This window comes from Schistocerca piceifrons, chromosome 5 (assembly GCF_021461385.2).
Source record: "Schistocerca piceifrons isolate TAMUIC-IGC-003096 chromosome 5, iqSchPice1.1, whole genome shotgun sequence".
NCBI lineage: Eukaryota > Metazoa > Arthropoda > Insecta > Orthoptera > Acrididae > Schistocerca > Schistocerca piceifrons.
In genome coordinates this window covers 247,296,020-247,584,377 of record NC_060142.1, presented here as the reverse complement: position 1 = coordinate 247,584,377, position 288,358 = coordinate 247,296,020, and the positions used below count along the sequence as shown (strand labels likewise).

General features: G+C 42.4%; 1 protein-coding gene across 1 annotated transcript; it reads left to right on the top strand.

Annotated features, from left to right (window-relative positions):
- Window positions 1–96,637: 96,637 nt before the first annotated feature.
- Window positions 96,638–217,594, top strand: LOC124798914 (trissin receptor). Its single transcript, XM_047262445.1, has 6 exons — window positions 96,638–96,665; window positions 102,338–102,482; window positions 137,511–137,670; window positions 170,546–170,848; window positions 216,977–217,416; window positions 217,477–217,594. The coding sequence occupies exons 1-6, from the start codon at window positions 96,638–96,640 to the stop codon at window positions 217,592–217,594; spliced, it is 1,194 nt and encodes a 397-aa protein (XP_047118401.1).
- Window positions 217,595–288,358: the final 70,764 nt, after the last annotated feature.

Genomic DNA, 288,358 nt, shown 5'->3' with positions numbered 1-288,358 from the left:
GGAGTGTAGTTTCCCATGAGCCTTTCATTTCCTATGAGTAACTGTGAGGCACGGGGCCAATAACTTTGTGTGGCCGATATTAAACGTTCCGAGCGCCGCCGGCACTACACCCAGTAACACGTATATTTAAAGAAATTTTTCGAGTCAGCTCGACTTTTAACATAAGTTTTTAGTGCTGTTGTGCTCATTTGATAGCACTTTCTTGCTATGATGACGTCATAGTAGCACTTCATAGTCACTATCTTCAACACAGCACACCATAGTTGTTCTGACATCTAAATTTAGACCGTTTACAGTCCAGCCGTCTTTGCAGAAAATCATGACTCTATTGACAATCTGATGCGCCGCAGAATGCGTCAATCGGCAGCCACCGTCAGTGTTGAAGGACGACAAGAGCCGAAATACGATTGTGGTGTAGTTAGTTACCAGTAATCGTATGATTTCCGGAATCGATACATACAAAAACCGATTTATTGCTTTGCCAAAGACATTTAATTCAGTTGGACAATTGAAACACACTATTCATGTCCCCACCAGAAAATATGTCTTTCGTGCCACGAAATATGTTCCACACCATAAGCAAATTGTCAGTCTACCATTTCTCATAATTCCGCCACGTCTGACCAGAAACTTTAAAACTGCTACTACTCGGGGTAGAATTATCCCCTTTCACTTTCTTTTTAGCTCAGCAGATAATTGCATTACAAATTCATCAAGTATTCATTCATGTTTGGACTATAACAACGTTTATTCTCAGACTGTATTCTCATAAATATATTCAATACCCTTCCAAAATAACGTATAATATAGAATTAAGCCCACTAAATACGCCCCCAAAAAAGTGATTATGCTTTGTATATAATTACATTTTCCCGTCCGTAATCTCCAGGGACCAAATTTTGTATGGACAAAAGAATATGAAACTTAGCTATAGCACATAAGGAACCAATCCAAAATAATAACCGTAACACATTTAAATAGCCCCATGAATTTTCCACTAAATCTTACGTACAGGACAGTTTGTATTTCTCTCTTTCCTAAACGACGCAATTATTTATGTTCTGTGGACCAAAATTTGTGTGCCCAACATTAGGTCACTCCTTGCACGAACTTGTGCCTCCATACTTCATTAGATGCATCTTAAATTCACCAAATTACCCCTTACACAAAATAGAAACAACCCTCCCCCCCCAAAGAATTCTTAATAAGCACATACGAAAATAAAAATATACGCTTGTAATCATTCACATCGCGTTCTTCTTTCTCAAAGTGCTACTCTACCACCGTTCCCTCTTATAATACTTTTCTCGCCAGATACCTCTGAATCTACTTTTTTGAGTTTTTTGAAATGCTCAAATTCAAGGAGTCTTTCCACGCTAACGAATGGACTTGCACGTTTACATAACAAACTTCTGATTACCGCTGGAACATCACTTTCAAACTCTAGAAATTCACGCTTGCGTTCTTCATCAAAATTGATCATTTCACTTACGAACTACATAGTTCTAATTTCATCCCTCTCTGGACACTGTTCCCTCAAAAGATCGTTTTTAACGACCCGTCCGTTGTCTTCCATATTTAGGGTACACAGTACATCAGACCAACCCTCTATGTCATTTCACCCTAAAACAATTCATTAAACACCTTCTGCACCCCGATTCCATCTTTCCTCCATTGAAGACCTCTCGCTACTTTATATCTCACCCGTGTTCGCCAGTGAGTTAGTGACGACTACAATGTTTTCCCCTACCATCTCCAATCATTATTAGAGTACTCACTCTCTTTCTTGCCGTACCATTCAGTTCTAACATAGTCTCCAGAACCAATACTTTCCCCATTTTCCATTTCCATCTTCTTCCGATGTACCTCTACATAATCTATTGGATTTAACTCAGTCTCATAACCCGTCGTCTCATCGTCCTCGTTAGCACCAAATGTACTGTTCCGTTCCTCTGAAGTAACGATATTAATGGCTGCAAGTTCCCCAGAATTAATTTCCGCAACTTGCAACTTTATCTCCTTAAACAAAACCTCACTTATTTCCTCTGAATCACCACAAACTTGATGACAAGTAACTCCATTAATATCCGCCGGTGTTCTATAAGCTTCATTACTTAAAACGTCCATTACATCCTTCTTTACATTATAAAAATCACCATCGATATTTCCATTAACCTCGTCCGATGCATCACACATTGCACCACCTCAGAAGTCACAGATGACACGGATTCCGCCAAAATCAGAACTACCTCTGCCTCTGTAACATTTCTCTCCTTTCTTAAATCTATGCTTCTTTATGCTTTAACATACCGTACAACACACTATTTTCACATTCATCATTCAACATCCATTCACAATTCACGTTTTCATCAAAAGTCATCGGTTCACTTCCATCAATAGAAACAAATGCACAAATTCCTCCCTCCAAGCTTCAACCATCGCAGCTTCAACTTCTTAAACATCTTCTTCATTTCCGTTTAACAATGTATCATCCATCTCTGCCGGTACATAACAAAATCATCATTATCTGAAGAGACTATCGCTACGTCGCCTTCAAAGACAGCTTCACCTACTTACTCCAATATACAGTCATCTAGATTACTTTTTCTTAATTCACTATAATTGTTTCTACAGACTGGTGCCTTATCATAATTCGTCATACATTTCACCTAACACAGCCTCTCTTCAGATCACAGAACTTTCCACCAAACGTACATTCATTCCATCTCTCATTTCACTTCCAAAAATTAATTTTTGAGTCGCATACCAGCGTTATTAAATTTCTCTGGACATTTTGTAACATTTATTGCACCCTCTTCATAGTTGTTTCACTTAAAATTATTCCTCAGTTCCGTCGTTACTTTTTACTATCTTCAGTTCCAGCCTGTAGAGAAGTAGGCAGTGACGGAACACTGCTGCAGTCAAGTGGAGAAAGTTTTTGGGTTGTGCGCTCGAGTAAGCGATTCGGGATACTTTTACGTTAGTTCTGAAAGAAGGTGCACCTGCTTCTGGCAACTCGTGTTATTTGATCGTGTAGGTGATAGATTCTGGGCCGTACAATACTTTAAGTTTTGAACGAATTCCAGCTTTTGTGAGGTCTGAATGTGCTCCAGTGCAGAACTTGCAGAATTTTAACTTTCCTACTTGTATTGTGGAATTGAGAATAGAAAGAGTATGAGTTTCCACTCGTTATCTCTGGTGTGGTATTGTGCAATTTGTCATACTGCACTCTGAATTACTTTGAGCTGGCGAATCTTTCGCATATTGTGATCCCGAAATGTCCTTAGCTTTGGCGTGTCTTAGATGACTATTTAGTTTGTGGATTCTGCTATCACCCTCATAACGCTCTCAATGCAAATTTATTACATTTTATAAGGTCATTTTTCAGTCTATAATTAATGTTGTAGGACCACTTTTCATACGTCTGAAAATTACTTTCTTGAGGAAACATTCAACAAAATTCTCTGATGCCTTCACATCAACTATTGACGTTGAATAGTACCCTTTTTATTAATTCTTCATTTGTCTTTCATTTAACACTCTTGTTTTTTTTGTAAATTCGCAAATGCATAGCGTATATGACTACAGACTGACAGCCGCAGGTTCTTGTTTGCAGCGAGTTAGCTGCTGGTGATGAAAGCAAACGTCTGCGGCTCGACTCTGTTACATTATCGATCCTTTCTTTTAAACGGATCCGTGCGTAGCCCAATCACCTGAGGTGCGAGCAACATCAGGTAAAGGCGCAATTGGTTTCCTCGTATGGGATGCTGGTCAGATAAACTACTACTCAATTAAGTATCTTCTCGGCTTTCGTAGACATAAATTATGCGACAGTGTAACGTAAAAGTTGTGTTAAGAATAATGACGACTCGCAGAGACGTACAAATCATCCAAAATGTCTAGAAACACACAGTGAGAATAATAAAAATGAAGGAATAAAATAAGGTAAGTTAGTGTTACGAAGAGCACCCTCAGGCTGCAACTTATCACCAGTTAACTTACCTATCGAAGGAACAATGTAACCTGAAAAATTTCAAGAAAGAATAAAACTGCAAATTTAGACGTTTGCTGATGATGAGAACCTTCTGCTTGAAACTAAAGATCATAGACTGTGAGTGGTAGGTAAATAAAGTTAACACTACAGTACATGCAGAACGGTAGGCTACACGCAGCTCATTAAAATCTCAGTGGGCGTCAACAAGACTGTACAAATTACGGTGTAATTGTTCTATCTAGGAACTAAGGTTGTACTGAATGGAGCAATCAGGTACAGTATAGTAAGTAGATTTCTGAAAGCGAAGACAGTTTTCCTCAGTAACTGAGCTCTGTTGCTATGATATATTAATATGATATATAGGAAGCGTTTTTTTAATGTGTTCTTCTGATCCACAGAATTGGGTGGATCGAAGGATGAAGCAATAGAGAACCAGCTAATCCAAAATCAGATGGATTATGGAGCAAAACAACGACTTTAAAAATCAATGACATTCTTAAAGTATGAACTACAGATGCACTTGAGAGAAGAGACGCTGAAATAAAGCTATTGACGATACAAAAGGTTGGGACATGATATTTTCATTTGTGCTAAGGCAAGCAGAAATGGTGAATTTGACGGACACGAAGATATATTGACACAAAAGCACTTTATGCAGAATAATGTGCATATTAAGTAACGAAAAATGACGTTAGATATGAAACCAGTTGGAAGATTTTTGAAAAGTGAGAACAATGTTATTTTATTTCAAAAGTTGCAAATATTCCTGTGAAACTAATACGTGGTACCGTAAGCTCCTCTTAAATTTTTTAATGTGCAGACAGTTTCGGCCATCTTTTGTAGTAGTATGGAAAGGTGGAAAGGATGTTTTAAAAGTGTAGTAAAATATAAGTAGTATTTACAATTTTATCAAGATTTGCTACGCATTTAAGCGATGGGAAGCATGTAGTTGGTGAAATTGAAAATAGTGTATTATTTTATGTAAGGCGGAGAATGATAGATACATGAAAAAAAGGGCTAAGAATTTTTCACCCTATTCTGAGGAACCAAATTGAGTTTTGAACGAACAAATCGAACTGAAAAGCAAATAATTTATTGACTTGTTTTGGGATATCTTATTGCAAAGGTAATACTAGTCATGAGGCCTAATTAACTGTAGCGAAGTCAACTAAATTTACACGTCAGCGATGTTTTACATTAACCATTGTTAATAAATCACTCTCATTTTATTTTGTATGTTTGTTGGATATCTGTAATTAGCAATCTATACATCTACCTTTACATGACTAAACATTATATATAAATATCATATTTTTGACATTACGTTTTCTTGAAGCATTCATGTAAAAGCAAACATCTAACTCTTTGCATTAAAAAAAGTTTGTTAATATTGCTTTCTTTGCACAGTTTTCAGAGATCTTTTTCGCCTAAAATTTTCCTGTACCATGACGTTTGTACAACAGGTGCAGTATAATAGTCTTTAACCATAATGGGTCGAACATCATAGAATAAATTGAACAGCAGCTTTCGGCGTTACACAATGTCATTTCTACATTGTACCAAAGATGTGATTCGCAAATATTTACGTCACATCTTTCGCCCAATTAGTCATTTACATTAACTTCAATTAACACAATCGTTTTATCAAACTTTTCATTCAAGTGAAATTGTATCCGAAAATAATTCGTGACAATTTGGGTTAATTAATAGGAACTAGTGATAATACAATACAGATGTCAGAAAGTTCCTTCCAGCGATATTGCACGCGTAGCAGTGTGACGACATACGAGACGCTTGAAACGCTAGCAAATACACGACGCTAGCAATTACGCGTTATTCCGCTAACTGCGATTGCTCTTAATTGTATGTGCAAGAGTCGACTGAACGCCCGCAGATTGCATTAACGCTTAATTGTGTCGTCATTACCAAGAGCAGTCAAATATGGCATTATTGGCCCTCAGCATGTAACTAAATTCGTGTACAAAGCGCTTTGCTGGACTACACCTGAATTAACCGCCGGTTATCAGGAAACGCTTAATAATGGCACACTGTAACAGCTAAGGTTTCAATTACTCCAATGAAGCACGCCTTACAGCTTATAACGGTTTCGCAATGCTCCCAAAATTCTCGCCCACTGCAAACTATTGCAGATAGCTGCACACGCCTTCCGAATATTGTTTACATATACAAGGAATAAAAACGGCCCTACCACACTAACAAGGGCACTGCTGACAATACCCTTGGCTCTGATGAAAGCCCGCCGTTCATGACAAAGTACTAGGGTGCTATTACTTAAAATCTTGGAGCTACTCGAATAGCTGAGAACCTATTCGGCATGCCCGGAACTTCGTCAACAGTCCGCAGAGTAGCACCGTGTCAAACCCATTCCGGTAATTTATGAATATGGCATTTCCCTGTTGCGTTTCATCGATGGTTCGCAGGATGTGTGGCGGGTAAATGGCAGCTCAGTTTTCGCGAGGGTTAGTCGGAAAGTAAGGAACGATCGGTCCCGAAATGGAAACCGCAGTGAAAATCCGATGAAGTTTTACACAGGTGTGTAGAGCAGTGTCTCTAGTATACCCGTCGATAGCGTTGCGTCGTTCTTTTTAGTTCTGAGCACTCGGGGAGCACATAAAGATACCTACAACAATAGTGCCTCCCGCCGAGTACGACTGCCTTGTGAGAAATTTCGCCTGAAGCTATGCAGCCAACATTACATAACTGTCGTGCGGTTTCTTCTTCAGGACCATTGTCAGCCGTATTCTGGAGGGGCAATGAAGATTGAAAATGTTTGATTACCCACAATACAGCCCGTAGTTGTCTCCCTCCGAGTTTCATCTCTGCTCACATGAACCGCTGGCTGTGAAGACAACATTTTGGCATAGACAGGGCAGGGTAGAGAAAGCGGTGGCGGCTGCCTTCTGTAACGAGGGTATTGGAAAGTTGGTACAACACCACGACAAATGTGTAAGTCGGATCGGCGACTATAGAGATAAGTAGCTGTGAATTGTAGCTAACTGTAGCAAACAAAACGGTTTTGATTTTCCTTGTGGTTTCCATTTCGCGACCTATCGTTCCTTACTTTCCGAATAGCCCTCGTAAATCCGTGTTGATTTGTGGGCAGAAGCTTTCCTCTCAAATAAACTTTATGTATTCGAACTTATAACATGTTCAAGAAGTCTGCAGCAAACCGTTGAGGATGTTGGCCTGTAATTTTGCTCATCCTTTCTTTTACCCTTCTGATATATGACAGTCCCATGATTTTTTTTCGGTCACTTGGAACTTCTCACTGGGAGCGAGACTCGCGATAAATACGAGCTAAGTAGGGGCAATCCTGGCTCCTTAAAACAGAACTGGGAATCCACCAGGACTTTTCGAATGATTTATTTTCAACTCAGATGCTTTCCAATATCAGGGATCTCTTTCTGTCCTCCATATTGGAGTTTGTGTGGCGGTTAACAATTCTCGTACTAAAGTGCTACAGATAGCACCTTGCAAATTTTACAGAGTAATAATCGTGGCAGATCTAAGTTTTGAACGTGTAAAGCTAAACTTAATATCTGGAAGAATTTTTAATTCCTATAGTATTGACCAAGGAGCATTTATACGTAACTGAATGGCAGATTCAGAAGGAATTGTTTTCTATCCACTTTCTTTTGAGCCCCAGTACATAATAGGTTTGATAGTCGTCATGGAGATGAAGTAGAGTGGGAGAGAGACAGAACTGTCGGCAGTGTGTGTGTATGAAACGCAAGAGACAGAATGCAGTAAAAATGTAGTAACAACAAGAGCTTTGTAATTATAAATTTATTTGTGTCTAAATATTGACACTGGAAACTATAGGCTAATAATTATGTTCAGTATACATGGTGTTAGGAGATTCCCGTAACAGACTAGTAGGACTTGTACAGGGATGTGAGTAGATAATATTTTTAAAGGGTAGTTATGGTGAAGGGAGGGGTGGAGGGTACGTCGGATCAGCTGACGTCATTTGACGTCCATCCTTCCTCTCTGATCTAGTTCGAGCCTCATTCACTTGTCCATAAGTGTTAGAGCAATATAGTTGACTAAACGTTTGCAGAATGCACCGACGAGATCCTTCTGCACGGTGAAGTTCAGGGCAATGTAAGAACTGCTTGTCGCCTTGATCAACATTGTTTTCGACAAAGTCCAACTCCATGATATACGCTTTTCGCCACAAATAGCTAAGCGCTTCGAGAAAGGGGAAACTTCACCGCCAGCAGGCGTTTCTCTTGTGCTCCAAGGAGACGCGACACACCCGAACTGGAAGAGGCCGTACTGTAAACAGCAGTGTTTGTGAAACGGGATTAAGGTTTTTTGTTTCTTTCATTATTAATGACAGGAACTGTAGAACAAGCGATGTACTGCATTATGCCTAATAAATTTCTTGTAAAAGTGGCAGCGTTACCAACATGTATTCAAATGGTTGAAGCACGGAGACGGCACATTTCGGAACATGCTTTCCAATTCAAATTATTATCCTCTCATTCCACTCTAAAATTCCTAAAAGTCTGTAACTGGAATTTCCAAACAAGATGTAGAGAAAATGTGCAAGGCATGTAGATTCTGAATGTACCTCAAGTAAGTGATAAAAACCACCTTCAATATGATCTTGTACACAAATATTCTGTTAATTATTAAGTAGATTCTCTCAGTGTAAAAAAATAATAACAAGTGAGGCATCATAATTAAACAATTACAACTTCTTCTTTTTCATGGCGCCACCCCGTTGGAGCGGAATTCGTTTTGTGGGTAATCGTATGCCCTTTCTCATGGTCTAACACTTCCCATGGATAGAGGCTTCTTGATTTTAGATCTATGTTTATAGTGATTAGCCACCGTTGTGCAGGTCTTCCACAATGTTCGACAGTGAGATGATCGCCTGACCTGACGACTGAAGTAGGTGGCACCCGTATGATGCGTACATGCCACCGAGTCTTCATTCTGGCATCTTTTCATTAATTGGAGCCTCTCCATCCAGCTGTCTGTTGTGGTCGAGCACGGAAATAGCTCACGATTCTCACTATCCGCCATTTCCATGAAAAATAGTGAGTACTCAGCACCTTTAGGTGTGGGCCAGCACCAGGTACCATTTAACGCAACTGGCCTCGACACTGATTTTAGATGGATAGGCATGATCTTATTACAAAGAATACTAGTGACGTTTCTGAGTCGCATCCAGGTCGCTTTGATTCTTGGTTGCACACAGTCATCCATGTAGCTGTAACACTGTAGTCGAAAACCTAGCTATCAGAAAGTTTTCACCTTGGTAAGAGGAGCTCCATTAATGTGTATAGTTACAGGAGATGGATTCATTTCGAAGTATTCAGTCTTATGGTTGTTTAAAAGAAGGCCAAATCCTTGTAGACGATCATACGATGTTTGGACTTGAGTTTCGTTCTAGGCGCGCAGTCCGGAACCGTGCGACTGCTACGGTCGCAGGTTCGAATCCTGCCTCGGGCATGGATGTGTGTGATGTCCTTAGGTTAGTTAAGTTTAAGTAGTTCTAAGTTCTAGGGGACTGATGACCACAGCTGTTAAGTCCCATAGTGCTCAGAGCCATTTGAACCATTTTTGAACTTGAGTTTCAAGATCCTCCCCGGTATCTGCCACAAGCATTACATCATCATTTATTTATTTTTAATGTACCTTGTATGGTATAAATCTTGTAAAAGAAGTGCTCACAGAATAGTGAGTATGCAGACGTACAGTGCGGGTAGCGATTATACAACGAATGCATTGAAGCATACGGTACAGACGATAGCCACAAGTGTAACAGAGATAAACGTTTGTTAATTTGCAGAATGAGATCCACTATCAGTCACAACGGGAGGTGATTTATTTAAGACACGACCGGTTTCGAACTCGTGTGTATCTTCAGGTGATTACACATTCAGCCACATATCTCTACATCCAGTGTTGGAGTTCACTGTTTAAATGAAGGGCAAATTACGTCATTCTGATCCGGTAACACAACTAAAAGAATTGGAAGCGTCGAGGTGACATATGTTGGAAATATTTGTGTACTTCCACATAACTGGAGTATCCAAATACTATTACACATCTTCAATACTTTTTATGAGCACGTTATCGATTTTCACACTTTAACTGCATAGTTATCACCACAGTAATTGGCTGAATTACCACATTATGCCTTTAACACAGTAACGGCATTTTAGATGTTAATAACTATAGATAAGATAGGAACTCGCAACATCCAAAGTGTTTGCATTAGAATGCAGAGATTATTAGCAAAGAACTTAGATCTAAGACGTGCAGACACGTTACACACATAGAATCGTAGCAGATATTAAAAATTAAGAAAATGAAAATTTATAATATATAAAATGGTTACTGGCAAATTATATTATGTTAAATAGTCATTGTCAAATAATGTATGTCAAATAAAATGGAAGTGAGTTCAAAATGACCAATTTTCATTCTTTATATTCATATGATTTACACAAATCAAGTGTTTACATAAAATTATCTTATGTTGTAAGGTGTTTAGCATGTTATAAATTTTTTAGTGCTGTGAGGGAGCGATCAGTTACAGTTTTGTAAATATTCCATAATATTAGCTTAGAAATGACTCGTCTGTAACGTCTACTTGTTCATTAAGAACGTGACCTGTTACAAAACTCTGCCGGCCGGTGTGGCAGTGCGGTTAAAGGCGCTTCTGTCTGGAACCGCGTGACCGCTACGGTCGCAGGTTCGAATCCTGCTTCGGGCGTGGATGTGTGTGATGTCCTTAGGTTCGTTAGGTTTCAGTAGTTCTAAGTTCTAGGGGACTGATGACCACAGAAGTTAAGTCTCATAGTGCTCAGAGCCATTTTTTTGTTACAAAACTCTCAAACTGCCTGGAGAGGACGCCCAATACGACACTGACTTCAAAATAATATACACTACTGGCCATTAAAATTGCTACACCAAGAAGAAATGCAGATGATAGATGGGTATTCACTGGACAAACATATTATACTAGAAGTGACACGTGATTACATTTTCACGCGATTTTGGTGCATAGATCCTGAGCAATCAGTACCCAGAACAACCACCTCTGGCCGTAATAGCGGCCTTGATACGCCTGGGCATTGAGTCAAACAGAGCTTGGATGGCGTGTACAGGTACAGCTGCCCATGCAGCTTCAACACCATACCACAGTTCATCAAGAGTAGTTACTGGCGTATAGTGATGAGCCAGCTGCTCGGCCACCATTGACCAGACGTTTTCAGTTGGTGAGAGATCTGGGGAAGGTGCTGGCCAGGGCAGCAGTCGAACATTTTCTGTATCCAGAAAGGCCCGTACAGGACCTGCAACATGCGGTCGTGCATGGATCGAATGGAGGGTAGGGCCACGGGTTGTAACACATCTGAAATGTAACGTTCACTGTTCAAAGTGCCGTCAATGCGAACAAGAGGTGACCGAGACGTGTAACCAATGGCACCCCATACCATCACGCCGGGTGGTACGTCAGTATGGCGATGACGAATACACGCTTCCAATGTGCGTTCACCGCGATGTCGCCAAACTCTGATGCGACCATCATGATGCTGTAAACAGAACCTGGATTCATCCGAAAAAGTGACGTTTTACCATTCGTGCACCCAGGTTCGTCGTTGAGTACACCATCGCAGGAGTTCCTGTCTGTGATGCAGCGTCAAGGGTAACCGCAGCCACGGTCTCCGAGCTGATAGTCCATGCTGTTGCAAACGTCGTCGAACTGTTCGTGCAGATGGTTGTTGTCTTGCAGACGTCCCCATCTGTTGACTCAGGGATCGAGATGTGGCTGCAAGATCCGTTACAGCCATGCGGATAAGATGCCTGTCATCTAGACTGCTAGTGATACGAGGCCATTGGGATCCAGCTCGGCGTTCCGTAGTACGCTCCTGAACTCACCGATTCTATATTCTGCTAACAGTCATTGGATCTCGACCAACGTGAGCAGCAATGTCGTGATACGATAAACCGCAATCGCGATAGGCTTCAATCCGACCTTTATCAAAGTCGGAAACGTGATGGTACGCATTTCTCCTCCTTACACGAGGCATCACAGCAACGTTTCACCAGGCAACGCCGGTCAACTGCTGTTTTTCTATGAGAAATCGGTTGTAAACTTCCCTCATGTCAGCACGTTGTAGGTGTTGCCATCGGCGCCAACCTTGTATGAATGCTTTGAAAAGCTGATCATTTGCAGATCACAGCAGCTTCTTCCTGTCGGTTAAATTTCGTGTCTGTGGCACGTCATCTTCGTGGTGTAGCAATTTTAATGACCAATAGTGTACTTATGATTAAATATCAGTTATGAACAGTAGTCTATATTTATTCATTACATCCACAATACCCATGATTAAGAAGTTTGTTTCATAGTAAAATAGTTGTTTCAACATAACATCAGCGCATGGAAAATGAAAAGTTAACACAATGGTCTCACACGAATAAGACTCTGCAGGTTATATCAGACATTGTTGTACACTGTTTAGGATCGCAATCATTTGAGTGTAGACCTACGGACACTTTGTCATTATCTTCTATATTCTCCCATAATATAGATCCTGCTGTGCCACTCTGATTTGCTCTGCCACGAACAGCGCAAGCAAAACTATTAACATTCGTTGTGTCTTCCTTCTTATGTATAGGATATTTTATGTATTGGATGTTTTGATTTCATTCGACATTTTCTCAGTTTGTCAGATATTCGGCATGATCTATATAGTTTCTTTTAAGCTTTTTAGAACAGTTGATTTCAGGAGGTCTGCCAAAATTCAGCCTTCAGCAGATGTTCTGCCATTTTTAGCCTTTTAATTTTTCTAGCAAATTCCTATTTATTTGGTGCTTATTAATCCGATTTTTTTTTGCTATAGTTTTTTTCTGTATGCAAAGGTCAGGTTTTCAGCATTTTATGGTTATTATGTGACAATTTTCAATTTCCCTTCTTGTAGCTAAGAGTATCTTCAACTTTTGTGCGTATAAAGCATTTTCTAAGTACGTAAACATATTGCAGCCTTACCTGTTAGTAATAATGCGATTCCATCAATAAATTAATTAACCCATTAAATGCAAAATTATTTGTGTTAAGAATTATATTTCAAATATCACTGTATAAACGAACATGTTAATTAAGTAGCAAATTTATGACAACTTACTATAGTAGTATATTCCATAGTCTCCTGTTGCACAAGTATTTCTCTGTGTTGTTCTCTGTGTTCGTTTTCAACTTTCTTGCAAACATTTGATAGCACTGCAATACATTTACGGGAGTAAGCTGTCATCGTCTAATCCCGATGGCGTCCTTCCCTCGATTATTGTGTGTAATTAACCAGCCTTAAAGCAAATTGTGTCACTTCTACTGTTGTGCCTGACCTAATATTGATATTAAGTATCTCATTATTTTCCTTTCCTAAACCGTCCATTAATTTCATGAAACTTTCGCTCAACGTTAACCAATACATTGTGCTAAGAAGCCTGTCGATTCCGTTCAATAGGTTACCTTACATTTGCATCGTCCATAACTACTGATTCTTCGATGACCCTGAGAATTTTCATCCTGTAGCACTGCAGTTTTACTTTTCACTCGTAATAAATCTGTGATGTAAATAATCGACTAAAGCTTTTCAGCCTTTACTTGAATCACTTACGTATTTTATAAAGCCAGCAAGAACTATAGTAAAGGCTTTATATCGTGAGCTCTACAGAGGCACTATGTGTTCTCGACGTAAACCAGCCACCGTTGATTCTAATCTGGATTTTTACTTATAGACACAGCCTCCTACGTCGCATGTTATGGAACCCTCCAAAGAATAATGAAGTTTGTTTTGGTTGCCAAGGGGACGCCGTACCCTGCTCGCTTTCTTGAGAGTGGCGGCAGAACACCTTTGAGTTTCATACTGCCTTTGCGCTTCGTTAGTCATCTGCCTCACTTTGCGGCACGCATCTTGTGTTGACGGAAGCATGACGGAGAGGTTCACAAATTCACGAACAGGAAGTCGCAATAAGACAGCGCCAGTCGTGACGGAAATTTACCACATCATATGCATATTTTCTCACACACTTTCTATGGTCTGTGTCGTACACTGCTTCACAATTAAAACAAAACTGTTTGTTTGTGTATAAAGAATCAATTACACACGATTAATCAGCTAAAACCTGCATCAGAACACTTCTGGAATAGATACAGTAGTCTGCGCAGATATCGGCATTAATTGTTGCTTTGTGGATCAAAGAGTACGCGACTGCGGACATCATCAGGCTATATCAAGGTTTAATAATTGTTCTGTAGGTAAAAAGAAAAGGACGTCACTCTTATTGAACACTTTTCATAAACTTGTGTCAGCGAACAACAGTGCATGAGTCTGCACCCACCGCTGTCGTATAGTTAGGTGTGTACGTGAAGTCTATGGTAATTCTTTGAATAGTTACAAGGTCTACGTAAATCGGAAGTCCGTTTCCGTTCTTGCGCCTATGAGCTCGGCGATCATGGAAGACGCTACAGAAAAAGAGGGCCGTCGTTCAGGCACATTGTTCACAACAAGGGACAATGCTTCGCGGTGTGTCTGCCAATTTAATTTTACACCACCAGATGTCTACTTTTCTAAATGAGTTTCTGTAAGACAGTTCAGTGAACTAAATAATTACAGTCGTTTTTATTTTGATTTTTTAAATTATTATTTCAGAGTATAGATTACCACTAGTTAGACTTGACTCTGCGGCGCCCTGGAGAATGGTACATACGTCATTAACATCTGATGCGGCTAAAGATGGCGACATGTTCTTCTTCCTGCTTTTTGAACACTTTTAAATGTGTATTCTGTTTCCATCGTATAAGCATGTAATTCCTGTTTATTCTGTAGTGACAGACCTGAAGAACGCAGTTTCGAAAAGCAACCACAATGTGATAATTAGGCTGTTCTAGGGCAAGATATTCTTTGGAATTTTCGCTTCATAGTCTCACTACCCTCTGTTAATCACATATATCACAAGTAACATTTGGTATGAAGCTGGTGAATCTATCAGCGTTTGTGTTAAATGTATTTAAAAGTACAGGATGCAGTGCTTGTTACAATGAGAAAAGTAAAACTGAAGAGCCAAAGAAACTGGTACATCTGCCTAATACCATGTAGGGCCCCCGTGAGAACGCAGAGGTGCAGCAACACCTCGTGGAGTGGAATCGACTAACGTCTGAAGTAGTGCTGGAGGGAACTGACACCATGAGTCCTGTAGGGCTTTCCATAATTCCGTAAGACCGCGAGGGGTTGGGGATCTCTTCTGAACAGCACGTTGCAACGCATCCCATACATGCTCAATAACGTTCTTGTCTGGGGAGGTCGGTAGCCAGCGGAAATGTTTAAACTCAGAAGAGTATTCCTGGTGCCACTCTGTAGCAATTCTGGACGTGTCGGGTGTTGAACGAACATCGAAATGGCAGAGATAACCAATCGCGGAATTGAAAAGCACCTACAATCGCTTAGTAGTGGAAAGGTTTCAGGACCAGATGAGATAGCTGTAAGATTCTATAAAAATTACGCGAAAGAACTTGCTCCCCTTCTAGGAGTAATTTATCGTAGATCGCTTGAGCAACGAAAGGTACCTAATGACTGGAAAAAAGCGCAGGTCATTCCCATTTTTAAGAAAGGTCGTAAGGCAGTTCCATACAATTATAGGCCTGTATCGTTGACGTCAATCTGTTGTAGATTTCTGGAACATGTTCTATGCTCAAGAAATATGGCGTTTTTGGAAAATGAACATCTCCTCTATAAAAATCAGCATGGATTCCGCAAACAGAGATCCTGCGAAACTCAACTCGCTGTGCTCCTCCACGAGATCCGCAGCGCAGTGGACAACGGCGCTCTGGTTGATGCCGTGTTCCTTGATTTCAGTAAGGCATTTGACACCGTCCCGCATTGCCGTTTAACGAAAAAAATACGAGCTTACGGAGTATCGGAGCAGATGTGCGATTGGATTCAAGACTTTCTTGCAGACAGAACTCAACACGTCGCTCTTAACGGAACTAAATCGACAGATGTAAAGGTAATATCTGGAGTACCACCGTTGCTACTTACAATGTTGTTCTTGTTGTGGTCTTCAGTCCTGAGTCTGGTTTGATGCAGCTCTCCATGCTATTCTGTCCTGTGCGAGCTCCTTCATCTCCCAGTACCTACTGCAACCTACATCCTTCTGAATCTGTTTAGTGTATTCATCTCTTGGTCTCCCTCTACGATTTACAATACACATAAATAATCTAGTAGAAAGCGTCGGATGCTGTATAAGGCTACTCGCAGATGATGCAGATATCTATACCAAAGTAGCAACGTAAGAAGACAGTAAGAATTTGCAGAACGACCTGCACAGAAGTGATGGACGGTGCAGACTCTGGCAGTTGACCCTGAACGTAAATAAACGTAACATATTGGGCAAGCATAGGAAAAGAAATCCACTACCGTACAGCTACACTTTTGATGACAAACAGCTGGAGACACCGTCTGCCGTAAAATATCTAGGCGTAACTATCCAGAGCGACCTTAAGTTGAATGACCGTATAAAATATAATGGGAAAAGCAGACACCAGGCTCAGATTCATCGGAAGAATCATAAGGAAATGTAACTCACCCCCAAATGAAGTGGCTTATAACGCGCTTGTTCGCCCTATTCTTGAGCATTTTTCATCTACCTGGGATCCCTTTCAGATAGGACTGACAGAAGAGATAGAGAAAATCCGACGAAGAGCGGCATGTTTCGTCATGGGATCGTTTAGCTGGCGAGACAGTGTTACGGAGATGCTAAGCAAACTCCACTGGCAGACGTTACAAGCAAGGCGTTGTGCATCACGGACAGGTTTACTATTGAAATTTCAGGAGGAGTCTGACAACATATTACTTCAACCCACATACATCTCGCGTACTGACCACGAGGAGAAAATTAGAGAAATGATAGCCAATACAGAGGCTTACCGACAGACATGCTTCCATTCTTCCCACGCACTATTCGCGAGTGGAACAGAGTTGGAAGGATCAGATGGTGGTTGGTAAGTTCCCTCCGCCACACGTCATTAGGTGGCTTGCGGTGTATGATGTAGACGGAGATAAATTATCCTGCTAGAATTCCCGAAGTCCGTCGTAATGCACAATGGGCTTGAATGGAAGCAGGTGATCAGACAGGATTCCTACGTACGTGTCATCTGTTAGAGTCGTATTTAGGCGTATCAGAGGTCCCATACCACTCCAACTGCACATGTCCCACACCATTACAGAGCCTCCACCAGCTTGAACAGTCCCATGCTGACATGTAGCGTCCGTAGATTCATGAGGTTGTCTCCGTACCCATACACGTCCATCCTTTCGATACAATTTAAAACGAGACTCGTCCGATCAGGTAATATGTTTCCAGTCTTCAACAGTCCAATGTCTATGTTGAGGGGCCCAGGCGAGGCGTAAGGCTTTGTATCACGCAGTCATCAAGGGTACACGAGTGGGCCTTCGGCTCCGAAAGCCCATATCGTTGATATCTCATTGAATGGTTCGCACGCTGACACTTGTTAAAGTCCCAGAACTGAAATCTACAGCAATTTGCGGAAGGGTAGCACTTCTGTCACGTTGAACGATTCTCTTCAGTCGTCGTATATCTCGTTCTTGCAGGATCGTTTTCCGGCCGCAGCGACGTCGGAGAATTGATGTTTTGCCGAATTCCTGATATTAACGGTGCACTCGTGAGTACGAGAAAATCCCCACTTCATTACTACCTTGGAGATGGTGTGTCCTATCACTCGTGCGCCGACTATAACACCATGTTCAAACTCACTTAAATCTTGATAACCTGCCATTTTAGTAGCAGTAACCGATCTAACAACTGCACCAGACCCTTGTTGTCTTATATAGATGTTGCCGACCGTAGCTCGTTGTTCTACCTGTTTACGTATGTCTGTATTTGAATACGCATGCCTACACTAATTTCTTTGGCGCTTCAGTGTAATTTAGCTATGTGACAATTGGTATATGCAGAGTTTAATTTCGGCCGGAACGACATTCCGGCGCTTCCTTGGGAATTGTTTTCGAACTCACTGGAACAAGTCGGCACCAGAGACTTACAATGCAACACTTGTATAAAATGGCATCTTAGCTATAATTTGCCGCTTCGCCGGCGCCAGTGAACGTGACAGTGGGTGGCAAAGTGTTGCAATGGGCAGGGACGTGGAGCGAGGTACTCAATGTGTGTGTGTGTGTGTGTGTGTGTGTGTGTGTGTGTACAGTACACCCAAAATAAGTTGAGCTTTGTTCCGAAGTTGTGATCATTACACACCGCTAACCTTCGCGTCAACTGTCTTGTGGTTACGACTGTCAGCATTCTCAGCGATCTAGTAGCATGATGACGTTCCGTGTTATATGTTTCAGCGAGAAGTGGATAACGTAAGAAGCTTTTCAACATGAGCGCCTATATAATGTGCTACGACAACAGACGTCAACTACTGTTTCAATTAGATATTGTGCTTACATTGTTTAGATTTTAAGAAATTATTTAAAATGGTTGCCAGTTTCGCTCAGTACGCGACAGACCATTGATACTATGATGATAAGAGATGGCGGTGAACTGCGGTCAACTGCAGTTGACGTTCTTGGATTCGTAACACTTGCTCCGTTCACCGCCAGCATTGTATAATTTGTCTAAAGATGGTCACATTCTGAGCGGGACCTGTAACCGTAGTAAGTAAACATTTCACTGCGGTCAAGACTGTTTTTAACCTATTTTAAAGTATTCCTAGCTACACCACTCATAAATCACTCATAAGAAATTTTGTTTCAAAAACTAGAATTTCAGGGCAGTATTTAGTAAAAAATGATATCTCATTGAGAATCGAAAGTTTTTTTTTGTGACTGGGGAGGGGGCGTTCCGGCACCTAAAATTTAAGGAACTGAGCACCCGATATACGTATCATAAACCATGTGACTAACGTTGAACAATATACAGCTTGTGGCTACTTGCGCCACTACTTCATTTGACTTCCTTTGCAACAAATATAATCCATAGAAAAATTCAGAAAAACATCTTCAGTAATTATGTCAGTATGTTACAATTTGCCGTCGTATAAAAATATTATAATCTAAATTATGAGGCTATGCGTATGATGTTAATAATCTGCTACGAAATTTCTTCTCGTCAGGGAGTTTTTTCCAAAAGTAGGGAACAAATAGATTTTGTGACACCCTTACGTCGAAAAAATATTTAAATTTAACATGACTGCCACTGAATGCGTCCGGCCTTCATTCGCTTCATAGCTCAGTGCAGAATTCATCATCGGCAACGCGGGCCAGGCACACTGCGGATGCGGATAAGAAACTGTAGGATGCGTATGCGGATAAGGGTCTTGCGAATGCGGTGCAGATAACATTTTTCTTATCCACGAAGACCGCTCGCCTATCGGTGTGGTGTTCTGACAAAAATAAAGTTTGATCAAGGGTCCACAACCTCAGGACACACACATTTTAATACTCACTAGAATCTATGTTTAATTTACGATGTCACATCTTTGAATGATACATGCCAGTTGATATTAACATAAACAAGTAAACTACAATGCCAGACGTACGAGGGTTGCCCAGAAAGTAATGCACCGCATTTTTTTTTTTTTTTCTGAACCGAAAACAATGCTACGGATTCGTAACCTTACGTACGTATTATTCGAAGTATCCTGAGTGAGTGCGCCGAGTTTTCGTCCTTTCCAACAGATAGCGTAGCTGCAGGACAGATTCAAATGGCGTCTGTAGGTGATGTACGTTACAAGCAACGTGCCGTCACTGAATTTCTCACTGCAGAGAAAGAAAGTTTTGGTAATATTCACAAACGCTTGTGCAACATCTGTTGAGCATCCGGTGTCGACAAAAGTACAGTTAGTCGCTGGGCAGGGAGGCTGAGGTAATAAAAAGGCGGTTCGTGGGAGCTCCACGATTTGTAGCGGTCGGGGAGACCATCCACGGCTGTCACACCTGACATGTTGCAGCGAGCTGATGTTATCATTCGCGAGGACAGACGCATTCGTGAAGGCACATTGAGGACGATGAGGAGATGATTCACACAGTGAAGCACTGGCTCCATTACCAAGACAAGGATTATTACCGATAGGACATACATGCCTTTGTTTCGCTCTGAAGGAAGTACATAGAACGGAATGGAGATTACGTAGTAAAACAGGATGTATAGATAAAACACCATTCTTTTGTGTGTTATTCTTATTATTTTAAAAAAGAATTGTTGGAAAAAATGCGGTGCATTACTGTTGTGTACATAGTTCCGTGTAGTCAGCGCGTACACAACGTTCCCACTAGAGTGAGCTCCGCTAAGCACAACAGCGCAGGCGCAGCGCTCGTCCGTCTCCGCACTACGATATGGCGCTGCCTTAGAGACGGACCAAATTCTACTTCCGCCGATCCGCGTATTAATATGTAACCCAGCCAATGAGATTGCTGCTAACGTAGAACCTTTTCTCCTCGCGGATCACACTCGCGCAGTGATACCTGAACGCGCGAGGTATTATAACGAGTGTACAGACCTCCGATTAGTCAGTCTGCATTCGTCTGCACCAGTCTGTACCAGTCTGCATTAGTCTGTACCAGTCTATAGTCATGTTTCAGTCTGCACCTGATAAGATTATCATGTTCCTGTACATAGCCATGAAGATAAATGTATAGACACTTTGTCAAGTATCAGAGATGTGTGAGAATAAGATTAACATACCAAGACCAAAGGAACTTCAGATTGTCAATTGTAAATAGCATCCAGAATCAAGTTACATAATGTTTATGCTTGTTATTATTTTAATAAATGTGTGTGAAAGTTAATGAAGTTCTGTTTAAAGTTGGTCACCGTCAATCTGCTGCTCTAAGCGTGCAAGTGGCATTTCTATCGTATGACCTAACGGCAGAAGGTGAACACGTCACAATAAGACCACGAGACATATTGCTGACACTCACCTACTTCGTTAGAGCGACAAGTCAAATAATCTGACGGTGTGTGTACCGAAGGTCTTACAGTGCGCACACCATAATTACTTTCTGGGCAACCCTCGTACTTTCTTCACAGGATTCTAGTACAAGCAATCGGTGTGCTAGCAGTTGCCTGTTACATGAAGCAGTACTAATGTAAAGGAAAGAGAGTTAAAAGGAAAGATGTTTTGGATTCTGATAAAGAGAGAGAGAATTGGCCTTAAAGATTATGTTCAAAGGGCAGAGAACCTGCATGAATACAGTCTTCCAATCTAACTTGTAAAGTCTGATGATCTACAATTTCGTCACAAATTTCAACGCAAGCTGCACTGACATGGTGTTTCATATCGTGTGGTGCAGTCGTTGTGTCCTTGAAGAAAGTATTTTCTAGCTTTCACTGGAGGACAAAATACAGGACCACTTCGTCCAAACAACTGATTAGGAAACAACCGTTAAAGCAAAGATATAGTATATCGTGCACTAGACGCTGCAAAACGTCATGCAGGGAGACAGATTGTCGCTGGATCCAACGTACGGGTATCTACCTTGAAGGTGTCCCGAGTGTGCTCATTAGGACTGAAGTAAAGCGACATCAGCAGGCCGTTACAAGAACAGCAGAGTATTATTTAAAACGAGTCGTTACAAATTCTGGGTGAAACATACAATTTCGGTGGTGATATAAGCGAACGAATGCACATTATTGGACACTAGATTCTTGCATCGTTGGTAGGTGACGAATCCTGGAAGACGTAGCTGTGTCATAGTGTCATGAAAACCACGTACGGAAGAATAAGATTGTTCGCATCTGATACCGTGATTAACCGCCCCCCCCCCCCCCACACCTCCCCTCCGGGAACGTCTCACACCAGAGGAGTGTAACCCCAAATGTTTGCGTGGTAGAGTGATTATGGTGTACACGTATGTGGAGATAGTGCTTGCTCAGTAGTCCCCGACATAGCGTAACTAAGGAACTAAGGAGGAGTAAGAGGATCCAGCCCGAATTCGCCGAGGCAGATGGAAAATGACCTTCAAAACCATCCACAGGCTGGCCGGCACACCGGACCTCGACACTAATCTGCCAGGCCGATTCGTGGCGGGGACCGGCATGCCTTTCCGCTCAGGAAGCAGACCGCGCGGCTAGCCGGGCGGGCTCGGAAAAGACTATGCTTCTATGGCTTTAATTAGTCTGAAAAGTTGAGAAAATGTCTGATTAAATAAAAATAAAAAAACTTCTGTGCATACTATACAATCTTTGCTAGTGAAACAGCGGACTCTAAGCTAGTATTATTAATAATAATAATGATGGTATTAATGGTAGTGACAGATACAAAGAAAAAGAAATTATAGGTGTACAAAACAGATGTTTTGTGCCATAGCGGATTCTGGGGAAAGGAAATTAAAGGAGATTGTACCAGCTAAGAATGCTGCGAAATGAGGAAGATCCTGTTGGAAAGAAGGATGTACAGGGGTAATAAGTGCTTACAAGGACAATGCTAGTCATTATTTTTGCTTCAGCAGATATGACAACGGTCTTGTGAACCTAAAAATGCTATACGGTTCACTACATTATGCAAGAGTCGGGTGTTTCAAAAACGGTTTCCTGCTACTGAGATGGACTTCAAGAAAATGGCTGAACTAAGGGGTGGGACAGAAAAGACTTTGTGACAAAATAAAACACTACATTTGTTCTTATGATTTTATTTTGTTGCAACCAGTTTCAGTGCTTAAATGCGCCATCTTAGGGCTGTTGTTGACGCGGCACGGGCTGATATGACAATGTGTCAGCACTCCAATGGTTAAATGCCGACACATTATCTGCGTATCCAGATATGCTGGCAACTGATGCATATATATATATATATAGGGATCAAATCAAACCGTACCGCGTGAACAACAGCCTGAAGATATCGCATTGAAGCGCTGAAACTGGTTGTAACAAAATAAAATAAAATGAAAGGGCCAGCTGTAAGTGTTTCATTTTGTCGCAATAGTAAACAGCTGTCGCCAAAAGGCCTCTTGCCAAAAGGATGGACATTGGGAATGACTTTGCTCTTATGAGAACGGATGTTCCTGCCATGTTGTTCAGACAAGAGCGTTAAGGTCTAAGAGAGATATGGGGGACAGATTACATTGATAAGACAGTAAAGAACACAGAAGGTATGCAATTGTGAAATATGATCAAAGAGTCGAACGTAGTAGACATATCGAACATAAACATCCACAACCAGATCCAGGCGCCGTAAACTTTACACACCTCTTGCACATCACGGTTACGCGCTCAGTCCAATTTTGATTTTCATCTGCTCCTAGGATCTTTGCTAAGAGAGAGAAGTTAACTCACGGCTAAGGTGGTTCGGGCGCTGCCGCCAGTATAGTTACTATTAGAGTATTTTTACTACTACTATGTTTACTTCTACTACAAATAATACTAATACAGACTTGTAATATTGTAAAAGTTTTTCAAAGAATTATAGCTGAAATTGCTTAGATTTCCAACTTACATAATTAATCGAAGTTTAGAAATGTATGATCCCATAAATTCAGAAAATTCTCGTGTGTAACAAGAGCAAGCTGTTCTTAATGTGGTATCTATATGAGAGTCTGTCAGACTGGATTCTTGATGATGCTCGTAAACGAAAAGTGACCTCGCAAATATACGTCGAGCGAATACAAGAATCAGTTTTCAAAGCAACACAAACGGTCATGGGGTATTTATTTCTGTCCACATAGTCCATAAATTGCTTAAAATTACAAAATATTACTTTGAAGATATGTTTTCTCGAATATTTAAAATTTCCATTTCCAGTTCTTCAAAAGTACAGCTTCCGAAAATCTCAGATATCCTATCTCCAAATAAAGTAATGACAGCTGAAACGAATGAACTGTTGGTAAACAGAATCATTGGTTCAGGCGTTGAAAAATGGCTGAACCTGTTACTAATTTTTGTGACTAAGATTTCAAGTCCCTTGGCAAAAGCTAGATAATCATAGGTGGAAAGTGTGATAGGAAATTTCTTTTAAATGTGCAGTCCAAAATTTTAGTTTCCTTTGAACATTGTTTTCGATACAGAACATGACTGAAATGTTGAGAATTTTCCCTTTGAAATGGAGGTTTAATTCTCAAGTTTGCCAAGAAACCTAAATCTGTGAGACATGGTATCTCGTCACGTTCTTGACAATATAGACCTGAGGATGATTTCATAAAATCACATAACTCGCCCAAAAGACTGCAGAAAGAAAAGTCCCAGATTTTTCCTCCTACTAATTATTTCACCATGTTCAGAATCTGATATATTCAAAACATTTTTGAACAATCGGGGATATGTAGAAGATGATTTACTGCACGAATTAAAACTTTCATGACGTGGTCGAACTTCAAAATCTTCCCACATTAGGCTTCTTAGTGGGTAAGGCAGTGATAAGAAAGATATTTTGAAAATGAATCAGCTTTGCCACGAACAAAAAGAAACCAATTGCTCTTTCCAGTCACAGAGCTGTGTTGTTGTAGCGAGATGTTTCGAAGATGGAAATTTGCTACATTTCGCAAATTTCAGAACTGCATTAAACTTATCTTCTCCTCTAACACGTTCATGAAGTTGCAACTCTTTTAGGGGTTCCTGCTTCAATGTAAAAACATGAAAGACTATTTTAATAAACAAATGCAACTCTCCAGTATCGAAAATAAGAGTGCTTCGATAAAAACGAAGTGAAAAATATTCACACGATTGCAAGTGCTGATATAATAGAGATTCTAGATTTTTAGAATCTGTTCAACACATCTAGAAACTGTTTAGTGAAACACTGAAATCTTTTTAATAGAAGACGTAAGTGCAGGTTTATCATTTCAAGCATCGAACGTAGATTCCGCACCATTGATCATTGCTTGTTTAACTGCTTCCACATCACAGAATTTTTTTTCTTATTGCTAAAACATAACAGACTTCTTAAGCAGCCATCGTCACGTTGCTATTTTGCTATGCTGCCTTTGTAAACTCATTTTGACGTAATGTTAATTTAGATTTTAAGTCTCTAGCATCATGTCGTCGTAATTCACAATTAACAGGATTTGTCGATAAATTACGTTGAGCATTACATTTCTTGGGAACAGACGCAGTACTATTACAAGATAATCACACAGGTTTTTCCCTGTACTAGACAATGCAATACAGCTCTCTCCAAGCACTGTTCTTTTAGCCATATTGTATTAAGAATAATCTATCACACACAAGACACTCACAAACTCTCAAGTTATACTGGATAGCGCCAAAAAACATTGCATTGGGAGGAGCTGTCGGTACAAACAACTATGTTCAAAATAAGCAAACGTATTGTTTCCGACAGTTTTGTTAGTTTTAAGGAGACTCTGTCTCCAGCTCCCAACTATTCAGGTATAATACTCGTGTAGGAAAATAATGAATACAGATTTGTTTGTACAAAAACAGTATTCTGAAATTTTATTTAATATTAGAAAATGTTGAAACAGAAATTTGCTTTTGAAGAGCACCAGGAGAACATAAAAAAGGCACCATGGCGCCCAGGGGCATTACACTACGTTACGTAGACTCACCATAATAATAACAAAGGACATAAATTAACACCAATAAATCGAGATAAATTTTTTGAGAAAAGTGGATCCAATTCTATTCGTTTTTTCTTTCGATGACATTTCTGATATTTACAGGGATGCGAGAGATGCAAAAGAATGTGTCGGGCAACGAACATTAACGACATGTTTGCATCCTTCGGTTGGAAATTCTTTGCACAGTCCACATGTCATGCCAAGCGATTTGTCCATGTGGAAAGCATACCTGATTCGAAAGAGGTAAAATATGTAAAATTCGAAAATTGGTGATAAAAGTATAACTGATTCAGAAACTGGAATGAATACTTCTCTGGGTCTCTAATACATAACAAAATAAATGTAGGAAAGTGATTTCTAAAACTGAATCAAGTGAACATTATAATATGATGTTTTTCATACAATGATGCTTCCAGTGTAATATCAGAGAGTTATAATTAAAGTGCAACTATTCACATAGGTACAGTGTGGGCTTGGTAGATACTCTAATACATTAATGTGGAACCAACTTACGCTGGAAAAAATTAGTTCCAATTTTGGCAAATTGCTGTAGATGGAGCGCTGTGAATGTAAGGAAGAGGTATAGAAATATTTCCATATCTAATAGATTAGGAACGGGACGTAGGCAGAAAAGGTCAAACAAGTGAGAAAGGCATAATGTTGATGTTATTACTAACCGACGCTTATCCAGTTTGTTGAATGTGAGTACCAGAGCCGCCAACGAGATGCTGTATTGCGCCATTTTTGCACCTGGTGGTCAAAATTGGAACCAATGTTATCCAGCGTAAAACTGTTCCACATTAACGCGTTAAAATATGCACCAATATTCGCTGCCATTATGTTAATTACAGCCCACATAGAGCTCCGTAAGTAGTTGTACTCTAATTACAACTACCCAGTGTTACTCACCTCTAGAAGAATGATACTGGGCACTTTGGAGGGCTGGTGCCTATGTAGAACTGGTACCAGGGGGTCATTGGACTGTCCACTGCTGGCGTAAGTCATGAGAACGGGTATGGTTTGTGTAGGCTAGTTCAGTGGAGCAAGATATGGGTCGACATGTGGATGTGACATAATGGCAGAAACGACCTCGCATGTTTGGACGTGTCCATACCACACCCTGTCTGAAGTTACCCAAGACGTTGGTATAGCAAAGTAGACTTTCCAACATATCTACAAGGAATGGTGTGCCACTCACAGTCTTGTAAAAGTGATCGTAAAAAGAATCTTACCGATGGGGACGAGTGTCGCGCCTTGTAATGGCAGTTCGTTTCAAACATGAGAGGAAATACTACTTCCAGTGTATGCAAGTTCACTTTAACTAGTTTCAGGGTGATGGGAAGTTCCTGCAGTGAACATTTGCGATCGGGTACCTCATATGAGGCCACTATCTTCAGTGGCATATATAACTGCGCGTCTTCATGCAATAAATCAATCGGGAAGTAGCTGATGTGCGACTTGTAGCCGAGATTTTCCTTCTTATCAAATTATGCAAGGCACTCGTTGGCGGAATGAACAGTTTAAACTGCAGACTGTGCAGGGTGCAGTTCAGACTAGAGGCGGTTTTATGATGATTAGGGGGTCATGACTTCGGATCACTCATTCAGGTTACCGTTGACACGAACCTGGCTGTTTGTTGACATTCTGAGTAGGATAATGTTGCCCTTTCTTCTCCATAATAATGAATAGACTGTTGTGGACAGCCCTTCTTTCAAATGACAACATCAATGTTCATAGGACTGAATACATAGGCAGCCTATTTTATCTCGATTAGCTCCTTTCGTCACCCGATCATATTCTCCAAAAAAATGTATGGAATTATTTCGAGCAGCAGGCGAAATGTAGCTGTCGGCGTTCCTGCAATGTGCAGTGTTCTCGTATGTATGTCGTATGGGTGCATATTTCCCCCGCTAATAAGCCACATTGTCTGATTTGTGGAGTGGTAAGAGCAGGAAATTGCGAACGCTTCGCATTTAGATGGTAATGCAGTCGCACAAGGAACACTGAACGGGTTGCACGCAGCTTAATTTCATCATTTTTATCAGCTGGACGGGTTACAAAAAAAAAAAAAATTTACCTTACTATTTTGTTACTTTTTCCACGCTGAAGACGTAATAAAAATTTTATTTGATGCTAAATGTCGGGGTACAGACATATGCAGACAAGAATGAGATTTTCACTCTGCAGCGGAGTGTGCGCTGATATGAAACTTCCTGGCAGATTAAAACTGTGTGCCCGACCGACTCTCGAACTCGGGAACTTTGCCTTTCGCGGGCAAGTGCTCTACCAACTGAGCTACCGAAGCACGACTCACATCCGCTGCTCACAGCTTTACTTCTGCCAGTAGTAGAGCACTTGCCCGCGAAAGGCAAAGGTCCCGAGTTCGAGTCTCGGTCGGGCACACAGTTTTAATCTGCCAGGAAGTTTCATATGCAGACAAGTTTATAGATTTTCTTCTATCAGTTTGCCATGTAATAATGACTTACTTAGTTTCACATTAATAAAATATTGTTCACACACCTACGTTGATAGATACATTATATCATTTTTGGAACTTTATTACGGAGAAACTTGATAGGATTAGAAAATAATCGCCAACCAGTCGCAGAATTAAAGGGTTAGTAACCCATTACCATGGTATCCAGAAATATGAATCTGTATTCTTCAGAAGGAAAATGGAAGTACTGAACAAATTGTTACAAAATAGTTACAAATAACAACCAGAAAAGGAACCAAATTCGATAAAAACAAATTGAAAACAATTCTTAGAACAGCATACTCACACCACAAATTTACATAAACGGATGTTGAAGCCATAAGGCTCTTGTCTTGTGCTTGCCACCCACAAATATCAACAATTAATATGCTAAGTTGAAGGTTGTAGCCCAATACTGCATGTATATGGCTTAAAAATTTAAAATAAAAAACACGTGACATTGGCTCAAACAGACATTTAGTACGGCACAGGTATGGCACATACAAGGCTAATGACATGAGCCAACTGACTAAGATGTGCAGGCAGTGGTCATAGGTAAACTATGGTAGATGGCGTTTACTGCGCCAACGAGTGTGCACACAACTGCACTGAGTAGCAAATGCCTGATTCAGCAAATAGATTGGTTAAAAGCCAAAATTAAAAAGGGAGAAAGGGTGGGGTGAAGGGAGAGATGGGCAGGCGTTTAAGTGATATAGCATGTAAAGAGCAAGCAGGCTCAGGTACACAGTAATAATTCTTTGGATACGCGTACTTAAAGGAGCTCTTGTGACCTTAACAGTTGCAGATCCAACATCTCTGAAAACGACGGTGGGACTGCCGGTGTGGCCGAGCGGTTCTAGGCGCTTCAGTCTGGAACCGCTCGACCGCTGCGGTCGCAGGTTCGAATACTGCCTCGGGCGTGGATGTGTGTGATGTCCTTAGGTTAGTTAGGTTTAAGTAGTTCTAAATTCTACGAGACTGATGACCTCAGATGTTAAGTCCCATAGTGCTCAGAGCTATTTGAACCATTTTTGAAATGACAGTGTTTTTGTCTGAGTTGTTATTTTCCACTTGCGAGAGTTCCCTTGTCTCGATGGGCATTTATGAAGTGTCCCGTCTGGAAGCACTTTCACAGTAAGTCAGCTGACTACATTTAAAAATCATATTACTGACATAATCAGTTCACGTTCACAGATATAAGTTCTGCAATCCGTTAGCAGCTCAAAATAAATAACGAAAGTGCTTCTTGAAAATAAAGGAATGACTTCTTTGACAACTTGAAGTTCTTGGAAAACGACGTAAGTAAATCTCTGCATGAGTGTATCTTTTGAAAAGTTCTCTTGAAAACGGAACAGGCTACCTTCTTATATATCGACAGCAGGTAGCAAATTAAGTCCCATCTCACGAGTAGTGCAAGGATTTCCAGAGTCTGAGCCCACGGCCGCAGCAGCAGGTCTCATTGCTCGGTGGTCCCGGGTGGCAAGGGCGATGTCGAGTCCGGGTGGCGGTGTGGTGCTGGCGATCTTTTAATTCTACTGGAGGAGACGGAACTACCTGCTGATGGCCCTGCAAGGGCAGTAATGCCAGCTTGGGCCAGATATTTTTTTGTCTAGCGACGTGGCTGAGGAAAATGACGCGGCGGATGCGCTCTTGCGCGCCCTGCGCGGTGTGGTGCTGGCGATCTTTTAATTCTACTGGAGGAGACGGAACTACCTGCTGATGGCCCTGCAAGGGCAGTAATGCCAGCTTGGGCCAGATATTTTTTTGTCTAGCGACGTGGCTGAGGAAAATGACGCGGCGGATGCGCTCTTGCGCGCCCTGTGAACTACCCTGCCTCCTGCAAGTCAGGCGAAGCTCGGTTGACTTCTGCCAGTGCGACTGTAGAGCAGGAGCGATGACACGCACAGCAGTGCTGTGTTGCGGGTTGGCGGCGTTGCGAAGACCCCGCGAGCACGCCAATTTACGTTCCTAATTATACGTTTATTCAGACTTAGCAGATAGCCGAAGTCAATTCGGTGCTTTCAGAGTGCTGGAGAAGCCGGCAGTGAGCAGGAAGCTGGTTCCCACGGAGGCTCAAGTAGCAACAGGATCAAATGGTGAATCACGAGTGTGGAGACAGGAACGCGAGACATGAGAACGGATCTTACTCGGTAGTAAAGATGCAGGGGAACAAGTGCTGCTCTGAAGCGAAGGGCCAATTTTAATTGACTAAATAATAATGATTAAAGTCATCTTTTGACATAAATGATAGTAGGAAAACGCTAGGGATCACCATGGCTTCACCACAACAATAATGCTATGCTCAAAAAACAAAAAAATATTATTCACTTACTGTAGATGTTCGAACGGCTAAGAAGTTTTACAATGTACGAGAGTGATTTCGGCAGCACAGCAAGCTCGTCACTGAGCGATAGGACGTACTCAGTGGCTATTCATACAGGTTGAGAATTATTGAATCGTCGTAACTTCTGAACGGTTTGCGTTAGGACGTACAAACTGCACGGTTGGCGGCAGGACACGATGGGAATTAGTATACGCATGCGCAAACACTTGAAAATGTCACTTCAGGTGCATCTGGGGGGGCTTAGAATCCGCATTTCGCGATCGAGAAGTCTCTTCACCGTCAATGGGTGACTTTATGGTGCGCAAAGTCCAGCCTCGGAATAGTCGGTGCGATATTCCTTGATGGCACGGTGACTACCGAGGGGTAAACGAACAAGAAAAACAAGGGACAAAACGGTGAAATAGTAAAAAACTGTAAAAATGGCGGTATGTTGTGGAATTTAAAACATAAAAACATAGCGGTGACGATGCGGATGAAGAAGTAGACAGGTACAATTAAAAAACATGGCGACAGTCTGGTTTCTGTTCCCACGAGATAAAAAACACAAATAACGACAGCATGGCGGCTGCTCGCAACACTTACAGGGCATGCACAACACTAAACATTCACTCATAACAGCACTATACAGGTGAAACGGTGGCAGATGGAGGGAGGAGGGGGGACCCTGACCTATGATGGGGAAAAGGGGGGGATGAGAGGAAAAGAAAAAAAGAGGGAGGTGATTGAGAGAGGAGACATTGAAAAGGGGGGCTAGACGTACGCGAGAAGGAGTGGGAAAGGCAGTGGACAGGAGAACAGAAAGGACTCAGGGGAGAGAAGGGAGACAGAGAGGATGGGCAGGGAAAAAACAGGATGGAAGGGGGGGAAGAGGGATTCCTGGGAAAGGACAGAGGAAAGTAGCGGGAGGTGGGGATCAGACTTGATAGGAGGGATAAACGGAGAGAGAGAGGGCATCATCTGGCAGGGGGAGTTGACGGAAACCACCTTGGGAAAGGAGATGAAGGGTGTAGAGATGGAGGGTAGGGGGGACACAAGAGTGAACGCTCGGCAGAGCGCGGGGGTTGGAGAAGAGAGGAGCAACCAGGGGATGAGGGGGATCAAGGCGGAGAGAGGTGTAGAGTATGTGGATATCTTTGAGGAATAGGAGCAGATGGGCGAGAGGAATCAGGTCGTAGAAGATCTGCTTGGGGGTCAGGAGGCGTGTACAGAAGGCGATGCGGAGTGGGTGGGAGGCCGATATCCAGGCTTAACGGGCATAACAGAGGATGACACGGATTACGGATTTGTAGGTGTGGAGGTTGGTAGATGGGTTAAACCCCCAAGTCTGGCCAGAGTTGAGCTTGAGGAGTCGGTGGTGGTTGTGGGCTTTGGATTGGATAGAGCAGAGATGAGGGATCCAGGTGAGGTGATTGTCAATGGTGAGGCCAAGGTAGGTGAGGGTGGGGGAGAGGCGGAAAGGATGGGCATACCAAAAATTTCCTAACCTAAATCCGAATATCTGTAGTGACGCTTACATGTTGAATAAAGTGTCCGCACGTCGTAGTTTGTAACTAATTTACGTTTTTCGTGAGAGTCGGTGGTGGTAGAATGTAGGTATATACTGTTCATTTACATCATGCGGCTTTCCAACGTTCTCGGAACTTACGAGTGGCAAATTTCAGTGGAAAAACTGCGTAACTTGGTGTGGAACATTGTGGAATATTCCCGCTTCAGCCCTGTAGTTTCAGTCAGTTCCGACAGGTGGCGGCGCTATACGTATCCTTCAAAATGGCTTATGTAATGAAGGTCCGTTCTAACCAGAGAGCTGCCACTGACTTTCTTTTGGCGGAGAAGAAGAGGATCGCAGATATTCAGAACGCAGGACTTCTATAGAGACCTGGCAGTGAACAGAAGCATGGTGAGTCGTTGGGGGAGGCGCCTGTCATTATAGCAACAATTTTGCGCAATCCTGTCCGATATCCTCGCTACACAACTCGACGTCTCTGTTGGTTTTGCTGACACACTAGTCTACCAGTCGGGGTACTCAAAGGTGTGCCCTTTGGGTTCGTCGTCGCCTAATTCAAGACCGTAAGGAACACGGAAGACCATCAGTGCTTAGTTGCTTGCTTGTTACTAGGCTTCTAGTGACAATCTTTTGTCGACCTTCGTCACAGACGACGAAACATGGGTTCATCACTTCGAACCGGAAACAAAGCGGGAGTCCAGGGAGTCATGGTACACAACCTCTTCTCCGAAGAAAAAGCTCTAAGTCAGTTGGTAATCTCATGGCGACAGCCTTCTGAGATTCTGAAGGGGTTATTCTGGTTGATGTCAGCGCTCAAGATGCAACCATCAACTCTGAAGTGTACTGTGCAGCCCTCAGCAAATTGAAGAAACAACTTCAGCATCTTCGTAGGCACAAACATGCAAATAAACTTCTCCTTCTCCATGACATCGCCAGGTTTCACACAAGTCTGCGCCCTCGAGAGGAGCTCACAAAACATCGGTGGACTGTTCTTCCTCACCCATCCTAAATCCCACATCACGCGCCTGTTTGGCCCAATGAAGGATGCACTCGGCGGGAAGGAGTACGTGGATAATGGTGAGGTTACTGATGCAAGGCGTTGGCTCCGACGTAGAGTAGTACCACGCGGACATACAGGCCCTCGCAGCACGGTGGGGCAAGGCCGTCGCACTGAGTGGAGAATGTGTTGAAAAATGGGACTGTGTAGCTAAAGGAGTAGAGAATAATATGGTGTATTGCAGCTCAGAATAAAAAGCCAACAAGTTTCCAGGAAAAAAATGCATTATTCATTGAACGCCCCTCGTATTAACTTTGTGAAAGGAATCTTCCCATGATACTGTCACTGTTTTACGGTGTTCACAAATTAAGCACCATTGTAGAAACCAGAGACTTATTCACCACTAATTAGAATTACAGGTCGCCTGCTTGCATCTTCCGAAGAATCTAGGTCGCTACCAGATCTGCTTTTGGGGACATCATATACGAGATCTCCACAGAGTACAGCTAGGAGAAAACCCTATTCGTCCATTTACTAAAGTAATCCAAGAAAGGGCCATCTTAATTAGTGCAGTCTCTTGCTGGGAGTCTCGACCAGTATAACGTGCCTCCTCTAATCCATTTTCTACGCAATCGTCAACTGAACTGATAAACTTGAACGGAGTTTAAAATGTGGGTGGGGCGTTTGCACGCAGGCATACTACGGACATTCCTTGACCCTGGAAACAACCAGTCAAACAATAGATAACAAAAGCAAATATAGCGATGGCAAAGACGCACTTAAACGTAGAAGGCGATGATAACCTGTTTTGTTTAAGGCAGGTGTAAACATGTATTAAAGACGCGTTTCGCTTTAGTACAACGAAAAACCAGTCAAAAGTTGCAATTTTTTTTTTTTTTTTTGGTTCACTCGATGACCAGTTTCTGGCCCAGATCCATTTTCGAATCGTCGCAGCACAGTCAAAAATATGAAACGGACAGTTACAGTGCGATGCAGATAACGGTACGCGCCGTAACTGTTCGTTGCACATTTTTGACTTGGTTTTACCATCTTCGGAGATACCAGTTCTAACTATGTTACGATGATTTGAAAATTGGTCTGGGCCCGAAACTAGCCACCGGGTGAATAAAAAATGTAAAATTTGCAGCTCTGGACCGGTTTTTCGTTGTACTGATTAGCAGAAGTTGCAGACCCACAGCTACTCCAACATGCTGGGAGCTTGAGTTTCGCCTTGTCGTCTGAAAATTAGGTAAGGACACGAAAATAAGCTGCAGTATCAGCACGTGCGGCAAGCGACACCACAGGAATGTTTAATTACGCAAGCAGACGTACACGCGCTGACAATTTGTAGGTGGCCCTCAGCGTGGAACGGCAACTAATTAAGCTTCCCGTCAGTGGCAGCCACGTGCACCAACCGTTATCCCCATATAATGAGCGTCGGCGGATTCAGGCCGTCTGCTTTGTGTCCAACTATTACGCAACGAGCCAAGTCTTTTAGTTTCCGGTCACGAGATTCCCGTTTTCAGCCAGCCGCAATACTGGTCTATAGAGTTTGAATTTCGTTACGCAATGGTAATTGCAAAATAGCTTTTAAACGTCTCATCACGATAGCGCCTGGCGATTTCGACCAACTATTAAGCAGTGGACCAACTCAATTAATTTCTAGCCCCGAGATGCCCGTTTTAGGACAGCAATAGCGTGATCAATAGAGTTTATACTTCGTAACAAAATGCTAATCACGAAGCGCTTTTTAAACATTTCATCTCGGTACAGCATCGCTATTAATTTCGTTATGGAATCCATTTTTCGTAGGGAAAATTTCAAAACAAATTTCACCATTTTAAATCGAATGAAAAACTATTTGGTAACATTTATTACTGACAGTGCTATTGCTTTGTCCAGGTAATAATAAATAATTCCTGTTTTGGGGCATTTTCAGTCTGCAACTGTTGTACAGTCTTCTTAGAATGATCTGACTGTTAATGGCGATATTCTCTGAGGTGACAAAAGTCATGGGGTAGCGATATGCACACATACAGATGGCGCTAATATCGCATACACAAGTATAAAAGGGGCAGCACATAGGCCAAGCTGTGATTTGTACGTTGGTTATTCACGTGAAAAGGTTTCCGAGGTGATTATGGCCACACAACGAAAATGAACTGACTTTGAACGCGGAATGGTAGTTGTAGCTATACTTGTGGGACATTGCATTTCGGAAATCGTTAGGGAATTCAAAATTCCGAGGACACTGCGTGAAATAACTGCAGAAATCAGTGTGGGACGGACGATGAACGTATCCGTTAGCATAGCGTAGCGAAATTTGGCGTAAGTGGGGTGTGGCAGCATACGGCCAACGCGAGTGCCTTTGCTGACAGCACGACATCACCAGCTGCGCCTTTTCTTGGTTCGTCACCATATCGGTTGGACCCTAGATGACTCAAAAACAGTGGCGTGGTCAGTTAAGTTCCAATTTCAGCCGGTAGAAGCTGTTGGTAGCGTTCGAGTGTGGCTCTTTCACGGACGTCATGTTCCCAAGCATCGATGGAATATTTATGGATGACAGAGCGTTATGTCACGGGATGACATAATTTCACGGTGGGTTTGAAGAACATTTTGGAAAATTCCAGCGAATGGATTTGCCACCCAGACCGCCTACTTACTATGAATCCCACCGAACATTTGTAGGAAATAATCGAGAGATCAGTTCGCACGCAAAATCATGCGCCTCCCACACTTTCACAGTTATGGACGGCTACAGAGGTAGCATGGCTCAATATTTCTGCACAAGAGCTCCAACGACATTTTGAGTCCATGCCTGCACTATGCCGAGCGAAAGGACAGCTCACACGATATTACTAGCTCTCCCATGACTTCTGTCACCTCAGTGTTGTGTTATATATACCCACAGGTTAAGCCCAGGTTATAATAAGAGATTTTATACGAGCCTGCTTGAATTAAACTGAAGGAAACATTCTTCCGAATATTTTATGAATGGGAAGATGTGATCTGTGAAGACGGCATAAGTTTTAAAGTTGTGTAAGGATGTTAACATATGTCGCCCGTATTGTTTAACATACCCGTTTCCATTTATACGTGTTGCAGCTACATTACTGAACATGACATAACACAAAACCATATTTCAAAACTTACCAATACTGAATTCTTAATGGCGGACATATTGGTAGCATACGATGTTAGAGATTACGTCAGTTCCGGACTCTGCAGATACTTTTTTGTTTGTATGATGTATCCTGGTTTAATTTCATCGGAACAGTTATATGGACATAAGGATTTGGAGGTCTCTTATTTCGTTCAGGATTCCCTTAAATATCGGGAACTCCAGTTCTTTCAGTTTGCCAAGGCAGCGTTCAAATTATGTACGAATTTTACCAAAAAACTGATTAAATAACAAGTGATATGTTCTTGAGTGACTTCTCCTATGCTTTCCACCATCCATCATGTGTAGGTACTCTAGCTTATGTAATATTCACCCAACGTTTGGCTACCAGTGGCTCAAAAAATTTCATTTTGCAACCAGACATGTTCACTTTGTGCAGTAAATGATGGGGAATATCTACTAAAAGCCTTATATTTCCAGGTTGAAAATTTATTGTACACATCAAGCTTTATTTGCCAACGTAAGTTCATGGAATTAACCATACTCTTCAATTTTATCTCCCCTTGTTGAAGGACATGGCAAAATTTCATTTCAAAATTGCTTCGTTTCTTCCGAAATGTAAACTGAACTTTTGCGATATTATCCATTTTTATTATGTTTGTGGATAGTTTGGTTATGTAGGCACGTTCCTCCTGAAGCTCTCCTGAAGCTCTAGACTCATCTGAAAATTCCATAAACAGAAGCTCATAGCTCGTAGGCCAATAAAGTATATCTTATATGAGCAATATGTGGCATATGTGATGACATTTTCATAATGCAAAGAAATATTTTGCTCCTTTGCAACACTTTTTCCAGGTGTATCATTACTAAGGTAAGCTTCTTTTGAGAAGTTTGGCAACCAAATATTGTAATGTGTAAAGTCTTCTGTTTTCAAGAGAGCAAAATTATATTTGCCTTTCTTCTGCGAACTTTCTCCGTTTTTCTCTTTAACATTGCAGAAACGCTATCCTCCCTATCCCTTTCTGCAGTTAGTGGTGAATTACACCTGTTGCTAGAGGTGCTTTATTGACTTTGGACAAGTTTTTTTATCTGCAGTAAACGATCCGCCTAACCAGTTGGACTTCTTTGATGCAATAAAACGAATTGTAAAACGAATTTCTAAAATCTTGGACGTTTCCTGTCCGCAGTTTGTGATTCATATTAAAAACTCACATATTTATTCAGTGGTAAATTTATAACTCACGGTATTGTGTAGTGACACGTCGAAAAAAAAACAATTTATGCGTGTTCGTTGTATGACGTCCATAAAAGGAAAGAAAACTGTTTCGTTTCCGTCTGCCAAAAGAAGAAAACGGCAGCAGCTATACAACTGCTCAAAGATAGCATCCTACCCTAAAACTTCTACAATGAAATACTGCACTAAAAAAAAAAGAGAGACAGGAAAATTACTATCGCTGACGGTGTAGTGTATACATCACAAGACCCTCAGTGGCGGTAGATCTATAACTGCCGTCGGTTTATTATCTGTGTTTTTGGTGTTTAACTTTTAACACTCGATATCATACAATAATACTGGTAAGAGTGCACTTTAGTTGCTATTTGGCTCAATTTAAAGAGTTTATAATTAGCTGAAATAAGTATGTGATAAATTTCATGTGTATGATATGTGTCAATACATTGCTGGAAAGGTACTTATCTTGCCTCATTTGTGATTGAGTTAAATTCATCACACTCTGACTTCTGTCGCTCTTAGTTAATAAGTATTCAACTCTTGTAACAAGAACTTCAGTGACTGCCAGGATTAAGCCGTCTACTTTTATTTTAATTCCTTTCTTTTGTTGTTGGCAAATTCGCATGTGATATTTTCTATAGGTTAGCTGGAGATGTCTACACGTGGCACGTACAACGCTACGTCCTATGCATTCTTTAGCTCAGATGCCTAAGAGTCGTGATCCAGTAGTTTTCCACATAATGCAAACTGTACAGTATGGTGTCTAGGAGCCTGTCCAAAAAAGTCGTATAACGTGCCAGGATGGGCAGCTGTGCTTGCGCAGAATCTCGGTTTTTACAGAATGAGTCACCCGGCCAAAACACTTTTCAAAAGAATTGTTTTTCGCCAAAAGGTCACCTTCCTACAGCATTGTGGAGGAAGTCAGTCGCAGACATAGCTGTCTGTGTACCGTGGGAAGCAACGGAGTTACATTATGTCTGTTGAAACACTGGGCTGACATTCTTGCACCGGGTAACGTAGGGTGAACGCCCCTCTCTCTAAAATGTTGCAAGAGTGTATCTCATTCGTAAATCTTAAAAAATTGAGTTGGGGAAGTCAGGACGAAAGTTTCTGAGAAATCTGGATGGAGTTAAGCACATTGGCTGAAGTGAAAAACTTAACACAAGAGTGGGAGTGTAACACAAAATTGTTTTACAGCTGCGTACGTGGGAGTTAGAGGACGGGTTACCATTTTAAAACTTTAGCCAATGAGGAGTAAGTTATCTTGTTAACAACAGTATCATTGGTCAGCCGTTTTTTTTTTTTTCAGAGCCTTATTCTTTGCCGGCCAGGGTGGCCGAGCGGTTCTAGGCGCGACAGTTCGGAACCGCGCGACCGCTACGGTCGCAGGTTCGAATCCTGCCTCGGGCATGGGTGTGTGTGATGTCCTTAGGTTAGTTAGGATTAAGTAGTTTTAAGTTGTAGGGGACTGATGACCTTATAAGTTAAGGCCCATAGTGCTGAGAGCCATTTGAACCATTTTGAACCTTATTCTTTGGAGCATGGGAATTGCAAGGTCTCGTAGAGAGAAGAGAGATATTTGTTTCGGTAAGGAACACTTCGCCTGGTAATACGGAATAGAGTACTTAGTTTTGGATTTCTGAGGACACACTTCTTATGGAGACGTCAGGAGAAGCATTTGCTCCTCAGAAGCTGAGATGATCAACTGCAAATATATAGAGAAGGTATGTTGCAGCAATCAGCAGCTGATTCGTAACAGACAGCAGTGCATAACGGCACTCGCAACTTCTTGCACTACGATACCCCTAATATGGTGAGAAAGGCAGCTTAGGCGAGCGGGCTATAAGACTTACCGAGCGTTTGTAGGCCCGATGTCAGGGACAAACAAGTTCCACAAATCTTCTATTCTTTTCGAGTGACTAAGGGCTCATTCATGAATCGATTAGAGATCTTATTTGCATGTCGTAGATCCTAATACTTCTGGCACAGTCAGGCAACCACTGCATGACCACAGCAGATTTCTCTCCCAGTAACCGAACTGTCAGATGCCAGGTTCTCTCCATTAAGCTAATCTCTTCGGTCTTTGCCAAGTTATTTAAGTGCTAGTTTTGAAGGATTCCATATATGTAACCGTCAATTTTCGAGTTCTCTACATTTTTCAGGATCGAATATTTGCTGTGATTAATTCTTGTTCATACAATGACATGCCACAACCTTATGACCATTGCCCACCGTGACACTGAATGGTGCTTGGTGGTGTTGCGGGCATGTGGCGCGATAACAAAAGTATGTAAGTGGAGCAGACACGGACCGGGGATCATCACAGCGAAGATATGAGCGGAAAACGGGGACAATTCATTGAGATATGTGACTTTGACAAAGGGCAGATTATTATTAAGCAGAGCCTGTGAACCAATTCTCTAAAACGGCGAAGCTGGTCAAATGTTCACGAGCTGCTGCTGTGAGTACGTACGGAAAGAGGAAGAAGGATAGCGAAACTACCAGTAGATGCTAAATGGTTGAACGTCCACGACTCTTCACAGAACTTGGGGTTCGGAGACTTGACTGCTTTGTAAAGTAGGATAGATGTTGATCTGTGGCATCACTGCCGAAAGATCAAAATCCTGGTGCAAGCACAAGTGTCTCGGAGCCCACCGTACATTGAACATGGAGCCCCGCAGCAGACCATACCTACGTGTTGACGTGTTGGCCCAACGACATCGTCAGTTACAATTGCAGTGGGCACGGGGTCATCGGGATTAGACCGTCGATCAATGGAAACGTGTCGACTCTTTGGGCGAATCACATTTTTGGTGCACTAGGTCGGTGGTCATCTCCACAACCGCTCTCATTGAGGTGAACAGTGCAGCGCGCCATGGACGCATCCTGGTGGGAGGATTACTATGCTCATGTTGATGTCTCATGCAAATCCTATAGAACACATCTGGTTCACTATCGGGCGCCATCACTGTGTATGCAAATCAGCGGCCCGTTATTTACTCGAGTGACATGACATCTAATACGCATATCTCCACAAACCTACCAACAAGGTGTCGGATCCCTGATACGCCGAATCACTGATATATTTCGTTCCCAAGGTGGGCAAATAACCTATTATGCAGGTGGTCAGATTGTTTTGGCTCATAATTGTATATGTGTTAGTAGAGAAAACCGAAAGGCCATAAAGGCGTAACGATATCGACCAGCCGCCGTGTCATCCTCAGAACACAGGTGTCACTAGATCCGGATATGGAGGGGCATGGGGTCGGCACACCACTCTTCCGGCAGTTTACGAGACCGGAACCATTGCTTCTCAATCAAGTTGCTCCTCAGTTTGACTCACAAGGGCCGAGTGCACCTCGCTTGCCAACAGTGCTCGGCAGACCGGATAGTCGCCCATCTAAGTGCTAGCCCGGCCCGACAGCCCTTAACTTCGGTGATTTGACGGGAACCGGTGTTCACTGCTTCAAGGCCACGAGATCTGTGTATGCATAGCTGTTACTTGAACCTGTATTTCATTCCGTAATTAGATGATACACTTTCTTATTATATTTTGTGAGGTGGAACATATGTGTCTTATGTTTGCTAGGTCCACCCATGTCCTATTATTTATCCGTTGCGCTACAGTTTTATTAAAGCAAGTGACAATACAACCGAAGAGGATCATTCTGACGTCCGAAAGGATATGTCGAAGATCAGTTAATCCCTTACATGTAGCAACAGCACAATGAGTGCAAGGTATGTCTGAGAAAAGCTATTTTTTTGTTCTTTGCTTTTTAAAACATTGAACTGAAGAGCTAGGTTTCATTCTTTTCTATAAATAACGGAGAGACAGTTTACATAGCTTTTTATTACATGAACCATACAGTTTTCATCTTTTTTCAAACTAAGATCAACGCAGCAGCCAGAATTCAGTAATGGCATGTTCAGTTATGAAATGCGAGTTCGTAAGTTGATGATTATTCGTCTCCTTCGTCCAAGCATTCGCCCAGTCATCGCAGGAAAACGACCCAAAAGCCTGCGACGAAGTGGCATCAACTATTGCATTCTTCTGGACGTCAAATACTACTCATCTTGCGAAAGAAAAGTTCAAGTTCTAAGACATTCCTCTGTTAGGATAAATAGCCTTATTTTCGTCTATACTGGTTTATTGCCTTAGATACACGTACAGTGGTACCTTCAAAAGATCAGTAACTTGTGAATCCGGAGATATCTAAAGCAATGAAAGATTTTCCACACACGCTATGCGTTTCTCTTCCGTTATTCTATGAACGCGTAGTAACTTCAGGTGTGTGTATCACACACACACACACACACTATCGCAGCCAAACTGCTTCGTCATGGGAGCTACTTACCCAATTATGAAATAAGCTATCTATTATGGTTGAAACAAGTAAATCCTCTGAGAAAGGCGGAGGGTGGTATGTTCTGTATAGCGCAATCATCCTCTTACATCAATTTTCGAAGGTATTTTCGTCAAATTTGGGGCTAAACGTCCCGTGTCACCTCCCTGAAAGAAACATAGCCTGTAAATAAATTTTTCTAGTAAATTTTTCTACGCCACAGCATACAAATATGTCCAGCATACAGATCATTCCAAATAAGTTTTTCCTTGGGTTTTCCTACAAATACAGCATACAAAAAATAAATATTCGGTGAATGAGTAACACATATTTCATTGTTATGTTTCAATGAGAATTGTGACACTGACTATGTCATCATCTGCTTTATGTTGGGGACATAGTCACTACCGTCATAGTTTCAATAAAATCTTTATGTTTGATGACCCTGAATGAAAATATGTGATAACAATGTACTGAAGATTACGGACTCTTAAAATGGTAGCTTTTAAACAAATTAGTCCACTCAAATAAGCCTATAAAACCACAGACCTTGATGGTGTAATTCTTTACACTGCACAGATTACAGGCAAGAGAATTCAGAGAGCCAGGTGATTAAGATAATTTGTTACATCCATTCCGTGAGTTGTTGTGTGTGACAAAGTTAAACCCCAAAGGGCTGCTGCAATTGGAGAGCAAGACACTCGATGTACCTATAGTGACTGCCGTTTCAACGGTTTCGGCGCTGTCTGTAAACTTAATTTAGTGGCGTGCAAGTTACGACACGGAACTAGGAACTAACTCCACTACAGCTTACTGAAGTTCGCCATTTCTGAGGGGTGTCTAGCGCTAGTGCACGCAGGAGGGAGCAAACTGCACGAGAGCTTCCGAATGCGAAGGCAAAATTACCCTTCAAGAGTCCCAGTATTGACACAGACTTCTGTTTACTAAATTTAAACGATTTATTTTAACTGATCAAAGTTCACGTTAAACTACATTTAATTGGTAATCTTCGTTAAAAATTATCTACTAAAGAGGCAAATTTTTAGATGAAAATATAGTTCTCAAGATGATTTTTCAGTGAGCTTTATGCATTTTGTGATGCTGTGCTGTTGTGTGAGACTTTTTCGTTCCGTTCAGGATTTATTCTCTCGTCGTAATATCAGAACAAACTCTGCTAGATATTTATTGGTATATTTGCTACAGTTAAGAAGAAATCAGGATAAATTTCCACAGGCCCTGGTGCGTTTAGCGGTTTAAAAAATGGTTCAAATGGCTCTGAGCACTATGGGACTTAACTTCTAAGGTCATCAGTCCCTTAGAACTTAGAACTACTTAAACCTAACCAACCTAAGGACATCACACACATCCATGCCCAAGGCAGGATTCGAACCTGCGACCGTAGCGGTCGCGCGTTAGCGGTTTAACTTCTTTGTTATCATTATGTAACATTGTTGGAGAACAGAGATCTTTATTGGCATCGCCGTCAGCCTATGAGCAAAGACTTACATGTCGTTTAGCGTCTTCATTTTCAAACATTTATATTTTAAATTAACTGACCAAGAAGAATTTATGTTACAACCAGCTTCATAAAATACAGTAAAATTTATTATAATTCGTTAACTGAGGTCCAGTATGTCTTCTGGAGGAAATAATTAGCACTAAAAGACAGCTAATTCTATAGCTATTGCTATTTATTCGTAGTAAACCCAAATTTATGACGTATTAATACGAAACTTATACATATTGACTTATTTGTATTAGTAGTCAGTTACTTAAAGTCTTAAAAATACTATAACTAAATGCAATGTTGTATATGTGTGCCATCCCTTGGTGACTGTAATAACGTATCAGGATGCCAGTAACAATATATCCGGACGCCGTTTCCATGGAGACATCCAGATTGACACCTCCTTCAGTTGTCAAAGAGGTATTTCACGCGCCGGCCGCTGTGGCCGTGCGGTTCTAGGCGCTTCAGACCGGAACCGCGCTGTTGTTACGGTCGCAGGTTCGAATCATGCTTTGGGAGTGGATGTGTGTGATGTCCTTGGGTTAGTCAGGTTTAAGTAGTTCTACGTCTAGGGGACTGATGAACTCTGATGTCAAGTCCCATAGTGCTTATAGCCATTTGAACCATTTTTACTTATCGCTTGCATAACACTGGAGGTCCATATCACTCACCAATGCCATTCGCCATTTGGTTTTACTACAAATAAATAGCAGTAGCTATAGAATTCGCGATCTTGTAGTACTAATCACTTCCTCCAGACGACGTACTGGACCTCAGTTAACGAATTACAATAAATTTTAAGGCATTTTATGAGGCTGGTTGTGACAGATTATTAAACATAAATGAATACAAACTCGCTTCTTGGTAAGTTTAATTTAAAAGATAAATATATAAATAATGAAGACTCAAAACGATGTGTAAGTCGTTCCCATTGGCTGACGGCGATGCTTCAGGCTCTGGAGCGCCCTCCCTCTACCTTATATAACTCGTGGCTGCTTAGTCATCAGCATGAGTTGCATTGACTGAGGCCTCCACAGAGTGTCAGGCGCCATCGTCGTCGTCCAGATGGCTAATGATGCATCGTTTTAGAATATATTTTACGTCATTGACTTCTATATGTAATAAAGCACTTTTGCCTTTGTTATTACAGTGGACACACTGATGGTGGCAAGTAATTAAAAGGCCGAAACCGGTCAGAAGTTAACATCGGCTGTGATCAACACTGTTTTTAAATAATTTCTTAGTTTATTTGAGTGACATTTTTATTTCCCTGGCACTAAAAAGGTCTGGTCGGGGCTAGGTGTCTCCAAAGCCTGTGAATTAATGTTCGTGGCTTTGGAGACCTATTTTTCCAGCCATTTGGCGTCGAGAAAATAAAAATAACAAGTTACAAAGCGAAAGGCACTAGGGTCTGATGGAATTCATCCTGAATTTCTCCTTAACTGTGGCAAATATACCAAAAAATGGCCAGCAGAGTTCTCTACTGATATCGTGAGGATAGAATCAGTCTGGGACTAAATGAAAAAGTCTAACGTCATCGTTGTCGTTAAGCCATGAAGACTAATCAACGAGTCGAAAAGCTATCGTCCAATACATCATTATACAAGCTTCTTGAAAGAGCTATCTACAAAAGGATTTAGGCTATAATACTTGATGACATTCCGGTTAGACAATCTTGTTTTCCTCCAGAAAGGAGCTGTACAGACCAGATAATCATTTACCACCTTCACGGAATCAGGCTTTCAAAAGAACTTCATTAACTGCATTCATAAATCTTTCAGCCTTTTATGACAATGTATTGAGACATTGTCTTCTGTACGAAATCATTCACTTAGCCTCATGCAGAAAAACAGTCCAACTTCCGCAATACAACAAGCTCTTCAAAGACTCTAATAGATGGACTACCTCAGGGATCTGTCCTGTTTACTCTGTACATCTCCGATAGCCTAAAACTAGATCCGATAGGTTTTGATACACCGGGTGCTGGCAGTGGTACATCGCCATTTTGAATAAACGGAAGCCATATTAACATCTGATCTGACGATAAGGGAAACATACTTTCGGAGACGGAGACTGAAACCGAAGCCCACCAAGACACAGACAGTTTGCATTCATTTGTGCAGTAGAGCGGCGAGTAGACAACTCCAGTTCTATTTTGGTGACATTACTTCACCACAATCAGCATCCAAAAGCATCTATGGGTTACATTGGACCGGGCACTGTCCCACTCGAAGTATGTAGAAAACACCACTGCGTAGATACGAACTAGGAACAACGTCCTACATAAGCTGTGCGGAATAATCTGAGACTCCACTGTTAAAAATCTGCGCTGTTCAGCACTTGAGATAATCTACTCTGCTGCGGAATACGGTTCTCCTGTAGGGCTCAATAGTGCACACACACAAACGGCGCATTCTTGGACAACACAATAATAGTTATCAGTGGAAACCTAAGATTAACCCTCGTGGAATAGCTATCCACATTGAGCCACTTTTCACCCCCTGGACTTCGACGATCACCAAGAAGGCATCTCCTTCAGCTTCAGAAAGCTGCAATAAATCAAGTCAAACTTGTTGCAGTGCGATTTGCGATCCACCGTTAGACACCGCGAGACCCATCTTGCAAATACATTCGAACATCCAACAGTACGGATAATTCCATCTACACTTCCTTTGCTGATTAACAGATGCAGCGCCAACTGCCGTCTCGTAATGCGTCTGTTCTCGCGAATGACAACATCAGATCGCTGCAGCATGTCGGGTGTGACAGCCGTGGACGGTCTCCCCGAGCGCTGAAAATCGTGGAACTCCGCCGAACCGCCTTCTGATGACCTCACCCTCCGTGCCCAGCGACTAACTGTACCTTTCTGTCGACAGCAGGCGCTCCATAGACTTTGCACAAGCGTTTGCGAATATCCACCACAGGTTCTTTCTCTGCAGTGAGAAATTCACTGACGGCACGTTGCTTATAACGTACATCATCTACAGACGCCACTTTGAAACCATTCTGCAGCTACGGTATCTGTCGGAAGTGACGGTGACTTGGCGCGCTCACTCAGGAGAATTCAAATAATACGTAACGTTTCGCATTCGTAACATTGTTTTTGGCTGTGAAAAAAAAAAGCGGTGCATTACTTTCTGGACAACCCTCCTAAAATCATCGGTCGGTATCTGCCGATATGACGACATTCTGGAGCCAAAGACGGTCGCCACGACAGTGCATTGTTCTTCCTCTTATAGCTGACTGCACTGTGAGCAAGTATCAGAATACCAAATCCCGCGAGTTAGACGTAAATACCAGTGTGCTGTTTCGTCCACCATGTACATTGTGTTACTTTGATGTCTTCGTCTTACTATCTACGGTTCAGATAAGAGTGGCGTATTCTGGTGCAACAACATCCCAGATTAAGAAACTGGGATCGCTGTCAGCTCAAATACTATAGAAGTGCCTACTTTATCTCTCCCTCTATAGCTTTGATTTTTATCTTAGAATTATAGATGCAAAGAATGAAAATTCTGGTTAGCTACGTGATAAGTAGTAGTGACGACTGCAAAGATGGTTGGCAAATAGTGGTGTATTTAAAACGGGACACTGTTTATACGAATGTACATAATTATTTTAGACGATAAAATGCCATAGAAGTCCAGATTATTGTGAGTGACTGACGTAAGATGCGGGTGCTGCAATGGGCGTTGCACGGGAGTCAGTAAAGGGGAGACAAGTTGTGATCGCCCAAAACGCCCTGAACTGTCTTTCAAACTGCGGGCCGTGCGGGGTAGCTGTGCAGTCTAGGGCTCCTTGCCACGGTTCGCGCGGCTGCCCCGTCGGAGGTTCGAGTCCTCCCTCGGGCGTGGGTGGGTGTGTTGTCCTTAGCATAAGTCAGTTTGTAAGTTAGATTAAGTAGTGTGTAAGCCTAGGGACGGCTGACCAGAGCAGTTTGGCCCCGCAGGAACTTACCACAAATTTCCAAACAGCGGCAGATGGCGTATCGGTTTAAGGGGAACGTCCGATTTTTATACTTAGGACTAGAATATCATTCGTATCTGCTGACAGAGTTGAGCAACATTATAAAGCAACGGTAGTGCATGGACTAAACAGATAAGATAATTTGGCTTCATGTCTGTACTACAACTAGCTCATACACTCTACGCAAGTTGTGAGGCATTGCCAATCCTGAGGGCATTTGTTCTCTTGTTTATATATTCTTACATCGCTGTAGCTCGCAGGTTCGAATTCTGCCTCGGGCATGGATGGGTGTGATGTCCTTAGGTTAGTTAGGTTTAAGTAGCTCTAAGTTCTAGGGCACAGATGACCTCAGAAGTTAAGTCCCATAGTGCTCTGAGCCATTTGAACCATTTTTTGTACTGATCTTCAATATGAATTATAACAGTGCATCACACTTACTATGTTATGCTACACATAAGGGGCGATGAAAAAGTTTCCGTTCGAAGGTCTTGCAGTCCAGGATCGGTCTGCCAGCCAGGAAACACTGCTGCGAGCATTTAGGCATCATCCGACCGACGTATCAAGTTGAAGATACCTGTTTGATAAAACACCGAGTCCTGCTGCGCGAAGGAATCCGTAACTGCCTGCTGCACATAATCGTAAGACAGGAATCGTCGGATCATCAAGGCTTTTCTCAGGGACCAAAGGCATATAATCGCATGGTGATGGATCAGGACTGTAGGGCGCGTGCTCAAGGGCCTCCCACTTGACTTAGCGCAAATTCTGCCTTACAGTTGAGATATGGGAACGTGTGTCAAAATTAGACAGTTTAAAGCTCTTAAAAGCGGGATTCGTTACAAAATTAATCTTGAGATGTTCTTTTTTTTACCCTCTCACCGAAAGTAAACAGTACCCAGAGGATAGAAAGGGAATAAATAATGATACCTGCCTAAAGACAATCTGGTAATTTAGTCTAGGTCAGATAGCAGCGCGTACACTAAAACACTAAACTGCAAATCTGAAGGCCAAAAAATCGCACAAAGTCGTCGTTAATGGTTCCTTCTGGCAGCCCATGTTGTAACCATGAGGGATTATCGCAGACCGTGGGGCGTATTCACATCTGTAAGAGGGGCGGGACAAATTGTGCTTTTTTTGGTGTGAAATCTTATGGGACCTAACTGCTAAGGTCATCAGTCCCTGAGCTTACACACTACTTAAACTATACTAAGGACGAACACACACACCAATGCCCGAGCGAGGACTCGAACCTCCGCCGGGACCAGCCGCACAGTCCATGACTGACCGCTCGGCTAATCCTGCGCGGCCAAATGGTGCTGGCAGGAGTCCTTGTAACGCTAAAGACCACTAGGGTTGCCGGGCAGTGGAGATGGGCGTTCTGTATTTGCTTCGATAACTGTTCTTTTAGTTACTGAAGTATGAAAACGTATTTAAATTGAATGATTGTCATTTCGAACGCTTTGTCAAGCAAAAAAGAAGATTTTGAACGTATGCTCACACACATTGGTTAGGTGGTTATCTAGAGTAAAGTTTTTGCGGCGTTTCTAAATGGTTCAAATGGCTTTGACCACTATGGGACTTAACATCTGAACTCATCAGTCCCCTAGAACTTAGAACTACACTGCTGGCCACCGTAAATGCAACACCCTGAAGGAAGCATCCGAATCAAGTGAAATTTACACCATGGGTTTGCAGCGATGAGATATGCAATTGATTAGAATTTCAGCGCAAACGCACATCACGCGCGCCTGTGGCGCCACCTCATAGCGCCATTTAAGGCTTGGCGATTTCGACGAGTGTACGTTCGGCACGTGTGTTTACCTTGTGGTTGTTTCACAAGACGATCAGTTATGCCTCGTAGACAACAGCGAACATCTTTTGATCAAGTATCCGAGTTCGACAGAGGAAGGATAGTGGCTTACCGAGATTGTGGATTATCATACAGAGAAATCGCTAGTCGTGTTGGACGAAACCAAACAACTGTAATGCGGATATGTGACCGTTGGATGCAGGAGGGTACGACGGACCAACGTGGTCGATCGCATTCACCTCGGTGCACCACCGCACGTGCTGATAGGCAAATTGTGCTCATGGCAGTGACGGATCGCTCAGTGACATCCCGAACCATAGCACAGCACATTGCGTCTGTAACGCATCATCCAGTGTTTGCCCGTACCATTCGACGCCGTTTACAGCAGACTGGTCTGTCCGCAAGACGTCCACTGCTTCGTCTACCATTGACGCAGAACCACAGACGTCTCCGTCGCCAATGGTGTGATGACAGACGGATGTGGACGGCAGGATGGAATGACGTTGTCTTTACTGACGAGGCACGCTTCTGTCTGCAGCACCACGATGATCGGATTCGAGTGTGGAGACACCGTGGAGAGAGGATGCTGGACAGCTGCATTATGCATCGCCACACTGGTCTTGCACCGGGTATTATGGTATGGGGCGGTATTGGATATTACTCTCGCACGCCTCTAGTACGTATTGCCGGTACTTTAAATAGCCGGCGCTGCATATTCGAGGTGCTGGAGCCAGTTGTCCATCCTTACCTTCAGGGCTCGGCCACAGCCATATTTCAACAGGATAATGCGCGACCACATGTGGCGCGCATTGTCCGAAGGTTCATCGTCAATAACCAGACTGAATTGCTTCCCTGGCCGGCTCGCTCTCCGGATCTTTCGCCGATAGAAAACATGTGGTCCATGGTTGCTCAACGATTGACCCAGATTACATCCCCAGCTGCCACACCAGATGATCTTTGGCAACGTGTGGAAGCTGCTTGGGCTGCTGTACCCCAGGAACACATCCAACGTCTCTTTGACTCAATGCGGAGACGTGTGGCAGAGGTGATTTCCAACAACGGCGGCTACTCTGGCAACTGATTCTGGCAGGAACCACATGTCACAGACGTCTGTAAACGTAATCATTTGATACTTGGTCAACATGTTATCTGCAAAATACATCTTGTTGTGCTACCTCTTGTCTTTCTTGGTGTTGCATTTACGGTGGCCAGCAGTGTACTTAAACCTAACTAACCTAAGGACATCACACACATCCATGCCCGAGGCAGGATTCGAACCTGCGACCGTAGCCGTCACGCGGTCTCAGACTGAAGCGCCTAGAACCTCTCGGCCACACCGGCCGGCTGCGGTGTTTCTACCAAATATTATATACAGTAGTCGGGTTTCACCGGTCGACTGATCCAGTCATTCGTGTTGCAATCTAACAATCTAAGATGTCTTCAGAATGAGACTTTCACTGTGCAGAAGAGCGTGCACTGATATGAAACTTCCTGGCTGATTAAAACTGTGAGCCGGACCGAGACTCGAACTCGGGACTTTTGTCTTTCGCGGGGAAGTGCTATGCCATCTCAGCTACCCAAGCACGACTCACGCCCCTCCTAACAGCTTTACTTCCGGCAGTACGACAAAGGCTCAGATGGTAGAGCACTTGCCCGCGAAAAGCAAAGGTCGCGAGTTCGAGCCTCGGTCTGGCACACAGTTTTAATATGCCAGGAAGTTTCATACGATATCTTATCACTGTATGTCTTGCAGATATATTTGATATCCTGGAAAGTGTCATTACAGAGTTTTAGGAACAGACAATTGACCTTTGTTAGCAAATATTATCTGATTCATTCGTACACTCGACCATCACACCCATATCTTTAGTCGACACCAACTCGGTCACTTCCCAGTTTTTCAATAAACTGCACACAGACGGAGGCCCGAACATAGGCACTTCATACTCTCACCCAAACAAGCCAAATAATTTACGTAAACCTGATTTCATAATCCAAGCTTATGAAACGAAACATTATGACCCCCTGTTCTGTAGCTTGGACAAGACCTTTGTAGGTATCTGTATGTATGTGGGATCGTATATGTAAGAACAGCACACGTAATTACCGTATATTACGGACAGGGAGTGTTTGATGTGGTCCAACGGGTTCAGATATCGAGAATTTCATGGCCAAGCCCTCAATGTGAATTCACTTTTATAAATCTCAGACCACCGTAGCGCGATTCTAGCTTTGTGATAAGAACATATACCCTACTGGGAGATGCCAAAGATCGTCGCCTATCTTTTTTTTCAGAGCGGGAAAGCCTTCTGCTTTCACGTTCTGTGATAGGCATGGATGTCTAACAACTTGTCGCCGAATCGTAGTTTCACCGTACTTCAACCGCTTTCGGTTGATGTAGTAGCGCCCGAACAGCTTAGTGCCTTTTCCCAGATGTTCCCGTCCATGTGACTGGCCATAAGGATCTGCCCTTTGTAGAATTCGCTTATTTCAGTGAATTTCCACGTTTGCGGCCCGTGTCGTCGCTAGAATGATTACCCCCCCCCCCCCCCTCCCAACCCGTCTGTGCTCCACTCGTGCATTTACCTTACGTAGCTCATCACGTGTGCACAACAACGGTAGGCGGCAGTCAACTTCCCAGTAAGCGGTGGTCTTAACAGTGTATGTCCTCAACGTCTTCAACGTTTTCGGTAGACGCAAGAGAATTTCTTCTGAGTTTTTTCTTTTTTTTCTGAGCGCTGTGGGACTTAACCTCTAAGGTCATCAGTCCCCTAGAACTTCGAACTACTTAAACCTAACTAACCTAAGGACATCACACACATCCATGCCCGAGGCAGGATTCGAACCTGCGACCGTAGCGGTCGCGCGATTCCAGATTGTAGCGCCTAGAACCACTCGGCCACCCCGGCCGGCTTCTGAGTTGTTAACAGCAGTTGATTTACGTGAATGTCCTGAATGTACATTACAATTACTCAGATAGATGATTTAAATACTCCCTTGGCCATTTGCCCAATTAATGCTGGTCTGTTAAAAGTATACCTTTTCACTAACTGAATTCATTGGTATGAAACCTATGATTTAATTTGAGAAGAGAAGACTTTGAAACTGTTAAATTATTATTTCTTATGAGCAAAATATATTTTTATGTTGAGAACGTGAGCCAATGGCTGCTAGCTGCTGGGCTGCGGTGGTGGACCTGTCACGGGGCCGAGGGAGCAGGCGCGGTTGTAGGGAGTCGTTCTCCAGAGGTGTTTTCGTGTGGTAAACAGTTAGCAAATTACCCAGCGACCCGTGTCGGAATACGGCATAGGCGTCAAGCCCGCAACCTAAGTTAGCGCTCGCAGGTCTCGCCATACAAAAAATGCTGCACTCTTCATGTAACACTCAGTTCAGAATTTTCTGTTCTGTATGATAGTGTGTTCAAGGACTGGTGTCATTTACATCCGAGGATTGCTTGTTCTGATGGTTGCATATGTGTGACTTATCGTTATTACACCGGATGTCCCCCCCCCCCCCCCATAAATAAAAGCTATCAGGTGCCTTTTCTATGGTGCTTCGGCAGGTACTTGCAATTCCGTATTTTCGACGTGTACTTGTGATCACCCGAAAAATATACTGCTCACCATGTCTTTCATGCTTCCACCCACTGCCGACGGAAAGCGTTGGCTCTTTTTTCCAATCACGATTAAAATGATTTTTAAAGCGGAATTTCACGTGCCCATTGCATAGGGCTGTCCCAAATCAGTCTAGTGCGATATTTATTTTATCGATTTCTATTTACAGGGGCATTAACACACGAAGATTGACAAGTACTCCAGCAGCGACTCAGTAGCGCTTCTGCGTGGCCGTAACACTCAGTGTGGGTCAGGGTGGTGCTCCGGCGTTGATGGAGTACTGGTCATTCTTCATGTTTTAATGCCCCTATAAATACATAACGATAAAATGAATATCGCACTAGACTGATTTGTGACCGAATTATTGAATGGGCACGTGAAATTCGACTTAAAAAATCATTATGCTTCTAATGGGCATTCCGTCGACATTGGGCGACGAATGAAACACCATGAGCGGTATTTCTTTGGGTGGACTCTAATTATACACTGCAAAAACGAAACTGAAAATACCTGGCGAAGCACCAGGGAAAATTGGCCTGACGACTCTTTTGATGGACACTCTGCGATCCTTGCAGAAGAACTTCTGTGAGGTTTGGAAGGTAGGAGACGACGTACTGTCAGAGGTAAACGTGTGAGGAGGTAGCTCAGATGGCAGAGCATTTGCCCGCGAAAGGCAAAGGTCCCGAGTACGAGTCTCGGTCCGGCACACAGTTTTAATCTGCCAGGAAGTTTCACATTAGCGCACAATCCGCTGCAGAGTAAAAATTCTATGAGAGAACTTTACCATTTATTTTCAGTCTGTTGCAAATCTGATCATGCACCCTGACTTGACTCCGGTCTACGGTACGGCTTCAGAATAAGAGTGTTGCAGTTTTAACACTATCGTGAAAATGACTGGGCAGCGGAGATCCGTTTTGCTCCAGGATAGCATCTAATCGACTGCAAAAAAAGCAGTAAATGTCTATCGCTGCTTTCACCCGCAAAACTAAACGAAGTGTGTTATATTTCGGCCGGGTGAGCTGTGTAATGTGACAATACACACCAAGATCAAAATGGTTCAAATGACTCTGAGCACTATGCGACTTAACTTCTCAGGTCATCAGTCGCCTAGAACTTAGAACTAATTAAACCTAACTAACCTAAAGACATCACACACACCCATGCCCGAGGCAGGATTCGAACCTGCGACCGTAGCGGTCACTCGGTTCCAGACTGTAGCGCCTAGAACCGCACGGCCACTCCGGCCGGCACACACCAAGAGAAACGGCCAAGATACAACAAATGTCTGCCAAAAAACAGACCATTAACTGCCGGTCGATGACATAAGTACCCACTGCCGTTAATACTGCAGCGGAGGTGGTGAATTCTGCAGCAGTTAATTATCGTAAAAAGCTGTGCACTGCAGCTAACAAGAGAACCGTACGAACTTCCTCTCACCGATCTGATTCACATTGACAGGATGCTTATGGCACAACCACAACGGAAAGAAATGGTTCAAATGGCTCTGAGCACTATGTTACTTAACTTCTGAGGTCATCAGTCGCCTAGAACTTAGAACTAATTAAACCTAACTAACCTAAGGACATCACACACATCCATGCCCGAGGCAGGAATCGAACCTGCGACCGTAGCGGTCGCTCGGCTCCAGACTTTAGCGCCTAGAGCCGCACGGCCACTCCGGCCGGCAACAATAGAAACACACAACCACAACAGGATGATACAACTCTCAACCATTTTGGAGAAAATCGAATCTGAACATTTTACGCGTATTTACATATTTTGTATGGTGTTCGTGCTCAAGAAGTCCGCAGCCCAGCGTGTTCAGCGGTTAATTTCAGAAGTGCAGCGTCTTTGAATCGAATATCCTGCCGTCTATGAATGAGTCGTTTATTGTTTTCATAACCCTCATCCGGAAGAAAGACGATAAACTTTTTCGCATCGAGACTGGGAAAAAGTGGGTGAAAAAGTACTTTCAATCAAGTTATGTTTGTCATTTTATTTAATCTACATATTTCTTTATTTTATCTATATATGTGGCAAGTATAATGGGTAACCCATGGAGTACTGTACGAATCAGGATGATACTGATCATAGAAACACGAGAAGAAATACTTATTGCGACATACAGCACTTGTAATGAATGCTAAATCTTTGCATGTGTATGGTTCTTTCAATGTGTCTATTGGGCTACATTAGTTTCTGGGCCAACATATGATTTAGTGGCGTAACACACATATACACACACACACACACACACACACACACACATTATTATTATTATTATTATTATTCGTTACAGTCAACTTTGGACTACGCTAAGCATCAGTCATTTCTTGTGCTTTTTCTTGCGTTCTTCCCAGTACTTCTTCATTTTTTCTGAGTGGGCTTCTTTACGTTCTTGCGACCAGGTTGTTCCCGTCTTCTTTGATTGCGTTCGGTCTTTGAATCCCTGTATTTTGTTGATGGCATTCCTATATTCCATTCTGTTGTAAACTGTCTCTGGTATAATGTTCATTTCTGCAATGTCTTCTTTTACTTCTTTCAGCCAGTTAATTTGTGTCTTTCTGCTTTCCATGTATTCCAGGATTTTCTTTGCCGTTCTTTCTGGTACCATTCTTTTGACATGCCCATAGAAACTCAGTCTTCTCTTTTTAAAGGATGTTGTCAGTTTTTCAATTTTCTCGTATAACTCTTTATTGGATCGCAATTTATAATCCTGTCCATCCTTTTAGGTCCTAAGATCTTTCTCAGTATTTTTCTCTCTTTTATTTCCAATTTCTCCAACAGACGTTTTCTGTTCAGTGGGATGCATTCAATCGCATACAAACTTTCTGGTTTTATTACCGCATTGTAGTGCCTGAGCTTGGCATTGATGGAGATCGACTTTTTATTGTATACATTTCGGCATAGCTGGTATGCCGTTTCCATCTTTATTGCTCTTTCCTGTAGTGAAACATTTGGTAACCCTGTCGGTGTAATCCATTCCCCTAGATACTTAAATTTATGAACTCTCTTAATTATTCCATATTTAGTTTGCAATGTCTGTGTTGGGTCTGTTTTGTCCTGTATCATCAGTTCTGTCTTTTCATACGATATTTGTAGACCTGTCTTCTCAGCGATCTCATGCAGCATTTCTATCTGAATCTTTGCTGTTTCGATGTCATCTGCCAATATTGCCATGTCATCAGCAAATGCCAGACATTCAATTTTTGTTTTATTTCTTCCTAACGTTATCCCATTTTTCACTCCAGCTTCTGCCATCTTCTTTCTCCATTCCCTGACCACTTTTTCAAGGACAATGTTAAACAACAGCGGGGAGAGCCCATCCCCTTGTCTAACACCTGTTCCAATTACAAACGGCTGTGACAATCTACCCAAAAACTTCACTTGCGATTTTGTTCCCGTAAGGGTTTCCTGGATTAGACTTCTGCTTTTATCATCAATCCCAAATTCTTCTAATGTGTTAATCAGAGTTGGTCTATCAATAGAATCATATGCTTTTTTGAAGTCTATGAATGTAATTACTAGATTTTTCGATGTGCGTGCGCGAAGTTGTATTATGGAGAGTAGACTGAATATCTGTTCACTGCATGATCTTCCTTTTCTAAACCCAGCCTGATATTCACCCAGTTCTTTCTCTACCTGATTTTCAATCCTGTTTTGTAGTGCCTTGGATAGGATCTTATAGGCCACTGATAACAATGAGATACCTCTGTAGTTATTTGCATTTGTCTTGGCACCCTTCTTATGTAACGGATGAATCAATGCTGTCTTCCATTCCTCCGGAATCTTCTCTGTATTCCAAATCTCTTCAAACAGCGCCTCGAAATTATTTATTAAGTTTTCTCCTGCGTATTTCAGTAGTTCCGCGACTAACGAATCTTTACCAGATGCTTTATTGTTTTTCAATCCTTTCAAGATCTCTTTAATTTCTTCTTTATTAGGTGGTTCAGAGTCTGGTAGCTTATTCTTAGGCTTCTCAAATGTCAAGGTTTCATCAGGTCTTTTGCAGCTTAGCAGCGTTTCAAAGTAGTTCGCTAGGTGTTGGCAATTTTGTTCCACGCTGGTGATCAGATTTCCTTTTTCATCTTTGAAGCAGAGTGTCGGTGGTTTATATCTTGTTATTGTAGTTCTGAATGTTTGAAAGAAATTGCGTGTATTATTCTTAGAAAATTCATCTTGTATTTTCTGTATTTGTTGTGTGTCATATTTCCTTCGTTCACTTTTAATGATTTTCGTCGTTTCACGTCTTTGCGTTTTGAACTGCTCCCAGTCAGTTGGCCTTTTGGTTGAGTTGTATTTCTCCCAAGTTCTGGCTCTTTTCTGTAGTGCTTTCTCACAGACCTCATTCCACCAGGGATGCTTTTTCTTTTTGGTTAGTAAAATTGTTTGTTCTGCTGCGTCTCGTATTGAGGTTGCAATTTCTTCCCATTTGTGACTTTTGATTTTATCTGTCTTTTCCTTGTAGTCGTCTAAGACTTGCTGATTGAGCATTAAGTCCTGTACTCTGTATTTGGCTATTTTTGTTTCGTCACTCTTGTGACTTCTTTCTGGTGTTAATTTCATCTTAATTTTGGTCAGATAATGGTCAGAATCAAAGTTGGCCCCTTTCACCACCTGTACATCTTGAATGTCCCTTGAATTATCATAACTTATTGCCACGTGATCAATCTGGAACTCGCCAAGTAATTTGTTCGGTGATTTCCATGTTGTTTGTTTTTTGGGATTCTTCTGGAATTTAGTTGTCATAATGTTCAATTTGAATTTCTCACAAAACTCTACTAATCTCTGGCCATTCATGTTAGTTTTAGTGTGTGCTGTAAACCTCCCTGTGCTTTTTGATAATTCGTTTCTTCCAATTTGTGCATTAAAGTCTCCTAACAGAATTGTAGTGTGTTGCTCAGGGATCTTCCCTATTGTTTCTTCCAGTTCCTCCCAAAATGTCTGCACTTTCTCTGGATTTTGTTGGTTGTCTTTATTTATTGGTGCATGGGCATTTATAAGTGTGTACTTTTTATTTTTATTTCTGAATGTTATCAATGATATTCTTGGTGATTTAGATTTAAATTCTAGTACCTTAGTAGAAAATGAGTTATGTATCACAAATGCTGTGCCATATACCCGAAGACCTTTTGTATTCTTTACTATCTGTGCTGGTTTCCCTTTATAAATCCTGTACTGGTCTGCCTGTACTGTATCCTCATCTGGGTATCTTGTTTCTTGTATAGCCAGAACTTTTAGTTTGTGTTCATCCATTAGTTTTGTCAGTTCTTTTTGTTTACCTGTTCTCAGCATTGAGTTCACGTTCAGTGTTCCTATGAACGTTTGATGTCTGTTCCTATGTTTAGCGTTAGGGATCCTAGGACCCTCCGACTGGTCTGTTGCGCAATGATGCTGGGCCCCCGGATCCGAATGCCCAGCTTCGGCGGTATTACCACCACGGGGAGGAAACTTTCTCATTGCACCTTCCATTTCTGATACTTGGTTAAAGCTGTTGTTTCCAGAGGTATACACCTCCTTCCACTAAGACTTAGTTCGCTACACTAAGAAGTTAATTCAGGCCGCTCCTCTGGAGTACAGACGCCTTTCGCAGCCGCTTCTCTGAAGTACAGACGCTGCTGATTGAAGATAACTCTTCTGCTCCAAAAGCCGTTGGGACATATAGTGTCTTCTTCCGCCTTCTGGACCGTTGGTTAATCTTCACCTCTTCCGCCAGTTCCGCCGTTCCGATGATCTTCATCTCCGCCTTCACTGCCGTTGAGGTCTTCACCGTTACCCTGGCAAGGGACCCTTACGAGGTACTATCACCCGGGCCAGGTGAACCAAGGTTTTTTAACGAGGTTGTTACTCCTCCCCCTCCTCCTTTTTCAACCGGGCTTGGGACCGGCTTTGGCGGAGTTACACACACACACACACACACACACACACACATATATATATATATATATATATATATATATATATATATATATATATATATATATATATATATATATATAAGCCTACCAGAAACGAGATTCGATCCACAGAGTTTGCACTTACGAAACTAAGCGCTTACTTGTTTGTCTGCGGAATCTTTGATCTCTAGCGACCATATGAAATACGTAATATACGCGTGATATGTTCAAACTCGATTTTAGCGGTAATGGTTAAGAGTTGCATTTTAATGTTTACATGTCTTCAAGTCCTAGTCGTGCCCCACACAGCACGTCAATATGAATCAAATCTGTGAGGGGATGTTCATACGGTCCTTTTGTAACCATTAGCCAACACGCCTCTACACCCTGACAACAGCTTCACTCGACGTCGTCTTGCCACTGATATGAGTTCATCTGTTACACGAAATAATTTTCCTCTCACACCTGTTATATACTTGGTGTTCAAATTAAACTGCGATCTATTTCGGAATCATCAGACTGGGTATATGGGAGCTTTATGTAATATAGAATTGGCAACAACGCTCTCTCTCAACAAGTGAGAAAAAATGAAATTATCCATGGATTCTAAACTAAAAACCGGCATGTATCAGAATCACCACCACGTTCCGTAATTAACCTCTCTTCTCGTTAAGACCTACAACAAAGCAACTAACATAGTTCGAAACACGGTTGTAAAGTCACTTTCATAGATTTCTATAAGGCGTTTGACAGAGATAATTGAGTGAAATTATGGCCAATACTACAAAATAGGGCCGACCACGGCCTCCTATTTTGTTAATAAGCGACCTGAGTACAAATTCTAATGGTATTATAAATACGGGAATTAACAGAAGTGAATTTTCGAAAGTACAGGACTTAGACGAAAGTGTAACTCATTACTCATTCTTTTTTATATATTGCCGATATTTTTTAAGAAACAAAATTTGATAGTAGATCCAAGAATTAAATTATCAAACATCGTCTACTCAAACACTTTCTATTTGCAGGCGAACGGATCATGATTCAAGTAAATGAGATGCAGTTACAAGAATAAATGCGCCTTTCAAATTATCTGCGTAAATCTGGTGATTTGAAATTGTAAGTTAATAAAAATAAAATTATGGCTTTCAGACGAACTAATCCTTTCAGATCAGAGACTGTGCTACAAAATAATATCTTAGTGCACGTATCGAACTGTAAATATCTTGCCCATGACATAACGTTTTTATAGAGACAAGGACATTGAGCTACATGTTTGCATACTTCACTGTATCCAGGAACACCAAAATAAGTTGGGAAAGAAATGAAAATGAAATTTTATAAGATAATGGCTTTACTCAAATTTTTTATGGCAGCGACTCTGAAGCATTTGAGTAAAATGCAATAGGCAGAAATGGTATTTTTAAGGAGTGTTAAACGATGTACGATGATAGATGGGATACAAAATGAAGATATTAGCAAATAATTAAATATAGAATCAGTACCTAATAAAATATTCAGTAACAGAATTGGATCGATTATGTATAAAGAGTGGAAAATATAAGGCTCCCCAATGCAGCGCCGGCCTGTGTGGCCGAGCGTTTCTAGGCGCTACAGTCTGGAGCCGCGCGACCGCTACGGTCGCAGGTTCGAATCCTGCTTCGAACGTGGATGTTTGTGATGTCCTTAGGTCAGTTAGGTTTAAGTAGTTGTAAGTTCTAGGGGACTGATGACCTTAGATGTTAAGTCTCATAGTGCTCAGAGCCATTTGAACCCAATGCAGCAGTGGATTGCGCGCCAGTGGGAAGAAAAGAGAGAGAGGAAGACCCAGGGTCCGCTGGTGACATCTGTGAAGCCGGAACGAGCGAGAATGCGTAACCCATAATGTTAAGTACTAGTAGTAGTAGTAGTAGTAGGAGGAGAAGAAGAAGAAGAAGAAGATATTGTCAACGTAGGTGCCCAACTTTTGCAGTAACCTTAAGTTTCCATTATATGCTACGAAATAAAATCCTGCCTGTTAAAAACTAACAACCCTTTAATTTTTTAAAGTTTCATTTAGGAGATCTCACCAGAATTCCTTCCTAGTTTCTCACTAGCATACGAAAGGTCAACGTTATAAGAGTGATATGATGCTAGGAAACTCGTTACTTCGATAGTATTCTAAAGGTAGCATTCACTTCAAGTTAGTAGTACATAGCACTGAGACATGTAACATGCAAAATCAGTAATACGAAAGATAAATGGTAATTACAATGCTGGGAAGAGTCCGGTATACTGTGGAGAATCTGTTAAGGAGGAGGAGGGAGGAGGATATTAGTGTTTAACGTCCCGTCGACAACGAGGTCATTAGAGACGGAGCGCAAGCTCGGGTGAGTGAAGGATGAGGAAGGAAATCGGCCGTGCCCTTTCAAAGGAACCATCCCGGCATTTGCCTGAAACGATTTAGGGAAATCACGGAAAACCTAAATCAGGATGGCCGGAGACGGGATTGAACCGTCGTCCTCCCGAATGCGAGTCCAGTGTGCTAACCACTGCGCCACCTCGCTCGGTAATCTGTTAAGGAAATTGCCTACGAGACAGTTGTGTGATGTACATCAACGTGCCGCTCCTCTGCCTTCGGTGAGTAGGGCTGCTGTTAATACATCTACATCTACATGGATACTCTGCAAATCATATTCAGGTGCCTGGCAGAGGGTTCATCGAACCACCTTCACAATTCTCTATTATACCAATCTCGTATAGCGCGCGGAAAGAATGAACACTTATATCTGTCCGTACGATGTTATGTGGAAGTAGACGACTCAAAGACGCCTTCACAGCTGTTGTAAGTTAATAAAAGTTAATAAAGTCGTTCATATGATTCAAAATGTTTTCTTTAGAAACCTTGAAGACCTCTTTGAGTCGACTAACTAGACAGCGGTCTTGCCAGCAACTGCCCCACCAATATGAGCGAACGATCCGTCCTACTATTACGGCTGGGTAAAATGAGTAAATAGAATTTCTTTGAAAACTTTTTTTCGCACTTAAATCCTTTACACTAATGCCGGCGCGGCGTGCAGACTGGTTTCGTAGCCACTGAAGAAGCGGTAGAAAATATGATTTACTATAAACGTCACATTCTATACCCAGTAATTTTAGTTACTTCACATAACATTCTATTTTAAAGTTATAATGTTTCTTTCTTTTCCCACTTTTATTCTTCTACAATTTTATGCTTTTAATGTTTTGAAGTTAATTTTATGTTAAATAATTTGCATACACTACAATTGTATCGCAAAGGAATTTCATTTACTAAAAATACATAAAAAAATATTTTATTGATCTTTTCCTTCGTGGGGACCACAGACTTGTAAAACTATTCGAAAAAGTTTCCGCCATTTGATTGTAAATTACTATTCATTTTTTTACGCAGTCATTGTTTTGGCTTTAGAGCCGTTCTCAGTTGCATGTGGAAATGTCAAAAAGCGTGACGACCACCTTGTCACATTTCAGCTTGCTCTTAAGAATGGCTGTAAAACAGGAATTACGGCTGGGTAAAATGAGTAAATAGAATTTCTTTGAAAACTTTTTTTCGCACTTAAATCCTTTACACCAATGTCACCCTTCCTAACCAATTCTGTCTCACCTCCCCCCTTCCCCCTCCACTAGTAATGAAATTATAACTATACCTAAAAAAAAATGGCTCTGAGCACTATGGGACTTAACTTCTGGGGTCATCAGTCCCCTAGAACTTAGAACTACTTAAACCTAACTAACCTAAGGACATCACAAACATCCATGCCCGAGGCAGGATTCGAACCTGCGACCGTAGCGGTCACGCGTTTCCAGACTGTAGCACCTAGAACCGCTCGGCCACCCCGCCAGGCTATCCATACCTCAGTACACGGTTGCAAACCACAGTACTTTACATACAAGAGACCAACGTAATTGGGACATTTTATGAGCGACTTTGTAATGTGCAGTTCCATATGCATATGACATGTCGATTACCCAACTTCACAGGTGTACGCGAAAGTTTCCTCGAATATTTTTCTACCTATTATGAAAAGAAGCAAAGCAGACAATAATTTCTGAAATCGTCTCGTTTACAACCCTTGCTATTTAATCTAGAAAATGGACACAGACTGTAATTTAGAAAGATGAGCAATCCATACTGTCATCATATTGGGATACTGATATAGTAGTGTTGGCCGAAATTAGACTGATCAGCAGCAATTTTAACAGAGACCAGGGATACATACCGAGAAGCGCATGGTGGAAACGGGGGGGGGGGGGGGGGGGGCTTTGCACATCAACATCAATAATGAAAGAAAAGACGAACCAGTGGTCCTCCTGCGAAGGCGGGATCGGTGGTTTCGCGCTACTTGACGTCACTTGGTCTCGCGGCGGAACGGAGCTGCCGAACTTGCCTTCCTCGAAGGCGTCACTTTTCAGCTGCCTCTGGAGCCTTGCAGACTGCTCCTGCCGGTCAGAAACGGTTTCTAAAACTTGTGAAGATATTGCAGGGGAAGATGTGATGAAAATTATTAAGAAAAAAATTTGTTACGTTGCTCCATTTCCGAGTTATTTAGCGTTAAAGTTAACCAATCAGGTTGTTACACGCGAAACCTTTAGCAGTTGCACGTGCTAAAATGCAATAATGTACAGACATCTGTGGAAACGTGACTTACAACTTGTTGAAATGCTCATTACCGGCTAAAATGTGGATTTTTCTGGAGCGATTAGTTTAAGCCAGGTGAGGAAAGGCTACGTTTGTTCGCTTTGAGGAAACCAAACGAAAACCACGTTTGTCGATATCGTCTCTGGCGTGTTGCTGCAATTTAAGAGCGTGATGATCTGACTGCGTAACTTCAGTGCTAATAACTCGAAAACGGCGCAACGCATCGAATTTTTTTTAACAGTTACTTCTCAGCAAAACCTCTCCTGAAAAACCCTTACAAGCTTTTCAGACTGTTTCTGACCAACCTGTATCAACAGAGTACCGTTCCAGACCCGGCAGTGAATGATTTTAACTCCTGTTGACGATACTGGAGACAGCTATCGAAAGGTCGTGTGTTTTATTTAAAATGACTCAGCTTGCAAACCGGATTTTATTGAAGCACACAACCATGAAAGGGTTAGTGAACATATTAAATCTTTTACTTTGTTTTAGCTTCACATGTGAAGATGACCAAATATTGCTTCATTGGTTCTTGGGAATCGCGTCGGATAATGTTGTGGAAGCTGTGGTGCAGTTTTTGATCAAATATTGATCAAAACTAGTTGTCATAAAAATAAATGTGCAACTGATGTGGTGAAACGAAGGATCACTTAAAATTTGTACATGTTTTTTGCAGCGCCATGAATGATTCATTAGCTGTCAGCCTACGTTCACACAAGCTTTGTTAGCTGACAGACTTTCGGCTTACTCGGAAGCTGTATGAAAGGCATAAGGCAGAAATATCAGGTGGAGAAATAGACATTCGGTGGTGGAAATCTCTAGATTCAATGCATCAAGCTTCCAAAGGGCGTTCAGTTCAAAATGGTTCAAATGGCTCTGAGCACTATGGGACTTAACATCTGAGGTCATCAGTCCCCTAGAACTTAGAACTACTTAAACCTAACTAACCTAAGGACATCACACACATCCATGCCCGAGGCAGAATTCGAACCTGCGACCGTACCGGTCGCGCGGTTCCAGACTGAAGCGCCTTTAACCGCGTGGCCACACTGGCCGGCGGGCGTTCAGTAAGTAATTGTTAATGCGTCGGGATTTGCCAGGAGGGGAAAGCAGTAGGAACCCGATGAGGTGAAGAATAAAACATAGTTTAAAATGTATGAAGTTTTAATGCCGTAAAAAAGGGCAGGTCTGGAGAAGCCGCCGAGACTGAATGGGCCGCCGCCCAAGAGAGCAGGTGAGGAGGGCGTCTGTTCGGTTTGAAAGATGCCAGCAGAAGAGAGCGATCGGAGTGTCCGCTCCCGGTAGCTGGCCGCGGTTCCACCCCCATTTGACCACCTCCAAACCTCGTTAGACTTGTACTTCGGTAGTGTTACCTCGTCAGCAACACGTAAGTTTAGCTGCTGATGGTTCAACACTTGAGTTTCAGGGTGGTTCTATCCGGTTTTGGGCAACGTGACAGACGCTGTAACTTAACCCCAGGCAGAAGGCACTGACGAATTATCAAGTGAAAAATAAAAATCTTTTTTTTTTGTACTAATAAATCCATTCATTATCGGCCCCCACTGTACATAATGCAACACGTTTTTCTGAAAGCTGGTTGTATTAATTCATGATTCCGATACGCCATACTATTCCCAACTCTTCTGGCTACGAAACCCTATTTTCCAACACAATCTCCATTTAGTGAGACAGCGTGATGCCACCTTGCTGCTAGGGCCTTTATGTCCACATGGTACCACTCTACTGGTCGAGGTCGGAGCCAAAGTCTCGCTGCATCCTGTGGTGTGCGTACTGTAAGACCTTCGGTACACACACCATCAGATTATTTGACTTGTCGCTCTAACGAAGTAGGCGAGTGTCAGCAATATGTCTCGTGGTCTTATCGTGGCGTGTTTATCTTCTGCCGTTAGGTCAGACGATAGAAATGCCACTTGCACGCTTAGAGTAGCAGATTGACGGTGACCAACTTTAAATAGAACTTGATTAATTTTTACACACATTTATTAAAATAATAACAAGCCTAAAAACTACTTAACTTGGTTCTGGATGCTATTTACAATTGGCAATCTGAAGTTCTTTGGTCTTGGTACGTTAATCTTATTCTCACATATCTCTGATACCTGACAAAGTGTCTATAGATTTATCTTCATGCCTATGTAGAGGAATATGATAATCTTATTAGGCGCAGACTGAAACTTGACTATAGACTAATGCAGACTAATGCAGACTGACTAATCGGAGGTCTGTACACTCGTTATAATACCTCGAGCGTTCAGGTATCACTACGCGAGTGTGATCCGCGAGGAGAAAAGGTTCTACGTTAGCAGCAATCTCATTGGCTGCATTACATATTAATACGCGGATCGGCGGAAGCCAAATCTGGTCCGTCTCTATGACAGCGCCATCTCGTAGTGCGGAGACGGACGAGCGCTGCGCCTGCGATGTTGTGCTTAGCGGGGCGCGCTCTAGTGGGAAAGTTGTGTACGCGCTGACTACGCGGAACTATGTACACAACACATCCCCATCATCCATGTACTGCTTCCCGCGGAGTGCAGCCTTCATTGGGCGAAACCGATGGAAGTCGGAAGGTGAGAGATCCGGCCTATAGGGTGCAAGACGAAGTTCAGACGTGTCAGGCCCTGCGTTTTCATGGAGAAAGAGAAGTTCGTTTGCATTTTTGTGGTTACGGACACGCTGAGGTCGTTTCTTCAGTTTCATGAGGGTTGCACAATACACCTCAGACTTGATGACTGCACAGAGAGGGAGGGAATCAAACAGGATAACCCCTTCTGAGTCCCAGAAGACCATTGACGGGCCGAGGATGCGTGTTTGAGCATTTTTCTCGAAGGAAAGATAGTGTGATGTCACTCTGTCTGCGACCGGAACACCCAGGCACGCGTGACATCGGACAGGATTGCGCGACCTTGTTCCGATGATGACAGTCGCCTCGCCCAATGACTCGACGTGCTTTTGTTCACTTCCACGTCTCCGTACACTTTCTGCAAGCGACTATGAATATCTGCGATGCCCCGGTTTGCCGCCAAATGAAACTGAACGACAGCTGTCTGCTTGGAACGCACCTCAATTACAGGCGCCTTTTGGAAAGCTACGTATGGCAGTCCATCTATAGGGACTGCAGCGGAAATATACCACGATGTCCCACAAGAAATTCTGCATTTTTTTTCAACCGTAACTGACCGAGAAAGAAAAATGTTGCACTGCTTATTGAACGCCTATCGTAAATCTGTTAATTTCACTAAATGGAAGCCACTAAGCAGCTGTGGTACGTGATTATTGAATTGCTTCGTTTGTACACTGCTAATTATTAAAATTAGATCACCACGGAGGACAGAAGATAACAAACTTTTACGTATTGTGCGCATATGGTATACACCATTTGGTGGTAACTTCGGGGTGTACCGGATACGAAATTAAGTACACAGGTCTACCAGTTCTGCAAGCAACAATGGTTATAAAGAGGTTGGACACTGTGTCATACTGATCTTGCACGACAGATAGCAGAAGCTGCTCCAACTTTGTGGCATAGTTAATCAAAAAATGGTTCAAATGGGACTTAACTTCTGAGGTCATCAGTCCCTTAGAACTTAGAACTACTTAAACCTAACTAACCCAAGGACATCACACACATCCATGCCCGAGGCAGGATTCGAACCTCCGACTGTAGCGGTCGCGCGGTTCCAGAGTGTAGCACCTAGAACCGCTCGGCCACCATGGCCATCTGCAGAGTTAATCAAGCCCATTGGCTGACGTGTGGTGGAGAGCCAGTCTCTCGGCCACCCATGACGCATGTGGGTAATGTTCTGGCCAGGGCAACAATCAAACAATTTCTGCATCGAGATAGTTTAGTGCAGCACGGGAAACACGCAGTCCTTCGTTACACGTTGAAAGATAACGTAACGGTGACCTAGAAGTTAGGGCACAGAAATAGCGTTAATACATCAGAAGTGTAACGTCTGCTGTCCATATTACCGTTTATGCGAACCGCTGGAGGTGACTATATTTTGTTCCCAACGTCATCCGTACAATCACTCTAGAAGGTGGACCAGTGTGACGACGGCGATTGCAACTAGGAGCATTACTTCTCCTCAGAAGCCCCATTCTCCTCAGAACCCCTACTCACGAATTCGTCTAGCGTGGTAATGTGCATAGTGCCGGGACTCAAAGAAAAGAAAGCGTGATGCGACTCCTGTGTCCAGTATTGTGGTTGTACGCACTGTAGTCGTAGCGCCTCTCTCCACTGCCGCGTCAAGGGAAGCACCAACAAAGATCTTCACGCTACAGACCATGTTACCCTAGACGTTGTCGCACTGTCCATGTCTTACAAGAGGAAGGCCTCAGACACGATTCGGCGCTTATTTGGCAAGTCGCTTGTGTACAACCTAAAACGAAAGTCTCTGACGCCCCCTTCTTTGAGAAAACTACCCCTAAAATACATGACTTAGAGTTAATTCAGAATTTACGGTATCGGAAGCAGAACATTTTTCATCAATATGTTTGGGGTCCGCAACTGCATATTTTCCAAGAAATCAAAGAAAGAAACTTTTTCGATCCCTGCTTACGAACTCATAAAGTACGAGCTGTTAAACGAAACGGCTGCTGGCGTAGAGACCAAAACATCTGGTTGGGAAGCAGATCACCTATATTCAGCTCTTATTTTCAGTCTGCAGTTTCCTGTGCACAGAGGCTGGCAGCAGTAGAAGGATTATTAAGGTAAGTAAATCAATAACGAAAAATGACAAAGTAGGGAAATAAATTTCTCAAACGACTAGAACTAGGAAGGAATTAAAATTTTAAGCTGGCCGCTGAGGCCGAGTGGTTCTAGGCGCTTCAGTCCGGAACCGCGCGCCTGCTACGGTCGCAGGCTCGAATCCTGCCTCGGGTTCAATGGTTCAAATGGCTCTGAGCACTATGGGACTCAAGTGCTGAGGTCATTAGTCCCCTAGAACTTAGAACTAGTTAAACCTAACTAACCTAAGGACATCACAAACATCCATGCCCGAGGCAGGATTCGAACCTGCGACCGTAGCGGTCTTGCGGTTCCAGATTGCAGCGCCTTTAACCGCACGGCCACTTCGGCCGGCTCCTGCCTCGGGCATGGATATGTGTGATGTCCTTAGGTTAGTCAGGTTTAAGTAGTTCTAAGTCTAGGGGACTGATGACCTCAGATGTTAAGTCCCATAGTGCTTAAAGCCATTTTAACCATTTTTGAAAATTTTAAGCTTCATTGTAGGAAAACAATTCCAACAAGATTGCTGGAAGATGAGCATCTGCCGCATTTTATAATACAATGGAGAAAAACTAAACCTTGTCGTAGTCGGCAGTGTACATAAAATAACGCATTCGCGCATAGCACAACATTCCATCACAGCGTCTGGAAAATTGTTGCCTGAAATTTTCACGTGTTTATGAGCAACTAATGATTAATATGTTCCTAGCGGTACAAAATAGTTCAATTGATCAACAATTCGTTAAAAATTGTTTACTTCACTTGCTCCGAATGCAGGAAACAGAAGAATTCAGTTTACAGACCGTGTCTTGAGAACATTTTGAATTCATACGTAGCTGATAACAGGTTTTGTCTGATAACCGGGTTGCTGACGTGGTCGAACTAATACCGTCATTGTGAACACTTGTTTATACATCATGAGGCTTAACCGACTTGCACGGTAGAAGCAATACCGCCAGCCCTGTGATGTTTACTTTTATCGGCAAGTTAAAAACTTTATTTCGAGGCGTCAAAATTTGAGTCTGCTTCTGGACATCTAGCGTGAATTGCGCAATCGATAGAAATCAATGACGATTTATAGCATACTTCACGCTCAGCTTTCCGCACCGAATGTCAGACAGTGTTACCATATGCATGGCACGCATCAAAATTAATTCCCAGAAAAAGAAATATTTTAAAATGTAAACCAAGTTTCTTTTCCTTCGAATCTTCGAAAGGGACGATGCAGTTGCTTTACGACTGCAATAGTTGGACGTTTTTGGTACCGCAGATACATTTAATTAGAATTTTCGTGTGAGAAGTTACTCGAAGGAAACTGAGGACATGCAACAGTGTAAGTGAAAGAGACATTGTAAATGGACCGGGGTTAAATTTTTAATTCTTTACTAATCCAAGTCACCTGAGACATTTATTTACCTACCTTGTTAGTATTCTCTATTGACTTACTCATTTTTATTTAGAAACGAAAAAAATACAAATAAAAAACAGTGCATAATGCCACTGGGGAACGAACACAGGTCTCCGCTCCGCAGTCAGACGCCTTCGTCGCTACACAAGCTGTGCCAACTCTTACCATATGAGTACTAAAGCTCCACTATAAAAAGTTTCTTTCCTCGATTTCTTGGGATCTATGGGTTTTCAGGCTCCGTTTATACAGATGAAAAGTGCTCTGTTTTCAGTTACTTGCCGGTTCCAGTCAGTTATGAGTCGATTGCACGTCATGAAGTTTTGTGGTAGTTTTCTAAAAAACGTAAATTTTTTGACCCGAAGTATCTAAGAGGCTTTCATTTTAGATTGTGCACGAGCAACATGCCATATAAGAGCCGAGTCGTTTGGCCGTATCTAGATATCACTTCTGTTCTTCTCCATGATTTACCGTCTATGACTACGAACTGTGACCTCTCTGGGACAAAATCACGAATCCAGTCATACAGCTGAGACGATACTCCATATGCACGCAATTTGATTAACAGTCGATTGTGAGGAACGGTATCAAAATCCTTCTGGAAATTCAGGAATATGGAAACGATCTGAGATCCCTTGTCGACAGCACTCATTACTTCATGGGAATAAAGAGCGTGTTGCATAAAATGATATCGGTAGGAGAAATTTAACCAACCTGTAAACTGCTCCATGCCTAGTGAGGACAGTAAACAACAATAACAGTAATGCACTTCTATCTGTCTTAGAGAATTGCGAATTTAATCATTTAAATATCGACCGATGGAGTGTACTGCATGAAATTATATCGACTATGTCTTCTCGGTGCTTCATTTTTTCTTGTCAGGCAGTGTAGATGACGTTACTCTTACGTATTTTGTGCGGTTGCTCTGAAATGGTAGTCACTTACGTGCCCAAGAACGTAGTACACATGAAACCAATTTGACTTTTCTTGCCGGCAGCTTCTGCGTTGTTGTTGAAAATATAGCGATTAGCATTGTAGTCTGAGCGGTAGTTATCTCTCAGAAGGAAAATAATGCTATCTGCAGGAGGTCCTGGGCGGTAATTCGACCCCCGGTATCTGCACCTCGCTTTCAGCACCAGCAGCGCGCTGCTCAGTCTTATCTACCGGCGTCGCGCCGCCTGGCCAGCTCAGTTAATTACGGCGACAGGTGCGAGGGCTCGGCCGCCCCCGCTCTGCCCTCGGCCGGATTAACCCACCCGACCGCCGCACTGGCTTTGCGACCTCGGCTAAATCCCGCTGCACTGCCTTGTTCGGAATCAACGTTCACTTTGTGTAATGACTTCACTGCACCTATTTCCTAGGTAACCCAACAGCGTGTAGTTCATATCACAATACCACTTGGATAAAAACAGTCATTTTCACTGCACATATACAATAATGTGATAATTCTTCCAGTCCGTATGTGGCATACAGCAAACCACTGCTTAACAGTATTGGTTAAAAACAGACTTGGTTGCAATTTAAGTTTTTTATTTTTCAAAGACGCGTTTCGCCTTATTTAGGCATCTTCAGGTTATCTTTTCTAGATGGACGCGAGAGGCACCAAGATCTGCATAACGCGTTCCCGTCCACAGGAGCGAGTAACAAACTAAGATGGGGGCTCAGGTAGTAAGCGTTATGCAGATCTTGGTGCCTCTCGCGTCCATTTAGAAAAGATAACCTGAAGATGCCTAAATAAGGCGAAACGCGTCGTAGAAAAATAAAAAACCAAAATAGCAACCAAGACTGTTTTTAACCAATACTGAGGTGATAATTCATGAGAAAGCAACACGCACATATACTGATGGCCGTAGTATCGCGTATACAAGGTATAAAAGGGCAGTGCACTGGCGGGGCTGTCATTTATACTCTGGTGATTCTTGTGGGAAGGTTTCCTATGTGATTAGAGCCGCACGACGGGAACTGTTTTTGATCGCACAATGGTAGTTGGAGATAGAAACATGAGACATTTCATTTCGCAAATTGTTAGGGAATTCAGTATTCCGACATCCACAGTGTCAAGAGTGTGCCGAGAATACAGAGCAGGTGTTGACAGATGTGAAAATGTGTCAGGAAGTCGTTTCTGAAAGTATTTGTATGGAGTGTAGCCATGTAGGGAAGTGAAACATGGACGATTAATAGTTTGGATAAGAAGAGAACAAAAGCTTTCGAAATGTGATGCTACAGAAGAATGCTGAAGATTAGATGGGTAGATCACATAACTAATGAGCAGGTATTGAATAGAATTGGGGAGAAGAGGAGTTTGTGGCACAACTTGACTAGAAGAAGGGATCGGTTGGTAGGACATGTTCTGAGGCATCAAGGGATCACCAATTTAGTACTGGAGGGCAGCGTGGAGGGTAAAAATCGTAGAGGGAGACCAAGAGATGAATACACTAAGCAGATTCAGAAGGATGTAGGCTGCAGTAGGTACTGGGAGATGAAAAAGCTTGCACAGGATAGAGTAGCATGGAGAGCTGAATCAAACCAGTCTCAGGACTGAAGACCACCACAACTACTACACCAACCTCTCACCAAGGACAACGCGGTGGCCGAGGGCCTTCACTTAACGACCTAGAGCAGCGGTGTTTGCGTCGAGTTGTCACTGCCAACAGACAGACAGAAATCAATGTGGGACGTACGACGAACGTATCCGTTAGAACAATTCCGCGAAATGTGGCATTAATGAGCTACGGTAGCAGAAGACTGATGCGAGTGCCTTTGGTAACGGCACTACGTCACCTCAGTGCTTCTCCTGGGCTCTCGGCCATATCGTTTGGGCCCTTGACGACTGGGAAACCGCGGCCTTGTCAGATGAGTCCCGATTTCAGGTGGTAACAGCTGATCTTAGGGTTGTCGTGTGGCGCAGACTTTACGAAGCCGTGGGCGCAAGTTTTCAACATGGCACTGTGCAACATGGTGGTGGCTCCATAATGGAATGGACGGGGTCTCTTGTCCATCTGAAAGGATCATTGGCTGGAAATGGTTATGTTCAGCTACATGAAGATCATTTGCAGCCATTCATGGACGTCATGCTCCCAAACAACGATGGTATTTTTATGGATGACAGTGCACTACCATATCACTAGGATACATTATTTCGCCACTGGTTTGAAGAACATTGTGGATAGCTCGAGCGAATGATTTGCCTGCGGATATCGTTCGACATGAATCCCATCGAACACTTATGGGACATAATCGAGAGGACAGTTCGTGCACAAAATCCTGCACTGGCAAGAATTTCGTAATTACGGACAGCTATAGAGGCAACATTGGTCAATATTTCTACAGGGGACTTTTAATGACCACGCCACGTCGAACTGCTGCACTACGGTCGGGCAAAAGGAGGTCCGCAATGATATTAGGAGGTATCATATGACTTTTTTCACCTCAATGTAGGGAGCTCGAAATTACGAAGTGAACATGTCGCAGTCAAGCTGCTCACATCCAGTGAGGTGTATTACAAACTTTGCCTGGCGCTTTTAATACAACGCTGTACGAGATACTCCTCGACATTGTAAGGGTACACATATCGTTCCTGTCCCCAGAAGATCGAATCTACCCTTATGGATATTTGTTCTAGAAAGTTAGCGTCGCTGACGAAGAAGTCCAATTGTACTAGAAGTGTGCGGCTTGGAGAGAGCTGTTCGGCTCGGAAGTGAGCCTCAGCAAGCCTGCATGGCAGGTCCCCAGCGCTAGCACGACCGCGCATAAAAGTAAACCGGTTTTCTGACACTGCGTGTGTGCATGCGGTAATCGATTGAGAATAAAAGCCATTACCTTATGCAGCTGATATTATTTAGCTAATCAGAGAATGATATTAAATGCAGGATGATCTTAAGGGTCTTACTCAAATCAGAAAGTGTTAAGTACACGACTGCGTTTACAGAACGAGTGTAATTAGGCTCGTAGGGATAGTCTTGCTTGTGATTAAACTACAACAAACCGAGTGTAGCCAAATCAGTCTGAACTTTGTTTAACCTGGTCATATTAATGGCAGTATTTTGGTGTGAGTTTTGAATACGATTGTGGGAACTGAAGGTATGTTTCGTGTCACCGGGCACACGGCTAAAAACTTTCTCCAACTGGCGTGCCTACCTTGAGAGGTAGTTCGCCCTCCATGTTGACGTAACCATCAAGTCTATTTAAAGTCAGACAGCCAACGTACGTGAGTCAACTTATTGTACCTCGTCAGAAATTTTCCACATTGACTTAAAAGTACTACACCTAGGAGCTTAACATTCGTTGGACAGATGTAATGTAAAAAATATACAAGTCCTTACTGACCAGTACATCACTAACAAGAAATAATTAAAATAACGGATCCTTGCTGAATGGCAACGTGACTGGGACGCGGGAAGTACAGTATGCCGGCTACATAGGATTTTCCCGAATATCTGTGAAGATTTCAACTAAATCATGTAAACTTCCCAAAAGCGATGATACATTTTGTTACACAAAAGACTCTTACCCTGTTTACGTAGAATTAACAGGATCAGGACACAGGACAACTGTGTATTGGTAGGTATTCATGAAAATACTTTGTTTGCATGTGAAATGAGGTATGGACGGCGTCTTCGTCGACCGCACTTAGCGCATCGCGCGCCATTCACAGTCACGTGTGGGACAGCACTAGTAAACCAACTGCTAATGCTCCGCCCAGCGAATTCGCTCTTTCATTCTTCGCTGTCTCTGATGGGGGACGCCACATTTGAAAGCCATCAGAGGACGCTAACTAACATGACCTCACTGCCTGCGACTCTGATTGGCGCGTGCATTTTTAAGGAGCCGCATTCGGAGTTTCGCTCTTGGACTTAGTGAATTTATAGACGTATGAACTATTGTACGAAGTCTGCAGTGAGGAGAAATTACATTAACGTAGCACGATCCTAGTCATCATTGCACAGTCCAGCCACATTAATGTGGCGATCTGTCAGAAGCCTGAATGACTGCCTTATGTAGCGCAGAGGTGCAGGGAGAGAGTCAGTGACGTTCTGAAGGGAGCAACATGGATGTGTAGCCTTGCTGATTTGAGTGCCATCAGTGCCAGGTTTCTAGACTAAGGGTTCATGGCGCAAATATCCCGAGCCAAGGGCTCTTAAAAGACACTCGACCGGATTTAAATCCGTGGATTCTGGTGACCAGGGGAGAAGTGTAAACCCATCCTGTTCTCTTCGAAACAAGCACGTACACTGCGACCTGTATGGCAAGCTGCTTTGTCCTGCCGGTAGACGCCACTATGCGGAAGAAAAAACAAACTGCATGTGGGGATGGAGGTGTTCCCCAAAGATAGATACATAGCTCTACTGATCCACTGTGCCCTTCAGATTGAGGATATCGCCCAGGAAATGCTACGAAAACATTCTCGAGTCCATGATAGTCCTTCCTCCGCCCTAGACCCATGTGACAATTGTTGCAGGGCCGTACAAGTCAATGCCGTCTGTCCAATGGAGCGTAAAACGTATTCATCTGAAAAAGACACCTGACGCCACTCAGTGGACATCCAGATTCGACACTGACGTAAAAATTTCAGCCTTCGTCGTCGATGAACGGCAGTTAGCATGAGTGCATGAACCAGGTGCCCATCGCAGAGGCCCATACGTTGGAACGTTTGCTGAACGTCCGTTGAGAAACTCTTGGTAGCCCTTCGGTTAACCTGGGTGGTATATTGCTCAACAGTTCGTATGTCTATTTAGCCGTGCATCCCTCTGTGCAGGTGTTGTTCATCCCTGTCATCTATGGTCTGTGGTGAACCACAGTAACATCGACACCGTTTTTAGATAGTGCCATTTTCCTATTCATGCGAACACTTTACAAACAGCGGTTTAGGAAATGCTTCCTCCCTTGGCCCGAAAGCGAACCATCATGCTCTTTTGATCGTCGGCTAAACTGCTCCGTTTCCGTATTACGTCAACGACTGCATAGTTTTCCGTGTCCCTAGACACGCTTGTGCTGCCATCTGCCGACTGTAAGGGGTTATTGCACGTTACTGTACGCTATTGCAACGCTGATTGTAAGTGGTTATTACACGTGGGCACCGAATGTAGATGGTGGTCCCATTAATGTGACTGGAGCGTGTAGTTATCAGTGATATATCAGATTGTATCAGCATTAAAGCCAGCTTCTTTCAATCAAGAATGATATTCCCATTGTAGACAACTCATCATAACAAAAGGACATACGGCGATTCAAAGTTACATATATCTCAGTTATTAAGTCTACATACGTTTAATGAAGTTATTAATATGATGTCTTTTGTTGATATCTCATCATCTTTATTGATGAACTACCAACACATCATGATCGATATATTGAATTTAGATAAGGAATGGACATTTGAGCTGATAGTCTGTATGGCACACCCTCTAATAAAAATGACACATGCTTGATACTATAGCGAATAACATATCCACAACTAAAGAGGGACTTCAAAACATAAGGGCTCCAACAAGAAAGTCAACTTAGTAGCCATCGAAACAATATATTAAGCATTACAGACCAGAAAATTCTGACGTCCTCTGCAACTGGAGAAACATCACTACGACTTATGACAAGATCAAGATCATGGCTTAGCCTTTCCATGACGCGAGCAGTCAAAATATAGTTACAGAAAACCAGTGACAAAAGAAATACCAATAGAAGGCAGTTTTTACAGGTCTAAATCACGGAGTGAGACAGGGCGTCTGGTGCCATGTTCTCCCGAAACATTCCAGGAGAGGCGCCTCCTGCTGCATCCGGTCGAGGTGCGGTCGTGGAGGCTGCCACAGCGCCACTCTAGGGGTGTAGAGCCAACGATGCGATGCCAGGAAAATGGTGATCATCTCACGCTGAGAGAAACAAGAAATTCCAGTTGAGAGCTTACCACGTCTTATAAAATTTTAATACAATTTCAAATAAATTTTGAACAAGCTTCGACACTCGTGTTAGTTTTCAGATAAAGAGATAAAGAACTCTGGATAACATAATCTGTTGTAAAACGTATGTAATTACAAGGTAGAATCTTCGCCGGCGCTAGAAGGTTGTTTCTGTAAGGCATTTCTAACCTGCAGAGATTGACTTATGTATAGTCGCTGCGGAAATAAAGACCAAACGTGTACTGAGTATTCTGTTATAGGCTCGACTCGTGCGGGGGAGATATTCTTGCCGTTTTTTTATAGATATTATTCCAGAATTACTGAAGTAGAAACGTGGTCGCCACGCGGGACTAGCCGAGAGGTCTTAGGCGCTGCAGCCATGAAGTGTGCGGCTGGTCCCGGCGGAGGTTCGAATCCTCCCTCGAGCATTGGTGTGTGTATATCCTTAGGATAATTTAGGTTAAGTAGTGTGTAAGCTTAGGGACTGTTGACCTTAGCAGTTAAGTCCCATAAGATTTCAAACACATTTGAACATTTGAGAACCGTCGTCAACTGAGTATTACTAAACACTACTCCAACCTGTGTCTCAGTACCTTCATCAAGGCCTCTTCTCCTGAAAAACGGTACGATAGGTAGTCGACGTTCGCATGGTAAAATCGACTAGATTTTTTGGTTTCATAGTAAGCTTTAGAGGATAATAGGTTTAGGTGCCAAGAGGACAGTTCATGCCAGTATGAATGAACAAAGCCACGTGGCTACATGGGAGGAAGAAACATGTGCACGAAAATCTGTGACACTGAGTGCCATAATGTTTGAAAATTAGTAGTACAAAAATGGTGGACCCTCATGGGCGGTACAGATCACCATACAACTGATGCACAAGTTCACGCACCACTTAATCATCTTCTAATATCCACAATGAAACTTACAACGTGTTACCAATAGATTTTATGTGGGGGGGGGGGGGGCAGAGAAATATCGTAAACTAGTTCCAATTATGGATGCAAAAGTTGTAACTGGATATCCCCATCCAGGTGTGCACGTAGATGAGGGTAGCTCACAAAGAAATAACCAAGTCTCGTTGCAAATCGGCAAACACACCGGTCGAGAAATTACATTCAATGAAGTGTATTCGAAATACATGAAACATGAGAACTGTGTATGAGTCTCAGTAAAAGGCTTGGTTAGTAGCTGTAATAAGCATCAATCTTACTTACTGAGTCACACCAAACAGCGCTCTGAAGCACCAAAGCACAATCATCTTCTTCCTGAACGTCTAAACTACACTGAAGCAGGATCCAGAACCAAAACACTGACTTTTCCCTTTCAGAGTGTGTGGGTGCGGCTGAATATGGTAGCCTACCCCTCTCATTCGTTCGCACCCATCTTACAAGAAGTTAACACAAGTTGCGATAGCAACTGCAACAAAGTTTTGGTTTGCATGTAACAATTTTACACATACATTATAAATATGCACACAATATTTCCCATAGACAACTACACTGCACTTGACAATCTTGCTCAAGTTCAGTCACCGAGTTCAAAAAATAGGTTGTTAGCAACTCTTGGCAAAATATTACGAGTATAAACATCACCATATGGTATATAGTGCAGGAAATAGAGTTGCTTATCACAATAGGAGCACTTCATGAATGTCTGCATGAAGCAGTCTTCCGAATCACACTGCATTTGAAGCTCAAAAACACTTTCAGGCGGCGTGTGGAACCTCTGTAGTCTGAAGTCATCACATCCAGCTACTGTCCAGGGGTACCGAACAAAATCCGCGATGACTGAAGAACAGAACTAATTGTGTAGAATAAACATTAGCAACTAAATGAATCCCTCAATTATGATTAGATCTGATAGCCGTTAAGGATACTGTGATCTTCAGTCCATTTCAGCATTACCTTGAAATGTAGGAAGAACAGCACATCAAGTGGCTGAATGTAAGGTGTGCACGCAGGAGGGATGTATACACCGTGTTTCGGGGTCGTATAGTATCAATATGAGTCGTGTCGGTATATATGTGCCGAGCAAATCAACCAGAAGAAGAGACTCTTTCGTTGCATATTGCAAGTAGACATCTTCTAAAAAGCGTCAGGGTTTGTTTCGTTATTTGGCCGGACTTCAAGGCAACTTGAAATTAATTTTGCAGTTGCAAAACTCGCACTCCAAACTGACCTCTAGTTTCCTGTTAAATTACAGGCTTCTTTAGATACACGTATCCACTTGCCTAAGTAACGAGTTAAATGGTGTAAGAGTGACTTATTGCGTGATCACTCTCCACCGAACTTCTAACCGAAAATGCAGAGCTCGCGATGAGAAAGGTTCTCTCCGTATACCACTTCGATCGGTACTATAAATCTGTAAACGTTCCACGACGTCCTTTAAGGACACTACTGCGAATCCTGTCATATCTTTCATTCATACACTACTGGCCATTAAAATTGCTACACCGCGACGATGACGTGCTACAGATGCGAAATTTAACCGACAGGAAGAAGATGCTTTGATATGCAAATGATTAGCTTTTCAGAGCATTCACACAAGGTTGGCGCCAGTGGCGACACCTACAACGTGCTGACATGTGGAAAGTCTCCAATCGATTTCTCATACACAAACAGCAGTTGACCGGCGTTGCCTGGTCAAACGTTGTTGTGATTCCTCGTGTAAGGAGGAGAAACGCGTACCATCACGTTTCCGACTTTGATGAAGGTTGTATTGTAGCCTATCGCGATTGCGGTATATCGTATCGCGACATTGCTGCTGGCATTGGTCGAGATCCAATGACTGTTAGCAGAATATGGAATCGGTGGGTTCAGGAGGGTAATACGAAACGCCGTGCTGGATCCCAACGACCTCGTATCACTAGCAGTCGAGATGACAGGCATCTTATCCGCATGACTGTAACGGATCGTGCAGCCACGTCTCGATCCCTGAGTCAACAGATGGGGACGTTTGCAAGACAACAACCATCTGCACGAACACTTCGACGACGTTTCCAGCAGCATGAACTATCAGCTCGAAAACCATGGCTGCGGTTACCTGTGACGCTGCATCACAGACAGGAGCGCCTGCGATGGTGTACTCAACGACGAACCTTGGTGCACGAATGGCAAAACGTCATTTTTTCGGATGAATCCAGGTCCTGTTTAAAGCATCATGATGGTCGCATCCGTTTTTGGCGACATTGCGGTGAACGCACATTGGAAGCGTGTATTCGTCGTCGCCGACATACTGGCGTATCACCCGGCGTGATGGTATGGGGTGCCATTAGTTACACATCTCGGTCGCCTCTTCTTCGCATTGACGGCACTTTGAACAGTGGACGCTACATTTCAGATGTGTTATGACCCGTGGCTCTTCCCTTCATAACGATCCCTGCGAAACGCTACATTTCAGCAGGATAATGCACAACCACATGTACGGGCCTTTCTGGATACAGAAAATATTCGAGTACTGCCCTGGCCAGCACATTCTCCAGATCTCTCACCAATTGAACACGTCTGGTCAATGGTGGCCGAGCAACTGCGTCGTCACAATACGCCAGTCACTACTCTTGATGAACTGTGGTATCGTGTTGAAGCTGCATGGGCAGCTGTACCTGTAGACGCCATCCAAACTCTGTTTGACTCAATGCCAAGGCGTATCAAGGCCATTATTACGGCCAGAGGTGGTTGTTCTGGGTACTGATTTCTCAGGAGCTATGCACCCAAATTGCGTGAAAATGTAATCACTTGTCAGTTCTAGTATAATATATTTGTCTAATGAATACCCGTTTATCATCTGCATTTCTCCTTGCTGTAGCAATTTTAATGGCCAGTAGTGTATTACCACTTGTACTTTAGGTTTCAGTGTTTATACGTTTTGTTATTGCCCCTGAACCTTTTAAACCTTGCAGTCGATGCATGGATAGACCCAGCAAATCCAGTCACTCCTCTTCCTCATCCTTTTCTAAAACGCAGGCTCGAATATCACTGTCATGAACATTAGCGCCTACAACTGTTCTCTCCCACCTGTGTATTTTATCTGCATAATCGTCAAGCACGTGATGGTTTGAGCAATGAATTTCCTCTCCTTTCTCTACTACGTGACTTGAGTATCGTCGATGACGTATGTCTTGCACCATATGATATCGACTCTGTACTTTGTTGAATCTCAGTCTTTAAGTTTTCCCAGAATCGTGGAATGAAATTATGTCCTACGCCTTTTCAAAAGATATGTTGCGCCACTTCTTCGATGGGCTTGGTGGACAAGCAGGTGACTGTCTTCCGTCACTTCGTAACAACTCTTCGTCACTATCTGGTTCTGGGTCGTCCAAAAGTTTTTCACAATCAGTCCTCTTCTATGTATTCATGTTCTGCAATATAGTGTATTGTACAGGGTGGAGAAAATGTAAGTGGCCCGGAGAACAGGGTTCCAGGGTACAAAGAACACAGCAGAGGAAAGGGAATGCAGTATTAACCAGTCCATAGCAGGTGTTTAAAGTGACCACCATTCATCTCTTGCCATTTTTGGGCCCTTGTCAGCAAGATGCTGAAGGTGGATTGAAGGTGGACTGTCGGAATTTCTGCAGTCTCATCCGAAATGTTCTACTGCAGTTCTTGAAGACTATGAGAGTTGTTGTGATACATTTGTTGCCTACCCTACAATCTTAGCAACAATAGTACCAGTACATGTATTCCACTGTCAGGGATCAGAACGGTTTTTACTTGTAACTTTCGACTTGTTCGTTCGCACAGGGACCCTTGCCTCAAATTGATAAATTTATCCTTCTTCATCACCCTAAAAGGTTTGTAACATAATGCCGGAATCCCCTTTTAAAATACATACATTTACAGGTCCCGGCGCCCATGACTTTGACGCTCCGTAGCGTCGTTGAATGACGTTCCTGTGCAAAACTTGATCTACTAAGTCCCCTCTACAGCCACTAGAAGTGTCTAACATGAATTGTTGAAAATCCTGTAGAGACGTATTACCGAATCAGGATAGGTGCCCGCAAACAGTTATACCACAAGTCTTAAGAAAAAGAATAAATGTATCACACAAACTTAAACTGCTCCCTTTTAAAGAAATTAATCTTTCAAACACTGTTAATGAATTTTGTGTATGCAAATGAAAACTGGAAATGGAGGAGATCGAATTCACAACGCGAAAACTGGAACATATAGCAAAAACAACTCCGTAATTAAAGAACATAAACTATAGGTGGAAAAAGCCACTGAAAATCTGCCATCAAGTATTACAGACTACTTTAAACACAATGTATGAAAAAATCTGGACGCAAGTGGAGGACATTAGACATCTACATTTGATGTAAATAACAATGGTGTGTGGCCATACATTGGGGTACTGTATTGGCTGAAAGTGATAGATTCAACGACATTCTTTTGTTTAAGCAAGCACAAAAAATGTGAACATAAAGCTCCAGTCCCATGTCGATTTGCTTAAACAGAATAAATATCGTGGTCTGTACGTTGTACATCTAGCAACGGGACAGCTGTTTGTGGAGTTTAAAATTGACTCAATAAGAACTGTTAACCGTAAAAAGAAGGAGAAAAAGAAAAATAAAGTGCCTAAAAATTTGAAATGATGGTACAAGAATAGCTGTACAAGAAAAACAGGATGCATATATAAAATACTTAAGTGACTCCATAACTGAAAACGTGTAATCCTGCAAAGAGAGAAGAAATATTGCTAAAAATGTTGTCAGAAAGGCACATCAAGAACATTGGGATACATTTGTCTCTAATATCGAGAATTATGTTCAAGAGAAATAGAAAATGGCCTATAAGATTTTAAAACTTTTAAACACAACAGAAAAGAGAAGATACAAATAAGCAACACTGGAGAAGAACAATGGGTAAAAGGGACTATGGTGTGACGATACAGCACATGGATCTGGAACTGAAACAACAAATGACAGGGATTAGATGAAATACCATCTGATAAAATAAAATCCACCTCAACATCAGTTAACAACAGAAAACCGACAGGAAGAGGTGGTATTAATGGTAAATTGCTAAAATATTGAGAAATGGTACTATATCTACGACTGCTACATCTTTAAAGCGAATGTTGTAAGAGCAAGAGTAGCCCCAATGACTGGAAGGTTGATAGACTGATATAAATTTTTACAAAAAGGAGACAGATGTCAGTGCACAAACTACAGAGGAATAAGTTTACTGGACTCATCACACAAGACATATGCTACGATTTTAAACGCAAGAATTAAATACGTAACGGAAGTAGTACTGCACTAGGAACAAATGGGTTTTAGAAAAGGGCCCTCTTTGATGGATGCAGTTTTTCTTTTACAACAGATAATACCAAAAGGCAGAGAATATAATAAAGAAACACAAATTGCTTTTATTGATTTTAAAGAACGTCTTTGACAGAGCCAATAGACAAAACTTTGCAAGATGATGAATCGCGGATACCTGAAACATCTAAACGGTACGATAAAAAGTTTGTATCAGAACACAACTGTCACTCTAGGTCTCAACGAACTAATGACTAATGAGGTACCAACTGACAAAGGAATGTGACAAGTCTGCTGTATCTCACCAACTTTGCTTACCATTTACATACATTAAATAATACGTATCTGGAGAACAGAATTTCAAAAAGGTATACACGTAGACAGGAGGACTTTTAAACAACTTAACGTGTGCTGACGATGTAGTGATCGTAGCAGATAAAGAAGAGGACCTTCAGAAAGGAATTTACTTACTGAAAAATAAGTGCGAAATTTGTTATGGAGATAACAGAAAAAACTAAGACGATGGCTTTCAAGGGAAAGGAATGCGTTAGAAGATTTTAGTGCAAGTAAAAGTTTTCAGTTACCTACTATATGAGGTGACGTATGGGTACAACAAAGACATAGAAATTAAGCTTAGTAAATTTAGCCGGGTATGTGGGACGACTAACAGAAATCCTGTAAAAAAAACTAAGATACTCATAAATTCGACAAAAGAGATGCAGTTCCCACACTGCTCTAAGAAATCAAGATGTGTGTGATTAGCAGAAAGCAAGAAAGCCGCATTCAGGCAGAAGAAATGCAATTCCAGAGACAAGTTAAAGATCACACAATAGAAGAAAGACTAAGGAATCAAGATATTACCGAAGCACTACAAGTTTTTGGTCTATATGATAAAATTGTATAGTACAGGAGGAAATGGAACGAACACGTAGAGAGAATGAAGAGCGACAGACTCCCTTTAAAGGCTAGAAATTGTAAGTGCCAAGGAAGAAGAGATAAAGGAACGCACAGTCAGCGATGAGGGATTTTCGCTTAGTACCTGAAGAGAAGAAGAAGAAGAAGGGTTTATAAACGTAAAAATAAATTTATTTCAATAATGGAAGTTTATGTTTGCATAGTAGATAAATCCCTTATTAGTCTAGAGATACATTCGATTTAACGACTCACATTACCAGAGACAGCAAAGAGGGACTCAGCTGCGCTGCATAATGACAGCGTCATGCGGCACGAAATTTATTAATAAATGTTAATCAATCATTCGGTGACTGCTTCAGAGACTGATCAGTACCGATGCAATTAGCCACTGTAATATTACAGGCCTACAGAATCACTTTCTATACGTTTTCCTAGAAAGGCCTGGTATTCAAGCTTCCGTAAGCTTACTTGTCCCACTCGTCTCGAATGCTGGGGCTTCGCCGTGCAGCCTGCCTGCTACGACCTCGCAGTAATGCTAGTCGCGGCTAGAGTTCCGGTCCTTGTCATGTTGCTGCTAACAAGTTTCTTTAACCATAGATTACTGTACCCTCATAAGATTTACGATTACAGTAGGGTATAAAACAGGACATTTTTTACGTAATTTGGTATGTAACGTAGCACTGGAGATCTAATAACTGGTATTAAGTAATGCATAACCTATACATTATGACTTCCTTCGAATGAGAAGTGAAGTTGTACACTTTAAGATGGTTTAGTAGGAATGTAACTTCCCCCCCCCCCCCCCTTTGTTAATCTAGGGTTCTGGTCTTACCTAAGATCGCTAAGCGAGTCAGTCCTTTGTTGACCAGTCTGGTGTGGAAGTTAAAGACAGCAGAACGAAAGCCGAAGTTTTAAATTTCACGTTCAAGAAATTGTTCACACAGGATAATTGTCAAAACATTCTGTTATTTGTCCATCGGACAGACTCCCGTATAAACGACACATTAATATGAGTGATCACCAGAGACAAGAGTATCATCAGGAGTGGCCCAGGAAGTGTGATAGGTCCGCTGTTGTTCTCCATAGACATAAAAGATTTGGCGGACAGGGTGGCCAGCAATCTGCGGTTGTTTTCTGATGATGCTGTGTTGTAGGGTAAGGTGTCAAAGTTGAGTGACTGTAGGAAGATACAACATGGCTTAGACAAAATTTCTAGTTGGTGTGACGAATGGCAGCTACCTCTAAATGTGGAAAAATCTAAGTTAATGCGGAAGAGTAGGAAGAACCATCATGTAACCTTCCAAAACAGTATTACTAGTATCGTGCTTGACACAGTCAAGTCCTTTAAATATCTGGGTATAACGTGACAAAGCGATATGAAATGAAACGATCATGAAAACTGCGGTAGGAAAGGCGAGTGTTGACTTCCGTTTATTGGGGGAATTTAAGGAAAGAGTGGTTCACCAATAAAGGAGAACCGCATATAGAATGCTGGTACGGTCTATTCCAGAGAACTGCTCGAGTGTTTGGGATCTATAACAGGTCGGATTGAAGGAAGACATTGAAACAGTCCAGAGGCGGACTCCTAGATTTCTTACTGATTGGTTCGAAAAACACGTAACTCTTACATAGATGCTTTGGGAACTTAGATGGGAATCCCTAGAGGGAAGGTGACGTTCTTTCCGAGAGGCACTATTGAGAAAATTTAGAGTAATGGCATTTGAAACTGACCGGCACCAACATACACTGCGCGTAACGACCACGAAGATACGAGAAATTAGAGCTCACACAGTGGAACATATACAGTCTTTTTTCCCTTGCTCTATTTGTTGCTGGAACACGAAAGGAAATGACTAGTAGTGGTCCAGGGTACCCTCCGCCAGGCACCGGTGGCTTGCGTAGTATGTAGATAGACGTAAAGGATTTCAGTAGAGTAATTTGGTCCAGCTCTAGCGAACAGATCGATAAAATTCTACTTTAAATACTTTCTGTTTTAAGCGATAGTGAAACTCATGCTCCGTAGTTGCTGGCCCTCACGGGAAATACATGCCGAGAGATGTTTGTTAGTGGGATGGAGGGGGGGAGGGGGTAACTCCACTTGATCAGTGAAAAAACGATATTGCAAATATCTTCTGAAACACCAGTGAATACTTAGGAGATAAACCTTGTATGCGGCGTGAAACCGACCTTCATCGACAAAATGTCGGAGGTTCTCCAGGTATATTCTCTGAATACTTTTGCTTAGTCTCCGTCGACTGCTTAGTAAGTAATAATGTAAGTATGATTTATTGTGTTTTTCCTCAATTACCTTTGTTTTTGTGATAAAGTTTGGAATATGTAGTCGCCAAAACATACATCGCAAACACTGAGTAATGCGACAACCTTCAGACGCTGTTGCTAAAGTGCTGATTCTATAACAAGTGTAGAACTCATCCAGCACAGGTACTGTTCAAAATGTCACACCACCTTCATCACGGCAGAGTATATAGCGATGTACCGTCGACTGTCTTACAAGCTGAAATACTGTAATGTGATTGCCATCGTTGCGAAAACAGCTCGCTATACCTTCGTCGTGAAGTACTTCCACGGCACTCACTGAACCCTTTCACTATTTATTAAAAATGCCGTATATCACTGTTAACGTACAACTAACGTTTCCAGGGCAAAAATCTAGACAGAAAAGAGCAGTATTCAACGCAAGTTTGGGGGCGAAGAGTGCAATGGGCAGTACTCTTGTCAACAGCAAGTACCGTGTTGGAGAGTTTATTTCCTGTGTTGTAGAAATATTTTTAGTGTAAGCAGTACAAATAGAAAGATAAATAGGAGCAAGAATTCATATGAAATGCAATTTTTCTGTAACGAGCCACCAACGACCACGGATCACTTGTGCTAAAATACCTCTAATGCATCCTTGTATGGCTTTTTAATCTTTGTAGCGGTTTTCAGGCTCGCTCATTACATTTGTTTTATGTATGATTTTGCATCTTCCTTCCATGGGTCGTTTTTTATATATCTGATTCATCAGATAATTTGTAGATGTTAACAAATCTTCATATAAATAACTGTCATTTCACGATTATCAAGGACTCATTAGCTGTAGTCCGTCTGACAGCAGGAGGGGCCCAAGAAAGCAAAGAATATTACTGCCCTATGTATTCGTAATGAAGTGGGCGGATCGCTGCTCCGTGTTTGCTAACATGATTCATGTGTTACACATTCCATGTCCTGTAGAAGTGAGCTGTTTGGGTCACACAGTGCAAAATGAAAGTAGATTTCTCTGGCTATGCTGGTAAACGACATGCTCCTAGCGACTGCAATATTTGATGATAAAAAGTTGATTAAATTCCGTGCATGTCTGCAATTACCGCGTCCTAATTGGGTAAAAAGCAATCTTGATTACTAGCCGGGAGGAAGGGGTATAAATGATCCAGATAGAAATGATAATTAAAAACACGACTAAAGGGAAAAAGTAACGTTCAAATCTTGTATGAAAGTCCTTCAATTTTTTCTGAAGATTGTAATCAGGATTAATATCACGCAATGATATACGCCCCTGCAGTGTAGATTAGTTCATTTGAATCGGACGGAGTCAACAACGTGATACTGCGCAGTAGTTCTCTACATTGTCAGAGTTTAAGCTATTCCCACGTAAGCCAGTGAATCCATTCAAATTATTTACTGTACACAAAAGTATCGTTAAAGGTTATAACCTCACGTGCTGACAGTAATTTTCCTTGGCAAGAGATCAGTTTTCTGATCAGACGTCATTCATCATCATCAACAACTATTAAAGTTCTATTTGATCTCAAAAGTTGTGTCTCCACCTCCTCTGATTTTCCTCTGTTTACTTTCTCTATGGCTCTCTAATTACACATTATTGTATACATTTGCTATAGGGCATTCCTCAACAAGAATTAACAATTTTATCTTATGATCTTCACTGTCTTCCAGTAAACCATTACATCTAATATATGATTTATTTCTTCATTTCGAATACGATCAGCTTTTGTTTATTCTAAAGTCGAACTTAGATCTTATTTCTGCCTAAACTAGATGTGTGTATGCTGTCGTGGGACCTTAGCTGATACGCAAGTAGGGGGCAGGATCATGATGTTTTTATTGAATTTGCGCAAGGTGTGTAACGCAATCTTATAGTGGCTCTGATATAAATCCTGCGTTGGGTGACTAGCTTCTCATAAAACTTACTCGTTAGATAAATTGTTCGAAGTTCCCCTCTTTAAAGTTCCCCTCCAGAAAGGATGAAGGAAAATAATGCTGCTGAATGTGACATTGTAACAGATAAATGCCGTCGTAAAAGTTACAACTACGTTTAATTTCTCTAAATGAGACACAAAGCTTAGCATGAGTCTCTACAGGAACAATTCGGTATATGAACATAAACCAGATATGTAAATAGTCCTCATCTGGTAGAGATGTTGGCAAGAACCTAGTACGAACGACACTGCATGGAATCCAGTGTTCCTCTCAACAACGAGAAGGGGGAGCGAAGAGAATAGATGAAATGTATAACATTGATAAATAAAGGTGGGTAATCAGATGCAGTATGTAACCCATAAGATCTTCTGTAGTATTATCTACAACAGGTTAGCACCATATGCAGAAAATATTCTGGGGGAACATCAGTGTGGATTTCGGCCTAATAAGCCAATAACAGACCATATATTTGTGTTGAGGAAAATACATGAAAAGGTACATGAGTATAACATTGAGTTTCATAACCTCTACGTAGACTTTAAGCAGGCCTTTGATAGTATCGACAGCACTCAAATGCTAAATCATTTGCTGCTGCTTGGTGTACCATCGAAGTATGTCTCACTTATTCAAGCAACTCTGGCCGGTTGTAAGGCTGCAATGTGACTGGGTGGATAACTGAGCAATTGGTTTATTAGTAAAGAGCAAGACAAAGAGACGCACTCTCTACAATTCTTTTCAATCTGACTCTTGAAGCAGCCATGCGAAAGCTTCAGACATCTGGTTACATAGACACGAAGTCGACTCAGATAAGCGCATATGCTGATGGTGTAGCAATTATTAGTAGAAGAAGGGTATCACTAGAAAGGACAATATGTGAGCTGAAAGAAGCCACAGGACCTAGAGGCCATTCTGTAAATAAAACAAAGACTAAATACCTGAATTGTACGAGGAAGGTAAATAATAATTTGGATAGACTATCAGCAGACGGTTTCAAATTTGAACATGTGCAGAACTTTTACTATTTTAGCTCTGATATTAAAAGCACAAATTCCATGTCAGCTGAAGTAAAACTTCGCATCCTAAGTGGTAACAGATGCTTGCACACGTTTAAGAAATTATTGGCTTCTAGGTTATTGAATAGGCAGCTGAAGCTGCAACTATATAAGGTCGTAGACACTGCAGATGTAACCTATAGATGCGAAAAATGGACAGTAATGAGTGTTGATGAGCAGCAGCTCAGGAATTTGAACGTAGAGTGCTGCGCAAGATCTATGGGGCACTTCAATATAATAATGGTTTCTAGAGATCTAGGACGAATGCTGAGCTGGACCGTCTAATCCAAGGAGCTAACATCGTAAGAATTATAAACGTAGAGGAACAGAATGGCTTCGACACGATCTCAGGATGGATACTGGAAGAACAAGTAAAAAGACTTTTGAGTGGAGGTCAACCGGAAGAAGAGAGAGAGGAAGGCCACGAAAATGGTGGATAGTTGATGTGGAAGAAGATATAAAATCTCTCAGAGTCCGAGGATGGGGGAGAATCGCGCTGGAGAGGGCAGGATGGAAGAGACATGTTGATGAGGCTAAAACCCACAGAGGGTTCAATGTTGTGAGAAGAAGAAGAAGAATGGGATGCAGTAACACGATATCACCTAAGGAGAAAAGAGACTGTGGTTCTATGGATACAGCCGCTGAAAAACAATTTTAAGTTTGGGAAGCTGAAAAATCAGGCCGGAGCTGCGTATATTACCGATACTACGGCGCAAAGCGGTATGCTCACGACAGATGCTACTCGTGGTCGGTTTCGGTGCATAGAAGTAGGCTGTGCCTTGGAGACCGACCGAAGCGCGAGCGCGGAAAAAAACTAAATGTTCGTCTCGGTGGACTAACATGTGAAACTGCGAACGAAATCGCTCTACAGACAGATCGGCAAAGTACGCCACCGACTTCTGTGTGGTAGCCAGGGACCATATCGCCTAATTCTCTTCCACTTCGTGCCCAGAGAACGACTTCTCTGCTGTACCAGTACTCGGCCAGTCGTCACCGATTAACAAAGCTTTCGCCACTTATGGCATTGCAACAAATTCGTCTAGATCATCACTACCATATACGACAACCTAGCCGCCAGTACCATCCCTTCTCGTCAATTTCTGTAGGTGACTGCAAACTTGTGCTGACATAACAGTCGATCAGCCTTTGCGCAGGAAGCTTTGAGGAGACGGGTGCCAACAGAACTTGATAACTAGTGTGCTACGTGTGGCGTCATTCTGTGGGCTATCCCGTGGAGCTCGGGGAACGTTTCTCAGAAAGGTACCAAGCAGCAGCGCAGCCGTAGCGCCGAGCTGGAGCATTCCTGCGCGAAACATAAGGCTTTCGTGAGAAAATTGACGCCAGCTATTTTAAAAATAGTGAGCGTCCGTCGGTCTGGTCCCTGAGACCCGACATCAAAAAACAAAGCGGCCAGCCACAGGACGGTACTAGGTCCGCAAATTCCCTCTGACCGGATGCTCCCTCTACCTACTGATCGTTTGCTTCAATTGTGAGCGGATGGCTTTCTCACTGCCGGGGTGCTCCTACTCGTCTCCAACGTGAAGCGAACAGAATACTGATATGCGTGCATCCAACTCCCAATCATTTACATCCCGGTTCATAGCATCCGATTACCTACTTTTCAAGACAGTGTAATATTGTTGCACAATGACGTTAATTTGTCTGTACGCAAATTCATGTTTTAGAAATGCAAGACAGGCTGGTCTGACGGCCCTTGAAAAGTGTATTAGTAGTCTAGAGGGCCTGCCGTCTTGCACTGCGAAGTGAATTTTCAGCTTTTGTTGTTCTCTTGGACCTAGCATTGTGTTCCATTGACTCGAGATTAATTTTACCATCAAATTTTATTTTCAGAATGAGATTTTCACTCTGCAGTGGAGTGTGCGCTGATATGAAACTTCCTGGCAGATTAAAACTGTGTGCCCGACCGAGACTCGAACTCGGGACCTTTGCTTTTCGCGGGCAAGTGCTCTACCATCTGAGCTACCGAAGCACGACTCACGCCCGGTACTCACAGCTTTACTTCTGCCAGTACCTCGTCTCCTAGCAAAGGTCCCGAGTTCGAGTCTCGGTCGGGCACACAGTTTTAATCTGCCAGGAAGTTTCAAATTTTATTTTCATTACGCCACCTAAGCTAGAGACTTATTTTTGAGATCAATGCCATTGGAATTATCTAAACAATGTCCAAAGTATTTAGAAACATAATAAGTAGTTTTGCACTCTGGCCAAGTCGCATCAGGCAAGGAATGACTTTATTGTTCACATGAAGTGTTTCAGAATCTGTCTATTACAGATATCAACAAAAAATTAGACAGAAAAATATTTTATAGGACATAATGGTTCAAATGGCTCTGAGCACTATGGGACTTAACAACTGAGGTCGTCAGTCCCCTAGAACTTAGAACTACTTAAACCTAAATAACCTAAGGACATCACACACATCCATGCCCGAGGCAGGATTCGAACCTGCGACCGTAGCAGTCGCGCGGTTCCAGGCTGTAGCGCCTAGAACCGCTCGCCATAGGACATAATGGATGGATGTCTTTCTACTTTCATTGAAATCACCCAGCAATAACACACTTACCGAGGAGTGATTGCTGCATGTAGATTTGGCGTTACCAGTTGTATGTGACAAACATTCGCAGACTACTGACAGCACTGCATAGTGCGGAGCAAGAAGACTTTTTGTCACCAAGTGGCATTGAAAAATGTATAGTGGCGCAAAACATATCAAGTACAGTACATTTATTATAACGTGTGTCTGATGGTTGTGAACCAACTTATTATGCGAGAAATATCTTCTTTACACAAATAGTAATGAATTTACAGTGAATGTAACACATCGATATTTGTTACATTCAGGAGCGTTACGTGGCGTCACAAATCATTAAAATCTACAGTCACAACAATTGCGCGATAGGACAAACGACATAAAATTAAAATACGACATAGTAGTACAAACACATACTCCAAATTTGAATACATACAGAAAGCCCTGGAAGGAGACTAGAATACTTTGATTAAAACTAAGATAATGTGCCTGTAAGACTCAAATCCGATATCAGAAAGTACCCAATATGCACCAATTGCACATACATCAAATAGAAGAACATTATCTGCTAAGGAGCACAAAAAGTTCTTTATAAAAGGCAATATTTTAACATAAACAAACGACAGTCGTGGCGGACTCACGTCATGTCCATATAAAACTCAGAAATATTATTTGGTTCCATGTACTGTCAAACATTAAGGGAAGTTAGCACGGAAACAAAAAATTTTTCACATTTTCGGATATTTATCTCATTACAAAATTTGCAATTTTTCGAATAGAAATATATGTCATATATAAACTCAAATGGTATTTTATTTTATTTTTTTTAAATATAATCTACACCAGTTGAAAATGTTAAAAGATTTACGTGTATTACTTCAAGATCTAATAAAATCGGTAATTTTTTATATGGAAAGCTGTGGATTGCTATGTTATAAAGGTCATGTCCAGAAAAGGATGGACAACAAGTTGAGGAAGTTGAAACAAAATTTCAGAGACAAGATACTTTCTAATGGTAAAACCATTAATGGCAGGCTGACTGACAAAATGATTGATGAACTACAGCAGTATTATGGGACGGCCATTAGAAATAATACTGAGGATTTGTTGAAAATGAAGCACAAACTGTCAATAGATGAAGAACCAGTAAACCATCTTTGCCCTACTGGACCTGATTCATGGTGCAATTACCGCAATTCCCAGTACTCAAACAGTTCATACAGCCATAAACATTCCATCTCAGCAGCAGTCATGGATATCATAAAACCTATTTACAAAGGGTAGCATGGAGAGCTGCATCAAGCCATTCTCGGGACTGAAGACCACAACAACAACAACATTTACAAAGACCCGGCAAATCCTGAATTACTGTAGAATTGGCTGCGGGTCAGACTCAAAATCCCAATGAGTCGGTCAGTAATCTTATATGGACTCGCTTACGAAAAAATGTTTTTGTTGGAATAAAGTTTGGAATAAAGACACTGATGTGGGGATCAGTGACGCTGTTATTGCTTTTAATAATGACATTGGTAGGGTGAAAGTGCTACAGCATATGGGAATTAATCCAGGAGGAAACTGCGTAAGAGAACTTGAACGGATGGACAATGTTCGCACTGACAAAGCAGAGTATGCAGCACAGTTGGCCATTAAGGATTCCAGAAAGAACAAAAGAAGAAAAAACTTGGAAAAACATCAAGAGGGTGGTATACAGTATGGCGCAGGGTGCTTCTGAGTGACTAAAAATAAAAAATTAAGCATATATGATGTGAGGTACAGTCTTTTGAAACTATAGAAGCCGTTCCTGAAAATTTACATTTTCTGTTGCATTTTTCCCTAAATCTCAGAAACCACTTCGAGTAGACTATTCAAATTTTCAGGGAGTAATAACATGCATACCCTGAGTCTAGTTAACTAAAAGAAGTACATAATTTTATGCATAATTAAAATTATTTACGATAACGTACAAAAAAGTACACAAAATTTTAACCGTTGAATTAAAAATTGTGTTTCTGAAAGAAGTGGCTGAAATGCAATTATTGCAGTTCAGTAGATTCAGAACATATCGTTTAATGTCCTGTAAAAGTTTCATGTCAATGGCTACAGTGGTTCCTGAAATACAGGGAAGTCAAGTCACTAAATGTAACATTGTCAGAATAGGGCGTTCCAATTCCCCTTAAAATCTTAGCGTCCTGTGACAGCTCCAAGTATACAAGGCACAGACGGTAGAAATTAGTGAGTGTGGTTGCGGAGGGGGTGGGGGGTGGGGGGGGGGAAGAAGAGGAAAACAGTATTTTATAAAATGGTTCAAACGGCTCTAAGAACTATGGGATTTAACATCTGAGGTCATCAGTCCCATAGGACTTAGAACTACTTAAACCTAACTAGCCTAAGGACATCACACACATCCATGCCCGAGGCAGGATTCGAACCTGCGACCGTAGCAGCAGCGCGGTTCCGGACTGAAGCGCCTAGAACCGCTCAGCCACAGCGGACGGCACTATTTTATAAAGCATACGAAATATTATTTTAGTAGAGACAAAAATCAGTCGTTTGATACTACATGTCCTATCTGTACAAAACAAAGAAATGTTAGTTCTTGCCATGCACCATCAAACACTAAAAAATTTTTGTCACATTTATAATATTTAAAAACATTGAGCAGTTAATTGATGAAAAATATTACTTCCTCAAATGATTCACTTCACAATCACACAGCTAAACCACGATTACCATACACACTGAAGCGCCAAAGATATTGTTATAGGCATGCGAATTCAAATACACCGATATGTAAACATACATAACCCCGCTGGGGTCGGCACTGACTATATAACACAACGAGTGTCTGGCACAGTTGTTAGATCGGTTACTGCTGCTACAATGGCAGGTTAACAGATTTAAGTGAATCTGACTTGGTGTTATAGTCGGCGCACGAGCGCTGGGACACACAACCTCCGAGGTAGCAATGAAGTGGGGATTTTCCCGTACGACCATTTCACGAGTGTACCGTGAATATCAAAAATCGGGTAAAACATCAAATCTCCGACATGGCTGCGACCGGAAAAAGATCCTACAAGAACGGGGCCAACGACGACTGAAGTGAATCGTTCAACGTGACATAAGTGCAACCCTTCCGCAAATTGCTGCAGATTTCAATGCTGGGCCATCAACAAGTGTCAGCGTGCAAATCATTCAACGACACACTCGTGTACCCCTTTTAACTGCACGACACAAAGCTTTACGCCTCGCCTGGGCCCGTCAGTAGCGACATTGGACTGTTGATGACTGGAAACATGTTGCCTGGTCGGACGAGTTTCATTTCAAATTGTATCGAGCGGATGGATGTGTACGGGTATGGAGACAACCTCATGAATACATGGACTCTGCATGTCAGTAGGGGACTGTTCAAGCTGGTGGAGGCTCTGTAATGGTGTGGGGCGTGTGCAGGTGGAGTGATATGTAACCCCTGATACGTCTAGATACAACTGACATGTGGAACGTACGTAAGCATCCTGTCTGGTCATCTTCATCCATTCATGTCCATTGTGCATTCCGACGGACTTAGGCAATTAGAGCAGGACAATGCGACACCACAATAAGTCCAGAGTGGCTCCAGGAAGACTCTTCTGAATTACTTCCGCTGGACACCAAACTCTCCACACATGAACATTATTGAGCGTATCTTGGATGCCTTGCAACGTGGTGTTCAGAAGAGATCTCCATCCAATGGTACTTTTACGGATTTATAGACAGCCCTGCAGGTTTCATGGTGTCATTTCTCTCCAGCACTACTTCAGACATAGAATGGAGATGTATTTGAGGGCAACATTGTGGGAATGGAAGATAACGTAGATGAAGATGAAATGGGAGATATGATATTGCGTGAAGAATTTGACAGAGCACTGAAAGACCTCATTCGAAACAAGTCCCCGGGAGTAGACAACATTCTATTAGAACTACTGATAGTCTTGGGTGAGGCAGCCATGACAAAACTCTTCCATTTGGTGAGCAATATGTATGAGACATGCTAAATACGCTCAGCCTTTAAGAAGGAATTCCAATCGAAAACAGAGCAGGTATTTGCAGGTGTGAAAATTACCGAAGTGTCAGTTTAATAAGTCACGGTTGCAAAACACTAACACGAATTCTTTACAGAAGAATGGAAAAACTGGTAGAGGCCAACCTCAGGGAAGAACAGTTTGTATTCTGTTGAAATGTTGGAATATGTGAGACAGTACTGACCCTACGATTTATCTTAGAAGATAGGTTAAGGAAAGGCAAGCCTACGTTTCTAGCATTTGTAGACTTAGAGAAAGCTTTAGACAATGTTGACTGTAATACTGTTTCAAAATCTGAAGGTGGCAGGGGTAAAATACAGGGAGCGAAAGGCTATTTCCAATTTTTACAGAAGCCAAATGGTAGTTACAAGAATCGAAGGGCACGAAAGGGAAGCATAGATTGAGTAGGGAGTGAGACAGCGTTGTATCCCATCCTAGATGTCATACAATCTGTATATTAAGCAAGCAGTAAAGGAAACAAAAGAAAAATTTGGAGTAGGAATTAAAATCCATGGAGAAGAAATAAAAACTTTGAGGTTCGCCGATGACATTGTAATTGTGTCAGGGACAGTTGAACGGAGTGGGCAGTGTCTTCAAAGGAGGATATAAGACGAACATCGAGAAAAGCAAAACGAGGATAATGGAATATAGCCGAATTAAACCAGGTGGTGTTGAGAGAATTAGATTACGAAAAGAGACACTTGAATGGTAAACAAGTTTTCCTGTCTGGGAAGCAAAGTAACTGATCATGATCGGAGAGGATATAAAATGTAGGCTGGTTATGACCAGGTAAGCGTTTGTGAAGAAAAGAGATTTGTTAACATCGAGTTAGATTTAAGAGTCAGGACGTCCTTTCTGAAAGTATTTGTATGGATTGTAAATATATATAGAAGTGAAACATGGGCAATAATTAGTTTGGACAAGAAGAGAATAGAAGCTTTCTAAACGTGGTGCTACAGAAGAGTGCTGAAGATTAGATGGGTAGATACGTAACTAATGAGGAGGTACTGAACAGGACTGAGTGGAAGTGGAATTTGTGGCACAACTTGACTAGAGGAAGGGCTCAGTTGGTAGGACACCAATTAAGTACTAGAGGGAAGCGTGGAGGGTAAAAATCGTAGAGGGACACCAAGAGATGAATATACTAAGCAGATTCAGAAGGATGTAGGTTGCAGTAGTTACTCGAAGATGAAGAGGTTTACACAGGATAGAGCTGCATGGAAAGCTGCATAAAACTAGTCTCTGAACTGAAGACCACAACAACAACAACAACAACAACTTATTTTTGGTAGCTGTTGGTCATGGTTTTGAGACAAGCATTAGTATCAATTATTAATGATGTCATCTGCTTAAAAAGTAGTGCAGGGTCATTCTTAGAAAATAAAAACTACCTTAACTCATGGCACAGTATCAACATCAGAGTTGCGGATCAACGTCAGAGACGGGACGAATGGCCCGCAACGCTGTAGTGCAAGCCTACGTTCTTTCACAGTGTTGCCAGCCTCACTTACTATGGCCGCCTGCAAGCCAGTGGCTACAGGTTAAAGCGCCGGACTCAGCAAAATTGAACTGCCAGCAACACCTCTGTTGTTCAACGCTCATTCCCGCACAAACATAGGTTTATATTAATTCCGTAAGTTGTGAGTGCTCCGAAGAATGATTTAGTTACATCAGACATAAATACCGTGGTGACAAAAGTCATGACATACCTCCTAACATCGTATTGGACCTCTTATTTCCCGGCATAATACAGCATTTCTAAGTGGCATGGAAACAAGAAGGCGTTGGAAGCCCCTGTAGAAATACTGAGCAATGCTGCTGCTATACACGTCCATAGTTGCCGGTGCACGCAATTTTGCACGAACTAACCTTTCGATAAAGTCTCATAAATGTTAAATGAAACACATGTCGGGCTATCTGGGTGGCTACATCGTTAGCTCGAATCATCCTGAATGTTCTTGAACCAATCGCGAACAGTTGTCGTCCTGTGACATGGTGCACTGAGATCCTTAAACATTCCATCGTTGCTTGCGAACATGAAGTCCATGAATGGCTGAAAATGGTCTTCAATAAGACGAACATAACCATTTTCAGTCGATGATTGGTTCCTTTGGGCTGGAGGACCCAGTCGATTCTATGTAAACAAAGCCTAACCCTTTATGGAGCCGCAACCACCTTGCAAAATGTGTTGTTGACGACTTCCGCCCATGGCGTCGTGGGGTCTGGGCCACTCTCGGACCTTACTATCACCTCTTCTTACCGACTGAAATCGGGACTCTTCTGACCAGGCCACGTTTTTCCTGTGACCCATCCAGGACCCAATTGATATGCTCAGGAGCCCAGGAGAGCCGCTGCAGGCATTGTCGTGCCGTCAGCAAAGGCACTCGGCGCTGGTCGTCTGCTACCATAGCCCATTAACGCCAAATTTCACCCCACTGCCCTAACGGATATGTTCGTCCATCGTCCCAAAGTAATTTCTACGATTATTTCCCGGAGTGTTGCTTGTCTGTTAGATCTAAGCGAACGCCGCTGTTCTCTGTTATTAAATGAATGCCGTCGGCCATTATGTTATCCTTGATGAGAGATAATCCCTAAAATTTGGGTTCCTCGGCATACTCTTGACACTGTGGATCTAGGAATACTGAACTCCCAAAAGATTTCCGAAATGGAATGTCTCATGGGTCCAGCTTCCATTACCATTTCGAATTCAAAGTCGGTTAATTCCTGTCATCCAACCACAATCACGCCGGAAACATTGAGTCACCTGAGTACAGATGACAGCTCCACCAATGCCTTGCCTTTTTATGCAGAGTGTACGCGATACTACCGTCGTTTCTGTATGTGCGTGTCGCTATCCCACGACTTTTGTCACTCAGTGTACAACGAACATGTGCAATAAACGAAAACTTTTCACAAGTGCCAGCTATGAAGAACGAAACTGAATGTGGAGATATACTATCATTACACTGTTTCACTCACTTTCCTCTTACAGTTAAATAACTTTGAATAAAAACTAGAGCATCAGTATCGTGTGAATGTATTAGAGACCATCTCGCGTTGAGAATGAAGAGCGGCAAAACTAAAACTTCTTTCGGGAACCAAACTGGATGGTCTTGCACACAATATTCTTTTGACTCTTTTCAGAAGTGTAGGATAATTTTACTCTTTTCGGTTCCAGTAGTAACAAATATTTTCTGCCGTTGTACAGTTTTTATTTAAATATCAGTCCATTTCGTCTTTTGGAGTAGCACTATCACCGACATCTACTCTGCAAAGCAAACTTCCTCAATTTCGCTAGTAGTAGTAGTATCTGATAAAACAGTTATCTCTTACTGTCTCGTATACGGGTCTTTCAAACCATAATGGGTTTTACTTGTTTGTAAAAAGACCTTTAGAGCAGAGTAAAATCAAAGAGAAAATTAATTGCTTGAGAGTTAGAAGAGTAATTAAGAAAAAGTTAACTAGTGAACTGAAGGAAATTTGAAACTGAACAGCCGCTGATAGCTATTTAAATGAAGTGTCAAAAAGTTCATCTTTCGAGGCGTAGCTATTTTCGCGTAAGAAGTTACACTGGCGTGATAATTGTCAATAAAAAACTGAAGTAAAAATTAATTTTGAAAAAAACTGTCATGTTTCGAGGACTGATTTGTCTAAATGTAAGAAATAAAATAGATTAAAGAAACATTTGACGCGCCCTTGAACGAATGTCGAAATCATGTACACAAATTACATGCCGATTGAGAATTTGAAGACCAATGATTAACATAGAATCTTAAAATTTTAAAGAATACATGAGGATATTTCTCTGGTGTATAACGCGGACCATCCAGTATCATTTTCCGCTCATGTTACCCAGCGCAAGGAAAAGGCCCATCAAAATTTTCTCTGATCTATTTTATTTCTTACTGTCAGATAAATCAGTTCACAAAACATGACCGTTTCTTTTTTTCAAAATCTTTTTATTAATAAATCGTTTATCAAATCAGGGCTAATGCGAGTCGTGCTGTGAAAATGCCTTTGGAAACAAAAATAAATATTCAGTTCTTCAAGATATTTGAAATATTTCATGGTGTCTTATCCCTCTGACAAGGTCGGCCAGCTTCAACCAAGCGATGCGTTAAAGCATACCTACATACCCTCTTCACTCTTATCTGTGATAATAAAAAACTGGGAAAGTTGAGGGTAAAGTAAAGTAACCGATACGCTACTCTGCACCATACAGAGCATACTGGTGGCAGGTACTCAATGCTTCACCACATAAAATCTAGTGTCGCTGTTCCACGGGTCGAAGCTGATAACTTTTGTTGAACGTAAATGTTCAGTTTTCGCATGATCGAATTTATCTTGAATGTGTATGTAGAGCCGGCCAGTGTCGCGGAGTAGTTCTAGGCGCTTCAGTTTGGAACCTCGCGACCGCAACGGTCGCAGGTTCGAATCCTGCCTCGGGCATGGATGTGTGTGATGTCCTCAGGTTAGTTAGGTTTAAGTAGTTCTAAGTTCTAGGGGACTGATGACCTCAGATGTTAAGTCCCATAGTGCTCAGAGCCATTTGATTTTTTTTTTTTTTTTTTGTGTATGTAGAAAATGATTTATTCATTGCAAGTATGGCTGCTAAATATTAACTGCAATGTTAAGTAAGATTCGTGAATGGTACGCAAGGAAAGTTTGTAGAAGGCATGTACGAAACGCTACGCAAGAGAATTTTATATGGTACAACACTGGTGTAGATATTTCAAAGCTGTAAAGAGGACTATGCACTATTTTATATCTATTTGGGGCTCACTATAGAAATACAGGGTGTATTAAAAGAACAATCCGATTTGGCTAGTCTATATTTCTGAAACCAATAAAAATGTACACTGAATTTTGTTTTTTGATGAACGGGAAACTCAAAAAGGTTCTTTCGTACCTTTTCATAGGCGTTCAGTATGACTCTTGAGATTCACGGCATATGTTCAAATGGTTCAAATGGCTCTGAGCACTACGGGACTTAACTTCTGAGGTCATCAGTCCCCTAGAACTTAGAACTACTTAAACCTAACTAACCTAAGGACGTCACACACATCCATGCCCGAGGCAGGATTCGAACCTGCGACCGTAGCGGTCACGCGGTTCCAGGATGTAGCGCCTAGAACCGCTCGGCCACCCCGGGCCGGCCCCACGGCATATGTCAAGGTGGTATTCATAGATATTCATATTGTTCGCAAATTGCAGCGAGCATGTCTTGAGTTACAGCTACCACTGCTGCTGTTAAGCGATATCTCAGTTCATTCATTGTTGTTGGTAACAGAGGCACACAAACAGAGTCTTTTATAAACCCCCACAAGAAAAAATCACATACTGTCAGGTTTGCTGACCTTGGAGGCCAGTAATGGAAGGCTAAATCGTTTGGTCCACCGTGACCGATCCGTAGTCGTTCGAATCAGTCTCCAACTGCGGGGAAATAAAGTTCTCATGCATATCGAGACATGTGCTTCCTCTAGCAGGGTTCGTGACAAAGAAGAATGGACCACACACCTTTTCCCAAGAAACTGCGCAAAACACATCAAGTCGTTGTTCCGTACCCGTATTCTCACATTATGATGGTTGTTCTTTCATTTAAATAGAATGTTGCCTCGTCACTAAACACTAAGCGTGGAAGAACACTTTCTCCATATTTCCAAGAACGAAATTACAGAACACCACACGTTGTTATTTGTCGACTTCACGCAGAGCTCGCCGTAGATGAACGATCATTTCGTGCGTAAACGTCGACGCAACACACGCCAGACGGACATCGGGAGCATGTTCCGCTGCTGAGCTGCACGGCGGACGGATTTCTGCGAACTCCTTGTTAAACTATGACAGTTGCGTTCGACGTCTTTGTCAGATACTCCGCGACGGCCCGGCGATTTGCCTTTAGACAAACAACCAGTTTCTCGGAATTGCTCATGCCATCGTCTAACGCTCTGTGCTTGTACGAGTATCCACGCCATACCTGGTCACGCTGAACAGTTATTACTGACCCGCACTGCGCAAAACGTAGAACACAAAAGGCTTTCTGTTGTCCAGACACCATTTTTCCTAGAACTAAATTGGGCGCATACCTAACGGGAACGATGTAAAACTCGAAAGTTTGCTCTTACCAACAATACGTTGTTCACGCACATATCTCAAATAACATAATAGTTATGATTTTTTTTTAAAAACGGATGATTCTTTTTGATACACCCTTTTGATACACTGAACATACGATCTAGAAATAAATGCCCGGTCTTCTTGACTTCAAACGAGGTAGGACACGCTGATTTAATGTCGTCTAGAAGAAATGGTTAAATTACCCTTAGCTCATTCTTATTCAGATATTCAGTGGTTCTACTAAATCATTTTAGAAGAAAAGTAAAGTTTTCATTCAACAAGACCATAACCTGTATACCACTCTAACCTGCGCCAAATCAGTTTTTATTTTGCTCCAATTAACTTCGTCGTCGGCAGAATGTTGTGCTCTAAGATTACTTGTCTGTCTTCCTAGATACACCATACATTCCTTCACCGAGAAAAACCAAACAAGAAACGACTACAACTGCAGTAGGACATGTGAGCATGTAGGAAACCTTCCTGCTGAACTGCCATATAGACAGAACAATATACAGGAAGGGTAATAAGCAACATGTTGTTGTAATTGGTCGAATTGTGAGGGTACTCTAACGATACATTATGTCCATAAAAAATGTTATTATGCTATCGATTACAGCTGGAGCAGAATACCTCCCATTACTATTTTTAGCAGTCGAAAGTTTTGCAAAGCATTGTTCATGAATGTTTGGGAAACTTTGAGATGAGAAATTGCTCAGAGGAAAATGTATGTCGCCTCACACATTATTTTATTAAGACCGTTAATTTTTTTTTCTCGAATCAATGCATTTACAATACCGAAATGACATCTATAAATCGTAAAGCTAGTGTAACATGCAGTAAAAGCTTTTGTAATCAATCTATTGTTGTTCAGCTGCCCAAGCACTTTTCAGTAGTTACAATATTTCGAAGAACGAAGCATTATTACCCACCGCACAAAGAACAATTTTGGGGGGGAGAGCTACATATGCAGAAATTCAGTTTACGAAAATATTACAGCTGCGACTAATTTATTTCAGCACACGTATGTATTTTCAGAAATGCAAAACGGAGAAACAAAGGTGAATTTTACTGCATGTTTCTGATCTTGTTCCGCAGGGAATCTGATGGTGATTGTGGTGGTAACCATGTCACGGCGGCTGCGGTCCGTTACCAACTTCCTGCTTGCCAACCTCGCCTTTGCTGATCTGTGCGTCGGCATCTTCTGCGTCTTCCAGAACCTCTACATACACCTCGCTACCACGTACGTATCCTGGGCAACTCGCTGTTGTTTTCACTGAACATCAGATAATATACGAGGGTTGGAACTTTAATAGTGGCAACTATTTATTTACAGCTCGTACAAAATACATACGTGTTTCAAAGTTTTACTGACCTTCAGAGTAGCCACCAGCATTGTATATAACCCGTTGCCAGCGATGTGGAAGTGGTAGGACACTCTTAGCAATACCAGGTGTGTTGTGTCAGGTAACGGGCGAGTTGTGGCGCCCTGGAAATGTTCTAAGTTCAGAGTTGGCGCCCTGGAAATATTCTAAGTTCAGAGTTGGCGCCCACAGCTCGGGCCGCTTGGTGCCTCACAACGGCAGGAGCACGTGGCCCATCGAGCACGTGGCTGTGAATTCCTTGGTGACGCTGTGCGCCGAGAGGGCCAAAGATAACGGACTTTGGGAAACCTTAATAGCAGACATTTCACAGTTCGTCTAGAAATTAGTAGTAGCCAGATGAATGATGATACCTCAAAAAGAAACATGTACATTACCATTATTTGCACGACGATTCTGATGGTGTATTCAGATTTTCAATACGCCCACGAAAGGCAAAGGTCCCGAGTTCGAGTCTCGGTCCGGCACACAGTTTTAATCTGCCAGGAAGTTTCAGACTTTCAGTATCTTTATTAGTTTAAAGTTTACTATCTGCAGGTAAATTATACAAGTAGCACCCAGCAACGAATTTCCTAAATTTAAACACTTCATCCGATTTCGTCGATCGACGTGTCTTTGGAAAGCTATTAGTGTAAACCTAAACTGGTATAAATTACAGGCATGTAACTTGAATAGTACATGAGTCAATGGAGGTCAAAGTGGCCCATCACTATCGATCGCGTCAGGCCATAAGTACTCCACAGTTACACGAAAAAACGGTAGCAGCATGCTTATAAATATATTTATTCATCTATGTCTTTGTTTATATCCGATATATACTATTCATGAAGAAGTTGGCTAAATATCTACTGTGTTTTAGGAAGCACAGAGACATTAGGCTACTGGCCTACCGTTTGTTCTATTCCTTTGATATATGTACAGGGTTATTACAAATGATTGAAGCGATTTCACAGCTCTACAATAACTTTATTATTTGATATATTTTCACAATGCTTTGCACACACATACAAAAACTCAAAAAGTTTTTTTAGGCATTCACAAATGTTCGATATGTGCCCCTTTAGTGATTCGGCAGACATCAAGCCGATAATAAAGTTCCTCCCAGATTCGGCGCAGCATGTCCCCATCAGCGAGTTCGAAAGCATCGCTGATGCGAGCTCACAGTTCTGGCACGTTTCTTGGTAGAGGAGGTTTAAGCACTGAATCTTTCACATAACCCCACAGAAAGAAATCGCATGGGCTTAAGTCGGGAGAGCGTGGAGGCCATGACATGAATTGCTTATCATGATCTCCACCACGTCCGATCCATCGGTTTTCCAATCTCCTATTTAAGAAATGTCGAACATCATGATGGAAGTGCGGTGGAGCACCATCCTGTTGAAAGATGAAGTCGGCGCTGTCGGTCTCCAGTTGTGGCATGAGCCAATTTTCCAGCACGTCCAGATACACTTGTCCTGTAACGTTTTTTTCGCAGAAGAAAAAGGGGCCGTAAACTTTAAACCGTGAGGTTGCACAAAACACGTTAACTTTTGGTGAATTGCGAATTTGCTGCACGAATGCGTGAGGATTCTCTACCGCCCGATTCGCACATTGTGTCTGTTCACTTCACCATTAAGAAAAAATGTTGCTTCATCACTGAAAACAAGTTTCGCATTGAACGCATCCTCTTCCATGAGCTGTTGCAACCTCGCCGAAAATTCAAAGCGTTTGACTTTGTCATCGGGTGTCAGGGCTTGTAGCAATTGTAAACGGTAAGGCTTCTGCTTTAGCCTTTTCCGTAAGATTTTCCAAACCGTCGGCTGTGGTACGTTTAGCTCCCTGCTTGCTTTATTCGTCGACTTCCGCGGGCTACGCGTGAAACTTGCCCGCACGCGATCAACCGTATCTTCGCTCACTGCAGGCCGACCCATTGATTTCCCCTTATAGAGGCATCCAGAAGCTTTAAACTGCGCATTCCATCGCCGAATGGAGTTAGCAGTTGGTGGACCTTTGTTGAACTTCGTCCTGAAGTGTCGTTGCACTGTTATGACTGACTGATGTGAGTGCATTTCAAGTACGACATACGCTTTCTCGGCTCCTGTCGCCATTTTGTCTCACTGCGCTCTCGAGCGCTCTGGCGGCAGAAACCTGAAGTGCGGCTTCAGCCGAACAAAACTTTATGAGTTTTTCTACGTATCTGTAGTGTGTCGTGACCATATGTCAATGAATGGAGCTACAGTGAATTTATGAAATCGCTTCAATCATTTGTAATAGCCCTGTATATTTAATTTGTTTATGTATCTAATAATGTGTGTGAGAGCGTGTTTATGGTCCAGCCGTAGGAATATTTATTTAATTTGAAGTTATTTAACTGTAAATCCAGTATTTCGAATGTGTTTCATTATCTTTGTGTGGCTGCGTTGGTTTGAAGACATGGCGCGAGTGCTCTAGCCTATCACAGAGATCGTGAATGGAGAGACTGGATAGAAGCGAGTTCGGGAGAAGGGGTCTCGGAACAGTGCGGCACGAGAGACGTCGCACAGTACACGGGGAATGCTGGACGTGAAGGCGCGACGTACGGTCACGGGAAAGACTTGGAGTGGAGTAGTTTGTGTGTGATCGCGAGAGATAGAAATACTTCGGAGTGCCAACTTGTGTTCTTGTGAGATTTCCGTGCCTTCAACAGCGAAGACGCAGTGTGCGTTTAGAAGTGAATATCTCGCGAGCTATGTGGTTGTTCATAACTAATTACGTGCGGTGGGAATCAATTGTTTCCCTGTTATTCAACTTATGTTTTATTTAATTGCTGGACCATCGACACCAATAAGCGCTCTGCAGAAATATACCGCATTCTCAAAAGTATTTCTACTATCGTATTCATCATTTAAAGTCATTAAGATTGTACCTGCAGATTTTATTTAATTGCAATCTTTCTTTTATTAACTTATATGTTACATTCATAATTCTCAATTGCCGAGTGATAGAAACCTTCGGCCATTCGATTCATGTCTGTATTCCTATCGTATACTGTAGACTCAGCAGTATTTGGCCTGTAAATCGGCAACTACGTATCCCAGCCCCTAAAGAACGAAACCACCCAAAGCTTTTAATATTTCAATTCTAAGTCAGAGGGGGCGTAGTTGAGGGCCACGTCATCACATCTTCCATCATTTTATTTTGAAATCCCGCAGTTGACAGTTCAAGCGGCGTGGTCTACTGCCCGACGAATTTGTAGCAGTTCTGAGGCCAATGCCATGAAGTGTTTCCTTCAATTTAGAATTTGCGTTGAACTTACAAGGGCTTAAGCCAGGGGAGTGCAGTAGGTGGGATAGCACTTACCAGCCCAATCAGTCAAACAAATCAGAAACAGAAGGCACTGTACGTGCTTGAGAATTGTCCTGCAAAATGATGGTCAGGTCGTGCGGTAGGTGTCATCACTTCTGTCTCTATGCTATCCATTTTTGGAACACAACCTACCACCAGCTTAGAGACAGACCTGATGACACTTTCAGCAGGACCTGACCATCATTTTGCAGGACAATGCTCAAGCAAGTACAGTGCAAGCTGATTTATTTGACTGCTAAGTGTTATACCACCTACTGCACTCCCCTGACTTAAGACCTCGTGAGTTCGATTTCTAAACTGAAAGAAACACTTCACGGCACTCGCTTCACAACTGCTACAAATTCTTCGGGCAATAGACCGCGCCGCTCGAACTGTCAACACAACTGGCACTGCTAATTGCATCCTACGACTTCCACATCGCTGGCAACGGGTTATACACAATGCTGTGGCTACTCTGAAGGTCAGTAAAACTTTGAAACACATATCTATTTTGTACGAGCTGTAAATAAACAGTTGCAACTATTTAAGTTCCAATCCTCGTATAAAATTAAAAAGTAACCGAAAGGTCTCTATTGCTGTTGTTATTCAGATTGCCATCATTTACGTCATTACTAGTTGAGTAGCCGCGTTCCGGTGTATGAATGTTTATTCCAGTCCATTTCCTCGATACCCCTCTCTCCGTCTGTCTCTTCGTCCCCCCTCTCTCTGTCCACCTCCTCTGACCTCAGTCTGTTCATTTCCTGGGCCCTACTCTGTGTCAACCTGCTCCTGCCGCATCCGCCCGACTGCTCATTACTTCTCTATCTTATCCTCCCCTCTAATTCCACCCACTCCTCGCCATTCTCTCTCCTCCTCAGTCCTTTAAATATACCTGCTCCTCCTCTGTCTTCATCTCCTCCTCCCCCTTCTCCTTGTCCATCTCCAATTCCACCTCTCACTGTCCATGTCCACTTATGCCTTCTCACTGTACATATTTTTCTCCCCTCTCTCTCTGTCCACTCGCTCCACCCCTCACATTCTGTCCATTTCCTCCTATTTCCTTACAATAACTATATTTTTTCACCCCTTTCCTGTCCTTCTCTTTCTTCGTCCGTTCCCTAATACACCTCTCTCTGTCCTTCTCAACCCCCCCCCCCTTTCTATCAATTCCACAACCGCCCTCTGACGATCTCCACGTCCGTTTTCTGTCCAGCTCTCCCTCCCCCTCGCTCTGACGATCATCTCCTCTTCCCTACCGGCGTCCATCTTCCTCCCGTCTGTCCATCCTCTCCTCCCTTACTCTTACCACATCATCACTACCTTGCTTGTTCGTATCCCTATAGCATTTCTTTGTACACACATCCAAAAAGTTTTGCATCTCCCCGGTTCCCAGAACTTCTGAAGATAGCTGACTGTGGTTATTGTATCACAATGACTTCCTTCAGAATAGTGACATGGCTCGACTAGAGTGGCCAGCAAGTTCTCCACTCATGAACCCAATCGAACATGCCTGGTATTGATTGAAAAGGGCTGTTTATGGGCGACGCGACCCACCAACCACTCTGAGGGATCTACGCCTAGTCGCCGTTGAGGAATGGGACAATCTGGACCAACAGTGCCTTGATGAACTTGTGGATAGTATGCCACGACGAATACAGGCAGGCATCAATTCAGGAGGACGTGCTACTCGGTATTAGATGTACTGGTGTGTACAGCAATTTGGACCACCACCTCTGAAGGTCTCACTGTATGGTGGTACAACATGCAATGTGTGGTTTTCATGGGTAATAAAAAGGGCGGAAATGATGTTTATGTTGATCTCTATTCCAATTCTCTGTACAGGTTCCGGAACTCTCGGAACTGAGGTGACGCAAAACATTTTTTATGTATGTATTATTTTTAAAAGTCGCTATGAACATACAACTATAAGCCAAAGCATTATGACTCTCTGCTTAACAACGTGTTGGTCCACCTTCGGGAAGCAAACAACAGCAATTATGCATGGCATGTATGTGACAAATCACTCTTAGGTTTCCGGAGATACGTGGCACCAGCTGTCTAAACGCATCATGCAATTCCCAAAAAGTATGGGGTGATGGTGCGCACGTTCCAAACTGGCACACGATTTCCATCGGTATCACATCAGGCTAACTTGGTTCACTCTCACGCTCCTCAAACCACTGTAGCACGGTTGTTGCATTGTGACAACGGATAGTTATCCTGCTGGAACCCCTCATGGCTGTCATGGAAGACATCGAGCATAAAGTTACAGCTGTGTATGATAGCTTTGAGTACTACCACAAGTCCCATGCAAGCCAAAACGAATGTTCGCTATAGCATAAAACTCCCCAACCAACATAGTCCCTTTTTTGTGTCCTGAATCCTCCATAAGAGTTGGCCCTTGTGTTTTTCATGCAACCGATATATCTCTTGTTCCCCTATCGCGTATTATTGTTGTGACTTAGGCTTACACTTTTACACAGTATCGTCGTGTTACTGAGATTCACCAGAGTACCTTAGTAACGGGAGGAGGACAACGCAGCATTCCTCTGAGATTCAGAGAGGTTGAAAGACTGTTCAAAGCCTATAATTTTTGCTGTTCTTTAATGTTTAGTAGCAGATTGTTCTACGGAAGCGAATGTGCAGTTCTCAGGAAGAACCTGCTCCTGAAACGGAACAGTATTTATGAGAGTTCAACATCTGTCTTGCCAGCGCAGACGTGTGGAAATATGACTGCCATGATTCAACACTGATCAAAGTTTTGAAGTTTCGTAACTTGGCGAATAGAAGAAATAAGCAACTAAATATGAAAAAAATACAGAATTGATACTGAGAACTTCAATAAACAATTTGAAAAATGTTCTCTGGGTTTCGCAGGACAGGTTCATGTGCAAACTCCAGCTGTCGATGACTTTGTCATCATTGTCAGGAATTATCCGGAGCCCGTGTAGTACTTCTTTAGTTAGCCAATTATCGCACGTAGCTTCCATATCCTACCAGAGATTACGAAACCATTTATGATGGCGGGACAGTGGTAGTGATGCTGAGTTTGTTAAACGGTGGATAAACAAAATATTGTACCGTATGAAATGGAAAACATCTGAAATCCTACAGCAGTATTTAACAAAAACAGCAAGATGACGGCTGTGCGTTATCAGAAATAATAAACTGGTGTAGAAACTGTTCAACTGTTGTACTTTGTGGCATTATCACAAACATGCATGCCTGAAACTCTCCACTATAGTGTACTATTTTTCATTGCACAAAAAAATTCATGAACGGCCGCCTATCAGTGAACACCGTAAGCACGTCACTAAACTAAGTTAAACTCCTCCGACAAAGGGGAAACAGTTTTCTCAAACTTCAGCTCAATGCAAACAAGTTTTTTGCCTCTTTTTCCGAGTGATAAGCTCCAAAGTATATGTCCTATTAAAATCTCGCCGCAAGAAAATAACTGCTTTTGGATAAGTAACATTAACTCTTTAGTTTGTCTCTGAAAGGTTTTCTAGTTTTTAATAAAGTTATCAGCATTAATCATAATTTCAAACATTTATTACATTTAGGCGACGGAATATAGGAAGAACTCACTGAGAAAATTACATGAGAAGCTGATAAGAACGATAAAAATTAACAAATAGAGGAATGTTCTAGGAGGAAATGACGTAACTAATTTGCTTTGCTCTCACGGTTTGCAGATGAGCTGCAGTAGCAAAAGATTATTTCTCGTCGCTGTAATACAAGAAAACGCGACCCAGTGCTATTCATAGGTAACTTAAGGGCACATTTGCGGCATATTTCTCACAAAAGCTACTTTAAGTAATTATTTTTTACCCTTTATTTTTAAGAAAAAACAAAAAAGAAACATTAAACTCACTTAAAGAGGTACCCGCCGTAATGCCGCATTCTCAGCCATCTATATCGAGAATTTTTATTGGAAGTAACGTACAATTAAACTTGAGAAAACAGGTTTCGCGTTCACTGAAGTTGCAATAAACTTGTTAATGAACGCCGTGGGCATAGCTGCGTAAATATTATCTGATACGGAGCAGATATTGAGTCAGAATGTAATTAAAGCATTCCATGTCCGTCTGCATCAACTGTACACAATCAGGAACAGGCAAAAAATTACCAGCCAAGTAGAGCTGTTCACAAAAGAAATGCGCGCGCGCACACACACACACACACACACACACACACACACACACACACACACACACACACACACACACACATACCTACATGCAGATACATTCTCATCAACACAGCTGTATTGGCAGAACCTATGCTACGTTCGAATCCAGTAAAACTATTTTTCTGGAAATAGTAGAAGATCCTACCGCCACAGCATTTCACCATTTCTTTTTCTATTTTATTTATATGTCTGTTTAGCTTTGCAAAAAAATTTACCCTTCAAAACAACCACGGTGTTTTAAAAATTTAAATGGAATTTTGTTACAAGAATAGATTGGCAGGACTACATATTGAACGCTACTCTTTACATTGGTGATAAGTAGAGGAATATGATTTCTCAAATGAGATAAATCCTCTGATAATTTTGTATAGCATGACGTTCCTTGGGGCTTAATAATAAATTGGATGATGTGGTTTACTTAAACTTACTTTAGGTTACTGGCATAGTATTGTAATAATTACATATGAATACGAACCGGCACGTATGTGTAAAAAAGTTTCGAAAGAATCGAATTAGGTATCGGTTACTTCATCCACGAAGAAGATAACTCTTAGAATCATCGTTCGACAGGGTTTAGCGTACAGCTTGTTTATGTGAGAGAGTTTTACTAGCTAACATCAACACAAGCCTTGCAGAATATATCTGCATATTACGTCACGGTTCTCTTATCAAGTATTCATTGACGCTCGAACACCTCCTGCGTCAAGCGTTACAAAAAATGCAGAGTTTGTCAGGGAAAGACTTTCTTGTAAAATTACAAAATAACGCGTTCCGAGCAATATCATGCAACCTATTCTGTCCGTCGACAGATACCACACTCTAAAATTAAATACATTCATGCCTATATGTCGGCTACATGTCACCAGTCAAGATGACAAGAGTTCAAGCCTTAGGCAGTCGTACGATTTTTTTCGGTCATTTATCATTTCTTTTGCCTCTGTCAATGATTTTTTTTCTGCCAATAATACCAGTTTGCGCTTTGATTTGAATTGCACGCAAATAGGTACTTCTAGAACTGTCAGCGAAGGTAAGTTCTAAGTTCGGAAGAAGTAAAGAGAGATTTTCAGTGGGATAAGACCTACGAAAGCAATGCGGTTGCGCACCTTCGAGTAGAGCACAGCTTTATAACAGAGCTTTACCGACGGTCATCCTTCTTGCAGAGCGTACGGTGACGTAACAGGAGGCGTGACGTTCTAGTCCTACTTTATGTACCGTAAACTGCAGTTTGCCGGGTATAGGCGTTGATGCCACTGTGAAAGTAGACGTAGGCTGGATCTAGCAGTAACATGTATAGGAAGCAACATATCATGTGATCTGCTGGTTGATTAAAAAGATATTGTCTGAAAATTAGTTCAGACTGCGGGGCAGTTTGTGAATTTGTGGTAAGGTTATATGGGACCAAACTGCTGAGTCAGCGGTCCCTAGGCTTACACACTAATTAAACTAACTTAAACTAACTTACGTTAAGGACAACACACACACCCATGCCCGAGGGAGGACACGAACCTCTGACGGGGATAGCCGCGCGAACCGTGACAAGGCGCTCTAGACCGCACGTTTACCCCGCGCGGGGCAAGGCAGTTAATTCTGTTTCTGCTTCCCAATTTACGTATGGTATTTTAATATAGTGACTCACAAAATAACTGATACACACAGTTTCAGTGTAGCTTCGTGCATGTGTAAATGAATGTTGCAATTCTCTGCGACAGGTAGAGCGGTTACCAGAGAATATTAGCGTTGGTCGTATTCGGTGTTGTTACCAGAGATGGGGTATATAAGGAAAATGATCAGTATCATATGCTGGCTGATCGCTGTGAAGGAGACGACAATGTCACGTAGTGTTATAAGATAGCGTTATTAGCACCTGACAAAGCTGGAAAGTGGCTTTATTGTGGGTCTTGATTTGTCTGGCTAATAAAATCGTACAATATCAAGGTTTGTGGGGTGTTCAGATGTGACAGCGTCCCGGTGTCGACTTCATAGGAACGTGACGACAGGTGTACTAGTGGTCAATAGCGGTCAAGGTTCCGGTCAGCCACATCTAACAACCACAGAGAAGGATCGCTGCATTGTGCTTCAAGGACATCCAAACCCTCTCACATCAGCGCCTGCCGGCATAGAGCAAGTAACAGACCCCGCACAAAATTCTGTGTGACCAGGCAACGTTGGTCGGAGACAAGAAGCAGACGTACTAAGGAATTATCGTTCCTTCTGTAGGGTGACATCAGCACCTCACCACAAACGACTGTGAAATACTGCAGCGAGCGGGAAGCACGGACTGTTGATGAATGACGTCGCGCATGTGAATAGCGAATCAGTACTACCCCGGATTACGTTCCTCGGGACCTTATCGACAACGTCAGTACAGAGACAGGGATTTGCGATCATAACGTCATCATAGCGACTATGAATACGAAAGTTAATAAATCAGTTAAGAACGCAAGGAGAGTGTTTCTGCTAGAAAGAGCAGATAAGCAGTTTTTAGCACCTCACTTATGAACTGACATCATGGAGTTCCTGTGTGATGGACGTAGAGGAATTATGGGTAACGTTTAGGTTGGAAATCTTGCTCCGGAGAAGTATGTGCCTAAAAGCAGATTAAAGACGGAAAATGCTGAGGAAACACAGACAGTTGCACTTTGATTTCAAAAGAGAACGCGCAAATGACGACAGGTGAAGTTTTGCGGAGATTCAGGCACCTCTGGGAAGATGTACACGTCAAGCATAGAAAGCCGAAGTTTTAAAATTTCGCGTTCGTGGTTCACGCAGGAGAATCGTAAAGTCATACCGTCGTTTGACCATCGCCCAGAGTCCCTTATGGACACAATAGTAATAAGCATCCCTGACAGAGGTAACTGAAAGAGTTGAAAAGAAATAAGTCACCAGGACCTTATGGAATCCAATTCGCTTTTACAAAGAGTACTCCACGGCGCTGGCCCCTTACTTAGCTTTCATTTATCGCGAATACTCGCCCAGCGCAAAGTCCCAAGCAACTGCAAAACGCAACTATTTATAAGAAGAAAAAAATACATTGTTTCAAGAGACATTGTCAGTGCAGCATTTTATTTATTTTATATATATATATATATATATATATATTTTTTTTTTTTTTTTTTTTTTTTTTTTTTTTGTCAGGCAATTGATTTCAAGTTCTACTTTTAGAACTGGTACTGTGTGTTCACAGTTCTCTTTCAATGTGACAAATAACCATCTATGCTTTGATAAGTGGAATAACAAAAAGCATTGTTTGAATGACAAAATTTTCACATTTACCCATGATGTCTTATTAAACTTAAATTTTATATGGGACTTTACAATTAAGTAGACATCATAGAGTCTAACCCTTCTCGTTGTGACAAAATCTCTTGTCTTTCTATTTTTATTTTTGCCATTGGTGTTCACAGAGATTTAAAATTAGTAGTGCACATACACTAACGAGACAAAACATTATGACCACTGCCCACCGTGTGTGACTGCCGCCAGGAGTCATTGTGGGTATGTGGCCCTTTAGGGGTAGCACGAAGCTGACTGGGGAATCGTGTGAACTTCCCCTCACCGATTTGATTCAAATTGACACAATGCATAGGGCGCGACTACGACTTCAACATATTTAAACAGCAAGACGCGACTCCCAACTGCTTTCGAGAACATCGACATTTAAAATTTTATGCGTATTTATAAATTTTGTCTGGTGAACGCAGGAAGTCCACAGCCGAACGTGTTAAGCGGTTAGTTTCAGAAGCTCGTGCTCCATGGATCCCTGCACTCCCTTTTTTTTATTTTTTAGATCCCATCTAACTGTCGTTATTGAATGATTCATTTATTATTTTCATAATCTCTATCCTGAAAAACCGAGAAAAAACTTTCGTAATGAGACTACAAAAAATGGACACACAAGAACTTTCAGTCACTATCTGTATATTATTTTCTGTATGTATGTATCAAGTACAATGTGTAACCTATGGCGTACTATACGAATCAGGATGGTGCTGATTATAGAAACATGGGAAACAATATCTACGACTTACAGCATTCTTATGAACCCTGACTATATCTACAGGCCTCGCGCTTACGAAACTAAGCGCCAACTCGCTTGCCTTTCAAAATCATTGAATGCTAACGAACATACGTAGTAGGTAAGCACGCGTAAATGTTTTCTCGAAAACGTCTGAGAGCTGCGTCTTGCTGCTTACATGTATTGAATGCCTAGTCGTGCCCTGCACAACCAGTCAATATGAATCAGATCGCTGAGGGAATGTTCGTACGGTCCTCTTGTGAGCTGGGACGAAAGGGGAGCCAGTCCACCGACGATACGAGTAACAAATGAGGAAATACACTGACATAAGTGGATTTGATAAAGGGCAGATTCTTAATGCGAAACTTGTCGGGTGTAAAAGAGCTACTGTCGAATGTGTCTACAGAGAGTGGTGAAGCGACGTTGCACACTCGAGTATGCTACAAGGTCTTTTTTCTTCTTTTTCTTCTTCTTCCTTTTTTTTTTTTTACGTCCATGCTTCATCAAAGAAAAGCAGGTTAAACGGCAGTTTATGGCAGATCAGACTACAGAGTGCTACTCTGGTGAGGGGAGAGGTATTTCGGAGTAACTCTTTGAATGCACAGTTCTGAGCATGGGACTCAGATGTAGAGTACATAAACCGATGTTGATTCACGACATGATCATTTACGGTTACAGGGGGCACGAGATCGTCGAGAATGACCGTGAACCAAACGAAACACGTCGCCTGATCGTAAGAGCTACGTTTGTTGTTACACCAGTTCAATGGCAGTGTCCTGAGAAGCCGTAATTCAGGCGGACGGATTCTCGAAACATGCACCGCGCCACGGACGTAGGGACTTTCACCTGCGCTTTTACCAGAGATTCACTCGCCCACACCCCGTCTAAACACCTTTACAATTTATATGGGCTTCGTGGGACCTGTGGTTTAAACAGCGGGCTACATGAATATTATTACGGACCACGTGCATCTTTTCATGTCAGGTGTCTTCCCTGACGACGATGATATCTTCCCGCAGGGTAACTGCGTCAAAAGGTCAGAATAATACTACAGTGGCCTGAGGAGTGTGATAGTGAAATCACGTTAATGTCTTCGTCACCAAGTTCGCAGGATCTGAAACCATTGGAACACAATTGTGACGCTATCACATGTCGCTATCTGTGATGCGTCCAGAAACCACTGGCCAGTAATTTACGAGAACTAAGTGACTGTTTGTGTAGAAAACATACCTCCAGAGACCATTAAGGTCTACAGTGACGACGATTTACTGTGACGTCATCAGCCGCTCGCGAGCGGCGGTTGAAACGTTCAATAATATGAACACCTTTCACTGTCGACAGCGGTATATGAACAATGCCTTTAGTACGTTCTGCAGTCTGGGTTCAACTCTCTTTCTCCTACCATATTAGTCCAGCTGGTGATCACAGATTTTTCTAAAGTTGTGTTCAAGCAATGCTTTCTGTGTGCAAACTTTATTAACCTTCGTAGAATGTCTCCTAAGATAAAGACGATCATAACACAAAACAATTACCTTGGAAATGAAACGTAAAACCATTGAAAAATTCGAACGTGGTGTGAACGTTGCTGATTTAGAGCGTGCATGCAATCGGTCTACATCAACTATTTACACTATCCTTAAGAACAAGGACAAGATTAAGGAGATAACTGCTTCAAAGTGAGTGACTAAACAATGGTTTCGTATTCTGGACGATGTCGAAAGGTAGTTCCTTATATCGATAATGAAAAGCAATTGCAACTCGACACTATTAACGGGAACATTATTTGTGAGAAAGTGAGAATGATTTTCGCCGACCTCGTTAAGAAGACGCCACGGTTATCAACGGTCGAAGAAATGTTTAAGGGAAGCCGTGGGTGGTTCGACAAATTTAAGAGAAGAACCGACATCCACAGCGTTGTGAGGGCAAGGCGAAGCAGACAGCTCCGACACAGACAGCAGAGGACTTCATCAGGAACTCCACGATGCTGGTAGATTTTGAGGCTTATCTGCCGCAACAGGTTTTTAATTGTGACGGGACGGGTCTATCCCGGAAAAAGATGCCGAATCGTACCTTCATAATAGCAGGGTAGAATGAATTTCCCGGTTACAAGTCAATGAAAGACCGTCTCACACTGCTATTCTGTGCCATTGCAAGCGGCAATTTGAAAATTGAACCGCTGGTTGTTTACCACTCAGAAACTACGCGAGCCTTTAGGAAGGTAGTAAAGTACAGATCAGCAGGTTAAATGTGATGTGGAAGTCCAACAACAAGGCTTGGGTAACACGTGATCTACTTTTGTGATTCGACCAACGAAGTGTTTAGTTCTCCGGTGAAAAACATTTGCTTGAGATGAATTTGCCACTCCATGTCTTAATGGCTATGAACAACGTTCCTGCCTGTCCTCCAGCCTTGAAGAATTTCAATTCATCAAGATCCAAATTATGCTCCCAGCACCACTCCGTTACTCCAGCCTATGGACCAGGAGATTATTTCTAACTTTAAGAAGCTCTATACTGAAGTACTCTTCGAGCATTGCCTTGAGCTGACTGAAGCTACCAATCTCATTCTCAGAGAGTTTTGGAAATCCTCTTCAACATGGTAGCCTGCGTGAAAATAGCAGAAAAGGTGTGGGATGGGGTTACCACGAGCACTCTCTCTTCTGTTTGGAAGAAGCTTTGGCCGGAGTGCGTCGCCGAATGTGACTCTGAGGCATTTGAGTCGGTCAGTATCTGTGGAGCCTGTAAATGGTGTCTTTGGCCAGGAGCATGGAATTAGAAGTGGATAACAATGACATCGATGAGCTTGTAGCAAATCACAGCTAAGAAATGATCACCGAATAGATTATGCAGTTGCACTATATTTCACAGCAGGAAGTTGTGGAGAGGAATTCTACAGACGAGGAGAAGGAGGAGGAAGTGGTAACAGGGAAGCTGCAATCTTCTGGCGCAATAACAGAAATGCTGAAACCATGGGAAGCGGATGCATCATACATTAAACATCGTAATACCCATAAGGCAATGGCTACACGAGCTAAGAATTTACTTGACGATAATGATGTGTCGCATTTTCATCAAGTGTTGAGGCATCGTCAGAAAAAAATGAGTATAGGTAGATTCATAGGAAATAATAACTAGTTACGTATCGTGAATAATAAAGTACATGATACGGTATGTATAATTTTCTTTGAATAACTGACAAGAATAAGATAAAACTTTTAGCACTTTTTCTGCATGGAATGCACTGTCGTATTTTGCATTAATTTATATGAGATAAATAGTTTCGCCTAACGAGAGTTTCGCGCTACGAGTAAGATTCTGGAACGGATTATGCTTGCTATGGGAGGATCCACTGTAAAATATGTACAGGGTAGTCTATTGGTAGTGACCGGGCCAAATATCTCACGAAATAAGCATCAAACGAAAGAACTACAAAGAACGAAACTCGTCTAGCTTGAAGGGGGAAACCAGATGGCGCTATGGTTGGCCCGCTAGATGGCGCTGCCATAGGTCAAACGGATATCAACTGCGTTTTTTAAAAATAGGAACCCCCATTTTTATTACATGTTCGTGTAGTACGTAAAGAAATATGAATGTTTTAGTTGGACCACTTTCTTCGCTTTGTGATAGATGGTGCTGTAATAGTCGCAAACGTATAACTACGTGGTATCACGTAACATTCCGCCAGTACGGACGGTATTTGCTTCGTGATACATTACCCGTGTTAAAATGGACAGTTTACCAATTGCGGAAAAGGTCGATATCGTGTTGATGTATGGCTATTGTTATCAAAATGCACAACGGGCGTGTGCTATGTATGCTGCTCGGTATCCTGGACGACATCATCCAAGTGTCCGGACCGTTCGCCGGATAGTTACGTTATTTAAGGAAACAGGAAATGTTCAGCCACCTGTGAAACGTCAACGACGACGTGCAACAAATGATGGTGCCCAAGTAGGTGTTTTAGCTGCTGTCGCGGCTAATCCACACATTAGTAGCAGACAATTTCCGCGAGAATCGAAAATCTCAAAAACGTCGTTGTTGAGAATGATACATCAACATCGATTCAACCCGTACCATATTTGTATGCACCAGGAACATCGTGTACAGTTTGGCCACTGGGCACAACAGAAATTACGGGACGATGACAGATTTTTTGCACGCGTTATATTTAGCGACGAAGCATCAGTCACCAACAGCGGTAACGTAAACCGGCATAATATGCACTATTGGGCAACGGAAAATCCACGATGGCTGCGACAAGTGGAACATCAGCGACCTCGGCGGGTTGATGTATGGTGCGGCATTATGGGAGGAAGGATAATTGGCCCCCATTTTATCGATGGCAATTTAAATGTTGATTTCCTAAGTAATGTTCTACCGATGTTACTACAAGATGTTTCACTGCATGACAGAATGGCGATGTACTTCCAACATGGTGGATGTCCGGCACATAGCCCGCGTGCGGTTGAAGGGGTACTGAATAGCATTTTTCATGACAGGTGGATTGGTCGTCGAAGCACTATACCACGGCCCGCACGTTCATCGGATCTGACGTCCCCGAATTTCTTTCTGTGGGAAAAGTTGAAGGATATTTGCTATTGTGATCCACCGACAACCCCTGACAACATGGGTCAGCGTATTGTCAATGCATGTGCGAATATTACGGAAGGTGAACTACTCGCTGTTGAGAGGAATGTCGTTACACGTATTGCCAAATGCATTGAAGTTGACGGACATCATTTTGAGCATTTATTGCATTAATGTGGTATTTACAGGTAGTCACACTGTAAGAGCATGCGTCCTCGAACTGGTAAGGTCACAAAGGTACATGTATCACATTAGAACAACCGAAACAAAATGTTCAAACGTACCTACGTTCTGTACTTTAATTTAAAAAATCCTGCCTGTTACCAACTGTTCGTCTAAAATTGTGAGCCACATGTTTGTGACTATTATAGCGCCATCTATCACAAAGCGAAAAAAGTGGTCAAACTAAAGCATTCATATTTCTTTACGTACTACACGAATATGTAATAAAAATGGGGGTTCCTATTTTAAAAAACGCAGTTGATATCCGTTTGACCTATGGCAGCGACATCTCGCGAGCTAACCATAGCGCCATCTCGTTTCCCCCTTCAAGCTAGACAAGTATCGTTCTTTGTAGGTTTTTCGTCTGGCGCTTATTTCGTGAGATATTTGGCCTGGTCAAGATCAATGGACCATCCTGTGTATGTACTTCCCTCCCATCTCACATAACTGGGTATGCATATTTTGTTATTACATTTTAGACCACTAATGATGTCTAATACGAGAGGGTGCAACGTACTGGGTTGATAACAAAAAAGCATTCATTTGTAGATGATGGATAGTATATGTTCTTTTCAGCATTACAGACGTCCAGAGACCCAGCTTCGAATAGGCTACAGCTCTGGTACGTTGAATCTGGAGCGGAATTGATTCCAAATAATAGAGAAGATTTAAGTGAAGTCAGTGTTTATGCGAGATAAGACTTGGAAATGTGTTGACAAAATTAATATTCGACATTTCAATGGGGACTATGTGAATAATAAGTCGTTATGAAATAAGATACATCCCAATTTAAATGTGTCAAGTGTTGAAGCTCCTAAGAAATAGCAGTTGTATTACACGATGTTTGATTTAAAAGGAGGAGGTACCTTCCATCTCCACCATGTTAAACTGATCGTTTTCAATGCACGTTTTGTCAAGGAGTCTTAACAGTGAAAATAAATTTCTCGCACACATTAAAACTATTTGATAATAAGCTAATATCTTTCATCAGTAATACATTGTAACCGAATTTTTAAAAAAATATTTTGATAATGATCCGCTTTTAGGGCTACTTTTAAAATAAAAAAGGGCATAAGGTCCTTTCTAAAACAGCTAGAAATCTAAAACCAGATGATACTTTATGCACGTGTACTAAGACAATTGACTGTCGCAATTTCATTCCTCTATGATAAGTTACGGATACACTGAACTAGAATTGTTATTAAAATTGTATTGTGGAGCATGTTATCTTTCTTTTCCGATACACTCAATTTTTTTGACAGAATTTTGTAAATAAATGAACATAAAGACAAAACAACTCAGGATATTTTACCCCCACCCCCATGAACCATGGACCTTGCCGTTGGTGGGGAGGCTTGCGTGCCTCAGCGACACAGATGGCCGTGCCGTAGGTGCAACCACAACGGAGGGGTATTTGTTGAGGGGCCAGACAAACGTGTAGTTCCTGAAGAGGGACAGCAGCCTTTTCAGTAGCTGCAGGGGCAACTGTCTGGATTATTGATTGATCTGGCCTTGTAACACTAACCAAAACGTCCTTGCTGTGCTGGTACTGCCAACGGCTGAAAGCAAGGGAAAACTACAGCCGTAATATTTCCCGAGGGCATGCAGCTTTACTATATGGTTAAATGATGATGGCTTCCTCTTGGGTAAAATATTCCGGAGGTAAAATAGTCCCGCATTAGGATCTCCGGGCGGGGACTACTCAAGAGAGCGTAACGTCGTTATCAGGAGAAAGAAAATTGGCGTTCTACGGATCGGAGCGTGGAATGTCAGATCTCTTAATCGGGCGGGTAGGTCTCCACCCGTGATCTAGGGGTAGCGTCTTTGATTCATAATCAAAACGTCTTCGTCCAGGGTTCGATCCCCGCCACTGCCTAAATTTTGATAAATAATCAGCATTGGCGGCCGAAGACTTTCGGCATAAGAAGTCAGCCTCATTCTGCCAACGGCCTTGTCAAAGAGGGTGGAGGAGCGGATAGAGGTTCAGGGCACTCTCTTGTCCTAGGGGTGGGAAATTGCCCCTAAAGGTGGAAGAATCAGCAATTATCAACGACATGACGATGCAGAAGGCAATGGAAACCACTGCATTAAAAACACGTAACGTGTATCCACAGAACATGTGGCCTGTAATTGAAGAAGTGTCATGATGATCTCTCCATTGGCAAAAGATTCCGGAATAGTCCCCCATTCGGATCTCCGGGAGAGGACTGCCAAGGGGGAGGTTACCATGAGAAAAAGATTGAATAATCAACGAAAGGATAACGTTCTACGAGTCGGGGCGTGGAACGTCAGAAGAACGTAGTAGGGGAAACTAGAAAATCTGAAAAGGGAAATGCAAAGGCCCAATCTAGATATAGTAGGGGTCAGTGAAGTGAAGTGGAAGGAAGACAAGGATTTCTGGTCAGATGAGTATCGGGTATTATCAACAGCAGCAGAAAATGGTATACCAGGTGTAGGATTCGTTATGAATAGGAAGGTAGGGCAGAGGGTGTGTTACTGTGAACTGTTCAGTGACCGGGTTGTTCTAATCAGAATCGACAGCAGACCAACGCCGGCAACGATAGTTCGGGTATACATGCCGACGTCGCAAGCTGAAGATGAACAGATAGAGAAAGTGTATGAGGATATTGAAAGGGTAATGCAGTATGTAAAGGGGGACGAAAATCTAATAGTCATGGGCGACTGGAATGCAGTTGTAGGGGAAGGAGTAGAAGAAAAGGTTACAGGAGAATATGGGCTTGGGACAAGGAATGAAAGAGGAGAAAGACTAATTCAGTTCTGTAACAAGTTTCAGCTAGTAATAGCGAATACCCTGTTCAATAATCACAAGAGGAGGAGGTATACTTGGAAAAGGCCAGGAGATACGCGAAGATTTCAATTAGATTACATCATGGTCAAACAGACATTCCGAAATCAGATACTGGATTGTAAAGGCATACCCAGGAGCAGATATAGGCTCAGATCACAATATAGTAGTGATGAAGAGTAGGCTGAAGTTCAAGACATTAGTCAGGAAGAATCAATATGCAAAGAAGTGGGATACGGAAGTACTAAGGAATGACGAGACACTTTTGAAGTTCTCTAACGCTATAGATACAGCAGTAAGGAATAGCGCAGTAGGCAGTACAGTTGAAGAGGAACGGACATCTCTAAAAAGGGCCATCACAGAAGTTGGGAAGGAAAACATAGGTACAAAGAAGGTAGCTGCGAAGAAACCATGGGTAACTGAAGAAATTCTTCAGTTGATTCATGAAAGGAGGAAGTACAAACATGTTCCGGGAAAATCAGGAATACAGAAATACAAGTCGCTGAGGAATGAAATAAATAGGAAGTGCAGGGAACCTAAGACGAAATAGCTGCAGGAAAATGTGAAGACATGGAAAAGATATGATTGTCGGAAGGACAGACTCAGCATACAGGAAAGCCAAAACAACCTTTGGTGACATTAAAAGCAACGGTGGTAACATTAAGAGTGCAACGGGAATTCCACTGTTAAATGCAGAGGAGAGAGCAGATAGGTGGAAAGAATACATTGAAAGCCTCTATGAGGGTGAAGATTTGTCTGATGTGATAGAAGAAGAAACAGGAGTCGATTTAGAAGAGATAGGGGATCCAGTATTAGAATCGGAATTTAAAAGAGCTTTGGAGGACTTACGGTCAAATAAGGCAGATGGGGTAGATAACATTCCATCAGAACTTCTAAAATCATTGGGGGAAGTGGCAACAAAACGACTATTCACGTCGGTGTGTAGAATATATGAGTCTGGCGATATACCATCTGACTTTCGGAAAAGCATCATCCACACAATTCCGAAGACGGCAAGAGCTGACAAGTGCGAGAATTATCGCACAATCAGCTTCACAGCTCATGCATCGAAGCTGCTTACAAGAATAATATACAGAAGAATGGAAAAGAAAATTGAGAATGCGCTAGGTGATGATCAGTTTGGCTTTAGGAAAAGTAAAGGGACGATAGAGGCAATTCTGACGTTACAGCTAATAATGGAAGCAAGGCTCAAGAAAAATCAAGACACTTTCATAGGATTTGTCGACCTGGAAAAAGCGTTCGACAATATAAAATGGTGCAAGCTGTTCGAGATTCTGAAAAAAGTAGGGGTAAGCTATAGGGAGAGACGGGTCATACACAATATGTACAACAACCAAGAGGGAATAATAAAGAGTGGACGATCAAGAACGAAGTGCTCGTATTAAGAAGGGTGTAAAACAAGGCTTAGCCTTTCGCCCCTACTCTTCAATCTGTACATCGCGGAAGCAATGATGGAAATAAAAGAAAGGTTCAGGCGTGGAATTAAAATACAAGGTGAAAGGACATCAATGATACGATTCGCTGATGACATTGCTATCCTGAGTGAAAGTGAAGAAGAATTAAATGATCTGCTGAACGGAATGAACAGTCTAATGAGTACACAGTAAGGTTTGAGAGTAAATCGGAGAAAGACGAAGGTAATGAGAAGTAGTAGAAATGAGAACAGCGAGAAACTTAACATCAGGATTGATGGTCACGAAGTCAATGAAGTTAAGGAATTCTGCTACCTAGGCCGTAAAATAACCAATGACGGACGGTGCAAGGAGGACATCAAAATCAGACTCGCTATAGCAAAAAAGACATTTTTGGCCAAGAGAAGTCTACTAATATCAAATACCGGCCTTAATTTGAGGAATAAATTTCTGAGGATGTACGTCTGGAGTACAGCATTGTATGGTAGTGAAACATGGACTGTGGGAAAACCGGAACAGAAGAGAATCGAAGCATTTGAGATGTGGTGCTATAGACGAATGTTGAAAATTAGGCGGACTGATAAGGTAAGGAATGAGGAGGTTCTACGCAGAATCGGAGAGGAAAGGAATATGTGGAAAACACTGATAAGGAGAAGGGACAGGATGATAGGACATCTGCTAAGACATGAGGGAATGACTTCCATGGTACTAGAGGGAGCTGTAGAGGGCAAAAACGGTAGAGGAAGACAGAGATTGGAATACGTCAAGCAAATAATTGTGGACGTAGGTTGCAAGTGCTACTCTGAGATGAAGAGGTTAGCACAGGAAAGGAATTCTTGGCGGGCCGCATCAAACCAGTCAGTAGACTGATGACCAAAAAAAAAAGGTTAGAAAATTTAAAAAGGAAAATGGATAGGTTAAAGATAGATAGATATTGGGAATTAGTGACGTTCGGTGGCAGGAGGAACAAGACTTTTGGTCAGGTGAATACATGGTTATAAATACAAAATCAAATATGGATAATGCAGGGGTAGGTTTAGTAATGAATAAAAACAATAGGAGTGCGGGTAAGCTACTACAAACAGCATAGTGAATTCATTATGGTGACCCTGAGATAAAAGAAATGATTCAGGAAGAGAAGGGAGACGAAAATTTAATTGCCATGGGTGACTGAAATTCGAGAGTAGGGAAAGGAAGAGAAGGAAACATAGTCGGTGAATATGGATTGGGGGTAAGAAATGAAAGAGGAAGCCGGCTGGTAGAATTTTGCACAGAGCATTACTTAATCATAGCTAACACTTGGTTCAAGAATCATAAAAGAAGATTGTATACATGGAAGAATCCTGGAGATAATAGAAGGTATCAGATAAATTATATAATGGTAAGACAGAGATTTAGGAACCAGATTTTAAATTGTAGGACATTTCCAGGGGCAGATGTGGACTCTGACCACAATCAATTGGTTTTGAACTGTAGATTAAAACTGAAGAAACTACAGAAAGGTGGGAATTTAAGGAGATGGGACCGTGACAAACTGATTAAAACAGAGGTTGTACAGAGTTTCATGGCGAGCATAAGGGAACAATTGTTACAAATGGGGAAAGAAATACAGTAGAAGAAGAGTGGGCAGCTCTGTGGGAGGAATTAGTGAAGGCAGTAGAGGATCAAGTAGGTAAAAAAACGAGGGCCAGCAGAAATCCTTGGGTAACAGAAGAAATATTGAATTTCATTTATGGAAGGAGAAAATATAAAAATGCAGTAAATGAAGCAAGCAAAAAGGAATACAAACGTTTCAAAAATGAGATCGACAGGAAGTGCAAAATGGCTAAGCAGGGATGGTTAGAGGACAAATGTAAGGATGTAGAGGCTTATCCCACTAGGGGTAAGATAGATACAGGAAAATTAAGAGAATTTCATTTATGGAAGGAGAAAATATAAAAATGCAGTAAATGAAGCAAGCAAAAAGGAATACAAACGTTTCAAAAATGAGATCGACAGGAAGTGCAAAATGGCTAAGCAGGGATGGTTAGAGGACAAATGTAAGGATGTAGAGGCTTATCCCACTAGGGGTAAGATAGATACAGGAAAATTAAAGAGACATTTGGAGAAAAGAGAGCCACTTGTATGAATATCAAGAGCTCAGGTGGAAACCCAGTTCTAAGGAAAGAAGGGAAAGCAGAAAGGTGGACGGAGTACATAGAGGGTTTATACAAGGGCGATGTACTTGAGGACAATATTATGGAAATGGAAGAGGATGTAGATGAAGATGAAACGGGAGATACGATACTGCGTGAGGAGTTTGACAGAGCACTGAAAGACCTTTGTCGAAACAAGGTTCAAAATGGTTCAAATGGCTCTGAGCACTATGGGACTCAACTTCTGAGGTCATTAGTCCCCTAGAACTTAGAACTACTTAAACCTAACTAACCCAAGGACATCACACACATCCATGCCCGAGGCAGGATTCGAACCTGCGACCGTAGCGGTCTCGCGGTTGCAGTCTGCAGCGCCTAGAACCGCACGGCCACTTCGACCGGCTCGAAACAAGGCCCCAGGAGTAGACAACATTCCATTAGAACTACTGACGGCCTTGGGAGAGCCAGTCCTGACAAAACTCTACCATCTGGTGAGCAAGATGTATGAGACAGGTGAAATACCCTCTGACATCAAGAAGAATAAAATAATTCCAATCCCAAAGAAAGCAGGTGTTGACAGATGTGAAAATTACCGAACTATCAGTTTAAAGGGCTCCGGAAAGGCTCAAAATCATGAAAAGTTCAATTTTTACTTTTTTGCGTTTTCTGAATCTGCAGACTATTACCTTTTAATAGATATATAATTTATTCAATTCCGAAGACTACAACTATTTTTAAATTTTTTTAAAATGTGTTCTACATGGGCGTGACCCACTGTGGCGCTGTTAAACTGCTGTCAAATAGTGTTATTATTAACGTCCGTGTTCATCAGGTACATTTTAGTCTGTCTCATGCAATAATGGAGGTGATAAAACCTATTTTCAGAGACTTAGCAGCACCTGAACTGTTGAAAAAGTGTATTCACGGAAAAACTCAAAACCCCAATAAAAGTGTAAATAGTGTTATATGGTCGAGAATCCACAAGACTGTATTTGTTGGAATAGAAACACTTCACTTTGGTGTGTATGATGATGTTGCGACTTTCAATGATGGCAACATTTTAAGGTGCAAGGTATTTAGAAATATGGGATTGAAGATTGGTTCAAACATGGTACGAGCGATGCTTGCTTTAGACAAGGAACGCCTTCGGGCTGCAGACAGGGCTGTAAAGAGTCTATAAACACAAGCAAGAGTAAACAGGAGGAGGAACAAGAGGAAGCTGGAGGAGGAGTTTGCAGAGGATGAAGATAATCCATCCTATGGACCTGGAATGCACTAAAAAGTTAATCCAATCTTTGTCGCTCGATTCCCAAAACTTTTATTTTCTCATACTAATTACGTGTTTTCTAAGGATCTTCCAAACATATTTGTTTCAAACTTTCAGTAAATGCTACACAGTACCTTCTGCATAATTTTACACAGCCTTTTTCCAAAAAACTGTATATTTTTGAATATATAAATAAAAAATTGCAAAAAAATGTTGTGAATTTTCATTACAATTGAAAAAAAATCATCTTTAATAACTGAACTAAAATTTTGTAAAATCCCTGTGTTAAGTTGTAGCCCATATTCCAATAAATAATCTGTAAAAAGTTCAACTTCATACCTCAAATACTTTGTGAGGAAAGATGTAATTTATAAGTGTTATTTTAACATTGCAAGTATAGGGCGTTCCGGAGCCCCTTAGTAAGTTACAGCTGCAAAATGCTATCGCGAATTCTTTACAGGCCTCGGGGAAGATCAGTTTGGATTCCGTAGAAATGTTGTAACACGTGAGGCAATACTGACCTTACGGCTTATCTTAGAAGAAAGATTAAGGAAAGGCAAAATATACGTTTCTAGCATTTCTAGACTTAGAGAAAGCTTTTGACAATGTCGAGTGGAATACTCTCTTTCAAATTGTAAAGGTATCAGGGGTAAAATACTGGGAGCGGAAGGCTATTTGCAATTTGTACAGAAATCAGATGGCAGTTATAAGAGTCGAGGGACATGAAAGGGAAGCAGTGGTTGGAAAGGGAGTGAGACAGAGTTGTAGCCTATCCCCGATGTTATTCAATCTGTATATTGAGCAAGCAATAAAGGAAACAAAATAAAAGTTCGGAGTAGGTATTAAAATCCATGGAGAAGAAATAAAAGCTTTGAGGTTCGCCGATGACATTGTAATTCTGTCAGAGACAGCAAAGGACTTGGAAGAGCAGTTGAACGGAATGGACAGTGTCTTGAAAGGAGGGTATAAGATGAACATCAACAAAAGCAAAACGAGGATAATTGAATGTAGTCGAATTAAGTAGGGTGATGCTGAGGGAATTAGACTAGTAAATGAGACACTTAAAGTTGTGAAGGAGTTTTGCTATTTGGGGAGCAAAATAACTGATGATGGTCGAAGTAGAGAGGATATAAAATGTAGACTGGCAATGGGAAGGAAAGCGTTTCTGAAGAAGAGGAATTTGTTAACATCGAGTATAGATTTAAATGTCAGGAAGTGATTTCTGAAAGTATTTGTATGGGGTGTAGCCATGTATGGAAGTGAAACATGGATGATTAATAGTTTGGACAAGAAGAGAATAGAAGCTTTCGAAACGTGGTGCTACAGAAGGATGCTGATGATTAGATGGGCAGATCACATAACTAATGAGGAGGTATTGAATAGAATTGGGGAAAAGAGGAGTTTGTAGCACAACTTGACTAGAAGAAGGGACCAGTTGGTAGGACATGTTCTGAGGCATCAAGGGATCACAAATTTAGCATTGGAGGGCAGCGTGGTGGGTAAACATCGTAGAGGGAGACCAAGAGATGAATACACCAAGCAGATTCAGAAGGATGTAGGTTGTAGTAAGTACTGGGAGGAGAAGAAGCTTGCACAGAGTAGTGTAGCATGGAGAGCTGCTTCAAACCAGTCTCAGGACTGAAGACCACAACAGCAACAACATGATAAATGGTTTCAGAGGAAAGTTACATTTAGCTAGAAAAAACAGTGAAAGTTGTATGAAATTATGTTAAAAATTTTAATGCACTTGTAATGCATGCACTCATAATTTAAATTAATTTTTTTTCATACTATTAGTCATGGATTCCTCTGGCACTGATATGCAAGCAGCTTGCGGTATAGTACTACATTTCTCAATGGGTCTAATTCCTCATACTACTTCCTTTGTTCCGATAATTGGCTCCCTATCTCATAATACTCAGTTAATGGCCATTTATCGCCATTCGCGGTACCCCGTGTATCGCTGTTGTAGTGCACGTGTGCTTATTTCTCGATTTAATATTTACTTCCTGACGAGTGTCTTTCGTTACCCAATGCGCTGTTCACGTATTTCTCACTTCTGGCGTTGTATCAGTGTGTACTAATAATCCGTAAACAATTCATATCATTCGTATGCTATGCACATGAGATATTGAGACCAAAATTCTACGTCACATGAAGCAAACTATAAGAATACTTTTGTGTGGTATTTAGCTTCCATTCGCTGTTAGACCATTAGTAGTCTTTCTAATACGAGGCTAGTTATACAGTTTTAATTATCGCCGCGAAAAAATTGCGTTATGTAATTTTTATCTACTTGAAATCCCAGTCCCACGTTATCGTAGCACACTGCTAGAACAGCCAAAACAGAACGGCGGAGTGCGCTGACAAAATGTGCCAGTGTGCGGCTATTCGTGTTCTTAGTTTGAAGGGGAACATAGCTGCAATGGTTCCAACAGTGGGAGAACGAGGACAGAGTCGAAGGCGACATCACTGAGTCATGAGGTTGATACCCTCCTTCCACCTGACAAAGGCCGACTGCCTTATGTATAAAATGATGCGAAATTCTAATTTTGGCGGTAAATTAAAAATTGTTGGTAATTCAACTGTGTTTTCCCTCTCATTTGGAACTAGGAAGTATAACTTCGCGAGAAAATAAAAAATCCAAGATGTCGCATTGGCATGCTGTCTGACTTGAAATAGTGAGATTGCCTCTAACGTATAAAATAATAAATGTTTATACTTGGAAGGAGAGACAGCACTGGTCGTATTTTTTTGTTTTATTAACCGCAAAATCGATTTTCGGTCACTTAGTGGCCATCCTCAGTGCTGTAATATACAATGTAAATTGGTAGGCACTGGTGTCAACAAGCTTAGAGCGATCACATAATAAATGATTAAAGTAATTACTCATGAAATTGCAATTTACGTCCAGTATTAGATCAAAAAATGGCAAAACCTTTATAATCCATCCGATCATTAGGAACGCTACCAAGAAAAAGGCAGGAGTCAACATCGAGGTTCCAGCATGAAATTCAGTCAGATAACACACTAATAAAATTCATAACTTTGCAACTAAGAAGCTGTGGGGATGATTTTAAAACGTTTTGTGACATATTCCAGGGCATCTATCTTGGACTGAGACGTCATAAAGCCTGTCCCAGTGTTCCAGATCAGCCAAAATGACAATGCTCCATCTTGGATTTTTTAATTTCCCGCCAACTTATCCTTAGGACTTGAGGGGGCAAACACGCCAGTACTACTTGACAATTATTTGAATTTCCCAGAATTTTTTAATTTTCTACCATTCTGTTCATAGGGCCATAACCTTTACTACATGGTGAAGAGGGTACGCAATATTGTCAAGAACCCTGAATGACGAATAACGGTGACAGACCGCCTCTCTAACAAGAATCGGGGGATGCAAGAGAAGTAGAGATCGTGGTATTCGAAGATCTACACATCACAGCCGAGTAGATAGTGAAAAAAGTGAAAACCAGTCATAAATCAGTTTTAAACAGTTTTCAACAGTTTTGATCCTGAGATAAACCGCTCTCGGCTACGTCCTGTCACGGCTCACACCTAATAACAGAGCCTATGGAGCCATAGAAGCGGAAATGTTGAAACTGTGCCAAAGCAACGCAGGTGAATTCTTTAGTCATCTGCTTACTAGCGACGTGTGCTTGTATCACTTTGACCCAGAGGCAAAGCAGCAAGACGAGCAGTGGAAACATATGGATTCGCGAGCGCCAAAGAATGCGAAGAGCCAGCCATGGTGATGCTGATGGGTTTTTGGGACAGGTATGTTGCGATGCAAAGATGTGCTCGTAAGGAACAGACTATCATAGGCTGTCAGAACGAAGCGTCGTGGAACGAAGTTCCAGGGATCGTTTTCACTCCACGACAACGCCTCTTCTTTTCTATGAACGCAGTATCAAACACGCTCATTTCGGATAAAAAATCATGCCTCGCTCCCCCCGTGTGCTCTGACTGCTTAGGCTGATCACCCAGAACATTATGACCACTGCCAAACGCGACGCTGGATGCCATCTCGTGGCGTTGTGGGTACGTGTCGTGGTAACTAAAGTATATAAGCGGAGCAGAGATGAAAAGGTGATCAGCCTAGCGAAGATATGGGCTGCATATGGGGAAATCCAAAGAGCAGATTATTATTTTGCAGAACCTGTGAACAAGTGTCTCGAAAACGGCGTAGCTGGTCGAACGTTCGCGTGCTCCTGTCATGAGCATCTACGGAATGAGATATGAGGACAGTGAAACTATCACTAGGCGCTAAATAGTTGGACGTACACGACTCTTCATTGAAAGTAGTGTTCGGAGGCTTGTCTGTTCTGCAGCATTTCTGCCGAAAGAGCACAACTGTTTCGGAATACACCGTTCACCGTACGTTGTTCAACACCTAGCTCTGCAGCAGACCACCACTACGTGTTCACATGTTGACACAACGACGTCGTCAATTACGATTGCAGTGGACACGGGACCATCGGGATTCTACCGTCAATCAATGGTAACGTGTCAGGTCTGCAGGTGAATCACATTTTTTCTACAGTAAGTCCATGGTCGTCTCCACAAATGCTGTCACCGAGGGGAACGGCGGCTCTAGACGCGCAGTGCGCCGCGGACGCAGGCTGGTGGGAGCAGTATTATGCTACGGCAGGAACTATCCTGCGTTTGCATGGGACCTGTGGTAGTAATCTAAGAGGTGCTGACAGCTGTGAGCAACTCGCATACCTTCATGCTTGATGTCATCTTTCAGCAGTACATTTATAATTGTCCATGTCTCGGAGCCAAAACCGTATTACAGTGGTTTGAGGAGCATTATAGTGAAGTCACGTTGATGTCTCGGCGACCAAATTCGCCTGATGTAAATCAAATCTGTTTCGCTTCGCCATCACTGCGTACACACATCAGCGGCCCCTTATTTACGCGAATCACATGAGCTGTGCGTAGACTTCTAATTGCACGTACCTCCACAAACCTAATAAATTGTCGGCCCTCTGATACGCAGAATCAGCTATGTATTTCATTTCAAAAATCGACGAACAAGCTATTAAGCAAATGGTCATTACGTTTTGGTTCATCAATTTATTTTTTCCTCTACATCAATACGCAACAAGCAACCCGACAGGGTGTGGCTTAGCTGATCCCACCTTCCCTGTTCCAACCGCGAGTGGAGGAATGATTGTTAGCAAGCCTCTGTATTAGCTCTGATTTCCTTATAAGTTTTCGTTGTGGTAATTTCGTGAGTCATTTATGGGAGGAGGTAATATGCTGTCAGACTTTCAGAAAGTACTCTCTCGAAATTTCAATAGTACACGTGTCCGGGATGCACAGTGCCACTTTGTAGCTTCTGCCACTGGCGTTTGTTGAGAATCTCTGTAACGCTCTCTCGACGTCCAAACGATCCAGTGACGAAACGCGCCGCTCATCTGCCAGACCTATCTGATAAAGGTCCCAGAGTGGCAAACGAAACCTCAAGTTTCGGACAACAAGCACCTTCGTGGATGAGTTACATTTCCATAAGATTCTTCCTGTTAGTCTCAGTCCGGTATCCTCTTTAACTACTCTTCGTTTTATATCGTCTTTCCACTCAAGGTCGCTCTGGATAGTTACTCCGAGATATTTTGCTGTAGATACTCTATCCAGTAATTTGTCATTAATATCGTACTTGTAGAGTTGTGGGTTACTTTCCATACGTATACGTGTTACATTCATTCACGTTAATGGTCAACTGCCAAAGCCTGCAGTATTGATCAATCCTCTGTAGCTCATTCTGCAAATAGATATAGTCTTGTAGCGTTGCTACTCTCTTAGAGACAACCGTAGCTTCTGTCAACAGTCATAAAGAGCTTCTGACGCTGGCCGGCCGGTGTGGCCGTGCGGTTCTAGGCGCTTCAGTCTGGAACCGCGTGACCGCTAGGGTCGCAGGTTCGAATCCTGCCTCCGGCATGGATGTGTATACTGTCCTTAGGTTAGTTAGGTTTAAGTAGTTCTAAGTCCTAGGGGACTGATGACCACCGATGTTAAGTCTCATAGTGCTCAGAGCCATTTGAACCATTTTCTTTCTGACGCTGTCTACTAGATTATTACATTATAAACAATAACGATCCTACCCCACTTCCTTGGAGGACTCAGGAAATTGTCTTTATATCTACCGACGTTGTTGTGTTAAGTTCGAAGTTTTGAGTTCTATCTGCAAGGAAGTCTTGAACGCAGTCGCAAATATGGACCGATACTCGCTAAGCTAATTTTTTTTTATTTTTTCCGGTAAACGGCAGTGCGTCACCCATTGGATTAACGTTATTACCAAATTTTACGAGATAAAATTAATACTTACATCTACATCTGCATCTACATATATACCATCTGCAGACACATTTCGCAATCCATTGTATAATGTGTCTTTCTTTTCTTTCTTTTGCTTGTGCCATTTTTCCCGCGGAGACGCAGGGTCGGCATGGTTAATCGGATGTGGTAATGTTAGTTGAAGGGGTGGCCAGATGCCCTTCCTGCCGCCAACCCGTACCCCCTGGGTAGGAATTAGTTTACCCCAACTGTCTGCGGCCGGCCGAAGTGGCCGTGCAGTTAAAGGCGCTGCAGTCTGGAACCGCAAGACAGCTACGGTCGCAGGTTCGAATCCCGCCTCGGGCATGGATGTTTGTGATGTCCTTAGGTTAGTTAGGTTTAACTAGTTCTAAGTTCTAGGGGACTAATGACCTCAGCAGTTGAGTCCCATAGTGCTCAGAGCCATTTGAACCATTTTTTTGAACTGTCTGCGACTAGTGTAATCCATGAAATAGTGCGAAAGTGTTCAGATGTCTGTGAGCTGTGTAACTGAGGCGGGACGTGAGGACCAGCCCGGTATTCACCTACGGGGATGTGGAAAACCGCCTGAAATCCATATCCAGGCTGGCTGGCACGAATGCCGGGCATTTCCCACGCCGGACATTAGCCACACTTGCCCCTTCGCCAGGTGGCTTGAGTAGCGATCCCTCAGGTAACGGACGCTCTTCCTCGTACTACTTCTGTCCGCTTTCGAACCACAGTCTCCACACCTTACTCGATACAACCAGTACGTAAGGCACCTACTTCTTCGACATCTTGGCGAAATACAGAGCTTCTTTTCCGAAATCGAAATATTTATAACTTTTGGGAAACGAAAGCAATACCGACGATTATGTCAGTATGTAATTAGTTCTGCCAAGTCTGTCTGCCCTCTATCTGTACGGTAGCTTCTTTTCACGCTTACTGATTGCGATAGAAACAGTCCATCGGCAGGTGAGCAACAACAAAGGAACGATGTAAAGAGAATGCGCATGTACGCAAATTATTTCTTTTTGATCAGTGTATTTGAGCTTACTTTAATTACTACAATTGCGTACCCAAAAGACAATAAGGAAAGAAGAAATGGTAATGTGAATGTTTGAAAAGAAGAACGACATACTCCATATTAATTCACTCTCTAAAATCCGATATTCCTTGCGGCAAAACATAGTTAATAAAGTGTAGCGGGACAATGATCAAAACATGACTGAAAATAAGTTCACTAAATAGAGATAAGAAAGTCTATGATTGACATGTCATCTAAAGTCGACATTTTAAAACGTTAGAAATAAGGAAATGAAGTAATACAGAATGCTATGCTTGTATCGTATGTTGTTGTTCTACATTGTTTAGCTCTGGTATTTACAGGGTCACAGAGAAAGCATCCTAGGTTTTGGAGGGAAAAGCCGTAATTGTAATGATCTGCACTACACCAGAAACAAGAAGCACAACTTAAGGAAAAATAATGTGTTGTGTGTTCCAGCTCACAAGCGACATTGAAGCAGATAGTTCCTGTGACTTAGCATGGGCAGAGGTTATATTCGACAACCGGAATAAATTAATAACTGGTTCCTTTTACCGACCCCGGTCTCAGATGAAACAGTTGCTGAACAGTTCAAAGAAAACTTGAGTCTCATCACAAATAGGTACCCTACTCATACAATTATAGTTTGCCGTGACTTCAATGTACCTTCCGTATGTTGACAAAAATACATTTTCAGACCCTACTGTAGATAGAAAACAACTTCCGTAATTTTTCTAAATGCTTTTTTTTTAATTATTTTGAACAATTAGTTCATGAGGCCATTCAAATTGTAAATAGTTACGAAAAGACACTTGACCTCTTAGCCACAAATAATCTTGAGCATCGCGACGGATACAGGGATTAGTGAACACACAGTCGAGCGTGGCTCAGTTCCGTAACAAAGAAATTCACCAAAACTAAACGCGAAATATATCTGTTTATAAAAGCAGCTAAAAATTCGCTTGACGTCTTTCTAAGAGACAGTCTCCAATCACTATGTAAGTGAAGACCAGATGTGGCTTAAGTTCAAAGAAATACTATCAACAGCACTCGAGAGATTCATAATAAATAAATTATTAAGAGACGGATCTGATCCCCCATGGTAGACAAAACACGACAGAAAGCTGTTGCAGGAGCACCGAAAAAGGCACGTATAATTTAGACGAACGCAAAATCTCCTAGATTGGCGAAGTTTTGTTGAGGCATTTAATAGTTCCCACAACGAAAGTCTCTCTAGAAATATGGCGGAAAATCCAAAGAGATTCTGGTCCTACCATAAGTAAACCAGCGGAAAGGCTCAGTAAGTACCTTTACTGCGCGACAGCGATGAGAAGGAGGAGGGAGAGACAAGGGACCCAACCCTTCGGAGCAGGTAAAATCGTGGCAAATGTCCACACACCGGCCCCCGTCGTTAATCTGCCGGGCGGATTCGATCCGGGGCCGGCGCGCCTACCAGAGTCCAGGAAGCAGGGCAATGGCGCGCTCGGCTAACCTGACGGGTAATCCATTGGATAATGTGTGCCTGAGGGTAACTCTTGCAAGACTGCTAATTTGCTTCTTTCCTGCTCCGTTCGCAAAGAATGTAAAGAAGAAACGACTGTCTACGAGTATATGCGTCCTAAGTGCCAAAATTTCTCTTAGCTTATCTTCGTAGACCTCACGCAAAATGTTCGTTGGCGGCAGTAAACCAGTTCCTCACGCAGCTTCAAATTCCTTGTAGTGGGGAACCTAGGACGGGGAGGGGGGAGGGGAGTGGATTTTTTTTTAAAGACGAATGGCGACCTAGTAGATAGTGTCGGAAGTTCCACGCGGCTTTTCGCGGATGATGCTGTAGTATACAGAGAAGTTGCAGCATTAGAAAATTGCAGCGAAATGCAGGAAGGTCTGCAGCGGATAGGCACTTGGTGCAGGGAGTGCCAACTGACCCTTAGCATAGACAAATATAATGTATTGCGAATACATAGAAAGAAGAATCCTTTGTTGTATGATTATATGATAGCGGAACAAACACTGGTAGCAGTTACTTCCGTAAAATATCTGGGAGTATGCGTGCGGAACGATTTGAAGTGGAATGATCATATAAAATCAATTGTTGGTAAGGTGGCTTACAAAACACTCGTTCGACCTATACTTGAGTATTGCTCATCAGTGTGGGATCCGTACCAGATCGGGTTGACGGAGGAGATAGAGAAGATCCAAAGGAGAGCGGCGCGTTTCGTCACAGGGTTATTTGGTAACCGTGATAGCGTTACGGAGATGTTTAACAAGCTCAAGTGGCAGACTCTGCAAGAGAGGCGCTCTGCATCGCGGTGTAGCTTGCTCGCCAGGTTTCGAGAGGGTGCGTTTCTGGATGAGGTATCGAATATATTGCTTCCTCCTACTTATACCTCCCGAGGAGATCACGAATGTAAAATTAGAGAGATTAGAGCGCGCACGGAGGCTTTCAGACAGTCGTTCTTCCCGCGAACCATACGCGACTGGAACAGGAGAGGGAGGTAATGACAGTGGCACGTAAAGTGCCCTCCGCCACACACCGTTGGGTGGCTTGCGGAGTATAAATTTAGATGTAGATGTATAACTAACCACAAAAAGTTCCAGGCCCCGCTTAAAACCTTCGATCTTTAAATCTTTTCTTTAAAGAGTTGCATCTGACTACAACATGTTTTCTGCATTCCCCGAGATCGCGCTCCTCCCTTGCCTCCCAAGCATGGGCCGCGTTGCTCCAGGGTTTCTTATCGGTGCTCATCTCCGAAATATTTGCGTGTTGATCGAACCTACCAGTAACAAATCTAGCAGCCCGCCTCTGAGTTGCAGCATTACGCATAGATATTTAGTCGACATGAGTGTCCGCAGCTCGTGGACGCGCGGTCCCGTTCTCGCTTCCCGAGCACGCGGTCCCGGGTTCGATTCCCCGTGGGGTCAGGGATTTTCACCGGCCTCGACCGGGTGCTTATGTTGTCCTCATCATTTCATCATCACTCATGATGCTGGCGAGTTTGCACTGAGCAAAGATTGGGAATTTATACGGGCGCCGATAACCGATCAGTTGAGCGTCCCACAAACCAAACATCGTCATCATCGACATGACTGTCACGCAGCACGCTACTGATGCCGTTTTCGAACAATGCTGGATTGTTATTCCTGCTCATCTGCATTAACATTTTTCTACGTTTACAGCAAGCTGCCATGAAACACACCAGCTATAAAATATGCCTTCTCCAATTGTCACTCAAGGACGATACCTGCGCGTACAACATAGCTTCATTATAAAACAGCCGCACATCGCTGCTCACCCTACCCGTCAGCTTGTGTGGATATCCACTAGTAATTAGATGCAAAAATTACTAACGTCCTTTAATGTAGGTGATCCAAGCATCTGTTCATCCTTAAAGGCCAGAAAGACATTTGCGTCAAGTGTGGAATGCGGCGTAGAGGTGCAAACGTGAGAACAGATGACAGACCTACAACGTAGATGACTTCTTAATTTTGTTGCACGACATAAGCCACAGTAGTGGAGCGCCACGCCACTAATCCAGTACACAAAGCTTGAGAGATGAAGCCCGCTTCCCGGTGTCCTGTTTGCAGGTGGGTGCTGGGCGACGCGCTGTGCAAGATGTTCCAGTTCGTTCACAGCCTCAGCTACACGGCGTCCATCCTCATCCTGGTGGTCATCTGCACCGAGCGCTACGTCGCCATCATACACCCCATGGCCTGCAAGAGCATCCTCACACCGACCAGGCTAATGGTAAGGATTCACCTGCTGACCTCTGAATCGCTGGAAACGAGGCCAACGAGAAAGACAGGTCGCGGCGCGTACGTCACGAAGGTAGTCCTGCACTCGCTCGTTCGCTCAAATCAGCAGACAAACTACGTTTCTACACCTGTTAAGTCGTAACTAGGCGTGTCCGTACAAACTAAAACTGAATCTTCTACTGGCGTCCGCTATTATGGAATCTCACTCTTATTTGTCCTATAACGATGGGAAGTCCATGGGCCTACTTATAATTTGTTACGGCTGTATTGGCATACAATAAAATAAAATCTTGCAAAAATAATTATCAGTTGCATAAGGCTCCACTTCCAGCATGTAATGAGTACTGTTAAGCAGAAGAGACTAAATACTATAAACAAGCCATTATACAATTTATATCGAGTATTGATCTTAAATTAAATTTTGCTGTGGTACTGTTAATTAGTAAGAGTTCATGATAGCAGATTCCAGTCGAAGATGCAATGCTCGTTAGTACTTACACGTCCAGCTGCGAGTTAACAGGTTTATAAATGCATTTTGTCTGCTGAACTGAGCGTGCGAGCGAGTTCAGGACTACCTTCGTGACGCACACGCCGCGGCCTGTCTTTCTCGTGAGCCTCGCGCTGGAAAGCAAGCTAATTATGATGACACACTGCATATGACATGCAGAAACACAGTTGCATATTTATAAGAATCGTTAATGAACAGTGGCTCTGGACATCATCTGACCTGTTTCAATAGATCACTTTCATGAAAAATGTGCAAACTATTTTTCATGGTGCCACAAATCCAGAGTCGGTAGAAATGAATTGATTGTTGTAGCAGGGGCGTACATACGCTCTGATTTGTCACCTACAGTACTACACACATCCGACAACAATGTAGATAAACAAGTGGAATATATGTTCATAGAGATCAAATCACTTAACAGAAAGTGCTTAATATGTGTCCTTTACAAACCTCCTAAACTAGGTGGGTTCGCCTGCTTCGAAACTGCCCTCTCTAGTCTCGAATCGTCATATGAACATGTAATTATAGCTGGTGACACTAACATTAATTTTCTGTGCAATAGTCCTTCCACTGGGAAATTTAAGAGGATGCTTTCTTCCTCAAATATGACGCTACTTCAGCTGGCACCTACTCATCACACGACTACCGGTCACACTTTCATAGATATATTCGCAACGAAATCCCCGGACAGAGTAATCCGCACCTCTCAAATATCTGCGCCTGGCATGTCTGCCCATGACATCATTTCCATGACGTATTCACTAGAATGCCCTAGAAAGAAACAAAAACTGTCTACATACCGAGACCTCAAACGCATAAATTTGCCTGAACTCGAAACTGAGGCACAAGAAATAGTTTGGGGGATGACCTCTACTCCCCTCATGGACATAAACGACAAACTCCACGATTTCACTAACAAAATTACTCAACTATATGACAAATATGCTCCAATAAAGACCAGAAAAGTAAAAAGGCAACCTGCACCTTGGCTGACTGATGAACTAAAACAGCTCATGAATCTCAGAGATGCTGCACATCGAGCATACAAGATACACCCGACACCTGAAAATCACGCTGTATACAAGCAGAAACGAAATAAAGTCAGTCAAGCGGTGAGAAACGCTAAGCTCAGACATGCCCGTACATTAGCTGACAATAGATGTAGACCAGCTATCCTGTGGAAAAATCTCCATAGTCTCGGTTTAGGCAAAATAAAAGTTGCAGAAAATCCCATGGTCCCAGCTGAAGAACTAAACCGATTCTTCACATTACCTGCAACCAAAATTGATCCGCAAAAAAAACAGAGAATCATTGATTATTTCATTGGGATGAACGACTGTAGCAAAGAAAAATTCTATCTACAGCACGTCAATTGCAGTACTGTCAAGAAAGCCATAATGCGGATTAGATCAGCATCTACTGGACATGATGGTATCACTATCCAGATGGTAAAACTTATTATTGACCAACTACTGCCCTCTATAACAGACATTTTCAACGATTCATTAATCACAAATGTTTTCCCTGAGGCCTGGAAACTGGGACAAATTAAGCCACTGCCTAAAAAGGACATCGCCACAGCAGCCTCTGACTACCGCCCCATAACCTTCTTCCTGCACTATCAAAGGCCTTAGAATATATAGTTCATGACCAGCTCACCAACTACCTAACTACTAACAACCTATTAGACGAATACCAATCAGGTTTCCGTAAACATCGAAGCACAACATCCGCTCTGATAAAGGTGACAGATGACCTGAAACTTGCCATGGACAGACAAGAAGCGACTATCAATAGCTTCTTAGATTTCAGCAAAGCATTTGATACTGTCGACTTCGACATCTTACTAGCCAAACTTAGCGGTCTAAATTTCTCACCAAGCGCAGTGCTAAAATGATTATCAGTTGCATAAGGCTCCACTTCCAGCATGTAATGCGTACTGTTAAGCAGAAGAGACTAAATACTATAAACAAGCCATTATACAATTTATATCGAGTATTGATCTTAAATTAAATTTTGCTGTGGTACTGTTAATTAGTAAGAGTTCATGATAGCAGATTCCAGTCGAAGATGCAATGCTCGTTAGTACTTACACGTCCAGCTGCGAGTTAACAGGTTTATAAATGCATTCTGTCTGCTGAACTGAGCGTGCGAGCGAGTTCAGGACTACCTTCGTGACGCACACGCCGCGGCCTGTCTTTCTCGTGAGCCTCGCGCTGGAAAGCAAGCTAATTATGATGACACACTGCATATGACATGCAGAAACACAGTTGCATATTTATAAGAATCGTTAATGAACAGTGGCTCTGGACATCATCTGACCTGTTTCAATAGATCACTTTCATGAAAAATGTGCAAACTATTTTTCATGGTGCCACAAATCCAGAGTCGGTAGGAATGAATTGATTGTTGTAGCATTTTTCTTTTAGTTATATAGACTGTAATTTGTACAGTTATGCATGCTACACTGTTTTTTTGGATTCTGTTCTCATTTCTAAATGGTTATCAGCCACAGTAATTGATGAATAACTTTCTCAAATCAAAGTGTATAGTTTCTGATACATTTACGACAAATGAAAATTTCTGAGAAGGCCGAGATTCAAAATCAGATTTCTTGTTCACGAGGTAGATGCGCTAACCACTAAGCCACCTTGGCAGAGTGGCTTTGCACATAGGCATGGACTAGCCTAGCACGCTTCCCTCCTCAATTCAAATTCCGATACACGCAGTTTCTTTTGATTAAAGCACACATACATGGGTTTCAGGCTGGATCACCTTTTCGTTCGATGCTAAGGTGCTAATGTCCAGTCTCTGCCAGCTCACTTCGAAGAGTTCAAATATATATTTCAAACTGCTGATGTACACGTAATACTTTTGTCAGAGACTTGGCTCAAACCAAGTATTCCTACAACTTCCGTAAACCTAGATGGCTACATCTTTCTCAGGCACGACAGATGCAACAGACGAGGGGGCGGAGTAGGGGCGTACATACGCTCTGATTTGTCACCTACAGTACTACACACATCCGACAACAATGTAGATAAACAAGTGGAATATATGTTCATAGAGATCAAATCACTTAACAGAAAGTGCTTAATATGTGTCCTTTACAAACCTCCTAAACTAGGTGGGTTCGCCTGCTTCGAAACTGCCCTCTCTAGTCTCGAATCGTCATATGAACATGTAATTATAGCTGGTGACACTAACATTAATTTTCTGTGCAATAGTCCTTCCACTGGGAAATTTAAGAGGATGCTTTCTTCCTCAAATATGACGCTACTTCAGCTGGCACCTACTCATCACACGACTACCGGTCACACTTTCATAGATATATTCGCAACGAAATCCCCGGACAGAGTAATCCGCACCTCTCAAATATCTGCGCCTGGCATGTCTGCCCATGACATCATTTCCATGACGTATTCACTAGAATGCCCTAGAAAGAAACAAAAACTGTCTACATACCGAGACCTCAAACGCATAAATTTGCCTGAACTCGAAACTGAGGCACAAGAAATAGTTTGGGGGATGACCTCTACTCCCCTCATGGACATAAACGACAAACTCCACGATTTCACTAACAAAATTACTCAACTATATGACAAATATGCTCCAATAAAGACCAGAAAAGTAAAAAGGCAACTTGCACCTTGGCTGACTGATGAACTAAAACAGCTCATGAATCTCAAAGATACTGCACATCGAGCATACAAGATACACCCGACACCTGAAAATCACGCTGTATACAAGCAGAAACGAAATAAAGTCAGTCAAGCGGTGAGAAACGCTAAGCTCAGACATGCCTGTACATTAGCTGACAATAGATGTAGACCAGCTATCCTGTGGAAAAATCTCCATAGTCTCGGTTTAGGCAAAATAAAAGTTGCAGAAAATCCCATGGTCCCAGCTGAAGAACTAAACCGATTCTTCACATTACCTGCAACCAAAATTGATCCGCAAAAAAAAAAACAGAGAATCATTGATTATTTCATTGGGATGAACGACTGTAACAAAGAAAAATTCTATCTACAGCACGTCACTTGCAGTACCGTCAAGAAAGCCATAATGCGGATTAGATCAGCATCTACTGGACATGGTGGTATCACTATCCAGATGGTAAAACTTATTATTGACCAACTACTGCCCTCTATAACAGACATTTTCAGCGATTCATTAATCACAAGTGTTTTCCCTGAGGCCTGGAAACTGGGACAAATTAAGCCACTGCCTAAAAAGGACATCGCCACAGCAGCCTCTGACTACCGCCCCATCTGCCTTCTTCCTGCACTATCAAAGGCCTTAGAATATATAGTTCATGACCAGCTCACCAACTACCTAACTACTAACAACCTATTAGACGAATATCAATCAGGTTTCCGTAAACATCGAAGCACAACATCCGCTCTGATAAAGGTGACAGATGACCTGAAACTTGCCATGGACAGACAAGAAGCGACTATCAATAGCTTCTTAGATTTCAGCAAAGCATTTGATACTATCGACTTCGACATCTTACTAGCCAAACTTAGCGGTCTAAATTTCTCATCAAGCGCAGTGCAATGGTTTCGCTCATACATGACGTCTCGTCAGCAACGCGTCCTGTCTGGGGATATAAAATCACAATGGCGGCAGGTAGTGTCAGGCGTTCCCCAAGGCTCAGTATTAGGTCCTACACTCTTCTCTCTTTACGTCAATGATGTGTCATCGGTCCTGACCTATTGCAAATACCATATGTATGCTGATGACCTTCAGTTGTATCTAAGTGCGAAACCAAGCAATCTCAAGAAAGCTATTGAAAATTTCAATACTGACCTCGACGCACTGTCAAAATGGGCACAGGACATAGGTCTAAAACTAAACCCATCTAAAACCCAAGCGGTACTTGTTGGTCACTCTAAGCTCATTAGCCCAAAACATGGGGAATCCGTACCACCTCTTATCCTAAATGGAACAATTATTAACTTCTCGCCCTCAGCAAAGAGTTTGGGAGTAATAATAGATGAAAATCCTTATTGGACAGAGCACGTAACTGCAGTGTGCAAAAAAGCATCAGCATCCCTTCATGTCCTACAAAAATATAAAAAAACTCTTCCCTTTCGATCTGAAAAAGAAATTAGTACAAACGCTTATACTCCCAATCATTGACTACAGCGATATTATCCTACAAGGCCTCTCTCAGGAAAATTCCCGACGTCTAGAACTGGTCACGAATGCCTGCGTCCGATATATCTGTGACGTTCGACTTTTTGATCACATTTCACCAGCATATGCAAAATTGTCCTGGCTGCGTGCAGACAAACGCAGAGATTTCCATACACTTTGCCTCATCTACTGCCTTATAAATGTACACTGTCCCTCATATCTCTCCTCGTCCCTAACTCTCATGTCGGAACAACATGACAGAAACACACGTTCCCATAAAAAATAAAATCCTCTCCGTTCCACTGCATCGCTCAGTCACCTTCTCCAAGTCCTTTACAGTAGCGGGAACCCGACTCTGGAATAACCTCCCTCGTTATGTTAGAGAACTTAAAAACATGACCGGCTTCAAAAAACAGTTAATGACGTATCTACTTAAGCAACAGTAATGCCTTCCTCTGTACATGAGTGCACTTCACCTCATTACTTCCCTTTCTCCCCCTCCTTAAACCTCCCTTACCCAAAACTCGCTATACTAGTAAACAACTACTTTACACACCAAAATATTAATGTACATCTGCACAAACTTTCATTACTATTGCCAATCTTTCTCATGTTTGTCATTATTATTTGATTTTTTTACTGTTATTATTATTGCTTTCACCATAATCTGTATGTATAGCACCTGATGTAAAAATACTGCCAGCATTTACTTTATTATGTCTTAGTCATGTTTATCATTATTATTTGATTTTTTGTTTTACTGTTATTATTATTGCTTTTATCATAATATGTATGTATAGCAACTGTTGTAAAAATACTTCCGCATTTACTTTATTAGGTCTTAGTCACTAGTCTTTATTCATATTGTCACTAGAGTAAGCTAATTTTCTCATTTAAACTATGTTCATGATGTTACTCTGATGTGTGAAATGCTGCATGTGTGGAACACTAGTCCGATGTAAGAGAGGGCCTGATGGCCCTAATCTGATCAGGTTAAATAAATAAATAAATAAATAAATATTCCAGTACAGTTGGAGAGCCGGCTGTTGGAGTTTTTGGAGAATATCAAGTGGCTGAGCGCAGTGAACGGGAATCTGGACTGAGTTGGGCGGCATGCGGGAGAAGTCCGTGCGGTTGTGCAAACCCTCTGTGCCGGGATAGCGTAGCGGTTAGCGAGTCTGCCTAGTCAGCAGTAGACCCGGATTCGAGTTCGAGCCTTAGGGCAAATTTTCATTCTTTGCTTCAAGTCTTTCTAGTGAAAGAGAATAGCTAAACCGAAATTCAAGAATGAATCATATACAAAAGGCTATTTTTAAGCACAGATGCTTTCCGTTTTCACAACACTGCTCGACGGATTTTTTTTTTATTTATTTATTTCATTTCGAAGATCAATACACACTGTTACAGGAAGATAATTCGGCCGTGAATTCATATATCAGATGGTTCATTTTGATGTAATTATAGTTTTTTTTAATGGTTACGGCAGTCTTGCAGGCTTTGTCGGCAAAATGACACGCTTTCGTAAATGTGACTTCCAAATGCAAACAGTAAAAAAGAAGTCTTCCTCGGAGAAACACTCAAAAAAGAAATGACATGGCGGCCACGATAAAAACACATTTTAGTGTCGTGAAGCAGAAGATTCCATTCTGTATATAGTGATGTTAAACGCTCTTCCTGTTCCTTCGACAAGTTTAAATCACGAGCAAGGTTGTTGAGACCATCCTTTACATAAAGAGTGTGGCTCATCTGACTTACTATGGAGCTGAATCTTTCGGTCGGTATGCACATCTCCCTCTCCATCTTCTGGGCCTTCCTCAATGTATTCGTCTTCACTTTCACATTATCAGAAGGCACAGCTATTGGTAACTCCTTACTATCATCTAAATGGCAAATAAGGATACTGGACAGTTTTTCTTGTTTTCAAGGTAATTCCGTACTTCTCGTCGGATTAGAAAACCAGTCCGTTGCGTGGTTCTCTTAAATCACGAGGACAGCAAAGTATCCCTCTAACCAGTCTATCAGAAGTGTAATATATAATGAACAGATATACAGGGTAGCCCAGTTCTTGCAGTGGTCATCACTCTTATATCCAAAATAAAATTCACAGCTCTTCTTTACAAGAGGATTAAGTTTTCGTTATTGCCGTTTCAGAGTTCACAACAAAAATAATTTGCGCTATTTACACAGATATGAGGCATTTATTCTTCTGAACTAACACAAACCTCAAACCTTCACGAAATTTGTACACTGTTTGGCAGTTGCTAACGAACAGAGACATTGTTGAACAGGAAAAACCAATGGTTATTTGTATATTTGTAGTGAAAAATGATACAGATTTCACCATATGGGGAAAGGGGATAACAGACATACACTATTGGCCACTAAAATTGCTACACCACGAACATGACGTGCTACAGACGCGAAATTTAACCGACAGGAAGAAGATGCTGTGATATGCAAATGATTAGCTTTTCAAAGCATTCACACAAGGCTGGCGCCGGTGGCGACTCCTACAACGTGCTGACATGAGGAAAGTTTCCAACCGATTTCTCATACACAAACAGCAGTTGACCGGCGTTGCCTGGTGATACGTTGTTGTGATGCCTCCTGTAAGGAGGAGAAATGCGTACCATCACGTTTCCCACTTTGATAAAGATGGGATTGTAGCCGATCGCGATAGCGGTTTATCATATCGCGACATTTCTGCTCGCGTTGGTCGAGATCCTATGACTGTTAGCAGAATATGGAATCGGTGGATTCAGGAGGGTAATATGGAATGCCGTGCTGGATCCCAACGGCCTCGTATCACTAGCAGTCGAGATGACAGGCATCTTATCCACATGGCTGTAACGGCTCGTGCAGCCACGTCTCGATCCCTGAGTCAACACATGGGGACGTTTGCAAGACAACAACCATCTGCACGAACAGTTCGAAGACCTTTGCAGCAGCATGGACTATCAGCTCGGTGGTCATGGCTACGGTTACCCTTGACGCTGCATCACAAACAGGAGCGCCTGCGATGGTGTACTCAACGACGAACCTGGGTGCACGAATGGCAAAACGTCTTTTTTTCGGATGAATCCAGGTTCTGTTTATACCATCATGATGGTCGCATCCGTGTTTGGCGACATCGCGGTGAACACACATTGGAAGCGTGTATACGTCATCGCTATACTGGCCTATCACCCAGCGTAATGGTATGGGGTGCCACTGGTTACACGTCTCGTTCACCTCTTGTTCGCATTGACGGTACTTTGAACAGTGGACATTACATTTCAGATGTCTTACGACCCGCGGCTCTACCCTTCATTCTATTCCTGCGAAACCCTACATTACAGCAGGATAATGCACGACCGCATGTTGCAGGTCCTGTACGGGCCTTTCTGGATACAGAAAATGTTCGACTGCTGCCCCTGGTCAATGGTGGCCGAGCACCTGGCTCGTCACAATACGCCAGCCACTACTCTTGATGAACTGTGGTATCGTGTTGAAGCTGCATGGGCAGCTGTACCTGCGCACTCCATCCAATCTCTGTTTGACTCAATGCCCAGGCGCATCAAGGCCGTTATTACGGCCAGAGGTGGTGGTTCTGGGATCTATGCACCCAAATTGCGTGAAAATGTAATCACATGTCAAATCTAGTATTATATATTTGTCCAATGAATACCCGTTTATCATCTGCATTTCTTCTTGGTGTAGCAATTTTAATGGCCTGTAGTGTAAATAACATGCCTGTTTGACATAGCTCAGTTTGGTGACATAGAGGTCGATATCGGACTCTCAGTAAGGAATACATTTCCGCGTGCATCAGCGCACTTTACCTGCTATTCATGCTCACTACCAAACTGTTGAGAACTCCTTGGAGGATATCACCCCTGTCATCCTTTAAGGCGGTTTTCAGTTCTTGCGCGGTCTGACGAAGGGGCGTTTGTTGAAAAACACGTCTGCCAAGAGCATAGCAGGCAATCGCTGTAGGGTTTAGATCCGGGGAGTATGCAAGCCATTCCATACGTTCAGTATCTTCGCTTTCCAGTGTATCCAACACGTCGGAGGCCCTGTGTGGGCAGGCATTGTCATCCATAAATACAATGTCGAGACCTACAGCACTCCTAAACACGGGGACAGCGTCCGAATAATCTCCGTGCAATACCGCTGTGCTATAACTGTACTTCGCGCAAGGACATGTTAGAGTATTCGGCCATTTTACGTAATGCCAATACACTTCATTACGCCTAGGCCATACCAATGAAGCTCGTAAACATCCTGTGCTGTGTAATGTGTTCAGCTCTCTCTCCTCACTAACTGGTGGCTGAAATGGAGATAATTATCGCCTCTGCATTAAGCCAGGAAGAAAAACCAGGATGGGCTGGATCAACGGGGATTTTACACACTTCATTCACTGACGGAACACAAATTTATGTCACACAGTTTCCATCACGTAGCGACAAATTAAGCTTTTATTTATTTTTTAAAATAATTAAAAGGCCAAGCAATGAGAAACTCATTTAAATTTTAATGCCAATATAAATAATTTACAGAAAATTTTAGGTTTAGCCTACGATGACTTCATTTCGTTAAGGCATGCTCTATATGAAGCACAGAATGTAACAAGGCTAAAGGGGTAAAAAAGGCACGCGTAAACCTAAAAAACAGTACCAGAACAGACCAGACCGCCTTAATTATAAAATGGTGAGAATAAAACATGATTTTAAATTGACTGACTAAAATACCCTAAAACCTTACTTAAAACAATGAGAAACAATTTATCACCAACATCTAGGCAAGATAATTTTAAACCCAGAAAAGCGCATCAATTCAAGATTAACCACTTTTCGATAACACGAGAATAAGGTACAACAGAATAAGGTATATGTTAAGGTCCAAACACGTCAAAATTTGCTTAAGTTGAGGGAAAGCTAACGGATACGAATTCAGGGTTATTCCAAGTATACTCTTAACTTGAACAGGAACATTAAGTAGTGCGACCGTGGTTAGAGGAAACAGCCCGGAAGACTGACAGCGTCGAGAGTTGCCGAGCTTACGCACTCCAAATGACAAACAAGCGGATAAGCAAGCCGACGAGGCGTTAGTGAGGCCCGATACTGAGTAACATGTACCAGCAATAGAGTGCAAAAGATTATTAATGACAATTTGCTGCAGCACGAATAACTTTAATCAGGATACTGTTTATAAATCTGAGTTCTTATCCAAAACAATGACATCTTAACTGCCTTTTAACAAGTTCACCAAAAGATTTAAGCCAGATACAAATATTTTAAAAAAATGATTTCAGCAAGAAGATAGGAACATCAGAAAAATTTTCCTTTCTAGCAAACCATTAAAGCATCCGCGAGGACACTAGCATGACATTCAAACCTCATCAATACATGCATCAGTCCATACCGGTTCCGAAAAAACCAAAGCCCCCTGAAACAGACAAATTTATGTGAGCCACTTAAACAGAACAGACGCACTATGTAATTTCTTAGACAGCATAGGCCTTTAGCATTAGCTTCAAAGAAACCAGAACAAACAATGTAAATTATAAACAGGCCAATAAAACAGCAAAAGAGACGATCTGACATAAATAATTAATCATCTTTGGCAACTGGTAATACTAAACGTTTCACTTCGCCTCCCACTGAAAATTACATGACTTATCACTTAAAAATTTAGAAAAATTAAGGTAAGGCGGACATGAACAGGTAACGCATATACTAATGCACACGCCCAACATTCAAAGTAAGCTTTGTACAGGAATACAGCGCTTAATACTGGCTAAAGTTTCATAAGCACCACGGAAACATAAGGTTAACGCATGAAACAAATTAAGAGATATCAGCCAATTGATCAGTTTAAAATGTCTACCAGATCTTGCAATCACATTACCCTTCGAATACGGAGACAAGGACACGCATACCCAACAAACAGAAGAAGACAGACCACAATGACAGTGAACACTGCCCTGACAGCTCGGCGCCCTTGTGATAAATCACAGCATAAGCCACATCGGTAAGTGATAACTTATACGGAGTTACATCATCCCAATATTTGTCGGCCGCCAACGGATAACACCACGGTGAACGGATCCCACGGAAAGCTCGTTACGGCTTCGTTCCTCAGCTCACACTCCTACGAAATCTGGCATCAAGCCCGGATCGCCGCGCCAGAGGGCACTGCTCTCCAACGGCAACATATTAGTCAAAGATCGTATGAATTCGATACATTGGGAGAAAACCACCAGGGCTCACCGACCAGAATCGCTTGACGCAGTGTTGCGGGATTCTTCAGAGAACTTCAAACCATTGCTGCTGAACCCATCCAACGTGCTCCCTACACCAACGAACTCTTTCTCTCTGGTGGAGTGCTTTAAGTGAGATGCGTTTAACAGACTTGAGAGCATACAAATCAGCCTGATATGATCGCCACGAAATGGTTCTGCCAACGACTGGTGTACCAGTAGCAACCATCCCACATTTCCACCTTCAGTAGCCTTTTTAACTCTCGAGATGACAATTTGGATATAACCATTACTGCGGCAGTAGCAGGGACACTTTGACCGGCTTCAGGTCGTCCAAATAGTCGTCTAGTATCGTAAGCAACGAAATGATGTCTCGCAGCCATACTGGCTACAATACGGAATCACACACTAATAGGTTCCACAACAACTTTCATCGAACACCATATTTCATTAACTGTCGAACGCGCACAGGGAGGCGCGCCAGTGTACAGGCTTCGCTATAGTGAACTCGCCTCGCTCTCTGCATGTGCTTTTACTGTCACTAGTCGCCTGTTCCGTAGCAATTGTCGGTTGTTCCGCATGCACTGACGATTGTTCCTTATCAAGTATCTGTTGTTACTAACCAATTATCAATCAGTGTATAACAAGCAATCACTATCAATAATCGTCAGTACTCTTAAAAGTGAGGGTCAAATGATTACAAAGACTACATGACTCTACGCGATAATGCATGATTCACTGGCAGTGCTGCATACGGCCTTCATTTCCTGAGGTTATGTTTTTGTAATTTTGGGCATTTTGGTTAATTTTGCGAGTTAAGTTGAAGCTACATTTGTATACCTACACTGATAAGCCACAACATGATCACTGCTCACTGCGACTTTGGATGACGCCTGGTGGCGATGCGGGCATGTGACACGGTAACAAAAGTATGTTAAGCGGAACAGACAAAGAGGGAGGATCACCCTATCTAAGGTATCGGTTGCATATGGGGAAGCCCATTGTATTGAGCTATTTTGAGAAAGGGAAAATTATTACACACGTCAAAAAAGTTTCGCATCACCTCGGTTCCGAGAGTTCCAGAACCTATAGAGATAATTGGAAGAATATCAACATAAACACCATTTCCGCCCTTTTTATTGCTCATGAAAACCACAAATTGCATGTTTTACCACCATATAGCGAGACCTTCAGAGGTGGTGGTCAAGATTTCTGTATACACCAGTACCTCTAATACCCAGTACCGCGTCCTCTTCCATTAAAGCATGCCTGTATTCGTCGTGGAATACTGTCCACAAGTTCATCAAGGCACTGTCTGTCCAGAGTGTCCCATTCCTCAATGGCGATTCGGCGTAGATCGCTCAGAGTGGTTGATGGGTCACGTCGTCCATAAACAGCCCTTTTCAATCTATCCCAGGCATGTTCCATAGGGTTCATGTTTGGAGAATTTGCTGGTCACTCTTGTCAAGCAATGTCGTTATCCTAAAGGAAGTCATTCACAACATGTGCACGATGGGGCGCGAGTTGTCATCCATGAAGACAATTGCCTCGCCAATATACTCCCGTTATGGTTGCACTATCGGTCGGAGAATGGCATTCACGTCTCGTACAGCCATTCGGTGCTTTCCATGACCTACAGCGGTGTACGTTGGCCCCACATAACGCCACCCCAAAACAGCAGAGAACCTCTATCTTGATGCAGTCGCTGGACAGTGTGTCTACGGTGTTCAGCCTGACTTTGTTGCCTCCGAACAGGACTCTGACGATTGTCTGGTTGAAGGCATATGCGACACTTATCGATGAACAGAACGTTATGTCAGTCCTGAGCGGTCCCTGCGACACGTTGTTGTTCCCATCTGCACCGCGCTGCGTAGTGTCGTGGTTGCTAAGAGGACCTCGCCGTGGACGTCGGGAGTCAATTTACGCATCATGCAGGCTATTGCGCACAGTTTGAATCGTAACACGACGTTCTATGGCTGCATGAAAAGCATTATTCAACATGGTGGCGTTGCTGTCAGGGTTCCTCCGAGCCATCATCCGTAGGTAGCGGCCATCCACGGCAGTAGTAGCCCTTGGGCGGTCTGGGCGAGGCATGTCATCCACAGTTCCCGTCTCTCTGTATCTCCTCCATGTCCGAACAACATCGCTTTGGTTCACTCCGAGACGCCTCGACGCTTCCCTTGTTGAGAGCTCTTCCTGGCACAGAGTAACAATGCGGACGCGATCGAACTTCGGTATTGACTGTCTAGGCATGGCAGAACTACAAACAACACCTCCTTCCTGGTGGAATGACTGGAACGGATCGGCTGTCAGATCCCCTCCGTCTAATAGGTGTTGCTCATGCATGGTTGTTTACATCTTTGGGCGGGTTTAGTGACATTTTTAAATCTCATCCATCAGTTCGTCGACAACTGAGGTACAGCACCTATCTTTCCCATTGCAGTCACTTCACAAGACGTATATGAGAAGGAGTAATATGTTTGCTCACAACGATTAGAAAAAGCGGTTAAGAGATGAACTCTCAGCTTCGCTTTTGTCAAAGTATCGCTTACCCCCTATATTCACACGGACCTTCCAATCTTCGGATATATAGCGATAGACACCAATTCACAGGCTCATGTTTATTCTCTAGAAATCTCATGGCGTTGTGATAGCAATTTTCCATTACTTAGAAGGGTGTCTAGCTCTCTACCCGTCATTGGCTACGTAGAGAGCTATCGCAACGAGAAAAAATAGCACTATCTTTCAGGGAGAAATTCACCACCATGTGGATGCTCGCATCCAGATATTTATTGCGATTGGTACTGCTTCTAGTGATTTGCAGCCAATGACGCAGTAGAACAATAGCACGTCTCTTTGGGTATTTCAGATTCAACAGCGACATTTATCTGCATGCAGCTCCAACGGCCACCAATCCTCAAGAGTTGCAACTCTTCTGTATACAGGATCCTACATTTAAATACGTATTCCAAGACCCACTACATGCTGTGGAGTACATCACAGCGTTATTATGTCGTATCAGTATTATCGATTTCTTCGTTCCCTTTCTAGTTAAATGCTTAATGATATAGTAAAAATGAATGCTTAATGATATAGTAAAAATGAATGTCTATATGCCTCAGTCTGTACCCTAATCTCCTCTGTGATCGCTATGCCAGATATATGATTTTTTAATGCCCAAGAAAGTCTTCCTGCTGCACCTTTACTGTACGAGGGTATCTGATACAACTACAATTCATCGAGATCGAATGATTACCTATAAATATGCTCCTATGCGTGTCCTAATTTCCTTTATCGTGTTCCATGATCACTACGCTAGATATGCGATGGCATAATGATATCAGTCTTCGTTGACAGCATAATGTTTCATGAGAAACAATTTTTCAGTTTGGATGTATCTCCATAATACAATACTAAGTATCACAGAGCATTGTTCATTTTTCCCTCACGCTCTCTTCGGGAATAGACGGACCATGATAGCGTATTCCGTCTAGAACAGAGTATATCCACATATGAGTAATGTAGTTATTTATTTAGAAGCAAACCAAGTACCTAACTGCTTATCCGACTATCGAACATCGAGAGCCAATTAACCGACAAGTACAAGCCAGACCAAATCAGTGCGGTGTTTCCTCCAGCAATAACAGTCATCTTAGTGCCTCTTACACCTCGATCATAATTGTAGTGCCACATTCCCCTGGAGAGGCACGGCCGCTCGCCTCCTGCACTGTCGCTTCTTAGTGAATGGATTGCATCCCCTTAAAAATCCATGCAAATGAATTTGAACCTGATACATTCTTTTGTCAGTCCACAATCCTCTAAGATTCCATCAAATGAATCTGACCCCGACAAGTTGAAACGTCCCTTATGAAAACTGAGAACGGCAGTGCTGGAGAAACTCTTACGTTATTTCATTTTCAAACAGCTGGGCAAAACTCAACATACTCAGACAGTTTTCTCTGTACTTATTCCGGTCATCACTAAACTGACACATTTTTTTAGCGCAACCCAATATGACTTTCAATAATTCCTATAAAAGAATGGCCCTAACTTACAATAACCTATACCTTTCATGAATCACTTACCACACAAAAATCTTCGTTACTCGCACTACTGCAACACAGCGAGCGCCAATACTGCCAGCTAAATAAAAGATTCTTAACTAATGAAAGGTTTTGATAGATAACAAACAATGTATTTACCTTAATAGTGTTCAAAAGTTATATATATATATATATATATATATATATATATATATATATATATATATATATATATATATATATCATTTCATGACATCCATCTTTACAAATTTCCTTTTTCTGGCTGGCACAAGTCCAGATCGTCCACTTATAGTAACCTCTCAAAACTCTGGTGTTAAGTCCCAGTCCCATAGTTCTCAGTCAACCAGAACTCTGGCATATCTCTCTCCACATCCACCACCGCTGGCGGGTCACATCCAACTGCCCAATTCTGTGCGCTGTTCACATCCAACTGCCCAACACTACACAAGCGAATATTCCAACAATGAGTCCAACCAGCCACAGACTGCACACAGGGCAGTCAGCGATTTTCATACAGAGCACTACGTGGCGTTACCAACATAAGAACCTAGACAGCCTGCTTACAACGTGCTTACTGATAGGCATTTTCCTACGCTTGACACTTCGGATGGCAGTGTACGGAATTTCTAGTCCTATAAATGTGCAACAGATTTAGTTACGTTCGAGTCAACTACCAGCCCCACCATACGTCTTTCCGCCTGCTTGTAGACAACTCTATCATCTGCGAACACCCTACATATAAAACAAATAGGCCGCAAGCCACTGTATTTCATGGTGGAGCTCACGTGATTAGCGGACAGCAATTGTCAAATGTCAAATCGATGTTACTGTTAATTAGTACGCATCTTTCAATCACAAACGGGTCTATACGATTTAATGTCTGAATAGCAGCTGATAGTGACCTCAAATTTAGAGTGGAAGCTTTTTATGTGTGGCGAGGTTCGACGGTGAGGCTCGTTCAGATAGAGCGGGAGAAGCTGTGCGGAAAACTGACTTATATTTCGAGTGGCAGTTGATAGTTAAGTGCGGCATATTCTCTCTCGGCATTCCCACCTCTGACAGCATCACGTTAGTGCATCGTTACTCATTATACTTGGTGTTGCTGCGTTAAAATTAACAGCTCGAGAGTCATCGCAAAGCGTGTTCCTGAAGCATTAAAGTATCATGAACGTAGCTGGCCTCGAGGAAACGGTATGTGCTGCAGTGGAACGAGAGCAGATCTGTGATGTTGTCTTGCTTACGACAACAGCAGTATTGAGGAGAGATGTGGTACTTGTGATTTATGTCACTGAATTATCCTAAGACCAACGAAAGTTCAATTCAAGATGGTGTACCTACCCCAATAGGTTTCGGATGCAATAAATGTAGAATTAAAAACACACAAAAACAATAATTTACGAAATACTGTCCCCGAACGTAAGTCAACGCTATTTAAGTAAAGTGATACTGTGTGTGTAGTGCTCCCTCCCACAACTAGCAGATGTTCCTTTACAACAGCAGTCTTCCGTGCTGTAACACGCTTACAGAGTACCTCCTGATTCCGAGATATAATTTGCTTACAAAAAAAAAAAAATCCAGTAATTCAGCGGTGCAGTGGAATGAGATGCGTGTAACATCGATCCCAAATGGCCGTCACGACTGTTTAAGTGTAGTGTTGATGTGTGTGGTTCTCTCTTCCATAATTAACTAATGTTCCCTTAAAACTATAGTCTTCCACTCCATATATATACCACACTGGTTTTTGAAATGTACTTATCACTACCATTTAGACAGGTCCAAACTCGAACAGTCCAGCTTCTCCCATTCGGGTCGGCCGGTGTGGCCGTGCGGTTCTAGGCGCTTCAGTCTGGAACCTACGGTCGCAGGTTCGCAGGTTCGAATCCTGCCTCGGGCATGGATGTGTGTGATGTCCTTAGGTTAGTTAGGTTTAAGTAGTTCTAAGTTCTAGGGGACTGATGACCACAGATGTTAAGTCCCATAGTGCTCAGAGCCTTTTGAACCTTTTATTTCTCTCCCACTCTATTTGAACGAGCCTCACCTTCGTTCCTCGCCATACGTTCTCAACTTTCACTATAACTCTGAAGTCATTGTCTGCTGCTATCCAGACATTAACACGCGTAGATCCATTTGTGTTTAAATGATATGTACCGCTAACAGCTCAGTAATGCACAGTTGCTGCCCACTAATCGTGTGAGTACATATTATTTCTTGTTACTTGGCTGGTCCGCGAAGAGGAATGATCATATAGATGCTGCTAGGATCGTATAGGTCGGCATACTCCATTCAAATATGTAACGAAAAAATCTGTAGGAAATACTACCTACGTCTTCCAGAATCTTAAGGGAGCAGCAATAAGACTTCCTTGGCCAATAAAAAGAGGCTAATATGAATAATTTTATTAAGAAAGAATCAGCAGCAGGATTTCCTTCTATTGTTTCCTCAATAAATAAGAGACAACATTCTTCCGTGAGCTTTGTGTGCGTATGAAAGGATGGACTCACATATTAATAGGTGGACCAAATTTACATCTACCTCAATATGCATACCTCGCAAGCCATCTACGGTGCGTGACGGAGGGTACCATGTACCACTAATGGTCATTTCCTTTTCTATCCCTCTCGCAAACAGAGCGAGGGAAAAAAAAGACTGTCTGTACGCCTCCACATGAGAGGTTATTTCTCGTGTCTCATCTTCATGATCCCTACGCGAAATGTACGTTGATGGCCATATAACAATGCTGGAGTCAGCTTTAAATGACAGTCTCTAAATTTTCTCAATAGCGTTCCTCGAAAAGAAGATTGCCTTCTCTTCAGGGAATCTGATGAGTTACCTGGCGAGTCTAGTCTGGCTGCAGGAAATAATTACTCTCCAGGTAAAGCGACTGTCATGAAAAACTTAACTTACTAGTCAATCAGTTTGATATCAATGGCATGCCACCGAACGGCTGGAAGGGAGGGCGACAGTGTCGCGGATATGATTTGCTAGTTGGAGCGATAATCAGGCGTGTTTTCGTTTTTTTAACGACATTTCAGTCTTCCCACTTACACAGTGAGAGATGGCCATCGTAATAAATACCTATATTACCTAATTTACAAAGTGATACGTAGTATTAACCTGATAGTTACAACCCCTCTGCGCTGCCACTTGGGTGCCTTAAGAGTCTTCATAGGTGACGAGGCGCAAGACTACCTAAGAGACTTGGACAGGACTTGTGATTTGTGTAAAGAATGACAGCTAACTCTAAATATAGATAAATGTAAATTAATGCAGATGAAAAGGAAAAAGAATACCGTAATGTTTGAATACTCCATTAGTACTGTAGCGCTTGACACAGTCACGTTGATTAAATATTTGGGCGTCACATTAGAGAGCGATATGAAGTGGGACAAGCATGTAATGGCAGTTGTGGGGAAGGCGGATAGTCGACTTCGGTCCATTAGTAGAATTTTGGGGAGATGTGCTTCATCTGTAAAGGAGACCGCTTATAAAACACTAATACGGCCTATTCTTGAGTACTGCTCGAGCGTTTTGGATCCCTCAGGTCGGATTGAGGGAGGACATAGAAGCAATTCAGAGGCGGGCTGCTAGATTTGTTACTGGTAGGTTTGATCATCACGCGAGTGTTACGGAAATGCTTCAGGAATAAGGGTGGGAGTCTCTGGAAGAAAGGAGGCGTTCTTGTCGTGAATCGCTACTGAGGAAATTTAGAGAACCAGCATTTGAGGCTAACTGCAGTACAATTTTACTGCCGCCAACTTATATTTCGCGGAAAGACCACAAAGATAAGATAAGAAAGATTAGGGTTCGTACAGAGGCATATAGGCAGTAATTTTTCCCTCGTTCTGATTGGGAGTGGAACAGGGAGAGAAGATGCTAGTTGTGGTACGAGGTACCCTCCGCCACGCACCGTGTGGTGGATTGCGGAGTATGTATGTAGATGTAGATGTCGAGTTCTAAAGTGCGGAGGTATCGCCTGCCGCTGTGGCCGAGCGGTTATAGGCGCTTCAGTCCGGAACAGCGCTGCTGCTACGATCGCACGTTCGAATCCTGCCTCGGGCATGTATGTGTGTGACGTCGTTAGGTTTGTTAAGTTTAAGTAGTTCTAAGTCCAGGGAACTTACGACCTGTTAGTCCTGTAGTGCTTAGAGCCATTAGAACGTTTTTTTTCTTTTTTTTTTTAGGAAGTATCCCCTGCCAGAAGTAGAGCATGCTCTTAGCACTCAATTATTTGGCCAAACTGAGTTTAGTATTCTATTTCCGTGATGCAAGACGTAACAGATATTGAACTGATAACAACAGATATTTTTTTAGCCAGTGAGAGAAAGAGGAACTATAGCCTATGCCTTGCTGTTGTAAGGAATTTTCTCAGTAAGAATCAACAAGATTTGGAAACGCGTGCATGCTCCGATATCACATGTCTTCGGTAAGCGCACGTATAGAAGGGAGGAATCTACATTTCGCGTGCGAGATTCGATATGTACGGACAGCAACATCCCTGTCTCGGATTGTGTAAAGCGGGTTTTTTAAACTGGGGAGTCAATATCGGGGCTAACAGTGTACTAGCAGTTAGCATCGCCGTCCACGGCCTGTAGCTGGTGTAGTCACGTGGCATTGGCCGCAGGAAGCTGCAACTCAGGTGCAAAGAAGGCTCTGGCCAGTCGGCTCTTCAGGAACACACTACACTCGGTAGATGCGCTTGAATAGACTGGACGTGACTGGCAAGTTTTTTCGTCTTGAGATGCAGGATCCATGTAAGATAATGAACACTAGACTCATAAAAAATATTGTACAATGTATTTCCCATGTTGCTGTCGGCTATGATGCAACTCGCTACTCGTGAATCGGCACTCGTAAATAGCTACGCAATGTTCTTGCTACGAGGGCAGGCCGCGGTGGTCTCGCGGTTCTAGGCGCGCAGTCCGGAACCGTGCGACTGCTACGGTCGCAGGTTCGAATCCTGCCTCGGGCATGGATGTGTGTGATGTCCTTAGGTTAGTTAGGTTTAAGTAGTTCTAAGTTCTAGGGGACTGATGACCACAGTAGTTGACTCCCATAGTGCTCAGAGCCATTTTGCTACGAGGCTTCTACGTACAGGAACATAGGTTTATAGCAGCACACCCACACACTAAACCAGTCCAGATACCCTCCTGCGCCATTACGTCCATATTCGACATTCTATGCACCCCCATGCTTTATTTGTCCACTCCCACCGGAATTTTTAAAGACTCCCACTCCCCACCGTGAAATTCGTCCCGAGATGGACACGTCTTTTCAGTCCCAATCACAACACTTTATTCACACCGTCCTCCAATTTTCTCCTTCCCCTTCATCCACCTTGCTTATTTCTAGTCGCTACCTGTGGTTCTACAGGACCACGTAGCAACACCCCTCATCACACCTTCTGATTTTTTGTGTTTCACCTAGCATCACCATTACACCACGGCATCATTCACATTCAAGAGTGGTTATAATATAAGTGTAGTGTAAAACCGTCAAACTAGTTTTAAAAACTTTTAGTATTTTCATCTATGCGTATTTTACAAATACTCGTCTACTGTCACTTGTTTTTATATAAAAATCGTCACTATCGTCCACCTGTGTGTGTTTTACAGAATCAACTATTATTGTCACCTTTTATATGTTTTAACCATCTTTAAACTCAGTTTTTGTAACCTCTGGCTGAAGAGTGGTTTTTGTCTGACACCAGCCCGAACCCATTGAGAGGGAATTGAAATAATAATGAAGAAAAAAATAGCAGCACTGGGCAATTAGGCCGCTGTCCAAATATCCATTCTTATGTCCCTACCAGCAGCTGTTCACCTGTACATTAGCAGTATGCTACTCACCTGCACTTCAGTAATAATTTGCTGTCCTATTTTTGCTACCTGTCGTTCCCACACAGGGCTACTGGCTAGACTGGCTCGGACAACACTCTAGTGCCAGACTAATAGGGAAAATATCCTCTCTCCATCCCATAGTCATTGAGAAGACTGGCTAGAACTACTCTCCAGCAAAAATCGAACTAAATCTTCTATATAGAATGATCAATGATCTACACATATGTCTTTTGGATGGGGAAGTGTATAGTTGGGCGACCTTGAAAAGTAGTTGAAACTAGGTAGTTTAATGTGTAATAAACCGAGTTTCTCACATATATGAACTCCGACTTTCCTGGAACATTGATTCTGTGAACGGCCACTGTACCAAAGGATTTTGTGACAGTTTTGATGTAGCCGACGATAGTTTTTTTCTGGGGAGAACTGGTGAGCACTACATTCCTGGAGGAGGAAGGACCGGTTTCTGTTTCTCCTGCATTCTGTACGACAACAAAACCTAACGAGTCTTTATTTGCTGACTAGGTTTTTCCCTCTGTACAAGCGCTCCTATTGGTTTCTGCCAATTTTTCTCCTATGATGTCACAAATTCTATCGTCCTCTTGTGGCGGCGATGTGAATTACGTGAGTTGGTCTCCACATTTCAACGTGTAAACATGCACAAAAAAAATTGGTAAGCACTTTCCGACATGATAATACCCCAAAATAAAGAAAATATCACTCTATGCCATTCCAGTCCTATGGCTCAGCACAGACAGAGCTATTCCCACCAATTTCCTACAGGATGAAACTCGAAGTAAAGTGAAAAATTAAGAGATAATAAGAAGAAGATCTCACACTTTAAAATGCGAAGTTTGATCATTTCTTTTTTCACATATGGACCCTAGTCTTCACAAATTCCAATATTTACGACACTTGACCGCTCGATCTATTCCCAACCGATTGCTTCAGATGAAATCTCCTTTGTAAAGTACGAGTATAAACTAAATGTTACAACAGAAGAAACTTTTATTACTTACAGTTCAGTTTATAACTTACGAAGGAGTTTTCATGCGAGGCAGTCGAATGGGAATTAGATCCAGTGAGCAAGTGTAAATATTTGAACGTGTGCAAATCTGGTGCTGCACAGCATCTGGTTTATCAGACTGTGAGGTCTTCGTTGTATTATATGTGTATGGAGCTTTTACTGTTGCAAGTCAGTAACAACGTTGGTAAGACACTGTGTTGCAATAGCATAAGAAAGACAGTAAAGAGTTAAGCCGAAAAAAAGTCACTGTTCTCAGGCACAGATTCTCTAATGTCGCCATGCTCCACGAAAAGATGTCGTGGAATCTGTATACGTGCTGGCGGAAATTTTGTGTAACAACACATTAATGATCGGACCAGGACAATTTCAGGCGAAGGAAGCAATACGGAAAGCCTGAAATGATATGCTCAGTCCAGACTCGAAGATTACTGGCAGAGAATCCATGCATTGTGAGCACTGAGAATTGGACACAAATGTGAACTAAGCTTAGGAAAGTGCATATAGTGAGTAAATATAAATTTCTTGAAATTATCCTTCCTTTATCAGATTTTTTCGTAAGCTTCCAGTCATCATATTTGGTTTCTCTCTTCTCTAAGATGTATTCAAAGTCAGAAATACCTAACATTCTATGTGACATAATTGATTTTATCGCGGTGGTTTCCCTGAACTAACCCTGCGTAGTATGATATGAGACCACTGCTCGTCTTAATATTGGTTTTCGAAGCAATTAAGATATTTCAGCCGAAGTATGATTTTAAAATAATTCGATTCACACAACTAGTCTTACTTAAAATCAACATTTTAATTAATAAATAGTAATTAAAACACATGTATTGATGTCGGTAGAAATACGTCAATAACACACGTAATACTTTGCGTTTCGTCAGCAGCTTACGAAAATGAAAGCAGATTTTGTACAGGTAGTCTTTTATACATATTTTACAATAAAATTCGGTTTTATTTTTATTTACGTATTCTTATAGTAGTTTTCGTTTCTACGTATTTTAGCCCTTCTACTCCCTACAATCTGTATGCGAAGAGAACAAGTTATCAGAAAGGAATTCCAAATATCATTTAGGTGAAATGAATTATTCACATAATTGGTTATCAGTTTAACTTACAATTATATAAAACTTAATTTCTTTTCCTATTTGTTTTCTTTCGGAACGTGCTCATACTGCCACTTCAGCTCTGGGAAAGGTATATTACAGTTTGTTGCGACAGTTCAGAGAAGACTTTAGCTGAAGTCATATCCTGGTAGAAGTTACATAGGCTTAACAAAGGACTGATTCCGACATAAAACAAGTTGTAAAACCACAGTATACTGAAACCAGTTCAATATTAATTTGATTCATGAGGCACATCAAAATTCTGACATGTGGCGTGCCTGATACCTAGGAAATGACGTCACAAACTACCAGCATAAAATAAGTGCCTCGAATGGAATTAGATACTTGTGATGAGTCTCAACACGATATCGGAGGTTGTAGCAAGCACACGGTTTGACAACTATAGTTGTGTATCTTTTTCAAGGTGGCGCTGCATTGTTTTTACTAGCACGAGATATCTCGGTATTTTCACTTGCGTTCTTTCTTTTTTTTTTTTACTGAACGACAGTGGAAAAATAATCATAGTTTTGCTGATTATTTTTAAAGCTAAGAAAACGCCAAACAGAAAAGAAAACTGGAACTCTGAACAGCTAGTGACCGCAAGTATGTATATCCACAAGAGTTGTAGATTTAGGCAAGTACATTATTAGCGGGGACTCGTGTTCATGTGACCTGTCATAAGCTTAGGTAGATCACGGAACCTGGAAATCATTCTATCTTGTCTAAGATTTGAGAAAATCCCTCGAGTTTACTTTCTCACAAACTGAAAATATCAATTTAGTTGAGCTTGATATAATATTAATCTGAAAAAATCAATATAATGTATGAGATTGTCACCGCAACAGACACAGAGCTTCGTCTCGCAATCTGTTACCCGCAGACGACTTCACATTCAGTGGGTTTTCGTGCCTAGAGCGTATTAGATTCCTTTGAAAGTAGTCCACACATGCAAGCTCGGCACTTGTTTCGCAGCGCGTCGCGAAAGCCACTCTGTGTTTACAGTTCCGCGCGGCCAGGGCATTCGTGCCTGAGGATATTAGATTCCTCCGGAACAAGCTTAACACTGGCTCTGAAGTCAGCAGTCGTTCCGCCACGCAAGCAGTGCCACAGCTTCCCCGGCAAGGCGTGACCCGTTTACAGCTACGAGTCGATGGTGTTCTTGTTCAGTAGTCCAGTTCTCGCGTGTTGTGTGAAGCTAACATACTACAACAAAGTGACCTACAGAAAAGCCCGAAGTACATAGAAAACATCGCACCTTTGTCTGTGTCATAGGCAACCTATAAGCGTTAACTCTCAAGCTGTAATGCATAGACAAAGAAATTGAGCCAGGTTAGTTTATTACTCTAGATTTTAAATAAGCCGAATTTTGAAATGATTTTGCAACAACATAAAACATTACAATGTGTTGTTGGCTATTTAGTTTATTCGTCCACATATTCTCTAGGTAGGATGGTCGGAAACAGTCTGGAAAGATTGTAAGGTTTTTGCAGGGTATGTTTGCTGAAAAATAATTTTAAAGAAAATAATTCTACACGTTGCCTCTTTTCCGAGTTAATTAGCGTTGAAGTTAACCAACCAGGCAGTTGCACGCGCAAATTCAAGCGGTGCACCAAGTACAACTAGTGTCAGTTGTCCCAATAGCGTAGGTGACAGCGCACAGGACTGCTTGACCTTTGGCTTGGGTCCGGTCCTTATTACAGTCCCATGTGCAATTTTTATATCTGTCTTTCGTTCGGTTTTAGGAAATGGGAGACATATTCTCTAGAGTGTCGCTTGAATTTTCGTGTGCAACAGCCTGATTTCCTAACTGCAATGCTAATTAACTTGGAAAGGGTTGAACGTACCGAAAATTTTTTAATTACTTCGCAGCACAACTTACCTTGCAACGCCGTTACTAGATTTCACACTACTTCGGACAGTTATATGTTGCGTACGATGATTTTTGTATTTACATACCCGTATTCACAAATAAGTTAATCAATAATCTCAAAAAAATGCTGGCACACTATTCATAATGCTTATCATATTAAACGGCTGTGCACGCACAGTATATCGCACACACTGCATGCACACATTTGTGGCCAACATTAGGACCATGAAGTTGTTCCTGTCATATAACGTTTTCTTTGTGGTTTACCATCTATCCGTCTGAGAAATTGAGTTAACATCCCTCGACATATATACGAGATGCTGAGCTTAGGAAAATCGAAGGTGGTTAGTATATTATGTTACAGACCTTGGATATAAGATTTGATTGTAAGTTTTAATGTATTTTGATTGCATAGTGTAGAATGCCAATGACTTTTATTATTAATGTATGATGTTCTATGCTCTCTAAGTGCTCTTTTATGTGCAGTATGTATTATTTAAGAGGTATGCCGTAACAATTTTTTTAAACTACCTGGATTTTAGTAGTTCTTTAATCTCCGTAGACAATTTTATGGAGCGTCTCCTGATAGAGAACGTTATTTTGTGGTTATTTTTTTCTCAGAAAACGTACATTACAGCGAAGTAGTTTTCTGTGTTGCACCATACTTCACACTAATTAATGGGCAACTGGAAACTTGACACTCCGGTTAGGCACAGATTTTATTAATATACTGGACCTTGTCTATAAGTTCTAATTTTTGATCTGATGAGAGCAAGAACCGAAACGGCGTTGTAAATGAAGACATGTATTATGAGATCTAGACGGCTTTAGACGCAAAATAACCACCAAGGTTGTGGACTCACATAGGAAATTTATTTCTTTTTGTAATATAGTGTATCTGGAAGGTATTATCTGGGGGCAACTGAAACGTGGTAAACCACTACACATAATTATTCGCTGCCGCTACAAAATAATCCTTAGTCTCCATAACTAATTTAATTTTTATGATACAAAGCAGAACAGTGACAAATATTAAAACAATGAAGTCATAAAATCTTTATGCGGTCTTAAAAATATACGCAAGACCTTAAGAACCCACCACTGAACCCGTCACACCTAGTTATCAGGGATATGATATGTCGCTTTGAACTGTGTTGTTTAGTATGGAAAATACGGCGTGGTATTCCTGGAACATCTCGTGCTTCGCCACTCAGAATCCAAACTATCCAACAAAAACAAAGTATAGCTACCCAGAGTCACTACGCATTACATTACCGCAACAGCACTACTATTGATTCACTCTGTCCCACCCAGTCTACTGGAAGTTATTCCGACGCGAAACTTGATTTTGTCTGAGTGTGAGACGATCACCGAATCATCAGGAGAGTTTTCTTGGCGTCTCTTTGGAGGCTCTACACAGAGTAGCACCGGGCCAGCATCTGTCACTTCATGCCCAACGGACTCATCAAGAGTCACTTCTCCTGCAGTGACCACGGCACCGGACGCCCTAAACTGCACCCTTAGTTATATTCGGAAAAACTGTCTGCTATTAACATTACGTACTTTGTCACTTATCTTCGTAGACTCTTGACTACTCCGATTGAAGAACCAAGTTGGATTGACTTTATGGTAACTCGTAGTGGTGTCTGCTACTTCACTTGGCTGGTGTATGTACCTCATGAGTTATCGGGTTCGCCAGACGGTCTTGTTAGAAGCCAAATATAGCATAAAGGATATTTCCGTACAGTGGGTACCAAATTCTACTGTTTTGCCACGTCATCGGGGTAATCAGTGCAACCGAAATATATCCATGTTAACACCTCAGTAGTGTCTTTCTCATTCATGGTTATTTAAGTACAAAACCAGCTACGGCAGACTAGATTGAACACGTTACAATAAAAGGTATCTATACAGCGCTTTAAAAATTTAGTTCGTACTAATTCTAGTAACCATCATTCTCTCCCATCAAGTTGATGCAATCAACACATGACTAAGCAGCCTAGGCAATGCAGAATATAATTTTATTTATGCAGCTGCCCTTCGAGAATAATGTGCACACGGTTGTATTTAAGGATTATAACTGCATTAACGGTTTTTGTTTATAGAGTGTGTATACACATTTCCACTGTAAATGGGCCTTACTTTAAATGAAATTAGCTAACAGCAATTCACGATAGCATTTAACATACAAAGTACGAATACTACACTCCTGGAAATTGAAATAAGAACACCGTGAATTCATTGTCCCAGGAAGGGGAAACTTTATTGACACATTCCTGGGGTCAGATACATCACATGATCACACTGACAGAACCACAGGCACATAGACACAGGCAACAGAGCATGCACAATGTCGGCACTAGTACAGTGTATATCCACCTTTCGCAGCAATGCAGGCTGCTATTCTCCCATGGAGACTATCGTAGAGATGCTGGATGTAGTCCTGTGGAACGGCTTGCCATGCCATTTCCACCTGGCGCCTCAGTTGGACCAGCGTTCGTGCTGGACGTGCAGACTGCGTGAGACGACGCTTCATCCAGTCCCAAACATGCTCAATGGGAGACAGATCCGGAGATCTTGCTGGCCAGGGTAGTTGACTTACACCTTCTAGAGCACGTTGGGTGGCACGGGATACATGCGGACGTGCATTGTCCTGTTGGAACAGCAAGTTCCCTTGCCGGTCTAGGAATGGTAGAACGATGGGTTCGATGACGGTTTGGATGTACCGTGCACTATTCAGTGTCCCCTCGACGATCACCAGTGGTGTACGGCCAGTGTAGGAGATCGCTCCCCACACCATGATGCCGGGTGTTGGCCCTGTGTGCCTCGGTCGTATGCAGTCCTGATTGTGGCGCTCACCTGCACGGCGCCAAACACGCATACGACCATCATTGGCACCAAGGCAGAAGCGACTCTCATCGCTGAAAACGACACGTCTCCATTCGTCCCTCCATTCACGCCTGTCGCGACACCACTGGAGGCGGGCTGCACGATGTTGGGGCGTGAGCGGAAGACGGCCTATCGGTGTGCGGGACCGTAGCCCAGCTTCATGGAGACGGTTGCGAATGGTCCTCGCCGATACCCCAGGAGCAACAGTGTCCCTAATTTGCTGGGAAGTGGCGGTGCGGTCCCCTACAGCACTGCGTAGGATCCTACGGTCTTGGCGTGCATCCGTGCGTCGCTGCGGTCCGGTCCCAGGTCGACGGGCACGTGCACCTTCCGCCGACCACTGGCGACAACATCGATGTACTGTGGAGACCTCACGCCCCACGTGTTGAGCAATTCGGCGGTACGTCCACCCGGCCTCCCGCATGCCCACTATACCCCCTCGCTCAAAGTCCGTCAACTGCACATACGGTTCACGTCCACGCTGTCGCGGCATGCTACCAGTGTTAAAGACTGCGATGGAGCTCCGTATGCCACGGCAAACTGGCTGACACTGACGGCGGCGGTGCACAAATGCTGCGCAGCTAGCGCCATTCGACGGCCAACACCGCGGTTCCTGGTGTGTCCGCTGTGCCGTGCGTGTGATCATTGCTTGTACAGCCCTCTCGCAGTGTCCGGAGCAAGTATGGTGGGTCTGACACACCGGTGTCAATGTGTTCTTTTTTCCATTTCCAGAATGTATTTTATTAATTTTTCTCTACGACTACGAATAATCACAACATGGATTAAACAAAATAGTCCCTATTGATTTTAGCAATTATTAATATAGCATTTTACTTTTACACAAGTGAACATTCATCTAATTTTAACATCTGACTATGTAGCCCATTCATCATGAAATAGTATTTTATTATATCTCAATGCTCTTCCAGAATGCTGCACTCGTTTTTATCATAGAGATTTATTTTTACCGCCAAATATAGTTGATGCTTGTAGGCGGAGGTGTAAACATTTCACTGTAACCGCTTAGAATTAAAATATAAATTATTTTCCAACCTTATATATTGACATACCTAAGAAAAAAATATTATTGTCTTAATATTGGGTCTTGGCTATGAGTAATTTTCATGAATAATGCGACATAAGCACAAGCACTTTGATCTTATAACCGGTAGGTTCGACAGCTTGTAACGTACGGTACACGGCTTATGTATGTTGTTTATGCACTGATGCGGTAATTTGAAAGTTTTGCTGTGTGAGAGGGTGTATCTGATGATAGGGCTGGCAGTCCTCCAAATTGATCGTGTATTAAAGAAAGAAATAAACAATCCTTGCAGCCAAGGGCTAATTTATTTATAGCTCCAAACCGTCACACGGCTTCGTTCCCATCATTAACCGAGAAGAAATGCTATATAACAGTCGTTTTATTGTATCATAAGCTGCTAAGGGTTATTATTTTATTAATCGACCTTGAGGTCGTAGTCTCCAGAAATTAAAAAAATAAAAGAATACGTGTTGAATCCCACATTCTCTCAATTTTAAAATTTATATATAATTATTTATCATGATGCGTGCAAGTGGCCCTAGCATATGGCCCGACAACGTCGCGATTGCAACACAGTCATTTTATTTTGATATAAATTATAAATGCAAAAATATTGCGAAAGCGGAGGATTACATTCTGAGGCCATTTAAAAAGAATGCACATGAATGAACTGACAGGAAAAGACTTCCACTTCCTTGACAAGAATCTAAAAAATCAAATTTCGTGTTTCTTCTGACGCTTTACAGACATTCAGAAAGGTCTACAGGAGTTGAGAATAACATACACACACACACACACACACACACACACACACACACACACAGAAAACAGACATGAACTCAAGGATAAGGTAAGAAAAGTTAAGTGCTTCCAGAAGGAAATAAAAAGAGAAGAGGCTTGTAAAGAAGAAAGAAAAGACCAACAGAGAGCAAGAATAAAGTAGTATCGGGAAAGTAATAAGCCGTCATAATCAGCTTTCGCACAAGGTCCGGAGTTGCCCACATTCGAATAGTATCTTATATGAATGCGTGGTGTCCAAAAGGACAGACGTCACACGGAATGTGCGGGCTTGATACATAATATGTAAGCTGACGCGGGGGGGGGGGGGGGGGGGGGGGGGGGACAAGACAGGACAGGAACTAGTGACGTCAGATGCATTGGGACTTTACGCGGAATCGACAACGACGAGTGAAAATGTGTGCCGCCGCGCGGGATTAGCCGAGCAGTCTACCGCGCTGCAGTCATGGACTGTGCGGCTGGTCCTGGCGGAGGTTCGAGTCCTCCCTCGGGCATGGGTATGTGTGTTTGTCCTTAGGATAATTACAGTTAAGTATTGTGTAAGCTTAGGGACTGATCACCTTTGCAATTAAGTCCCATAAAATTTCACACACATTTGAACGTTTTTTGAAAGTGTGTGCCAGACCAGTATGCGAACCAGAGATCTCCTGCTTACTAGGCAGTTGCGTTAAGTATTGCGCCGCCTGGATGCATGTGTGTATCGCAAATGCGCGGTCGGCCGCTGTGGCCAAGCGGCTCTAGGCGCTTCAGTTCGGAACCGCGCTGCTGCTGCGGTCGCAGATTCGAATCCTGCCTCGGGCATGGATGTGTGTGATGTCCTTGGGTTAGTTAGGTTTAAGTAGTTCTAAGTCTAGGGGACTGATGACCTGAGAAGTTAAGTCCCATAGTGCTCAGCCATTTGAACCATTTTTGAGCAAATGCGCGTTCTGCCTCGGCACGCCTCTCGGCCGACTGACATTCCCATCCAACGCCACCTATCCACAGTCCCCGTCCACGTCCTCCATTCTCGTTATTTTGAGATTCCCGCAGGAGGTCGAACGTAGTTGTGCATCCTCACTGAATGTAGTTGATTCATTGCCCATAGAGCCAAATCAGTTATATTAATGAGTTGTGTCTGTTCTTTCGGACATGCAGCTGACATCAGTAGTTCTTTCCCTTTCCTCTCTAAATGGTTCAAATGGCTCTGAGCACTATAGGACTTAACTTCTCAGGTCATCAGTCCCCTAGACTTAGAACTACTTAAACTTAACTTACCCAAGGACATCACACACATCCATGCCCGAGGCAGGATTCGAACCTGCGACCGTAGCAGCAGCGCGGTTCCGGACTGAAGCGCCTAGAGCCTCTTGGCCCCAGCGGCCGGCCGCGCATTTGCGATAAACACATGCGTCCAGGCGGCGCAATACTTAACGCAACTGCCTAGTAAGCAATATGACGGTGGGTCGCCAAAGGCCAGTGGAAGAAAACCTCGCTTACTTATTACCCGGTGCAGTTGAGTTAGTAGCCAACTTGTGCAAATAAACATTACTCATCAGCTTCAAGGGAAACAGCAGTCTAATTCAATGGATACAACGTCAGTAAAGATAAAGTTCTGGTTCTGAGCACTATGGGACTTAACATCTGAGATCATCAGTCCCCTAGAACTTAGAACTACTTAAACCTAACTAACCTAAGGACACCACACACATCCATGCCCGAGGCAGGATTCGAACCTGCGACCGTAGTCACACACGCCGGCCTTTTCCTCTCTCTTTCCTCCCCCCCCCCCCCCGCCAACACCATCAGTTTACATAATATCGAATAATATTAAGAATAATATATAGCAGCTTCTGACGCTTATTTGTGGACGACGGTTCAATCCCGCGTCCGGCCATCCTGATTTAGGTTTTCCGTGATTTCCCTAAATCGCTCCAGGCAAATGCCGAGATTGTTCCTTTGAAAGGGCACGGCCGATTTCCTTCCCCATCTTTCCCTAATCCGATGAGACCGATGACCTCGCTGTCTGGTCTCCTTCCCCAAACAACCCAACCCCCAGCTTATTTGTGAGTTACAATCTTGAAGAAGTCGTACCTTACCCTAGGTCAGTATGCATGCACGACGGTAAATAAGTATCGATTGCAGTTTTAAAATTGTAGGCATTTTATCGCAAGTTGTAATAAAATTTGTGCCAGATAACGACCTCAACGTCGTAACTTGTTGCACAGTAATAAAGTAATGACTTCTAGCAGTTTGTGGAGGATACTTATAAAAACAAAGTGTGTGTGAAAACTGAGGTGCACGAATGTAAGGTAGCAGGTAAAATCCCGAGGAAGAGCCCAGACGGACACGAGTGTTCGGGCGCAGGTGGTGGTGTCTACCGTGTGGTTCCTGTCGGCGGCGTACTCGGCGCCGCGGCTGGGCTGGATGCAGACGGTGCGCTTCAACTTCAGCGGCGGCCCGCCAGAGGTGTACTGCCTGTCCAACATCGCGCGCTACAACCGCCAGCTGTTCGACGTGCTGACGTTCGTGCTGCTCTACCTGCTGCCGCTGGCCATCATGATGGCGCTCTACTCGCGCATCGCCGTCGCGCTCTGGCGCAGCAGCCGCGGACTCGAGGACGTCGAGGTGGACGTCGACCCGCGACGGCAGCCCAGCTGCAGGAGGAAGGTGAGCGAGTGAGGCCCGCTGCTACACCTTATGCCCTTAGCGCCATGGTAGCCACCATCTGGCGCACCGGACGAAGTATTGTCTTACACAGACTAGGTACATTTCCTTTCTCTCATGTTTTTCTTATTCTTCCCCTCGCAGCGCCATCTTGTACCATAGAGTTTATTTCCTGATGTCAAAACACGTCCTATCATCCTGCACCTTATTCTTTTTAGTGCTCACCATATGTTCCTTTCTTCGTCAGTTATGCAGAGAACTTCTTCGTTCTTTATCTTAGCAATATAAATTTCTCGCCAAGTGAAATGCAAACGTTTTGCTCATATCTAACATATCGTCAGCAGTTCGCCATGTCCAGCACCATAAAGTCACAGGTGTCCCCCACGGTTTCGTATTAGTTCCTATACTCTTTTCTTTGTACTGTAAATGTGTGTCGTCAGTCTTGTCCTACCGCAAATACCACACGTATTCTGACGACCTACAATTGTAACTAAATGCAAAACCTATAAACCTCAACACATCTATCGAGAATATCAAAACCGACGAGTGTTCGCTATCAAAATGGGCACAGAACATAGGGTTAAAACTCAACCAATCCAATAACCCCAAGAGGTACTGGATGGTCATTATCGGCTCAAAAATAGCCAAAAATAGAGGATAACAATCGTCTTTAATTCTAAACGGGACAAATATCAACTTCTCTCCTGCAGCGAAAAGCGTAGGAGTAATAGAGATGAAAATTTAAATTTATCTGAGCATGTAACTGCAGTATGCAAAAAGGCACCAGCATCTCACCGTGCCCTACAAAAATATAAGAAGCTCTTTCTCTTCTCATGCAAAATAATCTCGTACAAACTGTTATGCTTCCAATTAGTGATTACAGTGATGTTATTCTGCAAGACCTTTCTCAGAAATTTCTGTGGTTGTATATATATGTATGGATGTAGCAGTATTGCGTTGATGTACTGATGGATATTGTGTGGTATGACTCCTGTGGTTGATAGTGTAATTGGTATAATGTCAAGCCGGCCGCGGTGGTCTCGCGGTTCTAGGCGCGCAGTCCGGAACCGTGCGACTGCTACGGTCGCAGGTTCGAATCCTGCCTCGGGCATGGATGTGGGTGATGTCCTTAGGTTAGTTAGGTTTAAGTAGTTCTAAGTTCTAGGGGACTGATGACCACAGCAGTTGAGTCCCATAGTGCTCAGAGCCATTTGAACCATATAATGTCAACTTTATCCTGATGCCACATGAGGTGAACTTATTTAGCCAGAAATTTGCTATTTTATCTTTTCCAGGGGCTTTCCAGTTGTGCATAGAATTAATTGCTCGGGTGACTTCATGTTGCAAAATTATCACTTCAGGCATTTCTGGTATCATCTTGTATGTGTCTGTTTCTGCTTCTATCCACCGTGCATGTCTGTTATGTTGTACTGGGTTTGATCATATGTTGTTCCAGAAGTGTTCCATGTCTGGTATGTTTGGTGGATTGTCTATTTTAATGTGTGTGTTATTTATTGTCTGGTAAAATTTCTTTTGGTTTGTGTTGAATGTTTCGTTTTGTTTCCTTCTATTTTCACTTTTTTTTTATCTTCTAAGTCGTTTGGCCAATGCTTGTAATTTGTGTTTCTTTTCATCTAATTCCTCTATCGCTTCTTGTTGTGAGATTTTACCTAACCTTTTTCGTTTTTTGTCTGATATTTCATTTCTTATAAATTGTGTTAACTGTCCGATGTCTTTTCTCAGTTTTTCTATTCTGATCTGTAGCCTGTGTTTCCATGCTGGTTTTGTGAGTTTCTTCTGTGTGTTGGTTGGTTCTGATCTCTGCCTAGTGTGTATATTTAGTGTAGTGAGTGCTCCTATATAAACCAGTAGTTGTAACTCTTCCATAGTTGTATTTTCATTTATTTTGTTGTGTATGATTGTGTTGATAGTTGTTATTGTTGTTTCGACTTGTGGGTTATTTGGTGGTCTATGCAAGAATGGTCTAATGTCTGTATTTGTGTCTTTGTATTCTATATAGGTCAGCTGAAATTTTTCTTCTACATCTAACATGTGTGTCACTTCGTGTTCTATTTGTGCTTGTTCTGGTGGCTGTCTTAAGATTTCGTTTTCCTCTGATTGTTTATGTAGTGTTGGCAGAAGAGCCAACACTGTGTTTCTAGAGGAGGCCGAAATGCACGCGTTTAATTACACGCTGACTGGCGTGAGGTCTGGAACAGGGCAATATCTTGAGAAGTGCAAATAAAGTACGTAGTTGATATAATACTTAACTTTAATCCACAATTGTAGAACATCTCTCTTGATGATACATGCTTCACATAATAAATATCAATTGAATACGGCGCCTTGCTAGGTCGTAGCAAATGACGTAGCTGAAGGCTATGCTAACTATCGTCTCGGCAAATGAGAGCGTAGTTGTCAGTGAACCTTTGCGATGAACGTCGGCTGTACAACTGGGGCGAGTGCCAGTACGTCTCTCTAGACCTGCCGTGTGGTGGCGCTCGGTCTGCTATCACTGACCGTGGCGACACGCGGGTCCGACTTATACTAATCGACCGCGGCCGATTTAAAGGCTACCACCTAGCAAGTGTGGTGTCTGGCGGTGACACCACAGTTTATATGATGCGTGATGTTCTTAGTTTGTTTCCTCTGGGTTGTTTGAGTCCGTTACTGTATTTTCTTCGATTGTACATTATTTTTTTCCAGTATTCGTTGTACTTGTTGTTCGATGTTTTCTAATTCTGACTGGGGTATCCTGTTATTTTGATTATTATACGGATCTAATCAGCTAGTCGTTGTTCTGTTAAAAATTTTTAATTCTGTGTATCTGGTAATATATGTTGTGTATACTTGTGATCTGTATCCAGTTGCGTTGGTTCCTAAGTTTGTTGCTTGGTAATAACAGAACATGAGGTGTCGCTTAACTTCATCTGACCATCTCATCCTCTGTCTTTGTTTTCCTTCTATAGTGGTTGCAGGAAGCATATCATGCAAAAAAAACACCTCTATTTGGATTTAAATCATTTTCCATGCGGCTAGCAGTGTGTTACCACTGTGGATGGGCATAGCGTTCAAGTGTCGTCCCCGACCATGACAGCGCTTGTCCGAGGCTTCATTAGTTCTGTCCTGAACCAACTAATCGCACTAAAAGGGGGGTTAGCCCTATTAGTGGTTTGTTCTTTTCGTCGCCTTTTGCGACTGGCAGAACATACCGGAGGCCTATTCTTTTCCCGGGCCTCCACGGGGTTTATTATTGTTATTGTTATTATTTGTATTATTATTATTATTATTATCAATATCAGTAGGTCAATTTGTAGTAGTACAAGTAAAGCCACTGTCAACTTCGTTAATTCATAGACTGATTCACTCACACAGCCGATTCAGACACTCAGATCATTTTAATACTTTTTTTCTTAGGTAACTACGTTGTTCTAGACACTGTATGAGCGAAACTCTGGTTCAGTGTAAGAGGGGGTCTGATGTCCCTAATCAGTCGAGATTAAATAAATAAAAAGAAGGGTTGAAGTGGGCTGTTTGATTTGTTAGTCAGGTGACATCCAATGAGCAGACCGCGATCGAAGTCACTGAGGAACCCATTCTGCTATTACTGGTTTTCCAGTAATACCACAATACTCCCTGCCTCGTTATATACCGGCGAGTGCGCCTCCCGTACTTGCACTAGTCATACACGCTGCATTGCATACATGTCTCCAGATCCAGGTGATTTCAGTACCTTACATTGTGAGATATGTTTACTTTTTGAGCGCCTCTTATTCCGCGGTGGTGCTCAAGTTCATACAGATTATTTCATCTCTTTGCCTGTTCAGCTAATAAATTATTGCGTAATGTATTTAAAACATCGAAAGATGATTTGGTAATAAGTCGAAACCGTAAAAATCTCATTTATGGGACCTGACGATGAAATATATCAAAGCAAGTTGTGTCTGACTGCTCTCTAGAGTTCTATCTTTACCAAATTAAACTTCACGGAATTGATAATTGGCGTACTACATCACTTTCTTTGACAATTTTAGCTTTCTGTTCACATCGACATCAATATAAAATTATGTAAATGGAAAAACTTAAAACACGAAGCACCAGTGCGGTCACATGATAGATGTGCGTCATGATTTAACCTTCTTTCCACTGGGAACTTCGTCCATCACCATCCATTTGACAAGCACTAATACACTCCTACATTCGTTGTTACATGGAAGAAAACAGAATTCCGATAGCATCTTAACGAATGTCTTCACATTAAGGGCCAGTTCATTAAGACTACCGTTTGTTTTGGAGGCTGGTTAGGAATTATACAAAGTATCCCAGACATGATCTGTGGGTTACAAATCAATGGACCTGACGGGTTAATTAAGATTCATACGTTTCTCAAGGTGACTGTGATGTGAAATTAAACGCGGAGGTCTTGCATTATGATGTTGGGATACGCAGTCTGGTAACCTGGTCATGAAGTGTATGACAACAGGGTTTACCATCTTGCAGCGTACTGACCTGCATTCAGCCTCCCTTGAAAATTTACCAAATCAGTCCTGCTTTCATCTGTAATAGCTTGCCGTACCATAATTCCTGGAGTTAGACACGTATATGTCTCCATAATTGCTGCTTGTTGGATTCATACCCGGTATGAAGTCTGGTCAGGAGAGGTGAAGTTATGGTGTCAGGCTAACGGTAACCAGACCTCGTGAATGTTGTGGATTATATTCCAAAAACGTCCTCTATGAGTTATGTAATTTCGATAAAGGACACTGGATGTTAAGTTCGACGGCTCCCTTGTACAATTAGAAAAGGGAAAACTTGAGGCATACTGTCACGACGAATGATATACTGGTTGAGTTAGCCGATAGTGAGGTAATCGTTGGTGCATTCTCACTGTGGTGAACCTTTAAAGGAGTCAGTTTCGAAGTAATACAGTGCACTGCGTTTAATCCAATATTCTTCTGCCAAGATTAGGACGATACGTAAGGTTTTGCGACACACAGAACGAAGTTTCTAAATGTTTTGCAGAGCGTAAGCCCCATCTATCCACGTTAAAGATTTTGTATGGATGTAAAAGTCATTAGTCCTTACACATTTATTTTTCCCCACATTGGCTGTTACAAGTATCACAGGGGATTCTCCGTTAATTTTACTTGGGTGACATGTGGATCACAATTCATTCCATGACGTGACTTTCTTGAAATACACTCCTGGAAATGGAAAAAAGAACACATTGACACCGGTGTGTCAGACCCACCATACTTGCTCCGGACACTGCGAGAGGGCTGTACAAGCAATGATCACACGCACGGCACAGCGGACACACCAGGAACCGCGGTGTTGGCCGTCGAATGGCGCTAGCTGCGCAGCATTTGTGCACCGCCGCCGTCAGTGTCAGCCAGTTTGCCGTGGCATACGGAGCTCCATCGCAGTCTTTTAACACTGGTAGCATGCCGCGACAGCGTGGACGTGAACCGTATGTGCAGTTGACGGACTTTGAGCGAGGGCGTATAGTGGGCATGCGGGAGGCCGGGTGGACGTACATCCGAATTGCTCAACACGTGGGGTGTGAGGTCTCCACAGTACATCGATGTTGTCGCCAGTGGTCGGCGGAAGGTGCACGTGCCCGTCGACCTGGGACCGGACCGCAGCGACGCACGGATGCACGCCAAGACCGTAGGATCCTACGCAGTGCCGTAGGGGACCGCACCTCCACTTCCCAGCAAATTAGGGACACTGTTGCTCCTGGGGTATCGGCGAGGACCATTCGCAACCGTCTCCATGAAGCTGGGCTACGGTCCCGCACACCGTTAGGCCGTCTTACGCTCACGCCCCAACATCGTGCAGCCCGCCTCCAGTGGTGTCGCGACAGGCGTGAATGGAGGGACGAATGGAGACGTGTCGTCTTCAGCGATGAGAGTCGCTTCTGCCTTGGTGCCAATGATGGTCGTATGCGTGTTTGGCGACGTTAAGGGGAGCGCCACAATCAGGACTGCATACGACCGAGGCACACAGGGCCAATACCCGGCATCATGGTGTGGGGAGCGATCTCCTACACTGGCCGTACACCACTGGTGATCGTCGAGGGGACACTGAATAGTGCACGGTACATCCAAACCGTCATCGAACCCATCGTTCTACCATTCCTAGACCGGCAAGGGAACTTGCTGTTCCAACAGGACAATGCACGTCCGCATGTATCCCGTGCCACCCAACGTGCTCTAGAAGGTGTAAGTCAACTACCCTGGCCAGCAAGATCTCCGGATCTGTCCCCCATTGAGCATGTTTGGGATTGGATGAAGCGTCGTCTCACGCGGTCTGCACGTCCAGCACGAACGCTGGTCCAACTGAGGCGCCAGGTGGAAATGGCATGGCAAGCCGTTCCACAGGACTACATCCAGCATCTCTACGATCGTCTCCATGGGAGAATAGCAGCCTGCATTGCTGCGAAAGGTGGATATACACTGTACTAGTGCCGACATTGTGCATGCTCTGTTGCCTGTGTCTATGTGCCTGTGGTTCTGTCAGTGTGATCATGTGATGTATCTGACCCCAGGAATGTGTCAATAAAGTTTCCCCTTCCTGGGACAATGAATTCACGGTGTTCTTATTTCAATTTCCAGGAGTGTACAATGGTATCTTCTAGGTACTTAGCAAATGCGCTAAGCTGCATAGAACTGTAGATGAAGAGTTAACTGTATTCGATTGCACCACAATTTAACATCAAATGTGTGACTGACCTTTTCTCGTACTACTGCTTACTGTTTAACTACCAAGTATTTTCGATTACTGGACGTTCCAGCCTGTTTACAGGGTACAAATGTATATAAAGAACTGCTATTTCACGAGTGAAATGAGAAGAATTGGTTGAGAAACCATTACTCAGGTGCTAGTCCGCCGCTTTAGCAGAGTGGTCAGCGGGTCTGACTGCCATGCAGTGGGTCCTGGATCGATTCGAGTCGGGATCGAAGATTTTCTCCACTCGGGGACTAAGTGTTGTCCTCATCATCATTTCGTCGTCATCGACACGCAAGCCGTCCAATATGGCGTCAACTGCGAAGTCTTGCAACTTGGTGATCGACTTCCCCAGGTGAGGACTCCCGACCATCAACGGCATACGATCGCTTTCTAGTTTTGAAAACGGATTACCTACAAATGTAAGTCAGGATTATGCCCTGAATTGAATGCTCTCTCATATATACCCATGAATTTATAGAGCAGCGCTATTTTAATTCGTTATTTAGAAAATATGACATGCAGCCAGTTACACTTACTTCGCTCTATGTAATATAACAGGGAACGTAAATTGTGAATAGATTTACTTAAGCTCAGTTAGTCGTAATAAATATGTGAAGTTACGTGAGAAAACGTGTAAACACTGGTGACTGTAGCGCCATTGTGTGCAATGGGCATTATGTTCCCACCGAGTTAGCATAGCCCACAAATACACGAAATACAACAGTCGCGCTTGATATGACGAAGAACTGCAACATTGTCGTCGCCAACAAACTCCTTCACTACCTTCTCTTCTGAAAGGCATCCAAGGAATAACAAAACGTAATGTTCATCGCGATTGTTCGAGAGTTGAGATTAATCGTAAAATAATTTTAGAAAATGCTATCTTTGCTGAAGGCAAAGTGGCGCACCCTCCATCTCGAGGTACTGTGCTGTCTGCAATTGCTACTCGTCATAAATTCGTCCTCATAGGAAATTGATTTCCAAGAAAATCATATTGATTTAGTAAATATTCGAGTAGAACAGTATACAATTACGTCCACAACGTAGTTGTTGTAAGGTTTTATGGGACCGAACTGCGGAGGTCATCAGTTCCTAAGCTCACACACTACTTAACCTAACTTAAACCAACTTAACGCTAAGGACAACACACGCACCCATGCCCGAGGCAGGACTCGAACCTCCGACGGAGGGGATCCGCGCGGACAGTGACAAGGCGCCCCAGATCGCGCAGCTACCCAGCGCGCCTCCACAACGTAGTGAATCCACGATGGCACGTAGGACATCAGTGCGTAGAACACAGCAATAGCTCTACTGCTCGGATGGATAAAAAGCAAACCGATTGTGTACCATGGATCCAGGTCTACCCACTTCACAAAAGGCAACATCTCCACGTGTGTGTTTGTGTGTGTGTGTGTGTGTGTGTGTGTGTGTGTGTCGGCCTGTGTGACCGAGCGGCTCTAGGCGATTCAGTCCGGAACCGCGCTGCTGCTACGGTCGCAGGTTCGAATTCTGCCTCGGGCATGGGTGTGTGTGATGTCCTTAGGTTAGTTAGGTGTAAGTAGTTCTATGTCTAGGGGACTGATGACCTCAGATGTTAAGTCCCATAGTGCTTAGAGCCATTTGAACCACGAAGCATTCGATGGAATTTTCCACTTCTAACTTCGCAGTGTAAACAAAAAAATATGTTCGTCTAAATCAAACAATATCTGTGAATGATTAAAAGAATGGTCATCCTCTACAGAACCAGTCAGCATCTAACCGTACCATAGTGTCCCATACACCGAACCACGCGAGCACACCGACCAGACAGAAAACTCCATACCAGTACCCAAGTGACTGCGTTGCAAGCACGCTGCCTCCCGTTCGTTACAAGGGGTGCATCAGTCTAACTGGCCCGTGCAATCGAACTCAGTCATTCCAACCAAGATTAAACAATGCCCCGAAGATACTTATGCCCGTAGAAATGCACACCTAGGTATGTGTTGTATCTAGACAAGACAGCCTAGACACAATGAGAGGAAGCCGAAAGGCACGCGCTAAGCCAAAGCAGGGTGCGTGAGGTCTGAAACAGGATACGTAATGAATGCTATAAAGAAAAGTACGTAGCTTCTGGAATACTTAACTTTAATCCATCCTTTTTGGTACATCTGGAGATTGTGGCGATACAAGTGAGACTCTTTAGATACATGCAATGTTACTAATGGCGCCTTGCTAGGTCGTAGCCATTGACTTAGCTGAAGGCTATTCTAACTATCTGCTCGGCTAATGAGCAATGCTTCGACCATGTAGTCGTTAGCAAAGTCGTCCGTACAACTGGGGCGAGTGCTAGTCCGTATCTCGAGACCTGCCTTGTGGTGGCGCTCGGTCTGCGATCACACAGTGGCGACACGCAGGTCCGACATGTACTAATGGACCGCGGCCGATTTAAAACTACCACCTAGCAAGTGTGGTGTCTGGCGGTGACACCACAGTATGGACGTGTATCTTTGTAATGAGCCTGCGAGCTAAAGATACGCGAAATAATTTAAGTAGTGAAGTTGCAAATGCAGAGTCAGTTTTCGTACATTTTTGTATTAACTGTTGAGGTTATTCTGTTACGTATGCAATCATTGCTGCTTAATATTCGCTGGTGATCTTCACTGCGCTGAGGTAAGGCATGCGTTATCTGCAATGCAGTGAAGATCACTGGTGATTTTATTTGTGACGGAAAGTAGCTATTTAATGTCTTGCTCCACAAGCACCTAGCTACGACAGATTTAACTATGGTGGCGATCATGTACTGTGACACTCGGGTTTGGCCTTTTTTCATTTTCAGACTGCATTGCCACATAAACTGCTGAAAAAACGCAGAGACGTGGAATGTGGCTGTGATCATTTTATAACAGCTACATCCTCGTTCTGTTACTGCCAGTATCATTATCACACAGTGAGATGCAGGTGTGAGAAAAGAGTGATATTCTTAAAAGCGTTTGCGGACGTAAAAGGAAATACTCAGATATCAAGCCCAAACTGGGGTCAACCCACCAGCAGAGTAACAAAGGCTAGAACTGAATGTTTATCATTAATCTGGCAGTGGAATGCTAATACAAGCCTCAGTCTTGCGGAAGGCGGTGGACTAATTTGCATCTAATTGAGTTCTTTCTGAGAAGTAACTTCAACAGAAAGTTTGTTGAAAGTCCGGATTGTAATCAAAAACCTTTGTCGAGCAACTTGCTGGTACTTCGTACATATAGCATTATAACGCAACCTTTCCTACGCTGCCATCAGAATGGTTTTGTTCCCACTGCTCATAGCTAAATAATGCACACATATCAACAGCTAAAATGTTCATTCGTAAGGGGCATTCAAACACTGTTTAATTTGTTAGGTCAAAGATGCAATTATAATTAATGGGTGAAGTTTATATAGGCAGTTCCTTGGACCATTTAAACTCTCTACAAAATTTTGCGTTGTCTTATGAATTAAAATGATTCACAACAATACTTTCTTACTTCAAGCGATACGCATTTATTAAAAGCAAGGTACGAGACCTGTCCCTATCTACGGGAAATATCGATTGCTTGATTGTCTGAAGCATCTTTTGCTGACAACTTCTGGAATGTTACGAATTTAGAATTGATTTCTGTACATTCGCCTCTTGACCCAAACTTTTTTACTGCGGGTATGTGCTCCAAAACTTACATACTTCAGTCCATTCAGAGACAGTCTGCAATTCCCTCTAGTACTGTTTTTGTGACCATCACTGTTATTTACAATAAACATTAATTGTTGACACCAATTTTCGTAAGAGAATAAAATTGAAGTGAAACAGTTGCTAGTGCTTACAGGTGTTGTCCTTAATTCAGATGATACATAGGCGTTTGAGCCTCGTAATTAACTCCAACTGCTTTCTTTTGTCGTTTACACAGTTATCCGAAAACATTATTAGATAGATCATCAATGAATAAAAATGTGTGAATTGCGTTTAATTACCGATTTACATCGAGCGTGGCTTATGTGATTCTTACTTTCCATGAAAATCACGGTGTTAGTTTCGTAGATTGAGTTTCCATCAGTGCGTAACCATAGAAAGTTAACGTTTTCCACACTTTTTACATATCTGTTTATTGCTTTTATCGACGATATTCCCTACTTTACGTCACATATGTCTTTCCAAAGTTTAAGGTAATTTCATTGTTAAAAAGTTAATAAGTGTCGCAAACCATTTGCATTTGTATTTATCGGCTCTCTTTGATTCACTTTAAAAACTGTATAACTGCAAAACTGTCTAAATCTCCTTTTTGTAGCAGTTAAGACACTCAAACATCCACATCTTGTTGGAAGAACAGAGCACACATCATTAATACTTGTGGAACGCATTTTGTAGTTTCGTCCTACATTGTGGTGTCCATATGTTATTTCAGACATATCACGTAAGATCAGGAAAAATTTTCCGTGTGATCAGTCGGTGTATCTGTCACAAGAGACTGATCTTTCCGAAATCCAAAGTGTAGTTAGATGTATCATTATTAAAAGACTGGTAACACACGATACTGTTAACTCGGCAAGATTATCGTAATAAATTATCTTTTGAATTTTTTTATTATTCTTTTACTTTAGACCAGCAAAGAGCGGAAATTGCAGTTACCGAAGTTATCAAGAGCTGATATTTTAAATCTAAAACAGGAGACGTTTTTGTCGGTGTGTAATCTGAAAGTATTAAATTTGTAGCCGTGTGTCGATGACGCAGTATGTCCACGCCATGCTCGTGCCATGCAGGTGAAATCAAAACTAGAAGCTGGCCCAATGTGGCAGCCATATGTTTTCCAGTACACTTGGAGTATGTGGAATTTGGGGATCAGAACACTAGAATTGTTTTCCGGTGTTTCCCAACGCACTGTTGCATGACTGTTGCTTTTTCTCAGTTATTGTCCTGCTAGAAAGTATCACGTCTGGTGGCGAAGGGTTCACACATACATTTCTTATTAAAATTTATTGTAAGACAACTTCAGGCGCTTTCTATAGTGGAATAAAAATGGATTATTAACTGGTAACATTTATTCGATTTATAGTTTTATAATTATTATTATGTGATTTTTTGGGAAACTGAGCGCCATATATAACAAGCTACACAACGGTCTGGAAAGGAGATCTATCCTGTTCGGGGAAACAGTTCAATCATAATTTTGTTTTAATTCAAGATTCGCCAATTTTTATTGAATACTTTTTTATTATTGTTTACAAAAACCGTGTGGGCTATGAAAACTTTTCTCAAAGAGTTATACCTATTTTCTAAGTGCTTCGACTGACACGCAATGCGTCGATTCTTTCTGAATGGATAGAGTTCATGGCGGTAACAGCGACTTTGTGAAGAATAAGCAGCATTACTTGGGGTTGATCACGTAACTGGCTTACTCCACACCTGTGTCATTCACCTCTCTGCCATTCCTACCCTCTGCACACGATATACAGCAAGCCCCAACGTATCCTGTGCAACATAGAATTCATCGCCGGCAGACACGACACCTCTTAGTAAGAAATACAGCAGCAGAGTCGCTCTGCTAGTACTCAGAATCCCTTCGTCACTTGAGCCGATTCCAATAGCTCCGGCTAGATCGTCAGATTACAGAACATAAATGAATAGTTTTTAGCGGAAGACTATGTTCAACTAACAAGGGAACCTCCCCATTGCACCCCCCTCAGTTTTAGTTCTAAGTTGGCACAGTGGATAGGCCTTGAAAAACTGAACACAGATCAATCGAGAAAACAGGAAGAAGTTGTGTAGAACTATGAAAAAACTAAGCAAAATATACAAACTGAGTAGTCCATGTGCAAGATAAGGAACAGAACAGCCTGTTCTGAGACCTGCAGCGCCGTGGTCCCGTGGTGAGCGTGAGTAACTGCGGTACGAGAGGTTCTTGGTTCAAGTCTTCCTTCAAGTGAAATTTTTTTATTTTCATACAATTATCAAAGTTCAGACACTCACACATAATCAACTTCGCACTCCAAAATTCCAGGACATGTTCAGATTTGCTTGGACATATGCAGGATTTTACGGTCTACGCGCGGAAAAATTTGAAAACGTTAAAAACATATGTTTTGACAGAGCACAGGGAAAACTGTGCGACAGTGAAACTGTTGCATTCATTTCTTCCAGTTTATGTGACAAACTCTTATGTTGGGAGTGACTATCACATCCACAAGAAAACCTAAATCGGGCAAGGTAGAAGAATCTTTTACCCATTCGCCAAGTGTACAAGTTAGGTGGGTCGACAACATAATCCTGTCATGTGACGCACATGCCGTCACCAGTGTCGTATAGAATATATCAGACGTGTTTTCCTGTGGAGGACTCGTTGACCTATGACCTTACGATCAAATGTTTTCGGTTCCCATTGGAGAGGCACGTCCTTTCGTCTACTAATCGCACAGTTTTGCGGTGCGGTCGCAAAACACAGGCACTAAGCTCATTACAGTGAACAGAGACGTCAATGAACGGACGGACAAATCATAACTTTGCGAAAATAAAGAAAGAAAAACATTTTACTCGAGAGGAGATTTGAACCAAAGACCTCTCGTACCGCAGTTGCTCACGCTACCCACGGGACCGCGGAGCTTCTGAGCTCACCCACTTCCTGATAATGCTTATCTTGTGCACGGACTACTTAGTTTGTATATTTTGCTTATTTTTTTCATAGTTCTACACAACTTCTTCCTGTTTTCTCGATTGATCTGTGTTCAGTGTTTCAAGGCCTATCCACTGTGCCAACATATAACTAAATCTGAGGGGGGTGCGATGGGGAGGTTCCCTTGTAAGATGGGAGGAACATTCTGTTTCTTCCTAGTTAATTGCAATGGTCAATATTAGGACTGAGAGTCCTTTCATAGTCTCTGCGCTCGTGTTCCTAGCTGCCACTCTTTCTCACGACATATTCTGTTGTAAACAACGGAAACCAAGATGCTTTTGGTAGCCAAAATCTCTTGAGTCTCCTTATCTGCTCAAGCAGAAAGCCTCTGAGGCTAGCTCACCTTGACTGCTAACAAAGCTACTTGAGGTATTCCGTGATAATTATAATCTTATGAAGAAGTACACAAGATGCCTGAAACCAGTAAAGAAATAAAATTTGTTTTGTGCAGCTGGTTGCTGATTATTTCTACAAAACAGGTATACAATTGGTGAAGATGGGTAAAACATCATATTTAGAAACAGTGACTGGCCAAAATAGTGTGATCACATGCTTAAAAGCGTGTTGGTTCACATTTGGAAGACGATATTTTGCGTGGCGTAGGTTAGACAAATGCTTAGCAGGTATCCGAAGGCACGGGCACCAGATGTCTACACTCAGGTCACACAATTAGCGTAAATTACGGGCTGGTAGTTTGTGGACTTCCCAAATGTGTTCCATCGGGTTCAGGTGAGGTGCATTTGATAGCAAAGACATTAACGTGAGTTCACTATCGTATGCCTGACATCACTGTTTCACATTGTTGACCTTGTGACACGGACAGTTATCCTACTGGAAGATGTGACCACTGGGGAAGACCTCAAGTACCCTGCAGTAATGTCCACTTAGTCCACAGTTGTCACGGTGCCTTCGATAACTACCATAGATCCCACGGAATCCTTCGTGACTGTCCCCGAATAGCGTACTACTGCCTCCATCACGCTGCGTCTGTGGCGCAGTATATGTTTCGAGCAGTCATTCTTCTGGATGGTGGCATATTCGGACACCACCACCCACCGGTTGTAACAAGAAACATGGTCCATCCGACCAGCCATTGAGATACTGCCGAGTTTCGATGATCCCGCGGCCACTACAATGTTAATTGACGGTGGAACTAGGTCATCGTGGGAACACGTAGGGTTCTTCTGCTGTGTAGTCTCATCTTCAACCTTGTGCTCTGAACGATGTGTTCCGAAATACTTGCGCCGGCACCAACATTGTACTCAGTCGGCAGATCTGCCACACGTCGCCGTCTGTAATTGAATAAAGCGATCAGGTACTATTTGGGTGCTCTTTGGCCAGCCCACATGAATGCTCCTCTTGTCAAAGCTAAAAAGCCTGCTCTCGAATTCAGAAGGCAGAACATACTTCTATTGTGAATCCACGATTAGGCCATACGACCTGTTCCAGTCTCACTATATCTTCCTCGGGCTTCTCGCACTACTTTTTCCAAATGGATTGCATTCCACGGCTTGCCGAGCGATTCTCTCAAGTGAAATGTGCAATCCTGCATTCGGTGGATTATTTTTACAGTTAACGGCTCTATCCTCGATTTTTTCCTTATTTCGTCCTTTCTTATTTTGTCTTCCCTTGGGTAGCCTTTCACTGGTCTAAGCAATCTCATTTCTAAAGTTTGAAGTTATTTTGGTTTCTTTTTGTGATGCACTGCAATAGAAATTGGGGGGGATTACTTGCTCGCTCTTCATGTTACTTACAAACCTATGAAGGAGGGAACTACATGACCACAATTCGGTTAACTGCCTTCCCTAGTTTCTAACCTCCAACCCGGCCTTTCCACCTTGTTATGCCGCCAGAATACGGTTCCACTGCACCTAGATGTGATACCACCATTTAATATTTCTTCTTAACCCAATATATTTAACAATATACAGTTTTTTGTACCGTTAAGTCACTATTTTTAATAACTGCGGGAACGATCTGCGCGAAATATTAGTCCCGGAGAAAAGAAAAAAGAATAGGACCTCTCCAGTAAAAAATTTAATGTAGTTTAATTATGTGCAGGTAAGCATTTTTTGGAATCCACGGTTTTCGAGACAGTCGGGAAGAATGTAAAACAACAGGTCTTTAAACGCTACCCACAACCCCACGCTCACATCCCACCGTTCATGCCTTCTAGTACATGATTCCTTACACTCCCCAACACTATTATAAAAATTTGCGACTACACGACTATTTCCCCTAATTTTCCTCCATTGGCTGGATTTCTGGTAGATATTAGTGTATTAAGAAACTGCCACCACTAGCTTACCGTTTTATGATAATTCGCCACTGTATAACCAAACTGCAGCTGAAACTTCATGGCAGATTAAAACTGTGTGCCCGACCGAGACTCGAACTCGGGACCTTTGCCTTTCGCGGGCAAGTGCTCTACCAACTGAGCTACCGAAGCACACTCCGCTGCAGAGTGAAAATCTCATTCTGGAAACATCCCCCAAGCTGTGGCTAAGCCATGTCTCCGCCTCTGCAAAAACAGTCAAATGGTTTAAATGGCTCTAAGCACTATCACAGGTCGTCAGCCCCATGGACTTGGAACTACTTTAACCTAACTAACCTAAGGACATCACACACATCTAGGCCCGAGGCAGGATTCGAACCTGCAACCGTAGCAGCAGCGCGGTTCAGGACTAGAACCGCTCGGCTACAGCGGCCAGCCAAAAACAGTCATTTTATTGACAAGTGAGGTGACATTTCATCATTGTAAGTGTATACAATTATAAGCACAGATGAAATGAAATAAATTTGTCACAGTAGAGGTTGTCCAAACAGTTGCATTAGTACACAATGTGCAAACCTTTGGCATACTGCTTCCCAAGCACCTTGCACCTTTCGTTGTAATTTGGCAGTGAGTCTTTGCGGGTCCTAGAGAGCATGTACAATTAGCGAGAGATCAAGTGATCTTGCTGCCCAGGACAGTAATTGTACTCCACGAGGAGGGCGTTGCATCGCAGAAGCAGTATGTTACCGTACCTTGATCTTCTGAAAAAACACATTACTTTCTTGTCTAATAAATTGCAGTTGCATGTGGGTAATAGCCTGTGCAATGTAGCGAGCGCTGATTGCTTTATCCTGCAGAAACACCAAATGTGACAGCGAGATGTAACTGATGGCCCCTCACACCCTAAAGCCTGAGCTGGGACCTGAATGTCGCGCACTCTGGAACAAGTACCTCACCAGCTCTGCGTCATACGTACGTACGTCCATCACTCGCATACAGACAGAGCCTGCTCTCATCACTGAAGACAACACCACACAGTGTCATTCCAGTCACCAGTCAACTAGTTTACGACACCAGAGTAACCATGTCTGGCGATATCGTGGTGTCAATAGTAGCCTGGCCAGAGGCAGAAGTGATCGAAATCCTGTTACTTACTGACGGTTCCAAAATACTCCGAAATAACACAGACAATCCAACATGCTCCCGGACTTCGTACCTGGATTATGTTCTGTGGGCCATCGCTACCCGACTATCTTGACATGTGCTGTACAAAGTAGATGTATAGAACCTAACCTACAGGTATGGCAATATTCCACAGATGGTTGTTGAATGCAACACACTACTAATACGTTGAGTCCAAAACGTTCTGTAAAGCTACATCACACATACATCCAGCTTTCGACAGATCCGCAACGTCGAAACGCTTCGACAGGAGAACGTACTAGTCAGTGGCTCACGGTTCTACCCTAAAATGAATGATGGGACACGGGTGTACCCTAAAATAGAAGTGGCACACACTGTACTCCTCTAAACTCAGGACAGCTACTGCTTGCGGTGTCAAAACAGAGAATGCGCTGACAGACCATCAATAGAACCACATCATCCCGATTGCCGTGACAAATTAATAACACTAAACCCCTCATTATGCGGATATTATATCCTGCTGCCACAGAATACAGATCGTGAGGATGTCACTTTTCTTCCGACAGTGTAGTTTGCATTACCAACGTCTTCAGATTAGTGCGGTCCATTTGTATGGAAGCGACGTACGTTTCAAGTTCTGTGAAAAATCCTTCAACAGTATTGTATAGTGTTGAAGTAACACGCACGTATTGGCAATTTTATTCCGGTAATTTGTAGTGAAACAGTGATGTTGAGAGGACGCTGTGGCAGCGTAATGTTAAGATATCGCAAGAAACTTATATTAGTAGGGGAAGTATGTACAGCAACTATGGTCTTGCGTATAAGGTGCTAAAAAGTGCAGGAAGTTGCTAACGTCAACTTTAAGGTACTCACGAACAGACGATAAGGCTAGCCGGAGTGGCCGAGCGGTTCTAGGCGCTACAGTCTGGAACCGCGCGACCACTACGGTCACAGGTTTGATTCCTGCCTCGGGCATGGATGTGTGTGATGTCCTTAGGTTAGTTAGGTTTAAGTAGTTCTAAGGTATAGGGGACTGATGACCTCAGAAGTTAAGTCCTATAGTGCTCAGAGCCATTTGAACCATTTGAACAGACGATTAGGTCGTTTCGGCGAATAGTATATAACGATCTAAATAGTTTAATTTTTCCTTCAATTCATTTTGACACTTCTGTCAATCCAAATACCGATTATCCTTGGATTCCTGCATTGCTTCTTCCCCAAAGACAACTGTTCGTAGCCTAAGACAGTCTAAATTAATTCATTCTTTGTTAAGAGGGTTGCTATCTCAATTGTTAATTAATCTGATTTTTGAAGATCTGACTGGTGAGATTCCGGAAGTTCAGAGGTACATTCTGTTTGTTGCAATGCTGCTATTTATTGTGGCGGTTAATTTCCGCCATATTAAAGCACAGTTTGAAGGCTTCAGCTTTGATCCTTGTAAATTACTACGAGTACGCAGGATTAAGGTTGAAGTGAATTCGAGTGAGGTATTTTGAAATTGGACGTGAGCGCCTATGGAACATTCAGCGAATACCAGGCTGCGGTCCGCAGCTGTGCGTATTCTCCATTTTATTGAAGCCTGTGGAGCTATTGGATTCCGGAAATGGAAATATCAGGTTATGCTGATATCGTCCCTCTCTTCACAGGTCGACAGGCAGCTTGGCAGAGTTCACAATGTAGCAGGAACACATATTTTGATGTCGGAATTACGAAATATCAGTTTACAGTACCACTGCGGAGAATTTTAGGATATCTTACACAGAACTTCGCTGATACAAAATTCATTAAATCAAAATAAATCAATTTATTTACCAGCAGTTCATTTAAAGCTCTGCTGTCGTGTGTTACACTAAAGGAATATTAATATTCCAATAATAGAAACGTCGTTGTCGATGGTTTAGTTGTTTCCTCATTATGTGGATCTGAAGTTGAAAGCAGTAACCAGTTTACCCAAGTCAACGACTACGGAATGAAAACAATTTGGATTACCATTTCTTTTCATTCTATCTATATAACCTGTTTTGCATATTGTAGACTCTTTCTGCCCCAAATAATTTTTCCTTTTAATGCATCTTCTGGCGCTGAGATAACTGTGGAAGCGTCTTAGCAGAAGAAAGACACGTTAGCGCTGCTACAGCATCCAGTACAGAATCCTTTCCTATTCTCTTTAGTACTTTCTCATTTCGTTCTTTATTTGTTAACTTAATAGTTAACAATCTTCGGTAGTAACCCATTTCAAAAGCTTTAATTTCTTCTTCTCTGTATTTAGCTGTACTCCAGAAGTATAATCTCCGGAACGCATTATTCATTTCCACATGCAAACTACTGTTCTGTTCCCTTCTTCGTAATCTTATGTGTCATCAAATGTAATAATATACAATATTTAATATATATGTAAGCATATGTAATGGATTATTTCACTTCTCCCTTTACTACGTCGATCGAAATATTATGTAAAGTAAGCCGTTATTCGTGTTACTGTAAGGCATCCACATCTTCGACTTTATACTTAAGACGTGTGCCTTGTACGTAACGAAGGTACGCATAGAAAATATAGGAAGCAAGATGGAATGAGATTAGCAGACGACATGTGCAGTTTTGTCGGATGTAAATCAGACTTCAAAGACCTGTTCTATGGAACTTATTTTGGATGTTGCGCTGAAGAGAAAACCTTCTCACACTCTTCCTTCCTTTCTTTGCAATTTTTGTACAATAATTTCTAGTTCTAAATACTGTATATTTGTTGTTAGGAAATTATTAAAGAAACAATGAATTTTTCATTGGTGTCTTAGTGTAAGTAACTCTTTTTTTTCTAGAATATGATATAAGAGAAGTGTACCAGATCGAATCCACTTTGAGGCACAGAGTAGAAAGTGTAATAACTATACCTATGACGAGATGGAAGACAAAATTAGTGACGTATATTTTTCGCTGTCAGTTGCAGAAAGGGCACGACTGTGTTTAGGGCAAGAAGCTTTGTGAACATCTAACACAGCAAACCAATAAAGGCAAAAGTATTCTGGTCTAACAACTCCCAAACAGAAAGATTATGTTTAATTTCGTAACTATAACTTCTCCATAAAAAGGATATTCTGGAGCACATAAGACGCAGTCCAAAAATTTTTGTTTCAGTTTTCTTTTTTTAATCGTTATTTGCCATGCCAGCGCTGACAAATAGTACATAGTTGTGAAAAAGTTGTTCGGTATTACTACTTCTGCGCCACCTTGTCACTTGAAATTCTTAAAGTTGATTTAGACGTTTCCTATTTTCACCTTTTTGCAGGGTTAAAGACCTAAATTTAAAAAATAAAATAAAAGAGCGTAGAATACTGGAGTCCATCGTTCTTGAGAGAAAGCACTGGTACGCTGATAGGCAGAGGGTGTAGAGTGAGTATCCAAAATGCTTAACAACCTTGACCTACGTACCTTATGACCAGCTTAGCGATTTTTCCGCGACGTACCTCATTGTCGTGGATCTACCGTGTATGGGTCACGCCTTGTTTCCTAAAGACAGAAAACGCCAAGTCTGTGGCACCATTATCGCCAATGGAACATAATCTCTTTCTAAATTAATGGTATGTTGCAACACAAGATTGGGAACAAGGAAAATGTAGTAGCTCCAGCAGTGCCAAACTGCAAATATTTACCAGTCTACTCTTCTGGTACGAGTTTTTATAACCTTTCTTCGTCTACAATTCCCTCTAGAACCTCTTTATCTGTCCACTTTCGTCCTACTGCAGCTCCGTACTTCCAGTGTTTCAATTTTCACCTCCTTCTTTAATCCAAGGACTCATTTTATGTGCATAGAATACGTGCCCCGAGCGTATAATTTCACAGATTTCTTCCTCAGTTCCTAGTTACTGAGATCCTGTTTTTGGGATTATGACAGAAAATATATATGTATGTTAAATCCAATGAGACTTCGCTAGTAGCAGCGGACATGAGTTCCACCTGAAACTGTCCTGACTGAAGGTGACCTCTGGGCCTACGCAAAGTCAATACAGTCGAAAGGAAGTAATATTATTACGCGATCTGGCTCTCCTCTTTAACGATTCGTCACAGACACGCGTATGTAACGCAACAGAAACTCTTTTGGCATTTGAAATGATCTGCGATTGATTGTCAGCTATTAATGCGAGGTTGTTACGAAACATATTAATGAGACGACAGAACAGCTGCTCCCAAAACTCTCGAGGCATACTTACCTTCCGTAACCTGAAAATAATTTACTAACGCTAAGAAATGCAGAGGGGGCTCTAATTGAACTATCGATCGAATTAAAGCACGATAATATTTCTGTAATTACTTGTGCCATTAGTGCAAGCCTCAAGGTTACTCAGTATTACTACCCTGAAGAAACATACTTCACTTAACTTCCTTTAAAACTTCCGGGCTGATAGGCCGTGGTCGATGTATAAAACTCTCCCCTGACGTTTCATCTCCGACTGCGGGAAACATCCTCCGAGTTAAAACGTGAGGGGAGAATTTCATACATCGACTACGGCCTATGAGCCCGGAAGTTTTAAGTGAAGGCAACATCGGCCGTGAAAGCCTGCATGGTATGACACTTAAATTAGATTGACGAAAGGAATGAAACAGCAATGAAAACAAGAGATTATCTTCTAACTTCAGAGTTATTATTTGCTGCCCCGATGACTAATCAGAAACAACGCGTAAACAAAATGAATATGCCTCACATTCATCTTAACCGCTAGTGCCATTCTGCCACTCATTGCCTAAGAAGCCACACTGTTCCGATATAGCTTACCACAGCGCAAAATAAAGACACATATTACTTCAAGCTGCAGAATAAATGTTTAGAGAGGAGCTGCCTTTACTTGTTATTTCCACTTTCTCAATAGAAGCACATTATTGCTTTCTCTCTATATACTCGTATGTTAATGCAGCCACACTCATTACTACGCCGAGTCACACACACACACACACACACACACACACACAGTCACAAACGCTCTCGCTAGATATGGCCGAGCCACATTTGCCTCAACACCTCAGACCGATATACCAGAATAGCCGAAGCACCAGTAAATATGTTTAGCTCGATCAATGTGCCCTAGACATAATAACACAAATTGTTCATGAGACGAGGCTACGTGAAAGCAGAATATATACAAATAAATATTAAACTGCACTTAGAATTATGATTTTGAGTTCTCTAAAAGTGAGACAGAAGTGGTCACTTATAGATGCCAAAAACTGGTCCATAATAAGTTCACTGTGGACAGAACCATATGTACTACTATGCTCAAAGTATCCGAACGACCCTAACTGCGTTTCACCCGATTTTTAAACAGCTCGTGAAACTGTCTTTCAGGTCCTCTGCTTTCTTTTCGGTACAGTCGTCTTAAAACTAAAAGTAAACTCTGCCAGAACAAGCCATGAATGTCCAATGGCACCAATCGGCCGCCGTGTTATTCTTTTCCCACAGGCGTCATTGTAAGCAGATATGCAGGGGCATGTGGTCAGTACACCGCCCTGCCGACCTTATGTCAGTTTACGAGACCGGAGGCGCTACTTCTCAATCAAGTAGCTTCTCAGTTTGCCTCACAAGGGCTGAGTGCACCCCGCTTGCCAACAGCGCTCGGCAGACCGGATGGTCACCCATCCAAATGACAGCCCAGCCCGACGGCGCTTATCTTTGGTGATCTCACGGGAACCGGTGTTACCACTGCGGCAAGGCCATTGGCACAACAGATGTCTGACTGTACAAAATGGTTAGTTAAAGAGGCCACAAGAGATAACTGCTCTACATGGATATAATTCGAGAAGAAATTGATATCCCGATGATGCAAATATTAGAAAACACGTTATTAGATGTGACACACCCATTACTATTGCAAATTCAACTTTATTACAGTAAATAACATTTCAAAAAGCAAGATTCAACATGAAATTACTTAACGAATATATTTGCACTGGACTGAGGCCCGACACTCCAATCCAATAACTATGTTTCCTATTAACTAACAACGAAAGATCTTAAATATGGTTCCGATCGCAAGTAACAAAGTATGACCAGGTTTTGAAATGACAAAGCATAAAGTTTTCTGTTGGACTGAGATTCGAACCCAGCACTAATCGAATTATTAACTAAGCGCAATCAAATTTTAGAAATTGCAATTTTTGGCCAATAGCGAGCTGATTGGAACTGAAATGATGAAGCGGAAGAGTTTTCACCTACCTGGATTTGGACCCAGTAGCTATTGTATTGACGTCTAGTCATGAATAGACATTAAAAATCGGTTTATTTCATTTGTAGCGAGATGTGGACTTACCTGAAATGAAAATAACATGACAAAGTCTTGTGCTGACTGGGAGTTGAACCCCGTACACACGAAGAAACCTTGACTATCGTGTGGCATGTTTGAAATGAAATGACATGCCGTAAATTTCTATGTTTAACTTGGAGTCGAAAACTGTACCAACCAGTATTGTTGAAAACACGCGGAGCGGTGTGAAAAATCATAATAATTTATCACCTGTCGTTTGGTATGCGCATACTCCAATTTGAATTGACACGATGAAAGCTTTTGTGCCACATCAGAATTCGAACTGAGACAGGCGCTTCCTGTAGATTTGAGGAATTCTGAATCGTAGGAAAACAATGAAACGATGGAACTTCATCGTCTCAAAGGCGTCAAACCCAGCGAAAGGAGAGATCTGTGTTCAAATCCCAGTCGAGTAATAACATTTTCAATATCTCAAGTTCAGACACAATAAGAAATAGTACCTGTTCACATTTCATGACGATTCGTTCATTAATAACAAAAAAAGAAACTCATATAAGAAATCAACCTGGTTACATAGTTTCTACCTCGCGTAACTACCGTCTCTGTCGTGCCCCAACCCACATCGACTCTTCGAACGTAGGCAACGAAGGGACGTCTTCTCTGATCTGGATCTGAAACGACGGTGCATACGCTACATTGTCCAACCTGTGGTACCGGAGGTGAAGAGGACCTGTTTGTACTTGCTAAAAATGGTTGGCTGATGTGTGAATCGAATCTGGATCTTAAGCATACGTCGTTAGAATCATTCCAACAAACCACCAACCTACACAGAGGGTTGAGTCGTAATTGTGTCGTAAAGAAGGATGTTCCATACGGAAAGAGAATTTCGATTCTCTGGAGTCTGACTACAACCTCTTTGATACATTCATTTCTTGTTCGTCCACATCGACATGCACTAGCTGTCTACCTAATGCGTGTCCTTGATTTGATTTCTTAACCCTGAATTAATGTTACACAACAGCCAGCTTCACGAGTTGGCAACACTGTAGAATGTGGAAATTTCTAATGAAGTGTGTCCATCCGATTGTAATCGTGTGCCGATGTACACTCCTGGAAATGGAAAAAAGAACACATTGACACCGGTGTGTCAGACCCACCATACTTGCTCCGGACACTGCGAGAGGGCTGTACAAGCAATGATCACACGCACGGCACAGTGGACACACCAGGAACCGCGGTGTTGGCCGTCGAATGGCGCTAGCTGCGCAGCATTTGTGCACCGCCGCCGTCAGTGTTAGCCAGTTTGCCGTGGCATACGGAGCTCCATCGCAGTCTTTTAACACTGGTAGCATGCCGCGACAGCGTGGACGTGAACCGTATGTTCAGTTGACGGACTTTGAGCGAGGGCGTATAGTGGGCATGCGGGAGGCCGGGTGGACGTACATCCGAATTGCTCAACACGTGGGGTGTGAGGTCTCCACAGTACATCGATGTTGTCGCCAGTGGTCGGCGGAAGGTGCACGTGCCCGTCGACCTGGGACCGGACCGCAGCGACGCACGGATGCACGCCAAGACCGTAGGATCCTATGCAGTGCCGTAGGGGACCGCACCGCCACTTCCCAGCAAATTAGGGACACTGTTGCTCCTGGGGTATCGGCGAGGACCATTCGCAACCGTCTCCATGAAGCTGGGCTACAGTCCCGCACACCGTTAGGCCGTCTTCCGCTCACGCCCCAACATCGTGCAGCCCGCCTCCAGTGGTGTCGCGACAGGCGTGAATGGAGGGACGAATGGAGACGTCTCGTCTTCAGCGATGAGAGTCGCTTCTGCCTTGGTGCCAATGATGGTCGTATGCGTGTTTGGCGCCGTGCAGGTGAGCGCCACAATCAGGACTGCATACGACCGAGGCACACAGGGCCAACACCCGGCATCATGGTGTGGGGAGCGATCTCCTACACTGGCCGTACACCACTGGTGATCGTCGAGGAGACACTGAATATTGCACGGTACATCCAAACCGTCATCGAACCCATCGTTCTATCACTCCTAGGTTGGCAAGGGAACTTGCTGTTCCAACAGGACAATGCACGTCCGCATGTATCCCGTGCCACTCAACGTGCTCTAGAAGGTGTAAGTCAACTACCCTGGCCAGCAAGATCTCCGGATCTGTCCCCCATTGAGCATGTTTGGAACTGGATGAAGCGTCGTCTCACGCGGTCTGCACGTCCAGCACGAACGCTGGTCCAACTGAGGCGCCAGGTGGAAATGGCATGGCAAGCCGTTCCACAGGACTACATCCAGCATCTCTACGATCGTCTCCATGGGAGAATAGCAGCCTGCATTGCTGCGAAAGGTGGATATACACTGTACTAGTGCCGACATTGTGCATGCTCTGTTGCCTGTGTCTATGTACCTGTGGTTCTGTCAGAGTGATCATGTGATGTATCTGACCCCAGGAATGTGTCAATAAAGTTTCCCCTTCCTGGGACAATGAATTCACGGTGTTCTTATTTCAATTTCCAGGAGTGTATGTATTTATGGTCTGCTTATAAATATAGCGCACTGTAAACGTAAAAGCCACACATCGATCACATTCTCATGTTTACATTTCTAAACCGCATTTCGTTTGATATAATGACGTCGGTAAGGGGGTAGTGACCTTTTCTCATGCAGGATAAAGTGTATTACCGTATGTCTAGATCTACATCTATCTGATTACTCTGCTATTCACAATAAATTGCCTGGCAGAGGGGTCAATGAACCACCTGCAAGCTGTCTCTCTACCGATCCACACTCCAACGGCGCGCGGGAAAAACGAGCACTTAATTATTTCTATACGAGCCCTGATCTCTCTTATTTTATTGTGGGTGCCAACAGACTGTTTTTGCAATCGTAAGAGAAAATTGGTGATTGAAATTTCATGAAAAGATGTAATCCACCTGGGTAATGTTTACTTAAAAGCCAGACAAGCGCGAATAGGACTCGCGTTCTGGGGATTCCATTCAAACTTAATTATATTTATAGATAATGTTGTGACTTGGCAAGACAGCCAAGCCACTAGGAGGAAGCCGAAAGGCACGCGTTTAAGCTCACGCAGGCTGGCGTGAGGTCTGGAACAGTTAAAGGAGTTGAGTCTAGTAAAAAAGTACGTAGCTTCTGGAATACTTAACTTTAATCCATAATTGGTGAACATCGGTCTGACGGTACATGCATCACAAGATAAATAACAAATGATAATGGCGCCTTGCTAGGTCGTAGCAAATGACGTAGCTGAAGGCTATGCTAACTATCGTCTCGGCAAATGAGAGCGTAATTTGTCAGTGAACCATAGCTAGCAAAGTCGGCTGTACAACTGGGGCGAGTGCTAGGAAGTCTCTCTAGACCTGCCGTGTGGCGGCGCTCGGTCTGCAATCACTGACAGTGGCGACACGCGGGTCCGACGTATACTAACGGACCGCGGCCGATTTAAAGGCTACCACCTAGCCACCTAGCAAGTGTGGTGTCTGGCGGTGACACCACAGATAATAATAATAATAGCAGTTTTACTAATAGCTGCGCGTGGCTCAAAGCATTTGTGCAAGTCTTTCTATTCGGCGCCACTTTTTCCTTTTCTTCATTATTTCTTTTCTGGTTTGTTTTGTTTTGTTTTTGTTTACGAATCTCTTTCCTCCACTTGAGCCCTTCTTTATCCGTGCCATAAGCGCCTTCGGCGCCATTAATTTTCCTATTTCAAGAACAGAAGTGTCTCGAATGAAGTAAGTAAATGCTCTCTTGAAATAAAAAATGTCTTCCTTATAGAGAACAAAAATGAACGCTTACTGCATTAACAAAATATTGCAGGTAATGCTGAAGTAAATAAAATCTCTAAGTTTTGAAAACAAAAGACGGTGTTCTTCATCAAATAAAAAAAAAATTTCTTGTAAACGTTAGTAAGCATGTTTTTTCAACATCAAAAAATGGCTCTGAGCACTATGGGACTTAATATCTATGGTCATCAGTCCCCTACAACTTAGAACTACTTAATCCTAACTAACTTAAGGACATCACACAACAGCCAGCCATCACGAGGCAGGGAAAATCCCTGACCCCGCCGGGCATCGATCCCGGGAACCCGGGCGTGGGAAGCGAGAACGCTACCGCACGACCACGAGCTGCGGGCTTCAACATCACTTCGACGGTTTGCGTGTTCCTAAATTACGCCACTTATCCAGCCGGGCAAAGGGAACCTTCACCTTATCGTGGACTCCTCACATCGTTAAGAGGTGAAGGCTAAGTTCAGACTAAGTGTCAAAGATTTTTGTTCCAACCGAGACTCAGTCCCACAACCTATCTGTTTCCACGCACGCTCTTTACCGCTTTTTGCCATTTTGATCGCTATGGTCCTCGGCATCTGTTCCGGCCGAGTGTCATACGAGACCTGTTCAAGTTAATCGTCGAATATTTCACTCAGTTTTTTCTTATTGCAGAGAGCAGCCAGCCCTCTGACCGAACACGCTGAGCTACCGTTCTGGCTATCCGCTAGACTACCAGGACCTACGTGGCCGTGCGTTTTCGGCTGTAGTATTTGAAACTTGAGTTTTCATGAAAATATGTGCCATATATGGTGATATTGTTTGACTGCATTGTCTTAGAAGCTTAAATTACTTACACTCCCAAGGGGCCGGCTGTTGTGGCCAAGCGGTTCTAGGCCGGTTCTGTCAGGAACCGCGCTGCTGCTACGGTCGCATGTTCGAATCCTACGTCGGGCATGGATGTGTGTGATGTCCTTAGGTTAGTTAGGTTTAAGTAGTTCTGAGTCTACGGGACTAATGACCTCAGATATTAATTCACATAGTGCTCAGAGCCATTTGAACCCCCAAGGGACCGTAGACCTTGGTGTGTCATTAATTTGAACTTCATACTTCTACCCGTTCTTGAGAAAATGGGATCTTTGCAGACGGCCGAATCGTTTGTTTGCACTGAACTAAAACAGTTTCTTTTTTTTAAAAAAAAGGATACAACTGTGGGAGCATAAGGCAGTGTGAATCCTCAAAATACAACTCTATGCATCTAGTGGATCAATCAAGATATTTCGTGTTAATTACTGCATCCCAGAGGTATGTCCACTGCAGTTGGTATCTGTTTCAACAACTCAGGTACCTTGCAGTCGCATCATAGGAAAAGCGTCCTAGCGAACAGCAACTGGTGTTGCTACAGTACGAGAACGCCCGTCTACACTCCACAAATATCACAAAAGAAAATAACTATGGGCCTGGCTGAAGATCAATCGGTACTGCACTTCTTCTGATCTAGAGCCGTCAGACGTGTATCCTTTTCGCTCCTTATCCAATTAGTATCACGAAAATTTCATTGTGGACGAAAATGCACATTAAATTTGGATTAATAACATTTTTATCTCCAACCAGGTGGCTGTCTACAAGCGTGGAATTCAAGAACTGCCTGACCATCGTCAGACTGTTTTAGTTAATAGAGAGGTGTGGTTATATTGTTGCTGATTAAGTTCTCTTTTATGAGTTTATGATATATTCAGTAAAACAGTGAGATGCATTGTAAAATATGCTCTGTCCTAATACACATGAAATATAATTTAGCAGGATACTCTTACGACGAAAGTCTAATTTAACAGAAAGAAATTATATATGTAACACGCGCCACGCCAAACCATCATGCGTTAGAAAGATATTCGCAGTTTTGAGCCTAATGCGGTCTGTGTCTTATCCAAGAAGCACTTCGGGATTACCACAAAAATGTATAAACCTCGCAGTGAGAGCAGACCCCAAAAAGAAATCCAGCTAATAAATTATTCAGTGCCACACAAAATCTACAGAACTGTGTTTGCCGCGAATTAGTACAGCGCAAGCTCGGAAATATTAGACAATGTGGGAGACTACGATGCCGACAATTAACGTATTTCATTGGTTTCTCTGCTGTGTTCGATAAACTAATTCAAAAACGCTATAAAGTGTGCACTGCACTGATAAAAATGAGTTCCAGCTTACCATCGTAACTTTACAACAGAAGTTTTCTATTATAAAATAAAGAACCTATAATTCAGTCGTTTCCAAATCGTCACGAATTAGCAAGTTATTATGCACTTTTCTCTGGCTATGCGCATTTCGTGATCATAATCAAGTAGCATTACAACACTACCCTGAAAGTACGGAAATTTAGTAGCGAACGCAGACAGATAACGAAATCCAGTTAATAAACTAATCAGTGCCCCAATTAAGGCGCTAAAATTGTTCATAAAAACTAAAAAGAGTAGAAAAGCAGCAACAACAAGTGTGTAAATATCGAAGGTTTTAATTTTTAGAACTGCTGGGTACTGAATCGAGGTAGCAAAAAGGCGTATGAGGGAGAAGTATTCTAAAAATTTCTTTACTGATTGTCGATCTGCCTGGTTGTAACTTCGTGAAAGAAGTAAAAATCTTGTTTCTCACGAAATTCCATCCGACACCTACCACAGTCTTCCCTTTGAAAGGTGAACAGTTTACCGTTGAGCCACTGGACAGTGGTCGAATGGCGCTCCTCTTTGCCCTAGTGATAGACAAGACGGATAGTTTGCGTTGCAAGACGAGAGTCTTTGTAGGTTCTACTTGGTACGGTCTTCCTGTCTCAGAAATGTAAATTTTCTAACTTTATCTCATCCCTTAAGTGAACCATTAGGAATATGAAAGAAATTGACAAATAAAAATATTAGGCACATATAGAAGGATAATTCTCTTCGCCTCAGGAAGTAAGTCGTAGGCCACAGTGTTGCCAAATATACTCTGAGATGTCGTGTCTCTAGCTGTTTTATTGAATCATCAGTCTTCTGACTTGTCTTATGCGGCCCGAGACGAATTCCTCTAATGTGCCAATCTCTTTATCTCAGAGGAGCACTGCCAACCTACGTCCCCAATGATTTGCTGGATGATATGTAACAGATTTGATGCCTGTATTCCAATATCTATCTTCCTCTACATTTTTCCCCCTACAGCTTCCCCTGGTACCATAGATGTCATTCCCTAATGTCGTAACAGATGTCCCATCATCCCACCCCTTCTCTTTATCAGTATTTTCCACATATTCCTTTCCTTTCCGACTCTGCGCAGAACCTACTCATTCCTTACCTTATCAGTCCACCTAATTTTCAACATTCGTCTGCAGTACCACATCTGAAATACTTAGATCCTCTTCTGTTCCAGGTTTCCCACAGTTCGTGTTTCACTATCGTATAATGCTACGCTCCCAATGTATATTATCAGAAATTTCTTCCTCAAATTAAGACCTATGTTTGATACTAGTAAACTTCTCTTGGCCTGGAATGTCCTTTCTTCCAGTGTTAGCCTGTTTTTGATGTCCTCGTTTCTCGTCCGTCATTCGTTATTTTGCTCCCTAGGTAGCAGACTTCCTTACCTTCATCTACTTCCTGACCATCACTGCTCTCATTTCTGCTGCTTCTCATTACTTTTATCTTTCTCCGATTTAGTCTAAATCCATATTCTGTACTCATTAGACTCTTCATTCCATTCATGAGATCAAGTAGTTCATCTTCACTTTCACTCAGGATAGCAATGTCATCAGCGAATCGTATTATTGATATCATTTCACCTTGAATTTTAATTCCACTCATGAACCTCTCCTTCATTTCCATCAATGCTTTTTCGATGTACAGATTGAGCAGTAGGGGCGAAAGACTACATCCCGGTCTCGCACCCTTTTTAATCCGAGTGCTATGTCATAAGTCGTCCACTCTTATTATTCACTTCAAATGGTTCAAAAGGCTCTGAGCACTATGGGACTCAACTGCTGAGGTCATAAGTCCCCTAGAACTTAGAACTACTTAAACCTAACTAACCTAAGGACATCACACACATCCATGCCCGAGGCAGGATTCGAACCTGCGACCGTAGTGGTCGCGCGGTTCCTAGAACCGCTCGGCCAATCAGCCGACTTATTATTCACTCTTGGCTCTTGTACGTATTGTATATGACCCGTCTCTCCCTATAGCTTACCCCTACTTTTCTCCGAATTTCCAACACCTTGCACCATTTTACATTGTCGAACGCCTTTTCCACGTCGACAAATCCTTCAAAATTTCTTGATTTTTATTTAGCCTTGCTTCCATTATCAACCGCAACTACAGAATTGCCTCTGTCGTTACCTTTCCTAAAGCCAAGTTGATCGTCATCTAATACATTCTCAGTTTTCTTTTCCATTCTTCTGCATATTATTATTGTACTCAACTTGGAGCCCTGAGCTGTTAAGCTGACTATGCGATGACGCACTTGTCAGCTCTTGCCGTCTCCGGAATTTTGTGGATGATATTTTTCCGAAAGTCAGGTGGAATGTCGCCTATTCACGCATTCTACACGCAAACGTGAATAGTCCTTCTGTTGCCACTTTCCCCTATGATTCTGATGGAATGTTATCTATCTCTTCTACCTTATTTGATCTTAAGTCCTCCTAACCTCTTTTTTTCTTTTCTTTTTTATCTTATGGGACTTAACTGCTAAGGTCACAGTCCCTAAGCTTACACACTACTTAACCTAAATTATCCTAAGGACGAACACACACACCCATGCCCGAGGGAGGACTCGAACCTCCGCCGGGATCCTAACCTCTCTTAAATTTTGATTCTAATACTGGATCCCCTATTTCTTCTAAGTCGGCTCCTGTTTCTACTTCTATCACATCAGACAAATCTTCACCTTCTTAGAGGCCTTCAATGTACTCTTTCCACCTATCCGCTCTCTCCTCTGCATTTAACAGAGGAATTCCCGTTGCACTCTTAACGTTACTACCTTTGCTTTTAATGTCACCGAAGGTTGTTTTGACTATCCTGTATGCTGAGTCAGTCCTTCCGGCAATCATTTCTTTCTCGATTTCTTCACATTTTTTAAGCAGCCATTTCGTCTTTGCTCCACGCACTTCCTATTTACTTCTTGCCTCAGCGACTTGTATTTCTGTACTCCTACATTTCCCTGAACTTTTTTGTACCTCCTTCTTTCATCGATCAACTGAAGTATTTCTTCTGGTACCCACGGTTTCTTCGTAGTTACCTTTTTTGTAGCTATCTTTTTCTTTCGAATTTGCCACGTGGTCTAAGGGGCCTTGCCATAGGTCGGGCGGCTCCCCCCGTCGGAAGTCGAGTCCTCCCTCGGCCATGGGTGTGTGTGTGTTGTCGTTGGTGTAAGTTAGTATAGGTTAAAATAAGTATTGTTTAAGCCTAGGGACCTATGACCCCAGCAGTTTGGTCCTATAGGAACTTACGACAAATTTCCAGTTTCCCTTCTTTCCAGTTTCTGTAATTGCCCTTTTTAAGAGGTCTCCATTCCTCTTCAACTGGACTGCCTACTGAATTATTCCTTATTGTTGTCACTATAGCCTTAGAGAATATCAAGCGGTATCTCGTCATTCGGTAGTACTTCCATATCCCTTTTATCTGCGTGTTGATTCTTACGGACTAATCTCTTAAACTTCAGTCTGCTCTTCATCACTACTACAGTGCGATCTGAGTCTATATCTGCTCCTGGGCACGCCATACAAACCAGTATCTGATTTCGGAATCTCTGTCTGACAATGATGTCATCTAACTGAAAACCTCCCGTATCATCCGGCCTTTCCCAAGTCTACTTCCTATTCTTATGATTCCTGAACACAATATTCACTATTACCAGCCGAAATTTATTACGTCACTCAATTATTCTTTCTCCTCTCTCATTACTTGCCCCAAGCCCATATTCTCCAGCACTTTCTCTTGTACTCGTTCCCCTACAACTTCATTCCGGTCCCCGATGATTATTAGATTTTCATCTCCCTTTACGTACTATATCACCCTTTCAATATCCCCCTATACTTTCTCTCTTCATCTTGATCTTGTGACCCCGGCATGTATACTTGAGCTATCGCTGTGGAAGTTAGTTTGTTGTCGATTCTGAGAAGACCCACCCTATCACTATCTTGGTTGGTTGAAATGGCTCTGAACACCATGGGACTTAACATCTGAGGTCTTCCGTCCCCTAGAAGTTAGAACTACTTAAACCTAACTAACCTAAGGACATCACACCCATCCATGCCCTAGGCATGATTCGAACCTGTGACCGTAGCTGTCGCGCGGTTCCGGACTGAGGCGCCTAGAACCACTCGGCCACCGCGGCCGGCTGTCACGAATTGTTCACAGTAACACACTCTCTGTGTTAGTTTCCTATTAATTACGAATCCTACTCCCGTTATGCGATTTTCTGCTGCTGTTGATATTACCCTATATTCATCTGACCAGAAATTCTTGTCTTCCTTCCATTTCACTTCGCTGACTCCTACTATATCTATAATGATATTAATAACGAATCCTACTCCCGTTATGCGATTTTCTGCTGCTGTTGATATTACCCTATATTCATCAGACCAGAAATCCTTGTCTTCCTTCCATTTCACTTCGCTGACTCCTACTATATCTAGATTGAGCCTTTCCATTTTCCTTTTCAGATTTTTTAGCTTCCCTACCATGTTGAAGCTTCTGACATTCCACGATGGGACTCGGCGAACGCTACACTTTCGTTTGTTATTTAATCTTTTTGCCATGGTCGCCTCCCCCTTGGTAGACTCCTCCCGGAGATACGAATAGGGAACTATGCCGGAATCTTTTGCGCATGGAGACATCATGATACGTTTTCAATTACAGGCCACATGTCCTGCGGATACACGTTACTGTGTCTTTAATGCAGTGGTTTCCATAGCCTTCTGCATCCTCATGCCGTTGATTTTTGCTGATTCTTCGGCCTTTAGGCGCAATTTCCCACCCCTAGGATAAGAGAGTGCCCTGAACCTCTATCCGCTCCTCCGCCCTCTTTGACAAGGCCGTTGGCAGAATGTGGGTGACTTCTTACGCCGGAAGTCTTCGGCCAATGCTGATTATTAACCAAAATTTAAGAGGTGACGGGTTTCGGACCCAGGACCGAAGATTTCTTGATTACTAATGAAAGGGAGGGATGGGAGCAAAGTGTCCTAGGGTCGCAACCCGAGAACTCGCCACCATGTCCCGTTCCCATCATCCAGGAACCAAGGAAAGCGTAGGGAACGTGGAGTAGAGGTACAATGAACATTGATTATTTATTTATTTTTCTTTTCGTCCATTTTTTTATTTATTTATTTTTGTCCTTAATACCATCGAGAATATCGGGTAAGCAGCGTCACGCGAGGAGGAGGACGCAGCAAGACGTCAGACCATCAACGTATAGTTTTTCCGAGAAGAAAATTCCGATTACTAGTGAATATATCGGTTCTAAGTGTGGAAGAGGCGGGAATCAACTCTTCTTGGCAGAAAACCCCAGCTGTGGGGTGGGTTAAGGAAGGCACCGCAGAGGAAATTAGAGGAGAATTGTCTGTATTTTGTATTTCGGACAACTGCACAATGGCGTTCAGTAAGGAACAGCAAAAAGTCAAGGATAGTTTTCTCGCCTTCAGCTAACAAGTAGTGTGCTGCGTGTCCACAAATCCACCTCACAAAGTTCGTCTTCACTTGCGGGAAGTACCCCACGTACGGAAAGAGAAGAAGTTGAGCGGGTATCTGATGAGTAGTCGTGTGGGTATTTAGGAACAATATCTGTGGCACCAAGAACCAGTCACCTCTCGCCGATCTGCACACCCGGCGGTGTCTGTCCTTGCCCATAACAACACAGTCGACACACAACAGGGTATCTGCAAGGTGAATCCTTTTTTCTATCCGTTATTAAACCTACTCCTGCATTACCCCTATTTAATTTGGTATTTATAACCCTGTATTCACCTGACCAGAAGTCTTGTTCGTCCTGCCACCGAATTTCGATAATTCGCACTATAACTAACTTTAACCTATCCATTTCCCTTTTTAAATTTTCTAACCTACATGCCCGATTAAGGGAACTGACATTCCACGCTCCGACCCGTAGAACACCAGTTTTCTTTCTTCTGACAACAACGTCCTCCTGAGTAGTCCCCGCCCGGAGATACGAATGGGGGACTATTTTACCTCAGGTATATTTTACCCAAGAGGACGCCATCATCGTTTAATCATACAGTACAGCTGCAAGGCCTCGGGAAAAATTATGGCTGTAGTTTCCCCTTGCTTTCAGCCGTTCGCAGTACCAGCACAGCAAGGCCGTTTTGGTTAGTGTTACAAGGCCAGATCAGTCAATCATCCAGGCTGTTACCCCTGCAACTACTGAAAACGCTGCTGCCCCTCTTCAGGAACTACGCGTTTGTCTAGCCTCTCAACAGCTATCCATCCGTTGTGGTTGCACCTACAGTATAGCTGTCGCTATCGCTGAGGCACGCAAGCCTCCCCACCAACGGTAAGGTCCATGGTTCATGGAGGGACCTAGAACTTAGAACTACTTAAACCATGCCCGAGGCAGAATTCGAACCGGCGACCGTAGCGGTCGCGCGGTTCCAGACTGAAGCGCCTAGAACAGCTCGCCACCACGGCTGGCATTTGAAAGATATTTATTTCACAATTTGACTAAAAGTACAAATAGGACATGCCCTGACGCATCACGGAATCATGCTTTGGTAGAGGTTGGAGGAGTGTGTAGGGTGAGGGGATGGGGGAAGGCAGTTGAGAAAGGCCACAGTTTGAATATGGTAAGAAGGTCCAAATGGCAGCAGGTTGCAGCAATTAAGTAGAGGTAATGCACTTCAGACTGAAGACCACAGCTGCAACAACAGCAACAACATACTCTCTAATGAAGTGTTTTGTTTCCTCAAGTCTTTTGAATGATTTGATGTAACTTGGTCAAGACTTTCTCTCCTGTACCAACCTCTCCATCTGCACTAAACGTTATCAGTTATATGATGCATGTATTTCAATATTTGTGTTCCCTTGCAGCTTTTGCGTCTATAGCTTTCTCGCTCTCGCGTACCATGGATATTTTCGCCTACTGTCTGAACACTTGTTCTGTCACCCTCTTTTAGTTAATATTTTCCAGTGTTACTTTCCTCGTCTTTTCTGCAGGTAAGCTCCTTTTTTATTGTCATCATTATTGTGTAAAATTACACGTCAAACGAATGCACTCACTTCTTTTCCGGTTTTCAGTTGAAAATATAATTGTGTCACAAAAATTTTTCTCATGTGAAAATTCCTGGATAAAAGTTTTAGAATGAGACATTCGATTATTTTGAATATATCAGGCATTTTCTAGGATGGTAAAAGACTGGGGAGTAGCAAGTATCTCGGCTATCGCCAGTTGTTTTGAGCTTTTGTAAAGAGGCGTTAATTTGTGAAGTCGAGGTAGTGCATCAGAAGAGTGGTACAGACCGAAATATGTTTACAAAACTCTTTACAATCTTGGGAACGTTTATGCAGGACGTGCTAACTTTCAATGAAATTCTGAACATTGAAAGGTAGGTGTCGGTGAACTGGTAGCACACGGAACATGTGCAGCGACCATAATTTCGCTGGTGTGCCAGACGATAAGATTTGTTATGCAAATTATCTACGGATTTACCAGGGGCGGTTTCAGGCCCAAGCGACACAAGACGCCGCTTGGTTTGCCAAAGTGAGAGGGGTGCCAGAGGCGGCAACAACACTGAGATTTGCATACAGGACTAACATAATCAGTTGCTGCCGCTTGCTATGCCCCTGGCTCCCAAGTATAGGATTTCTATATTGTGCATATCGCAGTTGGTAGAAAAAATTGACACGGATGAAAATGCACGAAGGAAAAGGGGGTTGGCGCGCCTTAGAATAAGTCACTTGCGTGCAACAATTTTCTCGAATCGGTCCTGGGAATTAACACAACAACTGTAGCAAACAACGAATTATGGCAGTAAGCAACAAACTGCGAAGAAGAGGTAATCCCGTACAACAATGAAGAGTACGGAGCGCAGTTGCCACCAGTTTTGATTTTCAACCAATGCAACAAGGTCTTTGAGATTTTGTGAAAACTCTTCGTAGAAATTTGTTGCTTACTGTATCACTGCTTTCAGAGCACTTCGGGCTTATTTTATGTATCATCAGGAGATGAAATTAAAATTAGGGCCACCGATTCATCCATATTCAGCCACAAGTACAGTACTATTCTGTTTATTCAGTACTAGTCTATTACCACAATTACAATATCTTAGTTCTCATACGAAGATTCTGATACTCTAGAGGCTTCGCTAGTACAAAAAAATCCGGAACTTATGGTAAAGCGAACATCGCCATTTGCGAAGTGCTGCTTAGAAATTTCGCGCCAAACTAAGATAAAAGGACCTCCTACTAATATTTTTATTTCACTCTGTCAGAAATTCACTGCATGTTGAGAAGGCCATTCATCAGACGCATTTCACTCTCACTGACAAAGCAGTATCAGCGATTATACTGTAACTAGTAAAAAGTACATGATATTATTCGTCATTCTGACTATCGCAGCCGGCCGGTGTGGCCGAGCGGCTCTAGGCGCTTCAGTCTGTAACCGCGCGACCGCGTAGGTTCGAATCCTGCCTCGGGCATGGATGTGTGTGATGTCCTTAGGTTAGTTAGGTTTAAGTAGTTCTAAGTTCTAGAGGACTTATGACCTCAGATGGTAAGTCCCATAGTGCTCAGAGCCATTTGAACCATTTTTGACTATCGCAGAGAGAATGACAGTATCGCTTAATGAAGACGATTTCAGGCAATAGAGACATACTGTCAGAGTTTTATGCTCCTTTCTAAATGTACTGATGATAACTGCTTCTCCCTTTGTGTTATCAGAAGCACAAATCGAGTTTTCTCTCCGGGCCCATTTGTTTACGAGTTTTTGAGCCAACTTCGCTTCCTTGACTTGAAACCTTATGTCGTGTCAATGAAAGTGTTCTTAAGAAAAATTGTAAGTTCTAATGATACGAGGGTTGACTGAAAAGTAATGCCTCCACCTTCATAACTATTTAACAGCTGGCAGCACTGGTATGCGGCAGGTACTGGTTTGTTTCGTAGCCTCTTCTATACAGCTCCAGTTGGCAGGAAGCCTTAGCACTGAAAGCTTGAGTTGTTACAGTGTAAAGTACGGAACCTACGCAGACGGTCGGTTAATGCGATTTAAGCAACGTGCAGTCATTGAATTCTGAACAGCAGAAGGTGTCGCCCCAAAGGAGATACATCAGAGAATGAAAGGAATTTATGGTGATTGTGTTGATGTGAGTACTGCGCAACTTCATTCTCGTAACACGAGAGGAGTTCCTGGCAAATTTCAACTCTGTGCGCTTTCATTTCAGGAGTCAACATCGGGGATACCCATCGTGCACAGATCTTCCGATAGCCAAGCAAAGCAAGAATGTGACTCACACGTTCTTGTGAAATGCTGATTGTGCTTGCAATTTCTCTCTGATTCAGGACGATCGTCATATCACTCTATCTGTCAACATTTCGCTTAAGAAACATGGTCGTTGCTGTCACAGGACGTCTTTATTTGTCACGCAGGCCAGATGTTCCCGCCTCAACACCTTTAAACTTACTCGCCCAAAGATTCACAGTACTCACATTAACACAATCGCCATAAACTGCTTTCATTCTCTGATGAATCTCGTTTGGGGTGACGCCTTCTGCTGTCAAGAATTCAATAACTGCACGTTGCTTTAAATCGCAATGACCGACCATCTGCGCGGGGTTCCATACTTTACCCTTTAACAACACAACCCGTTCAATGCCAAGGCTTCCTGCCAACTGGAGCTGCACAAAAGAGGCTACGGAACAAGCCAGTACCTGCAACATACCAATGCTGCCAACTGTTGAAGAGTTACGAACGTGGAGGCATTACTTTTCAGTCAACCCCCGTAACAAGAAGAGAAAGTCACATTTCCTCATAATCTTTACAGGATAACCACGAGTTATGGTGAAAAATAAAAAGAAGTGAATTGCGTCTAGCAAATGAGTTTCTCAGATCGGTGGAAACATAATTAAGGCAGCTTCTGAAGAGGAGGTCCATTTAAATAATTATTCCTGATCTTTACTTATGGTGTTTGAGTTACATTTGATGACCCTTGTCATTATACATAACGACGCCTTAGATCAAAATCATTAGTCTATGCTTCAAAATTTGAGCTGCCAGTAAACGCGGTAGCAGCTGGCGTTGCCGCGTCTTCAAAAGGTGAGCTCCACAACGACCAGCCAGCTTAGCACGTCGCCTGAGCAAACGTATTCCTCCTGTCGCTAGTCTAATGGAGAATTGGCAACATTGTAGCATGTCACGAATTCTCTGCTAATCAACAATACCACAGTGAGATAGGCTCTAGCCGCACTGGCTCAAAACATCAGTGGTAACTCAGCCGTGATGGGAAACGCTGTATTGGCTCTCGGCTCTAACCTCACAAGAGGCCTCAAAATTATGTCTGCTCTTTACCTCTCCTCTTACCGAGCTGTAGGCTTCGAGATCGAAAACCATTAAGGAAAACTTAATTTCGCCATTTTAAGACTCATCGCAGAATAAAAAGTATAGTAGGGATTGCTCCGTAATAGGGTTCCTTGTGAGATGAGCAGAGTGTAGACGAGTGTTCTAATAGAGTAACAACACCAGTTACAGTTTCCTAGGTCACTTTTCGTATGTTGCGACTGCAAGGCGCCGAAGTTGTTGAAACAGATACCAACTGCTGTGGAAGCACAGGTACTGCGTTAGAAACTCAGTAGTCTCGTCATTTTAGTTTGAGTCACTTCGCTATTGGTGAAAAATTCCGATTTCTATCACTTGATTGTGCTTAGTTGACAATTCTATTAGGTGCTTGGTTCGAATCACCGTCAGAGCAGTGTGGCCTCTTGAAATAACCATTTAGTGTTGTCAAACGACTGTATCGAAATTAGGTCGTTCAGATACTTTTGAACGCGATAGTACCTTTCATCTACTTGTCCATCCAACCGTCATCGTTTTTTATATAGAATCTCGATTCTGAAGTAGTTTGAATTATTTGCGGTCCCCTATAGCGCACACTTAAAAGTTTAATAAGGCTATATCGAAGTAAAGCGCTATTCAGGTATGGTTGCTGAAGCACGTTTTAGTGGATGGGCACCTTGTGTGCCTAGGAAAGAAAAGTAGGCAGAACCCAGTGTATAAAAATAAAATATTTTACAAGCGCTAAAGGTTGCTCAAACATTGCTCGTATTAGAAATGTAATCTTGTGACCTGAATCCAAGATATAAAATAATTAAATACCTCAAAATCCGGTGTGGTATAGACAACCAGACACTTTTCAAATTAGCATGTACGAATACATTAGGAAGTAGACAGGATGTATGGCACCCTGAAAAGAATGAGCAAACAATTCATGAAGCAGAATATTCTTAAAGACAAATTCAAGAAGTAAGAAAACCGGAAAAAGAGCAGAAGAAGAGAAAGTTATTTCAAATTAGAATTAATGTACACATACTCGTATGTTTATGAGAAACAGTCAATGATAACTAAATTTGAATGCGTGGAGGCGTAGCCTTATTGCCTCTTGCAGACTGGTAACATTTAACTATCCTTTACAATATGTTATAAAACCCTATATCAGACGAATTTCTAATAAGCAGTCAATAACGGAAATAAAAAGCTGTCTGTATTTTATATCTTTTAACTGTGTGTGTTTCATAGTCAGCACACAAAGAATCTGCAAGTTTACATTAGTGTCGGAATTGGTATCCTGACCAGTATGATAACATAGCATCAACTGGAATATGGACCTAGTGATTCGAAAATGGACCTAGTGATATTCATTTCCCTCCAAGTTTAAATTTGTATCCGGATAAACCAACCTCTTAATTTTCATGGCTACTTCAAAGGCCTCATTGCGTTGCTGGCAAACATTCCTCGTCGTACGTATTCACCAATTACAAATATAAATGATATTCAAGGATGAATTCAAAATCGGGAATGCGTCTCTAACAGGGGCGTATATCATGATAATGCCATGAAATCCTACCTAATACATTATATCTGCAGCCTTTGGTTTCCGTTGTTATTCCAACGATTTCGAAAATGATGCCCTAACACCCTGCCGCCCGTTGAAGAACTGACTGAGAAGAAACCCACATGCCATCAGTTAGCTGGCATCAAGTCCTTAAAGTCTTGAAGACCTTAACGTCTGTACACGCGTAAGGTCACCAAATGTTTGTCATAGAGCCAGTGATTTAGGTCCAAGTATCTTTGCTTTTCATTTTTTAATATTATGACAGAAACTTCGACGGTGTATCACGTTTACAGTGTATCTCATGTTATGGTAGCAGGGTGCCGACTTAAATATCGCGCAATTTTTCTCGCCCCCGACGTCCGCTAGTCTCAGTGACGTCGTTTCCGAGTTAATTAACACTGTAGTTAGCCAATCAGGCCGTTGTGTGCGCAGATTGAAGAGGCGTGACAGGCAATGAGTCCCACGTCCAAATATTGTATCGCTCTTTCGTTAGATTTTATGAAACCAAACGAAGAACACGCCTCTTCAGTATGGGCACGCAAGGGTGTGACTGCTTAACTTCAATGACAATTATCTCGGAAACGGCGCAAGGCATCGAAACTTTTTTTTTACAATTGTTTCTCATCACAACGTACCGTGAAACAAGCTTGCCAGGTTTTCAGACTGTTTCTGACCACCCTGTATGCCTACATTGGAGTCACGCTACGTCGCATGTACACTGCAGCAAAGTACTCACACGGAAACTTTTTGATCGCTTCTTAGCGTCGTTTCACAGTTGTCCGGCTGTCGGGGGGTACATCGTGTGAGAACATCCTACGACACCATAATTGCTGGTGCAGGCTAAACGGCACCCAGCAGCCACGCCACCGCTGTGGTAGGCCGGCAGTACCCACTGCCATAGCCGGGTGCCGTCGGGGGCAAACCAATGCGACCAACGAAACAGGTGCTACTTGACATTGGTGGCGTTCACGTCTGGCTGTATTTGACGTCTTCTGTTGCAGTTGGCAATGCATTTGTGTTCTGTGATGTGAAACGATACTAGTTGTTACCTGTTTTTACCGTGATAGACGTTGGAACGTTTTAGAAACCAACATTACTTAAAACGAAAGGAAGCAAAACAGACCCAGTTCAACTTGAACTAACTGCTGCCTTGAAACAAAAGTCAGACCGCCATACGTCTTTTTTCAGTCGGATAGGTCCACCCTTAGATTGATTCAACGACGATGAAGTAGTGAAATTCGAGCTGAGAATGTTACAAATATTTTCTGAAATAAAAAAACGCAGAAAAGGCAGTAAATACAACTGTTTAATTTTATCCATATTTTCCAGCTTCAGACGTGACTGTACTCAATACACTCGAAGTATGAATTGAAAAACGCCTTCAGTCACAATTTTTGTGTTTTATTCACATGCATTTCGGACTCCGTGGGTCCATCTTCAGGTGTAATTCGCCTTAATACATGATTTATTTGTTCTCCTGAATGAGATGAAATGCATATTTCCGTTACGAAAAGGTTTGATGTTAGGTTACGAACTTCGTAGCTTAGACGCGGAAAATATATGTGAAATAGTGGGAAAGATGAATAGTGTAAACTTACCAAATAATTCAAGAAAAGAGTTTTTAACGTTTTAGTAACAGCATAAGTTTTTTCATCCATCCTTTTCAAGCATAACATTTCATTCAAGAGGCACATTCGCAAGCCCATGTTTGTAAACACTTCACAGATGATTTTGTACATTGTGTGGTCAAAGATGAATTTTTCGTAGTGCTAAAGATATAATTATTAAACAATTGACATATGCAGGAAACAATTGACATATGCAGGAAATAACTTTAGAACAGATCTTTAAAATTGCTGAAATAACTATGGCTTGCGAAATCTGTTTGTTCATTTAAAGCCGATTCTGTTTTTTTTTATTTATTTTGTGAAGGTATATCTCCAGTTGTTCTAACAGATATAGGGTCTTACCATTGGCTTCATTATGTAATACTACCAAATTGTTTTCTAGATTGTTGATGACATGTTTCGTTTCTAACATATGTTGTGCAACGACTGATTTTTCAGAGTGGTTGAGCCTGAAAGCATTTAAATGTTCTTGAAATCGGGTTTTTATGTTTCTGCCTGTTTTCCCTACATAGTAGGAAGGACAACTGGGACATGATACTTTGTACACTCCACTGTTGTTGTATGTTTGTGTGTTTGATTTTATGTTATGGATGAGTAAGTTTCCTAATTTACTATTAGTTGATAATGAAACGGTTATATTCTTTTTTTTTTTTTTGTAGGTTAGCTATTTTTTGTGATACGGGGCCCAGGTATGGGATACTGGTGTAATCTTCTTTTCTTTCATAGTGTTGCCATTATTTGTCTTGCTTTTGTGTATTTCTCCGTCTAAATTGTCAATTGTTCTTGCTCTGTAGCCATTGCTTATGGCAGTGCTCTTTATTGTATCTATCTCATTCTTGAGGGTGTTTCCTTCTAGATCAAGAGAGTTTACTTTGTGCAGCATGGACCTAAATGCAGCATGTTTCTGTGTGGAGGGATGTCATGATGAGTTGTCCGGTGTTAGCCGGCCGGTGAGGCCGAGCGGTTTTAGGCGCTTCAGTCTGGATCGCGCGACCGCTACGGTCGCAGGTTCGAATCCTGCCTCGTGCATGGATGTGTTAGTTAGGTTTAAGTAGTTCTAAGTTCTAGGTGACTAATGACCTCAGATGTTAAGTCCCATAGTTCAAATGGTTCAAATGGCTCTGAGCACTATGGGACTTCTGAGGTCATCAGTCCCCTAGAACTTAGAACTACTTAAACCTAACTAACCTAAGGACATCACACACATTCATGCCCGAGGCAGGATTCGAACCTGCGACCGTAGCGGTCACGCGGTTCCAGACTGAAGCGCCTAGAACCGCACAGCCACAACGGCCGGCTAAATCCCATAGTACTCAGAGCCATTTGAACCACTTGTCCGGTGTTATGTCGGTGTATGTGTGTTGTCTGCTTACACTAGTACATCCCATGAACGACTGTCACCATAGGGTGGCCACCTCCATACGCTACAGTTCTATTACCAAGACTGCACACGGACATTTTGCACATCGCTCGCTGTCTCAGGACACTCCGAAACCAAGACTTCTGTATGTAGCAGTTTCATATTTTAATAGATATGTAATTGGTTATTAAAGTCTTCCAAACACATAATATTATATAATATAGTTCACTGAAGCCCTCTGAAACATGAACAGAAAGTACAGTAAAATTTTAAAATTCCTTTTTCCCTGACTGTGACTACCAAAATGTGCATGGGTTAGTTACATTCTGTAAAGGATGCGCTGCAGTTTTGAATTGAATCCTGTATTCGTACTTGCTCGTCGTCAAAAGCGTGCGTACTTATCCTACAGCAGCTGAAAACTTTATTACCGTCGTTTTTCAGATTCTCAGAACCTTTAAAAAATGCCTCAACACCGTATCTTCTCAGGTTGGTTGGGTGAAGCCTTACATTCTATTTCTTCTTTCCTTCAGGCGACTATAAAACAACATAATCGCAAATAATATATTGCAAGACTTACTTAGCTCGTAGTCAAACTTACGCCTTACGTACTGCTGTCGCTACAGCCCGTCAGCTACACTACTGGCCATTAAAATTGCTACACCACGAAGATGACGTGCTACAAACGACAGGAAGAAGATGCTGTGATACGCAAATGATTAGCTTTTCAGAGCATTCACACAAGGTTGGCGCCGGTGGCAACACCTACAACGTGCTGGCATGAGGAAAGTTTCCAACCGATTTCTCATACACAAACAGCAGTTGACCTAAGTTGCCTGGTGAAACATTGTTTTGATGCCTCGTGTAAGGAGGAGAAATGCGTACCATCACGTTTCCGACTTTGATAGAGGTCGGATTGTAGCCTATCGCGATTGCGGTTTATCGTATCGCAACATTGCTGCTCGCATTGGTCGAGATCCAATGACTGTTAGCAAAATATGGAATCGGTAGGTTCAGGAGGGTAATACGGAACGCCGTGCTGGATCCCAATGGCCTCGTATCACTAGTAGTCGAGATGACAGGCATCTTATCCGCATGGGTGTAACGGATCGCCCAGCAACGTATCGATCCCTGAGGTGGGGACGTTTGCAAGACAACAACAATCTGCACGAACAGTTCGACGACGTTTGTAGCAGCATGGACTATCAGCTCGGAGACCACGGCTGCAGTTACCCTAGGCGCTGCATCACAGACAGGAGCGCCTGAGATGGTGTAATCAACGATGAATCTGAGTGCACGAATGGCAAAACATCATTTTTTCGGATGAATCCAGGCTCTGTTTACAGCATCATGATGGTCGCATCCGTGTTTGGCGACATCGCGGTGAACGGACATGCAAGCGTGTATTCGTCATCGCCATACTGGCGTATCACCCGGCATGATGGTATGGAGTGCCATTGGTTACACGTCTCGGTCACCTCTTGTTCGCATTGACGGCACTTTGAACAGTGGACGTTACATTTCAGATGTGTTACGATCCGTGGCTCTGCCCCTCATTCAATCCCTGCGAAACCTTACATTTCATCAGGATAATGCACGACCGCATGTTGCAGGTCCTGTACGGGCCTTTCTGAATACAGAAAATGTTCGACTGCTGCCCTGGCCAGCTCATTCTCCAGATCTCTCACCAACTGAAAACGTCCGGTCAATGGTGGCCGAGCAACTGGCTCGTCCCAATACGCCAGTCACTACCCTGATGAACTGTGGTATCGTGTTGAAGCTGCATGTGCAGCTGTACCTGTACACGCCATCCAAGCTCTATTTGACTCAATGCCCAGGCGTATCAAGGCCGTTATTTCGGCCGGAGGTGGTTGTTCTGGGTACTGATTTCTCAGGATCTATGCATCCAAATTGCGTGAAAATGTAATCACATGTCAGTTCTAGTATAATATATTTGTCGAATGAATACCCGTCTATCATCTGCTTTTCTTCTTGGTGTAGCAATTTTAATGGCCAGTAGTAGTTTCGGCACACGCTACCGCTCCGTTTGCACGCCAGCCATGTTGACACAATAAGTACCCACCCGACAGCCGTGCACCCGGCCCTATTTACAAGGCAGCCAGACAAGCTAATCGGCCGGTAGCGTAGGTTCGAAACTTGCTTTCGCTACCTAGTCTAGTCGTGTGAACTTGCCCTAATTGAACGCCACAATGTGATGCAGGTGGGAGGCAGCGGCTCCTTCAAAGTGCGTTTCTCCGCGGGGCGGTCGGTGCGGTTGTCGACGCGCGGCAAGAGGACTTTGCTGGCTGTGGCGCCGGCGGCGGACACGCCGTCCGCGTCCCCGGATCTGCAGAGCGGCCACGGCCACGGCCACGCACACAGTCATCAGGAGCAGCGGCGCGCCTCCGCGCAGAACGTGCTGCGCGCGCGGCGCGGCGTCGTCCGCATGCTGATCGCCGTCGTGGTGACGTTCGCCGCGTGCAACCTGCCGCTGCACGCGCGCAAGATGTGGCAGCTGTCGCCCAGCTACCCGTTCGACACGCCGTTCGCCGCCGTCTTCTCGCTGCTCACCTTCCTGGCGACGTACCTGAACGCGGCGCTCGACCCGCTGCTGTACGCCTTCATGTCGCGCAACTTCCGGCGCGGCGCGCGCGAGCTGCTGTGCGCGCACCTGCCGGGCGTCGACCGCAGCAGCGCCGGCGGCGGCGGCGTGGGCGGCAGGGGCGGCAGTGGCGGGTCGCAGGCTCGCCGCCGCCGCCATCGCCCCCGCTCCTGCTCGCCGCTGCAGAGGCGCAGCTCGTCGCGGTCCGTGTCGCGGGCCGCCAGCGGGCACAGCTGACAGCCGGCGCCCAGCCCGCGGCTCGACCACGTGTGAGCCACCGAGGCTGGCAAAGCGTCGCCCGTCTGCTGTCACTCCGGCCACTGTGCGAACTCGAGACACTTTGCACACGCTCGAGATGCGACATTGTTGTGGAACGTACTGCTGTATCCACACCAGCCACACTGACAGAGCAACATTACGTGTCTAAGACATATGAGAGCTGCGATAGCTGAGTAGCTGAAATTGACTGTCGCTAACCAACCCTATAACACTTTCTAAGCGGATGATGGCCAGAAAAAAGGTTTACTTCTGCGTCTTTTTTCTGTCATGGATAAATACGGGGTGCTCAAAAAGTCAGTATAAATTTGAAAACTGAATAAATCACGGAATAATGTAGATAGAGAGGTACAAATTGACACACGTGCTTGGAATGACATGGGGTTTTATTAGAACAAAAGAAATATAAAAGTTTAAAAAATGTCCGACAGATGGCGCTTCATCTGATCAAAATAGCAATAATTAGCATAACAAAGTAAGACAAAGCAAAGATGATGTTATTTACAGGAAATGCTCAATATGTCCACCATCATTCCTCAACAATAGCTGTAGTCGAGGAATAATGTTGTGAACAGCACTCTAAAGCCTTTCCGGAGTTATGGTGTGGCATTGGCGTCGGATGTTGTCTTTCAGCAACCCTAGAGATGTCGGTCGATCACGATGCACTTACGACTTCAGGTAACCCCAAAGCCAATAATCCCACGGACTCAAGTCTGGGAACCTGGGAGGCCAAGCATGACGAAAGTGGCGGCTGAGCACACGATCAGCACCAAACGATTCGCGCAAGAGATCTTTCACGCGTCTAGCAATATGGCGTGGTTCTAATAAAACCCCATGTCATTCCAAGGGTGTGTATCAACTTTTACCTCTCTATCTACATTATTCCATGGTTTATTAAATTTTCAAATTTGTACTGACTTTTTGATCACCGGGTATGTAAATTTAATCCAGTGTTACTAGGAATTTTCTGTCCCCGCTGAGGCATTCAACTTATCTCTCATCCCAGATGTACTTGACGGAAGGGTTTTCACCACGTCGTTCGCCAGTTTTACGGCACTAGTATTGTCGTTTGGCATCTTGGTTGTTGAACGTAATCTGTAACAAGTAGTTGGCGACTGCACAAAAGGAAAGGACTGACGCAGTGGATTTATAACACAGTTTCATTATTCCTCAATCAATGTGACTGCACACAATGGAAAATACAAGATCCAATGATGAGAATATTTTGAAAGAGCTAGACTGCCATTCACCGTATAGTGAAGATATCAAGTGGCAGAAGGCACAACAAAAAAGACTGTTAACCAAGTGAATTTTCGGCTAAAGGCCTTTATTTAATGTAGACAATACATATACATTCATGAAGCACAACTCACACACACATGGCCACTGTCTCAGGAACGTGATGCTTTTTATCGGAATCTTCTGGCTAGTGCGCTTTACAACTCTTGAAGTATACTAGTAACGACACGTAGTCTCATCCACAACTGAATTTCCGAGGCTGTAATGTCCTCTTGTCACAATGGTATTTGCCTCCTGCGTTCCCAATAATTTGTTGAATGTATTCCAGTCTCTTCCATGAGTACAGTTTTTACCCTCTAAAACCCTGGAAGTCATTATCCGATATCTTAACCCAAGTCGCATCATCCAATCTCTTCCTATTGTCATTATTTGCCAATTGTTCCTTTATTCGCCGATTCTGTTGAGAATCTCCTCATTCTCTATCTTATCAGACCACTTAATTTTCAACATCCTTCTGTAGCTCCACATCTCAACGCTTCGTTTCTCTTCCTTTTTGTTTCTCTGTACTCTGCAATACCGTTTACACGTCAGGAACAAAGCGTCATTATTTTTCCTGTTATAGGAAATCAATAGCCAACAGGAGGTTATAATGAACAAATTCTATATCATTATGGGATAATATCCGTCACCGTAACAAAGGCCACAATAAGCACTAAGTGTTAAGTAGATTTCCAAATTTATTTGTCTTGTAGCTAAAGTTATTACAGCCACAGTGATGTTATCATAGACACCGTTATTGCTCTATGTAGACATCAATCAGTTCATGATTTCAGCCCCCAGAAAATAATTCACTAAACAACAACTATCTGTACCAGACGTTGGTGGTCACAGTTGTTGCTCAGGTGTTATAGGTAACTGGGATACATACTGACTACCCATGTTGCGAACAACTTTCTGCATGTAAAATTCATGGTTACAAGTGTTGCTCAAGCTTTACTTGTATGACGAATATTACTGGTAAAAGGGATACGATTAATCACTCTGCAGTGAAAGACCGAAGACGGTGAAACCATGAGTCGAGAAAGAAGCTACTCACATTTAAATACCACAATTATTTATTACTTCTGTTTTTATCATTGCTTCAGTACGCAAGACTGTTTACAGAGCTCAGAAAGTATTCTTAGAAAGTAGTGCATTAATATTTGTCACTTTCAAGATATTAAGCGCACATCGAAATTTCAGTAGGTATGCATATAATTTATACACAGTGCCCAACCCCTCGACGGTTGCGCAGTTTCAAACAAAATCTAGAAAACTCAAAGCTCACCGGTAAGGACTCACCAGACGAAATACAAGTGGCAACAGATCCTTCAGAGCGCAGCGTTGCCACCGGTGAAGTGGCCTTCCACTTTTCGTTTACTGAGTGCATAAATACCGTCTATAGGTAGTGCAGTAGTTGCTCTAATCTTACGTTACAGACCTCATCTTATTAGAGGTAACCACAGATGACATTGACGAGTTTGTATTTCTCTTCCAGCGGTTTAGCATCTCAAGTACTTTATGCGAATTTTCCTCCATTAGAAATAAAGTAGATAAATCTCTAGCTAGCGGTCGTAATCAAGTATAGAAACTTAAAAGATCACACGTCAATCTCACAATCATGTTTGCAGGATTATGCCGCTTCTCTATTGACAAATTTCGTGATACCTCCAGATTATGACTGAATAGTCGATATCTTACGCTAGTTATAGAGGCAGTACTTTCGAAAAATTCCCGAAGAGCTCGACCATAGTGTGCTTCATCACCAGAGTATGGACATCTAGTATGTACCGCAGCCTCACGAAGCATCCATTTTCACTAAACGTAATATGTATATGACCACAGCTAATAGATAATGTATCTATGATCAGAACTAGTAATTGTGAGTTGCTTGCTGCGCCACTCAAATGAGCTGTTTGACAAGAAACTCTCTAACAGAAACAAAACAGCAGGTCAATGATGATGGAACTGCAAAAGCCTACTTCCCAGTATGAAAACCTTGTCTTTAAAACAATTTTCTAAGCTTTTCAGTGGCATAAATGCTTCATCGTAGCTTAATAATCTTAGGCACTCATTCTAATTTGATGAACTACATTCTACTCACTGCCTCTGCACATGACGGCAAAAATCTAGAATTGTGCGTTCACTGATACATGCTCCATCAATCCTTAGATACAGCGACCAGGGAAAGATGTGAAGTAGGTCATATTCTCCAGTTAGCCTACTTATAAAAAATAAAATTGCACTTAAAATCTGTATATTCTGTAATAATGGAACATTTTTTAATGCTTTAAATAATTGCGGAGATTGTGCAGAACGTTACTGTAGTGAGGCATATGTAATAAATTAGCCACTAGGCTTAGGATGAAACCAGGGGAAGCAGCAAATATCACCAGTCTATAAGAGATGTTGTTCCTTCGAACAATAACGGATTCGTCCATGATATTATTCTCCGACTGTTGGACAAATGCGTGAGTTGGATGCCACAGCCTACAAAGGTATTCTTATTATACACGTAACGACAGGAACAGATATGAAAAAATACTTGTGCAGCGCAGGGAAAATATTTGCTATTGATGTTATGAAACGTTTTTTATCAGTCATAAATCAAGAGTACTTTAATCTGCAAAAATCACTTTTCACAATTGTATAATACTTTCCATAGCAAAAAAAAAATAAATAAATAAATATCGCGAAGGATCCATTTAACACTGTCCGATTACACTCTACGACATATTAATTTTTCTCGCCGAATATGCTCAGTTCGTGAAACCACGAGGCATTTGGGAACAACGAATATAGGTTGTTGGAACTTCTCTAAAAAGTAATCATTATTTTTGTATGAAGCTACGCCATTTATTCTTGCTCCAGAAGCTTTCCATTACGAAATGGCACAGTGGAATCTTATGAATAATCTGCGACCTTGAATCATACAAAGAAAACTTCTTGCAGTAGACATCTTGCTATAAACTGTTGTAATGGTTTTGATGTATTGAATTAAATGTAAACTGTTTAATGTGTTTGTTTCTAAGCGCCAGGAAAGATACACATGTGTGTTTGTTTGTCTCTGAGCCGTCAGGAAAGATACATATCTTGAAGGCAATACTATGGTTACTAATAAATCTGTCTGCAATTGAAACCTTTAATTGGACTTGTACATATGTGTAAAGTTTCACTATACACGATTACTTCATTTTTAGTTGTCTTACACCGCCTCGCTCAAGTGTGATATTAAAGTAATGAAATTAAACTGTTAATGTATTATGTACATAAATAAATGGATGTCTATGGCTGTGATTCTTCACTAATTGTTTTATTTACTACACAAATGTCCAAGCACCTGATGTCCCCTTAGAGAACTTCCAACAGATGCTACCATTTCAGTAAACTCTATAATGTTAATAGTTATACTTTTATAACACTCATTTGCACACATCGTGAGACCTAATGGACAATACAATGGAGCAGCAATTGAGACGTTCTGTTTGTATTAAGAGCACATATAAAATCACCATCTTTCAATCATTTCTTTAGTTTTCTGTTGTTACCCAAAACCAGCTCAGATGTCAGTAACATTATAGAAATAAAAGAAGTTGCTTCGTGAAGTAATTTTATTCCAATATTTTAGAAACTTTCTGTGACTTAAGGGGTTAGATTACACTGTCTCAAAATTTTAATTATAATTTTTAAATAAATATGTTATTTTGAGGAATGAAAATTGCCATGTTTGTAGGTATTGTATGATATTTGATTAACTGTTTTAAGAAATCCGTTTGTTGGTTTGCACACGCCCTATGGGTGATATGTATGTTACTCCAACACATTCATGGCCGTGCGGTTAACGGCGCTGCAGTCTGGAACCGCAAGACCGCTACGGTCGCAGGTTCGAATCCTGCCTCGGGCATGGATGTTTGTGATGTCCTTAGGTTAGTTAGGTTTAACTAGTTCTAAGTTCTAGGGGACTAATGACCTCAGCAGTTGAGTCCCATAGTACTCAGAGCCATTTGAGCCAACACATTCAGAGGACATATTACTGCATAAGTGTATACGGCTTGGGAATAAAGCCTATCAACTTCTCATACGAATCTTAGAATTTAAAATTCTTTATTCACTTTGTGTGTGTTGAACCAGGAACTACAAGGAATGTTCCGCTGTATTTGCCCACACTACAGCCCTTTATTGTGTTTTGATACTTGCGTTCTTCTTCCCATTGCGTCTTGTTCTCCTGTATGAAGCAGTCCTCACGTGTGGCTACAGTAGTTATAAATTTTTAATTGTGTCTTTTTCACAGTAGTTCCCCTAAGTCAATGATTATTTAATTATATTTAATGTTAGCTTGGCCCCCAATCAACATAAATTTTACCACCTTCCTGAGATTTGGTGGCTTTCATAATTTCCATATCAGTGTAGTAGTATTCTTAAGAAGAGCTGGTGGTATCTTCGAACAGACATCCATAGTTTGCGAGGATCAGTGCAAACATATGTATAGCCGCAGCTTCAGTAGAAGAAATAAATATCTCACTTGGAAGCAAAATCGATCTTTGTAACCGAACTTGGAGCTTATACACGCAAACTATTTTGCCTTTAGCTACGGTTTTGGACAAGTCCGTGTAAACCTCGAAATACTCTCATAACTTAGCAGTAAAGAATTTCTTTTCTAAATGCTGTGTTCTTTCTAAATGCTGTGTTCTGCCGCAGGTATTGTTGGAAAGTAAAATCTTTAATTACTGAATCTAATTCAACTGCTAGACTCCCGTAAATACCTGAGTGAACCGGTTCTCAGGTAATGTTTAGTAGATGTCTGTGTTGTTCAAATCCACCTTATATTCTGCAGCGAAATCGAAGCAGAAACGAATATGATATTACATGCGAATGCAGTAAAATGAAAAACTGAAATGACATATGATCTATATGATCTTACTTAAAAACTGAACAGCCGCTCTTCGGGCCCCTATTGTGGAACGCAGTGTGAACGGAAATGACAATGCTCCACTCTGGGTGGCGAAAGAGTGAAGTTTTTATGTACGAATATTATGTATAAATCATCTGTTCAAAATTCTCAAGGCCAGTTTGATGAGGCACGGACAGTGGTCATGTAGGCATGATGCAATCTACAATATTTGCAGGTGTAGAGGCCTGGCATGACGTCGGCGTAACACGTCGACCTCCAGGTGAACCGTCCGCAGTTCGCGCTCGCATTCTTGCTTCCCCAGCGCTGGGTTCCGGGCTCGATTCCCGGCGGGGTCAAGGATTATCACCTGCCTCGACATGACTGGGTGTTTGTGTTGTCCTTATCATTTCATCATCATTCATGGCAGTGGCGAGATTGGACTGAGCGAAGGTTGGGAATTTGTACGGGCGCTGATAACAGTGCAGTTGAGCGCCCCACAAACCAATCATCATCATCATCCAGGTGAATCAGCGTGTTGTCTGATGGCTATCGGTTGACAGATGGTGGAATTTAATTCTACATATCCAGCTTTGAAACGACACTCAGAAAAGCATAACCCCTGCGTAATCACTCTCTAGCAATCAGTGCCGCTTTATTGTATTCTAATGGCCATGGCCACACTCCGGCCCCAGTTCGCAAGTAGCGCCTCTGTTCTGCAGTAATTATACAGCAGAGGCAATGTCTGAGTTATAACGGGAAGCGGAGGTCAGATGATGGTACACGCCATGCTGTATAAAGATTGAAACATCGGACCACAAGAATGACCGTCCTATACAGAACGAAAATGGAGGATGTCACAATGTGACAGTAAATCCTGAGGAGAAGGCACGTATCAGAATCATAGTCTGAAAATTGATTAGAAAACAGGCTGACACGCAAAGACGGAACATTAACAGGCTGACATGCAAAGACGGAACATTCTATGTTAAGCATCATGCAAATAGCTTAAGCTCTCTTGAAAATATCCTGAGGGACTCTCCAGTGGGACCCTCAGTATCACCAAAGAATGTTCTTCTTTCTCCCCTCCTCTTCTTCAGCGCACTGAATTTCCCTTCGTATCATCTTTCCATTGGTGAGCTCAGTTTTAATGTCACCCAATGAATTTTCGGTAGTTGGTGAATACCTCTGTCAGTCTAGGTTACAGGGTGACAACCTCTCCGATCTTGCTTGAAAAGTCCTTATGGGGCACCTAGCTAGTGTCACGAGAAACCAGGACGCGTTCTCACTTCACCTCCCATTGCGGCTCTTGGCACTGTTCATCACCAGTTCGGTAGCAGTTTACATATTGAAGTTTCTTGAGAAAGCCGCTGAGAATGCCTCCAGGTGTTTCTCTGTATTCCTAAGTCACCAAGAAGGCTGCAGCTGACCGCAGTCCCATTCGACTTTAGCATGAAGGTCTTTAAATATCCTCGTTCTAGTGACCCACGTCCTCGGAACATGGGGGCATCAGTAAGCTGTCAGTCAGCCTTTAAACGGGACGCATCTCTCAGAGCGAAGCATCTCACTTGCAGACCGTATGTGTCCGTCTACGTTACTTAAGGTAAAGTTCCATGAGAACAAGGTGTAGTGTAATTAGAACCCTCTTGTCCACAGCACTGAGCTGAAAAGAAATAGAAGTTCTGGAAATATAATTTTTGATGTCTTACCTCGTCAGTTCATTGTTTGCTATCGTCTTTCAAACATTAATTTTCCCACCCTGATAGTAGAGCGCATTAACTTCTGGTTTTCGAGATTTCGGCAGCTGCATAGGCCTCCAGATAGAATCCGCCCGGTGGATGAACGACGAGCCTGGATATGGTGTTTGGGTGGTTTCCCACATCCTGCTTGGTGAATACCTGGCTGGTCCCCAAGTCTCTCATCACTTCTGTACGATACATACTATTCGCAAACATTTAGAAAACGTTCGCACAATTTCATATATAGCACTACACGGAGACAGGGTACACATATTTCCTGCCAGGGAGGGGGAGGGGGGGGGGCGATAAAGGAGTTGGCATCAGGAAGGGTATCCGGACATCCCTTCAGTTAACCATGACAACTGCGACAACCACCTTGCCAAACCTAATTGGATGCGGGGAAAGTGAAAAGAAGAAGAAGAGTGGGAGAAATTTAAATGATTGATTCTAACTGCAATAAATATTACTTGTAATCCGATATCAGAACATTACTATATTGTTTAAAATGTTTAACTTGCAGATATAAAATGACTAAGACTTCTCACTAAAATAATAAAAGGAAATTAGGGAATATTTTGAAAAGAGTCTCTTCTTTTTCTTTGCAGATTACTGAATAAGCCTGCTCCAAGTTGTCTTCCCATCTCCTCTCAATCCTTTGTCATCTTTTCTGCCTTGGGGGGGGGGGGGGGGGGGGGAATTATTGCTTTTAACTATAGTGCGGCTAGTTATAGATGGATAGACGATACAATTCCCAAAATCAGAAACGTTCTGTCTTTGTTGTTCTGTACTATCTCTCCTGTATTTTCTGCAGCTAGTCTTCTGAAATTCAGAAATGTTTAGAGCGATTTTATCCAAAAGAAATTAGTAGTGGGACGTTTCACACTGCTAAGACTGTCATTCCGTTCAATACAGAACGGAATCCAACCACTTCACAGTCGAGTATACTATGAGTAGACAGAACTTGTTACAAATCTTACACAATTACCTTAGGTAACTGAATATACAATTACTTATACAATAAACCTGCACACACAAATCCTTAAATAACTTTTAAAATTAATATTGCACGACATAAAACTCCTGTGAATTCGACATTTCTAGAAGACAGCACGCCACAAGACATATCCCTTCAGTTCTACATTGACCAAGTCCAACGTAATAATTTTTAATGTATTTCCACTGAGAGCCATAAAAAGTACAGTCCAGAGATGCAAATTAACTGGAATACTATAAACCAAAAACGTTTCAGAGTGTGGGCGATACAATGAAACAATTCGTAGTGTGGAGTCGTGAACATACGCTCCTAAAACGTAATTCCAGCACTATATGCGAGGAAAATTTCCAAGTTTGACCATCGCACATTTACATATAAACTGCATAGAACATCTAACATTCTACGGTGAAAGTCTCTCATAACACAGTGATCACCTATTTTGCTACTATCTGCAGCATGCAAGAAACCCCCATCCGTAGCTAACCTCCAGAAATGTCACAGTTTAGCCAGTGAGTCCGTAGATTGTAGTATAAGGGGCGTACAGTATAAATGGTTCAGCTTTCCTACCCAAGTTTTGCGATAGTTAAACCAGTCCGTCTTTGAACTAATTCAGTGAGCAGAAGCGTAGGAATTCTTCATACCTTTTATCTGGAGATACTCTCGTAGTTTTACGTCCCTTGCAGAGTCGTAGCACTGCTGTCGGATTCTGAACGAGCAATACTACTGTCTATGCTCTGCGTAATGAAACGGGAGGACGTTATTTTGTGCAAATTATTTTTACACGGGGTGCCACTTTGGTGCATTTATTTAAGAAACACCGTTAAGTGAAGTTGTTCACACCGATTATAAGCTAACTATTAACAGTATGAGAGCATGGTCTACTACTACATGACTAGATCGAAAGGTGTCATATCAGCGACTGTCGAGCATGTCTATGAGTTGAGCGTACAATCGGTATAATTCGTATAAGATTATATAACTACGGTTATGCCAAAGTTTTTCATTTATTTATTAATAGGGATAGAACGTCAAACGGGCTGACTTGGAGCTGGAGAGGTACCGCAGGACATTTTAATTTCCACTGTCTATACTTTTACAAATAAATTCATAAAACTTTGACAGCATGACCAGGATTCACACTCATAGCTGTGGAAGATCAAAAACATAACAAAATAATTTTTTACGTGCGAAGTTTCATCATTTTTCACTTACTATTGGCTGCATTTGTTGCTATGCTACACTTTCCTTCAGAAGTAAGAGAGATTCTTCGATTAATTTTGCACAGCATACAAACCATACTTACAGGTGTATGAAACTCAACAATTTATTTAATTTGTGAACAATGAATGAGCTCTTACATTTTTAACTTCATGTTTAGAAAATCCTCAAATCTTATGGTGAATTATCTCAATTTTTACCACAGTTTTTAATAGATCTGAAAAATTCCACAGTTTCATACACCTGTAAGTATGCTGAAAATATGCTGAAAAAACTGAATTGGTAGACGCTTGAAGATAGACGCCAACTATCCCTAGGAGACCTGTTAAAAAAGTGTCTAGTATCAACTTTAAGCGATGAATCTAGGAGTAATCGCCTACATATCGCTCTCGCAGGGATCGCGACGAAAACATTACACTTAATACATTGTGCACAGAAGTGTTCAAGCGATAGCTCTTCGCTCATTCTGAACGAGAGGGGAAAGGGCGAAGTAGAAGGTACAGAGAGGGTACAGTACGACGTACGGTCTGCCATGCACTGCCCCGTGGTTTGCAGAGTATAAATGTCTCACAGATGCTGATCAATAAAACAGCCAACCAGCTGCAAAAAATGGTTGTATTCAGTTAACCTTAACCATGGTTTCAACGGATTAAAACCCGTCTTCTTCAAAAGGACAAGAAACACGCTTCACATTAGCAAACAGTCAGTTAGTAAAGCGATGCAACATCTCCACATGAAAAGTGTCGGCAACGATCTGTATATCCATTTGTAAACGTTAAGAATTCTAAAATCAGTTACATAAAATGCTAGACCTTGTTAAGATCTACATACGGACTCAACTACAACAGGCTGACTGTCTTATTCACCTGCTGTTCTGTAACAGTTGCTGAAGTGCAATGTAGATATTGATGTATATTTGTTCTACAATTACACGTATTACTCCACTCCATGATTCACGCTCTGAACAATTTGGAAGAAACAACGGCCAGTACATCATTCTTCTTTGATCTCGTAGCTCCGTAGTCATTGAGAATTAACAAAACTTCTATTATTAACACACGAACTGCACTGAAAAGCCAAAGAAACTAGTACACCTGCCTAATATCGTGATGGCCCCCGCGAGCACGCAGAAGTGCCGCAACAGGACGCGGAATGGACTCCAATAATGTCTGAAGTAGAGGCAATTGACACCATGAATCTCGCAGGGCTGTCCATAAATCTGTAAGAATGCGAAGGGGTGGAGGTCTTTTCTGAACGTTGCAAGGTATCCGAGATATCCTCAATAATGTTCATGTCTGGGAGTCTGGTGGCCAGCGGAGGTGTTTAAACTCCGGAGAGTGTTACTGGAGTCACACTGTAGCAATTCTGGACGTATGTGGTGTCGCATTGTCCTGATGCAATTGCCCACGTCCGTCGTAATGCACAATGGACATGAATGGATGCATTTCTTGATGCAATAATTTACCAACAGCCGTATGTATCGTAGAAATTTATTTTCTGAACTTCTTATGTGCTACCAGTTTCGGCATTACATTGATGCCATCTTCAGGCCCCACACGTCATGGTCGTAGAAGGAAGGAGCCATATAACTGTATCCGTGAATCAAATCGTTATGCAACAGTCTTGGTGTGCAGGCGACACAGACTGGGCCAACCTTGCCCAGTCTGGAAGGGAGAGCAGATATTGAGCTACTTCTAGTAGTTAGTTGACAGTATTTTTCTCATGAGAAACGACAGCAAACCAAGACTGGCAAAAATAGTTTAAGGCTCTATGTAAATATCATAAAAAGTTGATTCACAGACAGAGAAAGTATGTAAGGACATACCACAACTAAACAGACATGAAAATGTAACACTCGTCTGTTATTGAAACGCTGTAGTAGGGGAGACTGTCGGAGATACTGGGCTTGGTATTAGGAGCTAGAGAAGCAAAAGACTAAGCTTCACCTTGTAATAGCGAATACAGTGTTCAAAAATCACAAGAGGAGGAAGGAATACTTGGAAACAGCTCAGATACACGAAAATATTCCAGCTGGAAACAATCCTGTTGGAAGAAGATCCACAACTGAGCATTATAGCTCCACCCCCCCCCCCCCCCAACCCCAGACCCCCCCCCCCCCCACACACACACAAAGCAAAAAAATAAATAAATGGATAAATAATAATAATGAATGCTAAAACCTACTGTCACACACATACACACTCTCTCTCTCTCTCTCTCTCTCTCTCTCTCTCTCTCTCTCTCTCCCTTTTCGCACACACACACATACACACAAAATCCTAAAAGCTCCTGTCACACTCATAGACACACACACTCTCTCTCCCTTTTCACACACACACACACACACACACACACACACAAAATCGTAGACGCCTCTGAAAGATTCAGAACAACCGCCGGGAACACCTTCAACTGTTCCACTGTAAGCCATCTTGTTTTTACACCTTCAACTATTCCACTGCCTGCCATGTTTTGTTTTTACAGCTGGTAAACAGTGACAGTGCCAGTGGCAACTCAATATATAGTGTTTGAGAGTGATGAAGATGAAGAAAAAAGGAAATGTAAGTTGAAACATTACATAAACAGACACACACACACACACACACACACATAGAACAAAATAATTTCAGGCATAGAAATAACAATTTTTCAAATCGTAATTTTTGGCTTAAACAATTTATCTAATATAAGGTATAAGTGGTTGCAGATGACAAACTGTGGAGCAATATAGTCACTGTAGAAACCCAACACATCAGAAAAACCACATCATGCGGTAAAAAGGTATGAATTCATAATTTATGTGTTTTTCAAATATCTGTATTTACGATTTAAAAACTAATAGTTTCATTTATACAAACAGTATAGAACAATGTTTATCTTTAACAGGTGAAAAATTAAAGCAAACACGGAAAAAAAGAGCTTCAACCCTAAGATGATCATCTTTCTTCGATTTACTCGTAATCCGTATTTTATAAACATGAGACTGTTCATTCGATTCTGCTTATCATGTAATTCTTCTTTACTTTCAGTGAGAATAGAATCTTGTCATTGATATCCATTTACCATAAATTTTTATTCCACTCATGAACCTTTCTTTCATTTCCATCATTGCTTCTTCGATGTATAGATTGAACAGTAGTGGCGAAAGATTACACCCCTGTCTTACAGCGTTTTCAATCCGAGCACATAGTTCTTTGTCTTCCACTCTTATTATTCTCTTTTGGTTCTTGTATATATTGTATATTAATCGTCTCTCTCTACAGTTTACTCCTATTTTTCTCAGAATTTCGAAACGCTTACACCATTTTACGTTGTCAAATGCTTTTCCTTGTCGACGGATCCTACGAACGCGTATTGTTTCTTCTTTATTCTTACTTCCATTATCTACCACAACGTCAGAATTGCCTCTCTCATGCCTTTACCTTTCCTGAGCCCAAACTGATCGTCATCTAACATATCTTCAGTTTTCTTTCCCATTATTCTGTATATTTTTCTTGGCAGCAACTCGAATGCGTGAGCTGTTAAACTGATTGTGTGATGATTTTCGCATTTGTCAGCTCTTGCAGTCTTCGGAATTCTGTGAATAACTTTTTCCGAAAGTCAGATGGTATATCGCGAGACTCACACATTCTACACACCACCGTGGATGATGGGTTTGTTGCCACTTATCCCCATGATTTTAGAAATTCTGATAGAATGATAACTATCCCTTCTGCCTTATTTGTCCTTAAATCTTTCAAAGTTGTTTTAAATTATGATTCCAATTCTGGATCCGCTGTCTCTTCTAAATCGACTCCTGTTTCTTCTTCTGTCACGTCAGACAAATTTCCACTCACAGAAGCAATTTAATATTTTTTTTTTACCTCTCTGCTCTCTTCTCTGCATTTAATAGTGGTATTCCCGTCGCTCTATTAATGTTAGCATCCTTACTTTTAATTTCATCGGGGGTTGTTTTTACTTTCCTATACGGTGAGTCAGTCCTTTCGACAATCATATCATTTTCCATTTCTTCAAATTTTTCATGCAACCATTTCATCTTATCTTCCCTATGCTTCCTATTTATTACATACCTCAGCGACTTGTATTTCTGCATTCTGAATTTCTCTGAACAGTTTTGTACTTCTTTCTTTCATCGATCAACTGAATTATATCTTTTGTTATCCATGGTTTCTTCGCAGTTACCTTCTTTGGGTCTTTGTTTTTCTTTCCAACTTCTGTGATTATTGTTTCTGGAAATGTCCATTCCTCTTCATTTGTACTCTTTACCGAGCTAAGCCTCACTGCTGTATCTATAGTCTTATAGAATTTCAAGCCTGACTCTTCATTCTGTATTACTTCCGCATCCCACATGCTGTACGGTCAGTTATTAGAGAAGGTTGACTGTGAAACTTCCTGGCAGATTAAAACTGTGTGCGACTCGAAGTGGGTGGCCAAGAATATCCTCTCCGTACAGCATGGTTTCACGTTCACGCAAAATATCAATGTGTTGATTGGACCATAGTCTCTGACATCAGAAATCACTGCAGCAGACGTCTGTTGATGTACTGGGATTGGAGGCACCGTTCCCTCCCGTCTTACTGGGGGGGGGGGGGGGAATATGAATTGATGAGCATTTGGAGCGGGACTGTATTCCGAATTTTCAACTCGCGGTTTTAGTTTTGTTGGAGAAAACTACAGGCGGAGCTCTTCCACTGTCTCGCAGATACTGTGAGGAGCAGTAGATTTGGTGGCGAAGGATGGAGGAGTGCGGACGAGAGTCAATCGCATTCTCCAGAGGACTTTTTTGAAACCTGGCCTTGAAGATGCATTCGACCGAGAGGAGGCGATAAATGTCCAATTGTCCACCACATGATTCGATGCCGTAGCACACAGGGGATTATATCTCGAGTTTTCTACATTTCACAGCACCGTCTCTAGGAATCTTTAGAGTGAATCGTCTTACTCTACTGTGCGACCACAGCAGCAGTTATTGCCAAATTTAAGTGCACTGTAGTAGTTTGAATCAGGGTTCGGTTCACAATCACTGCCATTCGTATTAATCAGAGATAGATCACATATTCCATGTAAGCCACAATTAAAGTTGAGTCATCATCCTTTGTTCGAAACTTCCTGGCAGATTAAAATTGTGTGCCGGACCGAGACTCGAACTCGGGACCTTTGCCTTTCGCGCGCAAGTGCTCTATCAACTATGAGTGTAAAGTTTGCAAGGTATGAGACGAGGTACTGGCAGAAGTGAAGCTGTGAAGGCGGGGCGTGAGTCGTGCATGGGTAGCTTAGTGCTCTCTGTAATAAAAAAACTGAGTCGAGGAATGAACGATCAACTTGAACGGATGTCTTGTGACGTCCGCCCATACCAAACGCAACGAACTCTAGTCTACCGAAAAAAAAGAAAATAAAAGGTTGGTAGAGCACTTGCCCGCGAAAAGCAAAGGTCCTGAGTTCGTGTCTCGGTCCGGCACACAGTTTTAATCTGGCAGGAAGTTTCATATCAGCGCACACTCCGCTGCAGACTGAAAATCTCGTTCTCGATCCTTTGTTCGGCTTTGTTGACCAATATTCGATTTAACTAATGTTTTTATGAATAAATCTGTTGTGATATTTAATTCTTTCTATCATTCAAGTTCACAAAACCCTGTCATCACCTTTCAATATTTTATGAGAGATAATAGGAGTAGTTTTCCAGTAAGAAATGCAATGTATCATCCAGAGTTTCACTACACAGGACCATATTTTATAGTCACTTGCGTTTAAATCTGTTGCGTTTAACTTTCATAATAGTGTCGCTGAAGTGGTGACTCCGTGTCTTAGACTTATTGAGAGACAAATGTTCATAAGAGATATCCGCATGGCTGCCCACCAGAGACACACATCGTAATGTGTAATGTGTAATGACATCATCTACATCTACATCTATACTCCGCGAGTCACCTTACGGTGTGTGGCGGAGGGTACTTATTGTACCACTATCTGATCCCCCCTTCCCTGTTCCATTCACGAATTGTGCGTGGGAAGAACGACTGCTTGTAAGTCTCCGTATTTGCTCTAATTTCTCGGATCTTTTCGTTGTGATCATTACGCGAGATATATGTGGGCGGTAGTAATATGTTGCCCATCTCTTCCCGGAATGTGCTCTCTCGTAATTTCGATAATAAACCTCTCCGTATTGCGTAACGCCTTTCTTGAAGTGTCTGCCACTGGAGCTTGTTCAGCATCTCCGTAACGCTCTCGCGCTGACTAAATGTCCCCATGACGAATCGCGCTGCTTTTCGCTGGATCATGTCTATCTCTTCTATTAATCCAACCTGGTAAGGGTCCCATACTGATGAGCAATACTCAAGAATCGGACGAACAAGCGTTTTGTAAGCTACTTCTTTCGTCGATGAGTCACATTTTCTTAGAATTCTTCCTATGAATCTCAACCTGGCGCCTGCTTTTCCCACTATTTGTTTTATGTGATCATTCCACTTCAGATCGCTCCGGATAGTAACTCCTAAGTATTTTACGGTCGTTACCGCTTCCAATGATTTACCACCTATGGCATAATCGTACTGGAATGGATTTCTGCCCCTATGTATGAGCATTATATTACATTTATCTACGTTTAGGGAAAGCTGCCAGCTGTCGCACCATGCATTAATCCTCTGCAGGTCTTCCTGGAGTACGTACGAGTCTTCTGATGTTGCTACTTTCTTGTAGACAACCGTGTCATCTGCAAATAGCCTCACGGAGCTACCGATGTTGTCAACTAAGTCATTTATGTATATTGTAAACAATAAAGGTCCTATCACGCTTCCTTGCGGTACTCCCGAAATTACCTCTACATCTGCAGATTTTGAACCGTTAAGAATGACATGTTGTGTTCTTTCTTCTAGGAAATCCTGAATCCAATCACAAACCTGGTCCGATATTCCGTAAGCTCGTATTTTTTTCACTAAACCTAAGTGCGGAACCGTATCAAATGCCTTCCTGAAGTCCAGGAATACGGCATCAATCTGCTCGCCAGTGTCTACGGCACTGTGAATTTCTTGGGCAAATAGGGCGAGCTGAGTTTCACATGATCTCTGTTTGCGGAATCCATGTTGGTTATGATGAAGGAGATTTGTATTATCTAAGAACGTCATAATACGAGAACACAAAACATGTTCCATTATTCTACAACAGATTGACGTAAGCGAAATAGGCCTATAATTATTCGCATCTGATTTATGACCCTTCTTGAAAATGGGAACGACCTGCGCTTTCTTCCAGTCGCTAGGTACTTTACGTTCTTCCAGCGATCTACGATAAATTGCTGATAGAAAGGGGGCAAGTTCTTTAGCATAATCACTGTAGAATCTTAAGGGTATCTCGTCTGGTCCGGATGCTTTTCCGCTACTGAGTGATAGCAGTTGTTTTTCAATTCCGATATCGTTTATTTCAATATCTTCCATTTTGGCGTCCGTGCGACGGCTGAAGTCCGGGACCGTGTTACGATTTTCCGCAGTGAAACAGTTTCGGAACACTGAATTCAGTATTTCTGCCTTTCTTCGGTCGTCCTCTGTTTCGGTGCCATCGTGGTCAACGAGTGACTGAATAGGGGATTTAGATCCGCTTACCGATTTTACATATGACCAAAACTTTTTAGGGTTCTTGTTTAGATTGTTTGCCAATGTTTTATGTTCGAATTCGTTGAATGCTTCTCTCATTGCTCTCTTTACGCTCTTTTTCGCTTCGTTCAGCTTTTCCTTATCAGCTATGATTCGACTACTCTTAAACCTATGATGGAGCTTTCTTTGTTTCCGTAGTACCTTTCGTACATGATTGTTATACCACGGTGGATCTTTCCCCTCGCTTTGGACCTTAGTCGGTACGAACTTATCTAAGGCGTACTGGACGATGTTTCTGAATTTTTTCCATTTTTGTTCCACATCCTCTTCCTCAGAAATGAACGTTTGATGGTGGTCACTCAGATATTCTGCGATTTGTGCACTATCACTCTTGTTAAGCAAATATATTTTCCTTCCTTTCTTGGCATTTCTTATTACACTTGTAGTCATTGATGCAACCACTGACTTATGATCACTGATACCCTCTTCTACATTCACGGAGTCGAAAAGTTCCGGTCTATTTGTTGCTATGAGGTCTAAAACGTTAGCTTCACGAGTTGGTTCTCTAACTATCTGCTCGAAGTAATTCTCGGACAAGGCAGTCAGGATAATGTCACAAGAGTCTCTGTCCCTGGCTCCAGTTCTGATTGTGTGACTATCCCATTCTATACCTGGTAGATTGAAGTCTCCCCCTATTACAATAGTATGATCACGAAACTTCTTCACGACGTTCTGCAGGTTCTCTCTGAGGCGCTCAACTACTACGGTTGCTGATGCAGGTGGTCTATAGAAGCATCCGACTATCATATCTGACCCACCTTTGATACTTAGCTTAACCCAGATTATTTCACATTCGCATTCGCTAATAACTTCACTGGATATTATTGAATTCTTTACTGCTATAAATACTCCTCCACCATTGGCGTTTATCCTATCCTTGCGGTATATATTCCATTCTGTGTCTAGGATTTCGTTACTGTTCACTTCCGGTTTTAACCAACTTTCCGTTCCTAATACTATATGCGCACTATTTCCTTCAATAAGAGATACTAATTCAGGAACCTTGCCCTGGATACTCCTGCAGTTTACACATCAGTGGGTAACTTCCATGGTACTAGCTACAGCTGTAGAGGATTAAAATGGTACGAGACGGTAGTGATAGGATTATACCCAAAAAATAATTAGGACACTGGCTGTAAGCGCGACTTCGAAATTTTTGTGCTGGAGAGAAAGTCACGGGGGGCTACATTAAGCTGGTCAGAGGACTGACGACTCCAAAAAAATCGATACTATCTCAATTTATCTACTGTCGTAAACTGCACTGAACAGCTTCTAAAGTCTTCCTTGCTTTACATATCGTGACCTGCCGATATTACTGTCAATTTTCTATAGCCGACCCTATTTAGCATCTTCCTAAATATTCTTTATTAAGACAGTTATTAGACTCTCCTGATGAAAGGAAGAGGTAACAGCATGTTTCATTCGATATAGTGGTATCTGCAGAGACGTATCGAAAGCTTTGCTGCAGTCCATAATCTTAAATTGTTCATAAACGACTATGTTGAACTCACGACAAGTTTCGCTAGTGATGTCTCGATACCCTCCTAAAACACCTAAGATAGAAATTCCCGTTTCACCACTTTATCAGATCCTCTGTAAACGTTCGTTGTCAGCAACTCTAAACTGTTCTCGCACCCAGCGTTTCAACAGGGTACTCCGCTTTTTTCATATAATATAGCATGAGCGAAGCAATCCATCGTTGTTTTGTGGGATCTTTAATATGTAAGAAGGTTGGTAGAGCATTGTACTGATGATCGAAATCGTGGGTCTTTCCATTTGTAAGTAGGCTGTTTAGGTTTTTATGTTGGTAACGACACGTAGCGCTCTGTATGAAAATCGCTGACTGTGCTGTGTGCAGTCTATGGCTGGTTTGCATTGTTGGAATACTTGCTATTGTAGTGTTGGGCAGTTGGATGTGAACAGCGCGTAGCGTTGCGCAGTTGGAGGTGAGCCGCCAGCAATGGTGGATGTGGGGAGCATGAGCGCTATGTAAGTAGACTGTTTAGGTTTTTATGTCGGTAACGCCTTGTAGCGCTCTGTATGAAAATCACTGGCTGTGCTGTGTGCAGTCTGTGGCTGGTTTGCATTGTTGGAATATTTGCTATTGTAGTGTTGGGCAGTTGGATGTGAACAGCGCATAGCGTTGTGCAGTTGGAGGTGAGCCGCCAGCAGTGGTGGATGTGGGGAGAGAGATGGCAGAATTTTGAGAGCGGACGATGTGGACTTGTGCCCATCAGAAAGAGAAAATTTGTAATACTGTATATCATGAACTGATATATATATAATGACTTTTGAATATTATTAAGGTAAATACATTGTTTGTTCTCTGTCATAATCTTTCATTTGCTAACTATGCCTATCAGAATTTAGTGCCTTCAGTAGTTAGAATCTTTTCTTTAGCTAGCAATTTTGGCGCTCGCTGTATTGCAGTAGTTCGAGTAGCAAAGCTTTTTGTGAGGTAAGTGATTCATGAAAGGCATTTATTGTTAGTCAGGGCCATTTTTTTTATTATTGAAAGTCAGATTGCGTTGCGCTAAAAATATTGTGTGTCAGTTTAGTGTTTATCAGAATATGTAAAGAGAAAAATGTCTGAGTACGTTCAGTTCTGCTCTGCTGTTTGAAAATAAATAACTTGAGAGGTTTATCAGCACAGTAATTCATTAATTTTTCTAAGGGGATGTTTCATACATTCTTTTAATCTTGTATACTCCACTTATGTTTAACATCAAAACTTCTGTGACAAAGCTCATATACATATCCTGATTACCTTTGTAGCCAAGTTTAGCGTCCTGATTAATGCTCTATGCTAACAATGCGTCAAGTGTAAAAAACATTAATTCTGCGTACCCTGCAGTGCCTAAATTGGGTAATCACCACTAACGGTGACGCATCGGTATCTTGGATACCAGAAAACAAAATAAATATGTTATGTAAGGAATATCAAATAAGCCCTCAGCTGTAAGTGCATCTCCATTTTGCAGGTTACCGTTTTCGGTGATATGATACTATATATAAAGTACCTCGAAGAAAACGGTTTATTGACAAGTAGCACGGTTTCAGAAAATATCGTTCTTGTGAAACATAACTAGCACTTTATACTTATGAAGTAATAAGTGCTGTCAACAGGGAATGTCAAATTGATTCCATATTTTTAGATTTCCAGAAGGCTTCCGACACTGTTCCTCATAAGCGTATTCTAACCAAACTGCGTGCCTACGGAGTATCGCCTCAGTTGTGCGACTCGATTCGTGATTTCCTGTCAGAAAGGTCACAGTTCGTAGTAATAGACGGAACGTCATAGAGTAAAACAGAAGTAATATCCGGCGTTCTCCAAGGAGCCGAAGTGGCCGTGCGGTTAAAGGGGCTGCAGTCTGGAACCGCAAGACCGCTACGGTCGCAGGTTCGAATCCTGCCTCGGGCATGGATGTTTGTGATGTCCTTAGGTTAGTTAGGTTTAACTAGTTCTAAGTTCTAGGGGACTAATGACCTCAGCAGTTGAGTCCCATAGTGCTCAGAGCCATTTTTTTTTGTTATAGGCCCTCTGTTGCTCCTGATCTATATTAACGACATAGGAGACAACCTGAGTAGCCGTATTAGATTGTTTGCAGATGATGCTGTCATTTACTATCTTATAAAGTCATCAGATGATCAAAACGACTTGCAAAATGATTTAGATAAGATATCTGTATGGTGCGAAAAGTGGCAATTTACCCTGAATAAGGAAATGGTTCAAATGGCTCTGAGCACTATGGGACTCAACTTCTGAGGTCATTAGTCCCCTAGAACTTAGAACTAGTTAAACCTAACTAACCTAAGGACATCACAAACATCCATGCCCGAGGCAGGATTCGAACCTGCGACCGTAGCGGTCTTGCGGTTCCAGACTGCAGCGCCTTTAACCGCACGGCCACTTCTGCCAACGAATAAGGAAATGTGCGAAGTTATTCATATGAGTACTAAAAGAAATCAGCTAAATTTCGATTACGCGATAAGTCACACAAATCTGAAGGCTGTAAATTCAGCTAAATACTTAGGGATTACAATTACAAATAACTTAAACTGGAACGATCACATGGATAATATTGTGGGTAGAGCAAACCAAAGACTGCGATTCATTGGCAGAACACTTAGAAGGTTCAACGGGATTACTAAAGAGACTGCTTATACCACACTTGTCCGCTCTATTCTGGAGTATTGCTGTGAGGTGTGGGATCTGCATCAGGTGGGACTGACGGATGACATGGAAAAAGTACAAAGAAAGGCAGCTCGTTTTGTATTATCACGAAGTAGGGCAGATAGTGTCACAGACATGATACGTGAATTGAAGTGGCAATCATTAAAACAAAGGCGGTTTTCGTTGCGACGGGATCTTCTCATGAAATTTCAGTCACCAGTTTTCTCCTCCGATTGCGAAAACATTCTGGTGGCACCCAGGGAGAAATGATCATCACGATAAGATAAGAGAAATCAGGGCTCGCACAGAAAAATTTAAGTGCTTGTTTTTCCCGCGTGCCGTTCGAGAGTGGAACGGTAGAGAGACAGCTTGAAGGTGGTTCATTGAACCCTCTGCCAGACACTTTATTGTGAATAGCAGAGTAATCACGTAGATGTAGATGTAGGTGCAGATATAGTGGCTGAATTTTTCAGTGATATAATTCTTTGATTTTGGTGAGCTTGCTGATTTTATCGCTCAAGTTCGTTATTTTAATTAATATGCTACTGCAACTGGAATAATCATTGCTGATAAAATATCACCAATATCCATTAGGTCTGCAGTGTGATAAGTAGCCACATCAACAGGACTAAATCACTAAGGGCTTTATATATATACAGGGTGTTTCAAAAATGACCGGTATATTTGAAACGGCAATAAAAACTAAACGAGCAGCGATAGAAATACACCGTTTGTTGCAATATGCTTGGGACAACAGTGCATTTTCAGGCGGACAAACTTTCGAAATTACAGTAGTTACAATTTTCAACAACAGATGGCGCTGCAAGTGATGTGAAAGATATAGAAGACAACGCAGTCTGTGGGTGCGCCATTCTGTACGTCGTCTTTCTGCTGTAAGCGTGTGCTGTTCACAACGTGCAAGTGTGCTGTAGACAACATGGTTTATTCCTTAGAACAGAGGATTTTTCTGGTGTTGGAATTCCACCGCCTAGAACACAGTGTTGTTGCAACAAGACGAAGTTTTCAACGGAGGTTTAATGTAACCAAAGGACCGAAAAGCGATACAATAAAGGATCTGTTTGAATAATTTCAACGGACTGGGAACGTGACGGATGAACGTGCTGGAAAGGTAGGGCGACCGCGTACAGCAACCACAGAGGGCAACGCGCAGCTAGTGCAGCAGGTGATCCAACAGCGGCCTCGGGTTTCCGTTCGCCGTGTTGCAGCTGCGGTCCAAATGACGCCAACGTCCACGTATCGTCTCATGCGCCAGAGTTTACACCTCTATCCATACAAAATTCAAACGCGGCAACCCCTCAGCGCCGCTACCATTGCTGCACGAGAGACATTCGCTAACGATATAGTGCACAAGATTGATGACGGCGATATGCATGTGGGCAGCATTTGATTTACTGACGAAGCTTATTTTTACCTGGACGGCTTCGTCAATAAACAGAACTGGCGCATATGGGGAACCGAAAAGCCCCATGTTGCAATCCCATCGTCCCTGCATCCTCAAAAAGTACTGGTCTGGGCCGCCATTTCTTCCAAAGGAATCATTGGTCCATTTTTCAGATCCGAAACGATTACTGCATCACGCTATCTGGACATTCTTCGTGAATTTGTGGCGGTACAAACTGCCTTAGACGAGACTGCGAACACCTCGTGTTTTATGCAAGATGGTGCCCGGCCACATCGCACGGCCGACTTCTTTAATTTCCTGAATGAATATTTCGATGATCGTGTGATTGCTTTGGGCTATCCGAAACATACAGGAGGCGGCGTGTATTGGCCTCCCTATTCGTCAGACATGAACCGCTGTGATTTCTTTCTGTGGGGACACTTGAAAGACCAGGTGTACCGCCAGAATCCAGAAACAATTGAACAGCTGAAGCAGTACATCTCATCTGCATGTGAAGCCATTTCGCCAGACACGTTGTCAAAGGTTTCGGGTAATTTCATTCAGAGACTACGCCATATTATTGCTACGCATGTTGGATATGTGGAAAATATCGTACTATAGAGTTTCCCAGACCGCAGCGCCATCTGTTGTTGAAAATTGTAACTACTGTAATTTCGAAAGTTTGTCTGCCTGAAAATGTACTGTTGTCCCAAGCATATTGCAACAAACGGTGTATTTCTATCGCTGCTCGTTTAGTTTTTATTGCCGTTTCAAATATACCGGTCATTTTTGAAACACCCTATATATATATATATATATATATATATATATGTGTGTGTGTGTGTGTAACGCATAGAGTATCAGGTTTAGATTTCCTGGAATCACCAAAGTAGAATACTCAGCTGTCACAGACTATTTCCCGCACCATATCACATCACTTTCAATGTTTGATTTGAAGCCCGCTCCTAAACTCTGAGGGAGTGCCATAACGAATGCGCCTTCTCCCTGTGTATGAGAATCAGCTGCTGAAAATGTTCACTCAATGGCCTTTCGGTAATTTATACCTGAGTACTAACGTGTGTGAGCCATTTCCATGCACCGAGCGAGTTGTTGCACAAGAAGACAGTAGATTCGTATTCGGGAAGACGGCGTTGCACATTTGCATCCGGCCATCCAGAGTTAATTTCCCTATATCATTTTAGGCGAATTCCAGAATTATACCTTTGGAAGACACGGCTCATGTCCTTCCCAATACCCCAGCCCTACCTTGCTCTCCGACATTAATGGGATCCCTGTCACCCGGACGTTAAACCCCACTATTCCTTCGTTTCCGCATTTCCATCTAGACTCTAAAAGTGCATTAACAGAAATGAAAACTTATATAACAGAAAATAAAATGCGATTGTTTTCATCATTCTTCTGACTGGTTTGATACGTCCCGCCTTGATATTTTCCCTGTATCATCTGCATCTCAGAATAGCAATTGCTCTCAACTCCCTCATTTATACCAGTCTCCGTCGTCCCCAACAGGTTTCCCCCTCCACAGCTTCCTCAAGCATCACGGAAATTATTCGTTGCTGTCATAACACATAACCTGTCATGCTGCACCTTGTTGTTGTCAGTGGTGTCCACATGTTCCTCTCCTCACTGATTCTGAAAAGAAACCTCATTTCTTATATCAGTCAGTGAATCTTCCGACAACCTTCCACAGCAGCTAGCCTCAAACAATTCTACTACTTTTTTTTTTTTTACAATTTCCACACAGTCCATAATTCTCTTTCATTCAGTGCTACGCACCAAAACACACATTCTCAATAACTTCTTCAAGTTAGGTCATATGTTTGACACAAGTGAGTTCTTTTTATGAGCAATGATCTCTTCGGCTGTGATGGTTCGCTTCTTATATTTTCCTTGCTTCGTCTGCGACACATAATTTTCCATGCAAGGTAGAAGAATTTCTTCACTTAATCTACGTCGTGTTCCATAACTTGAATTTTAGGTTTATTTTTGATCTCATCTCTTCCACTCTTAATTAATTTAGCTCATCGTTCATCCTCAATCCATAGTGTGTACTCATTAGAATGTTCATTCAATTCCAAACGTCCTCGAGGGGGCCACAAAGGATATCAGTGCCATCAGCGAATCACCTTTAATTGTAATACCCGTGTCTAAATATTTCTTTTATTTATGTCATTAGTTATACGACTTATAGATTGAGCAGTAGAGACGAATGACTGCATTCTTGTCTTACACCGTTTTTAACTCGAACACTTCGTGTTTGGTCTCCCATGTGTGCCAGTATACGGAAGAGATCTGCCTGTCGAAGCCCGCTGTGGAACAGCTTGTGGCCATTTGTCTTTAGTGGTGTCTCAGAGAGTGTCCCTGGCCGGTGCTCCTACAGCAGCTCTTGTGGACCCTCGAGCTCTTTCCGATAACGTAGCGAGGCAGCCCACGACTCTCCGGCGCCAGCTGTTAGCTCACCGCCACAAATATCGTTCGTCTCCATCTCAAAGAAAAGCATTACATCCTACAAAGACAGGCAAGCTTCTTGGATCTCTTTCCCTCTGTACAGCTTTCTCTTTCACCTTTTCCGTCTCACACAGAATTTCAGATCTAGGTTTTATCGTCCTTTTCCTTACCGGTGCTCTAATACGCTATTCCATCTACACGTTATGCAAGTAGTAAAGGACACCAAAGACAAATTTGGAAAGGGTATTCATCTTCAAGAGGAAGAAATAAAAGTTAAAGAAAATACAATTTTATTCACATTTCTTATCACATTGGATGAAGTATGAAGAATTTTCTAGTTTAGTACTTGGATAATCTGACTGGCTATTAGAATAAAGATTTTCAGGCGGAGCACCTCGTGCGTCATCGGATTCCACCAAAAATACGCGCCAAGTGAAGTGATTCGTGCCGGTCAAGTCATTTTGATATGACCAGTCGGATATGTGAGTCGAGAAGGTACAGTTAGGCATAGAGAGGTCGCACACTTAAAAAGTGAGTTGCTTCTTGCATATAATGATCTTAAATAATCGAGACTGTCTGAGTAATGATGAGAGGATAAGAATAGAAAATGTGTAACTTGATTTGTTAATATATTATCTGTTAGTTACGTGATGTCCTGGAATTATGCTCCATACACTGACTGTGATACTTGTGGCTTTGTAGGCGTATATTTGTAAAGTATTTTGTTAGCGGTTTATGGCTTTATTTGTTACTTGATTTTGTGGTAATTAAAAAAGCCTCTGGCATTCCAGATAGAACTCTGACTATTTCGTAGCTTGGAGTTTTAGCCTAGTCAATATATAGTTTCCTTCAGGTTCACCTCAAGAACTATGGGTCTAAGTGCTACAACTGCGCAGCTACATGGACGGGCATTTACAGTCTGTTCTGCCTTCATGTTACAGAGTACAAATAGTTCCTTCACATGTTCTGCAGTTCAACAAGAGATAGGAACAGTTGCATGCTGTCTGTGGTAACGCAGAGGAGGGAATGAATGAACACACAGGATGCTTGTTCCATTGGACACTGAGTGCAATCATCACAATTGGTTGCTACACTACTGGCCATTAAAACTGCTACACCGCGAACATGACGTGCTAGAGTCGCGAAATTTAACCAACAGGAAGAAGATGCAAATGATTAGCTTTTCAGATCATTCACACAAGGTTGGCGGCGGTGGCGACACTTACAACGTGCTGACATGAGGAAAGTTTCCAACCGATTTCTCATACACAAACAGAAGTTGAAACGCCGTGCTGCATCCCAACGGCCTCGTATCACTAGCAGTCGAGATGACAGGCATCTTATCCGCATGGCTGGGCTGTAACGGATCGTGCAGCTACGTCTCGATCCTTGAGTCAACAGATGGGGACGTTTGCAAGTCAACAACCATCTGGAAGAACAGTTCGACGACGTTTGCAGTAGCATGGACTATCAGCTCGGAGACCATGGCTGCGGTTACCCTTGACGCTGCATCACAGACAGGAGCGGCTGCGATGGTGTACTCAACGACGAACCTGGGTGCACGAATGGCAAAACGTTATTTTTTTCGAGGTTCTGTTTACAGTATCATGATGGTCGCATCCGTGTTTGGCGACATCTCGGTGAACGCACATTGGAAGGGTGTATTCGTCATTGCCATACCGGCGTATCACCTGACGTGATGGTATGGGGTGCCATTGGTTACACGTCTCGGTCATCTCTTGTTCGCATTGACGGCACTGTGAACAGTGTATTTATATTTCAGATGTGTTATGACCCTTGGCTCGATCCTTCATTTGATCCCTGCGAAACCCTGCATTTCAGCAAGATAATGCAGAAAATGTTCGACTGCTGCCCTGGCCAGCACATTCTCCAGATCTCCCACCAACTGAAAATGTCTGGTCAATGGTGACCGAGCAACTGGCTCGTCACAATGCGCCAGTCACTACTCTTGATGATCTGTGGTATCGTGATGAAGCTGCATGTGCAGCTGTACCTGTACACGCCATCCAAGCTCTGTTTGACTCAATGCCCATGCGTATCAAGGCCGTTATTACGGACAGAGATGGTTGTTCTGGGTACTGATTTCTCAGAATTTATGCACTCAAATTTCGTGAAAATGTAATCACATGTCAGTTCTATTATAATATATTGGCCAATAAATACCCGTCTATCATCTTCATTTCTTCTTGGTGTAGCAATTTTAATGGCCAGTAGTGTAGAACTATTTAGGTCATTCTCCCGTGATCATCATTCTTTCATTGTATCGCCGTTCATGAGGTCCATTGTGAGGATATCTCTGAAGGTCAGTCTTCGATATTTTTCAGTATTCGAGGCATAAAATCATTAGTCAGGACAGAGAACGGTAGAAACGGCGGAAGGGAACTCTGTCTGTGCTGTTCTCGGACTGTGTAGAACTGTATTAGGACCGTATTTGAACTGCGACTGAATTGTACTTCAATAGAATTCGTCAGGGTATGTGACCATAATGTCTCCAATGTTTCATCCATTGCTACAAATGGCGTTCCTCTGCGTGTTGTACATTGTCAGTACGTAAAATACAAACGTTTCGGCCACTGTTACGAATGGCTTTCATGAGAGCTGGCAGTCAGTACAACAACCTGAGGAAGGTCATTCGTAACACTGACCGAAACGTTAGGGCTTTTACATATTGACAATGTGGTCACAGACCCTGAAGAATTTTACTGTCATTACCACAGACCATGGAAACCTATGCTTAAACGTATTTGAACTGTAATTGAATCGTGAGGACATTTGCCAAGACCATGAGGCTAGGAGTTCAGTTTACACCAGGACTTACTAATCAATGTTAAATCAGTGATCGTGAGAGTGGTGCACGGATTATATGAGTGCTGATGCCACGAAGATTTCATAGCACAGAAAGACTACGCAACACGGAAGGCATCTCAGCGGAGCCAAGAGAAGCGGATAATGTCAGGCCCGAGCGGATTATCAGCAATGCCGAATAAGGTGTTTCAGCAGTCCTCAAAGCAATATGTCACTCCAACTTCACTGCAGCCGGCAGTACAGTCAAAATCTCTCGGCGGCAGCAAGGAGATTAAAGCAGATGTAAATGTTATGCCCACATATCATAGACGACAACGCGTAAAGGGTAGGAATTTAGCAACTTCCTACTTGTGTGATTCACAATACTAGCCAAATTGTGTGCAACTTAAATACCAGTAGGGAACATCGATGTCTGCTATGCTCTTGTGTTATTCACGAGTAGTGTCCATTTTTTATAGATCTGATGTCCTGCTTTCTTCCACTTATGACGTCATAATTAACGAAACAATTAGAGGATAAAGCTGGAAGTTTGTGACTGGCGGCTATAAAAATGCTTTTCTTCACGTGGATGTTGAGCTATTGAAGTAGAAGGTGATGTGGTTTCTGCCAGTGATTAATGAAGCGTTAGAGAAAAGACACATGCAATTGCTAAATACGAGATACAGCATTATCAGTATGAAGCCCACAAACGAAACAAGAAATAGTACGTAAAAATACGGAGAACAGTGCCGTAGTCTGCTCTGAACATACAGGACAGTCATTCACGTAGTAAAAGTCACGATTACACAAAGGATTAACTCGGCGACATAATACTTACTAGCCTCATGGGGTGTTTCACACTTTTCATACCGAAATGTTTTTATTGCAGCTGAATGAATAACGCAGAGAGGACGAATACTTTGAGAAACTGATCTATGTGTGCACATAAATAATGTAATTGTCTGTCTTGATTGCTATTATATCTTTCGTTTTTAAAAATATGGCTTGACGTGTTTCGACCATTGTCATCATCAGAATCTGTCAGAAAAACGTATAAAATGAGAAATAATATTTCTACAATAATACGCTGTATAAAAACAAAATGAAGACACGCAACATTTAAAAACTTGATACACAGTATCCCGTCAGTTACACGTACATTTCTACCTTGACTAGGGCTATTCAGGGAGGCAGCCTGCCTTAAATAACACTCTGTGGCCGTTATGTGGCGTTAATAGCAAACGGATTTCTCAAGGTTAATTACAAATAAAGCTTACAGTCATTTCACAAATGTAAAAAATATCGAATGGGGACTGTCACGCTAAAATTCAAATTAAAGTCTGCAAATTGAGCGTACAGTCGTTACATAAAATTAGTAAACAGGACTTGTCGCGCCAAAAATTCTTACGTCACATATTCAGAACACAGTCATTGATCTTTAAAAATTAAAATGGAGAGTTTTGATGATAAAACTTTTTAACATGTAGCTATAACTTCATACAAGGCAGAGCTTGACGTAACTTTACCTCTACTACCGTAAAGGTATATGAGGATATATTTCAACCTCCTTTTATTTTCCTAAGTTGAGGATATAAAAGCGTAATGACATTACATTAAAGTACATGGCAACGCATTATCATATTAACATAGAAAGAACTGTAGGCTTTGGTTCTATCGCCATCTTCGGGGTGTTCTGTTTATTTCTGACCTTGACGCTGCAAAAGTGGCCATTGCATAAAATCTTCTCGGTTTTCTAGCAGCGTCAGTTCCAACAAAATTCTCAAGCTTTTGATGGATAGCTCCGCCATCGTCGTCAGGCGTACTGACTGCCAGGACTGTTTCTTTTTTTTCCTTTGTTGTGATGAGGGCCCCACATGGGCAGGAGGGCACAATCCACCGCTCTTCAGCTGAGTGATACATTTAATATATAAAAGAGGCTATTAAAAGGGGGGCATAACAACATAATAAGGGGAGAAAGTGGGGGTTAAAATATACATTTTCAAGGAGCCGTTCATTTTGATACAGTTAAACAAGGCCGTATAAAGATTAAAAAAACACAGTTGGCGGTGTGCATAGGACGTAAAAATACACTGAAGTCATATACAGAACTTAAAAGTTGCTCACAGTATTAAAACACGCCAGAACGATACTTTAACAACCACCGCAAGAGATGGAGCACACACGACAGAGAGTAAAAACTACCAGGAGTTATCTGCCGAGGTAAGGGAGGCCTTAGAGGAGGGAAAAGAAGGGAGAGGAGAGGGCAGCGAGGCAGGGGGGCTGGAGAGTGGGATGAAACGAAATGGGGTTGGGGAGGGCACCAACAGGCAGGAGATGGGCTGGGTGGGATAAGGAGAGGGAAGGCAAGTTAGGAAGAAGCCCAAAGCCAGGGAAGGGATGCACTGTAAAGGGAGGAGGTGTAGGAGGGAGGAAACAACCACTCAGGAGAAGTGAAGAGGAGGGGAGAGAGGGCCTTGAGCAGGAGGAGAAGGAAGGTAGGGTTAGAGTTAGTAGGAGGGGTAGATATCACGGCGAAGCTCATCATCCAAGAGAGGTAGGCGCTCTAAGTTGTGTTGGGAAATGATTTGGAGTGTGTGGAGAGGGAGAGAGGTTGGGACACAATGGTAAAGGTGTGGTATCAGGCTGGAGGTAGGAAGGATAGGAGACACTAGGGGGTGGGGGTATGGAGTCTGTGGATGATGAACAGGGTGCAGATGTATTCAAGGAAAAGGAGAAGATGTGGGAAGGAATGAGGTGTATTCAAGGAATTGGAGAGCTTTATAGAATCTGGGCTGGGTGGAAATCCAGGTGATGCTGGCATAGCAAAGGACGGTGTGGATCAAGGATTTGCAGCTGTGAAGGATGGTGGAAGGATGCAGTCCCCATGTCTGGCTGGACGGTGTTTCAGGAGGTGGAGCTATTGTGGGCCTTGTGTTGGATTGTAAGGAGATGGGGAGTCCAGTTGAGATGACGGTTGAGGGTGAGACCACGGCCTTTCAGGATAGGAGTGTGATGGATAGGACACTGTAGATGGTAAGGTAAAACTCATGGAGTCAGAAGGAACAGGTTCTATGACCTACATTGATTGCCTGAGTCTTGGAAGGGTTGATGCAAAGTAGTCACTGGTTGCGCCAGGTGGTGAACTGGGAGAGGAAGGAAGCAATGAGACAAACGAAATTAATAGGAATGGCATAGGTGTGGAACTTAAAGTGGAGCCTGGGATGCCAGGCATGGTCATAGGCGTTCCGGAGGTCGAGGGAAACAAAAATAATGGAGCAACGGGAGTTAAGTTGGAGAGAAATAAGATGGGTAAGGTTAAGCAGTTGGTCGTCAGCCGAGAAACAGGGCCAGAAGCCAATCTGGGTAAGGAGAAGGAGGTGGTGATAGTTAAGGTGGTGATGAGTACAGCAGAAGATGATGGACTCTAAGGCCTTACTGAACATGGAGGTGAGGCAGGTGGGGCGATAGGAAGAGATGTCAAAGTGGGGTTTGTTGGGTTTAGGGAACAGCAGGATGCAGGAAGTCTTCCACAGGTCATGGTAAAAGCCAGTGGAGAGGATGATGTTATACAAGGTAGCAAGGACAGCCAGGAAAGTAGGCGGATTCCTTGAGTTGATAGTAGGTGACACCATTGTGACTGGGGGCAGTGTTGTGTTTGAAGTGGATTATGAGTGTGCAGTAATGGGAGTGTTTATGTCTGAGGGGATGACTGATCCAAGTACTGAAAACTGTGAGTGACTGGTGGGACAGAGGTATTGAGGCATTTCAGGGGTGTGGGGAAGAGGGAGTAATCAAACTGTGGATCTTTGGGAATGGAAAAGACCTTGGAGAGGTGGGAAGCAAAATCGTCAGCCTTACTGAGGTTGTCGGGGAATGGGCAGTTGTCCTGGAGAAGGGGATAATGCGTGGCAGGATGGTTACCACTAAGGCAGTGGAAGGCAGACCAGTACTAGGAGGAGTTGTCAGGGAGGGCAGGGTTGAGTCGTGTACATGTCTGATGTCAGTCCGGATATTTCTTTGCTGTTAAGATGTTGTGGATGTGTCACTGTAATTGCCAGTGACAGAGGATGTATGCCAGTCACAGGTGCAGAGGAATGAGCGGTAGAGCCTGCGGGATTCACAAAGAGGAAGGATGGCCTGTGGAGGAAAATTAGGGTGGTGAGGGTGGATAAGTTTGGAAGGAATGTGGGCATCCACAGCATCAGTGATGGTCTTCTGGAGGAAGGATGAGGCATGGGTGATGTCAGTAGGATGGTAAAGGTAAGTGGGTGGCTTTCGACTTGTGAGGCAGTAGATTCCCAGTAGGCGTCCCAGTCAGTGCAGCAGTAGTCATGGACAGAGTTTGGAGGGGCAGCATGGTGGGTGTCAGGAGGGGGGAGATGGGCTGAGAAAATGGTGAGAAGGACTGGGAAGTGGTCACTGCTAATAGGTTGAGGACAACTGTACCGATATGACGGAGGACGTTAGGTTCAAATAGTTCAAATGGCTCTGAGCACTATGGGACTTAACATCTGTGGTCATCAGTCCCCTAGAACTTAGAACTACTTAAACCTAACTAACCTAAGGACATCACACACATCCATGCCCGAGGCAGGATTCGAACCTGCGACCGTAGCAGTCGCGTGGTTCCGGACTAAGCGCCTAGAAGAGGACGTTAGGGGAAGTGCGGATGACATCTGGGGTGGAATTACTTTCAGGCATACAGGAATTACTCCCATTCTGTGGGAGGGGAACAAGGTCACCGTGGAGGGTAGCAAGAAACTCATACCACCATCGAAGGGTAGCAGGGTGATGGCTGTGGATGCTGAGGTCTGTGCCAATCACATAGGTGGAGAAGGTGCAGTCAGCATGGAAGATGAATTCGTAGGGGAGAGGAGCTGCAGGATGAAAATAGATAGTGGCACAGATGACAGAGAGGGAGGGAAAAAGGATGCTGAGGATGAGGTGTTCAGTCAGATTATTGAGCAGGGGTTGTGACTGGACAGGGATATGCTTGTGGTGGCCAATAGTGACCCGACAGTAGACGAGGGGAGGGAGATTGTCGGTGTGGTGGAGGAGGTAAGGAGAGATATGGACAACTTCATGAGGTTGGAGGAAGGTTTTGTTAAGGATGAAGGAGTCGACCTGGTGCTGGGACAGAGTATGCATGAAGAGGTATTTCTTAGCAGGGAGAGAGTGAATGTTTAGGTAGAGGGGACACTACTGTTAGCATGCCAGGGGGCAATTGAGAAAGGGGGCAGATGGAGGAGGAGAGACGCTTAAATGTGGGTGCCTAGGTGGTGAAGGTCAGGTGGGCCTATTTGCGGGAGTATGTGGTGCAGGTATTCAAGTGGATTCACAGCAAGGGAAATCTGCTGGAGGCAGGGGGCGTTTAAAGGGGTGGATATTCTGGAGGATGGTGGTGACCACAGGGCTTAGCTTTGTGATCACAGCAGTGAGGGTTTGCAGATGACGAGGGGGTTGGGGCTGACAGGGAGAGTACGAGGTAAGGAAAGGTGTGAAGGAGCATGTGGGTCAAAGCTGGTGCAAAGAAGTTTTTAGAGGAGGTCAGTGTAGAAAGAGGGAGAGGAGGATTTGTTAAGGACAGAGTCTCTGTGGGGAATAAGTTGGGCAAAGAGGGCGTTGGGGATATACTTGTGAACTTCGAGGGTGGGGGTGCAGGTATTGAGGAATTTGGGATCAGGGTTGGAAAGGACAAATTTATACAGGGCAGGGGCAGGGGTTGCGGGGGGAGGGGCATTGTCTATGGGGGATCAGAAACAAGAGGGATGGGTGATTGTTTCTTGGAAGAGGGGATGGAGGCGAGGTCAGCACTCATGTTTTAGGTTTTTTTTGGTGGGGTAGCCTGGGAGATGGTCTGACAGTCTGGCTGGAGTGAAAGATGGTGGGACGCAAGCCCCTCGTGTAAAGCAGAGACACTTTGAAAGCAGGGTGGATGCTCCATGGTGGCGACTGTGGTTCAGTGGGCAGTGGCAGAGATAAGGGAAACAGGGGCGGTCATAGCAGGGCGAGAGATGAGTGGGGGACATTCATCCTGATGGGAGGTAGCGGCGGGAGTGGGGGCAGTAGCATAAGTGGGAGTAGGGGCAGCGGCAGTATACAGGTGAGAATACAGGGGTGGTGAGGAGATAGAAGAGGAGGAGACTGTGAGGAGGGAAGGTGGAGCAGACAGGGAAAGCCCATAAAAGGCACTCTAGGAGATAATGGTGGGGGCACAGAAAAGGGGAAGTGTAGATGACTGTGGTGGTGAGGGTATCCATGGTGGACTGTGCAGTCTACTGGTGACAGGTGCCGCCAAATTAGGGAAAGAGAACGAAGACAGGACAACGAGGAGGTGGGGACTGGACGGAGGCGGCAGCAGTGGCGGGCAGCGAGCAGCAGGCAGTGGAAGGACAGACATACAGATGGATGGGTGGCAGCAGATGGTGACAGACGGCAGTAGACAGTGACGTTCGGCAGGAGATGGTGATGGAGCGTGGGGGAGGGGTCGTCCAATGCTTCGACTTCGCCCTTGAGTGTACCCCACACAACAGAAATCTTCCAATTTGGAAGTTGTGGGACTCTAACCCACAGGATGCTACCAGAACTGGCACTATATCCAGCTTATATACTTAAAATTAAGGCTACCAGCACACATCAGTGACAGCCGAAACGACACATGCGAGAAAGGCGAGTTGGGTAGCTCCTAGCAGGTCCACCAAATGCAGGAGCAAGTAACATCAAGCAGCACGAGGGACCTGCGCCACATTTGAAACTGCCTCTCCCATCTCCCTACAAGCGATAAGCATCCACCATTGCTTCCTTTCAACATTCCAAGCTCGTGGTGGGAGCTGCAGTTTCAACTGTGGCACTGGCCCTCATTTCACCTGATGACACTTGGTCTCATGGCGGGCCAGAGCTGCTATGAGCTACTCAACTCACCTTTTGTGCACTTGTCGTTTTGGCCCTCTCTGATTGGTGTCAGTGGCAATATTCGTAGGTATATAAGTGGCAAGCATGCCAGTCCTGGCGACCTATGAAAGTCATCCCATGTCCTGCTGTTCCCTAAACCCAACAAACCCCCTCTCACACCTATTCCTATCGTCCCATCTGCCTCAGTTCTGCGTTCAGTAAGGTCTTCGAGTCCATCCTCTCCTGCCATTTCACGCCAACTTATCCAGCACCACCTTCTCACCTTCTTCCCCTTACCCAGTGTGGCTTCCAGCCCTCCTTCTCAGCCAACGACCAGCTCCTTAACCTTACCAATCTTCTTTCCCTCCAACTTAACTCCCATCACTGTGATATCTTGTTTCCTTCGCCCTTCAGAATGCCTACGACCATGTCAGGCATACCGGGCTCCTCTTCAAACTCCAGATCTATGCTCTCCCGATCAATTTCGTGTGTCTCCTTGCTTCCTTCTTCTCCCATCGTCCCTCCTATGTAACTATCCATAATTCCCACTCCTATACTTTCTAACACTCCACCGGCATGCCCCAAGACTCCAGCCTTTCCCTCTCTTCTATCTCCTGTATACTGCTGATATGCACAAACCTCCCGCACCTGTTCACCTTCTCCAATTTGCTGATCACACCTCCTTCCTGGCCCTTTATCCTATACTTCAACGGTATCAACGTATCCTCCAAACCCACCTCGACAAGTTCACAACTTGGAGCAACCAGTGGTTCCTTTGTTTCAACACCTCCAAGACCCAGGCAATCATCATAAGACACACCACCTGCTTTCATTTACAGTGTCCTATCCACCTCATTCCTACCCTAAAATACCTTGGCCTCACCATTGACTGCCATCTCACCTGGACTCCCCATGTCCTTATGATCCAGCACACAGCCACAATACACTCCGCCTCCTGCAACTCCTGTCTGGCCAGACATGGGCACTGTATTCTTCCACCATCCTTCACGCCTGCAAATCCTTGATCCACCCCACCCTTTGTTATGTCAGTGTCCCTTGGATGTCCACCATTCCTAGATTCCACAAAGCCCTCCAAATCCTGGAATGCCAAGCACTCTGCCTTGCCTCCCGTATCCACCTTCCGTCCCCCAAGCACATAATCTATTACCTGATTCCCTTCCCTATCTCCTTCTTTTCCTTAAACACATCTGCACCCTGTATATCGTCCACTGATTCGATATTACCCCCACCTCCTGGTGTCCCCCTTCCTCTCCACCCCCAGCCCATTGCCATACCTTTACCATTGTGTCCTGCCCTCTCTCCATCTCCATACCCTCCATGTACTTTCTCAACACACCACCCTGCACCTATCCCTCCTGGATGATGAGCTGACATCTACCCCTCCTACCAACTCTAACCCCCTTATCTTCCCCCTAATCCTCAGGGCTCCCTCTCCTATCCCGTTCCTTTCCCCTGTGCGGTTTTTACACACTTCTAAGTCCCCTCCCTCTCACATGCTACCTCCTGCCTTGCCTTCTCTCTTGATCTCCCACCCCACCCGTTTCCTGTCTCTTGGTGCGCCCCCTGCCACCCCCCCCCTTTTTCTTCTTCCTCCCGGCCACCGAGCTAGGTGGCGTAGTGGTTAGCACACTGGACTCGCATTCGGACCCGCGTCCAGCGATCCTACTTTAGGTTTTCCGTGATTTCCCTAAATTGCTCCAGGCAAATGCTGGGATGGTTCCTTGAAGGGCGCAGCCGACTACCTTCACCATCCTTCCCTAATCCAATGAGAGTGATGACCTCACTGTTTGGTCTCCTCCCTCAGTAGATCTACACAGTCCTCCACACTTCAGCCAAGTGGCTTTACAAAAAGACATGAAAAGGTGAACTCTTACATGAAGAGGGAGACAAAAGGGGAACATATAAAACAAGGTAAAGGGAGATGATGGGAGTTAAAATATACACAAACACAGGAACATGCACTATGGGCAGTTACAAACTCGACATAAAGTTAAAAGAACACAGCTAGCAGTTTATGGCGCACTTAAAATACACTGCAGTCAAACACAAGTTAAAAGATGGCCACACTATAAAAATCACACATAGCGAGACACTTAAAAAAAATACCACTGCAAACGGCAGGAGCACTCACGAAGAATAAAAACCACTGGTAGGGACTTGCCGAGGGACTGGAAGCGGAAGAGGAGGGACAAAGAGGGGCCGAAATATTGTGACAGTAGGACACTATGAACCGGCAGTATACCCGTGGACTGTTCGAGCAGTCTTAAAATTAATCATCGGGAAACTTAAGGACCACGAAGACATAGCGGAAGGAGCAGATAAGGGTAATAGAGCCGTTGTCATTTATAACGCTGGGTACGTATCCATAAATATAAAAACTTTTAGGGAAAACGGTACTGAATCCGTTGACCTAAATCAAATGCAAACTTTTGCTAGACAACTGCGCATTTGTGCTCTTTTTTCCAATAGCATCATTGCCCCCGAAATTCAGAATGAATCGCAGTACTCCAACCTTCCACCCTCAAGTTAAGACAAAAAATGGTTCAAATGGCTCTGAGCACTATGGGAATAACATCCTAGGTCATCAGTCCCCTAGAACTTAGAACTACTTAAACCTAACTAACCTAAGGACATCACGCACATCCATGCCCGAGGCAGGATTCGAACCTGCGACCGTAGCAGTACCGCGGTTCCGGACTGCAGCGCCTAGAACCGCACGACCATCGCGGCCGGCCAAGTTAAGACACATAAACCAGAATTTCCTGTGCACATCACTGTTAATTGCATTGGTAATCAGGCAGAACTTGCTGCCAAATTTGTTCGGAAAATGTTACAGAAATTTTGTGTTTACGAAGCCAATTACTCAGTTTGAAAAAGGAAGCGCTTATTGATAAATTTCAGAGTAAAGTAATTCTCCCGATGTGAAAAACTGGAACACGAACACACCTATCGATGAAACTGTTCTCGGTATTGTTGATAATCCACAAGTAAGAGTGGACACATTCCCGATGAAATCGATGAGCTCGTATTCCTCCGCAGAATCATTTCATCATACAACTATTCTTCCGTTTAATAACCGCATTTATAAACAAAAAGACGGACTAGCGATGGGAAACTTCTTAGACGGCCGTTTAGTTGACATTTTCGTCAACACATTAGAGAAGAAATGCTTCCAACAATCACCGCTCAGTAGAAAGTAGGTCTATCTTCGTCGTATTTGGCGACCAAATTAACAAACTAAGTTTGTTTGCGGAAGAATTCTGCAACCTTCATCCTAAACTGAAGTTTATATATGGGTTCATGACTTCAGATCAATTTCTTCATTACCTTGCCTTAAATTTTCGTTTGGTTGAGGAACAGATTATATTTAACATTTTCCGAAAACCAACCACAAGCGATGCTATTATACATGCTTCGTCATGTCATTCCATCAAGCAGAAGGATACCCTTTTTTTCCTCAATAGAATAATCACCCTGGCTGCAGCATGGATCAGTCTAAGGTCACGCCATGCAAGTTCACGCTACAAATGGCGGAGTCACGTCCCGACGTCGCTGTCGCTGGTACACCCTAGCCAGCCTCCGGTAACTGTGCGAGTTAAAGGAGACCTTCATCTGCATTTTTATGAAAAAGTGATAAAAGAGTGTCAAATAAATATGTGGAAAGAACTTGTAAATCGTATAACAGCAGTGTTTTATAGAAAGAGAGCGTCAATACGGCAAGATTAATGTGTGATAGAGTGAAACAAGGACAATTTGAATATGAAAAAGTTGTTTATTACAAATACAAGTGTTAGTGTTAAATTTTTTAGTTTGTTATAATGCTGCTCATGCTCTATTCCAGCAGAAAAATATTAAATAAAATCTTAATTTCAAAGTGATTACAGGTTTGCTCATTCACAATTCCAACAGAAATATGCTAAATAATGAATTAGTGTTTGAACTTTTTAGAGATAATGAACAGTTTGATTATGTGTTCAGCGTTGAAAGTTACCTTCCTATTAGCAAACCAGAGCGTTGCGTTTATTAAATAATTATGAGAATTTATCACAGAATTGTTTGGTCAATTGTTATGAAATTCTGGAAAAACTTATTTTAAAAATATTTTCCTATTCAACAACGTTTCTATGATTTATTGACTAATTAAAATGAGGCAACGTTGATCGTTTATTGTAAATCAATTTACTATTTGATTAATGTGTTCTTATATTGTTCAATGAACTCAAGAACTGAGCAATTTAATTTTGGTGATCAGGAAGAGAAATAGTGTCAGTGTGAGAGGACCTTGTTCTTTCAGTTTTTTTCACAGTGATGTAAGCATAAATTATTTTAAAGCTGTTTGTTGTCTGTGAGAACAGTGCAATGTTGGAAATCCACAAGGAAGGGGATGAGTAACGTTTCCGGCCTTTGGTGCGTTAAGATCCTAGCCCAACTTCATTTGATAGTCTGGCTGTGACTGCATTAGCTGATGAGTGACGCAACAAGTGGAATGAAGCGCAGACAACAAATGTTAGAGGGAGTAAGAAATTTTGCCAGTTTAGTAGTCAGATAATCTGATTTGCTGACACTACAGCAATCAGTTCACCAAATTTCATTTCCAGTGCAAATGGGAATTGTTACATGTTTTCTGTGATAACATATTGGAAGGAATGTATAAATACGCAGATTGCATACTGCAGTGGACAGTGGCTGTGGTCGTCAGATTTGGGTGCCACAAGTGTTTACTTCGTTCTGGTGCGATCGTTATTCCTTCAATGTAACGCCGTACGATTCAACAGCTTCTTCACATAGTGAAAATTCCTGTTTACGCATCTTTTCATTGACATAATGGGACAAATAGAAGGCATTTGCGATAAATCAGCAGTAAACGACCAATAAGCCCTCAATTGTATTTTGTTAATCAATTGTTTGACGTGTAATGTGCCAGCTGTCACTGTCATGAAGAATGATGCGACATTTTTGGTTCTTTTTCCCTAATTTCACAGATGTCTTGTGCCAAATAAAATTTGTGTGTCATTTAATATAAACAGTTCTTCGATCGTATAATCCAAAAGAATTGTAAATTTGTGGTAAAATCATATGGGATGAAACTGCTGAGGTCATCGGTCACTAAGCTTACACAAGACTTAATCTAACTTACGCTAAGGACAACACACACACCCATGTCCGAGTGAGGACTCGAACTTCCGATGGGGGGAGCCGCGCGAACCGTGACAGGACGCCTAAGACCACGCGGCTCGTCTAATGCTATGGCCATGTTATGTCAAGTTGTAAACAGTCTGCTGTCTTTCAAAGTTTGGCTGATGAGCAAGTAAAACCCAGCATGCGCTGATAAGAACAAACTATGCCCTATTATACGTAAAGTTACGACCCATGGGATTAAGTAATGAGTGCAGTCCCCCCGAGTTAAATGCCACAGAGCACGTGTGGGATGAGGTGGGAAGACCTATTGCGGCTCGTCCACATGCACCAACGGCCATCCTACAGCCGTCAGCCGCGCTGATGGAGAAATGGAACGCCCTACCACAGAATCTGCTTGTCAACATTATGATCAGGATAGTAGCAGATTTCAGAGCATACTGTCCATGGTATAATATTTATGGTATATACACTCCTGGAAATGGAAAAAAGAACACATTGACACCGGTGTGTCAGACCCACCATACTTGCTCCGGACACTGCGAGAGGGCTGTACAAGCAATGATCACACGCATGGCACAGCGGACACACCAGGAACCGCGGTGTTGGCCGTCGAATGGCGCTAGCTGCGCAGCATTTGTGCACCGCCGCCGTCAGTGTCAGCCAGTTTGCCGTGGCATACGGAGCTCCATCGCAGTCTTTAACACTGGTACCATGCCGCGACAGCGTGGACGTGAACCGTATGTGCAGTTGACGGACTTTGAGCGAGGGCGTATAGTGGGCATGCGGGAGGCCGGGTGGACGTACCGCCGAATTGCTCAACACGTGGGGCGTGCGGTCTCCACAGTACATCGGTGTTGTCGCCAGTGGTCGGCGGAAGGTGCACGTGCCCGTCGACCTGGGACCGGACCGCAGCGACGCACGGATGCACGCCAAGACCGTAGGACCCTACGCAGTGCCCTAGGGGACCGCACCGCCACTTCCCAGCAAATTAGGGACACTGTTGCTCCTGGGGTATCGGCGAGGACCATTCGCAACCGTCTCCATGAAGCTGGGCTACGGTCCCGCACACCGTTAGGCCGTCTTCCGCTCACGCCCCAACATCGTGCAGCCCGCCTCCAGTGGTGTCGCGACAGGCGTGAATGGAGGGACGAATGGAGACGTGTCGTCTTCAGCGATGAGAGTCGCTTCTGCCTTGGTGCCAATGATGGTCGTATGCGTGTTTGGCGCCGTGTAGGTGAGCGCCACAATCAGGACTGCATACGACCGAGGCACACAGGGCCAACACCCGGCATCATGGTGTGGGGAGCGATCTCCTACACTGGCCGTACACCACTGGTGATCGTCGAGGGGACACTGAATAGTGCACGGTACATCCAAACCGTCATCGAACCCATCGTTCTACCATTCCTAGACCGCCAAGGGAACTTGCTGTTCCAACAGGACAATGCACGTCCGCATGTATCCCGTGCCACCCAACGTGCTCTAGAAGGTTTAAGTCAACTACCCTGGCCAGCAAGATCTCCGGATCTGTCCCCCATTGAGCATGTTTGGGACTGGATGAAGCGTCGTCTCACGCGGTCTGCACGTCCAGCACGAACGCTGGTCCAACTGAGGCGCCAGGTGGAAATGGCATGGCAAGCCGTTCCACAGGACTACATCCAGCATCTCTACGATCGTCTCCATGGGAGAATAGCAGCCTGCATTGCTGCGAAAGGTGGATATACACTGTACTATTGCCGACATTGTGCATGCTCTGTTGCCTGTGTCTATGTGCCTGTGGTTCTGTCAGTGTGATCATGTATCTGACCCCAGGAATGTGTCAATAAAGTTTCCCCTTCCTGGGACAATGAATTCACGGTGTTCTTATTTCAATTTCCAGGAGTGTAATAATGGCGCGGCTAGACCGATCGCCTGGTGCAAGTCTTTCGATTTGACGCCACTTCGGCGACTTGTGCGTCGATGGGGATGAAATGATGACAATTAGGACAACACAACACCCAGTCCGTGAGCGGAGAAAATCTCCGACCCAGCCGGGAATCGAACCCGGGCTCTTAGGATTGACAGTCTGGCGCGCTGACCACTTTTTTTTTTTTTGTTGATCGATGTGTTTGGTCGTTGCGGACGTCACATGACATCCGGTTAAGTTCGTTTTGTTGATCCTGCCACTCAGTTTTTTATTACAAAGGGCAACCAGCTCTCTGACCGAACACGCTGAGCTACCGTGCCGGCTGGTTTCCGGTTCAGCGAGCCAGTCACATCGCTACTTACTGAAAGAGGAAACCACTCAGCTACCTGGGGCGGACTGGTGATCACACACACATGTTATTAATAATCTCGTCCCGCCTTTTGAAATATCCAGGGGACGCTAATAGGTCGCGATGACTTCAGTGTAATTATTGTCTTTGAGTAAAAGTTTTGTTTCTTCATGTCTCCTTGCGTATTTCTTTTACTTACGTTCTGATCTACAGTGTAGCGGTTTCTTTCTGTGTGCGGTCCTAGTTTCATCGAGCTATTTTACTTGTCAGTGACAAATCAAGTGAAAGCTACTTTCGTTCTTAGCTTTTGCACACCAGTGTATTGGTCATAAATTACCAGATTCGTCAGTTATCAGAAACAAAGGTTGAATTTCGAGACACGTGGTCATGTAATGGCGGCAGAATAAAAGTTTTGCGTGTGCTCTTAAATGTCAAGAAAAATGACCAGGGAAGTTGAAATAAGAGAGAATATTTTGCTTCCACGTCATGTAATGAATTCAAAAGTCTGGTGAACAGAGTAACATATGACTTCTTAGCAGCAGCAAGACACTTGATTAGGCAGGCCAATATGCAAACACCATATACAACATAAATTATTTGATAAGCTAGGCTGAATAGAAAAGTTCACCCTACTAATCTTCTATTTACATTACTTAATTTATATTCGGTACCAGGCCTCATGGCTACTGGCCTCATAAGGCAAAGGGGCAGCATCGGCCCGCGCAGCATAGTTCCATTCGTGGCGTTTATAGAAACTTCGCTACTGAAGACAGTGAAAATCTAACCATCAAAATGCAAGCACCCCACGAATGTGTAACGAAATGGTTTTGCAGATTGGCAAGGCTTACGATAACACCAATAACATCAGGTACTTCACCTAGCAGCAAACACAGCGACTGGCTGCATTTGACCCAGCACAGCTGCACGCCGACCGCCACGTGATGGAATTATTCAAACTTTCACCCCGAGTTCCTCTTTCGGCGAGTAGCGATGAGACTGACTCGCTGAACCGGAAACCACGCACAAGACTTCCCGTAAGCTCAAGAGACTACACGAGCAAAACAAACTGCCTGCATTCGGATTTTGTTAGAGAATATCTCTGCATTACAGCGACAATAATTGGTTTGCGGAATAAAGTAGCAGCATAATTTAAAATTGAAAGTAGATGTGTAATACGCAACTTTCAATGTTTAGCAAGAAAAACATGCACTCTGTTCCTTAAGACTCTCATTGTAAGCAAAGTATGCAGATAGTTCCATGGCTGCCGTTAAGTTGAAAATAACAAACGAAAAAGTTTAAAACAACAGCAATGTCTCAGTACCACGTTCTAGCGAATATTTTGTAAAATTTGTAACTCCACCTTAGTACAGCGTGAGGTTTTAAATAGTGCAGATGTACTGTGCTAGATGATTTCTGAGACGATACACAAACATTCCATCTAACGAATTTATACAAAGATATGCTTGTTTTCCAAGTTGAGCTCCATTTTATTCATAACACTCAGCACTGTGGACAGTACGTGCAGCGGAAGACACAGAGGGCAGCAATAGTGTTTCACATGATGGCACCGCCATGGTCTTTCAGTCCCGGTTCAGTCTCCTCGCGAGGTCTAGGAATGTCGGTGAACACTTTGAATGGTTTGTTGGCTGTTTACAGTGTCTCATAGGAGGAGAGTATCTATGATTTTTGTCTAGCACGCACACGTAAACGCATACACACTCACTCACCCATCCACCAAATCACATACACACACTCACATACACAAACACACAGCCTCCCTCGACGGAAAAAGGGTCTCGTGGCTTTCTGACAACTCCGTATTATAACGTCTTCACCAGTCAGTGAATCTGCCAAGGGACACAGTACGTTTTCCGTTGGCCAGCATGCTAAAATGTAGATGTGCTTGCGCCAACATATGCCATTCTGCTGAGGAAGGAACGTTCGCAAGAGAAGGAGTGAAGAAGTTCGGTCGTGCGCAGGGCGTTGCAGCTGCCCAACGCGCCATACGACGAGGAAGAGACCGCCATTTCCCCGTTCCATACAGAAAGATAATATCAAGGTGGATAACAATGGCCTGAGACAAGTTTTCAAACCAATGCGACGCATAAATGACCTGAAACGACAGAACCCAGGAAAATATCCGACGAGTTCGTGTAGCTCTGTACGATGCCCACATCGATCTGTTCATCACAATTCCAAGACATTACAAATCCCTCGAACGTCTTAAAAGAGGACTGAGAAGCAGGATTTAAAGTTTAATCCTTGTAAGCTGTACATGACTCAACATTTACGGCAATGAGACAAAGTGGGTAGGCGAAATTTCTGCACAGCATTTCTTACTAATCTTGTAATGTCTAATGAGATAATTTCTTAAGACAACAGCGCAGCAGGAACATTGCCGCCCAAATGCGATATGGCTTCAGCCTCATGAGACTACAGCCCCAACGGCTCGTAATTCAGTGATTACACTGAGATACCTCTTTCTACATCGATTACTCCCATGGTTCAGTGATATCTCACAGTCGTTGAGATCACCTGCTCCTTCAGCCCCTGGTTTTCTTCTGTGGGGTCATCTCAGGATCACAATTATTTCACGGCGTGTCCACAGCACAATGAGCTGGAAGCAGCAATCCGGGAAGAGATAGAGGCCTTTCCTAAAGAAAGGATGAAGAATGTAATTAGAAGGAATGGTCAGTGTTCGGACACATGACAGGAACGATCATTCGAAGCAAAAAATCCAGTAAACATGGGTTACAAAACGCGTACCTTGAGAGCCATGAGTTTCGATATTGTGCAACAAATCTCTTCTTCTGAAAGCTCTCTGCATCCCATACTTTTAGAGTTGGTAGTATTGACCAAACCAAAGATAATTGTCCAGAAAGTATGGACGGTAAAATGCGTATTTTAAGAACTATGAACCCTTGTTCATCTTCGCTAATGTAAAACACATCTTTCTATGGTCAGTTACAGTTCGTCAGTGGAACAGTACAATAAGTAGACCATAGTGGTACCCCCTACCAAATGTCGAAAGATTGCATCCGCAGTACAGACGTAGATGTTTAAGCACAGGAACAAGTCCATTCATACTTGTTATCAAATCATAAAGGTGCTGCCCGGTACTTTTTTAAACAAGTGCGGCATCCCAAAACATGGGTGTGTGGTTGGTGGTAACAACCTAACAACTAACGTATTAGTTGTAGGTGGACATGTGCACGCCGAGCACACGTCACCAAGGTGTCTGTTTGCGCACCTTGCATCTTCTAATGTCGTGTCGGCCTCACAAAACGTCTCTCACAGTTGTTGTGTCATGACGATTTGGTCCTGTTACTCTGCTATACGAATGTGTAGGTCTGTTTTCCAGTAATGAGTAAGCAATTTGATCACGGATGCCAGGAATTTATTCCACGTTGCAAGGTTTCACTTAACACAGTCCCTAAGGCAATAACAATTATATCCAGCCACACACTTGCGATTTAAAAACACCGAGTTGTTGTATGATATATGCACAATGCGATATATATATATAACTGCTTTTTACCATCTGAAAGCAATCCAAACACCAGTGAGAATGAGAAAAAGGTCTTCACGTGAACACCCATGCCTTAGCTCGTGATTACGATTCAATAGGCTCTACGATGGTAGAATCTAAGCCGTACTGCACAACATTACAGTCTGCAAAAGGCCAATTGCGCCTAAACGTAACTGCATATGGCATTCTATGAGTTAATGCCTCCTGGATCGTGGTAGATACTTTTCTCCTCTGACAACGCCAAACCCCATCCCACAATCTAACTCGAAATAATGTGCGTTTAACAGGCTACTTAAATGAATTACTGTATTATACATTGTTTTATGATAATTTTGTTTAGTCCTACTGTGACATTGTTGTACTTAATTTTGTAGCTGCTCTGGTATTAACGTTTTAGACGTGTAAAATACAGCACCAGTTTTAACACTTTTAGGCTAATAAGGTGACATGAATAGTAAGCGTGAAGGTTTCCGTTTTGTTCGTTACGTAAGGTAAACGATATAAAAATAAAAAGAATAAGTTACATTAATGAAACTGTAATGGTCTACAAAAGTAGAAGAAATTGTCATTATACAATGATCTAAGGTTATCAAAGCCAGCTAGTTACGTATTCAGTAATCAACAATTGCACTCCAGATTATTCGATCTGTCATACGACCAGCGAACGAAATGGAATTCAGTTGACAATCCGGAACAGATTTTGCGTGACGTTCCGCAGTTACAAAATAAATCTCTAAGGCATGACTTTGATTGTACTTGCTACTACCTGAAGTCTGTAGAACTCTCGAACTTTTAACAAGCAAAATGTGTCCCCAGAAACTTTTTTGCAGTCGTGCGGACCTTTGGAAGCAAGTTAAAGTGGTTTTCCGAAGAGAAAGTAACGGAATTCTCCACTTTGTCGGTGTCAGTGCTTTATCCCACAGTAGTCGACGTTAACGTGGGTCAAGGAAGCATAGAATAAAATCCTGCAGTGACAACATACAAAAATTTTACATGCATGCATCCCTGATTCATTTATTACTCTTCAGTTGTCAGTTTGGAGGGCTGTCATTGAGACGACAAATCACGGAACACATCAGATCAGGGAAGCATTGTACTTGCTTCACACAAGAACTGCCGATAATCACTAACGATAGACTGTTTATTTGACATAAATGTAAAAATGGTTGGCAATGGAAAATGAACAGATGACTCGCCCCTTGGAAATAAGCTGTATTTTTCCCACTTGAAGTATTCACATTCCTTGTAATCGCAATACAATTTTTTACTTTTATTATTTATTAAAATAAATAATCTGATTCTTCAGGGTTTGTCCAGCAAACAATGCATGCAAATCGCAGCAGGAGGTTTATGGAGGCGGCTGATACCTCATTAAACCATTGTAGAGCGAAGCCTGAAAAGTGGAAGGTGAGAAGAATTTTATGTAGGGTCTGAACTGTTACTTCATTGGCGCTGTATACAGGGTGTTCGGAAATTCCCGTTAAAAATTTCTAGGACTTGTAGAGGGGAGAGAGTACATAATGTTTTGAATAGGAACCTATGTCCGGAAATCTACTGGTTCCGTTCTAAGGTAAGAGTAAAGTCATGAACCTGTCTTCAAAACTAGTTCTGTCGAACCGGCCGATTTTCGTGCGGTTATATCTGGCTCCTAGAGAGCCGCCTTCCGTCCAAGTATTCCATATTTTCTCTGCCTTATAACTGACATATGGTGGCAAGATCTCGCCAGCCGCATTCATACACATTGTGATAGAGACTGACACTTTGCTTGACTTCAATATTACATCGGGATATTTAGAACCCTGTTTAGTTAAAACCCTTTCCTTACCCTGATCATCAGCCACGTTTGTTTCATCGTAATTGTAAACATTTTCAGGAACACTACCTTCCATCTCTTTTTCTCAATGTCATCAAAGTATAAATTTATGACACCTCTGTTCACAGCAGCCCTACTCTTATTATTACTCGCAGGTCTTTGTGATAAGCGGTCATAGTGTTTCTGAACAAACGATTCAACCCAACGTTTCCCAGGAAATTTGTTAATGAACATTATTTCTTTACAGTCACATGAATCCAGACATATTTTTACAATACAGCGAAAAATGGTTCAAATGGCTCTGAGCACTATGGGACTTAACTTCTGAGGTCATCAGTCGCCTAGAACTTGGAACTACTTAAACCTAACTAACCTAAGGACATTACACACAACCATGCCCGAGGCAGGATTCGAATCTGCGACCGTAGCGAATGCAGCGAAGCTCAATTCTGGAAATAGGAAATCCGAACTCGCTCAGTTCGATAGCATGCTGTACAAATGATTCCTCCTCTTGTGAAGTAAATACACAACTTCGTCCAGGTTGTGCCATATTGTTTTTCCGTACAGCCTTCATTTTAGGAATTACAGAAATATGTAAAATTCCATAGACAACTGCAGCCTTGCGAAAGGATAGTCTTTTTGTCTTCATATCTTCCAAACACTGTTGCATCACAGCTGTAGAATAAGATTTGTATCGGTGACACCCAGTCTTCTTCATTGATCTCTGACGATCACTCATTGTTGTCTATAAGCTACCTAAACAACACAAAAATGTCTTATCACTCTTAATTTGTCTTCATGTTATTAATTACGTGCCAAGAAATCCATTTTAACAGTGAAGAACATGGAAAGCAACTATGGTCCATAGTAAAAAGTTGACCATAGATGTTCTCAATGTCACACATTGTACTTTTATTGCACATTTCTCACATATAAAGTCGGCAGATAAGCGCCAAACTAAAGATAATACATCCCAAAAGTATCAAAAGACAAATAAAGAAAATTCAAATCAGGTAATTCTTACCTTGTCCTCAGTACGACGGAAAGTCGGAGGACGAAGTTGAAAACAAGCCTCTGCAAATTTACTCTGTGGCTACAGTGAGGCAACATCTTCCTCATTGTATTCAACATCATAATCTTCTTCTTGTTCTTCTTCTTTTTCTACATCATCATTATCATGTTCCTCATAATAAGCATCCTCCGTTTCTGCTTCTTTTCTAATTTCTCCGCAATTGCTATGACTAATACGTAGTTTTCTTCATCTGTTACGTATATGCCTTCTCTTTCTTGCCCTGTCTACGTCTCTTTTCAGAATAGCTACTCCAATACTTGCTGTGGTTGGCAAACGCGTTTGTATAGTTTTCCATCACATACTCAGCTTTAGCTTGCCTTTTTCGTAAAAACAGGCGTTTCATTGACGTTTCAGAAATAGCTTTACTTTTTAAAAAAAAATCTAACCTTACGTACAGCTGTATCAGATTCTGGAATAGATGATAACACAGCATCTCCATTAAGTGAATGTGAGAGACTATTAAAATATTATATTTAACATTCTTTGACACAATGAGTCACTATGTTTTTGTGGGTGACAATAATAAATTTGGGTCTTAATATACATTAAGTTATTCATTCAGTTACTTCAATAAATATAACAGCAACAAATATTATTATCAGCCGAATCAGTTTTTATTTTTTCACAGAACTGCTGTAGCGCCATGACGTTTATGTCAAATTTCTTGCCAGTCTTCCCCAACGAAGAACTAGCTATTACATTTGCAACTTCTGTATATGTTTCTGTTTTTGTTGTGCCTCTGTCTGTCTTCCTTTCATAATTCCGCAACTTGACTTCACATGGAAAAATCAGGATGTTACACCACTACAAACTGCAGCGAATGAATGGTCCACATTTTACAACCCTATATTCAGTTATAGATATGTGCTATTCCCCTACAGTGCCATTATTGCCATGTCATGTGTGGGGTGCCTGTGGGGCTGATTATCATACCTCTAAGACACCAAAGTCCGATTTCTGGTGACCTACACAGAATGAAAGTACCACATAAGATCATACAAAGTTATAACAATATCGCACAATGGAAGCGTCTTATTGAATAATAATAGGGGTAGCCTTGTCAACCATGAAAAGACGGCTTTTTAACTCTTTTGGGGAGTTGTTATGCCAAAAAGAAATAAATTTAATTCAAAACAGAAAGTAAAGAAAAAAGTTCCATTTTATGTCTATAGGTGCCACACCACACATGGATCTACTACTGAGAGAAGATATCTTTATCTGTAACGGAAACCAGCAGTCACTGTAAGAATCAAGTTTATTAACAGGAAGTGTCAACATATATGAAGAGCAACCAGGACAAAATCGATTCTGGTATAGTTTCCGGTAGTATTTTATGTGGTTTTTCGACCACCAATCAGATTGCAACTACCTGTATATTGTAACACAGAAAAAAGTATCTTGAAAATGAACTGTTAAAACAAATCTATATTGTCCACGTGACTGAATGAATCAGAATGTATAATGTCCACCATTTAAGTTTCAGTTTGCTTTTGTTTCATCTACTCTGGCAGTACTGTCGAGTTTAACTTATGTCAATGCTTGCGGCTGTTCGAAGCTTTAGTCAGCGTTGTTGCCTTCTGGTATTGTTTGACATCGTTGTAGCAAAATCGTTATTGTTAGTACTGCATAGGACCAGTATTCTGTTGTGTTTTGTGTGTAGTGCGTCTCATGGCTTTAGAAGAGAAAAGCGTGATTATAGGGGAGGAGCGTAAAGATCGTGGAACAAGAAAAATAATGAAGATGAAATAAAGAAAGTGAAAACTGAAATAAGATGAATCTTCCTTTTATACTGTCTTATTAGAAAAATAGATTTTGTTCCCATACCATTCATCAGTAAATAATTCCACGATAAATATCACTTTCTTATTCTTTTTGTCGTAGATAACGTGATGAAGATTATCATTTAGTAAATGTTGATCCTCCCTGCCAAAATATAGAGAGTAGTTTTAATGGCTGTTTTATCCCACTAAACGTTCTATGTAGAACGAAAAACATATGTTTTCTACACCAAATAAAAAACACGAAGACAAAAAATATCCTATCTTCTGGATGTAAGCAGTCCAAACCGTCGGCGCTTTCGTGGAGAAAGTCTAAAACCAACAGTTGTCACAGTGAAATATCTCATAAGTTGGGGATTGAATACAGATTTGCACTATTTTTCATTTTAATCGTGAAAAGAATTTCATCTGGAAGAGGGCTAACAGATAAAAGAGGAGGTGATCATAAGATTTAAAAGTATGATACTAAACGAAAGCACGTGGTAGAATTCTTATCAAAATTGAAAGTCACCGAAATTCATTACAATAGGAACAAAGCCAACGACAGTATCTCTCGTGTGAACTAAATACAAACAAGCTGTTAAAATTATACAACAACTCAGCAGCAAGTCATCTCAAAGTTAAAGATAATTGTACGCCAGAATTTTCAACTCCAAATTCTATTTGGGCAATGGCTGCCCTGCCAGTGATAGTTGCAGTTATTGCCTTAGGCCGTGACATGAAAAGCAAAGTGCTGTAGATACAAATCAGAAGAAGTTAATGACTGAACTTCGTGCTCATAGACTGAAAGCACGAGCTTTGCATAAATTAATGAAGCAGTCGCCACATGGAAGAAAAAGCGTTGCATTTGACTTGCAGCAAGTCCACCTATGTCAAAACTACTCGTGAATGTATGGAGATGCATATTACTTCCGACAAATTGCATTTTATAGTACCTGTGTAAAAAAAACATCATCTTTCCTGTGTATGTAATGAAGCTCAAGCTGGAAGAGGGCCACCAGAAATTGCATTAGCCATCACAGGATTTCTTCCAGAAAGATTCTTTGATCCGACTATCACATCTCTCAGACTCGTTGCTGATGGGTGTGGTGGCTAGAATAAAAATCTACATCAGATTCATGCTATTGCATTCTGGCTACTGAAAATTTTCCATTACATATAAGGGATGAGTATATATATATATATATATATATATATATATATATATATATATATATATATATATAACTTTTCCAGTTCGAGGGCATTCCTTATAGCCTGCAGACAGGGCCTTGGGACGAGTTGAGAGAATACTGCGCCAAATTCTGGAAGTTTTGAATCCAGAGAGGTAAGTACAGATCTATAATGTAGTAGGGGAAACGCAGGTAATTGGAAAAGACTGGGAGTTTAAAAACTATAAAGAAATCTCAAAGGAATGGAAAAAGATAGATTGTTTCAGAGAAGTAAATAGAATAACTTTCAAAAAGTCAAAACTGAAGAGTGTCAGTGATCATAACATAAAATTTAAAACACAAATTTTTTATTACTTCGAGGACCCTTCTAAATCATACACAACATTGGCAAAACTTGGACATAAGATGTTCTCTGCTGATGAAAGACTTATACTAGCGTTGTGAAACATGATAAACAAAGAGAAAAGGGAAGTTGTGAAGAAACTGCTCACTTTAAGATTCAGCACCAATGGAAAGAACAAGAACAACTTAATTTTTTATTCATGGACCTTAGAGCTTCCATGCAGCAGCTTCAATCCAGAAGATATCGAATGTGATTGTTTACAAGAACAAATTTAGTTAGTTCTGCCTATAACTATTTACTGTGTTGAACAGTCTTTTTTATGTAATTTAAGGCTTTGTAGCATTCTTTCAAATAAATATTAATGTTACATTGTTTTAAGTATTATAGTTCATGTCAAGCAATTTAAAACTACTGGAAGTTAATAATTATTTGAGGCCAAAGAGCCGTATTTGGTAGCTGCATTGTGTGTTTCTGTTCAGGACATCCACCTCATCGTAGCGTGCAGGTAGTGTGTCTCATATTTGTTGTAAAACTCTCAAACAACAGTACATGAGAATATTAGAGAAATAAAATTTACATAAAACCATTACATACAATTACCTTGTTTAATGCAGCTACCAAATACGGCTCTTTGGCATCAAATTTTAGCAAAAAAAAAACTGGGGCTTTGAGGCCTTCAAAAATTAGAATAGCAAAGTATTTATTAATTAACAATCGTAATTGTGCTTTGCTTTTAAAATTGAAACATCTAGCACTAGTACTCCAGACCTATTAACCAATGAAAGAAAATGTTTAATTAGCAAAATATGAAAATGATTCTATTTTAATTAAACTATTAGAAATCTTACCGATCAGGTTCACTGCAAAAATGATTAATTACTTCAGTTAATATGTAACAATTAGCGGACATGCAATTAATGAAGAGACATACATCTGCGAGTAACTTTTCTGGGCTATCCACAGATGCCAAATGTAACTTCGTCCACATATTTTGAGCATGCACGGTACATAAATTATCGACGCGTCCCATGCTTTACTACTGAGGTGGTACTGTGCATTGGCATAATCGCTTATTATCATGATGGGCCTTCCTCCTTCCCTCCCTCCCTCCCCCTCTCCCTCCCCCCCCCCCCTCTCTCTCTTTCTCTGTCTGTGATGCTTTCTTTTGTTTATTGACCTTGAGTAAATATATTCTCCTTAATCTGTATTTTGTATGATCGTTCCGAAACACACGAGAATACATGAGAATATGGTTGTTGCTATGGTTCAAATGGCGTTGAGCACTATGGGACTTAACATCTGCGGTCATCAGTCCCCTAGAACTTAGAACTACTTAAACCTAACTAACCTAAGGACATCACACACGTCCATGCCCGAGGCAGGATTCGAACCTGCGACCGTAGTGATCGCACGGTTCCAGACTAAATTGCCTAGAACCGCTCGGCCACACCGGCGTTGTTGCTATAACAAAGCATAAAACTTTATCATGATTTTCTTATTTACATACTGTAGTTACCATACTTGTATATGTGAACTCATGTTACCTCCATTTTTTTACAATTATGTGTTCCTCAACAAAGAGCGGTAAACATTTTGTTTAAAGCTCTTTTAACATCGCAAGGGAAATTCCATTGGATGTTAGTCGCATCCCTGTAAACAGTACTTACAAGTCCTGTGTCATCCGTTTATTGAACTTACGTACCTTTACCCGACTTAGTATGTTTCTACACAGCCGTTCAGTGCCTCATACTACTGGTGTATTTTACAAAAAAAGAAAAAAAATCCTCATAGTCACGGTGCTCCGTCGCATCTGGCTAAAACTAACAACCTCGGCACTCCGCAGCTGCCAGTGACAATCGCTCAATCCATCTCACTACTAGCACCAAATATACTCGTAAGAAACCTTGTAACAAACCATGGCTTACTAAGGGTATAAAAATATCTTGTAACCGGAAAAGGGAAATGTATCTGACAGCAAGAAAGAGTAGTGACCCAGAAACTATCAAAAATTATAAAAACTACTGTGTTATATTAAGAAAAGTTATTAAAAAATCCAGGAGTATGTGTATCATGTCTGAAATCAGCAACTCTGATAATAAAATTAAAACAATTTGGAATATTATTAAAAGAGAAACAGGTCAACCAAGAGCAGAGGAAGACAGTATTACCATCAAATTGAATGAAAACTTCACGAACAAAAAGTCAGAAGTTGAAAATATTTTTAATAATCATTTTCTAAATGTTGTGGATATAGTAGGATCCAGGTGTTCATTATAAGATGCTAGGCTGTTAATGGAAGAGGCCATACCTATGCAATTTGATACAATTGAAATCTCACCCACTTCTCCCTCTGAAATTAGGAAAATAATAAACTTGCTTAAAAGCAAAAACTCACATGGAATTGATGGCATTTCCTGCAAAATACTAAAAGCTTGTTCTCAACAGATAAGTAAGATTCTCAGCCACCTGTGTAATAGCTCTCTGGAACAGGGCATTTTCCCTGATAGACTGAAATATGCTATTGTTATACCTTTGCATAAAAAGGGGGATAGATCTGATGTCAACAATTACCGTCCAATCTCCCTTCTAACAGCTTTATCCAAAATTTTTGAGAAAGTAATGTATTCAAGAGTAGCTTCACATATCTGTAAAAATGAAGTACTAACAAAATGTCAGTTTGGTTTCCAGAAAGGTTTTTCAACAGAAAATGCCATATATGCTTTCACCAGTCAAATTTTGAATGATCTGAATAACCGAACACCACCCATTGGGATTTTTTGTGATCTCTCAAAGGCTTTTGATTGTGTAAATCATGAAATTCTGCTAGACAAGCTCAAGTATTGTGGCATGAGTGGGACAGTGCACAAATGGTTTAATTCGTACCTAACTGGAAGAGTGCAGAAAGTTGAAATAAGTAGTTCTCGTAACATGCAAAGATCAGCACATTCCTCAAACTGGGGAACTATCAAGAATGGGGTTCCACAAGGGTCAGTCTTGGGTCCTTTGTTGTTCTTATTATATTTTAATGACTTGCCATTCTATATTCATGAAGAGGCAAAGTTAGTTCTCTTTGCTGATGATACAAGTATAGTAATCACACCTGAGAAACAAGAATTAACTGATGAAATTGTCAATACTGTCTTTCAGAAAATTACTAAGTGGTTCCTTGTAAATGGACTCTCACTGAATTTTGATAAGACACAGTACATACAGTTCCGTACAGTGAATGGTATGACGCCATTAATAAATATAGACCTTAATCAGAAGCATATAGCTAAGGTAGAATATTCCAAATTTTTAGGTATGTCCATTGATGAGAGATTAAATTGGAAGAAACACATTGATGATCTGCTGAAACGTTTGAGTTCAGCTACTTATGCAATAAGGGTCATTGCAAATTTTGGTGATAAACATCTTAGTAAATTAGCTTACTACGCCTATTTTCACTCATTGCTTTCATATGGCATCATATTTTGGGGTAATTCATCACTGAGGAATAAAGTATTTATTGCACAAAAGCGTGTAATCAGAATAATAGCTGGAGTCCACCCAAGATCATCCTGCAGACATTTATTTAAGGATCTAGGGATATTCACAGTAGCTTCTCAGTATATATACTCTCTTATGAAATTTGTTATTAACAACCAAACCCAATTCAAAAGTAATAGCAGTGTGCATAACTACAATACTAGGAGAAAGGACGATCTTCACTATTCAAGATTAAATCTAACTTTGGCACAGAAAGGGGTGAATTATACCGGCACTAAAGTCTTTGGTCACTTACCAAATAGTATCAAAAGTCTGACAGATAACCAACAAGTATTTAAGAAGAAATTAAAAGAATTTCTGAATGACAACTCCTTCTACTCCATAGAGGAATTTTTAGATATAAATTAAGAAAAAAAAATATTGAAAAAAAAATAAAAAAATAAAAATAAAAAATAAAGAAAAACAAAAAAACATAAAAAAATAAAGTTGTTATATTAACTTAAGTATGTTGTTAAATTAACCTAATTATGTCATGTATTGGAAAATTCGACTCGTTCCACATCATTACGAAATATCGTATTCATGATCCATGGAACTAGTATTAATCTAATCTAATCTAATCTAATCTAATCTATTAACCATAACATGCAAATCATCCTTATAGTACAAATTCATCCAGCGTCTCATCTAGCGTACTCATTATCTTTTAGTACTGCCTCAATTGTGTTAACACCTCCCAGAAGTCCTCCACTTCACATTCACCTCCTTCTTCCTTCTGCACTTTCCCACAGTTATGAAAGTGATTGTCATCCATTCAACGAATCTCTTGAGGTGTGAAATGTGTAGTCGACGCCTGAGACCTCACTCTCATCAAGTTATTATGAATAACATTCCTCACTCTGTACGGTCTACAGAATATGTAAAATAATTAATGGCTTAGAAACCAGCATCAGATGTGACGTTTTAATTTATTACATCCTTACTATTGACTATTTGCAACACATTTATGAGACAGTGTCCACATGCACCACTGAAAGTACCTGCAAAATTATATCAATGTTGGAAATACAGTATAGTCGCGTGTGGGGTTTGCTAGTCCCCCATAGGGAACCTCCCCAGCTGGCGGATAGGGGATTGCTCTCTAGATATAGAGGGTACCGGGGAAATAAAATACCCAGGTTGGACCAAAACTAGCACGGGCCGGAGAGGCTCGCTCAGCTGTGGTGAAGGCAACCCGCCTAGGGATAGAGTACCCCAAAATCAAGACTCCTCGTCCTCCAGGTTGGGGGTTGTGCAGAGGACTACCAACCCACTCATGTAAAAATACGAAACGGTCAGCATACTCAACGCCAGCCTCGAATGAAGAGTCTCACAGAACAGGCTTATGGTCGATAAGGCCCTTGCCACGTGTAAAGTAAAGTAAAGTAAAGTAAGGACCTATAGCTCCTGAGATATGACGTCATAAACATGCGTTTGCTTAAAATGAAACCCAAATTATCCATAATAAATTCACTCAATGTTTCATAACGAGAGAACTTAGCTACTTCCAACAAACTTTAAGCATAATATGAAATCTTTCCGATACTTCTTCTCACTTTCCTGCTTGAAGTCAAATATTTAATACATCAGTTCATTTGTAATCATCCGTCTGATGTTGTTTCATACACGGGAGTTTGGTTTTTTAAGGAATCAGGGGTTTTCTGGTAGTTCCATAAGAAGAAGGAGTGAATATATGCAAAATATAACAACACCCTTATCGTTAGATTAGCCGAATGAGAGAATTTCCTAAAGGCAAACCGAAACGAAATGCATTTCGTTGTTACTTCCGTCTTGGCTTCTTGTAACCTGTTATCCATCGAGACTCCTAGGAATTTTACGCAGTGTGTTTCATCTCGTGTGCTGACTACATCTGGTGCTATCAGGCCTTTACGACATTGAGACTTGAAATGTTCTCTGTGACCCGTTAGAGGCCTGTCGAGCTATCATCTGAGCTGCCTCTACTGAACCGGGACGAGCCACTGTGCTCACATCAAGTCGTTTGCAGCTGGTGGGAACAGGTAAGCTCGTGAAATACAAGTCGACTCTCATCACGGAGGTACTTTCAAACGGTTCTAGACGTTTCTCTCTTCGCGCACCCAGTTTTGTCGCATTGGACTTGTAATATGTGAATCATGTTGCACTGTTTCCTGATCACATAAACACATTTGTATTAAGTTACTGATCCTTGAAGCACATAAGCTAATAGACCCTATTATATCAAAAACAAATGGTTCAAATGGCTCTAAGCACTGTGGGATTTAAAATCTGAGGTCATCAGTCCCCTCGACTAACTAACTAACTTAACGACATCACACACATCCATGCCCGAGGCAGGATTCGAACCTGCGACCGTAGCAGGCGCGCGGTTCCGAACTTAAGCGCCTAGAACCGTTCGGCCACAGCGGCCGGCCCTATTATATCATTCATGAGATTTTGTTTACCATTAATCTATCTCAATGTACGAGATTTCAGTGTTGAGTCTTCACCTTGCCACGAGGATTGCAAAGAGAAGGGTTCCATTCTCGACTGCTCTCTTTAATTACTCGTTATATGCCTGCGACCTGTATATCAGTGATGTACGACGCTCATCATCTTTGTAATTAGCTGTGTCGAGATTGGATAGAACTTATTGGAAGATTAAACTAAGGTAAAAGTAGTAACAGGCATTCTTTATTTCTGCGAGGGCATGCTGAAAAGCTAGTCTCCGGATTTTTATGTGAAAACTCTTACAGCATTTTATATAAAACAAAAGCTGTTGACGTTTTATATCTTTATTCTTCATGTCTATACGTTTATTTCTCAATATAATCACCCTGTAGAGAACACAGTTACCGCACCAAGAGACCAGTTTGTTGATTCCGTCACTATAGAATGCTTGGCTTTGTAGACGGCTCAAACTATTTACACTTGATCAATTGATCATTTACTTAATTTTTTTATGTTTTATACTACAAATGATGTAAAGAGGATAATTTTGGACGTTAAACGAAACTACGTAACAGTGGTGCGCTGAACCCAGGTCACCCGACAATTTGTCTCCTGAAACTTCCTGGCAGATTGAAACTGTGTACCCGACCGAGACTCGAACTCGGGACCTTTGCCTTTCGCGGGCAAGTGCTCTACCAACTGAGCTACCGAAGCACGACTCACGCCCGGTACTCACAGCTCTACTTCCGCCAGTACCTCGTCTCCTACCTTCCAAACCTTACAGAAGCTCTCCTGCGAAGCTTGCAGAACTAGAACAAATTCTGAAATTTGTCTCCTCATTGTAGAACGCAGTAAATTCAAAATAACTTAAACGGACCATCTGCCTCTACAGCTGTACTCTGTAGCCCACGTTATGGAATGTAGTGGAGGGTATTTGCAGTACATCTATCATCTTCATCTTTCCTTTTTCCATTCTGGAGTAGTGCACAGCAAGAACGCCTTTTGGTAAAGCTTATTTCTCTAATTTTTTCGTCCTTCCGTGAGACTTCTACGGGGAAAATAATACGGCACACGACTAGTCTTCTAACGTAAGATTTTAGAATTTCAACAGGAAACTTCTCTGCGACGCACATGCCTCTCTTACAAGGTCTGCCTCTTGAGTTTGTTAAGTATTTCCGTTACAATCTCGCTCTTACCAACGACCCCGCGATAAAAAGAAACTGTCTTCGCTGCATCTTCTTTCTCTTCAATAGTAACTGTACCTGGTAATGCTCCAGTACTGGTGAGCCATACTCAAGAAATGTTCGAACGAATTTTCATAAGACATTTCCTTCGTGGGTGAGTTAATTAATGCTCTCTTCAGCATGCTCCAATAAGTCTCAGCCTGTCACCTGCTGCCTATTCTCAGGTATTTTCTGGTTCGAGTTGTATCCAATGACTTATCGCCAGTGGTGTAAGAGAAAAGTAATGGATATCATTAATTACGCGTTACATTTGTGTGAGATCAGAGTCAACTACACTAGTCATCAATCCTTTGCAGGTCTTCCTAGTGTGGCAGACTTCCCATTTACAACCAACATCAAAATGGTTCAAATGGCTCTGAGCACTATGGGACTTAACATCTGAGGTCATCAGTCCCCTAAAACTTTGAACTACTTAAACCTAACTAACCTAAGGACATCACACACATCCATGCCCGAGGCAGGATTCGAACCTACGACCGTAGCTTCCAGACTGAAGCGCCTAGAACCGCTCGGCCACACCACACACCAGCATCATCTGCAATCTGCCTCGTAGAGCTTTCATCATTATCGACTACACCATTTATATACAGGGTGTCACGGGTATAAGTGCAGATATTTTTTAATGTGGAACCTTAATAGGTGTACACATTGTGAGTTGGTTGCTTTTTATCTGTGTCGCATAGTCTTCCCACAAACACATAACAAACTTTACAATCTAATGCTTTTCGTATAGTTGTAATGGCACCACTAAATGGACTACGACTGTCAGTGTAGATACTTGTTTTGCGTGCGTGTGTCCATACTTCAACAACTCACCTGCTGCCCAGGTGGAAATAAGCATTAATGTCTTGCTCTTACGATGTATATTTGGAGCTACTTACCAGCCTAAAAACATACGACTTGTAATAGCTACAAGGGGCATTCAATAGTTAATGCAACACTTTTTTCTCGGACAGTTTTGGTTGAAAAAATGCGGAGTTCGTTTGAGAACATTGTGATATTACCACTCCAGCCCCTATAGTTTCATGAAGTTTCTATATGTGGCGCAGCTATACATAGCTTCAAAACACCTACTGTAACAGAAGTACGTTTCAAGAAGAGGACTGTCACTGAGTTTCTTTTAGTGGAGAAGCAGGGCATCATAGAGCTTCATAGGCGCTTTCAGAATGTCTGTGGGGACCTGGCAGTGAACAAATGCACGGTTAGTCGTTGGGTGAGGCTGCTGTCATAATTGCAAGAAGGTTGCACAAATCTGTCTGATCTACTGTGTGCCGGCCAGTTGCTTACAGCTGTGATTCTTGCAATGTTGGAAAATGTGGACACTCTCATTTGAAGTGAATGACGGAACACAATCAAGCACCTCATTACAAACTGGACGTGTGTGTTGGTAGTGCTGACACACTCGTCCACCAGTTGGGGTACCCAAAGCTGTGTGCAGATTGTGTTTGTTTCTGCGTGACAGAAGACGATAAACAGCAACGAGGAACCATTTGTGTGGAACTGGTTGAGCTGTATGAGGCTAATCAAGACAATTTTTTGTCGAACATTATACTTTTGGGTTACTGCTTCTTGGATTCTTTACTTGTTAGTAAGTTGGTAACACCAGGAATGGTTGAAGAAACAGCAGCACGCTGCAAAAAAGCCACAACAGTTCGGAGTTAAAGCGTTGTACCGTGAATACAGAAACAAAATTATTCGTTTGGTGCCTTTCGGCAACGTGTAGGCAGAAGCGACAAGTACGAGAATGCAAAATTGCACGGCTCGCCGCATGAATTTCGGCGGGATACATCGTTCTCATCACATGCCTCCCGTATTCTTCGAACAGTCAATAGCATGGAGATGTCTGTCACCAGCAGGCCGAAAGAGAAAATTGTGTGAACAGCAAAAAATAGGGATTGTTTCAGGAAACAAAGTTTCGTCGGCACGAGTCAGCTGTCGAAGTCAATACGGCACTGAGCTACAGAATTTTAGCGTTAACTTGACCAGTAAAATGTATTGACGTAGGAAGGATAGGATGTAGACAATACGACAGCACAGTAATTGGTTCAGCTCGAGACTCCGATATCGCCCGTCGGGTCTGTGCCGTGATGTACAGGTGAGTCGGATGACATACGCGTGCGGAGCGAAGCGATGATTTGTTTTGCTTACAAAGAGGCGCTTGTAGTGTCGGCTTCTGCCGTGCTTGTAGTTTGTGTTGGATTTATAGAGAGCGTTGAAAATTCTTATGGTTTGCTCACGTTAGTGAATCCACAAGTTTATTTAACAGAAATAATGAGCTTACGCGTGACTGCTTACGCTCCTAATCATCCAGAGCTTAAACATAATCTTTGGTCTTCTTAGCAACGACAGTAAACAGTGATTACAACTTATGTGTACTTGGAATCACCTGTAAGTATAGAAGGCGGTGGAGGCGTCGCGCAAGACAGACGGTATATAAGACTATAGAAGACGTTGAAATGTCAACAGCGGCGGCCGACAAAAAGAAGAATACAATCAAATCTGTTGCCGCACATGCATTGCTGGATGGACCCTCTGTGTTTTGTGGTTGCAGATTGAATTTCAGTATTGATTTGAATGACACATTTTCACATGGTAATGGTTGGTTAACAGTAGCAATTGTACGTGGTGGTACAGGTGTGTCAAACGTCTCTGGACTGGAAAGCTTTGTCCACAGAGACATCATAGCCTTATTCAGTGGAGATTAATAGTAATATCACTCAAATAGGAACTGTCATCCTTCCAAGATTACGACGTAAGTAAGTCTGCCGAAATTTAATTCTAAATAAAAACAGATTATTTTAACTTAAGTGTAAAATATGTGTTACTTTTTGCGATTTTAAGTTGTGCTGTAGTGGTGAAGCTATGGTTTCAATACTGCGTTTTGTCCATTTCTGCAATTTATTGCTTTTTGTATCGGTATCGGGATATTCGGTGTGTTATACAGATCAAGTGTTGGTGCAAAGTGCACTGTCCGTTTCCATTCGACGGCTTCGACCAATGACGTTCTGTGTGACGTCTTGAGTTTACGATGCGAAGGATGAGAGCGGCCTCGTTTTAGTAACTGGTGTAAACTAAATATGCTGTTAATTCCAAAGATGAATTCATGAGCCAAAGCCGATGGGTGGAACCGTACCATGCGCTAATCCCCAAATGTCTCGCTGTTCCTTTCCGTGAGTGGCACGATATTCGAGGGTGGGCAAGAACTGAGGAAAACAGTTTAAATTGTTGCGAGATATAAGATTTGTGGATATATTTATAATCTTGCTTCTCATAAATATCTGGTTGTTTTTCGAATGTGGCACTTCTGTCTAGGGTTAGGTTAGGCAGGAACCTGAGAGCACAGCTGAAATTATTACAAACGAAAAGAGTAGAGATCTTATTTATAATCTTACTTGTTGTAGGTTTTTTTCTGTTTCTTTTTCGAGTGTGACGTCGTGGGGCCGCCGCATATGCGAAATGGATCGCTTTAGTAGGAGACATGTTGTTGTTAGGTGTGGATGAGTCTTTGTGACGGACGTTTAGTTTTGTGATATGGTTTGTAGTAAAGGTGCGGTTGAATGAGATTGAGTCTTTGGTAATTATTGGTTATTTATTTGTTTTTGGTATTTGAACTGTTATTTTTCTTTTACAGCTTCTTGGATTTTTAGATTGAATATTGAATGATGTGGGTTTGTCACTTGTTTGTGTAGAGTTTTCACTAGGAATGATATTTGAATATTTTGTTTGCAGTATGGTATATGTGCGTGTTCGTGTGTGTGTGTGTGTGTGTGTGTGTGTGTGTTTTGGGGCCAGATTTGGTTAATTTGGAGTTGTCTGTGGTTGGTAAGAAACTTCTTATGATTTTTTTTTATTCAATGTGCGGCTGTACTTTGTTTATGGAAGGTGTGTGTGTGTGTGTGTGTGTGTGTGTGTGTGTGTGTGTGAGAGAGAGAGAGAGAGAGAGAGAGAGAGAGAGAGAGAGAGAGAGAGAGAGAGTTTTGGGCCCAGATTTGGTTGATTTGGAGTTTTCTGTGGTTTGTAAGAAACGTCTTATGATTTTTTTTTTATTCAGTGTGTGACTGTACTTTGTTTATGTAAGGGAAATTTCTTACAAATGAACTTTCCAAATTCTTGTTCGGTTAAATTTATTTTAGGGGTCGACGGGTTATGGTGCCGATATCTGCGTTTGAGGTATGTAGATGTCGTGAGATACGCAATGTTTATTATTATTATTATTATTATGTTATTTTTTTGGGTGGGGGGGGGTGTCCACTGTCAATGTCTTCTTTTCAGCTATATACATCAGATGGAATTCCGACTACTAATTATTATGGCTGCTTTTCTTTGGGGGGAGGGAAATCGCTGTCTTCGTTTGAGCTGTATGAGTCAGAAATAAAATATTCGATTCCGGTAGTGCGATTCTTTTGTTTCTTCGTTCTGTTTATTCTGGAGGAATCCACGTGCGTTATGTGGTTGTCTTGAAATGATGTTAGTCTTATGGTATTTTTAGCGTGACCCCGCCAAGAACCCCCTAATTTCAGCAGTTGTACCATTAATTTCATTTTATTGAGAGACTAAAATATTTTGCGTATTTCTTATGTTTGTTTTCAGCCATAATTGTTTATCTTGCAGTCGTCATATTGGAGCATGTCACCGGCCTGTTATTCTGTGGTTGTCTTTAGTAACTGGAGTAAACCATGCTTTATATTCGAAATATGATGACATGCCTCAGAGTCTACGTGTGGACTTGGACAGTGCGCTAATCCCAAATATTTTTCTTGTTATCGCGTTCCTATAATTGCCGCGACTTTTGCTCATATATATTTCTATCGCTTTCTGGCTTTCTCTATACGTATCGCGTTTTTCTTTTTGTATTGGTGTCTGGGTTCTCAGTTGAGTTATATAGGTCAAGTGATGTTTCAGATACCAGATGCGTCGCACTAATTTTATGTTTTACGTCTTCAACGCCAACCGTAGCATCGTGTTCTTGTGGTTGTTTTGGTTTTTATTTTTCAGTATTTTCGTGATGCTGTTTGTATTTGATAATTTAACTTGTCTACCCAAAACTCATAACTGCCCCTGGTTGGATATTGGTTATTCGTAATTTTTACGAATCTGTGATTGGCATTTTTTTTTATTTTGGCGCATAGAAGCGGGTAATTATGACGTTCTGATCATTTTTAAAGCATATTTGTGTTGCATTTTGGGGCTCGTGATGAAGTAATTAGTCAAAGTGGATGGCAGGTGTAGAAGGCTCTGGCTTATCCCAATAATTCAACAGGCTGTAGGGGCTCACACAGCAGTTCCCCCTGTCATCTTGAGGACTTTGTCTAGACCACATCTCGGCCGGCAGCAGCTGTAAATCAGTTTAGTTAAGATATAATGCGTTTTTATGTCGCAAGTGGCAAATTATTTGACTAGTGAAGTAAATTTAAAGGTTAAAATGTTGCAGCGATGTGCTGTAGGACTGTAATGACCAAACAGTTCAAAGCTTTTGCCCCATATTATGGACTTTGACACTAGAGAGCAAAATGTCTAAGCGATTAAGTTATTGTGAGGGGAAAAGGAATTTTTTTTCCTTGAAACTGGGTATTATTAAACCATCCAAACGACTCATTACTTTGGGAAAAGAGATTTTAAAAAAAGTAAAAATGTGTCTCCTGCCACATAATTATCCTCTCTAACATTACTACAGTGAAAGTTAAAGTATTAAAAATCATAGGGGAAAGGGTACGTCATAAGAAGCGACGTGCGCAGTATAAGCAGTACTTGTCACGAATGCTCTGAATTTTGCATAGGTCTTAAAGCTGAGCATACATTCGCAACATCAATTGCTTCGTTTACTTGTTTATTGTTGCATGGATATGCTAATGAATTATTATTCGCGCAATGGTGTACAATGAAATGCAGTATCAGTTTGATTACACTTGTAGTGCTTCAACTTGTTTCCTACTTGCAACGTCACTCCTCATGCTTCTGTTATGGCGATTTGCTAAGTGTGTCAACGTACACTGTGATCAAAAGTGTCCGGACATCCCCAAAAACATCATTTTCCATATTATGCGCATTGTGCTGCCACCTACTGCCTGGTACTCCATATCAGCGATCTCAGTAGTCATTAGACATCGTGAGGGAGATGATTGGGTGTCACTTGTGTCACACGTCTGTACGCGAGATTTCCACACGCCTAAACTTCTCTAGGTCCACTGTTTCCTATGTGATACTGAAGTTGAAACGTGAAGGGACACACACAGCACAAAAGCGTACAGGCCGATCTCGTCTGTTGACTGACAGGGACTGCCGACAGTTGAAAAGGGCCGTAATGTGCAATAGGCAGACATCTATCCAGACCATCACACAGGAACTCCATACTGCATCAGGATCCACTGCAGCCGCGCGGGATTAGCCGGGCGGTCTTTGGCGCTGCAGTCGTGGACTGTGCGGCTGGTCCCGGCGGAGGTTCGAGTCCTCCCTCGGGCATGGGTGTGTGAGTTTGTCCTTAGGATAATTTAGGTTAAGTAGTGTGTAAGCTTAGGGACTGATGACCTTAGCAGTTAAGTCCCAAAAGATTTCACACACATTTGAACATTTTGATCCACTGCAAGTGCTATGATAGTTAGGCGGGAGGTGAGAAAACTTGGATTTCATGGCCGATCGGCTGCTCATAACCCACACATCAGGCCGGTAAATACCAAACGACGCCTCGATTGGTGTAAGGAGAGTAAACATTGGTCGATTGAACAGGGGAAAAACGTTGTGTGCAGTGTTGAATCCCGGTACACAATGTGGTGGTTCCATGACAGGGGGTGGGTATGGCGAATCCCCGGTGAACGTCATCTGCCAGCGTGTATTCTGCCAACAGTAAAATTCGGAGGCGGTTGTGTAATGGTATGGTCGCGTTTTTCATTGAGGGGGCTTGCACCCCTTGTTTGTGTGGCACTATCACAGCACAGGCCTTGACTGATGTTTTAAGCACCTCCTTCTCCCGACTGTTGAAGAGCAGTTCAGAGATGGCAACTGCATCTTTCAACACAATCGAGCACCTGTTCATAATGCACAGCTCGTGGCGGAGTGGTTACACGACAAAAACATTCCTGTAATGGACTGGCCTGCACAGAGCCCTGACCTGAATCCTATACAACTCCTTTGGGATGTTTTGGAACGCCGACTTCGAGCCAGGCCTCACCGACCGACATCGATACCTCTCCTCAGTGCAGCACTTCGTGAAGAATGGGCGGCCATTCCCCAAAAAACCTTCCAGCACCTGATTAAACGAATGGCTGGGAAAGTGGAAGCGTCTTGAAGGTTAAGGGTGGGCTAACCCCATAATGAATTCCAACATTACCGATGGAAGACACCATGAACTTGTCATTTTCAGCCAGGTGTCCCGATACTTTTGATGACATAGTGTACCTCCTGCTTCGCACTCATAGTTTCGCACATACGAGTAATGGTGGTGATTAATTAATGAAAACTAACCGAGCGTCGTAACATTGTATCTTGATGACGTCAAATGTTGATTACGTTTTCGTTTTTGCATAGCTTGGGGGTATATTATATATGGCTCACTGAGTTAAAGAGTAATCGTCGGGGTTACGGGGACTAACTTGTCACCCTTAGACGCAAAAATCATTTAGCCACTCTACTCTTTTAAGTGTTATCATTAGTGTCAATGATATTGCGATAAACTTACATGTCAAAATTTGAAAGGTTAGTCCATAACATTTTTTAAATATTGTTCAAATCAGTTTCTTACCCAAATATAGTAGAAAAGAAGGAATTATTTGGGCCTAACGTCCATCTACGAGAGGTGATGACAGACGGGGCTCGCATTGGAGAGAAAATCTTTCGGGTCTTATTACGTAGGAACCATCCATGTCGTTGCCTTAATCTATTTAGAGAAACCACCGAAACCCTAGATGCTGATCGTGGGACAAGGACTTGTACCACCGTCAATCCAAATGCGAGTCCCGTGTGTTATCATGACACCACCGAACTAAAATAAACAACGCGACAATGTATCCCATAAAACCGAAGTTTTATTGAATAGGCAACTGTCATTATAGGTGGTATTGGCCGCGGTATCGCAGTCTAGCGGTTTAGCAGCCAGACAGTCTTCTGCAGGCGCCGAGTTGACGGCGGCGCCCCAACGTGCGGCGTATGATTTGGTCGCTCTGAGCAGCTGCACGGTGTGGAGTATGCAGCCTCCGTGGTTGGCGTGGAGGCCGCAGGACTCACCTGAAGACAAATTTAAATTTCAGAATTAGAAAGTGTGATCACATTGTGGTGGGTTGATATGACACATGTAAAGAAAATTACTAAATTATAGTAGGTACCAGGGCTAATGTAGGCTCGATTTCTGTATCGATATTGTAAACACTGTAAAATAGACACGAAGAACAGTTAGTAGTGTACAGCTATTGGGAACAAATGTAAAACACCTCGTAGTAATGGGCCAGTAAAATAATGAAATGACAACACATTTTATAATTTTTTCTGCACTCCAGGTACAATTATCACTGTTATATAGTCCTCTAGCACCTACTCATCAACCCAAGGATACTAAGTATCGTAAACATGAATTTAAACGTTTAAACTACCAGCAATGCTGTTTGCCCCCATCTTGCTCCCTGAGTACCATTTCTTCTGAGGAAATGGGCTACAAAATCATTATATCATGATGGCAGATAGTATCAGAATATTTCGACGAATATTTTGGGTTATACTGAACTAAGTTCTGCGCATAAAACTACCGAGACAATTGTGACAATTGGTATACGCACTTACGCCAGAATCGTTGAGTTTCTTAAAACAAGTTCTGCAAATGTTGAATTGAAATTTGGAGAGCTTCTTGGATAATTATATGACAGAACAATAAATGTTAATATAGAATAAAATAATGGAACCAAAAGACAATGTATAAGTAGCATGGGACGCTCAAGGTGAAACTATGTTCGAAAACTTGATAACTGTTTTATGGCAGGGAGGAGACAGAGGAGAATGATCTCTGAGATGTTCTCCATACTGTGAAAGTGTAGGTAACCTTATTATACCGTTGATTCTTGAGTTTAACTAGATCTTACTATTACTAGAGCAAAAAAATAACTGTCGCAAAAGAGCTATGTCTCTGCTCACAATTCACAACTGTTGTAGAACAACAATATTGCAAGTATCGCGATAACAGTTCGGTATAACAGAACTTATGGGTCCGCCATAGAATTTTGCGTTTTGTACGGTTGTCGTTGTACCGAAGCAGACAGCATTTCAGTGCTATTACATACGTACAATTGTAGACTCGGAAAAATAGCACAGGCCACAGTTCTTAAGGCAGTTACGATATGGTCATGAAATAAGAAATACACCTAGAAAACCAAATATGTTGTTCTCTATACAGAAAGAAGTTTCACTCACCGTAGCAGCATGGCTTTATCCATCTTCCTGCAGCCGTTTCTGCAGTAGCTCAACAAAAAACTGGTCAAGCGTGAACGGACGCTCCTGTTGGAAAAGAACTTATTAGTTGTTGTTGTACAACATATGGAGTAATACAGTAGTTATGCTAATTCCTATGACATAAAAGTGTTACATTTATCACGAATTTAGCAAACTACAGATATTGATATTGAAACACACTGATCAAATTCATATCCAAGTAGCATTACTTATCCTCACATCTCAGCAAATAATAATACTAACAAATAACTAATATCCCGTCATCTCTAAGGGTTTCTCTGAACGACTGGTTAATGATGTGCTTCCTAAAGTTTTGCCGTTTTGTTACTTCTATTTTATGCACAATATTCCAACGACCGACCGAACTATCTTCCTCAGGTCGTGTGACGTTTGCGGACTTGTTAAGAGTCCATGCAGTGAGTACACACAGCAGCAAAACTCGCTGCACCCGAGGAAGACGGCTGCAACGATCATCGAAGTATTGTGCACAAAATCCAAACAACACGGTAAATACTCGGGAACAGGGCAATAACCAGTATCACTTTACGAAATGAATATACATGTGATCACGAAACGAAAAATACACTTTCAAGCACATTCTATCGTTCTCTATACTGATCGCATTTACACTCACCGGGCCAGCACGGATTTCTTCTTCTTCTTCCTGCAGACGCTTCTGCAGTAGCTCCTCAACAAACGCGTCAAGCGTGAACTGACGCATCTGTTGGAAAAGAACTTATTAGTTTTGTGATGTAGAGCATGTTTATGATTAAGAGATGGCGCTAGTTCCTAACATGTACAGATATTACAGAGTTCTACATTTATTTATAATGATAGTGAGTATTACTGTCTGCAGCATCCAAGTAACGCCCCTGTTCGACTTACGTTCCCTGCCATTATCCTACGGACGAAGTGTTAAGCTGAAACGACAGAGGGCTACAGGGGGGCTACTTGAGGCACAGCTATAGTCTTTCTATGCCGTGTTCCTGCGTGTTCTTTCTTTTGAAAGAAAAATAAGTGGGACTGAAATAATTTTCGCTGACGCTCCAGTTTGTCTATTTTCCGACTCCTCCGAACACAAGATTAGGCTTGGAAGTCTTAAATCCCTGTACACACGTCCTTTGGTCAGCAGATATTAACTCCGGTTAGCAGGTAACTCTTAGAGCAGCCAGATGGTCTGCAGTGTCGTCTTCAACCAGTCGCTTGTTCTGACGTAGCAAGTTAGTTGGTATTTTAGATCATTCCACTTAACAAGAGAAACGTAGTTTCTGTTTTATCACCAGATATGCAAATCATTTTAAATATAATTTTGGTAATTGTATGTATCGGTGCGTGATGTGTAATGTGTGTGTGTGTGGTGTATGTGTGTGTGCGTGTTCATGTTTGTATGCGTGCGTGTCTAAGAAAAGTTTTCACATAATTTTCAAAATTTAAATTTTTGTTGAATTTTTACTATTTTACCACTCTGAAC

Coding starts and splice junctions, on each gene's coding strand:
- LOC124798914 (XM_047262445.1), top strand. CDS start 96,638: ATGGCCGCCTGCAAGCCAGTGGCTACAG. Junction 96,666..102,337: donor CTGCAAGCCAGTGGCTACAG/GTTAAAGCGCCG, acceptor CTTGTTCCGCAG/GGAATCTGATGGTGATTGTG. Junction 217,417..217,476: donor CGCGGCGCGCGCGAGCTGCT/GTGCGCGCACCT, acceptor CGTGGGCGGCAG/GGGCGGCAGTGGCGGGTCGC.